This window comes from Dasypus novemcinctus, chromosome 2 (genome assembly GCF_030445035.2).
Source record: "Dasypus novemcinctus isolate mDasNov1 chromosome 2, mDasNov1.1.hap2, whole genome shotgun sequence".
Classification (NCBI taxonomy): domain Eukaryota; kingdom Metazoa; phylum Chordata; class Mammalia; order Cingulata; family Dasypodidae; genus Dasypus; species Dasypus novemcinctus.
Window position 1 is genome coordinate 55,977,481 of NC_080674.1, and position 279,957 is coordinate 56,257,437.

The 279,957-nt window shown below is 38.3% G+C and overlaps 2 protein-coding genes and 2 pseudogenes across 4 annotated transcripts; 3 read left to right on the top strand and 1 right to left on the bottom strand.

Moving 5' to 3' along the window:
• The first annotated feature begins 10,314 nt into the window (after positions 1-10,314).
• Positions 10,315-120,183, top strand: DDX4 (DEAD-box helicase 4). 3 transcript variants are annotated; one of them, XM_058309098.1, is made up of 22 exons: positions 10,315-10,394; positions 11,437-11,522; positions 23,051-23,111; positions 61,267-61,344; positions 67,879-67,956; positions 69,988-70,038; positions 80,443-80,499; positions 89,430-89,531; positions 90,444-90,521; positions 91,241-91,288; positions 92,930-92,977; positions 93,351-93,395; positions 93,602-93,744; positions 94,190-94,342; positions 95,539-95,693; positions 101,323-101,452; positions 103,233-103,399; positions 107,192-107,337; positions 117,077-117,176; positions 118,289-118,559; positions 118,710-118,820; positions 119,866-120,183. In XM_058309098.1, the coding sequence occupies exons 2-22, from the start codon at positions 11,451-11,453 to the stop codon at positions 119,950-119,952; spliced, it is 2,181 nt and encodes a 726-aa protein (XP_058165081.1). In that variant the 5' UTR covers positions 10,315-10,394; positions 11,437-11,450; the 3' UTR covers positions 119,953-120,183. The 3 variants fall into 3 exon arrangements, with proteins under 3 accessions (XP_058165081.1, XP_058165082.1, XP_058165083.1); XM_058309099.1 differs by having other exon boundaries at positions 89,430-89,486; XM_058309100.1 differs by lacking the exon at positions 89,430-89,531.
• LOC139439810 (protein FAM204A pseudogene) lies at positions 49,663-56,300 on the bottom strand (annotated as a pseudogene).
• A 79,623-nt stretch (positions 120,184-199,806) lies between the features above and the next one.
• On the top strand, positions 199,807-255,813 carry IL31RA (interleukin 31 receptor A). The gene is given in 22 exon segments (XM_058284342.1): positions 199,807-199,915; positions 202,988-203,169; positions 204,900-204,917; positions 204,920-205,006; positions 205,009-205,040; positions 208,270-208,372; positions 208,375-208,441; positions 219,520-219,592; positions 222,949-223,021; positions 227,782-227,926; positions 231,660-231,706; positions 232,197-232,298; positions 233,117-233,253; positions 238,606-238,741; positions 239,070-239,163; positions 239,448-239,511; positions 240,413-240,484; positions 255,339-255,356; positions 255,358-255,521; positions 255,523-255,667; positions 255,669-255,715; positions 255,717-255,813. Coding segments are annotated over 21 exon segments (1,749 nt in total). The 5' UTR covers positions 199,807-199,915; positions 202,988-203,141.
• Positions 240,918-242,591, top strand: LOC101441008 (NXPE family member 3-like; annotated as a pseudogene).
• Positions 255,814-279,957: the final 24,144 nt, after the last annotated feature.

The window sequence follows — 279,957 nt, forward strand, 5'->3', positions numbered from 1 at the left end:
GCAAATAGTGAAAGTTTTATTTCTTCCTTTCTTATTTGGGTGTCTTTTATTTCTTTTTCTTGCCTAACTGCTCTAGCTAAAACTTCTAGCACAATATCAAATAACAGTGGTGACTGTGGGCATCCCAATCTCAGGGGAAAGCGTTCAGTCTTTCACCATTGTGTAAAATGTTAACTGTGGGTTTTTCATATATGCACTTTACCATGTTGAGAAATCTTCTTTCTATTCTTATCTTTTGGAGTGCTTTTACCAAGAAAGGATGCTATATTTTGTCAAATGCCCTTTCTGCATCAATTTAGAGGAAAATGTGATTTTTCTTCTTCAATTTATCAATGTAGTTTATTACATTAATTGATTTTCTTGTGTTGAACCACCCTGGCATACCTGGGATAAAACCCATGTGATTGTGAAATACAATTATTTTAGTGTGGTTTTGGAGTTGGTTTAAAAGTACTTTGTTGAGGATTTTTGCATCTATATTCATTAAAGATATTGGTCTGTAATTTTCTTTTTTTGTAGTATCTTTGTCTGGTTTTGGTATTAGGGTGACTGGCATCATAAAATGGGTTTGGTTATGTTCCTCCTGTTCCATTTTTTTGGACAAACTTAAGCAAGATTGGTATTAGATCAACTTGGATGATTGGTAGAATTCCCCTGTGAAGCTATCTGGACCTGGGCTTTTCATTTTTGGGAGGTTTTTGATCACTGCTTCAATATTTTTTCTTGTGATTGGTTTGTTGATGTCTTCTATTTCTTCTATTTTGATGTCTTCTATTTCTTCTAGGGTCAGAGTATGTTTTGTGTGTCAAACAAATTTCTAGGAGTTTTCCATTTTGTCTATGTTTTCTAATGTGATATTTATGTCTTTCATAAAGGTTGGGAAGTTTTTGGTCATTATTTCCTCAAATATTCTTTCTTCCCTTTTTCCAATTTCTTCTTCTGGGACACCGATAATGCATACGTTTTTTTCACATTTTCATCATTCAATTCCCTAAGTCCCTGTTCCATTTTTTCTATTCTCTTCTCTTTCTGTTCTCCTGTCTTTTCGAGTTCATATGTTCTGTCTTTGAAATCACTAAATTTGTCTTCAAGCAATTCAAATCTGCTCTTATGCGCCTCTAATTTATTTTTAATCTTACCCACCACATCTTCATTCCCATAAGGCCGATTGCTTTTCTTTGCAGACTTTGAAATTGTTCTTCATGCTCACCCAGTTTCTTAATATCCTTTATCTCTTTAGTCATATTTTCTTTAAATTCTTTAAATTGTTTTATGAGAGTTGTGTGATTATCTTTGATTAATTGTCTTAAATCTTGTGTCTCTTCAGTATATTTGGTTTGTTCCTTCAGGTGGGCCTTCTCTTTCTGTTTCCTAGTATGGCTTGTAATTTTTTTCCTGATGTCTAGGCATCTGAATATGTTGGTAAATTTACTGGTGGCCAATTTCTCTCTCTTGACTATTGTTATTATATTTTCACAGCTTTTCTTTGATATTTGGTTCAACTCATCCTAAGTCTTTAAAATTGCACAGCTTATGCTATCCAAATTGTACCAGGGACTCACTAGCGGGGCACAAATTTTCCCCCAGAAGTTAGAGAACAGAGAGGCCCAATTCCAATTTTTTCTCTCTGCAATTTCCAGACTGGCCAGTAGATTGCACTTGTTGGTGCACTTTTCCACAGAGGTGTATTTCTTGGTTTTCCTTTGTTTTGGTCTGGCTGGAGCCAAGATTCAATCAGACTCCACTGCCCAAATTCACTGAAAATAGCCCCCTGACTTCCCTTCCCTTTTCCCTTGTAACAGCTGACAGGGAGGAAGATGTCTGCTTCCCTCTCAGTCAGCTGCAATGAGCTAGTGTTTTTACCCCACTTAATATGCTGGGGATTGGGAAGGGGAGCCCTTCCTGGCAGCTGGGAGGTTTAGTAAGTCAGTTTGTTGTTTGGGTTCTTCATCTCTCTGTCTCTCACCCTCCTGGGAGTTATGAAGCACTGTCCTTGTCTGTTGATCCCCGAACCAGGTCCCTCAGGCAGCTTTTGACTCTTTCTCTGTTCTTTGTGAGAGAACTGAGCCTTGTCTGCCTAATCCAATGCCATCTTCCCACAATCCCCCTGTCATTTGTCTATTTTTAAATCTTTATGTAGTCATATTTATACAAAATTATTGCTTCTGGATTCTGAATTATTGGTAGGAAAGTTTTTCCAATTATAGAAGAATTCACCTGTTTTCTTCTGTTACTTGAATGGTTTGTTTTTACATTTGAATTTCTTATTCTTTTAGAATTTATCCTGTAACATAGTGTGAGGAAGATGTTCAATTTAATTTTTTTTCATATGGTGTATTAGTCAGCCAAAGGGGTGCTGATGCAAAATACCAGAAATTGGTTGGTTTTCATAAAGGGTATTTATTTGGGGTAGGAGCTTACAGATATCAGGCCATAAAGCACAAGTTACTTCCCTCACCAAAGTCTTTTTGGAGCAAGATGGCTGTCAACATCTGTGAGGGTTCAGGCTTCCTGGGTTTCTACATTCCTGGGTTTGCTTTTTTCTGGGTTCAAGTTTCTTTTCTTCCTGGGGCTGGCTTCTCTTTCCTCTGTGAGCTTACTTCCCAGGGCTCCAGCTGAAGTCTTCAGCATCAAACTCCAAACCAAAACTCCAACATCAGAAACCCTCAACTCTGTTGTTTGCCATGCTTTTTATCTGAGTCCCCACCCCTTAGTGGGTGGGGACTCAATGCCCGAATCATAACTCAATCATGTCCAGGTACAGATCAGATTACAAACATAATCCAATATCTATTTTTGGAATTCATAACCATATCAAACTGCTAAATATGGTTATCCAATTATTGGTAGAATATTTTGAGTAAGAAGTGGTCAACAGTATTAAGGACTGCTAAGAAGGCCACTAGGTTAAAAATTTTAAACTGTCCATCAAGTTTAGAAACAAAGAGGTTAATGTTACCTTGCTAACAGAAGTTTCTGTTAGGTAATGGAGCAGAAGCCAGATTGCAATATGTTGAAGATTTAAAGGTGGTGAACTTGAAATAGCAAATATAGATAATTCCTTGTGAGTCAAATAAATTAATAATGTTTTTTTAATTAGGCAACACATAAAATGTACAGAATTCTAAAAGATTTCTAGCAAAAAAGTTTTTCAATGAAATTCCTGCATAAGTCAGGGACCAAGAAGGAAAATATAATTCATTCTAAATATTTTAAATAGAGGAAATTTAACCTTTGTGATAATCAGAAAAAGGTGTCCTGAATGGGTGGCTGTAGCTCCGCAGGTATATAGGTTAAGAGGAGTGCAGGCTTGGTTCAACTCCATCTTGCCTTTTGACCTGATGCCTTTGTGCAGGGCCCAACCTCCACAATTGTATCTAGTAGCTCTGGCTATCCCCATTTTACAACAAGTGATTAAATAACTTGTCCCAGGTCATATGGCTAATAAATGGACAATCAGAGATTATCAATGCTGACTTCACAGCTAATTAGTAGTGATTTCTTCCTCCAAATTTCTGAAAGCTGCTTCAATCTTTGGATGGGTAAATAAAAGAGATTCATTCCTGGCCCAGGTTCGTAAACAGGACCTGATCACAATTTCTTCTCATGAAGTTAACTTCTTTCCTCTTTTATACAGGATGACTAACAGTGATGACATTCACAAATCACTTTTCCTTTGCCATTTGGGACACAGATGTATCAGCTTTCTTTGTTCTCAGATGAAGCAAAACTGTTGCAGAAATGTAAACTAAACCTTAGTGTACTATATGCTTTCCTAGTGAGTGTTTACCAAGTTCCATACTTGACTGATGAAGTGTTTTGTGGGAAATGATCAAAAAGATCATTTTCCTTAGCCTAAGGAAGCACTTACCAAGTTACTTTTGATACAGAATTTGCCTTTTATATTCCACTCACTTTAAACTGTCATTAAATGCACTTATAATAATGTTTGGGGGTTAATGAATGCATCATGTCATACAAGAGGCTGGATGATTACAAGGAGAGACTCTCAGGAACACTAGCTAAACTCACCCAAGACTGATTTCTAAACTAGAACTCTAATGTATTTATTCATATATAGATATTGTTTTAGTTTGCTAAGCTGCTCAAAGCAGATACCATAAAATGGGTTGACTTTTAACAAGGGGAATTTATTAGCTTATAAACTTCAGTTTTGAGGCTGAGAAAAATGTCCAAATCAAGGCATCATCAGGTGATGCTTTCTTCCCAAAGACCAGCTGCCTGCATTCCTGGACTCCTCTGTCACATGGCAAGGCACATGGCAATGTCTGCTGGTCTCTCCCTTCCCTTTCGGTTTGGTTGCTTTCAGTTTTTTGCTCCTGCTTTTTCTCTGTATTCATCTTGTTTATAAAGGACTCCAGTAAGAAGATTAAGACCCACACTGGGCTACACCTTTACTGAAATAACCTCATCCAAAAGTCTAACTTACCATAAATTTATACCCACAGGGATAGATTAAAAATTTTCCCTTCCCCTTCTCCCTGCCCTGCTTTTTTTGCTGTCTGTCCCATTCGCTGTGTGATTGTCTGTATCTATTTCTCTTTTTGTCTTCTCTTCTCATTTTTCTCCTCTAGGATTCACTGGGATTCAATCCTGGGGACCTCTGATGTGGAGAGAGATTCCCTGTCACTTGCACCACCTCCGTTCCTGGTTTCTGTTGTGCCTTGTTTTCATTTTGACTTTCCCCTTCATCTCTCTTTTGTTGCATCATTCATCTTGCTGTGTGACTCACTTGTGTGGGCACTAGCTTGCCACATGGGCACTTGCCTTGCTGTGCAGGCACTTGCATGGGCACTTGGCTTGTCGTGTGGGCATGTTTTTTTGTTTTTTGTTTTTCTTTTTTACCAGGAGGCCCCAAGTCCTCCTGTATGGCAGGCAGAAGCCCAATCACTTGAGCCACATCTGCTTCCCTGGATTAAATTTAAGAACATGATTTTCTGGGAGTACATACAGTTCCAAACCACCAGAGTTATCAAAAATGTCTACAACTTCCACAACATAGCTCCTGACAACAATTTTACTGGTATCAGAAACTTCAATCAGCAACTGCAAATAACTGCTCAGTCATTCAGTCAATTCATTTCCAACTCTAACTACCCAGAGTTAGGTAGTTTCCAGATTCCACAGGAAAAGGGAAATCCTATGCTCTTCAGGTACCAGTTGCAAGTTAAGGGTCCCAGTACACCTGTACATCCTACAAGCTGACTACAAATTTAGGTGTTCCCACCAACCCCTCAGGTTTGATAACTCACTAGAATAACTACAGGACTCACTGAAAGCCCTATACTAAAATGATTATAGTTTTATTATAACAAAAAGAAACAAATAAGAAGCAGGTAAAAAAAAGACACACACATAGGGTGAGGTATGGGAGGGTCTCAAACACAGGCTTCCTTATCTTCTCTCCATAGAGTAAGAATGTGTTACCCTCCCCGGCAGAGTAGTGATATATTTTCTCAATTATGGAAAGTCCTTGTGTTTTTGATTACCCTGAGTTTATATGGGGTCTCATTGTGTAGGCATGATTGATGGAATCAATGACTACATGGCTGAACTCAATCTGCAGTGTCCTTCCCCTACCAGAGGTAGAGGGGGCTGATGAGATGTGGCTCAAAGCTCCATTCTTCTAATCACCTGATTGGTCTTTGTGGTGGGGCCAGCTGCTACTCTAAGACTGCAAGTGTGATTGAGAATTCCTGCCCCAAGCCCCATCTCAGCATATATCAGGTGTGGTCAGGGCCATCATGTAATTCTAGTACAGGAAATTCCAAAGATTCAGAATTTATTTCCCTAGGAAACTAGGGCAAAGACCAGCCAAAATTTTAATTATATTGCATTCATAATGGAGAGTAAGTTTGTTATCTCCTAGCCACTGAATCTCCTATCCACTGTATTTCCTTTTACAGTATCTGGAAGACTGAATTATTAATTGGGATGTTGCTAAGTGAGTATGAAATAAGACAGGTGCTGACAAAATATCTTTACCTCACAATAGAGAATACTTCTCTAGTGACAAGCTCCTAGATCTGGAGCCTTTTCCCTTCGACCAGTGATTCCCACACTTGAATCATTTGAATATAACTTTCATGTGTTTTGCCATTCTTCCATAATATTATGAACTGAATTTTTCTTTGGTTGAATACACTTTTTAAAAAAACAGAAATATTTACCTTAGCCTTATTCTAAGCAGTTATATTTCTGAAATTATAGATTTGCTGTGCTAGTTATAGTTTACTAATACAAATTAAGATAAACACTGATAGCTGGAAAATGTACTTATTCAAATTCTTCACTTAAGCAGCTTTGGAAATTCTAAAACAAATTGAGCTGGTTTTCTATTAATCTAATTTTAGAAGTTTACTCTTTAAACTTAGTTCCCTGAAGGATATTGACCAGACCTTCTCAGTTTTGCTTACAGGAATAATATTATATAAGGTCTCAAAACAAAACCGGACAGAGTGGTGTAAATATGTAACTTTTCACAGATACAAAAAGCTTGATATTCTTGAGTGGTTATCTGAGAATGGCATCATGAAGATCTTGCATTTGTTCAACTATATCTAAACTGTGTTTTTTTAGCTGCTGAAACTCAAGGACAAGTTTGATTTGACTGAGACAATGCAGGACTAAGAAATTGCATGTACCCTCCTCATAAAACCTCTGGTATCACTTGTTTTGTTTTGATTTTTTGTTTTTTTTTCACTTAATTTTCCTCTCAACTACCCCTTTTTCTTTTTTCTTATAAAACCCTAGCTCCCATTTTCACTTGGAACTGGTTTTGGGAAGATACCCCCAGTTCTTTGCTTGTGCACTTGCAGCAAGTCACCTTCTCCCTGAGAGACGTGTTATTCCTTTGTGGCACTGGATTGGGCCCACCCTTCTATTGGAAATGTGCCATGCATATGGAAACAATATAAAATATAAATAAATGGCAAAATAACTGTCAAAATGAAAATTGCCCATGAACTGCCTAAGATCAGTGGTACATAAACATACTTTGATAAATATTGCCTTAGCATCTACTGGAAAATATAGAGATTTTTGTCTTTCTGAACCCTGCTTTTTTTTTTGGAGGTGCTGGGGATTAAACCCAGGACCTGTACAAAGGAAGCAGGCACTCTACCACTTGAGCTACATGCACGTCCCTGAACCTTGCTTCTGATGCTGAAAACTCCTTTGCTGACTTTCCTCCCCTGATGTGATACTAGAACCAAGGTACCCCATTTTGTATTGAGTGAAAGAACTTCATAAGATTCCACTGTTCTATTCTACAATATTTTATGTGTTTTGAATTCTTTTTTTCCAAGATTCAGATACCAATCAATGTAAACTCTAACACAATACAACAACAGCATTTTGTGCATTTAGAAGGGAAATCTTTCTGGGTTAAGTGATAAATTGTGAGGATGGCTTCTAAAAGAACTTCATTTTAAGCAGCTTTAAAGGGAACTATTTTATTTAGAAGTCTGGGCCTTCTTTCTTCAGTCTGTTTTAATCCACATTCACTGAGTAACAATAGCTTCAAAAAATATGAAGAGGGGAATAAAGCTCCAGTGCTTCTTAGTCTGATTGAGAATCTGGTAAGGCACTTTTTGTGGCAGAAAACTCAGGTGTGGAAGAAGCAAAGAATAAAGTTGCAAGGCCCAGGACTTAGCAGTCTCTGCCACTCTGATCTCAAGTATAAAGAATTTATTAGGCAACTAAAACTTTCATGATAAAATATTTTACCTTAGAATTGCTCATAGTTATGTATTTATGGTATGCACATAAGCCTATGGTTATGTGTAAAGAATGAGTTTCTCAAATATTCATAGAGCCTAAGAATGAACATCTATTCTCTCCATTTGAAGTGATCCATTTTTGGTCCACTGGCCAAAAGCAATTTTTAATAGCCTTGACATGCAACTAGGCACAGTTTATGTCAATAAAAAAATCATTGAGTAAAGTGAAGATAATGCTGAAAACATAAAAAGACTAAAATATCAATTTTCTTTATTTGTGTTAACTTGGAGAATTTGGTGCCTCTTTCTTCAACTTCAACATTTGATTTACTACTGTGTCTGTGAGGAAATTCTAGTTCTCCAGTATTTCATGGGATTTAGAGAATTTGGAGAAGCCATACATGATAAAGTGTTCCTCAACTAAGTTTTCCTGTGAATCTTTTGAGACAAGACCCTAAAAGCTTTAAATTTCATTTGCCACTGCCATTTTTTACCCTAGACTGTGAGTTTCTTGAGTCATGGGCTTATCTTATCTTACTTATAGAACTTAGTTGTATGGTACTTGGCATACAGTAGGTGCTCATTTAAAGAGTATTCAACAACTAAATACCTGCCTTTTCCTTATGTTAGAATGTATTATCACCACTAAGATCTGTTAGAGGGAACCTGGAAATAGAGCATATTGGCTTCACTTTCTTGAGTTAAATGTCAAGGGACAAGAGTTTCCTGCTCCATGTGTGTCCTTTTTTACTGTTTCATTTTTGAATTATATTATTATCATCCATTGCTTACATATCCTTTCCTCAATATTGAGCTTCAATTCTCATCAGAATTCACTTTTTCTTAACTGTGGCTAGCTTGCACAAATTGTATATATTGAGTTTTTCATAAAGAACCATTTCATTGTGATACCTGAAAGCAACGAAAATCTGTTCTTTCTAAGGGTGAGTAGCAGAGAAGTTTTGCTAAGTGTCTTCAGGTGACCTGTTTATTTAAAAAATATTCATTTTGGAAATTTGTTGAGTTTAGGAAGCATGAAAAAAAACCTAAGTTTTCTGTACTTATAAAAAAATCTAGTTGGTGGGAGTGGGTATAGCTGAGTGGCTGAACACCTGCTTTGCATTTACAAGGGCTGGGGTTCAATCTCTGGTACCTCCTTTAAAAAAAATCTAATTGGCTATAACTCTATCTAAACAATTTTATATCTTGCTATTTTCACTTAATATTTTCCCACTGCATTAGTATTTTCAAAAGAACAACATTCTATACAAATTGAGTTAAAATACTTGAGGACCCTGGATACAAACTGAGAGCTCCAGAAGGAGGCTTCCCTGTTCTCTCTCACGTACACTATGATTCAAGGTACTTGCTGCCTCAAGGGTGTGAGAAAATTTGGTTTAAAAATGGAAGCTATTAAAAATGGCAGTTATGTTAAAATAGATTGTTTGACCATTGTTTAATACAGTTATTTATAAACAATTCCTCTTGAAAATAGTCTGACAAATTGATTGCTAACTAACTAAATTCTGACTTATTCTTGGTGGAAGTCACAGAACCAATTATGGTGGTTCTATAGATGAAAGTATGAAGCAAGCAGGAGTCCATAAACTGCCTCATTCTTTATGCCCATGTTTCAGACTATGTTGGGATTTATATTCCTGAAGGAGAATACTTCAGAATTTATTCAAAGAATTTGGTAAGGGAAAATGATGGAAATAACACACAAAGTGGGCACTTTACTATTTAACAACCTATAATCATGCTTTTTTGGAGAGATGGGGAAAATATTGAAGGGTATTGAGGTGATTTGCGCAGTCTTTTGGCGGATAGAATTGTCGTATCTGATTGACGAGAGGATTAGGTACTCAAATGTACCCAGGCCACTCGCGTTTGCCAGTACAGCTAAGGATATTTATAGATAGACTACAAATACAATTCTTAAGGAACGACTTGGCCAGCATCAATTTACTCCTTTTCCAATAGCTGTGCCCCCACCTTTACGTGACGGGTTAATTTCCTTACAACATCCTCGGGTACTTGGGACCTAATCCCGTCCTGGATCTTCCACTGGGAGGAAAAGGGAATGTGTCACTGCCACCCATCTGGGCCAGACGTTGAAGTACAGGAAATTCCCGGATGTGAAGTAAGCGGCTCAGAAAATAAGAACCAGGGGTGCCAACTGCCAGGGCCTGCTTAGTACAGGGGAGGGAAAACCAAAAGGGGTAGGAGGGTATTAACGTCCCCTACTTTGACTTTTGGTGATGGGAAAAGTGACGCAGGCATTTCTGGCGTGGAGTGCTTGCGTAGGGAAACTCTGAAGCCTCTCCAGACTGAGGACCCCACCGGAGAATGCAGAAGCAAGTGTAAACTAGGCTCTGGGCCAGCTTCGTACCCGGTGGCTCAACGGGCCACTCTGAGGAACTCACTGGGTCAGGGTATTGCAGCCTCGAACTCAGGCAAGCAGGGAACACTCGGGCTGGGGCTGGGGGCGGGACGACTCCGGCCTTCTGATCGCTGATTGGCTGGTGGTACGGGTCTCCTGGTGCCATTTGTTGTTGGAGAGGCGCACCTGACGTACTCGGCGTCAGGCACGTGCGGCCGTTTAAGCGGCGTAGGCGCTCGCCAGGACCCGGGAGAGCAAATTGTGGAGAGGTGAGTGGGCCAGGCAAACTTTGTTGGGACAAAGACATTGCCTCAGGTTTGTGGGCTTCACAGTTACCGGGCTTTTGGCCAATGGAGGGACAGATAGAGCGGGTAGGGTTTCAAAGCGGTCTTCTCGTTCTTTTCTGCTTCTCTTTTGTGAATCCCAAGGGGCTCGAAGTCCGCGTTGAAGGCCTGCCAAGGAGAAAGAGCTTTCGCAGAGGCAAAAGGGCCTTGTTTGCCCCTTTCTGCGCATTTTTTTCCCGAACAAAGATGGCAGTAATACAATTTGTGTTGAGGCCCACCTTGACTCGACCCATTGTTGGTTGGGATTTGGGATGCCTGACTCCTTCCCCTGCCTTCCAAACTCCCAAGGCCGCCATCTCTATCCCAGTCCCCTCCTCTAACCTCCAAAACCTTTTTCTCCTCTTTAATACTCTCTCCGTCCCCCTTACACAGCATTCCCCACCCCCCCCCCAGTCAAAGCCAAATAGCCCAACCCCCTTTGAAGGGCAAGGTATGAGGGAGAAATACTGTCCAAGGCCGCCATCTCTATCCCAGTCCCCTCCTCTAACCTCCAAAACCTTTTTCTCCTCTTTAATACTCTCTCCGTCCCCCTTACACAGCATTCCCCCCCCCCCCCCCCCAGTCAAAGCCAAATAGCCCAACCCCCTTTGAAGGGCAAGGTATGAGGGAGAAATACTGAATAGTATCTGAAAAATTTCCCTTTCTCTTGATATCTAATAAGCTGTTTGGGGGACTCTTTGAGAGTAGAGATAAATTATAAAGAGATTTTGAGTAAAATCTTAGGTGTCATTGGGGGCCTGGTGATTCCTAGAGTAATTAGTTAGGTAAGTGGCTCAGCTAAGTTTTAAAGCAGGAAAGGGTATGTATGGCCTCTAAGAAACAAGAACTGATGCAGCATTTTGCAAAAACATTTGCAAATGTTTTTACTTACCTAGTTGAGTAATTTCATGTGAAATGATGATGGTTTATACTTTTTAAGGTACCATATTGAAATGAGGTCAAATGTGCATTGTGTTTTCAAAAATAGAACTTGAAGCCACCATGGGAGATGAAGATTGGGAAGCAGAAATCATCAAACCTCATATGACTTCCTACGTTCCTGTTTTTGAGAAGGTAATAAAGTTAAAAATTTGTAAATGCTACTGATTTTTTCAAATTCGAAAATCATTGTGGTGGGAAAGTTTTAAATTATGTAGTCAGTTTCAGTAGTCTGTGCTTATCCTCATGTGATTGTTATCAACGGGGAATGGGAAAATAATAGACATCTTAAGCCTCAAATTGAGTAAAGTAATCTGGGATAATTTGATAATTAAAGAGTAAAATATATGTACCAATATTAACAAATCAAAGCCTAAGTAATATAGGACTTTTGGGTGAAAGCAAGCTTGTACTAATGAGGATGAATGTCCCTGAGACACTTGTATGGGAAATTGAAAAATGTAATTTGGTTCTAGGTGACAGTTTGAATTCTGAAATTGGTTTTATGCATGGAGCACTGAAGATAAGTTTGTTAGGCTGATTCGCATGGAGTCATCAGTTTGATCTTCAAGTGTGTAAATCATGAGCTCATTTTCCTTAATGGCATTTAGAAGATACATTATATTCTGAAGAGGAGGCCCTGGAGTAGGTTTTTGGGTTTTAATTTGGATTTGGCAATTGGCATTTAAAAAAAAGTTTAATAGAATGTACTTTAGAAGACAATATATTTTAAGAATTGTTTTTGTATAAATGTTTCCTACTCGAAAATGTACCTAAAAGTTGGTGTTTTTTTTTACCTTCAGAATTTCCTGTTTGAGTTGTACAGGACATACAACTAATTTCTGATTTCAAGTGATGCTTAGTGGTTGAAGTTCTTATTTATACAAAAATATAAATCATACAACTCTTTGTTTTAATTGAATTAAATATATTCAGAATGTTTATCTTAAAAAACCCAAGACATTAACCTGAACTTACCATATTTCTTGTCTTGGTTTTGGAAATAACGTATTTTATGTGTTTTCTTTCCATAGTTCTCTTCCCATAATAAAGATATTATGGCAGTATTTTGGAGGAAAGAGCAGAAAAATCACCTTAAAATCTTTCCACTTGCACAACCACTCCTAATTTTTTAGTAAATTTTCTAAATTTGTGTTTACCAAACATGTTTTTATGTAGTAGTGATGATTGTTCGTATCATTAATTTTTGAATCCACTCTTTTCACTCTTATGCACTATTCCTTATTACTAACTTTCTAAAATTAATTTTATAAATACATAATATTTCACAGAATGGGTGTACATAATATAAGTATTTCCTGTTGGTGAGAATATAAGATGTTAGCTTTTCACTATACTATTGTCATGAATATTCACTTCATGTTATTTTTTCAAATTGGGACTTCTTTTTCTTCCAAAAATGCAATTACTTGGTCAAAGGATATTTTATGCTCATTTTTTCAGGTTCTCTATTTATAGATTTGTTATAATACAAAGTTCAATTCACAGACGTATTCTTGAATTCTTCTACATAGACTTTCATAGTCATGTCCGATTTTTTTTCTTAGTCTGAAATTGTCTTTTTGAAGTGTTCTTTGAACAGCATGCTATGTTGTAGCATGTCATGTTTGTCTCTTTTTATCATGCATATATCTTGCATTTATTGAATTGGGTGTCTGAAATTGAGACCTAATTAACTTTTTGGAATTGTGCTATTCAATAACATACCTTATTCCTTGACACTGATAATGCTAAGTTGAATATGTTTTCTATTTTATGATTCTTATTACCTGTATAGAGCCAGTTTATAGGCAAACTTGACACATGGTGCTGGTTGTACAATTATTTGTCTAGTTGAAGGGACGTGGAAAGAGAGCAGAATCAAGGATGATGGCTAGGTTTTACAACTTAAGCAACTAGATAGATGATGGTGCCATTTACTGAAATTGGTAATCTATGGAAGATTACCCATTTGGGAGAAAAAAAAATCAAGAATTCTTTATTAGCTGTGTTAAATTTGAGATGCCTCTGAAGATGTACAAGTAAGGATCCAGCCAGAATGTTATGGAAGCTAAGAGATTTAATATTACATATTGAAGGCCAGAACTCAGGAATATTCTTGAGAAGGAAAATTTATTAACAACTGACTGGGCTTGGGACTCCTGTCCAAAAAACCTGAGCCCTGAATAGGGTTATTTCTGGGTTCCTTTTATACAGAGAGTATGGGGGGTGGAGTTAAGTGTTTGGTGCAAAAAGGTAGGTTTTAGTTTCAGTTCCCAGAGCTTAGTTTTCTGGGAACTAGGCAGACTGGGGTGGTTAGCATGGTTACGAGAGGCGAGGCTGCATTTCTTATTATTGTTTGCATGCATACATGGCTTATGCTGGAATCTTAAGTTTAGCAAGCTTACACACACAGCCCAGGTTATCATGAAGTAAAACACAGCCCACACACATAGCCCATATCATTACCCCCTCTGATGCCAGCTTAACTTGTTAAGCTTTGGCATCACTATTTCCAGAGTTATGAGGTGGGCTACTGTCTGTGTTTTTACTGCATTATTTATTAAAGCATAGACATTAGTTATTATTAAGGGGACAAAGCAGTGAAGTATGATGAGAGCATGGGAGGAGTTTTGGCTGTTTGTTTTTTTGATTGATTACCCTACCTATTTCCCAATGATAAAAATTTGGGAAATATTGGGGGCTTTTCCTTGTTCTCAGAAGAATTCTTCTAGATAGCAGAATCCTGGCGGTGGGTTTTTTTTAGCAGCCATACTGGGCGTTACTGATGTCCACGTGGACTCTCTGCCAGGTTCCAGATCCATCTTTTAATTCCCTGTCTTACTAGCCTGCTTAATTTAACCCTCCTCAGAGAGTTTACACCTTTACTCTTAAAGGGGTGCTGAAGGGAGATGATCTTTCTTCCATAGCTACTTCCTGCTGGGTATGGGCTGTAGTCCCTACCTGACAAAGTGTAAAAAACTGTAACTCTACTGTGATTGGAGGAAGACAGATCTGGTATCCTGTATGAAGCTGGATGAAGTTTTTACATGGCTAACAAGATGCCCATTGCGGAAGACACATCCTTAATTAGAATTTTGAGAATACATGGTCCGTCTAAGAGGACACTGGACTACAGAAGTAGAAAAGGTCAGGTGCCTGCAAAGGTGGCACCTTCCCAGAGTTGGTGGGGAATGTATATAAAAATATATATATATATAAAATATATATATTTATTTTATGCTGTTGGTTACTTTTAGAGAGAAATTGCAATAGACGATGGGGTTAGGTACAGATTGTCAATATCAGTTTGCACGGCAGAGGAGAGGAATGAGAAGAGGCATTTTTGTTTTTCTGTTAAGCCAAAGGAGATGAAAAGAGGTAAGGTTTTTAAAGGGAAATCTGGTTTGCCTTTTTCTTAGCAATAGGCATTTGGGCTAGAGGTAAAGGGAAACAGTTGATTTTGACATAGACACTGCTTAGCTTTGTTTTTTGAAGAGGTATCTCAGGCTAATGACCGGTACTCGAGTGTTTCATCAGGCGCTTCTGGTGAACTGGTATTCTTGGGTAGCTGACTTTATTGAGGGTTAATACACCAAACTGGACATTCCTTTAGCATTAAAACCTATGTGAGTGATCAGAACTAAAGAGAAAAGTTTTTATATTTTGGCTTTAATTGGGTAACTCTTGATAAAATTTTTGACTTTTTACCAGGTTTTGTTTTTTGAAAACCCATTTGGCTAAGCTGGTTAGGGCATTCCTTTCCATATGAGTGCCTTGGTGAAGTTCAGGAAGGACTTTTTACTGCTCTGCTCCTGGCAGGTAGATCTCAGCATTTTCAACAAACCACCCATCAGTTTGTAGGGTGAACCCCAAGCTAGCTGCCCTGGTTTGTTTACCCTGGGTACGCTGTGGAATTTTAGGTATTAGTACTGGTGCTGGAATAAGGGGTACAAGGGAAACCTGGGTTGAGAGTTTGATACACCCTTATTTGCACTTTGGGGGTTTTTAGTAATTGTGCCTAATATTAACCAACTACTTGTAAGCCACTGGTGGCCCTGGTCTTAAGCACATTCCTTACTTGATGTGGGGTGAAGACTGTGAGAGGTTGCCCCCAAGTTAATTTGGTGGCTTTTTAAATTAAAAAGCTGTTGGCTTCACTGCTTTTAGGCTTGGTGGCCATTTTTATCTTATAGACATGTTTATTAATGTATTAGCTAAAGGGGTACTGATGCAAAATACCAGAAATTGGTTGGTTTTCATAAAGGATATTTATTTGGGGTAGGAGCTTACAGATAGCAGGCCATAAAGCATAAGTTACTTCCCTCACAAAGTCTATTTGGAGCATGATGACTGCCAATGTCTGCGAGGGTTCAGGCTTCCTGGGTTCCTACATTCCTGGGGCTTGCTTTATTCTAGCTTCAAGGTTCCTTCCTTCCTGGGGCTGGCTTCTCCTTCTTCTGTGTGCTGACTTCCTGGGGCTCCAGTTTAAGTCTTCAGCATCCAACTCCAACATCAAAACTCCAATATCAGAAACGCTCACATCAAAAGTTCCAACTCTGTCCTTCACCAAAGTGCCTTTTATCTGTGATTCCCCCCTCCTACCAAGCGGTGGGGATGCAACACCCTAATCATAGCTCAGTCATGCCCAGGTACAGATCAGATTACAAGCATAATCCAATATTTCTCTTTGGAATTCATCAATTATATCAAACTGCTACAATTATTCAGAAAATGAAATTGATTGGGACTTTTAACATGTATTCAGTGTTCTTTTGCATATGATTTACTAGAAGTATTACCATAGTTATTAGACATATCTAGAATAGGATATAGGTACAGTACTTAATACTAATTAATGTACTACTTAATGCATAAGTCTTTTCTTGTGGTGCAATTAATACCTTTAAGCTTCAGATTTGCTATACCGTACAGGTTATTTTTCCATGGGAGCAAGCTATAGTGCCAATTGTGTTTAAGTTCTGTTTACAGTATTCTGGTATTCATTGCTGCATTTGGTATGTTCTTCACAGAAGTTGCAGCACCATTGACTAGAGAGAAACTAGGAAGTAGATTTTACAGGCCTGATGCATAGTGCTCTCTGGCATTATGAAATGGTGTCGGTTTGGAGACGATATTCATTGTGCATATGGCTGTACTTAGCCACTGTTGGCTGCTGCAGGAGTTTGAAACTGCAGAGTAGTTTCCATCCGCTTCAGGAGCACCTCCAGAGATGTAGTAGATTCTTCTGTTGTTTTAGGGACTAACCAATAACTCACGTGGAGAAGTACCCTGCATGTATTGGACACCTGGTTTGAATGCACAAGAGACTTTGACAATGTTGAAGTTTATTTTTTGATTTTTATGTATCTTTTAAACACTTTTAATGTAATGTGTAATATATTAAATGAACTTTTAGTACTTTGCTTTTTACATCTATGCTTTTACCATGAAGATGTTAATTACACAGGTATTTTATTTTAGCAGTAGAAGAAAAAATCACTTTTTCTATTTTTAAAATGAAAACTGAAGATTCCCAATGGAATCAAGGTAACTTTCCACTACTACCACTTGAATATGCACAATGAGGTGACTTTCAGACAGGTTTTATTGTTATGAAGTTACTTTTTGCCATTAATACTAATTTAGATTTTTAATTAATAATGGCTTTTTAGAACTAGCCATTTAAATGCTTTAATTTGGAAGATGCTTTTATAAACTTTTTATACTTAAACACAGTTACATAGACTGGTTAATTTACCTTAGATTACAATTGGCAACCAGTGGATTTTACTTTATGCATTTAGGAGAGGGCAGATTTAAATTTTTTAATTCAATTTCATTAAACACAAACTTACAGCCTTTATTATTTTAAAGATCCAATACATCTAATATTAACTTATTTATCTGGTATCTTACAAACCAAAGAGATAACACTCAAGCTAAATAAGTTGAAATTGTTATTGTTTAAACAACGCTTTTTTCTCTTTTTTTTAAACAGGGGCTTAAAACTTCTTGTTTTTGATAAAACTTTAAAACTGAATAATTTTAAAAGCATACTGACTTCTAGACTTTGGAATATAATATTTAATTTGCTTTAATTATAATTTAGTAAGGATTTTTTCATAGCTTTCCCAATAGTTTTTATATTTAGATTTCTATATGATCTTTTTATACTGCTTAGCCTAATTTGGGTTTTAGGAATATTCAGCACATATATAACTCCATATTTAATTTTTTAACAGTTTGACCAAATAGGCAGACATGAATAGTTTGACACGGAAACACAACTAACATAAAACTTTTATTTTTTTTATTTTTTATTTTTTATAAAACAAGTTTAACTATAAAACAACACTTGAAAGATTTCCCTGATGGCTTTTCTTTGCTGGCTTCTCCAGACTAGGGGTTCATGGTTTCCCCTCTTTGTGGCTTTCTTAATTAATGCCTTATAATCAAAATGTTTCTAATGTTATGATACAATTTTTCTTTGTTTTAGAACCATAAGCAGAGGCAAGGGGTGTGCCCAGACTTGCAGTAACCATAGGCAAATGCAAACTCATATAATTACCATCACAATAGTTGAAGTCTAGGGGTAGGTGAAGTTAGTTATAAAATAACCATAATTAAAGGTAAGTTTAGGTTGTAATTACCATTACTATAGTAAGCATTAGATAGACTTGAAGTAGCCATAAACAAAGGTAAATTAGGTTAAGATTGCCATTACAATAGCTGAAATCTAGGCTACATTTACTCCTCTGTAATAATTTCAGTTATTAATTTTTTTACTCTTTTATATATAAAGGTACTTACACAATGATATCAATGCTTAGTTTCTAGAAAGTTTTTACTTAAAATTAATTTGGGCACCTTTATTAACTGTGTAATTAAAACAATTTTTATTAGTAACTACTCTGTGCAGTTCTTCTGCCTTTCCATCAATTAAATAAATTTTACTCATGAGTTATGAATTAAATCCACTAGCCAGAGAGTATGGGCATTTAAAGATTTCTTTTTAGATTATCTGTTACCCAGCTTGTAACAGGTGAACCCCAAATCTGATTTCCTAGGTACAAACAAACAGATTTCAAAGTTGAACACAAGGTTATGCACAGATTAAAACAGAAGAATTTTATATTAGCATTTCTAGGAATTCTTTGACCTTAATTAATGGCACATGAGGTTTTTTTTAAATTTTGATCACTATTCACACTTTTTATAGGCACAACAGTTTAAACTGAGAAGTTTGAGGTTTATTTCCTCAGCTTTTAAGGACACATGACATGGGGTTTCTAGGTTTCAGATCTATTTGTTCCCATTCTTTTTTACACCAGTTTAACTGGATTTCAGAGTTCCACACAAAGGCTGTTTTTTTAGCTATGTGGACTAGCAGCAGGTAGAACTTCCTGATTTCCTGAGAAGATTCCCTTAGGGAGCCTATGGGCATGCCAGAAGCTATGCTTATCTTTCTAGAAAGAATGAAGAGACACCTTTTTAGTTGACTGATAATGGGGTTCTAGAGTTCCAGCTTAACCAAAGTCCACCATTTTACACAATTTAATACTACCAGCCAGAGGCATGAAAACATAAACTGGCATTGAATAAACCAACAAACACTGAAGAGCCATGGCACACAGAAACACAAAGCCCATCAATTTGACTCATAATTTCCATTTCTCCAGTATGACTGTTTTTGAGCTCCAGCTTGTTAATTATTGCAACCTTAGCGAGGGGGACCTTTTAACAGGACTTTTTGCCTACCCCTGCTGTTCACAAAACTAATTCATTTGCAATCCAGCACCAAAACAAAGACTTATTTCTGGCTAAACCTTTCCATTGCTTAACATATTTAGACCAAGCTTTATTAAAAAAACCAATGCACTTCTCTGTAACCAAGATTTTCTAAATCCAGACCAATTTTTCACAAAGCATCCCAGTGGAAAGTGCTGGGATACTGATGCTTCATTTCCTGTGGCAGCAGAGAGAGAATGAGAGAGAGCAGTTAAAATAAAGGCAAAAGCAGCTGCAGGCCATTTTTCTTTTTCTTTTCTTTTTTTTAAAGTGAGGTAGTGAGCAGGACTTAAACCCATCAACGCCTCTCCCACTGTAACCATACCTTCACTATCTTAGTGAAGGCAGGACCAGATGCCAATCTGCAGTTAGCTAAAACCAAACATCAGGCTTTTTCCCGTTTTCTTTGCAGACCTGGAGAAGATGGCTTCCTCCTGAACTTTTGGAGGTACTGGGGCCCTTTTTTGGGAGCTGATCAGGTCCCCCTTCTAACGTTAAAGTAGGCTTTCCTGACACTATGCCCCCCCGGGGTGTCTTGCCCGCCTAGTGTGCAGAGTTTCATTTTCGTTCTCAGACCTCCTTTTAAACCCTTTGGTGTGTCCGATCTTTCCCTGGGAGGATTCTGGTGGAACCCACATCCTCTTTCTGGACTGAAAGGGGTCTGGGGCGCCCAGATTTGGGGTTCACCTGAGCCCTCGCGGCTTCCTTGGAGGTGTCCAAAAGGGGCAGCTAAATGCTGCCATCTCTGGCCTTCGTTGTGAATCCCAGATGATTCCTCGGGAAATGTGGAAGCAAAGAGATTTAATGATCGCGTATTGAAGGCCAGGACTCAGGAATATTCTTGAGAAGGAAAATTTATTAACGACCGGCCGGGCTTGGGGACTCCTGTCAAAAAACCCGAGCCCTGAATAGGGTTTCTGGGTTCCTTTTATACAGAGAGTATGGGGAGTGGAGTTAGGAAGTGTTTGGTGCAAAAGGTTAGGTTTTAGTTTCAGTTTCTGAAGCTTAGCTTTCCAGGAACCAGGCAGACTGGAGTGGTTGGCAAGGTTATGAGAGGTGGGGCTGCAGTTCTTATTGTTTGCATGCACACGTCTTATGCTGGAATATTTTAAGTTTAGCAAGCTTATACACACAGCCCAAGTTATTCATGAAGAAATACAGAGTCCACACACTCAGCCTCAAGAAGAGATATGAATTTGTTGCTTAGGGAATTTTTCTGCATATTAATGAGATGTACCAAAGTAAGGTAAACAAGGAATATGATTGATTAGAAGTCCTGCTGTGAGCTAGGGGACACTCTAACAATAGAGGTTCAGTATAGGAGGAGCCTGCGAAGGAGAGTGAGGAGGGAGTGGCCAATGGCTTAGGAGGAAAACCTGGGGAGAATGTGTACCCTTAAGCCAAGAGAAGAATTTTGTAAAAAGGAGGAAAATGTCAACTGTTAAAAGCTTTGCTGAGAGGTATGGTAGGATGAAACATATAAAGAGTAATTTTATTACATAATTCCTTATTAAAAGTATTTTCAGTGTGGAGGTAGGGATAGAAGCTACATGGAGTGACCTGAGGCAAAAATGGGATATAAGAAAATGGAAGCAGCAATTGTAGATGGGGAATTTTTTTCTTTTTTAAAGGGGCACAGAGATGTGCAATAGCCGAAGGTGAATGTAAAGTTAATTTTTTTAGCTTAAAATAAGATATAAAAATTAAGGATTTTAATGGTGAAATGAATATTACTGAAATATTCTGAAAAATTGTGTGGTTTTTTTTTTGTAAACATGCTTCAAAATTTGACTTGGCGTTTATAAACTCAGTGTTTGTGGAAAATTAAACTCCCGCAGCCTGAGCATCAGTAATATTTTTTTCAGTTCTTTAGTGCAAGAAAGTGTCATTAATCTTGTATCAACTTTATAACACTTATAAAAGCAATCTTTGGCTTTATCTCCCCAATAGTACTTAGGTCACTAGAAATAAGAAGAAAGACCTTAGCGTTTGAGTTGAAGGAAAATTGGATCACTGTTCCTGTGCTTAAAATTTTTTGGTAGTCATCAGTTGAAATTTTTTATTGTAGCAGCTACCAAAAGCCCAGGGCATTTTAAGACATTTCAAGAATGCTTTTGTTTTTCTCCTCTTAATGATAACTTAGAAAAATGTTTGAATGACTCTAATCATTATCAAAAGTGTGTTAAAAATTAATTTAAACCCACTCTAAGATAAGGACTATAGCTAGTAGTAAGATTTTGAAAATATTCTTTCATAATTTTTAATGCATGTCTCACAATGCAAGGTCTTGGTGGTAGGTTCATGTATGGGACCCCTATATCATGTTATTATGCATGTTTGCTTTGTGAGTTCATAACTTTTACTATACACTCACTGTTTATATATGTTCATGTAAAAATGATGGGGTGGTTTGGGGGTTTGTAGTGCAGTGGCATATTTTTTTAGTACATTAGTAATTTCCTTTATGTTAGAGTGAATTTCTTTTAAAATATTTGAATACATTAATTTTTTTCACTTTATGTCTTAGTTTGCCACAGGGCTACCAATGCAAAGTATCAGAAATGGGTTGACTTTTATAATGGGGATTTTATTTAGAGTAAAAGCTTAAAGTCTGAGGCAATGTAATGTCCAAGGCATCAGCAGAGAGGCTTTCCCACCAAAGTGAGCTGCTGGTGGTGCTGGGATCCTGCCACATGATAAAGATGGTGGCAGATCTCTGCTGAGGCACTGCCTTCCCCTTCAGAATATACAGGTCTCTTGGAGCTCAGCTTTGGGAAACAAGGCATAAGGCTTGTCTCTTTCCAGCCCTCCTCTCTGTGTAGGCTGCTCTGCTTTCTTCCCGAGTTCAGCTGTGGGCTGTCAGGCATATGGCTTGTCTCTTCAGCCTTGCACTGCTTCATGGGCCCAGCATCTTGAGGGCTTTGTGCTTAATCTTTGGCTGTTAGCGATCATTGAGGCCTCTCTTACACGGCAGGCTCAAATATGGGATCTTCCTTTTTCTGTCTCTTTCTGTGTCTCCTTTTGTATAAAGTCCCAGTAAAGGGCAGGGACTAACCTGAATCATGACACCTCACTGATGTAGTCCAATCAAAAGGGCACCACACCCAAGGAATGGATTAATTCAAGAATGTTTTTTTCTTCTTTGGGATTCATAAAATAACTTCAAACTGTCACACTGTATATAAACTTAATGAAAGTTTTAAAAAATAAATTTCTGTAGTCCTTTTCTGTAGAAACTGTGCTACCCAGTATTCTACTTCCGTAGTTTATGTAGTCTACTTTACTCTGTACAGTATTGATGAGCATTCTGTAAAATACTAGACTCTGCCAATTATATTGTATATTGATCTATTTGTGTATTGCTTTGGTCAGGTTTTTTAATATAGTGGAAATGTTTTATTGTACTTTTCAAGTATTTTGGTTACTCAACTAAACTTTTAAGTCAGGGCTTAGCAAACTCTTTGTGCAAAGGGCCAGGTATAAGAAATATAGACTTCAGGCTATATGGTCTTTGTTGGAACTACAGAATTTTGTTATTGTATTGTGAAAATAGCCATAGATAGTAAATACTTAAATGAATGAGTGGGCTGTGTTACAGTAAAACTTCATTTACAACAGGTGGCAAACTGGCTTTGGCTCATAGCTGTAGTTTGCTGACCCCTGTTTTAAGTGATTTATCAGTATGTTACACATACATTGCTGAAGTGATGATGTTTTGGAAAAATAAATAAATATATAGGGGTCCAGAAAATCTTACAATCTGCCATTGTTTTGTTTTGAACACAGCCCAGTTATAATTTTCTCATTATTTGTTAAATAGATTATACATAGCTATTATTGAAAGTAGACTAGTTTTTTCTTTTTTGTTACAGAATAGGTATTCTTCTGGAGCAAATGGAGACACTTTTAACAGGACTCCATCTTCTTCATCAGGTATGTGTTAAAGCAAACTCTTTAGTTAAGGGCTTCATCTAGTGAATGAGGAACTGACTAGAAGACGTCTTATTATTAGGTAAAATTGTGTTTTAATTTCCTAGTGAGAATTCATTCTGATTTAGATATTTTGGGATGGGAGCATTGCTGGATGAAAGAAGAGAGGGAGGAGGAGAGAGTAGTGCTTATGACTATGGTACTGATTTGGTGGGTTGCTGGAAAACTTTTGGCCAGCCTGGAATTTACATGTTTGGCATCCAGGCTGCTAGAGAATTGTCAGGGTTCCTCATTTATGGAATAAGGCATTGGAAAATAAGTTGATTGAGGCAGATTTGCATTGGTGGTCAAACAGGATGACAACTGTTTGAGACAAACTTGCCATATGGTCAAGATCTATGCAATTCCTTGGGGTTAGAAAACTAATTTAGGAAAAGTTATAGGAGTATAAGAGAAATGTGTCAGAATGGTGGAGCCCATATCTTTTCCTGCTGGGTTTTTTTTTTTTTTTTTCCTTCTCCTGGTTGTTTCACCTCAGTTGTCTAAATACAGAATTGATGTGGAAGGGAAGATGGGTGGAAGTGTTAGGAGTTGGGCTAGGAAGTTAAATGCATGGCAGTAGTCTTTAATTTGTTGAAGTCCAAAGCTGGCTGAAATAAAATTCTCTAATAAAAAACTAATGTTAAGGTGGGGAGCACCTGCTTCCCACATGGGAGGTCCGGGCTTTGGTTCCTGGTTCCTCCTGAAAACAACAACAACAGCAACAACAACAAATGAAAATAACCAACTCAGGGGCATAGTTTGGTGGTTGAGTGCTGAATTCCTACATACAAGGTCCTGGGTTCAGTCCCCCGCCCTGGTACCTCAAAGCAAAACCCAAAAAAAACAAAAAAACATCTCATGGTGAGTGTAGCAGTTTGATATTATTGATGAATTCCAAAAATAAATATTGGATTATGTTTGTAAACTGGTTTTTCCTCTGGGCATATGAGATTATATTGGATTCTTGATTATACTGGATTACTTGATTAAGTAATCAAGTAAACTTGTGTAAGAAGGGCATTGAGTACCTGTCCCTTGGTGGGTGGGGACTCACAGATAAAAGGCATAGCAAAGGACAGAGTTGGGGCTTTTAATGTTGACATTTTGACTTTGGAGTTTGATGCTGAAGTCTTAAGCTGGAGCCCCAGGGAGAGAGACAGAGCCATTCGCCTGATAGTCTACAGCTGACCTTGTGGAGAGAAGCAAAGCATAGAGAGCCTCATAGTCTACAGCTGATCTTGTGGAGAAAACAGGAGCTGAGCCCAGAGGAACCCAGGAAGCCTGAACCTTGCATGTGTTGGCAGCTGTCTTGCTCCAACATGTGAAAATAGACTTTGGTGAGGAAAGTAACTTATGCTTTATGGCCTGGTATCTGTAAGCTCATACCCCAAATAAATACCCTTTATAAAAACCAACCAATTTCTGGTATTTTGCATCAGCACTCCCTTGTCTGACTAATACAGTGAGGTAAAACTTTCAGTAGACAGTAGATTTGATGGCTTGCTGAAGCCTGAGCTAAAGTGAAAAATCCTGTGGAGGGGATAGTTTCTAAAATGTGAGGGGGAATTTGAGAGGTCATATCTGTTAGATTAAAACAAATTTCATGTACCCTGTTCAGGGTAATTCTCTTGACAAAAAAAAAGTTTAGGAGAGTTACCTTTGCTATTGTCAAGATGTATTTTCTTTCATAGAAATTTAAATGCTTGGTTTAATGTAGAATATTCAGGTCCTCAAACAGAATCTTGAAATTTCTGTCTACTGACACCCCAGCTAAGGGCTGTTTTCTGCCTTAGAATGGCATGTGTGTACATTTGCTTGAAATATTAAAAAAGGACAAATGGATAAAAATAACCTCAACTTCTTAATATATCTTTTTGCATAGATTACTGTGTAATCAAGAGAAATTGGTTCTTTGGGTATAAACAGAAGCCAACTTTTGTAAAGGGATCAAAGTTTGGGATATAGTATATTAAAGCATAACTTTATTTTGTTTTGTTGGTGAAATTGTCAAAAAGCTAGATTGAAATAACCACCAATTAAAAACCAGCACTTCTTTTAGCAGTAGGTCTGTGAATGTTCAGGCTCCAAAGGTAATGAAAGCTATGTTTAAATATAGATTGCCTGTTTACGGTGTTCTGGATAACAAGTTCGTGTTTTTTTTTTTTTTTTTTAAGATTTATTCATTTATTTCTCTATTGTCTGCTCTCTCTGTTCATTTGCTGTATGTTCTCCTATGTCTGCTAGGTGGCTCTGAGAACTGATCCTGGGACTTTCCAGAGTGGGAGAGAGGCAATCATTTGTTTGTGCCACCTTAGCTCCTTGGTCTGCTGTGTCTCTTATTGTCTCTCCCCTGTGTCTTTTTGTTGGGCCAGCTCTCTGTGTGGGCCAGCTCTCTGCATGGGGCAGCACTCTGTGTGGGCCAACTCGCCACACGGGCCAGCTTGCCTTCACCATGGGGCCCAGGTATTGAACCCTGAACCTTCTATATGGTAGGCCAGGAGCCCACTTCCTTGAGCCACACACATCTGCGTCCCAACAAGTTCTTTTACTATGTTTTTTTTTATTTAAAAATTTTTTCATGGAAATAGGTTTTCTTACTATAGAAATATATACCAAGCCAAAGAAAATATGCTAAACCAGTGAATATTTATTAAGTTGATAAGTAAATATGCTTACTGCAAAAATTTGAGATGTAGAGATAAGAAGAAAATAAAATTATTTGAAATCTTGGTTCCCAGTGTTAGCTGTCATTGACAGTTTGGAGACTGATTTTTGTGGATCTCTACATATATTCCCATATATATATAATTGAATTCCACTGTCCTTTCCCTACTGATACTTGGTACCAATTCCATCTTCTATAAAGTTTTTTAAAAAAAGACATTTATTTCTTGGTGGTTAAGTATGTGGATTTTTTTTTTTTTTAACTCCCGTTCAAAATCTCAGCCTCCCCTGGATTGGTCCACATGTAACTATAAGAGAGAGGTGATCTTTGGGTTAGTTGCTGAGATGGCTAGTAGTCACCTAAGTTCATTTTAAATGGAGTTCTTTATTTTTATTTCCTTTGATTTGTTTTGGTGGTCTTCAGAGCATTTGGGGAAAACAGTTGTATGCCATTGTTTATTAGTATTATGGACCTCTTTACTGATATTTTTGTTGCTGTATATTTATGATGGGTATTGACCTACATCTTATATCAGTGACAGTATTTCACTATGCTTGTAAGAACAATAACCCCTGAAACTACTGTGAGGTTTTAAACAACTGAAAAAAAAACAGAAAAAAACCCCAGTAATTATTTTTCTCTGGAATAGGTACAAATAGCTAAAAAGCAATATGGGTTCATTCTTATTTAGAACCTTTTATTTTTGGACCATCTTTTTTTTTTTTTTTTAATCTTAGTTGTATTTTTACACTTTCCAATTTATTTTGAAAGAATTTTTTCTGATATATATCCAAATGAATTATAGATTACAGTTTTCAAAGTACACAGAAATTATTTATATTTCTCTATAAAGGAAACACCGATAGAAGAGCACCTAACTTATTATTTAAGGACTTCAACGTAATAGAATTCTCTTTCAAACTTTCTTTTCCTACCTAAGCCAATACATAAATTTGTATTATATGTGCATAGAAAAAAATCTGTTTGTCAAAGTGAGCATAAGATAAAACAGCATTCAGTGTACTTTCTGAATATACTTAAATTTTCAGAGGCAAAGTGGTCCAAATGGGAGCAAAAAAGCTGAATTTCTTATGAAATAGACTAGATAAACACAAATTATGAATAATCGAATATGCTAAAGATTAATTCCATAAATCATTCTCTTTTCCCACCCCTTCAATGTACAAGTGTATACTATAGGTGTGTGTGAATTAGAATACTTCCAATCAAGGTTTTGAACTCCTATGACTAGGGATATGTAATTCAATAAAAAAGTCTTTGGGTAAAAAGATGAGGGGTATTATAGGTGAATAAAGGATATTTGCCCATCAACTTAATCCATATCAATTTACTGAAGAGGTAGATTATTTAAAAGTTGTTGGGCTAGGACAAGGCAGGGAAGGTGGTATTTAACAAATCCGTTCAACGTGGTATATTATTTAATCCACCATTTCTGTGTCATGCATTCCTAAAGTCTCAAGTGTTATTGATATTGGGGTCTGAGGTGAACCATGACAAAAGTGGATCCAGTTAGAGCCCTATTAATCCTGACAATTCCATCACCCCATGTCCCCCAAACAGAGACACTGCCACATATACCACACAAAAACAAACATCACCCAGTGACCTTAGCCCCATTGCTCCATTCACTCCCAGGTCAGAATTCAGGCAAATGTCCACAGAATTCACAGACACATACATATGGTTCTGTTATATCTCATATAATTACTTCTTAATGTCCTAAAGAAGACATTTTCTCATAGATTTTAATTTTAGCATATCTTTAAAAATATCTTGTGCTACTTGCATCCATCTTTTACTTGGACAAGGACCACCCACAAATGACCCTTTTGTGTCTTATGATGTTACTGTTTACAGCTTTTCTTGATAGGCTTCATACAATCTTGGGAACAGGTTTGCTGTATGCTAAAGGTCTGACGGTAGCTTTTAGCCTTGCCTATCTTAGGTAGTTACGCTGTACATTTTTAATTGGTGTACCATGTTTGATTTGTCTCTGAAAACTGAAATTTGGGTTTTTTTCTGAGAAATGGAGCAGTAATACAACATCAATTTATTAAAATACATTTTAAGCGCCCCCCCCCCTTTTTTTATAGTGGCTCAGATATTGACTTGGGTCTTAAGGTGATGTTTTGTTTCATTATTTATTAAGATAATAATTAAGCATGTTAGAATGCTGGCCATCACTGGATTATTACCTTAAGGTTAAACACTGGAAAGTCATTATTATATTATAAAACAACAACAACAACAGTGTTTTGTGGTTCTGCTATTTCTTCCACATTTTTGTAATTGGGGCAAGAGTTCCAATTTGTTTAAGAACATTTAGTGTACCCCGTAAGCTGAATCAAAGATTTTTATTCTTCTGCCAAACACAGTAATGATTTCTATCCCAATTATTTTTTAAGGTGAGAAATAGTAAGTCAATTTTAAAAACAGTTGGGGCCTTGAGCTATGAAACCTTAAACCTTAACACACTGATTGAAATATCTAGAACATCCCTGTAATAATGTTAATCATTGTTGGCCTTCAGCAATGAATGAATGCAGCTTTACTGTGACTTCTCAAAAAATGCTTTGCAGCACTTAACACAGTCTCAAAGTCAAGAGTCAGTCCCATAATAGGGATCTTCAGTAGTAAGTTGTTTCTGTGGATGATAGCTCCTAAGTAGTTCAATTTTAGCTTTGCAGTTTTTAACTTGATTACCTTTTCTATTCACATCTCTCAGATTGCTTCCATCCATACCTAGTATATAATCAGATGTGGCAGAGACTTCTATGGTAACCTGCCAGTCATAAGAATATCATGCTTCTTCATGCAGTTTTGCCCTTGATATTCAGGAGGGTTTCCTGTCTTATATGTGGATGTTGCAGCACTGTCTATCCTCCAGTTATTTGAACTGTTTTGATCAAGATTTGATCAAACTGCTTCTGCAGTGGGTAATTGACAGTGTTATTCAGACATTAAAAACAGCACTGACTTAGACACCTGTTCTGCTTACTTCTCAGGTGCAAAGAAAGGCACAGAGCACCGACCATCATTTTTAGCCTCTGTCTTGAGCTTTTTAAAAAACTTGAATGTGCCTTTTATTCTTAAAAATAATTTTAACTATTCAAGTTGGAATAGCTAATAGGGTATTTTCCTAGATTAGTTTTGTCCTCTAATTTGTCATCTGGAAATGGCAAGGTGCTTCTCATATATTTATTGTAGAGCATGTGTATAGGATGTGTATAAGCTTCAGGAAGTAGGATTTTTATTTTGATAACCAGATTCAATTTTTTTTTTTAAAGATTTATTTATTTTTCTCCCCTTTCCCCCGACCCCAGTTGTCTGTTCTCTGTGTCCGTTTGCTGCATGTTCTTGTTTTTGTCCGCTTCTGTTGTTGTCAGCGGCACGGGAGTCTGTGTTTCTTTTTGTTGCATCATCTTGCTGCGTCAACTCTCCGTGTGTGCAGTGCCATTCCTGGGCAGGCTGCACTTTCTTTCACGCTGGGTGGCTCTCCTTATGGGGCACACTCCTTGCGCTTGGGGCTTCCCTATGTGGGGGGCACCCCTACGTGGCAGGGCACTTCTTGTGCGCATCAGCACTGCGCACAGGCCAGCTCCACACGGGTTAAGGAGGGTCAGGGTTTGAACCGCGGACAACCTATCCACTGGGCCAAGTCTGCTTCCCCAGATTCAAATTGAAGCACATTTTTTGTCCTATTTGTGTAACTTGGGAAAATTGCCTAGTTCCTCTCTAAGCTGTTTGTTTTTTTTTAAGGAGTATAATACTTCATAAATTTGAGGAGCTAGTGTAGTAGAGAAGTCAGGTGTACGTGGTATCGAAAGCCAGGACACAAGAACTCTGAGAAGGAAGTTGATTTATTTCAACTGGCTGGACTTGGCGGACTCCTGTCCTATTAAAAACCGAGCCTCAAATAGAATTTTGGGTTCCCTTTTATACAGAAAAGATATAAGGGTTGGGAGTAAATGGTGTTTTTATGAAAGAAAACTACTTTTCTTGTTAGTTAAGTGTCTGTCTGAGTACCAGATAGGTTTTGAATTAAAGTACCCCCCACATTTCAGGTGAGCTTGAATGAAAATCTCCCCCACATTCCATCTAGATGCAACTTTGAATACATATTCAGTCTTACATCCTTTCTGAGCATTCAAAGACTATAGGGCCTATATTACTTATTTGGATTTCTAGAGACTAGGTATACTTGGATACAATTTTGAATTTATGCACAGGCTATATTACTAGTAAGTTAATTAATATATAAAAGGGTTAGTATAATACCTGATACCTGTTGGTGCTCCATAAATGATAGTTTTCTTTTGCACATCTAATAACAATTATCTTGAACTTGACTACTTGTTTTAGTTGTCAGCTAATACATAGTAGGACTCCCCAGGAAGGGAGTTTAATATTTTCTCATTTATTATGTGGGTCTTCAACCACTGATATTGTTGTGGAAGCTGAGAGATTCAGTGATCGCGTATTGAAGGCCGGGACTCGGGAATATTTTGAGAAGGAAAAATTTATTACAACTGGCTGTGCACAGCAGACTCCTGTCCAAAAAAGCTGAGCCTGAATAGGATCTTTGGGTCCCTTTTATACAGAGGATGTAGGAATGGGGAGTCAGATGGTGCTTTTATGCAAAAGGACTTTCTTTGTTAGTTTCTTAGAGTTTTAGGAGTTTGTCTTGAGTATCAGATAGGTCTTGAATTTACACATATCCCCCACATTCTAGATAAGCTTGAATTAATACATATTCCCTACATTCTAGGTAAGCTTGAATTAACACATTTAGTCTGCATCCTTCCTGAATATCCAAAGCTTATAGAACCTATATCACTTAATTGGCTTTCTGGGAACTAGGCAGACTGGAGTGATTAGGATGGTTATGAGAGGTGGGGTTGCAGCTCTCATTGTTTGCATGCATACATGGCTTGTGCTGGAATCTTAAGTTTAGCAAGCTTACACACACAGCCAGGTTATTTATGAAGAAATACACACCCCCCCCCCACATGACTCATATCCATATAAATAACACACTATGACAAGATGAACACACATATTTCACAGAAGCCTGCCTCCGCTATACCCTGTTCCATTTACTCCCCCAGACCCTACTCCCTACACCAGTAACCCTTCCCTGCCATATTTGCCTAAAGAACATTTTCAACATTGTAATTTTAACTACAGGGTTGCAGATACCCAGGGTTCACCTGCTCCTTCCCCCAACCCTACCCCCAGTCCATGGATAGTCCAACCTACCTACCCCCCACTCCCTCTCACAGACCAGCACCACTGAACCCAGTCACATCACTGCACCACTGTCATACCCATCTACTGCCCAACCACACCATTCTACCTTATCATAGATTTTGCTGTATGGGCTCACCACCCTCTACTCTCTTTCTTTTCTCCTGTAAGCCCATCTTCCAGACTCTGGCTTTGTGAGTCTGCTCAATTTGCTTAACACTCATCAGTGAGGTCATGTGATATTTCTCCTTCAATGTCTGGCTTACTTTATTCAACAGAAGGTCTTCAAAATTCATCCATGTTATCTTGTGTGTAAATACTGCATTCCTTCCTCAAGCCTTCAGTATTATTGTAAGTAACTATGAATCTTATTCTTCAAAAATATAAATTTAGTGGTTCCCATAGGTTCTGAGGGGAAGGAGAGGGAAGTATAGAATAGATGAAACATAGGGCATTTTTAGGGCATTGGAATTGTTCTGCATGATCTTGCCAATAGTGGATACAGGCCATTTTAGATTTCATCAAAACCTATAAAAGTATACGGTCCAGAATGTAAACCATTGAACATGGTCAGTAGCAGTGCTTCAGTAATTTTACATCAGTTGTGACAAATGTACCATCTACATGTAAAATGTTGTTATTAATAGGGGAGAGGGGAAAAGGGAGAGGGTGTTGAGTGTATGGGGATCCCCTATATTTTCTGTGTGACTTTTCTGTAACTGGAAGCTTCTTTGAAGATAAAATGAAAAAATAAAGACACTGGGGGAATATACAGAAGAAAATGTCACTGTCCATATAAGACAACAGATCTTATAGCAATGAAAGACAATATCTAAAATAATTTATTTCAAATTTTAAAAATTTCTTTGTATTTTGTCATTTTAAAAACTATTGTTTCATTTCTTGTTAATTTTATCTGGTTATTTTGTTGGCTTTGGTTTTGGAGAGATTTTGGATCAAGAAGAGTCCCACCTGTGGCAGGAAAGGATCATTGGTGTGGGGTGTTGGTGATGAAGGGATGCATGGGGAAGGGTTCACCTGGCGCATGCCTCTAAGACATATGAATATGCTCAAGCATTCAAGAGGCATTGTGTCAGTGGGTGAAGACCCACACAATAACCTAAAGAACATCAAATTCTCATCCTGGTGAACTCTCCTCCTTCTTTAATGGGACAGCAAGAATCCCTGAATACAGGGGCGGTTCCTAGTGAAGGACAGACCATTGTGACAGGCCCTTTATATTGATGATTATATTTATGAACCTTTTCTTTTGAAATAGAAGCTTAGCCTAGTATTATGTGTTGCCTAAGAGTTACCTCCCAAGGGTCTTTTTGTTGCTCAAATGTGGCTTCTCTCTGAGCCAAACTCAGGATATAAATGCACTGTTTTCCCTTGGCATGGGACATGACTCTCAGGGATGAGTCTCCCCTGGCACTGAGGGATTATTACTAAATGCCAACTAGCAATGCATCTGGAAAAAAGACCTTGACAAAAAGGGAGAAATGGTAAATACAATTGAGTTTTTATGGCTGAGAGACTTCAAAGTGAGTTGGGAGGTCATTCCAAAGGTTATGCTTATGCATGTCTCAGCAGGATCTCATTGACTGCCACAGTAAATACTCCCTCTGTTGTAGAATTTGAGAGAGGTTCAATTATTTGCGTGTAGAAGGGCCAGGACTCAGGAATGATTTTGAGAAGGAAAAATGGTTTATTGATGGCTGGCTGGACTCAGGAGCTTTCTGTTTTAAACCTGAGCCCCAAACAAGGATTTTTGAGTCCCTTTTATACAGAGAGGAAAGGCCAAATGGTCCTTTTGTTTCAGTTCTCAATAGGCTTGAATTAGCATATATCTTCCATATCCTAGGTAAGCTTTTAACATGGACTTCATACATTCTAGATAAGCTTTTAGCACATTTGGTTTGCATTTTCCCTGAATATTTAGTTTATAGACTTTGCATTGTTAAACTCTTTCCTGGGACTGGAGTCTTTGCCATGGTCACCAAGGGCAGGACTGCAGCCTCTTACCGTCCCACACCCACAAGTTAGGACAGGCAGCTTAGGTTAAGGTCATCTCCGAAGAAACAAAGAGCCTCCCACCCATAGCCCACATCATTTCCCCCCTTATGCCAAAGTTTAACTTGCTAAGCTTTGGCATAATTTTTATTGGCGCTATGAGGTGGATGGCTGTTTGTTGTTTTGATTGATTACTTATCAATTTTTAGTGTAGTATCCAGGAGCCTGTTCCCAGAAGTTTATAAGTTTTCACTCCGGACAGTAGAATTCTGGGGCAGGGGCCCTCTGCAGTCATCCTGGGGCCACCGGTGCTCATGTGGATTTTCAGTCAGGCTCCAGATCCATCTATTAATTTTGTTTTACCCTTAAAGAGTTTACACCTTTAATCTTAAAGGGGTGCTGAAGGGAAATGATCTCTTTTCTGTAACTGCTTCCTGCTGGCCATGGGCTGTAGTCATTGCCTAGCAAGTTATAAAACTTATTTATTTTAAGTGGAGGAAGATGGATCTGGCCTTCTGTATGAAGTTGGATGAAGTTTTCATATGGTTAATAAGATGTTCACTCTGAAAGAAACAAACTTAATTAAAAATTTGGAATACCTGTTTTAAAAAGAGGACATTTGATTACAGAGCTAGACAAGGCTAAATGCTTATAAAGATGGCACCCCTTTTTAAAAGCCGGTGGGAACAGTGTATATGTGTATATTTTCTAAGTTATTTATTTTTAGAGAGAAATTGCAATAGATACTTTGTTTGAAGACACATTTCAAGCTGTTTAATGATTGGCACTCATGTGCTCTGTCAGATGCTCCTGGTGAACTGGCACCCATTGGGCAATTGGTTTCATTCAGGATTAGTGCACTAAGTTGAAAATTTTCATAGTTTTTAGCTGTGGGAGTGATCAGAACTACAGAATAAAGGTTTTTTTACATTTTGGTTTTAATTGTAAAATTTCTGGTAATTTTGACTTGTTCAATAGGTGACTCATTATTAGCAAGCAAGCCTCATTTTTGCTATACAGTAGAGTACACTAGAATAGTAAGTTGGCTGAACGTGGCTAAGACTGTTGCCTTATTTTATAGACATGTTTATTAATTACTTAGAAAATAAAGTTACCAGGAATTTAACATAATATACTTTTGTGCCTGATCCAGAATAGAAAAGATAATGTTATAATTATTAGGCATATATTTAGTACAGCATAAAAGTACAGCACTTTAATATTAATTAATGTATTAGGATTCTGAGTTGCAATTAATAGCTTTAAATTTCACGATTGTAATACTTTACATGTTATCTCTCCATGGGAGCAGGCCATAATGCCAGTTGTGTTTAAGTTTTACTTACAGTATCCTGGTATCATGGCTCCACTTAGCATATTCTTCACAGTGAGCAAGTCGCAGCATCGTTGATCTTAGAGTGATTTTTTTCCAGTATTCTACTAGCCTGGTGCATAGTGCTCTCTGGCACTATGGAACAGTGCCAGTTTGGAGGCGATATCCATTGTACACTTGGCTGTACTGAGTTATTATTGGCTGCTGCAGGAGCTTGAAACTGCAATGTAGTTTCCATCGACTTCAGGAGCAGAACTAGCGACTGATATAGCAAATATTTCTAATTGAGGGGTCAGTGACCAGCCTAGCCAATAACTCACATGGAGAGGCAACCTGTAATGTATTCAAGGCCTGGTTTGAATGAACAAAAGAGTTTGACAATGTTAAAGTTTATTCCTTGTTTTTATATATATTTTAAACAATTTACTGCAACACGTCATATATCAAATGACTCTTTACTTATATAATTTTACCATGAAGATAATAGTAGGTATTTTACTTTAGTAATAGAGGGGAAAAACTATTTTTCATTTTTAAAATGAAAACAGAAGATTCCCAATAGAATCAAGATAACTTTTTATTACCACGTACTTAAATATGCACTTTGCAGTGGCCTTCAGACATGTTTTATTACAACGAAGTTTTTTTTTTTGCAACCAATACCAATTCAAGTTTTTAGTTAACAATGACTTCTAGAACTAGAACTATTTAAACGTTTTCCGTTTGGAAGATGTTTTACAAACCTTTTATAATTGACTTAGAACCACATTGATTAGTTACCTTACATTTAAATAAACTTATTAAATTATAATTATTAACCAAAGAAATTTATTTCTTTAAGAGAGCATATTTACAATCTTTTTCCTTTAGCTTAATTTTATTAACGTGAACTTAAATTTTTATTACTCTAAAGATTTTGTACATATAATGTTAATTTAGTTTATAAGTTAACTATGGGAGATTACAGTCAAGCTAAATAAAATTGAAACCATTATAATTTATGCAAGGAATGTTCTCTTTTTATCTTTACAGGAAGCTAAAACTTTTTTGTTAGTTATGAAAATGAGTAATTTTTAAAAGCATACTGACTACCAGGTTTCAAAACACTTTACACAATTACTTAATTTGTTTAATTATAATCCAGGAAAGATCTCTCCATAGTTTTTATGGACTTTTCTTTACTTACTGAAATTTGTTAACAGAGCCACTAATTACCTTTATTTTATGGTTGACAAAAGGTTTAAACTGGGAAGTTACAGGGCAAACTGATTCTTATTTCCCTGGCCTAGTAGATAGGTTTAATCTGCCACACCTAGTCTTGCCTTCAAAGCTCTTGCAAAGAAGAGGACCTTTCCCAATAGTTCCTATAATCATATTTCTATATGACTTTTTCATCCTGCTTAGTCTAATTTGGGCTCCAAGAATATTGCGTATTTAATTTTTAACAATTTGAATAGAGCTCTTTTAGGAATTTTCACTTGTTAATTTGATATTATCCTGATGTATGAAGACATACACTGAGGAAATGGGCAGACACAAATAGAGTTAGGCACAGAAACACAACTCATTGATGTTACTTATAATTTGCATTATTTTATATACTGTTTAGCTTAATTTGGGGTCTAGAAATATATATTACTTACATAACTGCATATTTAACCTCAACAATTTGAGCAAATAGGCAGACATGAATAGTATGACACAAAAACATAGCTTTAGTTACTTAAAACTTACATTTTTTTACAAAATAAGTGTGACTGCAAAACATTTGAAAGACTCCTGAAACTTTTCTTAATTTGCACTATGACTGTGCAGTTTTACACTATGACCATGCAGTTTTACACAAGAATTTTGTTTCTTAACTAATGGCTTGTAACCAAAATGTTCCCAGTGTTTTAACACAATTCTGTTTGGTTTCAGAACTTTATATTTTACCTTGAATTTAGCAGAATTTTGATAAGCAACAAGATTAATTCTATGTATATTTACTGAGGCTATTGGAAGCCTCAGGGAGACAAACTGGTTTCTCTCATGAATTGCCACTCTTAGGAACACTGATAGTTAAGGCAGGAGACTCCCCCCACCCCCCCCTTTTTTTTTTCCAGTCCTTGGAGATAATAAAACTGCAGTGATTGTTTAAACCCAAGGGCTAAGAATTCCACCAGGCAGCAATTTAGTTTACACTTGGATTCATGAGAGAAAGCAGGGTTATTAATACCAGTAGGAGAGGAGCTGTTATGAAATAACCATAGGCAAAGGCAAGGGGTGAGGCTAGGCTTGAAGTAACCATAGACGAAGGAAAGGTTAGTTTAGAATTTACACTTACAATAATAGTTTCAGGCTAAATTTATTCAGTTATTTCAGTTATTATTTTTCTGCTGTTTTATAATGTAAATGCATCTATAAATGATCTTAACTCTTACAGTTTTCATTAAGTTTTAACCTTAAGGTGAATTGGATATTTTTATTAATTAAACTACAAGAATTCTATTAGTAACAATTCTGTGAAGTTCTGCCTTTTCTTAGTAATGGAACAAATCTTTATCTGCAAGTTATGCATTTAATTCAACAGCAAGAGAGTATTGGCATTTAACGATTCATTTTAAACTATGTTTTTACCTTTTTACGTGAATTCTTAGGCACCAGCAACTGACATAAGCCAAACATAGATTTCAAAGTGGCATTTCATTCCTTCCTTTTTCCTCGGTAGTCTCACAACCCTGAAGTTCTCAGCCGGACCATTGAAAAGGCTATCAACTGATTAGAGGTCTATTGTTTCAAGTGATAGCCTCCTTTCTTCAGACGAGTTTACAGTTTTAAAACATTTCAAAGTATTTCTACAGTCTTAGAGAGCGATTCAAACAGCCTGGGCAGAATGCAAATGTATTCTGGGCTTTGACATCCTAGGGAGGGAACTTTACTGCATTTATTTTGATTCTGCTTTTCATCCCCTTTACCTTCCCCCTTCCAGGCAGTTGGGTGCACAACAATCAAATAGGAATGCGGCTTATGAATAGAAGGTGTGGACTCACTGGAAAGGGGCAAGCCGCTCCCCCCTTTCCAGCTTTCTGCCAAAATGGGCAGACAGAACCTACTCAAATTCGGCACCCCTCCTGGGGACCCAGCCACCCTGACTGGGGCAGCCCCTACAAACTCGGTTGTGTGGCATGGACACAGATGGCCTCCAAGCCCCGGCAAAGGGGTGGACCAGAGACAAGGCAGCAGAGCATGCGCAAACATCCAGACTCTGCAAATATCCAGACTCTGCAGTTTTGCCCCATAATCAATTCACCCCCTTGCCAATGGCAAGGGAGGGTTCCAGCTCAATTAAATTCCACCACTTTACATAACGCCACAGCTCCAACACCAATATTGAACTGACACAGACAGAAGCACAAAGGTCACTAATCTGACCCACAAGTTCTATATATGTTTTTCAGCATGACTGCCCCCGCAGCCATCACAAACTTTAGAGAGAACACTTAACATTAACATCTGGTATAAAGACAATTCATTCGCAATTCAGCACCGTAACAAAAGATTCCAGCTGACCTTTTTCACTATTTAACTTTACACCCAGACCAAGCTTCACTAGAAAAGCTGATCCATTTTCCTGTAACCAAGTTTTTAAAAAATTCCAGACCAATTTCCAGGACATTAGGACTTGAACCTATAAAAAGCCCTTCCTATTATAATCAAGCCTCCACAGAAGGGGTTCACTGCCATGACAGATGGCCCTTCCTTGGAGCTGGTGTTTCTGCGTGATGGAAATGGACTCAGAGGGGATCTCTTTTCACAAGACTTGCATGCTACTTTATTGGAATTGTAGTTGGTGCTGGGTTTAAGATATATGTAGGGGATTTGAATCTCTGGACTGATAATATGACACCCAGGCCCAGAGCCTCAACAGACTTCAGCTCCTACACTTTGACTTATTGGACTTACTCCACTCAGCTAACATGGAGTTGAAGAAGGTCAACCACCACAACATGGAGCCTAGAGTGTCTACAACTAGAAGCGGGAAGAGTGCATCCAGTACCCATGTGCAATCTAAGCCCTCACTTGACATAGGTGTGCAATGGACACAACCAATCCAATGTCCACAGAGAAAATGTGGAATGGGTGTGGGAACGGTAGCCATGGGGGCTGCTGGGTATGGGGAACGGGAGGAAGAGATGAGATGTGGAGGCGTTTTCGGGACGTGGAGTTGTCCTGGATAGTGCTTCACGGACAATTACGGGACACTGTAGATCCCCCCAGGGCCCACTGGATGGAACGTGAGAGAGTCTGGGCTATGATGTGGACCATTGACTATGGGGTGCAGTGATGCTCAGAGATGAACTTACCAGGTGCAATGGATGTATCACGATGATGGGAGAGAGTGTTGCTGTGGGGGGAGTGGGGGGCGGGGGCGGTGGGGTTGAATGGGACCTCATATATATTTTTTAATGTAATTAAAAAAAATAATAAATAAATATTAAAAAAAATAATAAATAAATATTAAAAAAAATAATAATAATCAAGCCTCCACTCCTTCAGTGGATATAAGACCAGTACCAGATTCTAACATGCAGTTAGACAAACCCAAAATACCGGGCTTTTTCTCGGTTTTCTTCCTTTTTCCAGACCTAGAGAGAATGGCTTCCCCCCAATTTTCTGGGGCTACTAGGGTTCTCTCCGGAGGTGATCAGGCTCCTTTCCTAGCAATTAAAGCTAGGGCTTTCCAGACTGTGCTCACCCGGGGAGTCTTATCTTCTTCCATGTTCGGAGTTCTTTTTCCTTCCCAGAATCTTTCTCTTCAGACCTTCCATTGCCCTCGATTTTTGTCGGGAAGATTCTGGTGGAGCCCACATCTTTTCTGGATTAAATTTAATCCAGGGGCGCCCAGATTTGGGGTTCACCCGAGTCCTCCCTGCTTCCTCGGGGATTTGGAAAGGGCAGCAAAATGCTACCATCTCTGGCCTTTGTTTGCAATCCTGGGAGAGCCCCCAAAAATGTTGTAGAATTTGAGAGCGGTTCAATTATTTGTGTATAGAAAGGCCAGGACTCAGGAATGATTTTGAGAAGGAAACATGGTTTATTGACAGCCGGCCGGACTCAGGAGCTTTCTGTTTTGAACCCGAGCCCCGAACAAGGATTTTTGAGTCCCTTTTATACAGAGAGGAAAGGCCAAATGGCCCTTTTCAATTCTCAGTAGGCTTGAATTAGCATATATCTTCCATATCCTAGGTAAGCTTTTAGCATGGACTTCATACATCTAGATAAACTTTTAGCACATTTGGTTTGCACCTCCAGTAGCGGGGCACCTAAGGACTCTAGAGACATCCAGACACTATAAGCAGGGCAAGACAAGCTCAGGAATTCAGCACCCTGTAGGTGGACCTTAGTTAGAATTTATGCTTCCAGGGGTAACAGAGTTAGACTTCTTTGTAGTTTCCGTGTAGATGAGTTCTTCTGTCTCTTTTATTTGAACCTATAATTATCACCATACATTTTAATATATGTCCCTGAGATTTAAATCTTTGGTCTGTCCATGTGCCAGTTGAGCCTTGAATCACAGGAGAATTGGAACACCCACTCTCCAGTTTATTGGACTTACCCAGGACAGCTGACAAGGAGATGATGGTGGACAACACCCATTTTAAGGAAAAGAGTGTGTCTGCAACTGCAAGCAAGATAGTTCTATCCTTCTACCCCCTGGGATCTAAGCCACCCCCTCTCAATTAGAAACAGAATGGTCATCACTATTCCAAAATCCTCAAGATTGGGGAATCAATAATGGACTAAAGTAGACTTCTTATTGTATTATAGACTTATTATTCTAGCAATGAAAGAACTCTTTATCATTAATAGGAAAGCAGTGACTACCAGAAGTTCTGAGGGGACGGAGACAGAAAAATAGGTGTAAAATTGTGGCAGTTTTGGAATATTGGAATTGTTTGCATGACATTCCAATGACAGATTTAGGCCACTATGTATTTTGTCATAACTTAAAAAATTGTGTGGGACAGAGTGTAAACTCTAATGTAAACTAGTCCATGGTTAGTAGCAGTGCTTCAGTGTGTGTTCATCAATTGTAACAAATGTGCCACACTAATGAAGGATGTTGTTAATTGGGGAAAGTGTAGGAGGGGAAGGGAGTAGGGTATATGGGAATCCCTTATATTTTTTGTGTAACACTTATGTAATCTAAAGCTTCTTTAAAAATAAGAAAAAATAAAAACTAAAAAGTCATTTTTTTAAAGTGTAAAGCATTATACCTCTGTCACACGCTTTTCTTGAAGACCATGTGTGATGATTGTGTGTCAGTTTGGCCAAGGTATGGTGTTCAGTTTAATCAAATACTAGCCTGGATGTTGATGGGCAGATATTTGGCAAATATTGCTAGCATCTCCAAGCACTTGTTAAAGGAGATTATCTTTGATAATGTGGATGGGCCTCCTCCAATCAGTTCAACAACTTAAGAGCAAGAATTGAGATTTCAAGTGGAAGAAGGAATTTAATCTCAAAACTACACCATCCAGTCCTCTTTGAGTTTCTAGCCTGCTGACCTTCCCTGCATATTTTGGATTTAAGACTTCAGAATCAACTCTTAATGAAATTCCTGGCCTGCCAGCTTTCCCTATGGATTTTGGACTTAAGACTGCAATATCAATTCTTAGGAAATTTCCAGTCTGCTGGCATGTCCAAAGGCATTAAAAAAAAACCCAAAACTTTCTTTTGAAATCAAACTTACAGGAAAGTTGAAAGAATAATGCAAAAACAATATATAAAACTTCAATGTGACCCCCCCCCAGATATCCAGATTTACTGACTTATTTGCATTTTGCCACATTTATTTATTCTAGCTATCCATCTATCACCTTTTGCATAAACATTTTTTAATGAGACAAGTTGTAGGTTTATAGAAAATTCATGCATTATGTACAGAGTTCTCATAAATCACATTATGAGCACCTTCCATTAGTGTGGTATATTTATTACAATTGATAAAAGAAAATTTTTATAATTGTACTATTATAGTCCGTGGTTTACCTTAGGTTTCACTCTTTTGTTTTGTAGGGTTCTATGAACTTTGTAAAAAATTTTATTCTAGTATCATGTATACAACCTAAAATTACCTAACCACATTCAGATGTATCTATTCAGTGCTGTTAATTATATTCACAGTGTTATGCTACCATTACTACCATCCATCATTAACACCTCTCTATCATCCAAATAGAAACTCTGTACTATTGAAGCATTAACTCTTCCCTACCTCCGTCCCAGCCCCTGGAAAATTATATTCTAGTTTCTGACTCTTAGAGTTTGCTTGTTCTAATTATTTCATTTCAGTAAGATCATATAATATTTGTTCTTTTGTGTCTGGCTTATTTCATGCTACATGATGACTTTAAGGTCCATCCATGATGTTGCATATAACAGAACTTCATTTCTTTTTATGGTTGAGCAATAATCCATTGTTTGTATATTCCACATTTTGTTTATTCATTTATTGGTTAATGGATACTTGGATTGCTTCCATTTTTTGGGAACTGTGAATAATGCTGCTAGAACATTTGTGTGAAAATATCTGTTCATGACCATGCTTTCAATTCTTTTGGGTATATACTTAGAAATGGGATTGCCAGTTCATATGGTAATTCTATATTTAATTTTCTCATGAACCACCAAACTGTCTTCCACAGAATTGGTGCCATTTTACATTCCCAGCAAAAACGAATGAGTGTTTTTCTTTCTTAATATCCTGTTAATTTTCTGTTTTAAAAATAGTAGTCATTCTAGTGGGTATGAAATGGTATCTCATTGATTTGCTTGCTTGTTTGCTTACTTTATTTATTTATGGTATTGGGGATTGAACCCAGGACCTTGTACATGGGAAGCAGGTGCTCAACCACTGAGCTACATCCACTCCCAATGAGAGTTCATTTAAAAGAATATTTTTTATTTTTAAAGATACATAGATCACACAAAATGTTACATTAGAAAATATAAGAGGTTTCCATATACCTCACTCCTCACACCCCCCACTCCTCCCACATTGACAACTTCTTTCATTAGTGTGGTACATTCATTGCATTTGATGAGTACATTTTGGAGCATTGCTACACAGCACGGATTATAGTTTATGTTGTCTCCCAGTCCATTCAGTGGGTTGTGGCAGCATATATAATGTCCTGCATCTGTCCCTGCAATATCATTGAGGACAATTTCAAGTCCTGAAAATGCGCCAATATCATAGCTCTTTTTCCCTCTCCCTGCCTTAAATGACTCCTGTGGCCTCTGTCTCCCCATCAGTGATATAATTTCTTCCATTGCTAGAGGCACAATAATTCTATAGTAGAATACCAGAAGTCCACTCTAATCCATATTTTATTCCTCTATCCTGAGGACCCTGGGATGGTGATGTCCACTCCACTTCTAAATCGAGAGTGGACTTAGATCCCACATGGCTGATGGAAGGAATTCTCCTGCTTGCAGCTGTAGACTCTTGGTTCCCTGGTGTGGTGGTTCAGTAAAAGTGACCAAAGACGCATGCGTAGAGAGGTCACATCTGAGTCCAACTGCGTCATACTCAGGAGCACAAATTCCAAAGTAGGGCTCACTTGCAAGGCACTGAACTCCAGAGCTATCTGTAATGACCGTAGGACCTGGATGTTTCTGTAGCCCTCAGGAGCACCCCTACCTGAGTTTGTATCAACTTTGGCTGTCTCTTAGATCCTGCTGATATGTGCATAAGCATGACCCCTCTGATGACCTCCCGATTCGTATTGAAGTCTCTTAGTCATATAAACTCCTTTGTCTTTACCATTTCTTCCTGTTATTAAAGATCTTTTTCTGGTTGCATCACCAACTGGTGATGGTAGTAATCTCTCAGTGCTAGGGAGGCTCATCCCCGGGAGTCTTGTCCCACAGTGGGGGGAAGGTAATGCATTTACATGCTGAGTTTGGCTTAGAGAGTGGCCACATTTGAGCAACATGGAGGCTTTCAGAAGGTAACTCTTAGCCACCCTGCAGCTCTAGGCTTAGTTGAAATTTCAAGCATACAGGCTCATAAGCATAGTCATCAGTGTGAAGGGCTCATCATTGGACCATCCTTCTTCACTGGTCTTTGCCCTTGTACTTGGGGGATCATTGCTGCTCCACTGGGAAGTACAACAGAGTTTCCTGGAATGGGAACTCAGTACTCTCTCAATTGTAGTGTGGAACTCTATCCCCTATGTCAGTACCCAATGAATATATGAACATATCTATATACCCTGTACGCATGCCCTGGAGAACTCCCTCACACCCATGCATCCTCCATTGATGATACCCCACATCAGTGCTCTTCTCCTGCCATAGCTGAACCCCTGTGTGATCCAAAACTTCTTCAAAAATGAAGTCTAATATATTGCCAAATTCAATTAATAGGAAAATGAAATAGTAATGATAGCTTTAAAGATTAGAAATAGAATACATAATAATTTAGAAAAACTGAAAGTAAATAAATTTGGGGTGTTAAAAAAATGAAAAATATCATTAAAAAAATTTTTTTTGGCATTTTGCTTTTAATTGCTGTAATAAGTGTTGCCCTGTATATACAGTGGCAAGGCAATCTCTTCCATTTCTTCCTCAGTGACTCCATCCTTTTTTTGTTTTTAGGAGGTACCAGGGGTTAAACCCAGGACCTTGTGCAGGGGAAGGAAGCGCCCAACCACTTGAGCTATATCTGGTCCTCTCTCACTGTGGCCTTAATTATATTTCTCTAATGGTTAATGATAAGCATTTTTTAAGGTGCTTTTTTGTCCACTTGAATGTCTATGCAAGCGTTTTGCTCATTTTTAAATTGGGTTTTCTATTGTTGAATATTAGGATTTCTTTATATATTCTAGATATTAAACCCTTATTGGGTATGTTGTATCCAACTTTTTTCTCCCATTGTGTAGGTTGTTGTTTTACTTTCATGATAAAGTCCTTTGCACAAAAGCTTTTAATTTTGGTGAGGTCCCATTTATCTGGTTTTTCTTTTGTTGCTTGTGTTTTGGGTATAAAGTTTAAGAAACCATTGCCTAACCCAAGATCTTGAAGGTGCTTTCCTGTGTTTTCTTCTAGGTGTTTTTGAGTTCTGGTTCTTATATTTAGTCTTTGATCTATTTTGAGTTCATATCTGTATATGGTATCAGTCTTTTGCATTTGGATATCCAGTTTTCCCAGCACCATATTTTGAGGAGAATATTCTTTCCCAATTGAGTAAACTTGGTAACTTGTCAAAAATCAGTTATATGTGAGGGTTCAATTCTGAATTCTCAATTCAATTCTGTTTTGATTAGTTTGGCTTTGTTATAAGTTTTATGATCTGGAAGTGTGGGTCCTCCAATTTCTTTCTTTTTCAACATGGCTTTAGCTATTAAGTTTTCCTTACTCTTCCATATAAATTTGATGATTGGCTTTGCCATTTCTGTATTATTTCACTTGACATAATGTCTGCAAGGTTCATTCATGTTATAGAATGTATCAAAACCTCTTTCCTTTTGTAAAGTTTTGATTTACAAAGTTTTCATGGAACAACATGGATCAATCTTGAAGATATATTGAGTGAAATAGGACAGACATAAATAGACAAATATTGTATGATCTCATGGAAATGAAATAATTGGAATAAGAAAACTCATAGTCATTACCTAGAATGTAGGCTCACAGGGTCCAGAGGGAATGGGGAGTAAATGTTTGTAGCAGTTGGATACGGTTATGAATTCCGAAAGTAGATATTGGATTATGTTTGTAATCTGGTCTGTACCTGGGCATGATTGAATTATGATTGGGGCTTTGATTGGGCCATGTCATTAGGGCATTGAGTCCCCACCCCTTGGTGGATGGGGATGCACAGATAAAAAGCGTGGCAAAGGACAGAATTGAGGTTTTTTGAGGTTGGAGTTTTGATGTTGGAATTTGATCCTGAAGCCTTAAGCTGGAGCCCCAGAGGAAAGAGAAGCAAGCCCCAGGAAGACAGGAACTCTTAACCCAGAGAGAAGCAAGATCCTGGAAGGGAGGAACCCAGGAAGCCTGAACCCTTGCAGACTTCAGCAGCCATCTTGCTCCAACATGTGAATATAGACTTTGGTGAAGGAAGTAACTTAACACTTTATAGTCTGGTATCTGTAAGCTCCTACCCCAGATAAATACCCTTTATGAAAACCAACCAATTTTTGATATTTTGCATCAGCACCCCTGTGGCTAATACAATGTTTAAATTGTGGAGGGTTTTTTTTTTGGATTGTTTGTAAAGTTTTGGTACTAGGTGGTGGGGAGGGTAACTCAACATTGTGAATGTAAATTACAGCAATGAACACATGTGAATGTGGTTAAAAGGGAAATTTTAGTTCATATATATGTGTAGCAGTTTGATATGGTTATGAATTCCAAAAACAGATATTGGATTATGTTTGTAACCTTATCTGTACCTGGGCCTCACTGAGTTATGGTTGGGGCTTTAATTGGGCCATGTCATTAGGGCATTGAGTCCCCGCCCTTGGTGGGTAGGGATTCACAGATAAAAAGCATGGCAAAGGACAGAGTTGTGGGTTTCTGATGTTGGAGTTTTGATGTAGGAGTTTGATGGTAAAGCTGTTGCCCCAGGGAAAGAGACAGAGCCGTTTGCCTGATAGTCTACAGCTGACCTTGTGGAGAAAGGCAAAGCCTAGAGAGCCTCATAGCTTACAGCTGACCTTGTGGCGAAAACTGAGGAGCTGAGCCCAGAGGAACCCAGGAAGCCTGAACCCTTGCACATGTTGGCAGCCATTTTGCTCCAACACGTGAAAATAGACTTTGGTGAGGGAAGTAACTTATGCTTTATGGCCTGGTAACTGTAAGCTCCTACCCCAAATAAATACCCTTCATAAAACTCAACCCATTTCTGGTATTTTGCATCAGCACCCCTTTGGTTGACTAATACAATATGTTACTAGAATAAAATTTTCAAAACATAACATGACTTTGCAATACAGTGAACCCTATTATAAATGATGGACTGTAATTAATAGTACAATTATAAAAATGTTCTTTCACGATTTATAACAAATGTTCCACACTAATGCAAGGTATTAATACTAGAGGTGGTATATAGGAACTCTGTATTTTTTGAATATTTCTGAAAACATACAACTTCTCTAATAAAAAAAATTTAAAAAACTTCATTCCTTTTTATAAGTACTATTCCATTATATGGATATGCCACCTTTATTCATCTATTGACGCAGAGTTGTGTTTTTCCACCTTTTGGCTATTGTGAATAATATTGCTCCTATGAAAATTGTACAAATATCTGAGTCACTGATCTCAGTTCTTTTGGATTGATTCTTATTTATTTCTCTCCCGTCCCCCCTCCGCAGCTGTCTGCTCTCTGTGTCCATTCACTGTGTGTTTTTCTTTGACCACTTCTTATCAGCGGCACCGGGAATCTGTGTTTCTTTTTGTTGTGTCATCTTGTTGTGTCAGCTCTCCGTGTGTGCGGCGCCATTCTTGGGCAGGCTGCACTTTATTTTATACTGGGCAGCTCTCCTTATGGGGCGCACTCTTTGTGCGTGGGGCTCCCCTACATGGGGGACATCCCTGCGTAGCTCGGCACTCCTTGCGTGCATCAGCACTGCACATGGGCCAGTTCCACACGGGTCAAGGAGGCCTGGGCTTTAAACTGTGAACCTCCCATGTGGTAGGTGGATGCCGTATCCATTGGGCCAAGTCCGCTTCCCTGGATTGATTCTTGTGTAGGGAGTGAGATAGGGGTCCTCTTTGTTCCTTTGGTTATGGATTTCCAGTTCTCCAGCACCTTTTGTTGAAAAGATTGTTTTGTCTCATCAACATGGACTTGGTTGGTTTGTCAAAAACCAGTTGGCTGTAGAGGTGTGAGGGTTTATTTCTAGACTCTCAGTTCTATTCCACTGATGAATGTGTCTATCTTTATGCCAGTACCATGCTGTTTTGACCATTGTAGCTTTGTAATATATTTCAGGGCCAGGCAGTGAAATTCCTCCCATGTCGCTCTTCTTTTTTAGAATACTTTTGGCTATTCAGGTGCACTTTCCCTTCCAAATAAGTTTGTTAATTGCCTTTTCTATTTCTGTAAAGTAGGCTGTTGAAGTTTTTACTGGGATTGCATTCAATCTGTAAATCAGTTTGTATGATTGAAATCCTCACAATATTTTGTCTTCCAATCCAAATCTTTTCATTTGTTTAGTCTTCATTGTTTTCTTTTAGCATTGTTTTGTAGTTTTCTGCATATAGGTCCTATATTTCTTTGGTTAAATTGATTCCTAGGTATTTGAGTCTTTCTCTTGCTCTTATAAATGGAATTTTCCTCTGATTTCCTCCTAAGATTGTTCATTATTAGTGTACAGAAACATTACTGATTTTTGTGTGTTGATTTTGTATCCTGCCACTTTGCTATGCTCATTTATTAGCTCAAGTAGCTTTGTCATAGACTCTTCAGAATATTCTAAGTATAGGATTATATTATCTGCAAAGAGAATGTTACTTCTTTTCTTATTTGCATACCTTTTTGTTCCTTGTCTGATTGCTCTTGCTAGAATTTCTAGTACAATGTTGAATAACAGAGGTGACATTGGGTATCCTTGTCTTATTCCCGATCTTAGAGGGAAAGCTTTCAACCTTTCCCTGTTGAGTTGGTTGTGGCTTTTTCATATAAGCCTCTTTGAAGAATATTCCCTCTATTGCTATCATTCAAAGTGGTTTTTATCAAAAAAGGATGCTTACTTTTGTTGAATGCCTTCTCTGCATTGATTGAAATGATGATGTAGGTTTTTTCCCTTCATTTTGTTAATGTGGTGTATTACGTTGATTGTTTTTCTCATGTCGAACCACCCTTGCATACCAGGAATAAATCCCACTTGGTTGTGACATATAAGTCTTTTGAAATGCTGGGAATTGTGTTGGCAAGTATTTTGTTGAGAATTTTTACATCTCTGTTCATTAGGGAAATGGTCTGTAATTTTCTTACAAGAAATACTTGGTAAAGTTTACCTGTGAAGCCATCTGGTCCTGGATGTTTCTTTGTTGGGAGGTTTTTGATAAGTGATTCAGTCTCTTTATTTTTTATTTTTTTGTTTGTCTTGAGTTATAACTGTCTGCTTAATATAATGATACCATTTTCTCATGTAAGAACCATCTCATAATTTAAAGAATGACAGAGCTGAGAGAGAGATTTAGGAAGACATTTCCAGGCAGAGCTTTTTTTAAAAGATTTACTTTTTATTTAGCTCTCCCCTCCCACCCTGCCCCCCGTTGTCTGCTCTCTGTGTCCATTTGCTGTGTGTTCTTCTCTGTCCGCTTGTATTCTTGTCAGCAGCACTGAGAAACTGCGTCACTTATTTGTTGCATCATCTTGCTGCGACAGCTCTCCGTGTGTGCAGCGCCATTCCTGGGCAGGCTGCACCTTTTTCGTGCAGGGCGGCTCCATTTATGGGGCACACTCTTTGCGCATGGCCCACCCCTGCGCGGGGACACCCCTGCGTGGCACTGCACTCCTGGTGCACATCATTACTGTGCATGGGCCAGCTCACCACAGGGGTCAGGAGGCCCTTGGTTTGAACCCTGAACCTCCCATGTGGTAGGTGGATGCTCTATCCATTGAGCCAAATCTGCTTTCCGCAGAGCTGAATTTAAACCACCCTCCATATACTACAGTTTGTCCTTTCCTTTAATGAATTATCTTATCTAGACATACATGAAAATTAATTGGTTTTACCATGTGACTTTGAAATATTAACTCTACTGCCTCCAATAAAGTGTCAGTAATTTTACAAATAGTCACTTGTAAAAGTATGAATTGAGACTTTGTTCCACTTATGACTTATCTATTACAAACAAACAAACTTAAAAACAAAGTCCTGGAAGAGTATAGTTAACTGAATACAGGTAAGAAAGTACAAGGAGTTCATTGGTAATGCTATACCAAATGGACAAAATGTAAAATTGATTTTATACTAAGTTATACAAATAATAAAACTATCATTTTTTCTTGCATTAGATTTTCTTGTATAAGTAACAGAATGCTCCAGTTCATGCACTTCAATAGGATCAATTTATTAGAAAAAGACTGAAAAGATTTGATAATCCACTCCCAAATTTATGCTTGTATTTTATCAATTTCCTGATGTTTAACAGAAGCAGGAAAGTCTTTTCAGTATATTGAGCCCATGGAGTCTAGAAATATCTTGAAGCACACTTGCAAATTACATATATCCGATATTGCTTTTGATTTCCCATTTCTTCTTTGCCCCTATGCAAGTTTCTTCTTTTTCTGAACAACCTGAGAATTTTCAGCAGCCTTTTTGGCTTTTACAAAGTTGTGGCAGGCAACAGCTTTGGCAGTTTTTACACCAAGGTCTGTGTAGCTGGCTGGTTGCTTGAGTTCCTTGGCTTTTTCAATAGTCCACTCTTTCACATCCTGGTCCATGCACTTTTCAAGACCTGACTTTTAAATTTTTTTCTTTTTCACAGGGGTGGGGGGCGGTGGATCACACCTATCATTGACTCCAAAATACTGAGTGAGCTACTTTTATTGGGTTTCATTTTGTGAGTGCTTGTGGTAATATGCTTCTTCTTTCTTCAGTTTATCTTTCCTGGAGCATTTTCTTTTTTTCCTCCTGAATCTTGAGGCCAGGTTTTTGAGTTCAGAATATTTATGTAATTCTTGAAATTTATTCCATATATTTAAAGAAATTCCAGAAGGATGCTTTGCATATGAATTTACGTTTGCCTCTTTCCAGTTTTTAGTCCATATGTAGGGGAATCTGAGATTTCTGACTTTCTAGTGGCCTGATCTTTATCTTCCTGTATGTTAAGTCCAAAGTTCTCTACTGTGGCTTTATCCTCAGAATTCGACTCAGCCTTGCTTTCATTTCAGCCAGGAGGTAGCAGCCCACTCCATACCTTTCCTTCGGGTAGGAACCGGCTGCCTGGCAGCCATCTTAAGACACCATCACCATCAGTCTCTAAATATGATTGCTTTGTTAAGTTCTTGTATTTCTTGTAGCGTCAAAGTAGATTATGCATTTCTAGTAATTTGTCCATTTTATCTAGGTTATCTAGTTTGTTGGCATACAGTTTGTCATAATATCCTCTTATCCTTTTTATTTCTGTGGGGTCAGTTGTAATCTTGCCCCTTCCATTTCTGATTTTTAAAAATTTGCATCTTCTCTGTTTCTTTGTTAGACTAGCTGGGGGTTCGTCAATTTTATTGATCTTCTTTAGGAACCAGCTTTTGGTTTTGTTTTTCTCTTTTTTTTGTTCTCAATTTCATTTTTTTCTGCTCTAATGTTTATTTCTTTCCTTCTGCTTGCTTTGGGAAGGGTTTGCTGTTCTTTTTCTAGTTTCTCCGGTTCAGTTAGATCCCTGATTTTTAGCTCTTCTCTTTTAATATAGGCGTTTAAGGGTATAAATTTCCCTCTTAGGACTTCCTTTGCTGTATCCCATAAATTTTGATAAGTTGTATTCTCGTTTTCTTTCACCTCAGTATATTACTGATTTCACTTGTACTTTCTTCTTTGAGTCGCTGATTATTTAAGCATGTGTTACTTAGCCTTCACACAGTTGCAGATTTTTTACCTCTTTCTATTATTGATTTACAGTTTCATTCTCTTATGATCTGAGGTGCTTTTTATAATTTCAATCTTTTTATATTTATTGAGAGTGGCATTGTGACCTAACATGTGGTCTATCCTGGAGGAAGATCCATGGGCACTTGAGAAGAATGTATATCCTGCTGAGTTTAGGTGCATTGTTCTATGTATGTCTCTTAGGTCTAGCTCGTTTATCATATATATTGTTCAAGATCTTGGTTTCCTTGTTGATCATCTTTCTAGTTCTAGCTAATGATGCAAGTGGTGTGTTGAAGTCTCCAACTGTTCTTTTAGAGATGTCTAGTTCTTCCTTCAGTTTTGCCAGATTTGGATGTATTTTGGGATACCCTGGTAAGGTGCATAGGTATTTATTACTATTATTTCTTCTTGGTGGATTGTCCCTTTTGGAGGCCTTGTGGAGGGAGCAGAGTAGCCAAGCCTGGAAAGAAACAAGCCCTGGGTGAGAGATGAGACCTATCCCAGCCTACAGCTGATATTGGAAGAAGCTGGGACCACAGATCCTTAAGAGGAAGAGGAAAGCTGAATTTTGGCAGACATATTGCTCCAATATGTGGCAGCAGACTTTGGTGAGGAAAGTAACTTACACTTTATGGCCTGATAAGTGTAAACTTCTACCCCAAATAAATATCCTTTGTAAAAGTGAACAGATTTTTGGTATTTTGCATCAGTACCCTTTGGCTGATTAATACAGAACTCAACTCCCTGAGTGCCTGCTCTATTTTTTTCCATTCCTTCAGCTCTCTGTTCTTTTCTGCCTTCAATTCCAGCTGTTCTGTCTTCAGTATCACTCATTCTTCTGCCGTTTTGAGTCTTCTTTTGAATGCCTCTCATGTGTTTTTGGTTGGACCTATTGTGTCTTTCATTCCCATGAGTTCTGTTATTTTTTATTCAGGGTTTCGAATTCTTCTTTGTGTTAGTTCAGTATCTTCTTGATGTCTTTTCTCTTTAGCTGTATTGTCTTTCAACTCAATTTGATTTTGAAAATGTGTGTGCCTCTTGTTGATTTAGTTGTCTCATATCCTGCGTCTCTTCTGGTTCTTTGATATATTCCTTTTCTTGGGCCATTTCTTCCATTTTCTTCATATGGTTTGTAATTTTTTTCTGATGTCTAAACATCTGATTAGATGGTGAGTTTGCTCAGATGTTTTAATTCTCTCTTTTGTAGGGTTTTAGTGGAAGGAGACTGTGTGTAACTGCTGTTCTTTTATTCTTGCTTCAACCTATTTTGAGTTCTTAGGATTTTCCCTGTTAGTTGCTCAAATCTGAGTCCTGGACCCAGTAATGGGTTGTAGACATCCTTCTTAGGGCCTTGGAGAAGATAAGCATGTGGGCCAGAAAAAGCCTCTCATTTACTTACAAAAAATTTTTAAAATTAATTTATTGAAGTATATCACTCAGACATAAATAAGTGTATAATAATAGTTGTGAACTTATTAAACAAATATATATAACAGCATATAGGACTCTCATAACTCGTCCTACAACCAGTACCTTGCATTGTTGTTAAACCTTTTAAGTAGTGATTAAAGAGCATTGTCAAAATATTTCTACTAACTAAAATATTTTCCCCCAACCAACCCTGTTATTGTTATCCTTATAGCATTTAAATATGAACATACATAAGCGATTAAGTGTATAATAAAAATTGTGAACTTACAAAGCAAACAGGCATAACATCATACAGGGGTCTCATACGTCAACCCTCCACCAACACCTTGCATTGTTGTGAGATGTTTGTTACAAATTTTGAAAGAAAATTGTCAAAATATCACTACTAATCTTAGTCCTTATCTTATATTTGGTGTGTTTTTCCCCCAACCCATCCTATTATTTTTTAAAATCTATTTTTTTATGATAGAAGTTGTCAACTTATAAAACAATCATGCACATGTGCAGAATTACCAAACAACACCCCTCCATCAACACACCACACTGTGGTGGAATATTTGCTACAGATAAAATAATATCATCTGATTGTTACCATGTCCAATAGTGTACATTTGGCTCACATTTTCCATATGCCTCATTATCAACACAGTACATCTTTTGCATAGATGCAGGAATATTTTATTATTACTTCTAACCACAGTCCATACGTTACTCCAGCTGTATTTTTCCCATGCTTCTCCACATTCCCAACACCCTGCAGTAGTGATGTACATTTGCTGTAGCTCACAAAGGACACTCTTGCATCTGTACCATCAACCACAGTTCTCATCCACCTCTTGGTTTACTGTGCTATTCAGTTCCTAGATTATTCTCTAGCATTCTGTCAGTTGACATTTATATACCTAGACTACCATTTTCAGTCACATCCCCATTTATAAAATAGCTGTTACTGTGTGTTACCGTCCACTCTGTGCATTTCCACACTCTTAACAGTAAAGCTAATTAAAACTTCTACATACATTAAACATCAGTAGTCCATCTTAGTCCTCCTCTTATTTCCTTTAAGAATCCACCTCCTACCACCAGGTCTTGAAGATATTTTCCTACAATTTCTTCTAGAAGTTTTGTGGTTCTTTTAATTTTGGGTTTTTGATCCTTTTTGAGTTAATTTTTGAATAAGGTGTGAGATAGGGGTCCTCTTTCTTTCCACTGTGGATATCTAATTCTTTCAGCACCATTTGTTGAATGGATTATTTGGCCTGAGCTGTGTGGGTTTAACTGGCTAGTCAAAAATCACTTGACCATAGATGTTAGGGTCTGTTTCTGAACCATAAATTTGGTTCCATTGGTTTATGTGTCTGTCTTTACGACAGTACCATGCTGTTTTTACTACTATAGCTAGGTAATATGATTTAAAGCCTGGAGATGAGGGTTTCCTTTTCCTTCTTATGATGTTTCTGGCTCTTCAGGACCTCTTACCTTTCCAGATATATTTGATGATCATGTTTTCAATTTTTTTTTTTAAATGCTGGTGGAATTTTTATTGGGATTGCATTGAATCTATTTATCAATTTGAGTAGAAGTGACATTTTAATGATATTTAGTCTTCCAATCCATGAGCATGGAATGTTTTTCCAGTTCTTTAGACCTTTTTTTGATTTCTTTTAACACTGAGTTGCTGTTTTCTGAATACAAGTGCTTTACATCGTTGGTTAAATTTATTCCTGACTGAGTTTTATCTGTCATATTTTATTTTCACCACTTTTTCAACACTTTTAGTTACTTTTATTGATATAATCTTCATTTCTAGACTCTCTTCCAGGCCTCTCTCTCTCCTGTCCTTTCTTTTCAGGCTCTAGCATACCCTTTAGTATTTCCTGAAGACCTGCCTCTTGCTTAGAAATTCCCTCAGTTTCTGTTTATTTGCGAATATTCTAATCTTACCCTCATTTTTGAAAGACAGTCTTGCTGGATATAAGATTCCTGGCTGGCAGTTTTTCTCTTTTAGTATTTTAAACATATCAGACCACTGCCTTCTTGCCTCCATGGTGTCTGGTGAGAAATCAGCACTTAATCTTATTGGATATCTCTTATACGTTATGCATTGCTTTTTTCTTGCTGCTCTCAGATTCTTTCTTAGTCTTTGGCATTTGGCATTCTGATGAGTATGTATCTCAGAGTAAGTCTATTTGGTTTTCTTCAAATGGGAGTACATTGTGCCTCTTGGACATGGATATCTATGTCCTTCAGTGGGGGTGGGAAATTTTCTACCATAATTTCTTCAGATATTCCTTCTGCCCCTTTTCCCTTCTCTTCTTCTTCTGGGACACCCATGACACTTACGTTTGTACACCTTTTGCTGTTATGTAGTTCCCAGAGACCTTGTTCAATTTTTTCCATTCTTCATCTCTTCTTTTGCATGTTCACTTTCAGTAGCCATTTCTTCAAGGTCACCAATCCTTTCTTCTGCCTCTTCAACTCCAGTGTTTTTTAAATTTCATTTATTGCACCTTTCATTCCCATAAGATCTGCCTTTTTTCTATGTATGCTTTCAAATTTTTCTTTTGCTCATCCAGTGTGTTCTTAATATCCTTAATCTCTTTAGCCATCTCATTGAATTTATTAGAACATCTGTGATTAGTTGTCTCAATTCCTTTATGTCATCTGGAAGCTTATCTAGTTCCTTTAACGGGGCCATAGCTTCCTGTTTCTTGGTGTGGATTGTACTTTTTTGTTAGTGTCTTAGCATCTGGATTACTAGAGTATTCTGGGTGCAGTTTTTCTCCTTAGTTTAGGGCTTCCTGCCCTTTCTCCCTTGCTGGTTGTGCAGTAGGAGCCAAGGATATAGTTGGTGTTGTAAGCCGTGGAGGCTCAAGATGCCCTCATTGTGCCAAGGACCAATGAAGCTTCTTCTAACTTTCTCCTTTCCCAGGAATAAGGACATAGTCACAGCAATGTGGAATAATCCAAGTCGTGCAGGCCTAGACTGTAGTTGCCCAGTTAGAATGATGAAGCTTCATGCCCCTGTCTCCCCCACCTGGGGCAGGGATGGAGCTGCAGGTCACGTGGGCAGCAGTTTATGCAGTGTGGGTCCAAGGTGACCGCAGTTGTTCTGGTAAACTTCCCATTTTCAGTCTTTGCCAGCAAAGTTACCTGCATTTACTTGGATAGGCTGGTGCAGGGCCCACCAGCTGCCTCCTTGCTAGAGGCAGGGCTGAGGGCCAATCTGGGTGAAAGAAACCAGTTCCTACCTTTACTGTGAGTTTTGGTCAGCCGGGCTTCCCCTCAGACTGGGGGTAGAGTCAAAATGGCAGCCACCATTCTCTTTCTGACTTGGGTAGATTCACACCCCAGCTGTTCCCAGGGTTATATCTTAGCCAGCTGAGTCTACCAATTAGTAACCAAAATCAATAGGCAACCGTCTCCTCTTCCTCTGTTTTTGGGAAATGGAGCTTCCAGTTTCAGCTACAGAAAAGCTCCTGGGGTGGCTCATGCTGCTGGAGTAGGATAATCATCGGCTTCTGCAGCTTTGCCAGTAGTAATTTCCTAGAGAGGCTGGTGCAGGTCCCTGTATCTTCCTCTCTGCTGGAGGTGGCACTGGGGCCTAGGCTAGAACTGCAATCTGATCTGTATGGAAAGAAGCTGGTTCTCTCCAGCACTGGGATTTTCAGTCCGCCCTGCTTGCCCTCATGCCAGGCATGGCTTTAAGACAGTGGCTCCCGTCCTCTTTCTGACTTTGACAAGCTCAAACTTTACCTATTCTCAGGATTATCCTTTAGCCCGCTGAATTTACTCATCAGTAGCTGAAATTGGTGCCCAACCGTCTCTTCCTCCCCCATTTTTGGGAAGTGGAGCTTTCAATTCCAGCTGAGGAACAGCTCCCGAGGCGGCTTATCCCTCCAGTGGAGGATGGACACCGGCCTCTGTGGCATGGAGCACTCTACTTATGAGGCTTCTGTGCAGATGGGCAATCTCCACCTTCCTTTCCTTTAAATATGTTGCAGGATGCTCTTCTGGCCTCCTGGAGCCCCCAAACAGGTGCTTCAGCTTGCTCCAGATAGCTCTGGGTGTTTACTAACTGCCCTGTAGCAGGAGCTGACTAGGGGCTCTTTACTCTGCCACTGTCTTGCTGGTCTCTTATTTACTTTTCATTTCCTCATGTGCACTTGTTTGGTTGCCTGCATTTGATGTTCTTTGGCAGCCCTCTTAGTTCATTGCCTGATTGGAGTATGCTGCACCCGGGACTGGTTCAGTGTGATAGAGCATCCTGTGTGGAGGCTAAGAATCTTATAATTCAAATGTTCTCAGAGGCAGTTCTCCAACCTTTGCTGGCAGACCTTCCCTTTTCCCTGGTGGGACGTAATTCCACTCCCCTCTGTATCCTCAGCAGCCAATCCTGTTCAGGAGAGAGGTAGATTGCGAGGGTTGGATCTCTTTAATCCCTTCTCAGGAAGGGCTCCTGAGACACAGCAGAACAGCCTTAGGCTGTGTTCTTCTTGCTTCCTGGGAAGGTGGAGTCTCCCACCTATGTCTGTAGCTATCATCCTCAAGGCTTGAGAATTCAAAAGTGTCTGTAGTGTGGGGAAGGTGCTGGCATTTGTAGCTGCAGCTTTTAACTTACAGTTTTGCCATAGCGACTCTTTTACTTTGCTTCTTTCTCCTCTGAGTGGTGTTCAGCCTTCCCCTGGTATCTTAAACTCTAGAAGATTTTTTTTCAGGTCATTTCAGTCTGTCCTCTAGCTATTTTTCTAGGTAGGAAGAGAGTTTCCTGTCTTTTTGTTTGCCAACTTCCCTGAAGTTTGCATTTGCATTTTAAATCTTTTAATAAGTAAATGATGGAGGTATAATAATAAATAAAAGAGTACCAGTATTTTAATTACCTATGTAGTTAACCTTTATTTATTTGTGCAACTTTGCTATCCTGTTAAATGTCCTTTTATTTTCATTCCAAAGTGGAGGTCATGGTAGTAGTGATGAACTCTCTCAACTTTTGTCTGAGAATGTCTTAATCTCTTCCTCAGTTTTGAAAGATTTATCTCCCTGGATATCAAATTCTTGGTTGGCAGTTAATTTCTTTCAGCATTTGAAATATGTCATTCTATTGCTTTCTTGCCTTCGTGGGTCTGATGAGACTGCAGCACATAGTCTTGTTGAGACTCCCTTGTACGTGATGCATTGCTGCTCTCTTGAAGCTTTCAGGATTCTCTTTGTTTTTGGCGTATGACAGTTTTATTTTAATTTGTGTGGGCATGGATCTTTTTTCTCTTTGTGGAATTGAACACCTTGGATATGTATATTCATGTCTTAAGTTTAGAAAGTTTTCCGCCATTATCTTTTTTTTTTAAAGATTTATTTTTTATTTCTTTCCCCTAACCGTCCCCCCTCCCCCCTAGTTGTCTGCTCTCTCTGTCCATTCGCTGTGTGTTCTTGTGTGTCTGCTTGTATTCTTGTCAGCGGCACTGGGAATCTGTGTCTCTTTTTGTTGTGTCATCTTGCTGCATCAGCTCTCCGTGTGTGCAGTGCCACTCATAGGCAGGCTGCGCTTTTTTTGCACGGGGCAGCTTTCCATACAGGGTGCGCTCTTTGCGCGTGGGCTGCTCCCCTCTGCAGGGCACACCCCTTTGTGCCACAGCACTCTTTGTGCACATCAGCACTGCACATGGGCCAGCTCACCACACAGGTCAGGAGGCCCTGGGTTTGAACCCTGGACCTCCCATGTGGTAGGTGGATGCTCTCAATCAGTTGAGCCAAATCTGCTTCCCTCCACTATTATCTTTGAATATTCTTTTTTTTTTTTTTCCCCTGGGTCTCCCATTGTGAGATTGTTTGTAGCTTTCTGGAGTCCCTCATATCTCTTAGTCTCTGTTTACTTTTCTTCATTCTGTTTCCTTTTGTTTTTCAGTGAATAATGTATATTTTCTTATCTTCAAGTTCATTGATTTTTTTTCTTTTGCCAGCTCCATTCTGCTCTTGAAATGTTCTGGGGAGTTTTTTATAGGAAATACTATGGTCATCAGCTCAAGTGTTTTTCTTTTGATCCTTTTTATTTTTTTATCCTTTTTAAAAATTAAGGTTAATCACAAAGAATGTTACATTAAAAAACATAAGAGGTTCCCATATAACCCACTCCCCACCCCCCCCGCCTCCATCATTTTTGTAAATTGTATTTTTTTGAAGATATATGCATCACAAAAAATGTTACATTAAAAATCTTTTGGTCCTTTTTATAATGTATATCTCTTTATCCTAAATCCTTATTTTGTTCATTTGTTGTTTTCCTCATATTCTTTAGTTCTTTGTCCTTAGTTCCTTTTGGTTATTTGAGCATATTTAAGACCATTTTAAAAAATTCTGTGTGATGTGTCCAAAGTGTCATTTTCATTCATGTATTTTTGTTTTGTGTGTTTTTCATTGAGGGTTTTTGATATTTTATACATTTCTTTTGGATGAGCCATCATTTTGTTTCTTTGTATACCTTTAAATCTTGTTATGTTGTAGTAGAGAAAAGTCGGGTTATCGCAGAATTGAAGGCCAGGATGCGAGAATCTGAGAAGGAAGATTTATTAACAGCTGGCCGGGCTCAGCAGACTTCTGTCCTGATAAAAACCAAGCCCCAAATAGGGTTTTTGGGTCCCTTTTATATAGAGGTTGTAGGAATGGGTAGTCAAATGGTGCTTTTATGCAAAAGGATTTTCTTTGTTAGTTTCTTAGAGTTTTAAGTGTTTGAGTATCAGATAGGTCTTGAATTAACACATATCCCCCTACATTCCAGGTAAGCTTGAATTAACACATACAGTCTACATCCTCCCTGAATATTCAAAGCCAATAGAGCCTATATCACTTAATTGGCTTCCCGGGAACTAGGCATGCTTGGGTATAAAATAAGTTTGAATTTATGCATAAGCCATAATTAGTTACTATATATTTTAATATTTTAATGTATTAATGCTGGAATTTAGTCTGTGAGATATCTGTTCCTTAAGTATGTATCCAGCTGGTAATATGAATGAGATTTTCTTTTAACTGTCAGGAGCTAACAAAAACAGACACCAAAAATTCCTTTCACAGTCTCTACACTTTTGTTCTGTGTTGGCTGGTGCTCTCCTTCAGAGCTTAGTCCTCTTCCGAATGAACATTAAGAACAATCCAAGGTGAAAATGCAGGGTCCTTTCCTGTCTCTTCTGAGCATGCCTCTTGGCCTGGTCATCCTTCGTGGCCTTAGGAATCACTTGTTTATAGGATCCAAATTCCCCATCTGTTCCCTATGAAGTAGTGTTTCTTCCAGGTCCAGGTAACTCTGTTGTATGTCTTAAAGCTGGTAATCCTTTGCCTAGACTGCCGTAATTTGATTGTTTGTTACACTGAGTTAGGTGCCTGCAAGCTGCTTCTGTGTGCAGGACAGGTTCTGGGGTAGCGAGCCAGAGATGAGTGTCCTGGTTCAGTTCTTCAGGCTACCATCAGATGGACTGGCATAGACATGCACGTACCCAAGTATTTGTGTAGGGGTACTCTCCTTCCTGTGATTTGGGACCAGGAACCCATACTGAGAGTACAGACTGACCCACAATGAGCCAGTGAGAGGACAGGATTGTGGTCAGCAAGGTACCATGACATCCTACCATTTTTTAGTTTTTTCTTGATTAACTGCTCTGCCCTGTTACTCTCAACCATTTCTTTACCTGTTTTCTGGAGCTTTGAGAAAGATGGTCTGCCACATTTGTATTTGTTGCTTAAAGCTTCTGAGAAATGATGTTGTCCTGGAGCAGCTTTACTTCACCATCTTGTTGCTTGGAAGCTTTCACTGCCTTTTTAAAGTTACCTTTTTCTTGAATCTGTGCTTACTTAGTTATTGCAACACTGTAACTGCTTTCCGAAGCTTTTTGAAACATGGCTCTATCAGTTTTTGGTAACTGTGCAAAGATTAGGTGGATTAACAATCCCCCAGAACACATCTCACTTTCGTTTGTCTGGAAGTCTGATAATTAACTTTTTTATCATTAATCCTAAATTTAAAAAAATTCCATTGTGTTTTTTTCTTTGAATTGTAGGTTCTTTAGAAGTGTTTTTTAAAATTACAAATGTAACAGTCTTTTAGGTTTTACTTTAATTTCTAATTTGATTGCATTGTGCTTAAAGAATATAATGTATCTGATTCTGATTTTGGAAATATGAATTTCTGTTGTGGCCTTTTTTATCAATATTCTACCTGTTAACGAAGAATGTAATTTTTAATGTTGAATGCTATGTATATTTCTGTGAAATAAAAGTATATGGTATTCTATTACAGGGATAACTATAACTATTTCTCTTTGATCAGTTTTTGATAGTATAAACAGGGCTTATAAAAACACCCTTTCATGTATTGGTGTTGCCATGTGAGTATATTTTAGAAAATTTTATGCTGCTGTACTTAGAAAACATGTTTTCATTTTAAGTTAGGATCAAGGTTGATCCACTTTGGGGTCTCAATAACTGTGTGGTTTGCACTTGTTTCCCAACCCTCTCGACTATTTTGGGTATTAAAACCTTAATAATTAAACACTTAAATTGTTTTCCAGTTAATCATGTGTTTTAGAAATGCTGACTCCTTTTAATTTCCAGTTTCTTTAATTATGAGTGCCATTGTCATTTTTTTGGTGAACCTTTTAATTCATCTCCACAACCCATATTTCTTCTGACTAATCTTTTTTCTTATTCTTCTTTCAAATTCCTCTTTTTCTGTGTGTGTAATACACATAGGAAAGGTTTAACTATTGCCTACAACAGACAATTGTTTTTATTGTTTCAAAATGTTATTTTCTTTAGAAATGGATGATGGGCCTTCTCGGAGAGATCATTTTATGAGAAGTGGATTTCCCTCTGGGAGAAATTTGGGAAACAGAGGTAAGTGTCTTTGTTTTTCTTTCCTTAATTTCATGGGCTGTTGAATAGTGGAATAAAACTTTTGACTTTATGGTTGTTTGGTGCAAGGCCAAGTTTGTTATAACTCACCATAATGTAGAAGTTTTGTTGGGATAATGAGTTCATCCCTTTTTTAAATGTCAATGAATATTCTTTTTGCTGTTTAACTTTTTGGTATAGTGGAAAATAGTTAAATTGATTAGATTAGATTGATTACATAGATTGACAAGAGTTAGTTGCCTCAGAAGGCTGCATTTTAAGGTGTTTATAACTATTTATTTCCAACAGTTGGCATGAAAAGAATGTTTGTAAAAGCTTCAGAGATTAGGATGAGAAGGATTCCTTTCTTGGGTTTTGTATTTCTCAAGAAAAGGCAGTATGGGAAGCTTTTCTGTTAAGTTTATTAGTATTAAGTTTAAGATTATATTCCCAAGCTTGGTTCTTTTCATTGCTAATTTTAGAACAACTGGCACTTGATTTGACAGATGACAGAACAAAATATCCTCCTACAACTCATTTTTTGTTTTGAGATTAAAACACTGAGATATTTTACACTATATTTTATAATGGTTAGTGAAATAGTATTAGAACTTCAAGTTATATTTACTTAAAAATATAGGCAGGGGTTCTGAACAAGGGGTCTGTGAGCTTGAATTGAAATTCAAAAAACATTCTTAGGGGAATATGTTGGTATGGGTGTGATTTATTTATTAAATAATACACAGTGTAGTGTGGACTTAGTAAGGAGTCTGTGGTTTTCACCTGACTGGCAAAGGGATCTGTGGAACAAAATCGGTTAAGCCTTAAGGGAACGCTGTACACTAGGGCTATTTTGTGCTTTTAAATATGTATAATATTTCTCTTTGAAATTTATTAGATGTGTTAGTCTTTGAAAAACTTCATTGACATTTCCACATGTTTTTTATCATTATTGGAAATTAAAGGATGTGTGGTGTTTGATTTGACATTTGGAAAATGTCCTGTTTAGATATCGTTAACAATAATTTGAATTTTATAGTATCTGTTCTTTTTACTAATAGAAAGATGTATTATTTGGACCATTTCATTTTGCTAAAAGGAAGTGTGGGTTTTATAGGCTCATTTTCTTTACTAGAAAATTGTAAAATTATGACAGTATTATTAAGATATATTTTTAAATCTCAATTTAGTATATGTTATGTGATGCTTTTATTTTGGTAGTATACATGTTTTATTTGATTTATTAAAAACTTTTTATTGATTCATATTCACAACTCAGAAGTTTCATTTTTAAACCCCTTCAAGTGTACAATTCAGTGGTAATAATGATATGTAAGTATAGTGCTACCCTCATCACCATCTGTTAACCCAACTTTTCCAGTACCTCAAACAGAAACGCCATGTAATACTTTCTGATGCATCTTTGTGAACATTGTTGATTAAAGCCTTTTGCAGTGAAAGAACTATTGTTGAGACAGATTTTACCACAAAGTATCACCATATGTTTTAGGTTGAAATTCATATTAATTTATTAACTTTTTGGTGAATATTAATACTTTAAAATGTTACCTTTATACGACATATAATTCCAGAAATTTATGGATGCTTGTGTATACTAACTTCTTTTATTTAAGCTATATCTAACATCAGTCTCCTTGATAGTTTTTCTTTGTGGAACTTGCATTGATAATAATGTCTTTTTAAAAATTGTTCTTATATAATATGCACATACACACATACATAACAAAACTTATTATTTAAACGCTTTCATTTATACATTTCAGTGTATTAATTACATTCATAATGTGCTATCATTACCATCATCCATTACCAAAACTTTTCCATCTGTCCAAACAGAAACTGTCTCCCCTCCTGTCATCTCTTCCTCTAGTAATCTTGAATCTACTTTCTGTCTCATGAATTTGCATATTCTAGGTGTTGCTTATAAGTATGTAGTGAAGTCATGCAATATTTTTCCCTTTATTTGTCTGGCTTATTTCATTCAACGTAATGTATTCAAGATTCATCCATATTGTGGCATATATCAGAACTTCATTCCTTTTAATGACTGAATGATATTCCGTTGTATGTATACACCACGTTTTGTTTATTAATCTGTTGATGAACAGTTGGGTTACTTCTGCCTTTTGGCAACTGTGAGTAATGCTGCTGTGAATATTATATACAATTATCTCTTAGTGTCTCTGCTTTCAGTTCTTCTGGATATACACCTAGATATGGAATTGCCAGGTCATATGGTAATTCTATCTTTATCTTAGGAATTGTCAAACTGCTTTTCATAGTGGCTGTATCATTTTACATTTGAAGTTGATTCTTATTGTTCAAAATACAGTATTGGTTAGCTTTTTATGTTCTGGGAGGTGTGGTTAATTAACTTAAGTTCTTGAATCATACACATCTTTAGTATCTGATTTAAAATACTGATATTTGCACATACGCAAATTTTCTGTGGTTTTGGGAGTTTCATAGATCTCCTTAACTTCCCTGTACTAGGATATTACAAAGATAAGTTATGAGGATCATGAGGGAATGATTTTATTTTTCCAAGGATAGTTTAAAATGGCAGTTTATGCTGATCTAACTGTCTGCTGCTCTTTCTGGCCATTCTTTTTCTTTAAGTAACCATGCTTCTTGCCATATGATATGCCCTTAATATTCTTAATCTAGTGGTAGAGAAAAAATACAGAAAGACATATTATTAAAAAGAGGCATAAGTAGTGTGCTGTGGAAATGTGGAGAAAAAATTAATGCTGAATGGAAAGTTGAAGAAAAATTTCATCTAAGTGATGGCCTTTGAACTGGGCTTTTAAAGAATGAAGGAATTTTGATAGAAAAATTAGGAATGCAGGGAATATAAGACTAAGGAACAGCATGTACAAAGTTACAGGAAGTATTAAAAGTTCACAGGACTTAACACATGCCCTGCAAAAGCCTCCTCTAAGCTTTAGTGAAAAAAAAAAGGACAAATACCACTTGCTTAGAACTCTGGAGGATGGTAGAGACTGGAGAAGCACTCCACAAATGCTATATCAAAGAAAAAGAAAAATACCAGTTAGGAAAATTCCATCCCAGACTGCCAGTAGTTCCCTTTCCCCTCCCTCTAACTTGGTCCTGTGCAGCTTGGAGGTCACACAGAAGCACCATGGCCTGGGTCCCTCCCATTGCAGACAGATGTTAGTGTGACTCACAGCAGAGTTAGAACTCCATACAGATCTAGGCAAAGAGACCTAAGTCCGCAGAGATTCAGGGTGGAATACAAGCCATTTAGTCCCCCCCAGGCAGGGGGAGGGCAAGTGACTGCAGTAGAATTCGTGGCAGTAACTGTTGTGCCCTCACTCAGTTCAGTTTCAGTAAGCTGGACTGCCTCTATTAGTTAGCCGAAGGGGTGCTGATGCAAAATACCAGAAATTGGTTGGCTTATATAAAGGGTATTTATTTGGGGTAGAAGCTTAGTTACCAGGCTATAAAACATAAGTTACTAGGTTGGTACAAAAGGAATTATGGTTTGAGACTGAATTTTAAATCATTATAACTAGGCTCAAACACATCTTCATTAATCAAAATAGAAACCATTGCAGTCAACACATTTTTGTTAATTCGGGATTCAGGGGATTCTTGGAAAGCATTTTCTGCATCCTCCTGGTTGTGGAAGTGTTTTCCCTGCAAAAAATAATTGAAGTGCTTGAAGAAGTCGTTGTCAGTTGGCGAGAGGTCTGGTGAATATGGCAGATGAGGCAAAACTTCGTAGCCCAATTCGTTCAACTTTTGTTGGGTGTCTGACGTGTGGTCAGGCAATGTCATGGAGAAGAACTGGGCCCTTTCTGTTGACTAATGCCAGCTGCAAGTGTTGCAGTTTTCAGTGCATCTCATTGATTTGCTAAGCATACTTCTCAGATGTAATGGTTTTGCTGGAGTTCAGAAAGCTGTGGATCAGACAGTGGACCAGACAGGCAGCAGACCACCAAACAGCGACCATGACCTTTTTCTGGTGCAAGTTTGGCTTTGGGAAGCTTTGGAGCTTCTAGTTGGTCCAATCACAATCTGATCGAGAAATGGCTCATTGTTGCATAGAATAAAAAGATACTTTAAAATGATGATTTTTAAAATTTGTGGTCAGCTTATGAGGTACCCACTTATCATGCTTTTTCACCTTTCCAATTTGCTTTAAATGCTGGACGACAGTAGAATGGTTGATGTTGAGTTCTTCGGTGACTTCTCATGTAATTTAAGAGGATAAACGTCAGTGATTGCTCTCAGTTGGTCATTGTCAACTTCCAGTGGCTGGCCACTGTGTTCCTCATGTTCAAGGCTCTTGTCTCCTTTGCAGAACTTCTTGAATCACCACTGCACTGTACGTTCATTAACAGTTCCTGGGACAAATGCATTGTTGAGAGTTTTGTCTGCTACTTTATGACCCATTTTGAGCTTAAGTAAGAAAATCACTCCAATTTGCTTTTTGTGTAACATCATTTCCATAATCTAAAATAAAATAAGCAACAAGTAATAAGTCATTAGCAAAAAACATAAAGTGAGAAGTGTATTTTAAAATGATGTAACATAACCATATTTATTTAAGAATGTATGCCAGTATCAAATGGCAAATTTCAACAATGCGAAACCGCAATTACTTTTGCACCAACCTAGTAGCAAACAAATCAGCTGGCTTTACCAGCGTGTCACTGGATATAACTTTTTTTTTAATCTTTCAAAATTAAAAGCACTTTAAATTAAATAATGTTTTAAAACCCTGTTGCTATAGAACTGGATTTATGCCTCCCTCAAAGAGTAATCATGACAAGCCTAGTTTTTATTGAATTGTAACATTTCATAGAATATCATACAATCCAAGGGTTAATGAAACATCTGTTGTACATGTGCATGATTAAGCATTGTAACCAAAATGGAATTTCCCTTCGTAACTCTTTAGGAACCAAATCACACCTTCAATTGAGTATTCAGGGATGATCAGTGTCCTCCCTATTCTCTTGTGAACCTATTAACAGCTTACAACTCCATTTAGCTGGTTTTTCTGCTCAGCATAGGTAGTCCAGTCTTAAGATTGGCAGCACTCTCCCTGGGTTCATGTCTGATCTTGTTACCACCTTCACACCCTGTAACACTCAGTCTAATGAAGTTCTGATACATGTGACAACATGGATAAACCTTGAGGACATTATGCTGATTGAAATAAGTCAGACTCAAAAGGACAAATATTATGTGATCTCATTATATGAACTAATTACTATAAGCAAACTCATAGAGTTAGAATATAGAATATAGCTTACCAGTGGATAGACTGGGGTTAGAGAATGGGAAGTTGATGCTTGATTTGTACAGAATTTGTATTTAAGTTGATTATAAAGGTTTGGAAATGGATAATGGTAGTGGTAGCACATTATTGTGGTTTTATCTGATTTTTGTGTGTGAATGTGATTTGTAGTGGAAGTTTTGAGTCTTGTATGTTAATACAATGGAAGTTAAAAGATAAAACATGGAACTTTAACACAGTGGAACCTATTGTGAATAATGAATGGGAGTTAATAGTACAACTATAAGAATGCTCTTTTGTGAATTATAAAAAATGTACAGCAGTAATAAAAGGTGTTAATAATAGGGTGACATATGGGAAAATATATCTACTATAAATTGTGGACTATATTTAGTACTATTTTAATATTCAGTTGTAACAAAGGTACCACACTAAATTGTCAGCAATTGGGGGATATATGGGAACACTGTTTTTTTACATGACTTTTCTATAAACCTACAAATTCTCTAATTAGAAAAGAAGAATAAAGCAAAAAAATTAAAGAATGTGGAGGAGGGAAAGTTACTGGGTGTGAATTGAAATGTTGGTTCTTCAGAGTTATGTTGTGAGAGATAAAACTAAGAATGTTAATGTGGGGAAATATGATAGTGAGTTGGGGAGGTGAAGGAAAGTGGTATTCATAGCTTTTTCCACCTTATGTAGTTCATTCATAATTTTTCTTTTAGGAGGTACCAGAGATTGAACCCGGGAGCTCGTACATGTGAAGCAGGCGCTCAGCCACTGAGCTATGTCCGTCCCTCAGTCCCTTCATAATTTTAATTCTAAAAGTGGGATGATTGAGAGAGATAAATACTAGAAAAGTCAAAGAAGATAATAGACCAGTTAAATAGGACAAGTATAAAATTTTTACCATCATTGACTGTCATACAACAGGCACAGATTATAAATAGTTTTATTGAGGTGATGGTTCAATATATAAAAACATCATGGTGAATAGAATTTCCAGATTAAGGTCATCAGTAAAATAGAATGTTATATTTCATTAATAGTAGATTATTCTGTTTTTACTGTGGTGTCATAAGAGTTTTTTGAAAGTGATGTTATTTCTTTATTAATTTTAAGTCTCTGTACCATTCTCTCCCTATCCTTAGAAATCCTTCTCCCCTAAAGAATCATTTAATTTTTAGTTTTTGATGATAATACTTAATTTTATATGTTGGAGTTTAACCCTATCTGAACTTTTTCAGATCCTGGCGAGACTAATAAAAGAGATAATCCATCCACAGTGGGTGGTTTTGGAATTGGAAAAGGTTTTGGAAACAGAGGTAATTACCTGTTTTTATGATCTCTTATAGTCAGCACTTGAGTGACCCCATGTTTTCCAGTCTTTTGGTTTCGTACTTACATGTAATGTACATAGAAAGTTTGTCTATTGCCTGTCCCAGGAATTTCTAAGGCTTCCAGGGGAATGCTTTCATTTTTCTAAGTCCTGGTTTAAAGCAGAAGTTTATGATGCTTTGGGTGTCTCTGCTGTTTCATCTGATTGGCTTGCCTGCTATTTATTTATTTTAAATATCCATGTTCCTTGCTTCATTATCACTTGTCATTGTGAACCCTAGTTCTTTATGCAAGCAAGAAATCCAAATTGTATCTCCACAGGGGAATTTGAGTCTTCATCTTTAGTTGAGTAAAGGATTAGGAGGTTTGAAATTATAGTTTTCCCTTAAAGACTTCAGAAATCATAGGTCTAAACTTAGGCAGAGTTTAAAATCAAGGCCAGTACTGTATAGGTGGATGATTTTCCCCAAGTATTTTTGAAAACTCAGCACTGACACCTTTTGGGTAGGGGAATATACAAGGTGGGTCAGTTATTATTGATGGCAGCAGACGGTAGTCCTTTTCTGAAGAAACTTGAAAGACTGAAAACACTTGAATGAAATAACTCTGAAACTTAGATTTTGTTTTAATACATACTTCCTTTAGGGATTATCTTTATGTATTTTGAAATGAGACTTCTTTTCTGCTCAGAGAAAAACTTGTCCAGTCATTTATCAAGGCTATAGGATACTTTTGCTTTTTATATACTGTGTATTAAATTTCCATGGAGGGGAAGTGGACTTGGCTCAATGGATAGGGCATCCGCCTACCACATGGGAGGTCCATGGTTCAAACCCTGGGCCTCCTTGACCCGTGTGGAGCTGGCCCATACGCAGTGCTGATGTGTGCAAGGAGTGCCGTGCCACGCAAGGATGTCCCCCGCATAGGGAAGCCCCACGCGCAAGGAGTGCGCCCCATAAGGAAAGCTGCCCAGCGTGAAAGAAAGTGCAGCCTGCCCAAGAATGGCGCCGCACACATGGAAAGCTGACATAACAAGATGACGCAACAACAACAAAAAGAAACACAGATTCCTGGTCCTGCTGATGAGGATAGAAGTGGTCTTAGAAGAACACACAGCGAATGGACAGAGAGCGCAGACACCTGGGGGTGGGGAGAAATTAAAAAATATATATATTTCCATGGAGTTTTATTGCTGGAAAGGACCTTAGATTTTGTTGAACCTGAAATACTAATTGATTTGATGTGTATACATTTTATGGATAAATTTAACATTTGTCAAACAGTAATTGACTAATTTTACTATTAAAAAAGCCAAAAATAATGTATTTCAGTAATTATAATTTAGATTAAATACTGATTGACAGGCATCCCATATTGACATTTAATTTAAAAGTATGTATTCCCTAGTATCTTTGCCTTGGAGATCCTTCTGTGAAGGCTCAACAGTTTTTCATCTTATGAAAGATTACTGATAGTTGCTTTTAAAATTTTATTTTAGAGACATATCTATATGTTCCAGAGGTACACACATCTAGATGTGAATTTTTAAACGAGAATTTTGAAAGCAGACCTTGAAATTTTTTTTTTTTTTAAATTTGGTAAAGGAGTTGTCAGGATTTCCTTGTTACTGAGAGAGGAAAAATTATTGTATATCAGGCTAGCTTTAAATTGTATTGTACGTGGGCAGTGAAGAGATTATAAGTTAATTTGCAAAATGTTGACATTTTGGCTAGTAAGTGTACTCATATATAGAAGAATATGACATTTGAGGTAATATGAACTTGGCTGAAAAGGAATTTGTTTTTAACCTTAAGAGAATGGAGTTGATAACTTGACACAAGACAAATTGTAATGTAGATCAGCCTATATGTGTTCTCATCCAAAATGTGTATCTTGAGTTACGTGTAGATTCTTATTTTAAAGGCATATCATAACTTGTGGTTTCATGAGGTTTTTACCAATGAGGCACAGATAATTGTTTTCAGAAATTAGACAGTTGTATTTTATATTTTGTTTAGGTTTTTCAAATAACAAGTTTGAAGAAGGTGATAGCTCTGGTTTTTGGAGAGGTAAGTTCAATATTTTTTGTGGTGACTTTTTAATTTGACAATAATAATACATGCTAAAAAGGACCTGTAAGGTTAAATATCTTAGTTTGGCCCAGTTCCATTTCATTCAAATGTAATTTTATGAAGCAGCTGTTGCCAGAGCCTTAATCAAGGATATTGCTTGGCTCCTAGATAAAGAATTCAGGCATCCTCCTTTGCCACCTGCTTTAATTTATGAGGTACAACCGTTTGAATGCTGTGCTACCATTTGAAAACTGGGGTAGTGGAAAGAGGTACAACCGTTTGAATGCTGTGCTACCATTTGAAAACTGGGGTAGTGGAAAGAGCAACTCAAGAATCAAAATTCCACTTCCATATATAAATATAATTCGGGACTCAAATCTTTTGAGAACGTAGTGACAATAGAAAAAGATTTGTGAGAATGTTTATCACTGCTGAAATTAAAGGTGATGTTTCAGTTAATGCTATTAACAGGTAATTTGGGTAGAAACAGAATGTAAAAATGGAAAAGAATAATGTCACCAGAAGATAGACTACATAATGAATAGAACCTTCTGTGAAGAACTGATTGAGTAGGTCTGGAATTTAGGCGTTGGAATCTGTATTTCTTTTTTTTAAATAATAGATTTTAAAAAATGTTTTTGAAAATACATAGATCATACAAAATTTTACCTTAAAAAATATAAGAGGATCCCATATACCTCCACTCCCCACCCCACCCCATTCCTACTCCTTCCACATCACCATGCTCTTTCATCAGTATGGCACATTCATTGCATTTGATGAATACATTTTGGAGCACTGCTACACAGCATGAATTATAGTTTACATTTGTAGTTTACACTCTCTCTCAGTCCAGTCCATTTAGTGGGTTATGGCAGGATATATGAAGTCTTGTATCTGTCCCTGCAGTATCATTCAGGACAACTCCAAGTCCTGAAAATGCCCCAATATCACACCTCTTCTTCCCTCTCCCTGCCCTCAGCAACTCCTGTGGCCAGTGTCTCCACATTGATGATACAATTTCTTCCTTTGCTAGAGTCCCAATAATTCTGTAGTAGAGTTCCAGGAAGTTCACTCTAATCCATATTTTATTCCTTCATTGCGAGGACTCTGGGATGGCCGTGCTCACTCTGCCTCTAATTGAGAAGGGGCTTAGATCCCACATGGCTGATGGATGCGATTCTCCTGCTTGCACTTGTAGATGCTTTCAGTTCCCTGGTGTGGTGGTTGACCATTCCCACCTCCCTGTTAGCTGACCTGGGCAAGTCCAGTGAACCAGAGAGTAGGTGTTGCAACTCCGCTGAGGCTCGGAGCCCAGCTGGCATACGGTCAGTCCAGAGATTCAAGTCTCCTGAGAATACACCAACCCCAGTGCCAACCACAGGTTCAGTAAAAGTGACAGAAGAGACATGTGTAGAGAGGTCACATCTGAGTCCAACTCTGTCACACTCAGGAGCACCAATTCCAAAGTAGGGTCCACTGGCAAGGTACTGAACTCTGGACCTACCTGTCATAATTGAAGGACCTCAGTGTCTCTGTGGCCCTCAGGAGCACCACTACTTGGGGTTGTATCTTTTTGGCTGTCTCTGAGATCCTGCTGAGATATGTATAAGCACAACCCCTTTGATGACCTCCCGACTCATTTTAAAGTCTCTTAGCCATATAAACTCATTTGTCTTTACTGTTTCCCCCTTCTAGTCAATGTCTTTTTCAGGTTGTATCACCAGCTGCTGCTTGGTAGAAAGCCCTTGGCGCCAGGTGGAATCTGTATTTTAAAACCATTCCTGGTTATTCTGATGATATTTTTGTATGGTAACCACTGATGTGTGGAATCTGTATAGTATAGTAAACGTGGTAGTTCCAGACTTTGTTTCATGCCTCTTCTCGTCTACTTGCTAGCTGAATGACCTCTGGAGCAAGTCACTTAACCTTTTCTGTAGAATGGAGGCCATCCATTTTATAAGTTTGTTGGGCAAACCAAATGAAAATGCATATAAAAGCACTAAACTCTTACCAGACACATTCATGGCAAATAATAAATATCATTTATCTTTATTAAATTCTTGATAGGATTTTATACTCAACAGTGATTCCCAAAGTTAAAACCCTTTTGGATATAAATGGTATTGTAATATGTCAAATAGGATCATTTTGCCAAATATACACCAGTCTCATTCTCCCTACTTCTGTCCATCTTTTTCCCCCTCCTATCCCATTCAAATGAAAATATACATAACTAGTATTTATGGTGGAAAAAAAATCACTATTCTTTTTTATTCTTTACCCCCTTCTTTTTGACTCTATTCTAATCTCCTAAGTTTTAACACATTTAATATTCAAGAATATTTCCAATTTTCAAAGATATTTCTTCCCAGTTGACTCCTTTTTGAAGGTTGGTTGGCAAGATGGAATGGAAGTTCCAGTTTCTCATAACACTTCAGTGAACTTTTCTCCCTCCAAAATGGCCTACTTCCTATTGGTGTACTTTATCCTGTTCTCATTCTCAGTTCTTCTAAAATAAAAAATTATATATGGATCCAGTTCTTTCATCCTCACAAACTGTTGTTGGCAAACCCTAGGAGCAGGTTTTGATATTAAGATACAAGCTTTTAGTCTGCACACAAACAGCATATTTTGTGCTTATTTTTTCCATAATTTACTTTCTCCTGGTTGCCTATAGTGTAGCGAGTGATGAGGAGCTCAAATTTTGGATTTGGATTTGGTTTGAAATGCAGATCTTGCTCCTGTCAGTGGTATTATCTTAAAAAGGTTATTTAACCTTTCTGTACTACTTTTCTCCTATGAAATGAGGATATAATACCTTCCTCATAAGGTTTTTGTGAGAACTTAAAAAGTTAATATATAAAACAGTAAGAATAGGGCCAGACACATACTAAGCTCTATCTAAGTATAGTTATTACTATTATTTTTGTATTGTATTATTTTTATATTTTACAGTTACTAGGTTGTAACTAATCTCGATATCATTATCTCATTTTTAAACTTTGTTTCTTAAGTATGTTTTTATTATGGAAGTTGTGGACTTAACAAAACAATCATGCACATGTGTAGAATTCCCATGCAGCAACCCTTCACCAACATGCCACACTGTTGTGGAACATTTGTTACATATTATGAGATAATATCATCAGATTATTACCACTATGGTTCATAGTATACATGTGGCATATTTTTCCCATACCCCCCTACTATGAACATCTTTGTCATTGATACAAAAATATAACAGTATTGCTGTTAACTATAGTCCATAGGTTACATTGCTTTTTCTCATGCTTCTCCACATTCCCAACACCCTTCATTAGTGACGTACATCCATTCTTGTTCACAGAAGGACATTCTTGCATTTGTACTATTAACCACAATTCTCATTCACCTCTGAGTTCACTGTGTTATTCAGTCCCTAGACTATTAGGTAGCTTTCTTTCAATTGATATTTACATCCCTAGACTACCCTTTTCAGCAACAATCCCACTTATAAACCAGCTGTTACTCACTATAATGTGTTACTCATTATCTCATTTTTGTTTGTACTTGGCTTTATTTATTAACTCTACAGAGATTATTTTTTTATTAAGTAAGTTTTATTTTGAGTTAGTTGAAGACTCACAAGAAGTTGTGAAAATAGTACAGAAGGTTTCTGTGTACCTTCACCCAGCTTTTTCCCTTAATGTCATCATCCTATTTTAATTTTCAGTGTGGTCATAATACATTTGTTCTAGGGGAGAAATTGGCAAAAATAATGAGAATCTTTTCTTCTTACCAGGTCCCAGATTGTTTTTTTCCCTAAAAGGCGATACACATAGGTTATTTCTATCATTATTCCAGAGCCAACCTTCTTTCACAAATACTTTTATTTTCTGCTCAGCTCCTTTGTATTAAATCCTTCTTCTGGGAAGGTTGTCACAATGTTAGATTGCTCTTCAGATATAGTTGTCAATGCCTGATTACAGCTCAAATAGCATCCAGTAGCAAGAGCTTAATTGTTAAGTAGATTAGTACTTTTACACAGGAACTTAACTGATAGCCTCCACGTGATTTAGTCACTTAGTCATTACTGTGAATTAAAATTCTCAGATATTAAACATTATGACATGTACAAAGGTAGAGTCCTTGAAACCATCTCTATTTTCTAAATGTAGCTTTGTTGGAATCTTCTGGGAAGAGTAAAGCCATTACTGAGAGTTATATTAATAGTATGACTTTTATTTTATTTTATTTTATTTTTATTGACTTTGTAATAATATTACATTAAAAATATATATATATGTGAGGTCCCATTCAATCCCACCCCCCCACCCCCCCTCTCCCCCCCCAACAACACTCGTTCCCATCATCATGACACATCCATTGGATTTGGTAAGGACATCTTTGGGCACCTCTGCACCTCATAGACAATGGTTCACATCATGGCCCATACTCTCCTCCATTCCATCCAGTGGGCCCTGTGAGGATTTACAATGTCCGGTGATTACCTCTGAGGCACCATCCAGGGCAGCTCCATGTCCCAAAGACGCCTCCACCTCTCATCTCTTCCTGCCTTTCCCCATACCCATCGTCCACCATGTCCACTTTTCCCAATCCAATGCCACCTCTTCTATGTGGACATTGGATTGGTTGTGTCCATTGCACCTCTATGTCAAGAGGAGGCTCAGATTCCACATGGATGCTGGATGCAATCCTCCCATTTTCAGTTGTAATCACTCTAGGCTCCATGGTGTGGTGATTGTCCTTCTTCAACTCCATCTTAGCTGAGTGTGGTAAGTCCAATAAATCAGATTGTAGGTGCTGGAGTCTGTTGAGGCTCAGGACCTGGCTATCACATTGTCAGTCCAGAGATTCAAATCCCCTAAATATATCTTAAACCCCAACATTAACTGCACCTCCAGCACATTAGCATGAAAGTCTTATGAAGGGAGATCCCATCTGAGTCCAGATTCATCACACATAAACACCATTTCCAAAGAGGGGCCATCTGCCCTGGTAGTTAACCCCATCGGCCATGACCATAACTCTCGTGGGTCTCTTTAGCCTTCAAAGGAACCAATATCTGGGGGTTGTATCTGCTTTTACTGTCTCTCTGACTCTGCTCAGTTGTGCATGAGGGCAATCCTTCTGCCAGCCTCCAGACTCTTTTTTAGAAACTCATAGCCATATAAACTCATTTCTCCTTTCCATTTCCCCCTTACTTTAGGTCAAACAGCATTTTAAAGTCATGTTATTTTATGTAGACATGGATATTCTGCTGATCCGCATTGAACCTTCCGTATAAGGTCCTTTTCCAGTTGCATCATCAGTTGGTAGTTGATAGTGGTCCCTCGTTGCCAGGGAGGCTCATCCCTGGGTGTCATGTCCCACGCTGGAGGGAAGGCATTGCATTTACATGCTGAGTTTGGCTTCGAGACTGGCCACATTTGAGTAACATGAAGGCTGACAGGAGGAAATTCCCAGGCACAATGTTGCTCTAGGCCTTGTTCTTATTTTAGGTTTATTAGCTCACAAGCATAGTCATTAGCATCAGGGGCTCACTGTTGAACCCTCACTCCCTCCCGGTCCCCGCCGCTGTACCTGGGAGACTGTCGCTGCTCCCCTAGGGACCACGACAGAGCACCACTGGCCAGGAACCCAGTACCCCCCCTGCTGTGGTTTTTAATTGTTGCCACTATGAGTATATCCAATCATTACCATGCACCCTGGACATATGTTCTGTACAGCTCCCTGTCAGCCATATATCACCTGTCATTGGTATCCCATACCAGTATCCCTCCATTGCCATTGTTGAAACACTCTGTGATCCAGAACTCCCCGAAATTTGAAGCCCAATATAATGTCATGGTCCCTTACTAGGGAATGGCATATAGCGATGGGTTTAAAGGATAGATAAAGAACTTGGATAAAGTTAGATAAAGAACTTAGATAAAGAATGTTGATTTGAAAAAATTCCACATCCTATCCTTTTTTTTTCCCCCCCTAATTATTCAGCATTTCTTCACAGGAGTCCTAGACCACAGCAATGCATATATATAATATACAGCACTCCCACACATCCACCAGAAAACCTTTTCCCTTCCACAGTGATACTCTTACGCCCTATTCATATCATATTTACTTAAGGTGATGTACAGAGTCTGAGATATTAGCTTTCTAACAAGGTAACATCTGTGCTTACATTATGGTGCATACTTTAGGATACACAGTTTTTTACATTTTTAGTTATCCTATGTTTTACATTATGGTTTACATTATCAGTCTGTCATCTCCTTTATGTTATGGTGTAATATTACATGTTTTATATCCATCCTTGTGTACTCTCAAGAAACTCCTCTCTTGCCCCCCATTTACTTTGGTTCCACACATTTAACGTCCATTTTCCCTTCCACCTTGGTGCCCACAGTGACAGCCAACCTCCGTTTCCTGAGGAGCCACTTCCAGAGATAGATGGAATAGTGTTCAGGGCCTAACTTGCTCAACTGCCCCAATGCCCTGGGAGCCACCCTTTCTCTCGAGGGATACAGTTCCCTCTATTTGATGGCATTAGTCCTCCCCAGGATGTGGGTCCACCCCCACTCTCACTACTTGGGATTCCACCCCATGGTGTCACCCACTCTGGCAGAATGAGCATTTAGACATTCCCCAGGAGCCCGTCCTGCATCAGACCCTCCCCTCCAAGCATTCTAAACAGGTAACCCTCTTTATTATATTTTGATATGATTTTCTCGGCATTTTACTCTCCACCACCTCCTGACCCTCTCCTGTGTTCGTATGCTACCCCTCCCTCCCCCCACTTTTGGGCAACGTTACCCATCCGTCCCTCCCCAGCCACCCTCAAACCCGTAAAGCCCCAACCAAAGGCAACCCCTTGCCCCCCTTTTATCTCTTCTTTGTGTTCATACTTACCACCATCTCGTCTTAAATTCCACCCCTGCAGACATCGGCTCATATCCTTCCTCCACCCTCCGATTTCCTGTAAGCCTATCGTTCAGTCTCTTGCTATCTAGGGCAGCTTGTTTATTTCATATCATTGAGGTCATGTAGTATTTGTCCTTCAATGTCTGGGTTGCTTCACTCAACATAAGGTTCTCAAGATTCATCCATGTTATCACATGTGTTTGTAGTGTGTTTGTTCTTACAGCTGAGTAGTATTCCATTGTGTGTATATACCACATTTTATTGATCCACTCATCTGTTGATGGGCATTTGGGTTGATTCCAACTTTTGGCAATAGTGAACAATGCTGCTATGAACATTGGTGTACGTATATCGGTTTGTGTCCTTGTTTTCAGTTCTGCTGGGTATATACCCAGCAGTGGTATTGCTGGGTCATATGGCAAATCTATGGCTAGTTTTTTGAGAAACCGCCATACTGTCCTCCAGAATGGTTGGATCCTTCTGCATTCCCACCAGCAGTGGATGAGTGTTCCCCTTCCTTCACATCCTCTCCAGCACTTGTATTCTTCTGTTTTTTTCATAGCTGCCAATCTTATGGGTGTAAGATGGTATCTCATTGTAGTTTTGATTTGCATTTCCCTGATAGCTAGAGATTTGGAACATTTTTTCATGTGCTTTCTTGCCATTTGTATTTCTTCTTCGGAGAAGTGTCTGTTTAAGTCTTTTTCCCATTTTTTAAATGGGTTGTTTATCTTTTTATTTTCAAGATATAGGAGTTCTTTATATATGCAAGTTATAAGTTTCTTATCAGATATATGATTGCCAAATATTTTCTCCCACTGTGTGGGCTCCCTTTTTACTTTCTTGACAAACTCCTTTGAGGTGCAGAAGGCTTTAATTTTGAGGAAGTCCCATTTATCTATTAGTTCTTTTGCTGCTCGTGCTTTTGGTGAGATATTCATAAATCCATTTCCTATTACAAGGTCCTGTAGATGTTTCCCTACACTGCTTTCTAAGGTTTTTATGGTCTTGGCTCTTATATTTAGGTCTTTGATCCATCTTGAGTTGATCTTTGTATAAGGTGTGAGATGGTAATCCTCTTTCATTCTTCTACATATGGCTATCCAGTTCTCCAGACACCATTTGTTGAATAGGCCACTCTCTCCCAATTGAGAGGGTTTGGTGGCTTTATCGAATATTATGTGGCTGTATATGTGAGGTTCTATATCAGAGCTTTCAATTCGATTCCATTGGTCTATGTGTCTCTCCTTATGCCAATACCATGCTGTTTTCACCACTGTAGCTTTATAGTATGTTTTGAAGTCAGGTAGTGTGATTCCTCCAATTTCGTTTTTCTTTTTCAGTATGTCTTTGGCTATTCGGGGTCTCTTTCCTTTCCAAATAAATTTCATAGTTAGTTTTTCTAGTTCCTTAAAGAAGGCTGCGTTGATTTTTATTGGGATTGCATTGAATGTGTATATCAGTTTTGGTAGGATAGACATCTTAATAATGTTCAGTCTTCCTATCCATGAACAAGGAATAGTCTTCCATTTATTTAGGTGGTCTTTGATTTCCTTGAACAATCTTGTATAGTTCTCGTATAAGTTCTTTACCTCTTTAGTTAAATTTATTCCTAAGTATTTGATTTTTTTATTTACTATTGTGAATAGTATTTGTTTCTTGATTTCCTCCTGATCTTGCTCATTATTGGTGTACAGAAATGCTACTGATTTTTGCGCATTGATCTTATACCCTGCGACTTTACTAAACTCATTTATGAGTTCTAGAATCTTCGTTGTAGATCTCTCAGGGTTTTCTATGTATAGGATCATGTCATCTGCAAATAATGAAATTTTGACTTCTTCCTTTCCAATTTGAATGCCTTTTATTTCTGGTTCTTGCCTCAGTGCTCGAGCAAGTACTTCTAAGACAATGTTAAATAGGAGCAGAGACAGTGGGCATCCTTGTCTTGTTCCTGAGTTTAGAGGGAAGGAGTCTAGGATTTCTCCATTGTAAACAATATTGGCTTTAGGTTTTTCATATATACTCTTTATCAGGTTCAAAAAATTCCCTTGTATTCCAATCTTTTGGAGTGTTTTTATCAAGAAAGGGTGCTGTATTTTGTCAAATGCTTTTTCTGCATCAATAGATATAATCATGTGATTTTTTTCCTTCAATCTGTTTATATGGTGTATTACGTTGATTGATTTTCTTATGTTGAACCATCCTTGCATACCTGGGATGAATCCCACTTGGTCGTGGTGTATAATACGTTTAATGTGTTGTTGAATACGATTAGCAAGTATTTTGTTAAGTATTTTTGCGTCTAGGTTCATTAGAGAAATTGGTCTGTAATTTTCCTTTCTTGTGATGTCTTTGTTTGGCTTTGGTACTAGGGTAATGTTGGCATCATAGAAGGAGTTGGGTAATGTTCTTTCTGTTTCGATGTTTTGGAATAGTTTCAGCAGGATTGGTGTCAGTTCTTTCCGGAATGTTTTGTAGAATTCACCTGTGAAGCCATCTGGCCCTGGGCTCTTCTTAGTTGGGAGATTTTTGATAACTGATTCTATCTCTCTGCTTGTGATTGGTTTGTTAAGATCATCAATTTCTTCTTTCGTCAATATGGGCTGCTTATGTGTTTCTAGGAATTTGTCCATTTCCTCTAGATTGTCATTTTTGTTGGAATATAGTTTTTCAAAATATCCTCTTATGATAGTCTTTATTTCTGTGGGGTCAGTGGTGATATCGCCTTTCTCATTTAATAGTATGACTTTTAAAGTTGAAAGTTTTATTCATTCTTTGCTAATATTCTATACTTTGAGAATAAACAAAGTAGGAGTGGGACCTAGGAATTAATTTTTAACCAACTCTACAGATAAATCTTAGTACAGTGATCCTCATATCACTGTTTGGGAACCCTGGCAATGTTACTTGTTAACATAATCTAAAAGCAGGCCAATTTATCCCCCTATTCTTTCATTAGGATGAATGGGGTAAAGTCTTCTTATTTTTAAGAAAGCACCAATGTCTCAGGTTTATTAGGAAAGAAATTATGGAAAAACATGTTTCATTATAAATAAAATTATAGTTTTCTAGTGGTCTGTGGACCTCATTTGAGAATTACTTGTTCAATTAGTTTAGATATTCCTGATACCATTTTTAGTCAAACTGACATTTATTATATTCTTATTGTTTGGATTGCTGTGCTGTGTATATTTCATGCAGATACTCAGTTCTCAATTTCATATTTAACTTTCAGTATTTAGATATTTTAGATGATTTGCATAGAGAATTGAATAATTACTGTATATTTTTGTTGTGAAAATTGTTTCAAGAAATATGTTCAAGAAACGTTATTTCAAGAAAATGTTCATATTTTAACTTAAGATACTTATTTTCTTTACTAATTTATCTTATGACAATGCTATTTTTTAGATGTTACATTTTGAAAGTTAATTATTTAGATGTTATTCACATGTAAAATTTTTATTCAAGAGCGTAATGACTGTGAAGAAAATCAGACACGGAACAGAGGGTTTTCTAGGAGAGGAGGTAAGAACCTCATGTTTTGGAACATTTTGTATTAATACTTAAGACAGAGGTACTAAGTTGATGAAACCGACTTTGGAAGAGCTGAAAGAAGTAAAATTGGATGTTGAAAACCTTTGAGGAAAAACACCTTAGCATATATTTTCTGCTGTTGAAATTTGAGTGACTATTTAGTAGGTGACCCTCATTTCACTTTCTAATGTTACTGGATTTTTTTTTTTTTTTTTTAAAACCTCCAGAATGTGCTGTGAAGTACAGTTGATGGACCGTGTGAATTTCGGTCAGTCACAGTGTAGATATACTGGGATGTCTTTGTCTCTGAATTGGATCATTGGAGGTATAGAGGAGGGGAGAAATTGTAAATTGTTTTTTGTTCAAATCTGGCAGTATTCCCCCATACCCTGCTAATCCTGCCTCTAATGAAGTTGAGATGAGATGCTATAAAAATTATGCTTAGTTTTTGATTATCTGTAGACAAATATTGTAAAAACAACTACAACAGCAGAACTCCAAGAAAACACAGTGACCTTATAAAATTGCTACAGATATGCAAATCTGCCTATGATAAAAGGGGTTTTTGTTTGGAACTACATAGTAATAGTAATCAGATATCTGAATGTTTTTGCTGCAACTTGGGGTCATCTCCTTGCCCATTAGATGGGTAGCTTGCGGAAAGAGAAGGCCCTCCCTAGTGAAACTGAGACTTGCAGTGGATTTCAGCATAGCCTAGTTAGGGCTCTGAGGGAATGGATTTGGTGGTAAATGAGAAATGGCTATTCATCTCCTAAATTGTGTCCTATTATTTTAATTGGGTGTGTGTATTGCTGGGGAGGTTAGCTCAGGAAAATACAAACTTTTGTAACAGATTCATCTTTTAGCATTGCTTATTTAAAAAGCAAGTTTTGACACTGAATGTTTCTAAAACATAGCTCATATTTTTAAATTTTTGATTGTTCTCTGCAGAACAGTGAACATCATCTTTATTTTTACGTTTATTTTACATCATTTTAATTCATATTTAAGTGAGGCAGTCAGGCCATTAATTTGATTTAACTTTGTCAGTAAGCTATGCTGAATCACCTGGGTATCCATATGGAAAAAATTGGACCTTTATTCTCTCTTACTCCATATACAGAATTAAATACTAGATTTACTATAATTTGAATGTGGAAGCCAAAATGTTTAAAAAGGAAAATATAAGAGAAAATCTTCCTGACTTTAGAAGGGGCAAAGACTTCTTAAATAGTAAGAGAAAGGTACTAACTATAAAAGAAAAGAATGCTAAATTGGGCTTGATTAAAATGAATAACTTCTGTTCATTAAAAGATACCCAGCAGAAAGAGCATACAGGAGTTATTCGAACTATTTTTGCAACTTTTCTGTAAGTTTAAAATTATAAAGGCTGGCTTTGTCTTAAATCAGGTGGCTGTATATATGACCTGTTTCATGACTCATTTCATGGGTCAGTTTCTTTCTTTTTGCACCTTTACCACATTATCTGATAGCAATACTTTCATAATAGGTCCCTTTCTGGTAGTGTAAGTCCTCTGGGTTTGTTCTTTGAGATTATCTTTAGTCCTTTTCATTTGCATGGAATTTTTAAAATCATTTTGATCACTTTCCACAAAAACCTGATGGGATTTTTATTGAGATTGCGTTGAGTCTGTAGATTAATTTGAGGAGAATCAACATCTTTATGATGAAATCTTGCACTCTATGAATCTCCATTTACTTAAGTCTTTAATTTTTCTTAACCATGTTTTGTAGTGTTCACTGTGGTGAATAGTTTTGGTGCCTGAATATATGATATTTTGTGATGTGTATCACTTTTATAGCATTAAAAAAATTGGGATATACTACACATGACATAAAATTCACCTTTTTAAATGGTACACATTCAGTGATTTTTAGTATATTCATTGTGTTGTGTAACTGTCACAACTAATTCCAGAACATTTTCATCCCCTCAAAAAGAAACTATGTGTCCCATTCCCTGGCAACCACCAGTCTGCTATTTGTATATTGGTCTTGTATCCTGCAATTTTGCTGGACTCGTTTATTAGTTCTAATAATTTTTGGTAGATCTTTAGGGTTTTCTATATATAAGAGCCCGTCTCCACATAGAGGTAGTTTTACTTCTGTTCAAATCTGGATGCCGTTGGTTTCTTTTTCTTTTTCTTGCCTAGTTGTCCTACTGATCTTGAATAGCAGTGAGGAGTGTGTGCATCCTTGTATTGTTCCTGATCTTAGGTAGAAGACTTTGTTATTCACCAATATTATGTAAGCTGTGCATTTTTCATAGATGCCTTTTAAAAGATTGAGAAAGTTCCCTTCTGCTTCTGGTTTGTTGAGTTTTTTTAAATCATGAGAGAGTATTAGATTTTGTCAGTGCTTTTTCTGCATCTATATGAGATTATATTGCCTTGAATGATTATCATGTTTTACCAGCCTTTGAAATCCTAGGAAAAGTTCAACTAGGCCATTTGTATAATCTTTTTAATATATTGCTGGATTCTGTTTCATAGTATTTTGTTGAATATTTTTTAATCTTTATTATAAGGGATACTGGTCTGGAGTTTTCTTTGCATATGATACCTTTGTCTGACTCTGGTATCTGGATAATGCACTAGCCTCATCAAATGAGGCTGGAAGTGTTTCTTACTATTGTGTTTTTTTTGGAAGGGGTTGCAAAGGATTGGTGTTTATTCTTTTTTATGTTTGGTAGAATACACCAGTGAGGTCATTTGGACCTGGACTTTTTTTTGTTGGGATATTTTTTTTCACTGACTCGATCTCTTTATTTGTTAGAGATCTATTTAGATTTTTTATTTCTTCTTGAATCAGTTTGTGTAATTTGTGTAATTCTAGGAATTTGTCCACCAGTTTATCTAGGTTATCTCATATGTTATATAGTTCATAATATGCCCTTATAACTTATTTCTGTAAGATCAGTAGTAATGTCCCCTCTTTCATTCCGGATTTTAGTAATTTGAGTCTTCTTTTTTTTTTCTTAGTCATCTTATTTGAAGGTTTGTTAATTTTGTTGATCTTTATTATTTTTCTGTTCTGTATTTCATTTGTTTCTGCTCTAATCATTTTTATTTCCCTTTCCTTGTACTTTCTTTGGGTTTAGTTGCTCTTTTTCTAGTTTCTTAAGGTTGAAGGTTAGATTATCGATTTGAGATTTCTCTTGTTATTTATTGTAAAATACATAACAGAATTTACCACTGATGACATTTTAGTACATTTATAGTGTTGTGCAACTATTATCTAGTTACAGAACATTTTCATGCCTCCAAAAGGACATGGTACACCCATTATGTAGTTACTCCTCATTCTTCTCTCTCCGTACCCCTCAAGCTCCTGGAAATCACTGATCTCCTTTCTGTCTTGATGGCTTTGCCTATTCTTGATATTTCACATGACTGGATTCATACTGTATGTGGCCTTTTATGTCTTTTTTCACTTACATGATATCTGATGTTTCATTGTAGCGTGTGTCAGTACTTATTCCCTTTAATGACTGAAAAATATTCTATTATATGGGTAGACATTATATGTTTATCCATTCACCCATTGATGGTCATGTTCCCACTTTCGGTTTACTGTGTATAGTGCTGCCACAAACATGCATATGTTAAGTTTTTGTTTGAACACCTATTTTCAGTTCTTTTGGGTATATACCTAGGAGTGAAATTGCTGGGTCATATGGTAATTCTCTGCCTCTGAACTCTTTTACATTCGCTTTACCAATGTACAAGGTTTCCAATTCTACTACATTCTCACCAGCACATATTTTCCATTTTTAAAGTAATAGCCACTCTGACGGGTGTGAAGTAATATTTCATTGTGGTTTTTATTTGCATATCACTAATGGTTAATGATGTTGAGCGTCTTTTCATGTGCTTTTAGGCCATTTATTTATTTGGAGAAATGTCCATTCACGTTTTTGCTCATTTTAAAATTGGGTTATTTGTCCTTTTTTTTTTATTGAGTTATAAGAGTTCTTTATAGAATCTGGATATTAGATCTATATCAGATATGATTTGCAACTATTTTCTCCCATTACATGGATCATCTTTTACTTCCTTGATAATGTCCTTTGCACAGAAATTTTAAAAATTGATGCAGTCCAGTTAATTTTTTCTTTTATTGTTTGTGCTTAGTATTATATTTAAGAATCCATTGCCAAATACAAGGTCCTGAAGATTTTACCCTATATTTTCTTCTAAGAGTTTTATGGTTTTAGCAGTTATATTTATGTGGGTATTCCATTTTGAGTTAATTTTAATACATAGTGTAAGGTAGGGGGCTTGGTTTTATTATTGCTTCCATATTGCATGTGGATATCCACTTGTGCCAATACTTCAATTGACTTTTGTATATTGAAGTTTAAATAACCTTGCTAAATTTATAAATACTTTAATGAAAAAAAGGTGTTCATGTTTCTTTTCCATGAAAATTAAAAGTTTTGGAAACTCATTCCTTGCTGAATTTTGTTACCAGATAGCTTTAAGAATGTTAAGTGATTGTCAGCTCTTCTTTATAAATGCAGAATGTATCTAATAGGACTTATATTGCCTTTAAAAATACATCTTAATTATATGAAAAATGGCATTTCAAAAGGTAAATTTTGAAATATTTTAACCGTTCAGAAAAGTATAGGAAATTCTATTTCAAACACCTGTATGTTACTACCCAGCTTTGACAGAAATATTTATCATACTTCAAATGCAGAAGAAAAGAAACTCGACAGAATTGTTTGGAAAGCCTATCCTTCCTTTATATTTTACATCTTACATCTTCCCCTTCCTAGAGATAACTCATTTTGACATTGGTGTATATATTTCTAGTTCATGTTTTTATAAAAGTTTTATGTTATACCCTTTTTAGTGACTTTTTATTCATAAATTTTTGAAACTTATATATTGATTCATGTGGATCTAGTTCATTCATTTTAATGGCTGTTTAGTGTTTTATTCTTACTTTTAACCTATTTAGTTTAACAAAGATCCTTATTTTTGGGACTGTGGAGGATACAGGGAGTTTCTGCCCCTACCTTAAAACAAGGTAATGCAGACTTTTGATTCTATGTAACATCCATTTTATTTTTACCTCTAGTTATATAGCTCTGAATTGGCATCTTCTCTGGGTAAAGAAGATGGATGTTCATTTAAATTTTGTAGTTTCTATTACATAGAGGAAAAAAAATAGATACCAGAGATACTGAGGTATTATAGCTATTGATGCATTGACAGAAGTAAATTTGAAAAGAAATCAATATGCATTTACAAGAATGTAGTGATTAAAATACACATAATGGATGGACTAAACAGATTAAACAGATGAATAGTGGATAAAAATATATCTGAGGAAATTCTCTAAATTTGGATATGGAAAACATGATTAACAGATATGGAAGATAAAATGAAAAGTTTTATTATTCCACCATAGGTCTAAATAGCTCCTGAAGGAGAGAATAGAAAGAGAAAATTGGTGGGTGAGTAGGTGAGGTGGGGTGTGGGGGTGGAGGGAGGAGTGTGTAGAGAAGTAGAGAAGACTCTTCAAAGAGAATAGGTGAGAATTTTCCAGAGTTAAAGAAACAAAGTCATTCTGAGCAAAACAAAAACAAATCCATATCCTTTTGCATCTATTAAAAGTACAGTATTACAAAGATAGAAAATCTTTAAAACTACCAGTGAAAAGAGACAGATTGACAGCAGAATTTTTTCTTCCTAAATGGTAGAGGTCAGACTATTGTAGAAAAGTACATTTAGAATGCTCAGAGAGAATAGCTTTGATCTCAGAATGCTATTCAGATAATTTATGTGTCAGGAAGAAGTAATGTCATTCAGATAAAGATGGTGTTTAACCCTCTCAGGTAGTTGGAGAAAGAACTACTAAAAGTGTATACTAGAGTAAGAAGAAAACTGAACCCAGGTAGAAAGAAGCAGTGATGAACCAAAATAAATAAATAAAATGCCCAACCAAACAAAACAAAAACTCATAAACATAAGTAAATATTGACTGCATAAACTAATGATGATCATTACTAGCAAGAAAAAAGACTTTTTTAAGATCTTTCTCAGCTTAGTAGGAAGGAGAATAGATTGACCCTAATGGAAAGATTTCTTAAATGTGGACAAATTGAAGAATAATCAGGAAAAGGATAAAATGTATAACTTACCAGTAGAAGAAATCCAATAGAAGGACAATTTTTTAGGAAGAAGACTAGATTGAAACTAATTTAAAGATTTCTTAAATGTTCATCAAGAGAAGAATATAGGTAAAGGGATAAAATAAGGTATAACTTATCATTGGGGATATCCAATAGAAGAACAGAAAGGACAGAAAACATTGAAAAATTCAGTAAAGAGAAAACACAAAATAAGATGATAGAAATAAAAATCCATGTATCTGCAATCATAGTATAAATGTTTATTTTTTTTAATATAAACATTTCAATACAGAGTTGAAAATAGAAAAATCACGTCAGTTTTAACAAAACTGGTATAGAAATATGAGACAGATATAAGGCAGACATATTAGGGATAAATAGTTACTTAATGAAAAGATAGGTTCACCATGAACACATTGTAGTTCTGAATATGGTTTGAATCTAACAACATAACCTTAAAAAACACATAAAGCAAAAATAGATGGAATTATGAAAGTTTTCAAATCCTATTCCTAGTAGATTTAAACACTTTCACTCAAACTGGTAGCTGTGAATACCAGAAATAAGATTTGAAATCAGTTAATAAGCTTCATTTAATATTTCTATTTGGAATTATATACCCCCAAATTGGAAGTTAAACATTCTTTTCAAGCAATGTGGGAAATACATTTTGACCATCTATTAAGGTCAAAAAGGAAGTCCCTACATATACTATTGAATTTATATCATAGACCATGTTTTTTTTATTAAAGTACAATAAAAGTAGAAATTAGTAACAAAAAGCCTAACTCTTGTGATCTGGAAACTGAATTTCTCAACTTACAGGTGACAGTTCATACTGGAAATAATGAAGTGTTTAGAACTGAATGATAGTAAAAACAATACATATCAAAACTTACGGGATACAACTAAAAAGCAGCTAGCTCTTAGAGGAAGTTTTATAGCAAGAAGTCAGTGAGCTTAGTGTTCAATTTAAATAATTTAAAAAAGAATGAAAACTCAATAGAAGGAAATGATAAGGATAAACACAAATAACTAGAAACATACAATGGAGGAGTATTCAGTAGTAAAAGTGAAAAAAATCATTATTTAATGTAACAAAAAGCTGAGTAAAAGAAACAACGTAGAAGGATGTGTTCAGTGTGATTCTGTTATAAGAAGCTCAAAAATAAGATTAAAAATGCATTTGTTTAGGGATATGTACTCAGGTGGAAAATTAAACATAAAAGCAAGGAAGTGAAAATCTAATTGGTGGTGAGGTTCTCTGGTGAAGGAGGCATACAAATTAGCGCAAGAGATAACACATGGGCAACAAAGGTTATTAGGAATATTTTAGTTCTTAAATTGGGTAGCAGGTTCAAAGGTGTTCATTTTATTGTATTTTAAACTTAGTACTTTTTATATCTCTTCATACTTTTTACAAGAAAAGTACCTTACACTTAAGGAATAGAGAAGATCAAGAAGGTAAACTGTTTCTTGAAAAGATAAGTTCTCACAGAATTTCTTAAAAGATATGGAGACATAAATAATTTAGAATAAAACAGTGGGTAGGGAAGCGGACTTGGCCCAGTGGTTAGGGCGCCTGTCTACCACATGGGAGGTCTGTGCTTCAAACCCCGGGCCTCCTTGACCCATGTGCAACTGGCCCACGCACAGTGCTGATGCACGCAAGGAGTCCCCTGCCATGCAGGGGTGTCCCCCACATAGGGGAGCCCCACGCGCAAGGAGCGCGCCCCGTAAGGAGAGCCACCCAGCGCGAAAGAAAGTGCAGCCTGCCCAGGAATGGTGCCACACACACGGAGAGCCGACAAAGCAAGATGACGCAACAAAAAGAAACACAAATATTCCCGTGCCACTGACAACAGAAGCGGACAAAATAAAACACACAGCAAATAGACACAGAACAGACAACTGGGACGGGGGCGGGGGTGCGGAGGGGAGATAAATAAATCTTGAAAAAAAAGTGGATATAATTATCTCCTGATGCATAAAATATTTATAGATTCAGAATTGTTCTTTAGGGTTTAGGCAATAAATGAATATCAGTTTACTTTGAATTCTGCCCATTTTATAAACAGGCTTTGAAAAATGTATGTTCTAAAATCAGGAAACAGGTTATGTATATTTTTTACCTTTGTTGATCAGTCTCTTTAGATAGAAATTCATACATTAAACAACCTCAATTACTTTTTTCTTGCTCAGTAGTACTTTGGTTTTGAATTGATCTTGTTCTTCCCTAGGTAGAATCATATTTTGCTAGAACTGTTTCTACTGAATTTTTGCTATTTCAGTTGAATTAAAAATGAATTGTTTTTAACAGGAAATCCGACTTTATATGCACCCAAACATCTGTACTTTGAGTAAGATGTTTACTGTTTTCTATAGGGAACAAATAAAAGCCTAGGATTTATTTAATACTTCTTTGGATTTTGGAAATTCAGCTAATGTTGCAGTTGTGGAGACTTTCAGTGTTATACTTAAGGGACATTTTTTCCTTTGAGTCAGTTTTAATATTGATTTCTGAACCGAGCAGTGGGTTTTTTCCCCCTAATCATCACCATATCTATTTATATTAGTAAAATTGACCATTTGTAGGTTAGTTATGGTATTTTCCTTTCACTAACTGGTGTTACGCATGCCTTAAAATACTTACTTAAAGTCACTGAATTATGCAAGACTTCATTACATTTGGCCACCACGTCTCCAAGGTTTCTCTATTGTTTTGTTCTTGTATTTGTGTGTTTTAATATTATAGGATATCAAGATGGAAATGATACAGAAACTTCAGGGTCATCCAGAAGAGGTGGAAGAGGTAGTTTCCGAGGTTGCCGTGGAGGATTTGGTCTAGGAAGTCCAAGTTAGTAGTGGATTGCAAAGGGTGTGCTTCATTTGTTAAGAAGGAAATTATAAAAATAATACCTTTTATGTAGGGTTGATAAGAATAGCTTAGCACAGTGCCTGGTATGCAATAATCTACCCACAGTGTAGATACTAGTATTGTTTTTTTAGACACGATATGTAATTGCAGCTTGGTTAAATCAGAATATATAAATTTTTTAGAATATTGTGTTATCCAGTTAATTAACATTACGAACCACAAAAAGTTTTAGAGCCTTGATAATGATGAGTGACCTTATAAATAGGTGGCCTTCCTATGCCTCTATACCCTCAAAAATCCTTCTTCCACCAATGTGGTTTTCTGCCTCAGAACTCACTGTTGGAATGTATATATCTCTTAACAAAGGAGGACAGATTAGTGGTTTTGAAAGCTAAAAACAAATTTATAGTACTGGTTTAATGGATGTGCATCAAATTAGTGAATTGTTACTTTTTAAAGAAGGTAGAGACCTGAAGGGTTGCTGTACAGGAAAGATGAGGTTTGATTTGGCAACAGTGGGGTGCTATTCTGGAGAATAAACAGTGAAATGATGCAATGTGAAGTTTCTGGGGGCATAAGAGTGCTATTTTTGGAAGCGACTTTGCTTTATCATATTTTGGCATAGCATTGGCCCTAACTTGTTTTATAAATAAATTTAATAAAACAATTTCAATAAAGTAAAAAATGTGAAGATATAATTTGTAACTGAAATAATATGGAGAGAAGTCCTTTCTGAGATACTTAGAAAAATACTGATTGTGATTCTTGTTAAACTATTTTACCCCACATATTTTTAACTTCTGCCACTATATTTGATTTTTTGGGGTTTACTGTATGATTTTAAAACTTCTTAAAAGTAACATAATCTAATTTTATTATCTACGGATCTAGATAAATATGAACAAGATGAAGGGACGCAGCGTACCAGTGGCCTTTTTGGTTCTAGAAGACCATCATTAAGTGGCGCAGGTGAAAAATAGAATTTATTACTATCAGTTGTTCATATATGCTTTAGCGCTAGGATTAGTAGACCTAATATATATGTCTAAGTACATTAGCTAGGCTCTTCATTTTTAAATCTTCAGGCAAAATAAATGGAAAGTTTTGCCTCCCTTATAAAATTTGTACACTATGAATTATTTCTTCTCTGTTATTTGCCATTTAATTTTTTTTTTTTTTTTATGTACTGGGGGCCAGGGATTGAACGCAGGGCCTTGTAAGTGGGAAGCTGGCACTCAACCACTGACCCACATGGGCTTTCCTGAGTTAGGTTTTTTGTTTGTTTTGTTTGTTTTTTGTTTATGTTGTTTTTTCCAGGAGGCACTGGGGACCGAACCCCAGACCTCCCATGTGGGTGGCAGGAGCTCAGTCACTCAAGCCACATCAGTTCCCTGCCATTTAATTTTAAGTGAGAACTATGCTTTTAATTGGAGGAAGGAAAAATGATGTTTGCTTTGCTTTTAAAAAATGATTCTGAGTTAGAGGAAAATGGTTTGTGAGTTTAAAGAGAACTTGGGGGGAAAATGCTTGATGAAAAAAATATGAAAGAAGTAAAGGGTAACAAATCTGAATTAAGAAATGGATGGATTAAGGGAATAAGAGTCTTGAGTAATTGCTTCTCATGGTTTATGTGCTTTTGAGGAGGAGTTGTGTTTTCTGTAAATATTGTGCAAATCAATACCTTACAGGTAATGGTGACACTTACCAAAGTAGAAGTGGCAGTGGAGGTAGACGAGGTGAGTTCTTATTTTGTTTACCTATCAGTGGTTAAAATTACTGTAATTCATATTTGACATTTGAAGTTCAAGACAGTTGTTACCTCTTTTGTCCATTGTGATGAGAGTTAATTTGTGTAGCCTTTTATGGAGATATTTTTGTAACTCTTTGATCCATTAGTTTCAGTTTAGGAATTATATCGAATAGATATATTTGTTCAATATATGTTCACAGTTGTTCATTGAAGCCTAATGTCTAATGTATGAATGATATACAGTGGGATGCTCTGCAGATGTTTAAGAACGAGTCATATCTATATGTACAGATCTTTATTATATGAAAACAATTATGCTTTTCATATTATGAGATACTTGATTTGATCTAGGAGATACAAAGGCTATTTAATATATATGATTTTGTTCTCTGAAAATTACTATAAATGTTATAAGACATATAGAAATGTCATATAAAAATTTAAATACTTTCTAGACTATTAAACCAATAAATGCTGTTTGACATCTTTGAAAGATTCTCAGTAACTATTACTGGTCTTGGAGCATTCACATATACGTCTCCCTTGAACTGTCCCCCTCACCCCCCAATTCATAGATTCTTCAATGTTGAAAGGGTAACTATTAATGGCCAGTTAAACCAAATCCTCCATAAATGCTTACATCCTGTATGAAGGATTTTAAGACCTTTGGACATATAGGAGGAGGAAATTATATTACATATAAAAATGTTATATTGTTTTTTGAATCTAATATGCAATTATTCTGTTTGTGATAGTACCTGAGAGTGGCACAGTAGATGACTAGTTGTCTAAAAATCAGAAAGGTGATGTGCAGTGAAGAGTTAACATAGTACGTCTGAAAGTTGTCCTTTGGAAGGCCTGCTTAGGAGGTTGGCTCTTGCCTGGTGCCTGGAAATAGGATTTTGGGAGGGTTCTTGCCACTCTTAACTGGTAAGAGTGGCTCACTGTATCTAAACTGTACAAATAATGAGGTTTATGCCTAACACCTGCCTTCTGGGAATTTGGAGTTTTGGTATATGCTAGACAGAAGGTTACCTATGTGGTCAGTCTCTTAAGTCTCTTAATAAGCATGCTGAGTCTCTAATGAGCCTCCTTGGTAGACAACATTTTATACTTGTTACAGCTGGTTGCTGGGGGAATTAAATGCATCCTGTGTGACTCTACTGGGGGAAGACTCTTGGAAGTTTATGTCTGGTTTCTTCTGAACTTTGTCCCATGCACCTTTTCCCCTTGCCATTTTGCTCTCTCTCCTTGCCCTATAATAAATCATAGTTGTGAGTACAACTATTTGTTGGGTCCTGTGAGTCCTAGTGAATCACTGAAACTGGGGGTGATTTTGGGGACACAAACACAGGTAGAATTTAGTTCCTTTTAGAAAATACATTCCTTTGAAGATCAGGAATAAGACATAACAGCTTAAATAAAAAATGGTATTCTCTAATAGTCTCTTTTGCATAAAATCAGCACTTTGAATTTTTAAGGAAACTTAAAGTGTGTGCAGGATTCTATTTATCTTAACAGTGTCTCAAGTATTTGCAAGAAGAGATTTTAAGGATGCCTCATAATTTTTAGAGCTTGTCTGGAGATAAGCAATGAAAACTGTTATCACTATGAATTTCTTTAATAGGTGGCTACAAAGGTTTAAATGAAGAAGTAATAACAGGCTCTGGAAAGAGTAAGTTTTACTTTAGATAATGTATTTGATTTTTAGTGAAAGTTCTTTTACCCTTGGGTTTTCTTTTGTTTTTTTTTTAAAGATTTATTTATTTTATTTATTCTCCCCCCTTGTGGCTTGTTTTTTGCTGTCTGTTCTCTGTGTCCATTTGCTGCCCTTTTTTTCTGTGTCTGCTTGTCTCCCTTTGTTGCATCATCTTGCTGCATCAGCTCTCTGCGGCGCACAGGCCAGCTTTCCTTCATGAGGAGGACCCGGGACGTGAACCCAGGGCCTCCCATATGGTAGGCAAGAGCCCAACGGATTGAACCACAGCCACTTCCCTTACCCTTGGTTTTTAAGAACATCTTTTTTTTTTGGTTTGATCCCCTTTAAGATTCTTGGAAGTCAGAAGCTGAAGGAGAAAGTGGAGATACTCTAGGTATGTTAATGTTTGTGTGATCACATGAATGCATATTGTATTTTAATAAAAGTGTAAAATGTTTAAATGCAGAGGTAACTCATTTGAACAGTGAAAACTTTGGTAAGCAATGGGATGGTCTCAAGAATTAAAAAATTTGAGTTTGTCTGTTTTCTCATTCTTTTAGTTCTTATCGCATAAATTCTATTTTTTATTTAACTTCAAAGGACCAAAAGTGACTTATATACCACCTCCTCCTCCTGAGGATGAGGACTCCATCTTTGCACATTATCAGACAGGCATAAACTTTGACAAATATGATACTATTCTTGTGGAAGTGTCTGGACATGATGCACCACCAGCAATTTTGGTCAGTATAATAATTCTTCCTGAATTGACTATGATCATAGAAAACTTCAGTTTTTAATATATAGTACATTTTTTAAGTTGTTTTAAAGAACACAAATTTTCACCTTAAACATGTCTTAGGTTGAAATTTTAGAACCATGCCTGCCTTCTACAGTAGAATTAATTACTGTATTTGTTCCTACCTTCCCATACTAGGATGAGAACTTTCTTTAAATTTACTGAAAAGAATATTTTTTGTAGAAATCAAGATGTTTGCTTCCTAAGTATATGAGAAAGTGTGTTTTGGGTAGTGACTTCCAAGGGGAGGATGGAACCTTCTGTCCCATATTGACAATTATACCTATAATGAGCCACTGTTATGGATCAGTTATTTGAATATGTTTATGGAATGATTTGAGTGTGGTATGGAATTTAACTACTGTCTCCCCCTTTTTTTTCCTTTTTAGACTTTTGAAGAAGCTAATCTCTGTCAGACATTGAATAACAACATTGCTAAAGCTGGTTATACTAAGCTTACTCCAGTGCAGAAATATAGTATTCCTATTATACTAGCAGGACGAGATTTGATGGCTTGTGCTCAAACAGGGTCTGGGAAGACTGTAAGTCATCTTCCCACGTGTATTCTTCCCCATATTCAAACTTTTGCATTTTTTTGAAAACTTTTGATACTTCCTAAATATCTTGAATCTCTTTTGTTGGAGAAAAGGTTTGTAGATGGTTTAAGTGAACTGAAGTATTCAAATTTTTGTTCCTGATTTCCAGGTTTATTCGGTTATATGTACTTCTGAAGAAAGAATTTTGAACTAGTTCTGGGGAAGGGTTGCAGTTTATAGATGTTTAATCTGTTTCTAAATGTGTTCGACCCCTTTTGGCATATAGTAGTTTCTGTAAAAGAAGATGATTAAAGGTCAAAGCATCATAGATTATAAGTAATTTCTGTGATATAGCCAATTCAGTTTTGAAGTCAAAAGATAAAGAATGAGAAAGAGTTATATCCATTTTACCTGATCCTTGGTATGAAGAGAATTTAGGTTATGCTAATTCTAAAATAACTTTGGTGAGACCAGATTGATTTTAGCGCTAATGTGAGGTTGATTGTCTGAAGTACTGTCTTCCAGGAGTATATTACAGAATTCTGGTTCATGTCATTTTATCTTAAACAGATTCCATAATGGAGTTAAAGGGCAATTATATGAGTTAAACAATATAGCTGCTAGTGAGTGACTTAACCACGGTTTTAGAGGGTCGTTTCAATAAGCTGTCTTATTTGCTTAAATGAGAAAACTGTAGCACAGAATTTCTCTTGTCAGATGTAACTTCAATAAGTGTGATTTGTTTTAATCCAAGTGAATGATTCCCCAATTTTTGCCCTATCTGTGGACCATTTTTGTAATATATTCTGAGTGATAATTTTATTACTATTCCCAAAAGACTCATTTAGAATAATGGCTAGATGCAGTGGTTTGCATCAAATTGTATCTATTTTCCCTTTCTGTAAATAAGCTAATTTTATTGATCTTTAGAATTCATGGGAATGCTATTTCTTAAAAAAAATGTAAAAAATTTTGATGGGGTAGTTTCCTTTAGTAAAACTTTTTAAAATATACTATAATATGAGCATAAACCTAAATGTTAAAAACTAATTGAAATAAAATTTGTTTTCATTTCTCATCTTAAATTTACCAGCAAGATGGAATAAAAGTATAAAGGCTATAAGGGCATGACGGACAATTTTTCCATAGGAGACTAGATGATGCATTGTGAAAATGTGTTAATTATGCAATTTAACCTCTAGGCAGCTTTTCTCTTGCCAATTTTGGCTCACATGATGCGTGATGGAATAACTGCCAGTCGTTTTAAAGAGCTGCAGGAACCAGAGTGTATTATTGTAGCACCCACTCGAGAACTGATTAATCAGATCTATTTGGAAGCCAGAAAATTTTCTTTTGGGTATGTACATCTGGATTTGCTATTCCAAAAATGAACTGGTTTTTTAGAAAAGCTTTTTCTTATTTTGCAAATAATTCAGTAATAGTGCACTCAAGTAATTAGCATTACTTGATTGAATTGTACTTTTTCATAAGCTTTTTTATGGAATCATTATTTTTAAAAAAACATGCTTATTAGAAGTTAGATTCTAAATAGAAATAGAAAAATAAGAAAATGATGAGTATGTACGTGTGTTTTTGGTGTTTTTTTTTTTTTTCAAGATTTATTTTTTATTTTTTATTTCTCTCTCCCCGTCCCCTCATTGTTTCACTTGCTGTGTCAGTTCATCTTCTTTGTTTCTTTTAGGAGTCACCGGGAACCAAACCTGGGACCCCCGATGTGGGAGGGAGGTACCTAATTGCTTAAGCCACTTTGTTGTGTCTCTTGTTATGTTTTGCCTCTTTGTCTTTTGTTGCATCATCTTGTCACATCAGCTGTGCCTGATGTGCCTGCTTATTCACCAGCTCTCTGTCTTGCTTATCCTCTTTAGGAAGCACAGGGAACCTCTGCTCCCTGCTTTGTTGTGGGGAACCTCTCCTTCCTGCTTTGTTGTGTCTCTCATTATGCTTTTCCTCTTGTGTCTCTCATTGCATCATCTTGTTGCGTCAGCTTGTTGTGCTTGCCTGTTGAGCCAGCTTGCTGTCGTTTTTAGAAGGCATCAGGAACTGAACCATGGACCTCCCATGTGGTAGGCAGAAGCCCAATCACTTGAGCCACATCCATTTTTTCTGGTGTTTTTTAATGCATGTTTAAAAAAATGAACTTTGGGTGTTCTTATAATCTTCTATGCTTTTATGCATGCACTTATAGATTGGAAAACTGCTTAATGTATAATCAGATGTAATTTTAAAAAATATATTCTTATTTTTTAATTTTTTTGTATTTTTTTTAATGTTACATTAAAAAAATATGAGGTCCCCATACACCCCCCCACACAAAATGTTACATTAAAAAATCCAAGAGGTTCTTATATACCCCACTCCCCACACCGCCCACCCCTCCCACATCAACACCTTCTTTCATTAGTGTGGTACATTCTTTGCATTTGATGAATGCATTTTGGAGCACTGCTACACAGCATGGATTATAGTTTACATTGTAGTTTATACTCTCTCCTAGTCCATTTAGTGGGTTATGGCAGGATATATAATGTCCTGCGTCTGTCTCTGCAGTATCATTCAGGACAACTCCAAGTCCCGAAAATACCCCCATATCACACCTCTTTTTCCCTCTTCCTGCCTTCCGCTACTCCCATGGCCACTGTCTCCACTTCAATGTTATAATTTCATCCATTGCTAGAGTCACAATAATTCTGTAGTAGAATACCAGTAAGTCCACTCTAGTCCATAATTTATTCCCCAATCCTGAGGACTCTGGGATGGTGATGCCCACTCTACCTCTTAGTTGATAGGGGGCTTGGATCCCACATGGCTGGTGGATGGGATTCTCCTGCTTGGAGTTGTAGACTCCTCTTGGTTCCTTGGTGTGGTGGTTGACTATCCTCACCTCCTTCTTAACTGACTTGGGTAAGTCCAACGAGCTAGAGAGTGGGTGTAGCAACTCTACTGAGGCTCAGGGTCCAGCTGGCAGATGAAATTTTTAATGGCTTTAAAATTTACCATGGATATGTATAGAGTCCCTATTTTGAAGCATTTAGATAGTTTCTGATATGGGAACAAGTGAAACTGTAATGAGCATCTTGATACATGAAACTAATTCTGTGTTTTAAATATTTCCTTAGAATAGATTTTTATAAGTTTTAATGTTAAATAGTGTGAACTTATTTTAAGGCTTTGCACCAACTCACATTTCTACCAGCACGTTATGAAAATGCCAATTTCACTATACTCTTTACCTGCATTTGGTATTATCTGTTGCTGCTTAACAGAATATTCTAAAACCTAGTTGCTTAAAACAATAAACATTTAGTATCTTGCAGTTTCTAGAGGTCAAGAATTGGAGAACAACTTAGCTGGCAGTTCTGCTTAGGGTTACTTATGAGGTTGTAGATTAGATGTCAGCCAGGACTGTAGTTGTCTGAAGACTTGACTGGGCCTCTGGGTAGGATACTTGAATATCTTCAGAAAATCATATCTGGTTTCTCCTAGAGGGGAGTGATCAGTGAGAAAGAGCAGGGAGGAGACTACAATAGGCTTTTTTTTTTTTTCCCCCTAGCCTTAACACAAGATTCAAATAACTTTAATAGGATTTAAGCCATGCAGGAAATGTTCCCCCAACAAGCAACAAAAAAGTAAATTAGAAATCCATGGTCATGAGAAATTAGGAATTACACAAATATCTGGAAATTAGAAAACTTATACTAAACCAGTAGCTGAAACAAGAAATCACAAGAAAAATAAGAAAATATCAACTAAATTAAAATAAAAACAGAAGTTATCACAATTTATGTGATATAGCTATAAAGCAGTATTTAAGAGGAACATGTTAGAAAAGAAAAATGTTTCAAATCAAAACCTCAATTTCATCATAAAATGACTACAAAAACAAGGGCAAATGAAGCCAGAATTAATCACAGGAAAGGAAATAGTTTATGAAATAGTCTCAGAAGTCACACAAGTCAGTTCTGCCACATTGTTAGGAGCAAGTTACCAAGTCTAGCCCACATGTAGGACCGGCTATATAGTTTTCTCAGACCAGTACAAAATGGAAATGCAAGGCCCTTTGTTGAAATTTTATTACAAATTTCAAGACAGCAATGGCTGAGCGTTAAACCAAGCGCAGGGCTCCTCTAAGAATGGGGCCCTGTGATGTCTGCACAGATCATGTGCCCATGAAGCCAGCCTTCCCCTTACACTTGAAAGGGAAGAGAAAATTAGATCCATCTTTGAAGGGAGGAGTGTTGGAAATTTGTGTACATGTTTTAAAAAAAACTACAGGTACTTTCATATTTTTCTCATTTATTTGATCATTATAAGGTTGAACTACCTTTTTTTTTTTAAACACTTTATTTTTATTTCTCTCCCCTCCCCTCCCCCAGTTGTCTGCTCTCTCTGTCCTTTCACTCTGTGTCGACTTGTATTCTTATCAGTGGCACTGGGAATCTGTGTCTCTTTTTTGTTGCGTCATCTTGCTGCATCAGCTTTCCATGTGTGTGGCACCACTCCTGGGCAGGCTGAACTTTTTTTGTGCAGGGCACCTCTCCTTGCAGGGCACACTTCTTGTGCATGGGGCTCCCCTACACGGCACGGCACTCCTTGTGCACATCAGCCCTGTGCATGGATGGGCCCACTCACCACACGAGTCAGGAGGCCCTCGGTTTGAACCCTGAACCTCCCATGTGGTAGGCAGATGCTCTATCCATTGAGCCAAATCTACTTCCCATGAACTACTTTTTTGAGTGCTAAATAAACCTTTGTGAATTATCTGTGTGTTATCTACTAGTGTATCTGTTGGATTCTTCATGTTTTTCTTTACAATATTTTAAAGGTTTCTTTCTGTGTAGAAATTATTATTTTATTAATCAGGTCATTTAGAATAAGAGAAAAAGGTAAGAATATTAAAATTACTTTAATATCAAAACAATTGATTTGTTGGGAAAAGTATTTCATGTATGATGTTGCTTTCATGCTTTCATTTATTTATTTATTTTTTAAAGATTTATTTATTTCTCCCCCCACCCCTTGTCTGCTTTCTGTGTCCATTTGCTGTGTGTTCTTCTGTGTCTGCTTGTGTTCTCATTAAATGGCAGCTCTGGGAACTGATCCTGGGACCTTCCAGAGTCGGGGAGAAGTGATCATTCTCTTGTGCCACCTCAGTTCCCTGATCTGCTGTGTCTCTTATTGTCTCTCCTCTGTGTCTCTTTTTGTTGTGTCATCTTTCTGTGCCAGCTCTCTTCATGGGCAGTACTCTGTTCAGGCCAGCATTCCGTTCGGCCAGCACTCTGTACGGGCCAGCTTGCCTATCACCAGGAGGCCCTGGGCATCGAACCCTGGACCTCCTACATGGTACACAGGAGCCCAGTTGCTTGAGCCACATCTGCTTCCCAGCTTTCATGCTTTTAAATCAAGTAATAGATAAAATCTTTACTTTTTTTAAAAACACGTACATGGTAAATTCAGGTAATATGTGTGTATATATATATTTATGCATATTTCTTGTGACATTGTTTATATTGGTAAAAGACTTAAATGTCCTTAGAGGGACTGGTAAATTATAGTACACTTATTCTAATAATAGTGACACTAACTTATTGAATATTTCGCTTATGTTAAGAAAGCTAAGTTATATATATTAACCTGTTTCATTCCCACAGTAGTGAAGAACAAGCCAATTTAAAGCATTGAGTTTAGTAAAACCTAGTTTTCATATACTCATGACTGCCAGCTTTTTAATTCTCTCTTTTGGACCCACTACTAACAGTTTTAACAGTCATTGCAGGGATATCCTGTGCACATGTAAGTGCTTTTTAATCTTCCTCCCACAAATGGTAGTTTACTAAGCTGTTTGGTACTTTTATTTTTAACTTAATATATTTTGGAAGTCATGCTTGAACTAATACTGTAGCTCTTTTTATGGAACCATATTCCTTTGTATAGGCATTCTGTTTAAGTCCTCTATTGATAGACACCTAAGGTAGTTTTCCTTTTTAAAAATTTTTTATTGTCTTTTTTTAAAAAAGGATAAATAGATCATACACAGCATTACATTAAAAAACATGAGGTTCCCATATACCCCACTTCCCACCCTCACTCCCACCCCCGCTCCTCCCACATCAACATCTACTTTCATCTGTAAGGCACATTCATTGCATTTGATGAATATACCCGGGAGCACTGCCACACCTCATGGACCATACTTTACATTGTAGTTCACACTCTCCCCCAGTCCATCCAGCGGGTTTTGGCAGGTTATACAATGTCCTGCATCTGTCCCTGCAGTATCATTCAGGACAACTCCAAGTCCTGAAAATGCCCCATATCACACCTCTTCCTCCCTGTCCCTGCCCTCAGCAACTCCTGTGGCCACCGTTTCCATATCAGTGATGCAGTTTCTTCCATTGCTAGAGTCACAACAGTTCTGTAGTAGATACTAAAAATAATTATGGCAACAAATATTTTTGTACAATATCTTTGCCTATCTGTGGAAAAATATCTGAAAAAATTTTCTAGATATGAATTTATTGGAACAAAGGGTAAATTTTAAAATTTTAGTAGAGACTAAAATTATGAAAGAGTTTATTTACCCTCAAGAGCCCATTTCCCTATACTCTAACATGGTATTAACTCACTTGAGGAAAAATATTTTCTTAGTCTTCATTTATCTTCCTTTTTAAAGTAATGGTGAACTTTTCTTTTTCGTTTAAAATCCATTTATGGTTCTTATGAATCTTTTTTCATGTCTTTGACCCATTTTGGGAAATAGTTCTTACTGTTTTTGAAGAGCTCTATATCCCATTGCAAAAATATTTTTCCTCCAGTTATTTGTGTTTCAACATCATTTTTCACTTCTTGCTGGGTAAAATTTAATTGTTTCGACAGCTTAATGTATTAGTTTTTTTGTTTTTGTTTTTGTTTTTTAAGAAATGCCTAGGTTCAAATAACTAGAAAGTATTTACTTTTCTTTTCAACAGGACCTGTGTAAGAGCTGTTGTTATCTATGGGGGAACCCATTTGGGACATTCAATTCGACAAATAGTTCAAGGCTGCAATGTGTTATGTGCTACACCTGGGAGACTGATGGATATCATAGGTAAAGAAAAGGTAGGCCCTAGAGGGATTACAAAGTTGTAGGCTTGATTAATATTGTTTTTTTTTGTATGGTAAAGATAAGAATGGTATAAACATTTATTAGAGCACTGTTTCATGTTAGGCCCCATCAGATTCTTTGAATATATTCTCATGTAATTCTCAAAATAATCCCAACAGGAGTTAAATAGTATTTATTTTATATTTGAGAAAATAAACTCAGTAAAATTACTTAATTAAAATCCTTTAGCTCTAGTATGTAGCTGAATTGGGATTAGAATTTGGGTCGATTGCAGAATCCAAATTATCCTGTTTCCCACCACATTTGGGAGAAAATTGAAGTAAGTTCTTTTTTCTAGTTTCATTATATCTTGATGAAATACTGTCTTTCCCTGGAAGAAAGTTTTTGTGGCATCAGTAATTTTGTCTCCTTTTAACAATGGGTGTGATGTTAACGAGGATTGTTAATTTTTTTTAAGTCTTCAAGAAGAGGCTTTATAGTTATGTACTTGCTTAAATATTCATATACCAGTTTATCATGTCTCTAAATCCATACTTTCTATTCACTTTAATGAACCCAATTTGCCTTTTTTTTTTTTTTAAAGACTTATTTATTTAAATCTCCCCCACCTCCCCCCCCCCCCCCCCCCCCCCCGGTTGTCTGTTCTTTGTGTCTATTTGCTGCGTCTTGTTTCCTTGTCCGCTTCTGTTGTCGTCAGCGGCGGGAAGTGTGGGTGGCACCATTCCTGGGCAGGCTGCACTTTTTTTTGCGCTGGGCAGCTCTCCTTACAGGGCGCACTCCTTGCGCGTGGGGCTCCCCTACGCGGGGAACACCCCTGCATGGCAGGGCACTCCTTGAGCGCATCAGCACTGCGCATGGGCCAGCTCCACACGGCTCAAGGAGGCCCGGGGTTTGAACCGCGGACCTCCCATGTGGTAGACGGACGCCCTAATCACTGGGCCAAGTCCGTTTCCCCAATTTGCTTTTATTTAGTCTCTTCTCTAAAGGAGGTATTTAGAATATGTTCTTTTTGCATAATGTACCTCTCTTAGGATTCTTATTTAAGAGTATTCAGGAAAATTCACATTGCTCTCTTGAAAAACATCTTCCATAGGGGTACCAAAGTCACTTTTCTTTTTTGCAAATTTGTGAATATGTGCTTCTATTTCTAGCAATAAGTGTTCATGAAAAGGTAAGAGAAGTTTCCCATTGTTCCTGAGTGATTAGAGAAAGGAGAATTTGTTAAAGATTGAAAAAAATATAGCAATCATAAGACATTTGAATAATTTATCAAACTGTTAGGAGATTTTATTTCATACATTGAGTCTGACTTTATTAGTTTACAGACTCTATACCTGTTCTGTTCAATAGAATAGTCACTTGTCACATGTGGTTATTTAAATTTAAAATGTTATAAAATTAAAGTTCAGTTGCTGAGTCACGCTAACCACATTTCCAGTGCTCAGTAGCTACAATATGGCTAGTGACTACCATTGTTAAACAGTAATGAGATAGAACTTTTTTTTTCAGGCTTTGCAGAAAGTTCTACTTTATAGTGCTGATCTAGATTTTTTTTTCTAGACTTAATTAAAGTCTGTGTTATAATATTAAAGAAAATGAGAACTGAAATCAACATAACAGTAATACGTTTATTGAAGCAAAACAGTTCACATCTTTTATGCATTGATTGCTAGGTTCATCCTTCAGGATATTTTAATATTGTCGTGAATATTTTAGCTTTGTATATTAACTGGTATGCCTTTTCTGTTTTAACTCTTGAAAATATCCTTAAAGATTGGTCTCAGACAAGTCAAATATTTAGTTTTGGATGAAGCTGATCGCATGCTAGATATGGGTTTTGGACCAGAAATGAAAAAGTTAATATCCTGTCCAGGAATGCCATCAAAGGAACAGCGTCAAACCCTTATGTTTAGTGCAACTTTTCCAGAGGAAATTCAGAGGTAAATATTTTTCTTTTTATAAATAATTTGAATATAATATGCATAACTATCTTTATGGTAGGAAAAGCATTGTGAATATCTTATTTTTGATTTGATTGTCTTTTGTTAAGATTTTAACACAAATAGTTTGAAAAGTAGATGCATCCCTAAAACTTAATAGTACATTTTTCATTGTGTTTCTTCTTCCTTTGTTCTTGACTTTGCATTAGTATCACATTTTATTAAAGTGTGTGTATGTATGTATGAATATTTCTGCTTCTCTTAACATGCTGAGTTTATATTGTTCTGGAGAGATATTTTTATTTTTGATGCACAGCTCCTAGCTGGGACTTAGTAAGTGTTTATCAAATTAAGTTATTTTTATTATTATGCCTTCTCTTCAAACCTAAATATATAGGGCTTAAGTGAATTAGGGAGTTGGTAGAAAATCCACATATCAATAGTTGACATTTATTTGTGGATCATTAATATGGTCAGCTCAGAGAACCTGAAGTACCCAGTACCAGAAGTACCTGTACTTATAATTCAGTAAGACTGTTTTCTCTCGTGAAACTCTCTCTCCTTGGGAACCAAGACCACTAAACCAGCACAACCTAGATTTATTTGGGTCCATGAAAGTGATGGTAGATGGGTCACTCTGGCTTCCATTCCAACCCTTGGTTTCCAAATCCATCCATATACTATGTAAAGATCTTTGATACAAAGAGTGTTCTGTTTCCTGTTGGCCGTTGCCCCATCATCACGAAGTATTGCTTTCAAGCTGGTCATTTAGTTGTTTCTTCTGTAAGCTGTTCCTTCTGCAGACTGTTCCAATGTTCTTTCAGCCTAGTAGCTTCTGGGTGTTGTGGTATATGATACAACCTGTGGATCCCATGGTTATTCACCCACACTAATACCTCTTTTGCTGTAAAGTGGGAACCTGATCTGATGTAGTGTTATGTGGAATTCCATGACAGTGGTTCACTCCACAAGCCCTTGGACAGTGGTGCTGGCTATGAAATTTTTTTTATCATGTAGATAAAAAAATCTTTGTATAAATTTAGAAGTCTTTGTCTAAAAGAAAAAAGTCTTAAGTTACAAGAAAGGATTCGGTCAGTTAGGTTGAGTGTTTTTTGCTTGCTTAATGGTACATAAAATAATATTTTGTCTTATATTTGAGTGGTGTCTTAAATTTGAGATGTGGTTATTTATGTCCCCACTATTAGCTTTTGTAGTATTGGGTAAGGTCCTACTGCCTGACTATTTTTGGATTTCCAAATAGGAAAGTATTTGGATGTTGGCCAGCTAAAATGACTGATGTGTACTATGGTCAGTCACTAATATTTTTTGAGGACCTTTTATGAGCCATATTTGATTATAGCTCTGGGGATATGGTAAACAAGCTAGTTCCTGACCTTGGGTTTTGTTTATATTTTGGGGTTCTATGCTCCTGCTCCTCAGTTGTTTCTCTTTGCGCTAACATATCACAATTTGCTCATTATTCTGTTCATTATTCTTTTCTCATTCTACATATTCTCTGAACCATTGTAGTGTCCATTCTCTTACCTTTCACTTTTCTCTGCAACATTCCTAAACTTGATACCTTGGTATCTCTAAGTTCTTTCCTGAGCCCCACATGCCTAGATTTAATTCATTTGGAGTGCTTCTCTCTTAAATGAATTCCCAGTAACTCAAGTTTGTCATATCTAAAATTGAACCTGCCTTTTCTTGAGCGCCCCTCTTTCCCATTTTCCTTATTCTGGTTAATGACAGTATAATCTTTCTAGTTTCTTAAGCCAAACTCCGTTGAATCATATTGATTTTGCTCTCATATTCCTTTATCTGTCTGCCTTTCAGAAATCTTCAGCTTTGTAGTTACCTCTAAAATATTTCAAATCTATTAGTTTCTTCACTATTTCCCACTGTATTTTGGTCTTTTTTAATTTTCCTCTGCTCATTGGCAGGAGCCTTCAAAATGTCTTTTTGCCTTTAGTCTCACTTCTGCCTTAGTAATAATTCTAAAATAAGGTCTGATCCTTTTAGACCTTATTTAAAATAACACTCCAGTGTTTTCCCATGTCCACAGACTAACTTCCAAAGTCTTCTATACATGACATAATTTCTGCCTCATCTGCCACTTTTCTACCTGGAGTCATATATTTCTGGCCTATTTATTTTTTAAAGATTGATTTTTAAAAATTTCTCTCTCCTCCCCTCCTCACTGTCTGCTCTGTGTCTATTCACTGTCTGTTCTTCGGTGACTGCTTCTATCCTTATCAGCGGCACCGGGAATCTGTGTTTCTTTTTGTTCCGTCGTATTTGCTTTGTCAGCTCTCCATGTGTGCAGCATCATTCTTGGGCAGGATGCACTTTCTCTGGGCGGCTCTCCTTATGGGGTGCACTCCTTGTGCGTGGGGCTCCCCTACGCGGGGGACATCACTGCCAGCATTGCGCATGGGTTTCTGGCCTATTTAAACAATTTCCTATTAACGGAACAAACCAAATTCTATCCTTCTTCCTTATTTGTTCTTATTCCTTCTTTCCTTCTTCTTCGAATACCTTTCTTCAAGCTTCGAACTTGAAGGCTCTTCCATGTAGACATCATTTCATCCATTATCTGTCACGGTACCTTGTGTAAGAAACTGTATAAAACACTTTGTACAGTTCTGGAATATAGTAAGTGTTCAGTAAATGTTAACACACTAGATTATAATTTTTTAAATGTAATTATTTCCAATGTGACAGTAACACCTCAGAGGTAGAAACCATCATATTCTCTCTATACTTCTAGAGTCTTGTCCTATATATGCCTGTCACAAAGCACTCAGTAAATGTTTTAGTGAATGACAAGGATGATAGATAATGAAGAATTGCAGGTATTTCAGTGTTTGTGCCTGGGTGAGAAGATGTTTTTCTAGAAGGAGGTGTATCAAAAAGGTTTTTTCTTTTATGGAAGGGGGTACAGATGAGGTGAAAGAAGAAGCAATTATATGTTAGTATTCTGGATAATGCTCGGTTTGAGCTATTTTCATGACATTCTAGCAGTTAGCTAGAAAAGAGAGAACTGCTACATAGGAGAGAGGAGGACTTTTTATCTCTTTTTACCCCTGTAAACTCAGATATGAAAATTGTGCTTCTGCCTCCCGCCCCCCCAAACACATGTTTTCTGTGTGATCTAAAGCAGATTTTGTCACTTGATTGCTTTCTTTGAGTTGCACGTTTCATGATACTGACTCCTTCGACCTTCAGAGAAGGTAGAACCTTGTGTGGTCTAGCTCCTAGGCCCTTTACCTCTTTTTTCATTTGTTTGCACAGTTGTACTATACAAATATTTGTGTGTATGTGTTTATGTGTCATGACCTGAATGGCACTGAGTGCAGATAAGATTTGCTCAGTTATTCATCTGAAGTGTAGGATCTTAACAGGTAGTATTTTCAGGAACATTTCCTAGCAATAACATACATACAGCAATGAGTGAAGAAAAGAATTTGTGCCATGGGTTTGCATTTCAATTTTCAATAAAAATTCCTGATTGTTGTAGCCTGATATTTAATTTAGCACACTTTTTATACCAATTTTCTATAGTTTTAGATGGCCAGCAAATCCATTTGAAATTACTGTATCCATAATTTGACACAAACTTTTTCATTAGTAGTTACTTTGCAAAGTTCTTAACATTTTAATACTGATCTTTAAAAGTAGTTCTTATCTTATTATAGGTGTTGATAATCTTTCTAATGAATATTGAAGTAACAGGAATTCAATGAATATTTTGAGTATTAATGGAGGAGGAATAATCTTTTGTCTTTCAAGGTTGGCTGGAGAGTTTTTAAAGTCGAGTTATTTGTTTGTTGCTGTCGGACAAGTGGGGGGAGCATGTAGAGATGTTCAGCAGACCATTCTCCAAGTTGGCCAGTACTCAAAAAGAGAAAAACTTGTTGAAATTCTACAAAACATAGGTATCTTATATTGATATAATTACTTTTGTCATGATTTTTATTTTTAAAAAGTGTAATCTTTAAAAATGACTAAAGAATTGTTTGGCATGAATTTTAATAAGAATACAATTTGTCTCCTCTTTAAAGCTCTTTTATAAAGGTTTTATGGTTCAATTTTCCATGTAAATTATACATATACAGTCCTTTCTCCTTCATAAAGTTGAAAAAAGGTAGGATTTGAGACTTAAAACAGTATTTTATAAGACTATTCCAGCAGTTATTATTTTTCATTTTATAAAACTAGAAAGGATTAGTAACACATCTTTATATCAGACTCTATTACTTCATCAAAAATGAATTCTTGATTTTGTATTTCTGGTTCAAAGAATTTTAGAGCAGGAAGGAACTTTAAAGATCTCATTCTTTTCCTTCACAACACCAGTGAGAAATCTGTTCTTCTACCCCCCAAAAAACCCACAATTTTTCTCCTTTTAAAGACAATCCTATATTTTTTGTTTGTTTGATATAACTTTAGTTTTTTCCTGGAAATTACAGTTTTTATAGAACGGTCATTTTATACTTACTCTGTTATCTCACAGGCTGAGTCTACATATTTCCCCATCCCCCACCCCCATTTTTAGTAGTTATGTTTCAATCAAATGTTAGTAGACAACAAACAAACAAACAAAATGTTAGTTTCAGGGTAGGGAATGAGATGGCAAATGAAATCAGCTAATTTCTAATAATGAAAAAACAGAAAAATTTAGAAAGCACATAAAGGCTTCTTCCTTTTCTATGTGTTTTACTAAATCTAAAACCAGATAGTCATCTTGATTTTGAGAAATTTTATTGGTTTGTTTAATCAAATGTTTCAGAGCACATAATGGCATATAAAATAAAAACAAAATAATAGCTTTGGGACATATACTGTTATATTATTTTATATATGTTAACTCATTTGATTCTCAAAACAACCTTATGAGGTAGGTGGTGGTGTTATCCTCACGTATGGATAAGGAAATTAATTATAAAGAGGTCAGGTACCTTTCCCAGTATACATCGTAGCTTCAAATGCAGAAGAAATGAATACTGAAGTTTTGATAAAATTAGAGCATATTTCCTGGGTAACCACCTTTAAAATTTCATATGTGAACTTGTGGAATAAATAAGGCTTATTTTGGGAATAAACCTAAGGAAGTGAGTTTTTCAGAAGTATTGGTTTGCTCTTGAGAAAAGGTCAGTGTTATGAGCACAATTGGTATACTTCTCTGTTTAAGCTGTTAAATTTTCAGTAGTTTATAGTTCATAGTTCTTGTAATTTTTTTACTTTTCTTGTAATGTCTGTCAGTGAGTCCTCAAATTTTACTTGTTTTTGTTCAGATAATTTATTGTCTCAAGGCCATTAGCTCTTGCCCTTTTGCTTTTATTTTATTGTATTTATTTTATATATTTTTAAAGATTTATTTCTCTCCCTCCCTCCCCCACCAGTTGTCTGTTCTCTGTGTCCATTTGTTGTGTGTTCTTCTGTGACTGCTTCTATCCTTATCAGTGGCACCAGGAATCTGTGCTTCTTTTTGTTGTGTCAGCTCTCCATGTGTACAGTGCCATTTTTGGGCAGGCTGCACTTTCTTTTGCGCTGGGCAGCTCTCCTTATCGGGCGCACTCCTTGCACATGGGGCTCCCCTATGCAGGGGACACCCCTGTGTGGCACAGCACTCCTTGCGTGCATCAGCACTGAGCATGGGCCAGCTCCACGCGGGTCAAGGAGGCCTGGGATTTGAACCGCGGACCTCCCATGTGGTAGGTGGACACCCTATCCATTGGGCCAAGTCCGCTTCTCCCCTTTTGCTTTTAAAATGCAGAGGTCTCATTATATCAGAGTGGTATATAGCTAACTGCCTTTTTCATAATTTAATTTTTAAAAAATTAACAAGTGTCAAAGATTTTATTTGATTCACTAATTACCAAGGGAATCAGTAAGATGCTACAAGCCAGTGCAAGGAGAACTCAAAGGATGAAAATAAATGTATAGGCTATCAGTAATACTAGAATGAATTTAGAAATAGATGCAAAACTAGTTAATATCTATAGGGCTGTCATCAGGTACATTTCAGGAGGAAATTCATTTGCATTTCTATTGACAAGGATAATTTGCATTGCTATTTTTCCTATCACTTATAGAATTATAAAATAAAAAAGACAGTAAAAGGCATAGAAAATCCCCAAGGGTGTAGTAGATAATAGTCTGTTTGGCTCTCTTCAAAGTCTTTCACAGTTTTTCCTAATAGCCTATGTACCCTTGTGATCATAATCTCAGATTAGTATTGGTTACATTTAAGGCTGATCTCATTATGTTTGGTTTGATTACCTGCACAGGTGCAACAATATAGGCTTCTTTGAGTTCTTTTGCAAATTTAGAGCCATAAAATGTTGAAGTTACTAAAGTTACAAAATTAACTCTGTATTAGTCAGCCAAAGGGATGCTGATACAAAATACCAGAAATTAGTTCATTTTTTATAAAGGGTATTTATTTGGGGTCACCAAAGTCTATTTGGAGCAAGATGGCTGCCGACATCTGTGAGGGTTCAGGCTTCCTGAGTTCCTACGTTCCTGGGCCTTGCTTTTCTCTAGATTCAAGGTTCCTGTTTTCCTGGGGCTGTCTTCTCTTACCTCTGTGAACTTACTTCCAGGAGCTCCAGCTTAAGGCTTCAGCATCAAACTCCAACGTCAAAACTCCAACATCAGAAATCCTCACCTCTGTCCTTTGCCATGCCTTTTATCTGTGAGTCCCCACCCACCAAGGGGTGGGGATTTAAGGCCCTAATCATAACTCAGTCATGCCCAGGTACAGATTAGATTACAAATACAATCCAATATTTCTTTTTGGAATTCATCAATAATATTAAACTGCTACAACTTCTGTTTTGAGGTTTTCATAAGAAATCGCAGATTATATTTTTTAGAGACTCTATTATTTGCTATCTCAAGAATAGGAAACTTAAGTCTAAGGAAATTTTTCTGCTCAGTTTCACCTGCAGATCTGGTATTTGCAGTAAATTTGAGTGATATTCCTCTGCTGTAGAGGTCCCCGAAGCTTTCTGGCCTGCAAGAAAGTGGCCATCCTTACAACCACTAAGCATGGGCCCTATAAGCCAGGAACCAGGCCTGTTTACCTGGAAGGGCTTTGTAGGCATAGGCTTCATGAAGAAAGCCAACTATTTTTCCTTAAATGTATCTGGTCCTACCTACTGTACGATTTTCAAATACAACCCTTCAAGTAAGACCTAAATTGCATGGTTTATCCAGTTATATCCTGGTAAAAAGGGGAGAACAGATTCTTATCGAACCAGTGCAGATTACCATGAAATATTACCATGACAGGTAATGAGAAGTGAGATCAGGTATCGTTTCAAAAAGTTTAATTTTTGTTTACAAAAGTAGAGTGTATGAAATTGGCATGGGTTGCAGATAGCTTAAAAAAGAGAAAGTGCTCTCTTGTATAGCTAGAAAATAAAACATTAAAACATCAACAATATTTCAAACAAATTACCACAATAGGATTTCCCTCATCAGCTCATTAAGTCCTATTAATTCTTGTTTCATAAGATTATTGTAGCTCAAAAGTGAGTTCTTACCTGTTGTGCACCTAGTCAGTTAAGTGGCATTGAAATTTTGAGGAGAGAGAAAGTTTATTCAGCAAAGGCTAACCTCATGAAGACAGGAGGACAGTTCTCAGATCTGTCTCCCTGAGTTGGAAGTGCTGAGGGATTGAATAAAAGGAGGTGGGGTTGTGACGGCTGCAGGAAAGAAATCAGTGCATAGTGAGGAGCATGGCAGGTGGGCGTCATGCTAACTCATGAGTTTCATGACTAGAAAGTGACATTTTAAACATGATGAGTGGGTGATTAGAGGTGACGGGGTTAAGATAGTCTTATCTCTGATTTTGTGCAGATTGATTATTACATGCTTAGCTTCCTTGAAGATTGGGTTTAAACTACTGAAAGACAGGCCAACTTTGATTAGAACTGGCTTGATTAATTCTGGGCTGATTCATGGTACTTCATTAATAAGCATTGAGGGTTAAGTGTAGGAGTATCAGACTTGAGAGTTGCAAAATAAGATAAGGGGATACAAGTTAGGGCCAGTTATGAGTTTTTCCATTACTGTTCAGTTACAAGGTAAAGATTATGCAGTTTATGAAACATAGCATCAGTAAAAAAAAAAAAAAAACCCACAAAGTATTTGGATTATAATTCAATGAGTCACAGCAGTTACAAATATTTACTTCTGGCTATTTTAAAAGTTTAACATACATTAATGCTATATTGCAGTATATAAGAGAGTAAATGCCTAAAGTAAAATTTAGTGAGGTAAAACATATTTGTTAATTTCTGATCGATTACAGGATCTGTTAGCAGTTTCATGATTCTGTCCGCCTCTGCTTTTGTGATTTCGTCTGCTTCTGGATTAAAAGAGTCCTAGAAATCCTGCTCAGTACATCGATACAGTCTGAAAGTTGTCTAAGTGATGTTGACCTCAAACCTTCTACCCAAAAGTCTATTTAAAATAACAATAGTTTGAAGTCCCTTGTACAGTCCTATTCCATGAAGCTGTGTTGAAAATACAAACTGTTCTCTAGCTTATAGCACAGACTCCAGGCAATCATAAAGAAAACAAAAACTGTAGATGACAGAGACTTAACGACCATAGTTAATTACTGATAATTTTAAAATATAGACGATCTGATGTAGGTTCATAATAATAAAGCCACAACATGAGGAAATTTGATTATTTCTGTGGCATGTGAAGCAAAGACAAGTCATTCAAAAAATTTTAATGAAGATGAAGTCTATTTTCAAAGAACTATGTGAATGTTACATCTAATTTATGACAATTGATTGACATTTTTCATATCAAGAGTATCAAAGAGAATAGAATAGGGTCTAGACATGTTCATTTTTATAAAAACACTGCTTGTCTGATATACTTCCTTAGATGAGAACCACTGACCTAGAAGATGCTAGATTCAAATTAAGAAAGTAAGATTGTGGCCATGTAAATATTGCAAATAATAAGTGTAATAAGTGAAATTAAGACTGGCAATAGTGTCCTTTTGTATCAGGCATCTCATTTCCAGGACCCTGATACACATAGAAAAATTTTGTAGAACTATTTTGTAAGATTTTTGAACAGTGTTTCCCCAGGGGGTAAGACCATATTATGAACAGTGAGGGACTTTACAAATCTCCAGTGATTTTCTGAAATATTTATATTAATAACAGTTTAACTTTGAAGTTTAGCCCTAAGGAAAGCTGAAGTCTCTTCTGACTTGGCAGATCTTAACATAGCAATGTCTCGGGGGCGGTGGACTTGGCCCAGTGGTTAGGGCGTCCGTCTACCACATGGGAGGTCCGCGGTTCAAACTCCGGGTCTCCTTGACCTGTGTGGAGCTGGCCCATGTGCAGTGCTGATGCATGCAAGAAGTGCCGTGCCACGCAGGGGTGTCCCCTGTGTAGGGGAGCCCCACACACAAGGAGTGCACCCTGTAAGGAGAGCCGCCCAGCGCAAAAGAAAGTGCAGCCTGCCCAGGAATGGTGCTGCACACAGAGAGCTGACACAACAAGATGACACAACAAAAAGAAGCACAGATTCCCGTGCTGCTGACAACAACAGAAGCGCACAAAGAAGAAGATGCAGCAAAAAGACACAGAGAACAGACAACCGGTGTGGGTGGGGGAAGGGGAGAGAAATAAATAAATAAATCTTTAAAAAAAACCATAGTAATGTATCAAAGTTAATTATTCTTTTTTTTTTTTTTTGATTGGATGAAAGAACAAACCTTTGTGATTTTTCTTGGTCCTTCTGGGAAATCTCAAAGGAACTTTAGGTGTTTATTTCCCCTTCTAAACAGTTCAATCTTAGGTAAAATCAGGAAGAGGAAAGTTGAACTGTTGAATAGTTATAGGATCATGGATGTCTGAGACACAATATTTGGTTACCAGTTTAACGAGAATGACAATAAAACATTTAAATGTAGAAGATAACATGATGGTAAAAAAACCACAGCTCTTTCATAAGTGAAGAGCCTTTGCTCTTTGTTTTTTTTCCTTGAAGACATAAACTCTACAGAATCTCTGCTATCTAGTCTGATTACACAAAATGTAAAGAAAATCCTTTCTTATTATAGGTAAAGGCATTAAACAATAAATCAAGGAGCTATTCCATCTAAATTGAGTGAACTTTCTAATATTTTAACACATTCCATAGCTTCTTTTCAGACTTAAGTATTACAAATTTGAGCAAATAAAAAATTCACTTTCCAAGTTTATTCCCTCATTGTGCTGTTTCATACTCTAGAACAAACTTTTACTTTAGGAAAATGTGGGTTTTCCCCAGGGCTCTCTATACCCTCTTCCGCTCTTATCCATGAGGAAAAAACGTTTTTCATCATTTCTTTATTTTAACATGCAATATGTTAAAATAAGTGTTTTAAAAGTTTTCTTGGTTTTAATTTTTAACATGGTAAATATCAACAGTTTATAACCCACATTAACAAAAACTCATTGAGATCCTCAGTAATTTTAAGAATTTAAAGGAATGCACAGACCAAATTGTTTTCCCACTTTGGGGAAAAAACTACCTTTTCCTTAAAAATAAAAAGCACATAACAATTTGTATTTCTGTTACTATTACTCCTAGAAACTTTAGCTGTAACTTTAACCATAGTAACTTCTGCTTCATAGATGAACCTAGAGGTTAGGATGGACAATTAAGAGATGTTGTGCAGAAGTATATTAGACTACTGGAACTCATGAACATATATAACAACTTTCTTCACCTAACACATCTCTTTTATAATAATTTTGTTAAAGTGGCAAAATGCACATTTATTAACATGACCCAAAGATACAACCTTTCTATAAAGTGTAAATATAAGCAAAAGGACATAAAGTTATGCATAGTGATCAGTTCAAGAATTCTGTCCTATAGTCAGTGTTTATCCATTAAAATTAACACAATTTTCAGTGAAGCCTGATGTTGTCTAAAGTTTTAATTTGCCTAAAGATATTGGAAATTATCTTTAAGTTCACATTCTACAAAACAAAAATGCTGTTAAATAGTGATCAATTGAGTAGTTAAACACAGATTTACATTTTTCATGTTCTGAAACATTATGGAGGAATGATATGCACTTGTTTGACTGGAAAACCTCTATAAATTAGGAAACACCCAAATAAAATAAGATGTACTTAACACTGATAAATCAGAGAAAATATATGGGTGTCTTTTAAAACCAAATTTATTAAATTAGTCTTGTTTGCCAAAGATTTCACTTTTGTGAACTTGTATTCCTAAAATATTTCTGATTTAGTTTTACAAGAATTTTTTTACAAGTTTTAATCGATTTAAAGTATTAGAAATTTAATTTCTTTATTTTCTGGAAATCTTGAAAGACTTAACTTATCTCTATAACTTATTCCTCTATTTTATTTATCTCTATTAGCCTACTTATATAGAGCTCCTTTAAGAGACTTTGTAATTTATTTTGGTAATACTATATGGAGGTAAATGCTAAGTAAAAGCCCTTTCTGAATTATAGACACATAGAGGTCATAGCTTCAATTCAACCACTTCACTCACAGGTAACAGTAAACACAAACAAAATCACTGGTCTAACTATCAAAAAGCTGGATGCAAAATTCTTAGTATCAGTTCAAAATGGACAGAGTTACAAAAACTAACAAAATGGATTCTATATTTGTCACCCAACAGAATAATTATGATTCATTAATCCTATAGAGAGCTTATCAAATACTCTGACCATAAAATCAAAACCATAATTATTGCTGCCACCTATTGTCTGAACCAGAACTAACACAAAATCAGTAGAGAGGAAAAACTAGGGAAACAGAGGGCTGTCAGTTAAATTTTTTGCTGCTTGGGATTCAGTACTGTAGGTACCAAGAAAAGATGAGACCGGCGCTTAATGTGCTCATGAAGTACACTTCTCCAGAATATTGTTTATCTGACTCAGTTTTGGCATTGGACATCCTCATGGATGACCTCCAGAATTGTTAAAAGATGGTTTTGATGAAAGATAAATCATTACTCTCAAATATAAAGTGACTTTGATCTCAGAAAATGTAGCTCATTTTTTAAATGCAGGAATCAGTTGCCCTTTTGATTTCTCTACTTGGTTGCCTAAAAGGTTTCTCAGACAACTATGACCCTAAATCATTTTTCCTTGCAGTCTTCCCCATCTCAGTTAATAGTAGTTCCATTCTTCTAGGTGTTCAGGCACAAAATCTTGGAGACATCCTTAATTTATTTCTTTCTGTAATTCCACATCTGATCTGTCAGCAGAATCATCTTGGCTCTGCCCTAAAAATATATCCAGAATCCCGTACCTGCTCAGTTAAAACAAAGGTCTCAGACCATGTTACTTCTCTGCTCAAAACCCAACGGTTTTCCTTAGAGTAAAAAATTTCTTTCAGTGGCCTTCAAGGCCCTACGTGATAGGGCTTCCATTCCATTACCTCTCTGACTTCATCTCTTACTGCTCTCCCTTGCTCACTCCCCAGCTATTACTTTCCTCAGTACTGTTCCTCAGATATACCAGCTACACTGTTTCATGTATTTGCTGTTCACTGTGCCCAGAATGTAGAGGTCACATTAGGTGGAGACTTGTTTGTTTGTTGTTGTTGTTTTTAATAGCATATCAACAACTCTCTTGCTTCAGAACCTTTGTACTTGTTCTTCACTCTGCCTTATATAAATCTTTCCCCAGATATCTGTATAGCTTACTTTATTCATATCTCTACACAGATATCATCTAATTAGAAGTTACTTTATCTAAAGAAACCCACTCTGTCCTCTTTAGCATGCTGATGTTTTCCATTGGAGTAACTTTCATAATATTTGCTTCTTTTCCTCTCTGCAATGAGAGCAAGGACTTTGTTTTATTGTTGTATTTCCAATACCTAAAATGGAGCCACTAGATATTTGTGGAATAAATGAATGAAACAAGCTTATGGGGAGGTGAAGGAGAGTAATTATGAACAACAATTTATTCTTCCTTCCATTAAGGCTGTAAGTTATTTTTCTTCCCTAACATTTTAGGGAACAGAAAATTTTCCTACATGGAAAACTCTCTGCCCCATGCTTGAACTTCTACCAGTTAAAATACTTTAAGCTAAGAAGTAAATATCTCTTAAAAGTTAAGATCCTGGGATAAGGCCATCATGTGATTTTCTTTACATATATGATACTTTGGGGATGAGGGGGTTTCACTTAAGAGGAATGTTGAAACATGTAATATTGTGAAGTTTGACTGCCCTGGATGGGATGCCACTATTATAAACACCTTATGCAGTCAAGGCAGGATGAAATATTGGATTATGCTGAAAGGTAGAGAGCAATAGGATTTAGAGCAAGGGAAATAGAGGGGCCTAAGACAAATTTGAGAATACTAAGAGTTGGCAGGTAGGTATCATTAACCTTTTATGTTGTTACTTCCTGGTATTGACCTGGAACGGGTAAGGACAAGCAATTTAAAACATTTTTCAGTCCCTAAATTAGTAACTTTATGTTTGACATTTCACTATTCAGGAAATCTTTGAGTTCCTGTTACATACCAGGTCCAGCTCTGGGTATTGGGGATACAGTGGTGGATGGTACATATGAAGTTCCCAGCTCTCCTCCTCTTTTATTATTTTCCTGTAGTTCAGATGTTCACGTCTGTGTTTCATCGTTTTGCAGGTGATGAAAGAACTATGGTCTTTGTTGAAACGAAGAAGAAAGCAGATTTTATTGCAACTTTTCTTTGTCAGGAAAAAATATCAACTACAAGTATTCATGGGTGAGTAAATTAATATGATTTCTTAGTGGGGAAATGACTTCTCTTTGGCATTTGTTAAAAAACTTATAGCCCTGGGATTAGCATTCAGAATTCTCTCAAGAGCAAAACTATTAGTTATTTTGCAGTCCTTTTTTCGTTTTTGTAAGATCTGAGTATCAGGGATGGGAAGTTAAAGAACTGCCTTTGAGTTCTCATCAATAGGAGCGATAGTTTCTAAAGAAAGCTCACTTAAGAGCACAAGTACCTGGGTTGTATCTACTTTGTCTCTAGGATCCTGCTGAGGTAACCCTCTGATGACCTCCTGACTCATTTTGAAGTCTCTTAGCCGTATAAACTCATTTGTGTTTACCATTTCCCCATTTTATTCAAGGTCTTTTTCTAGTTGCATCACCAGTTGGTGGTGATCATAATCCCTTGGTGCCAGGGAGCCTCATCTCTGGGAGTCAGTCCCACACTGGGGTGAAGGTAATGCATTTACATGCTGAGTTTGGCTTACAGAGTGGCCACATTTGAGCAACATGGAGGCTCCCAGGAGGTAACTCTTAGGCACCCTGCAGCACTAGGCCTAGTTGAAATTTCAAGATTTCTGGGCCTTAGATCTAAGTTTTTTCCTTGCTGCATCTGATCTTTCTCATATTTGAAATATTTTGTTGGAGTTCTTTAAAATACCATGTTAACAGAACTTAATTGGTGTTAACAGAACTTTACTAGTGGATCTAAAATATGAATAGCTGAATATGTAGAATTCTGAAATTGTACTTTTGAAAAATATATCTTTTGAGAAAGAGCTTTCTAATAGAAAAGTTGCATATTATTTTTCAAGACTAAAAAGCCTAGAGATTATTAATAGGTGGGAATTTTTGTTTGTCATACTTGGGTTTGTATTCTGGCTCTATATATTAACTTTTCTCTACCTTATCTGCAAATTAGGTTAACTTATATAAACTAAGGAATTAATATAAAATGTGGTATGTAAGAAGTGGGTATTGATGTTAAATGCTACTATTTTTACTATTATTAAAAAGAAATTTGCATGTCGAACTTCAGTGATTCTCATCAATGATTTTCTTAAAAGCTGTCCTAATACATACTTGTTTTTTATTTTTCCCAAGTGATCGGGAACAAAGAGAGAGAGAACAAGCTCTTGGAGATTTTCGCTGTGGAAAGTGCCCAGTTCTTGTTGCTACTTCAGTAGCTGCCAGAGGGCTGGATATTGAAAATGTTCAACATGTTATCAATTTTGATCTTCCTTCTACCATTGATGAATATGTTCATCGAATTGGACGTACTGGTCGTTGTGGGAATACTGGCAGAGCGATTTCTTTTTTTGATCCTGACTCAGATAGCCATTTAGCACAGCCTCTAGTGAAAGTACTGTCAGATGTAAGTTTTATATTTTTAAAACTGAATCATATGTCCTTTATCAGTGAAAGTAGGTATTTTATGCATATATATACATTCAGGAAAAGTAAACTATTCCTATCTTTGAAGCTTTATGCATGTTGTATATAAAATTAAAAATTTGTTTTAAAGGCTCAACAAGATGTTCCTGCATGGTTGGAAGAAATTGCTTTTAGTACATATGTTCCTGCCTTCAGTGGTAGTACAAGAGGAAATGTGTTTGCATCAGTTGATACTCGAAAGGTTAGTTGAGGGGAAAATTCAGGACTTGGCTTCCAATTAATCTTTGTAAATATTGTGCTTAATATTTTCATAATTTAACCAAAACATTGTTTTTATTCCTAGAAGGTAGCTACTTTAATATTTCTTTAAAATTTTATGTATTATGTATTTTTTGTTTCAAAGGTGAGGAACTTTGAGATTTATGCATAAGCATCTTCCTTTTCAAAATTTGCTATTATTTTAAATTCTAATTTGGGATCTTCTGAATGTTATATAGGAATTCTTTTTTTCTTGGAATTTTGATCACATTATTAACTAAGATAAAATACTGTAGCGATGGGACTGCAGGTCTTTTCTGATGTGTCAGCTTTTGTAAGCAGCACCACCTCTATACAGAAACAACATACTAATCATGAAATATTTATGTTTATTTAATGAAATAACAGGGTTTTAAGCTTTTCCACTTGCCAAAACTATTCGTTTATAAAAGCTTTTTCTTTAAAAAATTTTTACATACAAAGAAAAATTTGTATTTTGAAATAGGAGTTTATAATGACAAATTACACACACAACCCACAGTTATTGCACATCATTGAAAGTAACTAGGGCACCCAACCCCTTACTCTAAAACTGGCAATTAAAAGGAAAGAAATAAGCATTTATCCTGCTGTCACAAACTTTATTTTGGGGTAACAAAATATCCATAATTGATGAGGGAAATGTCTTTATAGAAGAATTGCAGCTAGTAAATATGGCAGAAACGATGGAATTAGAAAAAAATATTTCACAACCCAGTGAATTAATTGATTCAGGGAGTTATCAAGGGGGTAAAAACCATTGGCTTAAAAAAAATCCTTTCTTGACATATTTTGTCCAGTTTAGACTTCTCAAGTTGATAGTGGCCTGTTTTCAAATCAGTTCGATTTAGTGAGAATGAGTTTCTTTATATATTTGGGGAAGACGTGTGGAAAACTGGAGTCCTGCTTCTCAGTCTGGGTGATGTAACTTTAAGCCTGTCTTAAAATTAAATGTATTTCTTTTAATTTTTGTTCTCTTTTCTTTAAAGAATTACCAGGGCAAGAGCACTTTGAACACAGCAGGGTTTTCTTCTTCACAAACTCCCAATCCAGTAGATGATGAGTCATGGGATTAAAGCTAAAACAGCATCATTTGTGGTACAGTTTTGATGCAGAAAAGAAAATGGTTTGATTTTTAAATTTTGAACAGAAGTGTGAAACCTGACACTCTTGTATCTCCTATCCTTCTGTTCTCCCACCCTTAAAAAATATTCCTTACCTGACTAGTTATGTGAAATGCTAAAAGTTACATTACAATTGCTTATACAAATGGTGTTATCTGAAAAGATTAAAGCATTCTAAATGTCTTGCTTCTTTCTAGTGTATTTTTCCAGAGGCTTTAGACATATTTGATGTCTAAATGTGAAGTCTTATTACAGTGTTTTAGATCTTAAAAAACAAGCAATGGCATGTGTTAACACTTTTGGTTAGAAACTATTAGGCCTCATTTATATATAAAATGAGCTTTTAAAGCAATACTGTGTCACTAATGTAATAACTGATTTCTGTGAAGCAAACACTGAAAGATTTAAGCCTTTTAAGGTGATTGTGATTTTAGACAATCAGTGAAATTGGTTAAATGTTTGCAATGTGAGCTCTGTACTCAATGACAACATGTTCGTTTTCATAATATACAGACTTTCCATGAAAATTAAGGTCAAAACACATTTTCCTTTAGTTTAACATCATCACTTTTAATTTTTCTTCGTTACATATCAGTTCTCAACTCTCATATCTTGAAATTATCTTATTGTGTCTTGTGAAGCCAATGCAGTGAACAACTCAGATAAAAATAATACATGGATGTGAAAATGAAAATCACTCTGAGAACTCAAACTCATCAACAAAACAAAGCTATTCAATGTTGCCATAGTTAATTTTGTTCCATACATTCAGACTGATGAGGGAAGGATCCCTGTCTTTTTTCATTCACCTTTACATATAATAATTTTGGACTTGCTGTGTCTAGAATGTGAGAAATTTTTAAGTTATTAATAAACCAAAACATAAAACATCTAATGGTATAAATATTGGGGAGATAAAAATAGTACATTTTGAGTATATATTATTGTTTATCTAGAAAATTTAAAGCAACATGTTTCCCAAAATGTTATAGGAAGTTAGTGGATGACTGAGGTATCACATATGAAATTATGTTGTTTGGATAACTAGGTAGTTGCCTACCACAAGCCACATTAAAAATTAATTCCATTTGAATTTATTAAAAAATTAAATTACAAAAATAGTTAAATATTAAACCTTTGAATTGGGGGTGAAAGTTGATGTAAGGTCAAATAGGACAGATCAGAAAGGAAACAGATTTGGTCACACAAAGACTAGCTGCCTATATGAAAAGAGTAAATAGCAGACATAGAAAAATATTACTATGACCACAGTGGATTTCAGTTTGTAGTTCTTTATATATGAATATGTAAGAATACCACCCAATAGACAAAGGGGCAAAGAACACAGACAATTCTAAAAGGGAAAGTTCAACTAAAATAAATACAGGAAATATTTAACTTTATAATCTCACTTCTGGGAAGGGTAAAATGGATGAAAGTGTTGTTACTTTGTAATATCTATGTGCCTTAATTTTCTCTTCCAGTTTTTTTTGTTTGCATTGTACATTTATGAGCCATTCCTGCCCAGTTTTTCACTTTCAAAGAGCTACTTGCTCATAGTTGTCCTGATTGCCTTCTCAAAAATTTTGACTTTGATTTGTCAAATTACCATTTTATACCAATTCTGAATTAAATATAAAAAAGGAAAGAAAAACACAATCCCACCACCATTACAAACCAACTATAAATGTCCGTGTTCAGTTGCTTTCTAAGTATTTGATTTGAATGATTTCTTTAAAAATTATCAAAGATACTTTGATACTAGTTAGAAAATAATATAAAGCGGTTTACGATAGAAAGCAATATTCTCCTGCACCTCTCTCTAAATTGCCATCCCACATTCCACATTTGGCTGCCTTTAACCTTTCCTGGTGGTTAGCCTTTTTTTTTTGACTAACCGAGTTTGGTCATCTTTTGACTTGCTGCTTTGACTGATGAAGATTAAGTCACTTCCTTGGTAATTTGACATAATATAATTAGAAGTATACTTTGTAAGATGATGGTAAAGGCACCTTTTTCTTTGCCTCATTCCCTTTCTACATCTCAACATCTGTAAGCTGTACTTTAACATTTCCAAAATTGTTAACATTTGCAGTCTGTTCTCTAACCATAAAGTCTCCCTTGTTACATTTGTAGATAAAACCAATAGCCATGTTTACATTGTATCTCTAAATATATTTTGCCGGATGGACCAATTACCAGTCTGATTACCTTTCCTTTATATTTCCAATTTTATGCTCTCTGTGTCTACAAGGAGAATTATTTTGTGTCAGGGTCAAATAAAAATTGCTCGAAACCATTCCACATACCAGTCCTTCAAATTTGGACTGTGATCGTTTTGAATGATTTATTTACCATGAAATTTGATTGCTTTTTTCTTGCTGGGAAAAGAAACATGTCTTTTTTATGGTATAACTTTTCTAGGTTCATGTCCTCTTTGAAACGTTCAGGAATCTTAGAAGATTTCGGAAGCTATTGGTGCCCTTGAATTTTTAATAATGAATGGTCCTTTTAATCCTAGGTAGCATATTGGAATGATTTGAAAATTGTCTTTATTTGGTCCTGCGAGTGTTTTTGTATTACTTAGATAATTTTTCCTACATTTTCTCTGTTCTCTCTTTACGGAACTTGTATTTGTCAGATACTAAGTTAGTCCTCTCTAGCTCATATCTTTCATATTTTTTATCTTTTTACCTGTGCTTATATTCTTTTTTTTTTTTTTTAAAGATTTATTTATTTATTTAATCCCCCCCCCCCCCCCCCCCGGTTGTCTGTTCTTGGTGTCTGTTTGCTGTGTCTTGTTTCTTTGTCCGCTTCTGTTGTCGTCAGCGGCACGGGAAGTGTGGGCGGCGCCATTCCTGGGCAGGCTGCTCTTTCTTTTCACGCTGGGCGGCTTTCCTCACGGGCGCACTCCTTGTGCGTGGGGCTCCCCCACGCGGGGGACACCCTTGCGTGGCACGGCACTCCTTGCGCGCATCAGCACTGCGCATGGCTAGCTCCACAGGAGTCAAGGAGGCCCGGGGTTTGAACCGAGGACCTCCCATATGGTAGACGGACGCCCTAACCACTGGGCCAAAGTCCGTTTCCCTACCTGTGCTTATATTCTAATAGAATTTTTACTGTCTTTCAAACCTGTTCATTATTTTTTAAGCAATTATTTTTTACTTCAAAGAACTATCTTTTTTTTTTCTTTTTCAAAACCCGCCTTTAGTGAATTTTCTGCTTCACCTATTTGGCTCTGGAATTTAACTTAAATAATTTTACATTGAGCATTTGTTTTCCTACATTGAGACTTCATTTTGTAAATTATAGCTATATTTAGAGTAATTCAGAACTAACTTTGGTCAAATTAATTCTGAAATCCATCCCATTTTTTGTGCCTTTTCCCTGTCTCCTCTAGAGCCTAGTGCTCTTCCTCTCTTTAATCCTATTCATTCTCTGCTCTCAAGAGAGGCATAGGCTTAACTTGGTCTCCCGTGAATCCTTTTAATCCTTTGCATTTTAAATAGGAATCAGAAGTTCTGGCCTTAAAGTAGAAAACTCAAAATATGAAATATTATGCATCACTTCAATATGTGAAGGTTTGGAGTGGGCCTGATTTCACACAATGAGTGACCTATACTCTACCTGTTCCCAAGAAGACTGGAGTAGGAATGGTTTTTCTTTCATTAAGCACTGATGACATTTTTATATAGGCAGCAGCAATTGGTCAGAAGTTTACCTTTCCATAGTTTCACACTTTCACTTTATATAGTTATTTCTATATTCTCCTAATTTGGGAGAGGGCATCTTTTCATTTTGTTTGGTCTGTGTATAACTGTCATGGATTTTATTTCTTTATTTTTTTGGAGGTCCTGGAAATTGAACCTAGGACCTCATGGGAAATAGGAGCTCATCCACTGAGCTACAACCAGTCCCCAGTCATAGATTTAAAATATGCTGACATTTAAATTTAGTCTTGTAAAGCATCTTCCAAAGGTCCTATTAAATTCAGGACCTGCCTAGCCACTGCTTTTGCTCAATGTTCAGCTTCAGATTCCCCTACTGTGCCTCTTGCCTAACCTTGTACCTAATTCCCCTGTAGTAAAAGTTCAGAATGGGACTGTATCTCGAGGCCTTGAGCTGTGAGGAAAGGTGCTCCTTTATACTTTGGAGGCCAGAAGAAAGCTGAGCCTTCATGGTTAGACAGAGGCTGTGTGTGGAGGTGGCTACCGTGAATGTACCAGTCCCGGGAAGCAGTTCCCTTACCTGTTCTGGGCTCAGGAGAATGGCTTCCAGGGGGCAGCCCTTACCCAGTGGTCCTTCCACTCTCCAGGACCTGATGGTGCACAGTTCAGTCAGGAATGACAGCTAGAGAGCACAGGACAGCAGAAGCCTGTATGTGAGATTTCCTGGGGTGGAGTAGAAGACTTGGCAAGTAGGACCAGGGACTGGCTGAGCAGCTTCTAAGGGAAAACTGCCATTGGCAGTGTGGGCGGGCTTCAGCCAGCTGAGTTGCATTTTAGGGTGGGATGTGGCTGGAGTGGACTGGCTCTGACTTTAGAATTGCATTTGCTAATCTTTTTGAATCAGGTATATTATAGACCCAAGTTTTATGTCGAATTTCAGTGGATTTTCCACCTTCTATGAAACCCATTCATAGATGTACCCAAAGGGTTGGGTGAAGTGCAGGTTAAGACCCCTGCTCTAGAGACAGATGGTGTGCCATTAGGAATTCTATGTCTAGAGAACTTGGGACAACGGGGTTAGAGTGTCAGGACACTCAGGCCACAGACAATTGATGTGAGCAAATGAGATTTGTCCCTGAATTTGGAGGAATGGAGATTCAGGTGTATTCCTTATTCCTTTGTCTAATGTTTTATGAATTGATTTGCTATAATTTAGGAACATCAGAGAACACCTGGAATTTAATTTTCTGTATAGAGTTTTGTGTGAGTTTTTTGTCTCTATCAGTTAACATTTTCTGGATTTGGAATCTCGTGTTTGTGGATTTTGTTTTTCACAATTCATAAAAACAACTTTTTCCTCTCCTTTTGAACATATGAACACATTAATTATCCCAAAGTCTTAGATGTATCTATTTTTTTTTTAATTTTTTTATTTTTTATTGACTTTGTAATAATATTACATTAAAAATATATATGTGAGGTCCCATTCAACCCCACCCCCCAGATGTATCTATTTTTAACTTGATCTTCATCTTAGGTTGGGGGTGAAGAATGGTACAGTGAGGGGGATTTTAAAAATTCTCAACACAAATCAAAACATTTTGCAGTAACTCAGGACCTTTTGTGTATAGGAGATGCTCATATTTAATAAGGTGGGTATAGCATGTCATAGTAACTAGTTGGAGTACCATTAATATTGATCTTTTTGCTGACCTGTGTGGTATCTGGCTAATACCAATGATCTGCTTTAAGCCTCAGTTTGCTTATGTTTTAAAAGGGGAGACAATAATTGAGAGTTTTTCTCCACATTCATCTTCACAGTACATGTGGCTGCAATGAAGTATTTTTAAGAGAGGCAACCCTTTGTAAGAATGCAGGGTATCATTTCTGAATCCTAGTGCTTTTGCATTTTAATGCTGAGGTCTTATTCGGCTGTCACATTAGCTGCTTTATCAATGTTAAAAAGAAAAAAAATGTTAAAAAGATAGTTGATTCTCAAAAAGTCAGAGACTGCATTTCCAGCTGTAGTGATTGAATCTCTATTATAAATACAGTTTGCCTGTAGGATGGCACAGGGCGAATGATACTTGTTAATTGACCATTTTAGCTTCTTGCTGCATTACCTCTTCTATCAATTATTTTATCAGTCTTAGGATGTTCCACCACTGGAGATTTATTTTATGATAATCCAAGGATGCTAATCAGCTAAGGATACTCCCTACATGTTCTTGCCAGTTAAATGTTGTGATGCATGTTCTGACAGTTGTGACAATTTTGTCTTAACATGAGTGTTCTCCAGCTGAATTATTTTATTGGGTTAGCAGTCTTGTGGAATGATGGAAAGTTTGGCTTCAATCATTTATTTTAATTATGATTCTGTAAACTGAGTTAGTGTTGCTATAGTGCCACAAAGATAATGCCATCATTTGGAGTAAAACTGGTAGATATCCATGCCAAAATGATTACAATTTATCATAGTGTGGATGCTAAGAATACAATATGTAAAGAGTGATGCTAATTTCTTAAGTGGCAATAGAGGCTTTGAGTATTTTTCTCACTTGAGTATATAATAAGGTAGGAAAATGCATTCTATCTAGTGAAAACACCTACTCAAGTGAAAAGACACAAAACTACCTAAGTTTGACTCCCAGCTTAACCATTTATTAGTTGTATGATCTTGGGAAATTAACTTTGAGTAAAAATTTACATACAATAAAATGCACAAGTCTTAAGTGCACAGCTTAAATTTTTACTTATGTACATTCCCTTTAACAGTCACCCAAATCAAGGTATGGAATATTTCCATCACCCTAAACAATTTCATCTCCCTCCTTTCCAGTCAATGCTGTTGCTCAGAGGTAACTAGTATTCTGATTTTTATCATCAGCAAGTAATTTGCCTGCTCTTGAACATCATATAAATGGAGTCTTACTGTATGTATGCCCTTTTTTGCATCTGGCTTCTTTTGTTCAACACAGTATCTGAAATTTAGCCATGTTGTGTGTATCAGTAGTTGTGTGTGTGTGTACTTTTATAGTCTGTTACGTGATTATACTACAAATTGTTTTTCCATTCTCTTTCTGATGGGCATTTGGGTTGTTTCTAGTTCTTGACTATTATGAATAAAACTGCTTTGATTATTTTTCTACAAGTCTTTGGTGAACCTGAGCACTCCATTCACCTCAGCATATACCCAGGTGTGAAATTGCTGGGTGATAGGGTAGATGTATGCTTAACTATTAGAAACAACCAGAGTTTTCCAAAATGGTTGTAGAGTGTTCCAATTGTTCCACATCCTCACCAGTACTTAGTGTTACCTGTCTTTTAAATTCTAGCCATTTATTGTGGTTTCGATTTATATTTCCCTGATGATTAGTAATGTGTGCCTTTTCATATGCTTACTGGCCATTTCTTTCTTTACCTGTTTACATCTCTACCCAATTACAGTCTTGAAAACTGATAAAAAGGCAGTGAAGAAGGACTGGATCAAGAGATGGGATGCTCTCTTGATGTGCAGTGGTGACAGCAGACTTGTAGAAATAGTCTTTCTTTATGCTAAATGATAGTCTCGTGGGTCACAGATTATATTTACTTAGGGGGCATTAGCTGCTGTTACAAACATCAAAACTTAAGTAGCATAAAAAATAATAGAAGTCTATATTTTTGCCCACATGACTGACCAAGAGGATTGTACCAGATAGTTGGTTCAAGAATCCAGGCAAACTTATACCATGTGGCTCTGCCATCTTTCATACAGGATTTCCAAGGTCTTTCTGCATTAAGCTGGAGAGAGGGAAGAATGGAAGTGGAGGGGAGGTGGACACACAGAGACAAGGAAATGGTATACATCTTTTCTCACACACTATTGGCTCAAATTTAGGCATGTCTAACTGCCAGGGAGACTGGAAAATGTTTACGTAGTGTGCTCAGGAAGCTAGGAAACAGATTTGGTGATCAAGTAGCCATCTCTACTAATACTGATGAAATGGGAAGTTCTCTGGGATGGTCAAAGGATCTCTATTCTAAACTGAGACAGTACAAGACTGACCTCTTGAACTGCTACAAATAGCAAGGAATCTGTAAGCTGCTAAGAGGATCTTAAATAAGACTTTCCATTCTCTGCTTTCTGCAGCCTGCCTACACTGCAGGAGTCAGACATGACCATAGAAAAACAAATAACTTAATAAATCCATCCTGTGATGACTTAAAATTTTGGGTGAAAGCTCTTCCCTATCCATTTTAATTTTATCTAATATCTAATATGTGCAAAAGAAATGCAATTTAGAAAAAAGTAATAAAAATTACTGTGTTTTGCTCATATTTGAGGGCTTTATGACTCCTAAAATTTTTTAACTGCTTAAGTAGTTTCACTTATAGAAAGCTACTAAAATTATCCCTTGGGAAGTGCCAGACTGTATCTTTGACCCATTTCACTTGAACTATAAATTTTTTTTTTAAAGATTTTTAAAATTTATTTTTCTCCCCTCCCCCCCACCCCAGTTGTCTGTTCTCTGTGTCCATTCGCTGCGTGTTCTTTTGTGTCAGCTCTCTATTCTTGTCAGCGGCACCGGGAATCTGTCTCTTTTTGCTGTGTCAGCTCTCCATGTGTGTGGCGCCACTCCTGGGCAGACTGGACTTTCTTTGGTGCTGGGCAGCTCTCCTTATGGGGTGCACTCCTTGCGCGTGGGGCTCCCCTACGCGGGGGACATCCCTGCATGTGGCACGGCACTCCTTGTGAATCAGCACTGTGTGTGGGCCAGCGCCACACAGGTCAAAGAGGCCCGGGGTTTGAACCGTGGACCTCCCATGTGGTAGGCGGACACCCTATCCATTGGGCCAGGTCCTCTTCCCTGAACTGTAAATTACTCCTAACTTATTGGAGTTTACAAGGCATTCCACTGTTCTTTTGGAATTAAATCTGTCACTGAGATTGTCTTAAGTCATTTTAGACTCTGGGTCAGCAATCTTTCTGGCTCTTAAGAGTCCAGTGCAGATGGTTTTAACATGGGGAGAGGGAGAACAAAGGGAACAGAAAGAAAATGAACATGAGTTGAGATGCAGTAGAACCTCCTCAATACTTAATTAAATGGCCCTGTGTTGTTCAGCTTTCCTTGGGCAAATCCTCACCCCAGAGCGGAACTGTCAAATACAAATATAATGTGAGCCACATATGTAGTCATTGTATCCCAAATTTCAAGATGTAATCACTATAAAAATCATTAATGAAGTATTTTACATTTTTTTGTTTGGTGTTCAATCTCTGAAAGCTGGTGAATATTTTACCTTTTATTACATCTCAATTTGGATGTCAAATTTTCACTGGAAATTCTTGATCTGTAGTTAGATTATATAAAATTTACAGTTAATAGGTCCACATACCTAGGTTATTCTAAACATACTTAAGTTTTCCAATAGCTGAATTGAGTATCAGTTTTTTAATTTAAATGTAGCTTATTAAAATTCAATGTTCCTCAGGCTAGCCATGTTTTAAGTGGTCAGTAACTTGTGGCCAGTGGCTACTGTATTGACAAGTGCAGCTTTATATCTAAACTATAAGCTCAGGAGGGCAGGAATTTCTGTCTGGCAGTGGGAAGGTGCTCAAAAAAGAGTTGATGGATTTTTTAAGTCTTAAGTGTAGGTAGAGTTCAAAGGGGCTTAATATATCAGCTAATTTAATTGAGCTGCTGGAGTGAGGCCAGGCTTCCAAAACTAGCTCTTTAGACCAAAAATGGCTGTGCCTTTTGGGGGGATGACTTTTTCTAGCCCAATGGCTAATAACTCTAGTCATATTGCACATTAATTGCCATATAGGAGATTAAAAAATTATGAAAAATAAAATTCACTCTTCCCCATCAGTAATCCACTGATTTGGATTGGGGGAATGCAAACTAAAAGAAAATGAATATTGTCAAAATGATTAAAGTTGAAATTGTACTGACAAAAATAATAATAGATCCCATTCTTTGTCACTCTGCAGAGGAAACTATTTGTAATTATAATCATTGGCTAAGAGGAGATGAAAGGTAGTTATAGGCATACACATCTAATTTACAAATTCTAACCTGCAAAATCTTCACAGTAGAAAAGGAACTCCATATTCTTTGAGAATGGGAATCTTTAAAGCCCTATGTGTCTTTTCCAGATCAGCCAAATTTTACCTGTGGTTCAATGATCTATTCAGGTTGCACTTTTTCATAAAGTCTTCCTTAACCACTGTGGTCCACATTGCTCCCTTCCTTTCCTGTACCTGTATTCCTTATGGTAAGAGCCAAATATTTTGTCATGCAAATATATATCTAAACTGTTGCAAATTGTTTTCCATTTGATTAATGGTTCTGTCATGCCTAGCACATTCAAACCAGTGTTTGATAAGTAGCAGTTGCTCAACCTTTGTTTTGAGTACATAGAACAATACAGAAATCCTGGCTAATGAACTTAAGGACCTCTGACTGTTCTCATCCTTTGTGTGCAGATAAATTGCTTTACTTTATTCTGTTTGACCTGAATTAGGAGGCCATTCCACATATTTTCTGCAGTAGCAGCCTACAGCTACTCTTACCTGTTCTATGATCCACATTTTCTATATTTTAATATATCTGAAATCAGGATGCATTTTACAATTGATGCCATCTTTTAATTGCTATCAGCCTGGTAACAGTTGTGAAAGTACCAGCATCAAAAAAGCCTTAAAGCTGATGAGATACAGTATCCATTTACATCACCTTACTTACCTTCATAAACAGTGCCTACATAAGATCTTGAATTTGGCACTTTATCTCTTTGGCATGTCTATTTTAGGTTTTCCTAACATGTTTGGGGAGATAGATGTAGATACAGGGCCTAGAAACATAAATATAATGGGACATTTTGAAGCAGATGGCCAATGACTCGTGGATTTATCTTTAATTTTGCTGTCCCATATTTCATTATAAGGGTATCTCAAGACTAAATTATTTCTCAGTTACCCGAGAAGAGCAAGCTTGCTTTACTTTTCGTTTGTTTTTGGACCAAATCTTTTTCTTTTTTCTCACTGATGTTTACATTTTCTAGGGATTGTTGGGACCTCTAATCATACCAAGCTTTTTGATCTTTCCTTGAAATTTTGTTTAGAGACTTTGAGAAACAAGTGACAGACATGACTGAAAATGAAACTTCACCCATTTGGCTCATGGGTCTAACTGAAGAACTTGTGACAAGACTGCAAATGTGAAATGGGACATTTCAGTGGACTCCATGTTAGGGCTACCAAGAGCAGTTCCATAAGCTTAGTTAAGCTGTGGAATGTTCTGTGAGCTTCTGCATGAACCAACTGGAGCCATTTCCCAAAACCCAACTATTAACCTGTCCAGATCAAGGGTTTGGAATAAGATTCTGATGAAGTCATTGGTTTCCTTCTGCTCTGTCTGCTATTTGTCTTCAATGCACTTTGGGAACTAAATCCAAATGGTAGATAAGAGGAGGAAATTGAAGGTTCCTGAGTGACCACATAAGGAAAGGGGTGAGCCAGGGCCCTTTTATAGTAAGAAGAGCAAATAATGGGACAGTGGCCCTGATAACCCCACCAGCCATGGACTGAACTGGAGACTCAGGCATTGGAACCCTTGAAATGCACTCTACTGTTTTGTTATATCCTCTGTAACCTTTCCATATATTTCTCCCTTTTAACATTCCCCTCAGTCTTTGATTATTCTGATGTGCCTATTAATATGCATTTTAATACATTCTTGTTTTCTACTTTCTAAAGATGTTTTAGTTATCTATCGCTGTGAAATAACCCCAAAATGTAATGATATAAAACATTTAGTTTCTGTGGGTCAGAAATTTGTGTGTCACTTAGTTGGGTCCTCTGATTCTTTCTCACAAGGATCTCAGGAATCACTTTGGAAAGGATCTTCTAGATTCACTCCAGTAGTTTGGCAAGATTGAATTTCTTGTGGGCTGTTGGACTGAAGGACTAGGTCCCTCATGAATGATTGGCCAGTGGCTGCTCTCATTTCACTGAAGTGTGCCTCTCCATTGCACAACTTAAAACATGTTAGCTGGCTTCATCAGAGCAAGCAATTGAGAAAGCAGGAGGAGAGTGTGAGAAGGACAGAAGTTATAATCTTATAACCTTATCTCAGAAGTGACATCCCATTACTTTTGCTTAATTTTATCTATTAGAAGTGAGTCACTAGTTCGAACTCATACTTAGGCAAGGGGTAATGTAAAAGTGTAATTGCCAGGGCGAGACCATTGCAGGTCATTTTAGAAGCTGTCTACCACAGAATGTAAATTATTAAAATATTGAATGAACTTAATCTTTCACACATAAATGATACACAATTTAGAACAAGGGTATAGGATGTGAATCCTATTCCACAACTTTTAAATGTAATCTCACAATTTAAAGAAAACAATCACCTTCAATCTGATAGTTCTCACTCTTAAAGTGCCTGGAAATTTTCTCTCAGTCATTACCGGGGATTTTCATCGCTGGAATTCACAGTTTTGCTGAGGTCATAAGGTCATAAAACAACAAACACTGGGAATGCCCTTCAGTTGATCATCTGTCTACATTTTGTTCTCTTAGTCCAGGTTGTCAGTGACCTCAGGTACAATGGCTTTGCTGGGGCACAAGGTCTTTGCAAAGACCAAGAGCCCCTTTTCAGAAGACCTGGCTACCACTGATGTACTCTTCAGTTAGCTCCTTGAGCATGGACACTGAGAAGCCCAGGCCTCCAAACCTATTGGGACCTACAAATCCTTGACTGCTTCCCAGTCTAGGGTGGGGTATTTCTTCCTCTTCCTTCTCTCCCCTGCCTGAAATTTGTTTTCCATGAATTGACACTCCCCAAAGTCTGAAGGAGTCACTGACTTCAAGCAGACGCTTCTATCTGTGCACATCCCTGAGGCAAAGGAATAACATAGGTCCTGACTTCTTGCTTGTAACGAGGAAATAGGTTAAAATAAGAAAATGGAGCATAAGCATCCAAAGGTTCTGTTTAGGGAAGTATAAAGAACAAAATCTCTTAGATGGGAAGCAGATTTGGCCCAACAGATAGGGTGTCTGCCTACCACATGGGAGGACCAAGGTTCAAAGCCTGGGCCTCCTGACCCGTGTGATGAGCTGGCCCATGCGCAGTGCTGATGTGCGCAAGGAATGCCATGCCACACGGTGGTGTCCCCCGCGTAGGGGAGCCGCCCAGCATGAGAAAAGTGCAGCCTGCCCAGGAATGGCACCACACACACACAGCTGATGCAGCAAGATGACACAACAAAACGAGCCACAGATTCCGGGTGCTGTTGAAAAGAATACAAACAGACACAGAAGAACACACAGTGAATGGACACAGCAGACAACTGGGGGTGGGGCGGGGAAGGGGAGAGCAATAGATAAAAAATAGTAAATCTTTTAAAAAATACACTTAACAAAAGCATTTATCATCTAGATGGGAGCTGCTTTGTGTAATCTGTCAAGTAAAGCAGACTTTTTCTTTAGTCTTTTATTTTTTGAAACATCAAACACTTTGACATACTTTGTATAGTTCTATTATTTCATGGCCTGAAATGATTTTTCCCATAAATCCTAACTAATGTTGAATTTCTGCTCCAAAAATATTTTTCATATTTAAAAATTATCTGGAGACTAAATATTTAACAGTTAATATTAGGTCACAAGTAGTTTAGCTGGTCCACTTTTGTTTCCCTTGTTTCTTTTAACCTTAACATTAAAAATTCAAATATAGAGAAGAGGCTGCAGCTCATGTAATTGGGCTCCCAGCTACAATATGCAAGGCCCTGGGTTCAATTCCTGGGGCCTCCTGGTGAAGTCAAGGTGACCCACACCAGGGAGAGCTGACAGCCTGTGCCATAGAGAGCTGGTGCAGCAAGATGATGCAACAAAAGGAGACGCAGAGGAGAGACAGACGTAAAAGACCAGGGAAATGAGGTGGCTCAAGCAATTAAGTATGTCTCTCCCACACCGTAGATCCTAGGATTGGTTCATTGTACCTCCTTAAGAGAGAGACAAGAAAAAAGACTAGCAGACATGGAAGAACACATAGCAAATGGACACAGCAGACAGCACAAACAACAAGGCAGTGGGGGAGGTGGGGCTTTAAAAAATTCAAATATATACATTTAAAGATTCAAAAATTCTATAAACTTCTTACAAAAAACAGCCATACCCTATCTAAGTTATCTATTGCAACATAAATTATCCTAAAATGTAGTGGTTTAAAACATCATACATTTTATTATATCTTGTGATTTTGTGAGTTCAAAATTTATACAAGGCACAGTGGAATGGCTTGTTTCTGAGCCATGTGATGTCTATTGGGCTAAAATGTCAAGACAATTTCTTTACTCAAATATCTGTTTTCTCAACTAGGATGTCTCCAAAGGCTAGGGGCTGGCTAGAATGATTCAACTGGGAACATATACACTGTTGTACAGTCTTATATTGTCTGGGTCCCTTGGCACTTCATGTAGTCTCAGGACCTCTTCTTTCCCACTTGCCCTCTCTGCATGGCCTCTTCAGCAAATAACCAAATTTCTTACATGTCAACTCAGGATTTCCAAGAATGCAAAATTGGAAGCTGCTAAAATTTCTTAAGGATTAGATCTGGAACTGGCAAGCAACATTTTTGCTGCATTCTATTGTTTAGAGCAGGTTTGGGGCCCAACCAATATTCAAGGTAGGAGACTACACAATAAGAAATCCTAGGAGGCATGGTTCATTGGGGGGACACTGAAATAACTACCACACATCCCCCACATGATCCTTTGGTATTTATCTCCCATTTTTCTAAATAAAATGCCACTAATTATAATTCTTTGATTACATTGCTACTTCTTGATTTTTTTTACTTTGGTTTAGGCATTATTTATTTCCAGTTGTGGAAGATAAGGCTTTAGCTGATTTTCACCACCGTCATCCCTGCCCCACTCAGAACACATGCATTCTTGTTCATACCTACAAACCTCCACTAGAATTGATTTTTAAAATATTCAATGTTTATATTATGATTATGTAAATGTCCACCACTATATTACATATTAATCTCTTTTGCAAATTTTCATTTCCCCTCATGTTAATAATGTACTTGATTTCAGTTTGCTTGGTTTTCTATGAACTAATCATTCATTTAAAACTAATATTTCTACCACTTGCTTCCACATGTTCAAATGCTTCAATTCTATCTTTTTGAAGAAATCTCTCCTGGAGATTTCCAACCTGCCTCTGTATTAATTGCTTTCATCCTGGGATCTAACTTGTTCATCATCCTGGGAATTTCTTTCCTTTCTTTACACTGATCCTCTAATTTCTACATTTCATATTTTTCTTCTGTAGTTTACAGTTTTGATTGAGTACATCCTTTAGTAGCTTCCTATGAAAGGATACATGGGACATGGGAGATAAATGTTTATAATTTGCATTCTAAAATGCTTTATTTTATCTTCATACTGCTATAATCCCTCTTTTTGTAGCCTTCCATTAAAATATAACATGTCAGAAAAGACCACACCTTGTAAGGGTGTGGCTTGATGACTTTTCAGTAACAAAACACTTTCATACAAAGAAAGGAACATTATCAGTACTTCATCCGCTCTCCTCAAATAATTTATTTTTAATTGTATCCCAGTTCACAAAAGGAGAGGAAAAATTGGTTTCCCTAATTTCAACAAAACCTAAAGTTTTTATACTGATTGAGTTAATCATAGTAAGATCAGTAAAATCAAAGTCAATGGGCCAATATAAAGGTGACGAATAAATTCAGTCTTCAACAATTTTCTGCTCTCCCTTCTGTGACTCAAATTACATGTATGTTAGATTGCTTTATTTATTTCTTAATTTTTTATTAGAGTAGTTTTAGATTTACAGAAAATTCATACATAAAATAGAATTTCCATATACCATCCTATTATTAATATTAGTTTGGTACATGTGCATTTGATGAAAGAGCATTCTTATAATTGTACTATAATCTGTAGTCCATGTTTTATTTAGGGTTTACTGTTGTACAGTCCTATGAATTTTTTAAAAAAAATTTATTCTAGTGACATACAACCTAAAATTTCCCCTTCTAAGCACATTCAAATATATATATAATATATATATCAGTGCTGTTAATTATGTTTATAATGTGCTACTATCACCACCATCACTCACCAAAACTTGGCTTCATCATCCCAAACAAACTCCATATAACTCAAGCATCAACTCTTCATTCCCTACCCCTACCCCAGCCCCTGGTTACCTATATTCTACTTCCTGACTCTACCAATTTATTTCATGTCAGTGATATCATATAAGATTTATCCTTTAGTGTCTGGCTTATTTCTCTCAACGTGATATCATCACAGTTCATTTTGTCGCATGTATCAGAGCTTCATTCTTTTTTACAGCTGAATAATCTCCTGTGTGTATATACCACATTTTGTTTATTCATCACTTGATAGACACCTAGCTTGCTTCCATCTTTTGGCAGTTGTGAATAATGTTGCTATGATGAACATTAAGTCCCTACTTTCAGTTCTTTTGGGTATATGCCTAGAAGTACAATTCCCAGGTCATATAATATTTCTATATTTAACTTTATGAGGAACCACCAAACTGTCTTCCACAGTGGCTGAACCGTTTTGCATTTCCACCAACAGTGAATGTGTCACTGTTTCTCTACGTCTTCTACAACACTTGCAGTTTTCCATTTTTTCAGTAGTAGTCATTCCAGTCGGTGTGAAATGGTATCTGATTGTGGTTTTGATTTCCATTTCCCTAATGGTAATGATGCTGAGCATCTTTTCATGTGCTTTTTGACCATTTTATATCTTCTTTGGAGAAATGTCTATTCAAGTCTTTCGCACATTCTTTAATTGGCTGTTTGTTTTTTTGGTTGAACTATATTTCTTTATATATTTTGAATATTAAACTCTTATCATATATGTAGTTTCCAAATATTTTTGCCCATTGTGCAGGTTTTATTTTCCTTTCATGATGAAGTCCTTCGCACAAAAGTTTTTAAATTTGATGAGGTTCTGTTTATCTATCTTTTGTTACTCGTACTTTGGGTATAAAGTCTAAGAAACCATTGTTTAACACAAGGTCATGAAGATACTTCCCTATGTTTGCTTCTAAGAGTTTTAGAGTTCTGATTCTTTTATTTTGGTCTTTTTTTTTTTTTTTTTTTTTTTACATCGCAGAAAGCCTTATTCAGCCATTACTGCTCCAGGAAAAAAAGCTTACACAAATATCTCATTTTAATATGCTATCATCTTGGGTTTCTGCCAATTCTCTTGCAATCTGTTTCAGCTCATCCTGCTTCTTTTTCTCCTCAGCTGCTTTCCTCCTTTATTCTTCTGCCCGAGGTTTTACATAACTGTAGCGCTTGGCTCCATAGTCCACACCGAGGAACAGGGTGGAGTAGTGGCCAAGCTAGATGAGCAGAGACACACACACTGGTGGCACAATCTTGCCCCTGACCTTTGCTCTGGAAGCACTTATATTTTGGTCTTTGATCCATTTTGAGTTTATTTTAGTATATGGTATGGGGTGAGAGTCCATCTTCATCCTTTTGCTATGGACATCCACTTTTCCTAGCACCATTTTTTGAAGAGACTTTTCTTTTCCAATTGAGTGGACTTGGGACCCTCGTTAAAAATCATCTGGTCATTGTGAAACAACTTGCTACACAGTGCATCTTGGGAATTCAGCAAATGACTGCTTTGTTACTTACATAGCACAAAGGGTCCGAAAGAGTTGTAGAAGAAATCCCTTCATTGCCAGTGTCCTGATGTATAACTGCTTCCTAGCAGGTCTATGTGCCCTACTTCATGTTGGAGAAGATGGACAAATCTGTTCTGCTCAAGTGTATTATTTATCCAGCCTGGGGGAAAGGAGTCCTGCCACAGAGAATTCCTGCCTTGAATTTGCATCAGGGGCTGCTTGTTCCATTTCCCAGGTTTAAGGTCTGGTCAGGTCTTCTTATGAAACTTAACATCTCTCCCAGGCTGTGGAATGGAAACAGACTTAAATGTCTTTGCACAATAGAAGAGGAGGTGTTTTTCTTCCAGGTTACCATTAAGTCAAATCTTTAGAAAACCAAGGAAGAGTAGTAACTAGTCTTGACAGGGTGGTTGTAGAACCACTTCCTAAGGGAGACATTTCTCTGGGCCTTTTTGCAGTAACTTATTTTTCCTTTCTAAGGCCACCCAGTCTGTCTGCCCCTTTCCCAGAACTGTAATTTCACCCCTGTTCCATTGACCTGAGCACCTTACCCACATCTTCTGCCTACTTCTACCCCTTCCTGATAGATAGAAATTGTCAGGAATCCTCGAAGGTGTCGCATCACTGTTCCCAAGGATACTGGTGGACCAATTAGGGGTAGATGTCACCCACTGACCACCAGTATGCATGTGGCAGGCCCTGCAAGCCCACCCACTAGATTGTCACCCCAGTATGTTAAGCCCTTCTAAACCTGCTTCCATCACTGCCCACCCCTCATCTGGCAGCCCTAACCTCCCACCATCCTGGGAATTGTGTGGAGTGTGTAATGGGGTAAAAAGCAGGATGATACACTGATGGGGCTAGAGAGTCCCAAGTAGTGTGTCCTTGTTCTCCCCTTCAGGTCCAGTCCTCATCCTGATGGGTGTAAGAGCCCACAAAGTCTGGGTTCCTCTCCCACCCTTGTCCCCTCCCTGTGCTAGGAAGTGGGATAAGGCCATGGTTTCCTTCTGGGGAACTGCTGAGTTCAGTCTCCAGAGGCCTGAGTAAGGCAGACAGTCCATCCAGTAAGAGAGTTGTCAGGTTGTAGACATGGAAGCTCCTTTTATAGGCAGCCATTAAGGTTCTCCACAGTGCCAGCAGCCTGTGGGTAGTGGATGACATGGAAAGTTCATCAAATTCTGTGAATCTGGGCCCATCATTAAGTGGATTGCGCAATAAAGTAACCTCCATGATCAGAAGAGAAGTTACCTGGTTATCTGTAGGAATGGCAAAACTACTTTTCAAAGGTATCACTAAATAGGTATCTACTACAGTCAAGGCATGGGATATACCTTGGGATACTGGGAAAGGGCCATTGTAGTTCACTTGGTATGAGTGACCCAGAAGGGCCCCCCTGGGACTAGCTCCTAACTTCCCTTGTTGACATCGCTCACATTGGTAAATGGCAGATTGGGTCTCTTCTAATTTATGATGGGCCCATGGTGTCATAATTTCCATGTCCAGTTTGGAAGTGAATCCCCCCAATGATAGAAGCAGCCATGGGAAACTGAGCTATTTCACATGTGTCACTGAGGGTAAGCTCATTGTCCTCATCCTCTGGGTAGGGTTCATCCTATGCCTCTCTCCCAGGAGGATCTCCAGCTTTGTTCAGTGTGCAAAGCAGCTTGGTGTATCCTTTATCGGCAAGGTCATTCCAATGATGGTTATCATAATACCCTTTCCATATGCATCAAAATAGGTAACATAGATGGTGCCTTTCCACACTGCCAACTGTTTCCAAAATTCTGTTCTTCACAGTGGGGAACCTTTGATTTTTCGAATTGTGCTCCCTCCATGAACCTGACTAGACTGGTAAATCATTGGCAACAGCCCATGAGTCAGTAAACAGGTAAACAGGTGGGTGCTTGGGTCCAAGTGATCTAGGGCTGAGAGGACCACTTGCAGTTCAGCAGAACTTTTTCCAGTGCCAGAGTTGGTATATAAGTCTGCCCAAGGTGAGGGAAACAGCAGCTGCTGCCCAATGGATGCCAGATGGCTTTGGCTTGGCCAACCTATCAGTGAACCAGTGCTGAGCATCTGGTGGTGCATCTTTGAGTGTATTCCCCAAGATGCCAATGAAGGGAGGGAAAAACTCTCATGCTGGTTTTGCAACAGGATCATTGTTGACAGGGACCACCAACCACTCATGCAAGTGTGTCCACTCTGGGGGGGCCCAGGCAAGTGTGAGCCTGAATGTACCACTCCATTTAATGATGCACTGTTGTTGGGCACTGCCTGGGTGAGTGTTCTGATTACCCAGGACTAGGACAAGATAGGGATTTCTGGTCTAAGTTGGACCTGAGTGCTCTTGGCTATCCCTTCTGTTTCCACCAAGGCCCAATAGCACACCAGAAATTGCCTCTTGGAAGGGAAGTAATGCTGGGCTGTGCCTGGGAACTTCTTGATCCAGGAGCCCAGGTGTCTGTGAATTCCTGTTGCTTCTTCCTTCTGCCAGAGGCACCAGTCGGCATGGGTCCAGGTGGCAGAAGTTTGTGACTAAAATGGAGATCCAGGTTCTAAATTTCCCAGAGATGGGATAGCTGAAATGACCATTTTCACCTCCAGTAGGGCCTGCTCCTTCTCCATTCCCCAGTGGAAAGTGCCTGCTTTCCATGTCATCTGATATAGGGGTGCCAGGAAGATATTAAAGTGAGGAATATGCTGGTGCCATTATGCACATAGCCCAAACAACCACTGGGCCACCTTTGTGGAATTGGGTAACTTTAGAGACAGTAATTTGTCCTGTAATGGGTCAGGGATCCTGTGCTGGGCTCTGGCCCATATGCTACCCAAGGTGACTTGCTGGGTTGGGCCTTGTAACCATAATTTTGATCAAGCTGGACTATCAAAGCCCAGTTAGCAATGTGTGCAATCCCTGGGTGGTTTGTTTCTTGTTCTGGCCCACCAACATGATATTAATATAATGGAAAACTAGAGTCCCTTGGGCAGAGGTAGCTTACTCTAGTCCTTTCCTCCCCTCTGATGGCAGATGGTGGGGAGTTTCAATGCTCTGTGGCAGTACAGTGAAGGAATGCTGTAGCATTGCCATTGGAAAGTGAATTGACCCTGGCTGGACCTGCTCTCAGAGTAGGATCACAAAAAAAGATATTTGCCATGCCAACAACTGGATGCCAAATGCTGCTGGAAGCCAAAATGGCTTCTGTGAGAGTCACAATGTCTGAGACCTTGAGCACCAAAGAGGAAACTTCTGCATTCAAATGCTTATAGTCTATAGTTAGCTACTACACTCCACTTGCCTTTATCACTGGCCACACCAGGCTACTACAGGAGAGGTAGCAGAACAAAGGGCACCCTGAGTTTGTTGGGATAGGGGAGCCTATCCTCACAGTAACCACTGGAATGTACAGTGGTGCAAATTATCAATTCCTACAATGCATTCTCTGGAGGGAAACATGGCCACAGAGGCAGCCAGAGGGCCATGGGGGCCAACCCACAGGGTGGCAGTAACCCCCCAATCCCATTTCTGTGTGGAATGCCCAAAACCTCCCAATGCTATTTACCATCACCTCACCTCTGTGTCTTCTTAAATAAGGTGGCCTGGGCTACAGTATTCAAAAGTGCCATAAGGGTTTGTTCACTGCCCCAAATCGCACGGGCACCGAGGCATAAGGCCTTTGGTCCCTGTGGGGATGGGAGGGACACTTGACCTTACCCCTAGGCCAGTTTTATTTAGTCAAGTCTGGGTAAAGACGCTTGCTTGGAAAATAGAGGTGGGAGATCTGCAGACTCCACCTCCTCTTCTACTGCCTCCATATGGGGGTTATGGGAAGGAGGTCAGGCAGGTGCAGATTGTCTCTGTTGAGACTGTGGCCCTTCTTCTAGGTTATATTTTCCCCAAAGTTCTCCAGTAGAGATCTTGTCTATATTGTCCTTTGGGACCCTTTACTCTAGTAGTCTGTAGAACATAGCTCAGCAAGTGGGGGCCCCAAAGGAAGGGGAAGCTGCCAAACCGACCCATGGGTTGTAGAGCTCACAGCATTGTAGGCATGTACTCACAGCCAGCTGGGCCTGGCTCCCCTGGCAGGCACCACTGTAGCCCCTCCCCTAGTATGGGTACAATAAACCAGAGGAAGCCTTGCTGTGAAGAGCAAAATCAGCTTGTCACCACACTCAAGGGAGCCCTTTCTAATAAAATCATCTGTGGCACATCCTAACACGGGGATCTGGTGATGGGCTAAATCCCTCTGGAATATCCACACACCAGTGCCCAACTGTCACAGCATGACTATGGCTTCCTCCTTGTTAACTTCAAGGTTTAGTTGGAATTCGGGGCGGGGGGGGGGGGGGGGTGTTGGGGAGGGTGGATTACACAGAGTGGGATATTCTTATCTGAATCCTTTTAGGACCCAAACAAACAAAGATTGTAGTTTTGCTGTGACAGCTCCAGCTCTCTCCCTTCCCCCACCCCCTTCTTCCTCTCTTAGTTCTAATTGAGAGTCTGTTGGAGGGCAGGGCTGGACACGAGCTGCCAAAACTTTTACACTCAACTTCGTTGATCAGGGTGGTCATCACACCCTTATCGTAAAAGCTGGGACAGCCACAAGAGGAGATCCTCTCCTGGCTTTGGCCATTTCATATCCTTTATCTCCTCTCTGTAAAATCTGAAACTTTTTTCACCTCCAGTTCCCCATCTTCAGTTCTAATAGTCTCCTGAATAATGACCAGCCACACACTAACCTTATAATCAGTGTGGGTGACCTGACTGCAGTGAGTGTGCCTGGTTCCAGGATGAGAACAGATACAAGAAGCCATGAGCCAGGGAATGTATGCAGGGTGGTGGTAACCTCTTTGATCTCAGCATGGAGCCAGCTTGCCACATCCCTGGCATTCATGGGGGAATTTTCAAAGTCCCATTTATTGCTGCCTCTCCCCCAGAGAGCAGAGATAGCATGCCCTAGGTCCATAGCCATGTTGGCACCTCTATCAGGCTATTAGGGCAGGGGTGACCACTCAGTTTAGCCCACAAAGTCATGAATCCTGTGTTGCCTGAGACACTCCTGTAAAAAAAGGAATGCAAAAGTGATAAGAACAGCCAAAAAATATCACCCACTTCATATTTCTCCACGCACTTTGCTTGCTGTGCCAAAATCTGTGAAGCAAGTTGCTGCATGGCATCAAGGCAACACAGACTTAGGGCATGACAAAAACTTTCAGCAAATGACTGTTTTATTACTTACCACAAAGGGTCCAAAGAACAGGGGAAGAAATCCTATCATAGCAGGTGTCCATGTGATGTGGATGGCAAACAGCAAAGCTTGGGTCATGATGCAGTTTTTCACTGAGTAGATAAAAGAAGTGTTCGGTCCCTCAGTGAAAAAATACTTGCTGGAGAAAGATTTGCCTCTGAAAGCTCTCTTCCTTTTGGACAGTATGCCTGCCCACCCTCCAAGATTGGAGGCTGACTTCCTGGGGGAGTTCAGCTTCATCACTGTAAGGTTCCTGCTCTCTCCCCAACCCCCCCCCCCCCCCCCCCCCCCCCGCCCAACACTACTCCTCTCATCCAGCCCATGGACCAGCAGGTCACTTCAAACTTCAAAAAGTTGTACACAAGGGTGCTTTTCAAGAGGTCCTTTGAAATCACCTCTGATACCCAGCTGACCCTCACAGAATTCTGGAAGGAGCATTTCAATATCCTGCACTGCCTTAACCTTGTTCATAAGGCCTGGAATAAAGTCTCATATAGGACAATGAATTCAGCGTGGAAGAATTTGTGGACAGCAGCTGTGACTCAGGGAGCCTTCGAAGGGTTTGAGGCTGACCCCAAGCCTGCAGGTACAGAGAGTACAGTTGTGCAGGATATTGTATCTTTGGGTTAATCCATGGGTCTGGAGGTCGATGCTGCTGATACTGAGTTAGCAGAGGAACATCATGAAGAGCTCAGCACTGAGGAGCTAGCTGCAGGGACTACAGAAGGAGCAGCAACAAGAGGTGGCTGAAGAGATTTCTTCAAGTGAGGAAAAGATAAGGGAAGGTGTCCCCTGTTCCATGATAAAAGAAATGTATGCAAAATGGGAAAAAGTTCAAAACGTTTGTAGAGAAGTACCATCTGGACAAAGCTCTGACAAGCAGAAATGTGAATTTATTGAATGACCAATTTCACACTTTCGAGGAATTCTGAAAAGTAGACAAAAGCAGTTCTCAGTGGATAAGGTTTTAGTGAAGGAGACAAAGAGTGTGTCAGAGCCTGTGGTGCAGGTTGAAAAAGGCAGAAAAGAGAAAGAATATCTGAAGTGCAAGTGCCCAATGTTCTATCGGAGGGGAACTCTCCTTCCAAGCAGCACTCCATGTAGCCTCTCCTCCTCACACTCTCCTCCCACTACCCCATTAGGCCATGGACTCTTCTCAGTATAGGTAAAGTGAAGTTTTTATTTTATTGAATCTAGTATTAATTTTTATGTTTATTTCTATGTGCAGTAATGATATACAATCCTATCTTTTTACATATTGCCTTAAAAATGTTCATTGTCATTGGTTTGGGAACACATTAAATTTATTTACATTATTCCTTATGGAAATTTTGTTTGGTACTCATCGTTTTTGGTACTCATTGCACCTCCCAGAACCAATTAATGATGAGTACTGTAAGAAATGAAGATTAGTTTAGTTTTCACATAAAGGAAGAAAATATTAATTAATGTAACATGGCAACCTACTGCCTCAGTCTCCCACTCCCGGGTTAAGCAGGAGCAAAGGACACCAGCTTAAGCCAGTTCTATAGGCAATGAAAAAAGATGCCCAAGAAAGAGCTAAGTCAATACCAATTCAGCACTAAATTCCATCCCTTATTTGGCAAAGGGGAGCAGGTAAAAACTAATGGTTGAAATGTGATGGGGGAAGCGGTTAATCACAAACTTTTGCACGGGAAAGTTAGATCTTCTTGGATAAGTTGTAACTTCTGAAGTATCCAATCTATGGAGAAACAGAGGAAGGGCTTGCGTGCTAGGCTTAGGGGTATAGATTGTGTCATTTTTTTTTTGTTCGGGGTACCAGCCACGTTTTTTGGTTGTGCACCCCTTCTTGCAAGATTGAGACTAAATTCTTTTCTTCTCCACAATTGGGTGAGCCTTATTTTTTTCCAGAAGATTTCTTTCTTTTTTTTTTTTTTAATTAATTAATTAATTTATTTAATTTCCCCCCCTCCCCTGGTTGTCTGTTCTTGGTGTCTATTTGCTGCGTCTTGTTTCTTTGTCCGCTTCTGTTGTCGTCAGCGGCACGGGAAGTGTGGGCGGCGTCATTCCTGGGCAGGCTGCACTTTCTTTTCACGCTGGGCGGCTTTCCTCACGGGCGCACTCCTTGCGCGTGGGGCTCCCCCACGCGGGGGACACCCTTGCGTGGCACGGCACTCCTTGCGCGCATCAGCACTGCGCATGGCCAGCTCCACACGGGTCAAGGAGGCCCGGGGTTTGAACCGCGGACCTCCCATATGGTAGACGGACGCCCTAACCACTGGGCCAAAGTCCGTTTCCCAGAAGATTTCTTTCTTACAGTACCAAGGTATCACTCTATATTGTGTTGGCAGCCTTTAGCAAACTAAAACAGAAACTGGTACCAAAAGAGTGAGGTGCTGAAAATGTGAATACCGAAAATGTTGGAATGATTTTATAAATGGGTAAGAGAATGATTGTGAGGGAATTGTGAGGTACTTCAGAGAAAAGGCCTAGATTGCTTTGAAGAGACTGTTGGCAGAAATATGGATGCTGAAAGTACCACTGATGTAACCTTTGAAGGAAAATGAGGAAGGTATTATTGAAAACTGGAGGAAAGGTGATCCTTGTTTTAAAGAAGCAGAGAACTTGGCAAAATTGAATTCTCATGTTAGAGGAAAGGCAGAATTTTGAAAGGGATAAGTCTGTCCATTTGGTTGAGTAGATTTCCAAACTAAATGTGGCCTGGCTTCTCCTTGTAGCTTATAGCAAAATGTGAGAGGAAAGACATAAGCTGAGATCTGAACTCCTGGACACAAAGGAACCAGAAATTGATAGTCTGGAAATTCCAAGCTCCCAGGAAACAAGTTCCCAGAAAATAGGGCCCCATGTGAGGACTTAACATAGAACCAGCCAGCCGTATACTTGCAAGTCAGTACTGGAAATGCAGAAAGGGTCTGTGGAAGGTCTTGCTGACTGAAGACTTGGACCCCTGTTTCCTGCATATTAAATCAAGCTTTCTGTGGAACCGATATGATCAAAACCATGGCCAGTCTGGGCAAAGGGACAGAAAAGGGAGAAATTGCAGGAAAAACAACCTCAAGGGCAAGGCTGTGGAAGCTGAGGTCTGGACTTAAGACATCTTCTCAGGCCAAGAGAGGGACCCCACTCCTGTGTGCAGAAAAGGTGAGTATTCCCTGGTATTTGAAGAGGGTGGGTCTTCTGCCCCATTGTTCAGGGAGAGTTCTGTCACCCCAGGCTTTAGAGAGAGGGTAGCACATTACCTGGGGTGGGGGAGAGTTAGGTCACTACCCCACTGTTATGAGTGGGTTGAGCACCTGCCCTGGAGATTGGCGAGATGGTGGCCATCATGTCATTGTTCTTGGAGGGTGAGGTCTAGATCTTGACTGCCACCCAGATTCTTGATGAGGGTGGAACTAAGGGGATGGACATTGAGCAAGCCTTTTGAAGGGATGATCCTCCATGAGGCCCTGAGTAGAAGAAACCATCATTTTATAAATGACTCTCAGACTGTGAAATCTAATGAAGTATGCCCTGCAGGGTTTTGGAACTGTTTGGGATCCATTAACCCCTGTTTCCTACTAATTTTGCCCTATGGCAATGGAAATGCTTATACTGTGACTGTCCCTCCTTTGTATATAGGAATCAGATAACAAAGTTTCACAAGTCTACAACCAGAGGAAAATGTTTCCCCAAGACAGATTGCATATCTAAACTGATTTTTATGAGATCTTATGCTTAGCATTGCTGCTGAAATGATTTAAGGCTTTTGAAATATTGTGATGGAATGAATGTATCTTGCATATGGAAAGAACATGTATTTTTGGAGTCCAGAGGGGGAATGTCCTGGTTTGAGTCTTTTGTGGACCCCAGAAAATTAGGTTTTTAAGCTCACCCACTCCTGTGCATGTGAACCTATTGTATGTGGGATCTTTTGGTTAGATTCAGTTGACGTTTTTGATTATATCACTTTTGATTAGATAACTTCAGTTAAGGCCCTTGATTATATTGGGGGACCCATGGTGGGCCCTAATCCTTTTACTGGAGTCTTATATAAATGGAGCACAGAAAAAGAGAGCTGTCATTTTTACCCTGGCATGTGAGAGAGGATTCCTGGATTGTCTTGAGCTGCAGAAGAACAGGGAAACCTTAAAAAGACTAAGAGAGAGACCAGAGGCTGGACTCAACAGAGCAGTCTGAAGCTAAAGAGATATAGCCCGGGAGAGATGAGGCATCCACCTGATCTCTTATAGCTGAGTTTGGGGAGAAAGTGAGCCTGGAGAAGGCAGAGTCCAGCAGTTGGTTTACCTTGCCATGTGGCAGGCATCCTGGTTCTGCCAGCAATCAACTTTTGTTGAGACAGCATCTCTGATGATGTCTTAATTTGGACATTTTCACAGCCTTGAAATGGTAAGATTTTACTCTAACAAATTTCCATTATAAAAACCAACCCATTTCAGGTATTTTTACATTGGCATCCTTTAGCAAGCTAAAACAGACTCATTTACTAGTACGTAAAGCCCTTCTTTGTTGCTTGTAATCATTTTTTTTTTAATTTATAGTTTATTTTATGTGATATTAATATAGCTACCCAAACTCTCTTTTGATTCCTACTTGCATGGTTTATTATTTTTTTCTATCCTTTCACCTTCAATATGCTTATGTCTTTGAATTTAAGGTAAGTCTCTTGTAAACAGTATATTGTTGTGTTGTGCTTCTTTATCTACTCTACCAGTGTCTGCCTTTTGACTGGCAGTTTAATACATTTATATTTAAAGTAACTGCTTATAATACAAGAATTTCTTCTGCTATTTTTCTATTTAGTCTTTGAAAATCATAAAGCTTTTTTTGACCTTCAATACTTCTGGTACTTTCATATTTATTTGATTTTTGTATTGTACCTTCCTGAGTCTTTTCTCATTCCCTTCTGGGTATAATTTTCATATATTTTCTTTGTGCTTGCTCTGAAGTTAAAATTTAATATCCTTAATCTATAATGATCATATTTGGTTTGATACTATCTGAACTTCAATAGCATACTCATACATTGTTCCTATTCCTCTCCCTCTGCCCACCTTTTTTCTGAACTTGTTAAAAATTATATCTTTGTACATTATATATCCAAAACTATAAATATATCATTTTCTATGCATTTGCATTTAATACTTGTAGGAAGTAAGACATGAATTTACATACCAAAAACTATAATACAATAATACTGACATTTATAATTACCCAAATGGTTACCTTTTTTTGGAGGTCTTTTTCTTTATGCCACTTTGATTCACTATCTAGTGTCCTTGCCTTTCAGTATGAAGAACACCCTTCAGCATTGTTTATAGGGCAAGTCTAGTGGTAAAGAAATCCCTCAAGTTTTATCTGGGAATGTCTAAATCTCTCCCTCAATTTTGAAAGAGAGTTTGCCAGATATAAAATTTTTGGTTGAAAGTTGTTTTATCTAGCATTTCAAATATTTCAATCCACTGACTCCTTGATTTCATGGTTTCTGATGAGAAATTAACACTTAATCTAATTGGGATTCTCTTGTACCTAACACATTGCTTTTGTCTCACAGCTTTCAGAACTCTCTCCTTGTCCTTTGCATTTGACAGTTTGACCATTATGTGTCTGTATTTCTTCTCAAGTTTATCCTGTTTCATGTTTGATGGATTTCTTGTATGTGCATATTCATGTCTTTGTCAAGTTTGGGAAGTTTTCTGACATTTCTTTGAATATTCCTTCTTCTCCTTTGTCTTCTCCCTACCATAATGTGTGTATTGGTATGCTTGATGGTTTCTCACAGGTCTGTTATGCTATTTTTGCTTTTTCTAATTTTTTTTTCTTATTGTTCCTCAGCCTGACTCACTTCAATCTACTTATCTTTAAGTTTATTCATTCTTTCTTTTGCCAAATCCAATCTGTTATGAACTTCATACAGTAATTCTCTTTGGTTCCTTTTTAAAATTTTAATCTCTTCATTGAAATTCTCATATTGTTCATTCATTGTTTTCATAATATACTTTAGCTCCTTCTCTGTATTTTCTTTAATCTCCTTGATTGAAGATCTTTTTTTTAAAAAAAAGTGTTTTCTGTTATGTCAACAGTCTGGGCTTCTTCACCAGTTTTTTTCTGAAATTTTATCCTCTTCCTTTGGCCATAATGTCCTGTTTGTTTGTCTTGTAATATTTGTTGCACACTGTACATTTTATTATTTTAAAATGTTAACTCTGGGATTTAGTCCCTGAGCTGTCTCTTTCTTGAGTTTGTATCCCTCTAGTGATATGACTTTTTTGAGTGCTGGGCACTAGCAAAGCCAAACAAATCAATGCAAAAATCACATTTCTTAGCCTCCTATTCATTCATTCATTCATTCATTCAGTCCTATCATGTGTCATTGCACTGTCCACTGAGAATACAATGATGGATAAAACCTAGTCCCAGTCTTTGAGTCTAGTAGAGGAGATAGACTAGTAAACAAATTTATTTTTTTCTTAGAATTTTAAAATTTATTAAATATATATTTAAAGCTATTTAAAAAATATACTATGGTATAAAATGAAAATTCCCCAAACACTACTCCTGAAGGACAACCATTGGTAAAAATTTGGTATGTAATTTTCTTTATTTGAAACATTTAAGATCACAAATATATACATGTATTTAATCACCATGTCATGCTTCACTTGCTTGGGCTACATAATTAATATTCTAATGAAATGCCCAGAGTGCTCTAAATTGTTCTCCTTTCTTTCCTAGGAATTCTCTCCCCACTTTTTTGATTAGTCCAAAAGTCTATATAGTAGTTCTAATCAACTCACTGATTAAAAAAACTATAACATAGAACACTGAAAAAGAAAGGAAAATCCAGATATTAATCTATTTTGACTTATAGTAAGACCAATACTTTGATTCAACAGAAAAAGAAATCCCCACAAAATAAAAAATAAATTCACATGGACTACTGATTTTAAAATTAAAGAAACATATTAAAATGTACAAAAAACCTCAGAACCTTAAAGCAAGACTAAATCAATCTATGAAAAGGAAATTGGAATATTTATAGTTATAAGAATTAAAAGGTTTCAAATAGAAAAAGAAGTTTAATATATTGACAAAATATACCATATAAAAAAGTTAAATAGTATATAAATGGTAATTGAGGTATTTCATGAAGAGTGTGAAGAGAGAAAAAGGGCATCCCAGGACAAAAGCCTAAACAAGCTCAACATTTAATGGGTGATTGGAAGACAGGCCTACAAAGATCAAGAAACAAAGAGACAGCAGTGATCAACAATTATAAATTCTGTGAGAGACCAAGTAATGCTTCTCTTTCTCTACTTAAAATACATCGAGAGCCTTCTTTCATGATGCAAGCAGAATATATTTCAGGGAACATGAGTCAGTTTTAATCTAGGTTTCCTAATGGAACTGGTTCTTAAGTATGAATGCTTTAAAAAATACACATGCACAGGAGTGATGTCATCAACATGGCAAAGTAAGACATCTCCTGGAAAAGTCTCCCCTCAGAATCAACTAATAAAAGGACAAATTTCACTTGCTTGAATCTCTTAAGTATGATAGAGACTGGAGAAGGAATCCGCAAGCATTGAATCAAAGAAAAAGAAAAATAATCTCCAGAATCAAGTAGGAGATTTCTATCTTGAACTTGCCAGCCCAGATCCTTCTCCCGTAGTCAGTCTCTTTGTGTTTTAAAGTCACAAAGAAACAACACAGCCTAGGTCCCTTCTGCTGTTGATGCACACCATAGAGCCACTCATAGCAGTAAGATAGAACCTTACACATATCCAGGCACAAGTACTTGAGTCCACAGAGACACAAGGTGGAAAAAAAAATGGTTGAGAAGAGGGACTTATAAAAGGCCCCCAGGGGAAAAATAAAAAATAGGGACCATGGAAGAACTGTTTACAGAGGTGCACACAATCAAGTCTCTCTTTGATGAACCACCTAAATGCACAATGGACCTTTCTAGATTGACTCCTTCTGGTTCCCTGGGGTCAGTACTCTAATGGGGAAGAAACTCAAGGTAGAAAAGCCTCATGGAGAAAAAAAAAGTGAAAAACTGAACAACTGTAAGACAGGATGGGTCCAAGAACTGAAAAGTGTAAGGGAAAGAGGACATCAATTGAGGGAGAGAATTTAAATAAATCATAGGAGCTAGGGAAAAAAAAACTGCACAAAAACAAACAGAATGGGTCATGATTTCCAGAGAAGGAATAGAGTATTCTTCTGGAGGTGAAACAATCGCACACAAAATGGGAAATCTTGAAAATTATACCACATATCCAGGGCAAGAATCACATCCAGAAGAGCTGAGAAAATCAGAACTGTTAAACACAGGATATTCTAAAGGTTCAGAATAAATTGGACCAAGTGTCAAAGAAAAGCCTTAACACAAAGTCAATCAACACAACCTAAGCAAGATGGAGAAATGAACCATCAGAGTTAACTCATCAAATATTCAGATGCCCAGACATCAGGAATAAACTTCAAGCCATACTAAGAAATAGGAAGATATGGATCAGTCAAGGGAACAAATTAAAACTTCAGAGGAGATACAATTTGGAACAAGTAATCAAAGAAGTTCAAACAAATCTCCTAAATCAATTCAAGGAGATGAAGGAAAATATGGATAAAGAGCTATAGGATGTTAAGACAATGTGTGAGCATAAAGATTAGAAAGTTTTAAAAGAAACAACAAAAATTATGAGAATGAAAGGCACAAAAGAAGAAATAAATACTCTAGAGATATGCAACAGCAGATCTGAACAGGCAGAAGAAAGACTCAGTGAATTAGCAGACAGGAAAATAGAAATCATAGAGTAAGAAGAACAGATAGAGAAAAGAATAGAAAAAAATTGATCAGTGTCTCAGGGACATGAATGATGACATGAAACATACAAATATGCATCATGGATATCCCAGAAGGAGAAGAGAAGGGAATGAGGGCAGAAAGAAGATTTAATGAAATAATGACCAAAAATTTCCCAACTCTTAAGAAAGACATAAATATACATGTCTAAGAAGCATAACATACTCCAAATAGAATATACCCTAATAGACTTACTCTGAGACATATACTAATCAGGATGCCAAATGCCAAAGAAAAATAGAATTCTGAAAGCAGCAAGAGAAAAAGTGATTCATCACATACAAGGGATTCTTAAGAAGACTAGTGCTGATTTCTCATCAGAAACCATGAAGGATGGAAATGGATGTGGCTCAAGTGGTTATGTGCCTGCTTCCCACATGGAAGTCCCAGGTTAAGTTCCTGGTGCCTCCTAAAAACAAACAAATAAAGAAACAAAAAACCCAAACAGACAACAAGCAAATAAATTAAAAATCCAACTCAGGGAAGCCAATGTGACTCAGTGGTTGAGCACTGGTTTCCCACACTTGAGGTGGCCCTGGTACCTCAAAAAAAAAAAAAAAAAGGAGGTGAGAAGGTAATTGTATGATATATTTAAGGTACTGAAAGAGAAAAACTATCAGCCCAAAATTCCTTATCTGGCAAAACTATCCTTCTAAAATGAGGTAGAGTTTAAAATATTCACAAATAAACAGGAGCTGAAAGAGTTCATCAACAATAGACCTACCATGCAAGAATTACTAAAGGGAGTTTTGCAGGGTGAAAGGAAAAGACACGAGAAAATGCTTGGAGTATTGTGAAGAAATGAAGATATTCAGTAAAGGTAACTAAATAGGTAAATGAAAAACCCGCTAGTACTGTATCCTCATTATACAACTCTTCTCTTTAATTCCTATATGAGTCAGAAAACAATTGAACAAGAAAAAGTCATATTTCCTGATTATGGTGGCACAACATATAAAGAGGTAAAACGGGACAAAAACAACATAAAGAGGGGGAAACAGAGATATCAGAGCGCAGAATGTCTATGTTATTGAAGCTAAATTTGTATCTTTTCAAATTAGTAGGTTATATAGTATGAACCTTAGGGTAACCACAAAGAAAGTAATGTATATACAGAAAAAGAAATGAGACAGAGATCAGTCAGAAACATCCCAAAAGATCAATTATATAGCAAAGGAGGTTGCAATAAAGGAAGAGAGAGACAAAAATAGATATGACATATAAAAACCAAAGGACAAAATGGCTTAAGTAAGTACTGTCTTTACAGTAATACACTGTTAATGGATTAAACTCTCCAGTCAAAAGACAAAGATTGGCATAATGGGGGGGAGGGGAAGCACAGTCCAATAATATGTTGTTTACAAGAGACTCACCTTAGAACCAGGACACAAATAGGTTGAAAGTGAAAGGATGGAAAAAGATATTCAATGCAAATAGTGACCAAAAAAAAAAAAAAAAGAGCTTTAGTAGTAATTCTAACTTCAGGCAAAATTGACTTAAAGTCAAAAGCTGTTATGAGAGGCAGAAGGAAACAATATATTAATAAAAGTGGTAGTCCACCAAGAAGATATAACAATTATAAATATTTATGCACTTAACCATGATGCCCCAAAATAAATGAGGCAAACACGGGCAAAACTGAAGGGAGAAATAGATAACTCTATAAACAAGTCATAAAACAAGTCTCAATGAATTTAAAAAGATTGAAATTATACAAAGAATCTTCTCTGACTATAATGGGATGGAGCTGCAAATCAATAACAGGCAGAGAGCTGGAAAATCCACAAACATACGAAAGTTAAATAACACTCTTAAGGAACCAGTGGATCAAAGAAGAAATTTCATGGGAAATCAGTAAATATCTGAGGTGAAAGAAATCCATATCAAAACTTATGGGATGCAGTGAAGGCAGTGCTAAAGGGCATTTATAACCCTAAATGCTTACATTAAAAAGAAAAAGAGCTAAAATCTAAGACTAACTTCACACCTGGAGGAACTAGAACAAAACAGCAAACTAAAACCAAAGCAAGCAGAGAGAAGAAACAAAAAGATATTGGAGCAAAATGAAATGAAATATTGAAGAAAAAAGAGTAAAGAGCATTAATGGAACGAAAAGTTGGTTCTTTTAAAAGATCAAGAGACTGACAAAGAGAAAAGGTGGGGAGGGAGCAGGGATTACTACTGATCCCACAGAAACAAAAAGAATCATAAGAGAAATATTATGAACAACTGTATGCCAATAAATTAGATAACCTCGATGAAATGGACATAGTCCTAGAAACACACAAACAACCTACACTGACTCCTGAGGAAACAGAATGTCTCAACAAACCAATTACAAATAATGCGATTGAATCAGTCACCAAAAGCCTCCGAAGAAAGTAAAGCACAGGACCAGATGGTTTTACAGGTGAATTCTACCAAGCATTCCAAGAAGAATAATATCAATCCAGTTGAAACTCATCAAAAAACAAAACAAAAAACAAAACACTGAACAGAAGGAAACACTACCTGACTCAATCTATGAGGCCAACATCACCCTAATATTAAAGACAGATTTTTTTTAAAATGCAAGAAAAGAAAATTACAGACCAAATTCTCTTATGAATGTAGATGGAAAAATCTTCAAGAAAATATTAGCAAAGCGAATCCAACAGCATATCAAAAGAATTACACATCATGATCACGTGGGTTTTATTCCAGGTATGCAAGGGTGGTTCAACATAAGAAAATCAATTAATATAATACCCCACATTAACAAAATGAAGGAAAACCACACAAGCATCTCAACTAATGCAGAAAAGGCATACGACAAAATCCAGCATCCTTTCTAGATAAAAGCATTTAGAAAAATAAGAATAGAAGGAAACTTCCTCAATATTATAAAGGGCTTATATGAAAAAACCACAGCTAACATCATACTCAATGGTGAAAACTGAAAAGCTTCCCTCTGAGATCTGTAAAAAGACAGGGATGCCTATTGTCACCACTATTACTCAACATTGTATTGGAAGTTCTAGCCAGAGCAGTTAGGCAAGAAAAAGAAATAAAAGACATCCAAATTGGAAAATAAGGAGTAAAACTTTCACTGTTTGCAGATGGCATGAACCTGTATTTAGGAAGTCCTGAAAAATACATAACGAAGCTACTAAAACGATAATAATAAACAAATTCAGTAAAGTAGCAGGGTATAAGATGAACACACAAAAATCAGCTGTGTTTCTACACATTAGAAATGAGCAATATGTGGAGTAAATCAAGAAAAAAATTCAATTTACAATAGCAACTAAAAGAATAAATTTAATCAAGGCTGTAAAGAAATTATACACTGAAAACTACAAAATTTTGTTAAAAGAAATCAAAGAAGACCTAAATAAGTGGAGGGACATTCCGCGCTTATGGGTTGGAAGACTAAATATTAAGATGTCAATTCTATACAAAATGATTTACAGACTCAACACAATCCCATAAAAATTCCACAGTCTACTTTGCAGAAATGGAAAAGCCAATGATCAAATATACTTGAAAGGGAAATGGGCCATGAATAGCTGAAACCATCTTGAAAAAGAAGAATGAAGCTGAAGGACTCACACTTCCTGATCTGAAAAGATTATTACAAAGTTACAGTGATCAAACAGCCTGGTACTGTCACAAGGATGGCTATATAGATCGATGGAATCAAATTGAGAGTTCAGAAATGACCCTCACATCTATGGCCTATTGGTTTTTTACAAGACTGCCAATTCCACCCAATTGGGAAAGAAAAATCTTTTCAACAAATGGTGATGGAAGAACTGGATATTCACTTGCAAAAGAATGAGGAAGGATCCCATCTCAAACCATAAATGCAAAAATTAACTCAAAAATGGACCAAAGACCTAAATATAAGAATGCAGAACTATAAAACTCCTAGAGAAGAGGTAGGAAAGCATTTTCAGGACCTTGTGTTAAGCAATGATTTATTTAGACTTTACACCCAAAACACAAGCAACAATTTAAAAGTATATATAAGAGGGACTTCATCAAAATTAAAAACTTTTGTTCATAAAAGAGCTTTATCACAAAAAGTGAAAAGACAACCTATTTAATGGGAGATTATATTTGGAAGCCACATATCCAATAAGGATTTAATATACAGAATATACAAAGAAATTCCACAACTTAACAATAAAAAAGACAACCCAATTAAAAAATGTGCAAAAGACTTGAATAAACATTTTTCCAAAGAGAAAAATAGAATGGATAAAAATCATATGAAGATACTCAACCTCATTACCTATTAGGGAAGCAAAAATTGAAACCACACCCACTAGGATGGCTACTATTTAAAAAAAAGAAAGTTACACGTGTTGGAGAAGATATGCTAAAATAGGAACACTCATTCATTACTGTTGGGAATGTAAAAAGGTGCAGCCACCATAGAAGACTGGTGGTTCCTCAGAAAGGCAAGTATAGAATTAACTTATGACCAGGCAATCTCTCTATTAAGTGTATACCCAAAAGAATTGAAAGCAGGGCTTCGAACAGATATTTGCATACCAATGGTCATAGTGGCATTATTCACTATTTCCAAAAGATGGAAACAACCCAAGTGATGAAGGGATAAACAAAATATAGTACATTCATACAATTGAATATTATTCAGTGTTAAAAGAAATGAAGTGCTGATTTATGTGACAATGTGGATGAATCTTGAAAACATCATGTTGAGTGAAATAAGCCATAAAACAAAAGGAGAAATATTGTATGGTCTCACTGATATGAAATAATTAGAATAAGCAAACTCAGAGAGTTTGGATTATGGGTTACCAGGGGATGGGTTGGTGATAGGGAATGGGGAGTTAATGCTTAAATTATACAAAATTTCCATTGGAGTTGATTGTAAACTTTTGGATATGGACGGTGATAGAAGCACAGCATTGTGAGTGTAATTAACAGCACTGAATTATCTTTGTAAATGTAGTTAAAATGGAAGATTTTAGGTTGTATATATGTTAGTAGAATAAAAATTAAAAGAAAACAGAAACATACTACACAGTGAACCCTACTACAAATGAAGGACTTTAATTAATAGTACAATCATAAAAACATTCTTTCATTATTTATAGCAAATGTATCCACACTAATGGAAGGTATTAATGAATGTGTGGTGTGTGGGGAAACACACACCCTTATGTAAGCTATGGACTCTAGTTAATAGTACAATTATAATATTTCTTCAACTGTAATAACGGTACCACACTAATGCAGAGTGTTAATAATGTGGTGGAGGATATATGGGGACACTGTATGATCTACATGATTTTTCTGTAAACCTACAACTACTCCAATAAAAAAAAAAGTATTATATACCACCTAAGAGTTATATCCTGAAAGCCTCCTTTTTGCTTAATGTGGCCTCTCTGTAAGCTAAACTCAGCATATAAATGCATTACCTTCCACCTGGCATGGGACATGACTCCCAGGGATGAGCCTCCCTGGCACTGAGGGATTATTACCAAGCACCAACTAGCAATGCATCTGGAAAAGAACCTTTATCAAAAGGGGGAAATGGTAAATGCAAGAGTTTTTTATGGCTAAGAGCTTTCAAACTGAGTTGGGAAGTCATTCCAGAGGTTATGCTTATGCAAGACTCAGCATTCCTTTTTCAGCAGGAAAAAAGAAAAAAAGGAAATATACATGCACAAACCCTATCCTGTCCCTCTTGAAGAGAATTTCAGGAAGTGGGCACTGGCATGTGTATTTTTGAAAGAACTTGGTTGATTCTGATTAGCACTCCTCATTAAGAACCACATCTGTAGACAGGACTGTATACATAATTGATGGGGCTTAGTGTGAAATGAAAATGTGGGGCCCCTTGTCCAGACATTTAGAATTTCAATACAGTGATAGCAAAGCATTAAACCAAACACATGGTGCAGGGCCATGTGTGATATGACCACATAGGCTGTATGCCTTATCTGTAGAAGATAAGTAAGAGATGGAGGGTTGCAAAGTGACTGAAAACAAAGATTCATTTATTTAAAATAAAAACCAAAAGTGTATATTACTTTCCCAATACAAATTACAGAAAGGAAAGTTAAACCAAATCTTCTTAGCTGCATGGAATACTCAAGAGTACTAATGCTGTTTTTTATATGTCAGAGATTTTAGATTAGAAAGAAGCACCTACCATGTGCTATTTCTGAGGGTAGGAGTGGTTCAGATTTTCACATTTATCAAAGGTGAGAATGGATAAAATGGTGAGAAGAATGGCTTTAGAAGATATATAATTTGCACATGAAAGTTGCTGAGAGATTTGCAAGACATGGGCTGATCTATTCATTTATTCAACAAATATTTATGGAGTGCCCAATCTACTGTGCAAAAACATAAAGGCTTTTTCTGGTAATGTGGAAATTTTCTATAGTTGCTTTACTTTTAGGCATGGCATGTGCAAAGGGGAAAGGGAGAATCTGAACTGAGATGCAGGCCTAACAAAGCCTGAGAATCTCCATTGCTAAACAAACTCACAGTTAATGCTTATGTATTAGTCAGAGTTCTCTAGGGAAACAGAGCCAACAGGAGTTATCTGAAAACAGTATAAGATTTTATAAAATTGTCTTATGTGACCATGCAGATGCACAAGCTTTTACCCCAAATAAATCCCCTTTCTGGTACTTTGCATCAGCACCCCTTTGGTGGACTAATACAGAAGTAGGTATCAGTAGAGTGGTATCATGCTTCCTGCAATGTGGTATCGTGCTTCCTGCAAAAAAATTCTGGAATGCTTTTATAAATGAGTAAGGGGAATATTATGGAGGAATTGTGAGATGCTTGATGGAAAAGGTCTGGATTGTTTTGGAGAGACTGTTAGTAGGAATATGGACTCTAAAATTATTTCTGATGAGGTCTTGAAAGGAAATGAAGAAAGTATATTGGAAACTGGGGGAAAGGCAACTCTTATTTTAAAGTTGCAGAGAACTTGGCAAGATTGACTCCTGACATTAGATGGAAGGCAGAATTTGAAAATGATGAGCTTGGACATTTAATTGAGGAGATTTTCAAAGTAATTGTGGAAAATACGGCCTGGCCTCTCCTTGAAGCTTATAGCAAAATGAGAGAGGAAAGAGGTAAGTTGAGAATTGAATTGTGGGGCACAAAGAAACCAGAGACTGATTTCAGAAATTCCAAGCTTCTGGAAATCAAACCTCCAGATCATAGTACCCCATTTTAGGAATTAACTAAACTTGGAATTTGTAAGTCAGGATTGAAAATGCAGTTAGCCTGGAAGGACTTGCGAAAAGTCTTACTGTCTGATGGCTTGGACACCTGCTTCTTGCATGCTAAACCAACAAGCTTTTTGTGAGGTCTCTATAAATGAAACCACAGTCAGCCTGGAATAAAAGGAACAGAAAGGGGATAAATTGAAGGAAAAATGACTTTAAGAGGGAAACCATGGAAGCTGAGGTCTGGAATTAAGACATCTCCTTAGGCCAAGAGAGGGACCCCACCCAAGAGTATGGAGAGGGTGAGCTTGCCCTGGCATTTGAAGAGGGTGGATGTTCCAGTCTACTGTTCAGGGAGAGTTTGGCTGCCCCAGGCTACAGAGAGAATGGAATGTATTCCCTGGTAGTTGGCAAGAGTTAGGTTGCCATCCCATTTTCTAAGGGGGTGAGCCTGTTCCCCATAGGTTGGAGGAGAGTCATCACTCCACTTCTCTGAGGGGTGTGGGCCTGTTCTCCATAGAATAGGGAGAGCCAGGTCACCACCTCACTATTCTGAAGAGGTTGGGTCTGTATGCCAGAGATTAGGGAGAATGCTGCCACCACCTCACTCTTCTAAGGGCATTGAGACTGTGCTCCAGAGACAGGGGAAAGTATGGCCATCACCCAAATGGTCTTGGAGGGTGAGGTCTGAAACTGGAACTCAGTTGCCACCAAGATGGTTGATGAGGGTAGAACCAAGAAATTGCCCATTGGGCAAACCTGTAGAAGGATGGGTCCTCATGAGGCTCCAAAGAGGAAAAGAAACCATCATTTTAAGAATGACTCTAAGACTTTTAAATCTAATAGAATATGCCCTGTAGGTTTTCAGAACTGTTGAGGATCCATGGCTATTTCTATCCAAATTACCCTTATAGTAATGCAAATATTTATCCTATGTCTGTGCCTCATTTGTATATTGGAAGCAGCCTACTTGTTTTCTAAGTTTTGCAGGTCTATAGCCAAAAGGGACTTTGACCCAAGACAAATTATTCTTATAACTGACTTTGATGTGATTTGTACTTAGCATTGCTACTGAAATGATTTAAATTTTTTTTGGAGTAATGTATTCTTGGGATTCAGAGAGTGGAGTGTGGCAGTTTAAAATTATTTTATGAATCCCCAAAAGAGAAAGATTATGTTTGTAAAATAAGCTGTTCTTCTGGGTGTGATACCCTTTGATTACATTAAATTCAGTTGAGATGGGGTATTTGATTAGATTACCCATTAAGATTGCTTTTGGGGCTTTTTAATTTTGATTATGTCAGTAAGGTGTGACTCAGGTTGAGTCCCCACTCCTTTGCTGGGTCTGATATAAACAGACACTCACAAAGACACACAGGAAATGGCTCTGCCATTTTTGATCCTGCCATGTGACAGAAATGAGAAGGCTCAAACTGCTGAGGCCCCAGGGAGAGATGAACCAATTTGCCTGCTGGTTTACCACTGCAATTGGGAAGAAAGCAGGGCAGCTGAGCCTTAGAGAGGAAACCCAGAAGGGAAGGCTGAAACTTCACAGAAATTAGCAGCCATCTTACTTCACCACATGGCAACATACTGGGATCAACAGTAGCTGACACTGGGAGATAAAGTATTTCTGCTGTTGCCTTGATTTGGCCTTGGAACTGTAAGCTTTTACCCCACTCCTGGTACTAAATTGTATTCATTATGGTTCTCTAGGGAAAAAGAACTGACAGGAGATATCCATAAATAGTATGAGAATTTATAAATTTGTCTCACATGGGGATGTGCAAGTCTAAATTCCATATGCCAGGCTGCAGACCAGGGGCTCCAATGAAGGTCCTTGATGAGTTCCCAGGAGACACTGTCTGAAGTAGAGATGGGAATTCTCTCTCTGAATGCTGAAATCACTTCCCCCTTTAAGGTCTTGGATGAATTATCATTCATTGTTGATGGCAATCTTCTCAGTTGATTGTACAAAAACCAACCATCTGTGCATTCAATTCACTGATGATTAAAGTCCATTAAATGCACTTGTATTACACTTAGCCCAGTGCTTGCTTGACCAAATGACTAGGAACCATTATCTGGCCAAGTTGACACATTAGCCTAACCATCACAGCCTATGCGGTTGGGCCATGTAACCATATGTTTAATATACAAGTTATAGAGCCAATTGGCTGGTTATCAACTGTTAATAGAAGAAATGAGCAGATATTGTCTATGTACATGGGATCTCGATGGTTTCTTTTCAGTCATGATGATGAGGGAAAACCTTTTGGTATTTGTGTGTTATGTTTGATTATGTAAAATGCAGTTAATAGTTTTCATTTACAGGTCTTCAAGATCTTTTTGACGATTAATTAATGAGGTTAATACTTGAAAGCCTTGTAGAGTTTCCTGGAAAGCATGATACCACATTAGTGATAATAAAATGGAATCTATTTGTCAGAATTTCCTTGGAATGTTATTTGATTTTATTCTATTCTGTTTCAGAAACTTCATTTTAAAGTGCCTCATTCATATCATTATTTTTATCAAAGTGGGCTTGTGTGCACAGAGTTTTTGGCATTTTATTGCAAGTTTCCTTTGTACAATTAGTGGAAACACAACCACATTCTCTGATTAGCCTACTAAAACACAAAGCCCTGAAATTGGGATTGTTGCTTCTGGCAATTTTAGAGTTGGGGTTAGAATTATGGAAGACATAACTATGCGTTTTAAAGATTATTTTCTAAAAATAAGCCAGAATTTATTAATCTGAAGGTATGTTATCCATCCAGGTATCAGTTTACAGGACCACAGATGTATTTCAAGGATATAAATTGCTCAAAATGCAATAATTCCAATTAGCTTTTTGGATAGCCACCTCTTACATGTTTGTTACCTCCTCAACTAGCTTTTCCCAACTCAAGTTCTTTCAGAGAATTAAGCCTAATACCCTGTATTCATCCATTTTGTGTACTTTTTTTTTTTTTGTATAAAGTATGAATTAACTTTTTTCCTATGCACTTAGAATGGTACTAATTATGTTCCATTCTTGTTTAAATTGTACAGCCATTTAAATTTTTTCTGTGTTTTGTGTTTCAGGTGAGGAACCTCCGTGAGAGAGGTTGCCAGTGATTCTCGTAGTTTTAGTAGAGCTATAGTTAATAATTGCAGAGTGCTGTGTAATTAGGTCCTGCTATAATTATTAAAGCAGGAAGAGGGAGGGAATCAGGAGTTTAATGAAGCAGTAACACATATGTAACCTTCATTTGAGCTGTGGCAGGAAAATATTCCTTGATTTTACACCATATTTCTATGTATCTTCTTTAAAAAATATGAAAGAGCTCAAGTTTTTAGGTGAGTGCCATAAGAAATATGACAATGTTTTTCAGCAATGTGCATCTGCAGTTAAGAGTGTTTCATTTCTCAGCTATTTAGGTCCCTGGGGGTGCCACTCAGCCATCCTTGTCCTCACTAGGAGCTGGTCTCTAATTCATTCCTCTCAGTAGTGAATGCCCATTTTACCACTGTCCTTAAATTCACTACCTCACCTTCTTCCTCTTTATCAAAGGCCATTTCTCCTATTTTAGTGGCGAGACAGAGGCGGTCAGCTGGTCAGGGCTTCAATCTACAGCCATACCTGTGTTCAAACCTATTCTCAGAGAGGAAGAAGCACCTCTCCTTTCTCTGGGCGTGATCCCATCCCTCTTGGCTCGCTTGAGAATTTACTCCAGCCCCTCCCTCCTGTTTCTCCCCTTCCCACTTCGGACTCCTTTCCCATGCTTCTTCAGACAAACAAACAAATACACTCCCTCCACCATGCATCCACCAATGTATCTTTTGTCTTTGCTTTCATTTCAGAGTTAAGCTTCTTCCAAGAGAAACACTGCTTCCATTCCCTCACTGCCCATACCCTCCCCTTCCCAATTCATTCATGTTCCTGTTGTCAAAACCTTTCATTCATGTTCCTTTTGCCAAAACCTCACCCAATGACTCCCAGGAGAGAATTTTCAAATAGAAAATGGATTCATTTTAACAAAATGTATGATGAAGAATTTGGATGATTTTACTGTTAGATGAAGGTATATGCTCCATAAAACATAAGCAAAAACTTCAGGAGAAAGAAAAAACTGTATTAGAAAGTCATTGCCTAAATAGGAAGCAAACTAAAATATGGTATAATTTTGAGAAACTGCTGGAGTTTAGGTAAAGAAAATCCAATCGACTTTGGGTCTTGAAACATAATCACTCTCTCTAGCCTTACATTTTAAGGGGCATGGTACTACGTTTCTTTTTCTACAGATGTAAAACTTCACTTGATTCTTTTGTGATTTCTAATTAATCATAGTATTATAAATGCTACTTATCAATGTTTAATTTTTAGAACCAAGGTATAGACAAAGCATGGATGACAATTAAAATAAGGTAAAACTTACTAACCTTGAAAATATAAAAGTAATAGTACAGCTGCAGATATTTGGAGGTGGGGTAGAGGAGAGGATAGGTAGAGAGAGGGCTGGATTAAAATTTTAGAGAAACAGTCCAATAGAAACATAATGCATGCCACATTTTTTTAAAAGTTTAAAAGAGTTAATTATAATAAAATTTTCCACTCATACCTTTTTTCCTGATCAATTTACATTTTGAAATTATTCATTTGTTTAGTAATTTCTGTTTCATTTCCACCTCTTTATATTTTCTTAAAACCACATTGTTCCCAAGCATTACTGTTAAATTGGGATTATTTGATTGCAAGGGCCAAAACTTGGGTCAGTCTAACTTAAATAAGTGGCAGATTATTTTAAGGGTATAATAGACAATGTCAGGTACATCCACAGTTAGGAATTTAATATGGGATATCATACATTCCACAAGAGCAACTGGGAATTTGAGTACTGAACTCTCATCTTTACTTCTCTCTCTGCTTTCCTTCTTTCTTCTTAACCTCTTTCCTTTTCTTGCACATCTAAAATATGGCTGCCAGTGCCAATGACCTGATAGCGTCATTGTCCACCATCATCTAGCTGACTCAGTTCCACAGTCCTAGGGAAGGGAATGTGATGGGTCAGCCTGGCCTGTGAATCAGTTGAAACCCAGGGTTCCAGTCTGGCCAGGGGTCACAGTCAAGGGCTACCAGCATGTCTTCCAGGCCCCATCCCGGGTGCCAATAAATGCCTGGCTATTATATACTTCTCCCAGGGATATTTGCTATTATATAATTCTGCACATGATGGTATTAAAGTGTGCCTTTTTCTTGATAACTCTCTGGGATCCACTCCCTCAGGGCAGAATTAATGGCTCCCCTTCTCCTTTCCTGTAGCACTTTATACACACCTCTTTGATAGCACTTGCCGACTTGCTTTATAGCACTTTATTTACATATCTGTTTTCCCACTTAAGCTGTGAACTTTTCTGGGATGAGGCTCCAACTTAGTTTTGTTTCCACAGTGTTGAGCACAGTACCTGGCATCACCCACCTACCTGATGTTTATCTCATGGTTAGAACTGGGGTTATGAGTTTGGGGAAAGAACAGCACAGAGATGAGATGCCCTTCTTGTCACATCTGATTATCAGGGGCACATGCTGTCTACAAACCATCACTGGTGATGCTAACTTTCGTTTGGTTATGGTCATGTTTGCCAGGTTTCTTCACAGTGAATGACTATTTTTATCTTTCCCTACTCTGTTCTTTGGAAGCAATTCTCAAAGTGTGGCCCACTCTTAAGTGGGGAGGAAAGACTGGAATCAAGCTCCACTTTCTGGAGGGAGGATTATCTACGTATATTATTTAGAATTCATCTCCAAGGAAAATTTGTTTCTTCTCCCCCATTTAATTATTTATTTAATAATTTATTTATATTTCTTTGGACTTATATATATTTATATTATACTTTGAATTCCAATCAAATACTATTATGTTGCTTATTTTGTAGATCAAATTGCCTCAGCTTTGGCCATTGGGAGTCCTTCCAGGTTGCTTTCTGTGACCCCTTGACATGCCCCATCCTTTTGCTTTTTGAGAACTTCCTTACTTTTTTGGCTCTACAAAATATTCCAGATACAACACAAGATATACCTCTGCCAAGATCTTAGAATGAGCCATTTCTCCAAGGATCTATGAGCTTTAAAAAAAATTATAATTTTTCTGATGACCATTCTTTTTATAAAAAACAAATCAATATTACTGATACTATTAATAAAGCATATATCCATCCAAAGTGTACAATCAATGGTATTTGATATAATGACATAGCTGTGCATTCATTGCTTCAGTCATTATTAGAGCATTTTCATTATTTTTATAATAATAATAATAAATAAAAAACAGATAAACAAAAAAAAACTTCCTCACCTCTCAGTCTCTCTACGCTTCTCCTACTGTACATAGCTGCTATTCTATTTCCATCTCTCTAATTTACTTGTATTTACGTTTTGTAAAAACAGACTATATATGTAATATTACCTATATTCATGTTTCACATGAGGTTTCATTGTTATACAGTCCCATGCTACATTTTTTAGCCTTTCTTCTAGCAATAAAAATGTCCTTAGACTTCCTTTTCAACCAGTCATACTCATATAGTAGCTCTGCTAGATAAAAATACTGTATTTACTTTCACTATTTCTATTCATTTCCAAAGACATATAAATAACATTTTTTAACAATTCTACACAGATTAACACTCAGCTTTCCCTTCTCTACCCTCATTTTATTTTCTGGTGACCTATATTCCTATTATTAACTCCATGATTTTACACAATATATTTAGTTCATGATAGCACAATCTTACAGTATTGTTCTTTTGTGTCTGGCTTGCTTCACTTAACATAACGTCCTCCAGGTTTATTTGTGTTGTCATATGCCCCATGAGTCATTTCTACTTACAGCTACATAATAGTCCATTGTGTGTATACACCACAATTTGTTTATCCATTCGTTGGTTGATGGATACTTGGGCTGTTTCCATCTTTTGGCAATCATGAATAATGCCTCTGTGAGCATCAGTGCACAGATGTCTGTGTCACCGCTCTCAGTTCTTCTGGGTTTATATCTAGTAGTGGTATTGCTGAGTCACATGGCAAGTCTATATTCATCTTCCTTACGAACTGGCAAACAATCCTCCATGGTGGCTGTACCATTCTACATTCCCACCAACAGTAAATAAGCATTCCTGTCCCTCCACATTCTCTCCAACACTTGTGGTTTTCTGACGTTTTAATAGCGGTCATTCTAATAGGTTTGCAACGATGTCTCATTGTAGTTTTGATTTGCATTTCCCTACTTGCTGGTGATGTTGAACAGTTTTTCATGTGTTTCTTGCCATTTGTATTTCTTCTTTGGAAAAATGGCTATTCAATTCTTTCGTCCATTTTTCAATCAGGTAGTTTTTCTTTTTGTTGTTGAATTGTAGTATCTCTTTATATATCATGGGCATTAAACGTTTATCAGATATGTGATTTCCAAAGATTTTCTAACGTTCAGTCAGCTGCATTTTAACCCTTTTGGGAAAGTCCTTTGAGGTGCCAAAGTAATTTTGATGAGGTCCCGTTTATCTATTTTCTCTATTATTACTCATGATTTTGGTGTAAGATTTAAGAAACTACCACCTATCACATCTTGAAGATGGTTCCTACATTTTCTTCTAGGAGTTTTATGGCTGCCACTTATATATTTAGGTCCTTTATCCATTTTGAGTTAATTTTTGTATAAGGTGAGATAGGGGTTCTCTTCTTATTTTTGGATATGACTATCCAGTTCTCCCAGCACCATTTGTTAATAGACTATTCTGGCCCAACTGGGAGGATTTGACAGCCTTGTCAAAAATCACTAGACCCTGTATGGGTGGGTATATTTCTGAGTTCTCAATAATTCAGTTCCATTGGTCAATCTATCTGTCTTTATGCCAGTACCATGCTTTTTTTTACACTGTAGCTAAGTAATATGCTTTAAAGCTAGGAATTGAGAGTCCTCCAACTTTGTTGTTCTTTTTAAAGACATTTTTTGGCTATTCAGCAGCTCTTACCTTTCAAATATATTTGATTATTGACCTTTCCATTTTTACAAAAAAGACTCTTCGGATTTTTAATGGGAATGCATTGAATCTGTAAATCAGTTTGGGTAGAACTGGCATCTTAACAATATTTAGTCTTTTAGTCCATGAACACAAAATGTCCTTCCATTTATTTAAGTCTTTATTTCTTTCTTTTAGCAATGTTTTATAGTTTTCTGAATACAGGTCCTTTATTTCCTTGGTTAAGTTTATTCCAAATTATTTGATTCTCATAGTCACTATTATAAATGGACTTTTTTTCTAATTTCCACCTCCGATTGCTCATCATTAGTGTTTTGAACCACTATGGATTTTTGCATATTAATCTTGTATCCCGCCGCTTTGCTGAACAAGCCCATTAGTTATAGTAGCTTTGTTGTGGATTTTTCAGGATTCTGTAGATATGAGATCCTATCATTAGTGAATAGCAAATGTTTTACTTCTTCCTTTCCTATTTTGGTGCCTTGTATTTCTTTATCTAGCCTAATTGCTCCGAGATCTTCTAACACAATATTGAATAACAGTAATGGTGCTGAGCACCCTTGTCTTGTCCCCAATCTCACTGGGAAAGCTTTTAGTCTTTCATCACTGAGTACAATGCTAACTGTAGGTTTTTCATATATGCCCTTACCATATTAAGAAAGCTTCCTTCTATTCCTATATTTTGGAGTGCTTTTATCAGGAAAGAATGCTGTATTTTGTCAAAAGCCTTTTCTGCATCAATCAAGAGGATCATATGATTTTTCTTCTTCAATTTATCAATGGAGGTTTATTACACTAATTGATTTTGTTGTTGAAAATTACAAGAAATTTCTTGTTGAACCACGCTTGCATACCTGGGATAAAACTCATTTCTTCATGGTGTACAATTCTTTTAATGTGCTTTTGTATTTGGTTTGCAAGTGTTTTGTTAAGGATATGTACATCTATATTCATTAGAGATATTGTTCTGTAATTTTCTTTTTTCATAATATATTTATCTGGTTTTGGTATTAGGCATGATGTTGGCTTCATAGAATGAGTTTGGAAGGACTGTTTACTGTTCAATTTTTTGGAAGAGCTGGGCAAGATTGTCATTAGATTGTCTTTGAATGATTGATAGAATTCACCTGTGAAGCTGTCTGGTCCTGGGCTTCTTATCTGTGGAAGAATTTTTGATGACTACTTCAATCTCTTCACTTGTGATTGGTTTGTTGAAGTCCTCTATTTCTTCTAGGGTCAAATGTAAACTTTTAGTGTATTTCTAAGAATTTGTCCATCTCATCTACATTGTCTAGTTTTTTGGCATACAGTTGTTAACAGTATCCTCTTTTTTAAAATTTTATTTAAAGGATATCCTTTTAAAAAGCATTTATTGGGGAGCGGACTTGGCCCAGTGGATAGGGCGTCTGTCTATCACATGGGAGGTCCGTGGTTCAAACCCCAGGCCTTCTTGACCCATGTGGAGCTGGCCCATGTGCAGTGCTGATGCGCGCAAGGAGTGCCCTGCCACGCAGGGGTGTCCTCCGTGTAGGGGAGCCCTACACGCAAGGAGTGTGCCCCGTAAGGAGAGCCACCCAACGTGAAAGAAAGTGCAGCCTGCTCAGGAATGGCGCCACACACATGGAGAGCTGATGCAGCAAGATGATGCAAAAAAAAGAAACACAGATTCCCATGCCACTGACAATAACAGAAGCGGACAAAAAGAAGAATACGCAGCAAATGGACACAGAAAAGACAACTGGGTGGGGGGGGGGGGGGAAGGGGAGAGAAATAAATAAAAAAATAAATCTTTAAAAAAATTTTAAAAATTTTAAAAATTTATTTATTTATTTATTCCCCTTCCTCTCCCCCACTGTGCTGCCCCTGCTGTCCATGTCCACCCATGTGATCCTCTGCATCCACCTCTTCCCTTTGTCTTCTCTTCTTGTCTTTCTCCTCTAGGATTCAATGGGATTCAATTCTGGGCACCTCTGATGTGTAGAGAGGCTCCCCATCAATTGTACCATCTTGGTTCCTGGCCTCCACTGTGCTCCACCCTTTTGTCTCTCCTTTGTTGCATCATCATCTTGCTACATGACTCACTTGTGTGGGCACTGGCTCACCACAGGCACTGGCTTACTGTCCAGGCACTGGCTCTCCAAGTGGGCACTGGCTTGCTGCACAGGTATTCAACTCGCCATGTGAGCACTCACGTGGGCATTAGGCTCTCCATGAGGTCACTTGGCTCACCATGTAGGCACATGTGTGGACACTCAGTTCACCACATGGACACTTGGCTCACCATGCAGGCACCCACATGAACACTCAGCTCCCTGTATGGGCCCTCGGCTCATCTTGTGGGCACATGGTTCACTGTGCGTGCACTTGGCTTACACATGGACACTAGCCATGGAGGTACACCCTCTCTTCCTCTCTTTAACCATGAGGCCCCATGAATCAAACCTGGGCCCTCTGACATGGCAGGTAGAGGCCTCACCACCTGATCCACATTTGCCTTCCACCAGTATTCTCCTAAAATCTCTCTTATTTCTGTGGGTCAGTGGTAATGTTTCCCCTCTCATTTCTGATTTTATTTATTTTCATCTTCTCTATTTTTTCTCAGTCTAGCTAAGGATTTGTTGATTTTGTTGGTATTCTCAAAGGACCAACTTTTTGTTTTGTTGATTCTCTCTATTGTTTTATGTTTTTTATTTCATTTATTTCTCCTCTGATCTTTACTATTTCTTTACTTTGCTTGGTTTGGTATTAGTTTGCTATTCTTTTTTTAGCTCCTCCACGTGAGCAATTAGATCTTCAATTTTATCTCCTCCTTCTTTTTTCTCCCCCTATCTTGCTGTTTTTGCTGTCTGTGTCCATTTGCTGTGTGATATTCTGTGTCTATTTATCTTTTTGTCTTCTCTTCTTATCTTTCTGCTCTGGGATTCACTGGGATTCAATCCTGGGGACCTCTGATGTGGAGAGAAGTTCTCCATCAATTGTGCCACCTCAGTTCCTGGTCTCTGCTGTTCTTCACCTTGACTCTTCCCTTTGTCTCTCTTTTGTTGTGTCATTGTCTCGCTGCATGACTCACTTGCATGGGTACTGGCTCACCATGCAGGCACTTGGCTTGGGGCATGGACACTTGGCTCACCGTGGGGGCACTCAGCTCACCACACAAATACTTGGCTTGCCATGCAAGCACTTGCATGGGCACTCAGCTCACCACATGAACACATGGTTCACTGCACAGACACCCATGTGGGTACTCAGCTCACTGCTCTAGCACTCAGCTCACCATGTGGGCACTTGGCTCACCACATTGGCATTCAGATCACCATGCGGACACTGGCTCACCATGCAGGCATGTTTTCTCTTCTTTTTCACCAGGAGGCCCCAGGGATTGAACCCATATCCTCCCATATGGTAGGTGGAGGCCTTATCATTTGAGCCAAATCTGCTTTCCTCCTTCTTTTTTAATGTAAGCATTGAAGGCTTTAAATTTCCCTCTCAGCACTGCCTTTGTAGTTTCCCATAGGTTTTGATATGTTGAGTTCTCCTTTTCAATTGTCTCAAGCTATTTGCTGAATTCTCTGGCAATTTCTTCTTTGACCCACTGATTATTTAAGAATATGCTGTTTAATAGCCATACATTAATGAATTTTTCCATTTTCCATCTGTTATTGATTTCCAGATTCATTGCCATCAGAGAAAGTGTTTTGTGTAATTTCAATCTTTTTAAATTTATTTGGACCTGTTTTGTGATGCAACATACTGTCTATCCTGGATAAGGATCCACGAGCACTTGAAAAGAATATATATCCTGCTATTTAAGAGGTTTAATGCTCTATAAATGTCTGTTAGTTCTAGTTTATTTATCATATTATCCTCTCCACAGTTGTTCTATCCAATACTTAGAGTGGTGTATTAAAGTCTCCAACCATTATTGTAGGGACATTTCTTTCTCCCTTCCATTTTGCCAATGTGTGCTTCATGTATCTTGGGGAACCCAGGTTAGGTGCATAAATATTTATTTCAGTTATTTCTTCTTGGTGAATTGTCCCTTTAATTAATATATAGTAACCTTCTTCATTCCTTATAACAGTTTTGCATTTAAATCTATTCTGTCCACTTTTAGTATTTCTACTGCAGCTATTTTTTGGTTACTATTTGTGTGGAATATAATTTTCCAACCTTTTATTTTCAACCTGGTTGTGTTCTTGCATCTAAAGTAAGTTTCCTGTAGACATATGGATGGCTCATATTTTTTTTTATCCATTCTGTCAGTCTATGTATTTTGATTGAGGAGTTTAAGCCATTGACATTCAATGTTATTATGTAATGGCTTTAATTACTTTGTCCATTTTATCCTTTGGCTTTTCATCATCATAACTTACTATTTTTTAAAAATTAATTAATTAATTAATTTCTCTCCCCTCCCCCCCCCCAAAGTTGTCTGCTCTCTGTGTCCATTTGCTGTGTGTTCTTCTGTGTCCACTTGTATTCTTGTTATCAGGACTGGGAATCTGTGTCTCTTTTTGTTGTGTCATCTTGCTGTGTCTGCTCTCCATGTGTGTGGTGGCACCCCTGGGCAGGCTGCACTTTTTTTTCGCACAGGGTGGCTCTCCTCTGGGGCACACTCCTATGCATGTGGGGCTCCCCTATGCAGGGGACACCCCTGCACGGCATGGCACTCCTTGCACGCACCAGCACTGCACATGGCCAGCTCACCATATGGGTCTGGAGGCCCTGGGTTTGAACCCTGGACCTCCCATGTGGTAGGTGGACACTCAATCTCTTGACCCAAATCTGCTTCCCATAACTTACTATTGTTTGTCTTTTTACCCTTTACTTTTCCCTTTCTAATAATCTTCATTTCTACATTCTTCTCCAAGTCTTTTGCCCTTGTTATTTCCTTTCAGTTTGCAGCACTCCCTTTAGTATCTCTTGTAATCCTGTCTTTTGGTAACATATTCTCTCAGTTTTTGTTTCCCTGTGAAAACTTTAAACACACCTCATTTCTGAATGGAGTTTTGTCAGATAGAGAATTGACTGAAAGTTTTTCACTCTCATTACCTTAAATACATCATACAAATTTCTCCCCTCCATTATTTCTAATGAGAGGCCAGCACTTACTCTTATTATATGTGAAGCTTTGTTTTTCTCTTGCTGCTTCCAGAAACCCCTCTTTATCTCTGTTATTTGTCATTCTGAATAGTAGGTATCTTGGAGTAGGCCTATTTGGATTTATTCTGTTAGGAGTGTGTTGTACTTCTTGGATATTGATATTTACATCTTTCATAAGGGTTGGGAAGTTTTCTGTCATTATTTCCTCAAATATTCTTTCTGGCCCTTTTCCATTCTTTTCTCTTTCTGGGACACTGACACTGTATGTGTGTGTGTTTTGCATTGTCATTCAATTCCCTGAGATCCTGTTCCATTTTTTCCATTTTCTTCTCTTTCTATATGCCGGTCTTTTCTAGCACAGATGTTCAGTCCTTGAAATCACTAATTCTGTCTTCAAACAATTCAAATTTGCTTTTATATGCCTCTAATGTGTTTATAAAATATATATTTTTTTTATTTTTAAAGAAATGTAAATGTTACACAAAACATACAGGGATTCCAATATACCTCATTCCCTTCCCTCTCACATTTTCCCACATTAACAACATCTTTGACTAGTATGGAATATTTGTTACAATCGATGAACACATATTGAAGCATTGTACTAGCCAAGGACTATAGCTTACATTATAATTTACACTTTGCCCCACACAGTTTTATAGCCTTTGACAAAATGTATACTGACTTGTATCTGTCATTGTAATGTTATGCAGGACAATTCCAATGTCCCAAAAATGCCCGTTTTGCACCTATTCTTCTTTCTCCCTCCCATCAGAACCACTGATGGCCACTGTCTTTATTTCAATGATTTAGGTTCTTCCATTACTAGAATAATCATAAGTCTACTTTAGCTGATAGTTGCTTTCTACCCTTATGTCTGGTCATTCCTCAATCTGGAGGATTTGGGAACAGTGATGTCCACCCTGTCTCCAATTGCGAGAAGGTTTAGATCACATGGAAAGATGGATGGAACTCTATTGCTTCCAGTTACAGACACTCTCTGCTTCCTGAGATACATGTTGTCTATCATCATCCTTTTATTAGTTGTCCTTGGGAAGGGGACTTGGCCCAGTGCTTAGGGCGTCCATCTACCACATGGGAGGTCCTCAGTTCAAACCCTGGGCCTCCTTGACCCATGTGGAGCTGGCCCACATGCAGTGCTGATGCGCACAAGGAGTGCCGTGCTACGCAGGGTGTCCCCCGCATAGGGGAGCCCCATACGCAAGGAGTGCGCCCCATAAGGAAAGCCGCCCAGCACGAAAGAAAGTGCAGCCTGCCCAGGAATGGTGCCACATACACGGAGAGCTGACGCAGCAAGATGATGCAACAAAAAGAGACACAGATTCCCATGCCATTGACAACAACAGAAGCAGACAAAAGAACATGCAGCAAATGGACACAGAGAACAGACCACTGGGGCGGGGGGTGGGGGAACGGGGGAGAAGGGGAGAGAAACAAATAAAAAATAAATCTTTAAAAAAAAAAGTTGTCCTGGGTGAGTCCAATGAACTGGTGAGTGGGTGTTGCGTCTCTGTTGTGATTCAGGGCACAACCAGCCTATGAACTGACTGAAGATTTAAGTCTCCAGGACATATATTTATCAAGTATAGTGCTAATTATAAGTTCAAAATAAAAGGGGCAGAAGAGCCATTTGTAGGGAAATGATAAATGAGTCTAACTCTGTTACATTGGGGAGGATATATTCCAAAGTAAGGCCCATTAACAGGGTGCCAAATTCCTGAGATTGCCCTACCTATAGTGTCGAGATGTCTCTAGAGCCCTCAGGAGCCATGGTCTTTGAGGCACTGTTTACTGTGGAAATCAATGAGAGCCTGCTGAGACATGAATAAGTGTAACCTCTGGAATAACCTCCCAACTCACTCTGAAGTCTCTTAGCCATAAAAACTCATTTGTGGGAAGCAGACCTGGCCCAGTGGTTAGGGCATCCATCTACCACATGGGAGGTCCATGGTTCAAACCCTGGGCCTTCTTGACCCATGTGGAGCTGGCCCATGCGCAGTGCTGATGAGTGCAAGGAGTGCTGTGCCATGCAGGGGTGTGCCCCACGTAGGGGAGCCCCACGCACAAGGAGTGTGCCCCGAAAGGAGAGCCGCCCAGTGCGAAAGAAAGTGCAGCCTGCCCAGGAATGGTGTCACCCACACGGAGAGCTGACACAAGATGACGCAACAAAAAGAAACACATATTCCCGTGCTGCTGACAACAACAGAAGTGGACAAAGAAGAAGACTAGCAAATAGACACAGAGAACAGACAACCAGGGCAGAGGGGAAGGGAACAGAAATAAGTAAATAAATCTTAAAAAAAAAAACCTCATTTGTATTTAATATTTTCCCCTTTTGGTCAAGGTCTTTTTCGAATGCATAGCTAGTTGGCCCTTGGTATTAATCCCTCCATGCCAGAGACACTCATCCCTAGGAGTCATGTCTCATTCTGGGGGGATGGTAGTGTGTTTCTATGCTGAATTTGGCTTAGAGAGAGGCCACATTTGAGCAACAAGGAGGCTATCAGGAGGTAACTAAGAGTAGGCTAAGTGTCAATTTCACTAGAAAAGGTTCATTAGTACAATAATCAATATCGAGGGCCTGGCACAATGGTCTGTCCTCTTTGCTAGGCATTGCCTATGTACTCAGAGGATTCTTGTTGCTTTATTAGAGAATGTAACAGAACTTCCCAGGATGGGAATTTAGTTTTTTTTTTATTATTGTGTGGAACTCCACCCACTGAGACAATTTTAAATAATTATTATTATTTTATTTTCTAATGTATTTTTATCTTATCCATTGTGTCTTTCATTCCCACAAGCTCTGTTACTTTTCTTTGCAGGCTTTTGGATTGTTCTTTATGCTCACACAGTATTTTCTTAATATCCTTTATCTCTTTTAGTCACATTTTCCATCAATTCTTTGAATTGATTTAGGAGATTTGTGTGATTTTTTAATTCATTGTCTTAAATCCCATGTCTAGTCAGGATATTTGCTTTGTTCCTTTGGCTAGGCCATTTCTTCCTGTTTCCTAGTATGACTTGTAATTTTTGCTAATATCTAGGCATCTGAATAATAGTGAATTTACTCTGATGATCAATTTCTCTGTCTTGCCTAATTTTTTCTCACAGTTCTTCTTTAATTTTTGGTTCAACTTATTCTGAGTCTTTAAAATTGCCCAGCTTATGTAATCAAAATTGGTCCAGAGACTCATTAATGGGGTGCAGAGTCTATCCTGGGAGTTGGGGCTAAATAGAGACTAAGAAGAGTTTTCTTTTGCAATTTCCTGGCTGACTAGTGGATGGTGCTTATTGGTGATCCTTTCCACGGAGTTATTTCAGCCTCCAATTGCTTTCTGGTCTGACCAGAGCTGAGATTCAAATTGGTCTCTGCTGGCTGAAGAGAAACCACTCTCCACCTTCTGATGCATCCTCCCTCCTCCCTTGTAACGGCTGACTGGGAGGAAGATGTCTGTTCCCCTCTCAGTCAGCTGCAGTGAGCCTGGGGTTTTATCCAGGATTAACATTCTAAGGTTCGTCTATCTATGACTTCCTTCCCTTCAAAACAAACAAACAAGCAGGAAGAAAAGAATAACAGAAATCAAAATACTTTGGCTAAACTCTCTAACCACCCACCAAAACAGAAAATTGCCTAAAACGTCTGTAGTTCACGGGAAGAAAATAATTGAGGCCTTAGATTGAGATTGACATTTCCTATTTCCCTTCATTGAAAAAAACACTTGTTAATTTATTTACTTTAAAAGTAATTTTAATTTTTGTCTAAGTGAAAACTCAAATGGCACTCCAAGGCTTATATGAATAACAGAAACCCAGGTCCTATGTCTTCCCATCTCCAAACTTTCTTCCCCCAATCACTTTCAATTCTGTTTTGTCTGGGGATACGTCCATGTTTATAATGAACATTCTTATAGTGAAGTTTTTTGATTTTTCAATTTTAGTCTATTAACTTCCTACTATGGAAGATAAGGACTTAGCTCTCTTGCCAATCCCCCACCCACTCCCACTAACACATGCACATACACGTGCACACACATGCACATGCACACACACTTCCCTAACCCCATTCTCCTAACATAGTTAAATCACAGTTTTTGGTTAAATACATTTATGTTTACATTGTTATAACAATATAGTTATTCACAGCTGAGCCAAAGTATATTGTAAATATATTTTCTTTCTTATACAAATTTTACTTTTTCCTGGACTTAGTAATTGTCTTTTTTTGCTTTGTTTCCTTAATTTACTATATACTTAAATATTGTATGCTTTCACTATTTTGAATGAAATGTAATGAGCAAAGTCTCGAAGTTAATAACTAGAATATAAGTCACCAGAGAATAATATGTGGTTAGTGAACGGGAAGCTGAGGTTTAATCTGTTCAGAATTGATAAAAAGTTTTTCGTAAATGTTTGGAAATAAATAGAAACAGTGAAAGCACATCATGGGATTTGTGATTAGTAACACTAACAAATGGGTAGATTGCGGTTTTTTTTTTTTTTGAGTGATGAAAATGCTCTAATACTGATTGAAGTGATGAATGTGCAACTCAGTGATTATACAAAACACCATTGATTGTACACTTTAAGTAAAATATATGGTTTATGAACAAAAAAATAATAGGATTGGTTGGGGGAAAAATACACCAAACATAATTTATAAACTATAATTAGTAGTAATACTTTGTCTATGCTCTTTCTTAATTTGTTACAAATGTTTACAATAATGCACAGTATTGGTGGTAAGGTGATGTATGGGAGCCCTGTATGATGCTATGCATGTTTGTTTTTTAAGTTCACAACTTTTACTATACACTTATTGTTTATGTATGTTCATGTATGAGTGATATACTTCAAAAAATTGTTTTTAAAATGAAAAAAAATTTTTACTATGTACTATCACTAATCCTCCAAACGTTCAGTCTGGAAACAAATGTTCTTCAGTCCTAGAAAACTTTATTGTATTATTTCTCTCATGATTCTTTCCCCTTCATTTCTCTGTTTTCTCTTTCTGGAGCTGCTAGTAGTCAGCAGTAGGCTATTCTTCCTCTCTTTGTCTTTTTTTCTATCTTCTAGGAGATTCCCTCAATTTTGTTTTCTAAATCTTGTATTTCAGCTCTCTTGTTTTTAGTTTCTAAGAGTTCTTTCTTGGTCTCTGATTATTCCTTCTTCATAGCATTCTGTTCATATTTATGGCACAATATCTTTCTTATTTTCTTTGAGGATTTATTTAATATTTCTAATTTTTTAAATTCAGAGCTCTCCATTGCCTCTGTTTCCACCCAGTTTTTTTCTGAATGTTCTTGGAATGGAAGAAGTTTAGTCAATGTGACTTTGCACAGTAGGGAATGGGTTGAATGGGTAGTCTGTTTTTTTTTCAGATTTTCAACCTATCTTACTATTTTATTTTGTAGATGTGTCTCAAATCCTTGAGTTTTTATGAGATTCCATGCTTGCTTCTCATTGATAACCCTTTTGTAGGTGTTTTTAGATTTTAGCTTCCTTATCTTTACAAATTCAGTTACTACATAATCCACTTTCCATTTTCCAAAAATTTTGTGGTTATCTCTTATTTGCTGTTATTGGTATATAATTTTTTTTTGTATAAATTTCATTGTGTTTTGTGAGCGAATGGAGATAAATTTATGTTTAATCAGCCATGTCTTAACAAGAATTCTACTTTATACACCACACCGTTAGTCAAGTGTTTTGTTTATATGTAACAGGTGTTTAAAGAGTATTGGTTGAAAAGATAAACAAAGTGCTATTTTTAGCAGATAATCCTTCCTAATCAGCAAATTTCAAAGTTTAACTATCCCATGTAGTTCATGATAATGGAACTTTAATACCGTATACTTACAATTAGTTAATAAAATAATACCTTTGTTCCCCTTATTTCTGCTATATTCTCCTGCTTAGTGGAACATTGTCTAAGGAAGACGGGGAGTGGGTTTAAAATTTAAAAAACATGAGCTGGAAAGCATATTTTGTTTTAAAGCTTAGGTTGGGTTTCTTTCCTTTTGTATTTTGTATCATAATATCTTCCCTAGATTGTTTATTCCTTTATGACTTTGTAGGTCAGTTACAGAGGTTGTAAAGCCATAGTGTTCAAAGGGATCCCAGTGATCTTTTTTCTTTTTTAAACAAAAATACTTTCATTTTTAACTATTTTTAGATTCACTGAAAAGCTGTAAAAATAAATGAAAATTTCCATATATCCCTTACCCAGCCTCCCCAAATGTTAACATCTTGCATAACCATAGTACAATTATCAAAACCAGGAAATAAGCTTGGTAAAGTAATATCATTAACTAAACTAAAGATCTTATAAAAATTTCACAAATTTTTCCACTATTCTTCATTTTGTGTTCCAGGATCCCACATTACTTTAAAAAAAAAATTTCCCTTTATTTGAGAAGTTGTGGGTTTACAGAACAAGCATGCATAATATACAGGATTCCATACATTACCCCATCACCAACTCCTTGCCTTGGTGTGGGACATTTGTTACAATTAATGAAAGCATATTTTAATAATTGTACTATTAATTAAAATCCATTATGTAGTGTAGTTCCATGGATTTTATTTTTTTCTGTTATATACAATATAACATTTCCCCTATTAAAAATATTCAGATATATATTTCAGTACTATTAATTGCACTCACAATGTTGTGCCAGCACTACCACCATCCATCACCAAAATACTTCCATCATTCCAAATTTCTGTATATTTTAAACCTTAACTTCCCATTTCCTATCCCCACCCCATTCCCTGGTAACCTATATTTTAGATTCTGAGTTTGCTTATTCTAATGTTTCAAATCAGTGGAATCATAAAATATTTGTCCTTTTGTTTGGCTTATTTCACTCGATATCTTCAAGGTTCATTCATGATGCCATATATATCAGAACTGCATTCCTTCTTTTTTTTTGCCTTTAAGATAACATGTTTATGGTTTCAAAAACATAATGCAAATATTTGCTGAAAAAGGCTAAATATTAAGATAAATATAAAAATTTTTTTATCATAAAAATAATTATGCTACCCCAAATTCATATCCCCAGAGTTAGTTATTGCTAGTTAACATTGTGGTCCCTAAGCCAGAAATCCCATTCTGGGAGAGTCTCATTCCAAGATTGAAAAAGGGATTCTCTTGACTTCAGTCACACTCTTCTACCTTTCCCTTTCCCAAATGATATAGATATGTGGTTCCCAAATATTTCCTCCCATTGTGTAGGTTGTCATTTTATTTTCATGATAAAGCCCATTGAGGTACAAAAGTGTTTTTTTTATTTTTTGCTTTTATTGCTTGTGCTTTGGATGGAAAGTCTAAGAAATCAATGTTGAACACACGTTTATGAAGATGCTTCCTTATGTTTACTTTTAGAAGTTTGATAGTTCTAGCTTTTATAACGTCTTTGATCACTTTTGAGCTGATTTTTGTATATGGTGTGAGATAGAGGTTCTCCTGCTTCTTTTTGCAAATGGAGATCCACTCTTCTTAGCACCATTCTTTGGAGAAACTATTCTTTTCCAATTGAGTTGTTTTTGCCACTTGTCAAAAATCAGTTGGTCATAAGCATGAGGGTTAATTTCTGAGCTATCAATTCAATTCTATTGGTCTATATGTTTGTCCTTGTGCCAGTTTTTTTAATTACTGTGGCTTTGTAATAAGTTTTCAAATCAGGATTCTATTGGTTTATATGTTTGTTCTTGTGCCAGGTGTTTTGATTACTGCGGCTTTGAAGTACGTTCTAAAATCATGAAGTATAGGTCTTCTCTAACTTCACTCTACTTTTTCAAGATGGCTTTAGCTATTCAGGTCCCCTAACCCTTCTATATAAATTTGATGATTGCCTTTTCCATTTCTGAAAATAAGGTTGTTGGAATTTTGATCAGGATTACACTGAATCTGTAAATTGCATTGGATAGTATTGAACTCTTAATGAAATCTCATCTCCCAATCCATGAACACAGAATGCCCTTCCATTTATTTAGGTCTTATTTAATTTATGTAGCAATGTTTTGTAGTTTTCTGAGTACAAATCCTTTACATGCTTGGTTAGGTTTATTCCTACATATTTGATTCTTTCATTTGCTCTTTTGAATGGGATTGTTTCCTTGATTTCTTCTTCTGATTGTTCATTGCTTGTATATAGAAGCACTACTGAGTTTTGAGTGTTGCTCTTGTACTCCACCACCACTTTGCTGCATTCATTTATTAACTCTAGGAGCTTTGTTGCAGATATTTCTGGATTTTGAAAATAGGGAAATTGTGCTTCTTCTTTTCCAGGTTGGATGCCTTTTATTTCTTTTTATTCCCTAATTTATCTGGCAATAACTGTGGTGACAGTGTGCATCATTGTTTTGTTCTTGACCTTAGAAGAAAAGCTTTAAGTCTTTCACCATAAGTAAGATGTTAGATGTGGGCTTTTCATATATGCCCTTTATCATGTTGAGGAAGTTTTCTTTTATTCCTAATGTTCTAAGTGTTTTATTATGGAGGGCTGCTGGATTTTGTCAATGCCTTTTCTGCATCAGTTGAGATGATCAATATGTTTTTTCCTTCATTCTGTTAATGTAGTGTATTACATAAATTGATTTTCTTATGTTGAATGACTTTTGCCAGCAGGGATAAATCCCACTTGATCTTGGCTTTTAATTCTTTTAACATACTCTTGGATTCAGTTTTCTAGTATTTTCTTTAGGATTTTTGCATCTGTATTCATAAGAGAAATTGGTCTTTAACTTTCTTTTCCTGTGTTATCTTTATCTGGCTTTGGTATAAGAGTGATGTTAGCCTTGTAGAATGAATTAAGAAGCATCTCCTCTTCTTTAATTTTTTTTTGTAGAGTTTAAGAAGAACTGCAATTAAGAATTCTTGGAATATTTGGTAGAATTCCCATGTGAAGCCACCTGGTTCTGGGCGTTTCTTTGTTGGGAGTTTTTTGGTTACTGATTCAATCTCTTCACTAGAAATTAGTTTGTTAAGAACTTCTATTTCTACTTGAGTCAATGGAGGTACCTGGTGTGTTTCTAAGAATTTGTCTACTTCATCTAAGTTATCTAATTTATTGGCATGCAGTTGTTCACAGTGTCCTCTTATAGTCCTATAGTCCTTTTTATTTCAGTGGGGTTGGTAGAAAGGTCACCCTTCTCATTTCTCATTTTAGTTATTTGTGTCCTTTTTTTCTTTCTTAGTCTAGCTAAAGTTTTGTCAATTTCATTGAACTTTTCGAAGAACCAACTTTTGGTTTTGCTAATTCTCTCTATTGTTTTTTGTTTTCTATTTCATTTATCTCCACTCTAATCTTTATTATTTCCTTCCCTCTGTTTACTTCGGGTTTAGTTTGCTCTTCTTTTTCTAGTTCTTCCAGTTTTGAGGTTAGGTCTCTAAATTGAAATATTTCTTCTTTTTAGTATAAGAATTTAGGGCTATACATTTTCCTCTCAGCACTACCTTTGCAACATTCCATAAGTTTTGGTATGTAATATTTTCATTTTCATTCATCTCAAGATATTTCCTAATTTTGCTTCTAATTTTCTCTTTAACTCATGGGTTTTTTTTAAGATTATGTTGTTTAAAATCACTTATCTGTGAATTTTCCATTTCTCCCTCTTTATTGATTTTTAGCTTCATATTGTTGTGGTTGGAGAATATGATTTCAATATTTTTAAAGTTATTGAGACTTGTTTTGTGATGCGACATATGTCTGTCCTGAAGAATGACCTATGTGCACTTGAGAAGTGTGTGTATTCTGGTATTTTTGTGAGGGGATTGGGAGTGTAGTGTTTTATATATATCTGTTAGGTCTAGTTGGTTTACAGTATCATTCAAGTCTTGTACTTCCTTATGAACAGACTGACTAGATGTTCTATGCATTATTGAGAGTGGTGTCTCTACTGTTAATGTAGAACATTGGTTACTACTTGTATGGTATATATTTTTTCCATCCTTTCACCTTCAACTTACTTGTATCTTTAAATTTAAGGTGAGTCTCTTGCAGATAGCGTAAGACTTGGGTCTTGCTTATTATTATTACTTTTAAATCCATTCTGCCATTCTGTCTTTTGACTGGAGAGTTTAATGCATTTACATTTAAAGACACTACTGCTAATATGGGACTTTCTTCTGCCATTTTGCTATTTAGCCTTTCTATGTTTTATATCTTTTTTGTCCCTCAACTCTTCTGTTAATGCCTACTTTCCTATTTATTAGATTTATTTTTGTGTTATATGATGTTATACCATATGGGTTGCTTTCTCATTCTATCTGGATATATTTTTCATCTATTTTCTTGTTGTTACTGTGGGGTTAAAATTTAATAACAAATATGTAACAATCATATTTGGTTTGATACCAACTTAACTTCAATAGCATGCACATATGCCTTTCTTATATCCCTTGTATCCTCACTATTTTTTTGTACTTGTTACCAGTTATATTTTTGTACTTTGTCTGTTCAAATACATAGATTTATGAATAAATTTTATGCATTTGCATTTTAGCACTTGTAGCAAGTAAGAAGTGCAGTTACATACCAAACAATACCCTACAGCAATACTGGCATTTAAAATTACCCAAATGGTTACCTTTACCATAGGTCTTTATTTCTTTATACCATTTTAAACCACTGCCTATTGTCCTTTCCTTTCAGTCTGAAGAAATTCCTTTAACATTGCTTGTAGGACAGGTCTAGTGGTGATAATTCCCTCAGTTTTTGTTTATGTGAGAATGCCTTACTCTCTCCCAAAATTTTTTTAAGTTTCTTTTTTTAAAAAATTTCTCCCATGCTCCCCCCTCCCCCATTGTCTGCTATCTGTGTCCATTCATTTTGCATTCTTCTATGTCTGTTTTATTCCCATTAGGTGGCTCCGGGAACTCATCCTGGGACCTTCCAGAGTGGGAGAGAGGCAATCATTCTCTTGCATCACCTTAGCTCTCTAGTTCATTGTGTCTCATATTGTCTCTTTTCTGTGTCTTCTTTTTGTTGTGTCACCTTGCTGCATCAGCTCTCTGTGTGAGTGGCACCACTCCTGGGTGGGCTGCACTCCTGTGCGAGGTGGCACTCCTTGCATGTGGGGGACTCCCTGTGTGGGGGCACCCCTGTGCAGGGTGGCACCCCTTGCACATGGCAGCACTCCACTTGGGCCAGCTTGCCACACCAGCCAGGAGACCCTGGGTATCAAACCCTGGAAGTCCTTTATGGTAGGCAGACGCTCTATACATTGAGCCATATCCACTCCCCTCTCCCTAATTTTTGAAAGAATATCTTGTCAGATATAAAATTCTTGGCTGGCAGTTGTTTTCCTCCAGCACTTTGAGTATTTCAATCCACTACCTTTTGGCCTCAATAGTTTCTGATGAGAAATCAGAAGTCAATCTAATTGGGACTCCCTTGTACATAACACACTGCTTTTCTCTTGCAGCTTTCAGAATTCTCTCCTTGTTCTTTGCATTTGATCATGTGATCAGTATAAGATGGGGTACATTTTTCTTCATGTTTAACCTGTTTGGTGTTCTCTGGGCTTCTCGGATGTGCACATTCACATCTTTTGCTAAGTTTGGGAAATTCTCTGCCATTATTTCTTTGAATATTCCTCTGCCTTTTTTCTTTTCCTTCTCCTTCTGGGACCCCCATAATGTATATATTGATGTGCTGGATGGTATCCCAGAGATGTCTTAGGTTTAAGATTTCTTTTTTCTTTCTGTTCCTCAACCTAATTCATTTCAAGTGTTTTGTCTTCAAATCCACTAATTCTTTCTTCTGCCAGTTCCAGACTACTATTGAAACCCTTCTGGACAATTTTCATTTCAGTTATCATGGTCTTTAACTCCATTAGTTCTTTTCGGTTCCTTCTTAAAATTTCTATGTCTTTATTAATATTCTCATATTGCTCATTCATTGTTTTCCTCATATACTTTAGTTCTTTCTCTGTAGTTTCCTTCATCAACTTCAGCATTTTTATGATCATTTTTTAAAAGGCTTTTTTGGTGTGTCCACATTCTCATCTTTGTTGTGTTAATATGGATTTTCATTCGCTCCCTTTGGAAGGCTATCATTTCCTCTTTGTCTTATACTCTTTTGTTGTACAGAGTACATTTTAATATTTTAAAATCTTAACTCTGGGTTTTTCCCCCTAAGATGTCTATTTCTTTTTTTTTTTAACTGGTGATTAGGCGGAGATTTCTTGAGCTTCGGCCCCCCTATCAGGAAAGTTTGCCAATGGAAAATGCATTGTGCAGTGTTTCCCCTGTCTTTCTGGGTCTCTCTCTTTTCCTGGGCTTTGTTTTAGTTTCTTTGAAGTTCCCCTATTTACCTGAGTTTGGTTGTCCCTCTGTTTCCTCAGAGAAAGTTCTTCTTCTCCCAGGTTTTTGAAGCAGCAGGCCTTTATCCCTATGGTTCATTATACCTCTTTCATTGTCTCAAGCTGCTTTTGCCTGGAGGACAAATTCTGAGAGGTGGACACAGCAAAGAGGATGACACAGCAAAGAGGATTTTCTCAAGTCAGTCTTTTCCAGTCAAAACTGGGCCAGGGATGCTGAAGGGGACACAGACTGGCTCCAAATTGCCCTGGGGAGGGGACCAGAAAGTTCACCAAGAGCATTCCTGATGGCTCTCCAAAGCTCTGCTTTCCTGGTCTGCCCAGCAAATGTAGCCCTTCAAACAACTGTCCCCCAAAACCCTGAGGAAGCACAATATCTTTAATTCTGCACTGCCTGTGCCTCTGTCTGGGGAGGGTTGAAACAGATGGCTGCTACCACCTTTGCCAAGTTGGGTTGAGACAATGTCTGCTGCTGGCTTTGTCCAGGGTAGGTTGGAACAATAGCTGCCCTCAGAGTGGCATTCCTAGCAATCCAGATTCGGTATTCAAACCGTGATTCTATGATCAGTGATTGGCTGTGCCCATCCGTGTTCTTGGGGAAGAGGTTTTTTTTATGTCTTTTTGTGTCATTAGCCAGAGTCTGGACTCCATAGCAGCCTACTGTGAGAGTGGGGGATGGGTGCCAGTAGCTGCTATGTGGAGAGAGCAATTTACTGCTCTTTGCTGTACTTACCACCCTCTTTCTCTTGCCCTTCCATGGATGCTGTACAGTGTTCGTCTGGCCTCCAGAGTTTCAAAATAGTTGTTTCAGACAGTTTCTGCCTGTTTAATAGTTGTTTTGGTGGAAGGACTGCATCCTGGAGCTCTCTACTCCACCATCTTCTCACAATCCTCCAGAGATCATCTAATTTAACACTTTTATTTATACGAAACTGATATAATAAGGCAGCATTGGATCAATTCTTGGCTCTGCCACTTCCTTGAGAAAGTTTCTCAATTGTTTTGGCTTCAGTTTTCTCACCTTTAAAATGGGAATAAAAGTACTACCTGTGTCATAAGTTTATGGTGAAGATTAAATGAGATAATTAATTTACAGTGATTATTACAGGTCTATCATATAGTAAGAGATCTATGTTTTATAATCATTATTGTTCTTGGTGGCTGAGCTATGTTCCTGATTCTCAGTTCAGTGTGTTTCTTTAAGACATAATTAAGGATTTTAAAGCTCTTTTCAGAATTAGCTACCCTTACTTTCTCTCCTTCATCTTTTTTGTCTAGAGATAATTACATGATTGCATTTTTCTCTTTTCCAGCTAAAGACAATCTCAACATTTCACCCATTATTACAATTGTGAGGACTTCCTGAATAGAAAAGGCCAACTTAAAATCTGGTCATGACTTGTAATTGTTTATGGCATTTTCAGATTCCTGTAAAGTTGAGTGATCTAAATGGAAGCAGATGATTTTTTTTCTCTGGAATAAGTTGAAAAGTCCAACCCTGGCCTGGGCCAGGCTTAAAAGCAAAGGAAAAGCCCTGGATGGAGAGAAAATATTCACACATCTTTATGTGGATACATTACAGTCCTCTCTGTCCTGACTTCTGCTGTAGGGAAGCAATGTCTTTGATGTTGATCATTTGAACTGGCACAATATCACTGGGACACCAGCTGGTATACTGAGATGAGTGTGACACTCATTTAAAAGAATCTGAAAACTCAAACCTTTCTTTTGGTTTTCTCCAGAAATGCTACATGCAAATTTTTTCTATAATGATTTATTTTGTTGTGAATTCTTTTCTTTTTTTCCATAATCATCTATCAGATGAAAATGTAGCATCATTTATTTCTTTTTGGAGTGAGGTATTGCTTAAATCTTATACCATCACACCATCTCATCTGGAATGAGATAAGGTGCCAGTAGTCTTTTTAATCTGATTAATATTTAAATTCCACAAATGATATTGAATATTTACCATGTATCACATACCACTTTAAATGTTGAGGCTTCAAAGAGAAACAAGAGAAGCTTCATGCTCAAGGAGCTCCCTGTAAAATAGGGAAGCCAACAGATAAACTGCCAAATACCATTCTATGTGACAGGTACTATACAGAAGAACAGATGACATTTATTATGGGAAGGAGGGACTGATTGATTGATTGACTCCATCTAGGAGTTCAGGGAGGGCATCTCAGAGAAGATCAGCCTTGGGATGAGTCTGGAAGGATGGCTTAATTTCTCAGGAATCTGGGGAACAAGACATTCTAGGCAGAGTGAACCACAAATATAAAGGCATGAAGATGTGAAATAACATGGCTTTTTTGGGGGGAAAATGAGTTGTTCCATCTGACTGAAGTGCTAAGGAACTGAGGCAGAAACCAGGAAATGGCCTCAGAGTCATGTCAACTCATGATATTTTTTTCCTTGAGCATATACTTGGTAGCTCGTGCACTTTTCATCTTACATAGTAGAGTAGATTATGGACAAAAGGAAAACTCATTGTAATGACACATCTTAAAAATGTTAACTGGGGTTGATGAAGTAATTATGAATGGCCAAAAAATAACCCTTCCCTTCACCCCCACCCCAAAATCCAGAATCTGTTTAATGTAACTGGAAAAAGAGTTGTTGAAAAGAGACAGGAAGCAAACGAACTCTTGACTGATGGCAATTTCATCTGTCTCCCTAACCTTTCTGCATTCACTTGGGGATGATGCAGGCTGGGACCCTGTAGATATTCCTTCTACTCTGTGAATTCAGCCTGGCAGGTAGGACAGCCTGAGTGCTTTCATGGGCCATAGGATTCTTATTTCAGTTTTTGGACAAGAATTGTTAACTTCAGATTAAAGGGAAACCTGGCGCATGGACATCGACATATGGACAGCAGGGAATTTATGAACCTCCTGAATTGTGTGTTCGTGTGTGTGCATGTTTATGTATACTTGTGCATGTGCTTATTGGTGAGATAGCCTATTATATTTGTGATATAATTTATATTATAATTATATATTATAATTTTGATATAATTCCTGCAAAAGGTTGAGATCCACTGTTTCAGAGTAATGGAAATTGCTTATCTTGATAGTTTTTGTGTTAAGAACTGCGGCTTCATGTAAAATACACACATAAATACAAAAATATACACTTTTAAAGTATTTGCTATAAATTGCAAGGACATAAAGATAATGATGGACCAACATATTTCTACAATGTTCTAACTCAAGACTACAGGCCGATTATCCATACAATAACTTGCAGGTGTAAGTTGCATTAGTCTGATCACATCTTACATTATTGAGAAGGTAGAGAAGGCATCATGTAGCAATCTAGGGGTCATTAAGAGGGCCTTGGTAACTCAGAGAGAATGAGAATATCTCCCAGTTCTCTGTCCTGGAATTGCAGAAACTTTATAGACAATAAAGGCAGGTAGGTCTGTGTCTCCGCCCCGCCCCCCCCCGCCCCCATCCAGCTTCTCCTAGCCAGCTCAGAAATAATTGCTCCCAGTTATTTGATCTAGATTTCTAATCCTGTGCATAGTAGCTTCCATCAACTTACCCTTTCCCTTAACTTTTTCTTTTTTTTATAATTTTTTGTCTTTATTCATTTTTAAATATTACATTAAAAAATTAACTTTTTTTTCTATTTTCTCTGTCTTCTTATATCACTTTTTATATATACCATCTCCTACATGACTCCAGTTTCTACTCTTCTTTCCATCTAGAATATTTGTCCCTTGGTCTCTCCTCAGCCTTGCCCTTTTCTTTTTCAAGGGGTTATTCAAAATGCTAACTTGGCAACAGCTCCAAAGCAATATGAGTCCAGAGGGAAGACAGGAGATTGCGAACATCTTTTTAATTTTGAAAGTGTTTCTCTTGCATATAGGAACGTCTCTGATAAGCAAGAACAGAGAGGTAGTGTACATTTTCCCATTCTTTCTTAGGAGAAGTTAATAAATAGTTCCCCTTATTTATAGAAATAGAGGAAATAATTATTTTTACAAATAGGAGAAAATTGATTTGGGTGTAAGAGAAGGATAGATGGGAGTAGCAAGCCTAAATTCAGTAATAAAATTTTGTTTTTGACAATAGATGCGGGCTCTGCCAGCCATGGCAATTATATAAAGCCAAGACAGTTCAGAGACAACAAGTCACACCAGGTAACTGAGCCTTAAAATAGTAACAATAAGTAAGCAAGAAAGGAGAAGTGAAACTTAATAGTGTTGGTTGATTTCATTCATTCTTATTCTAGTTCTTCCCCAACCTCCCAATTCCCTAGTTTCTTGATAAAACAAATCTAAATTGACCTGAAAGACATATGCAATTTAGATTTGTCCCTACAAAGGAGAAGAATTTGGAAAACTGCTGTTAAAATTAATTCCTCCCCAATTCTTAGAATCCTGGATTTTCAGAACAAGCTATCTATTTTTTGATATTGGCCAGGGAAAATTGTTTATGCTGCAATAATAAACAAGCCTGAAAACAACAAACTCTATATGTCCATTACAGGTCAGCGGGGGTTCTGCTTGTAATAGTCACTCAGGAACCCAGGATGATGGAGGATCTACCACCCTGTGACACCACTATCTCAACATTGGGTTTCAGGTGTGCAGTAGCAGGGGACGAGAGAAAGGAGAATCATGTACCAGCACATGTCAGTGGGCAAGGCAAGTCATATAGCCATGCCTAATTTAAGGGGGCAAGGAAATAAAATCTTCCCGTATGTCTGGAAAGGGGAGATATTGATGAGCACTGGAAGTACTGATGCACAATCATTTTAACTACCACAAATCTCTTCTGTAACACCAGTATCAAGTGGTCTTTGCAAGAATACCCCTCTCTCCTGCCATATGCCAAGGAGTACTTCTAAGACACTTAAGAGCAAAACAAATGTAGTCCCATAAAAACAACCCAGGTGAGTGGAAAGTCGTTTATAGAGCCACCTTTTCTCCTCCTGATCCTTAGGAACAATTATGGCCGTGGAATGTAGATAATTTTACTCCCTGATTTATGGCTTTCAAAATTTGTTAGCCAAATCCTCTGAAGGAGCTAAGGAGAGGTATTCAAAGAAGAGCAAGAAGACCAGAATTCGCTGAAGTTTGATAGAATATTTCAATCTATGAGTCCTATGTCATTTTTGTTTTGTTTTTGGCTTTCTGGCTGTATTCAGCCAGTGCAAGGTAGAGTAAATATGAAGAAGAAAATCAGATTGGTATTCATAGAATGCTATACTGAGAATACCGAAAGAACGAAGAATAATCTGGGGAGACAAGGATAGGCTTCTTGTTTCTTTGTGCTCCAGCAAAGGATCAATATTGAAATCCTGCTAAGAGTTAATATGACTATTGGGTATTAGTGAAATGGAGATTGGAAACAAGCTACCATGTATGAGTATTTGTAAATGAGACCCAATGACTAAAAAAGACCCCCATATACACATACCTCATATACAGACACAGCCTGTGTTATCTCTGAGTCATGGAGATAGGGTCTAAGTTAGTCAGTTAGTCACTAATCCTGGGACTTTGTTGGTTGACCCTCAGTTCACCCTCTTGTAGGATTTTGTGTGTTCCCACTGTCAGTTCTGAATTATAATATTCTGTTAACATTCTGCTGGCTGACCCGGGAATCCCCAGAGAGGGGTTCAAGCTGTTTGGACTTTTAAAGGAATGTGTTAATGATCCAGCTTCTAATCTGCACAATAATATGCAGAATTATTTAGTTCAGGTCTTTGACCTTTTTAAGCATTTGGAGATCATAACTACAAGCTTTGTCATGTTTCGTAGTGTGCAAGTAGCAAAGTAGAAAGTGTGTATGACTCAACTGCTGAATAATGGGTGCCGCAGATATCCAACTCATGTACTGGGCCTAGAGGAAGTAGCTTCCCTGGACAGAACTGGAAATTGTTGAAACAAGTATGGAGGCTCTCACTCACTCTTGTTTTCCATCCTCAGTGGCTCCTTTACCTATGTGGACAATGCTCGATTCATACACCAAGAATATGAATATATATAAAACACATATTTAGACTCCTTTCAAAAGCCAGAAAATCCCCAAACCTAAACAAAACAATGAATGCCATCCATTCCATAAATCTTTACCACTGTCTTCCTATTAAAGATAATACCTCTGACAGGGTTGGAATGTATATAGTATTACTCAGATGTGCAGAGAAAAATATAATATCCTTATTTTATGTAGTCAAGCTAATAAATTTTACTACTGGCCACTCAGTCTGGGGTGAGGATGAGGAGAGGGTGGATAACATGGAAATTTGTACCTTAACATTGCCTCAATTTCTTCTGGTTTACAGTGTCTTTTGGATAATTCAGTCTCTTTTGGGCAAATGCCACTGTTCCAGTATTTCACCTTTCCTCCTGCTCTTCCCTCAGATGGTGTCTAGGTGTGTGAGTAGGTTTTATGCAACTTCTGTCTTGGGAAAGGACTCTGGGACCCATGTTAACAAATCTTGTGTTGCCCTCTGTTTTAGTTTGCTGAAGGACTGATGATGTGAAGTACCAGAAATCTGTTGACTTTTATAAAGGGGATTTACTTGGGGTAAAACTTACAGTTCCAAGACCATGAAATGTCCAAATCAAGGCATCAGCAGAGATGCTTTTCACCAAATCAACTGCTGTTGATCCCAGTGTGTTGTCATGTGGTGAAGCAAGATGGCCGCCAATCTCTGAGCAGTTTTAGCTTTCCTCTCTGGCTCACAGTCACCTCTTTAGTTGCTCTGTGAGCCCAGCCTCTTGGGGCTTCATGCTTAAGTGATCTTGTAGTCCTCTCTCACCTGTCATAGGGATTGTCTCTTAGGGCTTCTACACTTGCAGCTCAGATGCGGGCAAAACTAGAATCTTTTCTCACACATGACAGTTCCCTTTTTCCTCTGTCTGTTCATCTGTGTGAGTCCACTTATATCAGACCCATCAAGGGGGTGGGGACTCAGCCTGAGTCATGTTTCACTGACATAGTCCAATAAAAAACCCTACAGCAATCTTAACAGGTCATCTAATCAAAGTCCCCTCAGCTGAATTTAATGCAATTAAAGGGTATCATACCCAGAGGAATAGATTAGTTTACAACATAACCTTTCTCTTTTGGGGAGACATAAAATAATGCCAAACTGCCATAGCCTCTGAGTCTTCCCTGGATGGTCTGGTGTGTCTTGGTCTCTATTCTACCATTTGCTGTGGGACAGTTGGCTTTGCTTAAGCTTTGGAACATCTGGCGCCTACTCCTCAAGTTCATGCCCAGTTTGTCCTGATTCAAAGCCCTGACCAGTCTCACAGATCCATCACCAGGCACTACCACCCTGGAGCACATTTTTTGGATCTCTGCATGCTACACATTCACCTGTATGGATGTGTATCCAGGAAAAACTGCCCAGGCTTAGTCAGTCAGCCTCTTCCCTCTGCCAGGGCAGTATTAGAACTTCTGTGCCGTGCTGGCATTGGTGCTGAGTAGAACATGAGGCTTCCTCTGGCTAGCCACCAGCCTACATGTTCTTGGCGCATCAGACCCAGCTGCATGTTTGTATTGCTCCTTTCAGAACACTTCCTTTCATTTCTCTTTCCTAAATTTTACTTGTGAGAAGTGACGGGCATTTTCCTACTTCTTGTCTGGGAAGGATTTATTCCTAGGAAGGGCTAACGCTTTGCTTCAATATATAAAAGTAATTTAAGAAGTTTAGAAATTGTTTCTCTTTCTTAAAAACATCTGTATTTTCAGACTATTGTCTTTTCAAAGACTCAAAAAAGAAGTTATATTTAAAGTATTAATAACTATTGATAATATAGAACTTTCTTCTGACATTTTACCATTTAGTTTTTATAAGTTTTGTAACTTTTTGTCCCTTAATTCTTCCATTGCTGCATGACTTCGTATTTATTTGATTGTAGTGAAATGTTTTGAGTCCCTTCTCATTTCCTTCTGTGTATATTTTTCAGACATTTTCTTTGTGGTTACTATGGAAATTAAATTTAACATCCTCAATCTATAACAATCACATTTGATTTGATACGAACTTAACTTCAACAGCATACATGAACTATATTGCTTTATCTCTTTATCCCCTCAGCTTTTTGTAGTCCTTGTTACAGATTATATCTTCATGCATTGTATATCCAAAACTATAGATTTATCATTGTTTTTAATGCATTTGCATTTTAGAATCTGTAAGAAATAAAAAGTGGAGTTAAATATCAAAAATACTATTCAATAGTACTGGCATTTATATGCCACTTCTATCTACTGTGTAGTGTCATTTCATTTCAATATGAACAATTTCCTTTAGCACTGCTTGTAGGTCCAATCTAATGGTGACAAAATCTTTCAGATTTTACATACCTGAGAATGTCTTGAGCTTTCCCTCATTTCTCAAAGACAGTCTTCCTGGATATAAAATTCTTGGTTGGCAATACTTTTATTTTAAATTTGTCCCATTGCCTTCTTGCCTCCATGGTTTCTGATGAGAAATCTGCATGTAATATTATTGGGGATTCCTTACACATGACACCTTGCTTTTCTCTTGCAATGCTCAGAATTATTTCCTTGGCCTTTGCATTTGACAATTTGACCACAATGTGTCTGGATGTAGTTCTCTTTGAGTTTTTACTGTTTGGGGTTTGTTGGGTTTCTTGAATAAGTATATTCATGTCTCTTGTTAAATGTGTGGCTTTCCATCATTATTCCTTTGACTACTCCTTCTGACCCTTTCTCTCTTTCTTTTCCTTTTGGTACTCCCACAATGTGTATATCAGTATGTTTGATGGTTTCCCACAGGTCTCTTAAGCTCAGTTTACTTTTTTTTCATTATTTTTTCTTTCTGGTCCTCAAACTGCGTAATTTCAATTTGTCTTTTTTTTTGAGTTCACTGATCTTTATTTTTATTTTCTTGCCGCTCTAATCTGCTGTTGAAGTCCTCTAAGAAATTTTTAAATTTCAGTTGTTGGGGTCTTCTACTCTAGTATTTCTGTTATATTCCTTTTTATACTTCCTGTCTCTTCATTGAGGTTCTCATTTTGCTCATTTATCATTTTTCTGATATCCTTTAGTTCTTTCTCCATATTTTCCTCCAGCTCTTTGAACATATTGAAGATCAGCTTTTAAAGGTCTTTCTCTGGTGTGTCCATAGTCTAATCTTCATCACTGATTGTTTTTGAAATTTTATCTTGTTCCTTTGAATGGGCCATCATTTCCCATTTTTTGTTTATCTTTTAATCTTTTGTTTCACATTGTACATTTTAATTGTTTAATGTGTTAACTCTGGAATTTAGTCCCTGAACTTCTGTTCCTTGTTATCCATCCAGGGAAATGTCAGAGATTTCCATGAATATCAGAAACTCACACACAAACAGATGTAAAATTCTCCTTTCATAGTATTTTTTAATTGGTTCTGCGATGGTTAGTACTCTCCTTTAGAGTTTAGTTCTTCTATCAAAAAGATCAGTCTAAGGTGAACTTGTGGGGTGCTCTCTCTGGAAATGTGTCCTGTCCTGGGCATGCCCTCATAACCTCAGGAAAACCCCTTTACAAGACTCGGAATGCCGCCTCCTGTGTACTGTATTGTGTGTCTAGAAGTTGTTAACCTTTTGCCCTGGGCTGCTTCAATTTGATTGTTTCTTACACTGCTTTAGCGAGCTGCTTCTGCCTGCAAGGTAAGTTCTGGAACAACAAACCAGAAACAAGTGTCTTAGTTCAATATTTCAGGTTGCCTCCCAATAGACTGGCACTAAGATACAGTCTCCCAGTATGCACATAAGGGTTATTCCCTCTGAAACAGGGCCAGCACCTATATTGAGAGCACAAGGCTGTCTCCATACCTTGTCAGGGAGGGAGTAAAGGAGGGGCATCATGAACTTAAACTAATCTTACCATTTTTTAAAATTTATCCCCCCCATGGCTTTTTGCATGCTGTCTTCTCTCTGTGTCCATTCGCTGTGCATTCTTCTGTGTCTGTGTTTGTTTATTTTATTTCTGCTCCCCCCTTGTGGCTTGCTTGCTTTCTGCTCTCTGTGTCCATTCACTGCATGCTCTTCTGTGTTTTCTGCTTGTCTCCTTTTTTTTTTTTGGTTGCATCACCTTGCTGAATTGGCTATCCATGGCGCTTGCAGGCCAGGTGGCACTCTGCGGCATCTGTGGCCGGGCGACACTCCACGGTGCTTGTGGGCCGAGTGAGCCTGCCTTCACAAGGAGGCCCCGGGACATGAAGCCAGGGCCTCCCATATGGTAGATGGGAGCCCAATTGATTGAGCCACAGCTGCTTCCCATTCTCCTATCATTTTTAAACTGAATTTTCTTGATTTCTTGCTCACCCTGTTACTGCCACACTCTAACTCTTTTCTGGAGTTCTGAAGAAGATGGGTCTGCCAGTTTTTGCTAGTTATTCAAAGATTCTATGGGAAAACAGAACCCTGGAGTATCTTGCACCACAGTCTTTGTTAACCAGAGCCCTACTTCACTTATTTTTCTGTGTGTGCATAAAAATATATATCTCATTAATAACTTATAATATAAGAACATGAAAACATGAATTACTATGTCAGTAATGATACTAAAAGCATCAAACCTTTTTTTTTTTCATTCAAAACATCAGTTCAGACTTGATTTGTTAGAGTTAAGTCAAGAAGAACCTGGCAATACAGAGGTAAAATGGTATAGGAAGATATTTTAGGTTTAGTCAGTTTTCTAGTTGTTTCACATTTTGGTCTTCTTTGACTTTGAGAAAATGAAGAAAAACTGATATTCCATACTAATAGTGTATATCTTCATTTTAATGATACATTTGATTACATATTTAATTTTAAGAAATCATCCAACCTCATTTTCTGTTGGACTTTGGACTGCTCCTACTCCCTTACAATCATGGAATTAATAGTCAAGGCCTACTAAAGACAACTTTGAACTGGATGCAGATCACCTCTCAACAAGTGTTCCAGGACCATTCTTTTCTCTGCAACTCATGTCTAGCTTGCAAATTTCTCGAGATTTGGGTACCTGATATTTTTTAACTTTTTATTGAAAAAATTTGTTTTTCTGGGAGATTCTCAGGACAGTTTATTTTCTCTCTCTAGTTTAACAATCTTCCTCTCCCTCAATTGATTCCTCAATCCTATCTAATAGTTAAAATTTGTAAACGCAAAATTATACCAGGTTCTCATTTTCAAGGGAAACATGAAAGGGCAGCTCATTGCACCATGAAGTAAGACAGGGCTGCAGATGCTCCACACCCACCTCTGGCTGAGCAGGACAGTTGATTGGGGCAGAGAACACAGGTCAGTGTTGGGAGGACAGGGTGTGCACAGGGGGCGAGCCACCTTCCCATCCTCCCAAGTATACGATGGGAATGTAGACAAACAGATGCTAGCTGCAGGAAGAAAAGTCTTCATATTCCAAAAGAAAGGGGTCTTGAAGTCCCACATGGGCATCAACAGCTCTTGACTCACTCCATTGCACATAAGGCAGCTTTTTCACACTTTAGAAGCCATGAGAGACACATCAGAGCCCTGGGCACTGTTGCTTCAAGCAGCCTGAGTGTAGCTCCCTCTTTTTCCATCTGTAGGAAAAACAACTAGTGAAGGGCAGGTCATGAGGTCCTGGAGAACTAGTCCTGGATCCCAGGGAAGTTTCCAGAACTGTAACTGCAGACCCCGGGCAGGATCAGGAAACATGAAGTAGGAGATGTGTGGGGCTGGGCCTTCTGCCCTCTGGAGGTTTTTAACTTTTTATTTAAAAATAACCTTTCTTGGCCATGGTGGCTGCTGGGTGCGGGGAATGGGAGGAAGAGATGAGACCTGGAAGCGTTTTCGGGACTTGGACTTGTCCTGGGTGGTGCTTCACGGACAATTACGGGACATTGTAGATCCCCCCAGGGCCCACTGGATGGATCGTGGGAGAGTGTGGGCTATGATGTGGACTATTAACTATGAGGTGCAGCAATGCCCAGAGATGTACTTACCAAATGCAATGGATGTGTCATGATGATGGGAGAGAGTGTTGCTGTGGGAGGAGTGGGGGGTGGGGGAGGTGGGGTTGAATGGGACTTCATATTTTTTGAATGTAATATTTTTAAAAAAATGAATAAAAAAAAAAGAATCCCATTTAATTTTATCATAAAAAATAAAAATAATCTTTCAAACATACAGGACAGTTATAATTTAAAAAAATATTATAAACTAAATACAGAGAACTCCAACATATCCCTAACCCCCACCAGATACCCAGATCCACCAATTTTTAACATTTTGCCACATTTGTGATCTTTCTCTCCCTCTCACTCCCCCTCCCTCTCACCATTTTCTGAACACTTGAATTTTCACTAGACTGAGTAAGCAAATACCACAAAATGGGTTAGTAATTTATTTACTCATGGTTTTGAGGCTGGGAAAATATCCAAATCAACGTCATGCTTTCTCCCCAAAGACTTTGGCATTCTGGGGCCAGCTGCTGGTGATCCTTGTTTCCTCTATCACATTGCAAGGCACATGGTTGCATCTCCTGGTCTCTTCCTTCTCTTCCAGGCCCACATTACTTCCTGTGACTTTTTGTCTTTCTGTCTGAATTTCATTCTCTTATAAAAGACTCCACTAATAGGATTAAGACCCATTCAGGTTGAGGTGGGCTATACCTTAACTGAAGTAACTCCGTCAAAAGGCATTGCTTACAATGGGTTCACACCCACAGTAATGGATTAACTTTAAGAACATATTTTTCTGGGGTACATACAGTTCCAAACCATCACAGTTGTATATATCATGCACCTTGAATACTTAATACTGCCAAGTACATTTCCTAAGAACAAGGATATTCATTATTTAACCACCTTATGTGATGTTATCAAGTTCAAGAAATTTAACATTGATATAAAGTTTACAGTCTGTATTCCAGTTTTTCATACATCCCAATAATGCCCCCTTGTGCCTTTTCTCCTACTTTGCTAAATCCTACCCAGGACCATGTATTGCATTTAATTATCATTGTCTCTTTAGTTGCTCTTTCTTTCTTTCTTTCTTTCTTCCTTTCTTTCTTTCTTCCTTTCTTTCTTTCTTTCTTTCTTTCTTTCTTTCTTTCTTTCTTTCTTTCTTTCTTTCTTTCTTTCTTTCTTTCTTTCTTTCTTTTCTTTCTTTCTTTCTTTCTTTCTTTCTCTCTTTCTCTCTTTCTCTCTTTCTCTCTTTCTCTCTTTCTCTCTCTTTCTTTCTCTCTCTCTTTCTTTCCTTCTTTCTTTCAATTTTAGAAACAAATATACAACATAAACTTTCTTACCTCAACCACTCTCCTAGTCCATTTTCTTTTAATGTAATTTCTGATAAGATAGGATTTGCATCTGCCATTTGGCCATTTATTCCTGTGTGTCTTATGCCTATTTTCCCACTATTCCCCTTGTGTTAAGTAGATATGTTATAGTATGACATTTTAGTTTCATTATTATTTCTTTTACTAGTGTTTCTGGATTATTTTCTTGGTGGTTGCTCTGGGCGTTACAATTAACTTAACTATTTCAGATTAAAATCAACTTAATTTCAATAGTATCTAAAAACTTTGCTCCAATATAGCTTCATTCCTTCTCCCCTTCTTTGCAGTTTTAAAAAAATACAAATTGGATCTCTATACATCATAAGCAGATAACACATTTTTACAATTTACAGTAGCCCTTTAAATCAGATAGGAGAAGAAAGGAGTTATAACAAAAATGCATATTTACTGTATTTTATATTTACCTACACATTTACCTTTACCAGTGCCCTTTATTTAATGGGGATTCAAATTACTGTCTAGTTTCCTTTTTATTTCAATATGGGGGACTTCCACTCGTATTTCTAGTAGGGTAGGTCTGCTAGTGATGAATTCTCAGTTTTTGTTTGTCTGGAAATGTCTTAAATTCTCCTTCATTTTTGAAAGAAAGTGTTGCTGGAAATAGAATTGTTATTAACAGTTATTTTTCTTTCAGCTACTTGGAAAATTCATCCCACTGCTTCCTGATTTCCATGATTTCTTATGGGAAGTCAGCTGTTAATCTTACTGAGGACCCCTTGCACATGAGGAGTCAGTTTTCTCATGCTCTTTTTAAGATTCTCTTTGTCTTTCAACAAATTTGAATATGATTTTTCTAGGTGTGGATCTCTTAGAGTTTATTCTAGTTGGAGTTTGAGCTTTTCTGATGTGTAGATGAATGTTTTTCATCAAATTTGGGTAATTTTCAGCTGTTATTTATTCTTATATTTTTTCTGTCTTTTTTTCTCCTCACTTTCTGGGACTCCCATTACGTATGCTTTCATACACTTTATGGTATGCACAAGTCTCTGAGGTTCTGTTCATTTTGCTTTGTTCAATTTTCTTTTTGTTCCATAGACTAGATAATCTTAATTGCCATGCCTTCAAGTTTGCTGATTCTTTCTTCTGCTAGTTCATACCCTGGTCATCTTTTCTTGAATATTTAATTTTAGTTATTGAACTTTCAACTCAAGAATTTCTGTGTACTTCTTTTTTATAATTTCTATCTTTTTACTGATGGTTTTCCTTAGCCTAAACTTCAAAGGTTATTAATTGTGTGTGTGTGTGTAGTTTGTTTGCCATCTTGTGAAACTCATGAATCTCTTCTCAAAATGTTTGCAAATGCATATACATAGGACTATGAAGGAAACCAAATATATTGAAATTAAGGTATAAAAATATTAAAGAAAAAATCTGTGACATATTAATATATGTGCTTCTTTATTAACACATTAAACAACAAGATAATAATTATCTCAATTTATGGATAATAATAATAATCAGGTAGAATAATTACCTTAATTTAGAAATAGTGAGAATGGCACTTGGTATTTCAAGATATCTGCCACAACTGTAATATAATATGAAAATATCTGTCAATTTTTAATGATGACAGAGTCACAGGTGCTGATACTAATGATGAAAAGAAATTTTAAATGTCAGTGAAAAACTAAGATATAAAATTTTTCTCATTTACGCTCATGGATTCCCAAATTCCATATATGCTGCCCTTGAAGGTATAGATCCCTGTTAGTATCCCTGATAGTACTTTCTGTTCTCCCTAAGAAGCAACAGATGCTATTGAATATGAACCACAAGGAACAAGATCTACAAGCTATGAAAATACAGCTAAAGAGATTTCAGAAATTTTCTCTATTATATGCTTTTCTGGGAAAAGAAAATAATTGATATGTGAAAGTGTAGCACAGTTCAGCATTTTGGTGTTTTTTTCCTACTTACAAAATCTATCACCTAATTATCCAGAGTGGTTATACCATTTGATGCTTTACTTAGTAATTGACTAACACTTTATATTTACCATGTGTTTTAATGTAAATTTTGCTTCTCAAATATCGCTTTTGCATAAAAATGTAAAAAGTAATTTTAAGTAGAAATCTAACTCTTCAAAGGGAATAATTGAGGAGATGGAGTTAGATTCTTTGCACAGACCTATGGAGAGCCTATTATATCGTGCAACTAACCAACAACACTAGCTTTTTTTAAAAAAAAATCATTTTTAGTTTAAAGCCTAGCTTTTGATCTACCTATTTTCATGGAAAAGTTCAATGTTGGCAATATTTACTATATATTAAAAATGTGGTGTTTGTGAGGGTTTTTTTTGGTTTTTTATTTTTTTGTTTTTAGTTCTGCCAGCTAAGCCTGAGAACATTTCTTGCATCTTCTCTACAAGCAAAATTTAACTTGCACTTGGAGTCCAGAAAAAGAAGTCAGTTACACGTAGTACAGAGTTAATAGAACTTAGTAAGTATGGGGCGCTTGTGTGCTATCAGTGAGGGTCAGAGGAGGAGTCAGATTCCTGGTTCATTCATAATTCAAGCCACTGGTGAAGTAAAACATTTTCTTATTTACAACTTCTGGGTGACCTCTATGCTGCATCCAGTGACCAGGTTGACATCTTGTCTACTTGCAGACAAATGGCAGTATCAATAGCTACAGAGGGAAGGCATCTGTAGCTACACAATGGCCTCCTCTTAAAGCTGGTAGATTGACTGAGAGTTGCAACTATCTATAAGCACAGTGGAAAAAAAAATCTGTTTATTTCCTATACTCAACTATATCCCTCCTCTTTGCAGAATGTATTACAGCACCGTTCATTCTTCACGGATCCACATATAAAATTAGGAAGAACCTAGCACCAAGAGGTGGAATTACCTTAGTCTGCCACTAATTTTCTGGGTGCCCTGTCAAACAGGGCAATGATTCCCAAAGTTTCCACTAGATACAGTATCCCTTTTTATTTTAATATATTAATAATTCTATCCAAAAGTAAGATATTATATTATGTGCAGGGGTATTTTGAAATTTTGAAAATAGCTCATGAAGCCCATTCCTTCCTTTATGTACCTAAGAATAAGGGAATCCATGTTAGGAACAATTGTAAAATGATCTTCAAGTCTTTTCCATTTTACAAAGAGGATCTATGGTTCCAGGTTCCTTCTTTCCTTCCTCCCTCCCTTTCTCCCTCTCTCCCTCCCTCCCACTTTCTCTCTTTCCTTCCTCTCCTCTCTTCTTCCATTCCTCCCTTCTACCCACCTTCCTTTTCTTCTGTCCCTCTCTCCCTCCCTCCCTTCCTTCCCTTCTTTCCTTCTTTCAATATGAGAACTCCTATATACTCCATATTTTTTACTCCTTGGAAATTGGTGACTGGTATTGTAAGGGAAGTCCATTCTATGTTTCACAGCAGAAGAAATGGAAAAAGCAAACAATATTCTTTGCAGTATTGAGATATCAAGATATCTATGTCAGAGAGATGCTTTAAAATAGGAATCAGCCAACTTTATCTGTAAAGAACCAGATGAACATTTTAGACTTTGCAAACCATACAATTTCTGTTACAATTACATGATACTACTTTTGTAGCATAAAATCTGCTTTAGACAATACATGAATGAATGGGCATAAACTTTATTTGTGAACTCTGAAATATTAATTTCATTTAATTTTCACATGATAAAATCTTCTTTTCCCCAACCACTTAACGATATAAAAACTGTTCTTAACTTATGGACCATACAAAACAGGAGGTAAGCTGTATTTGGCTTGCAGGCTATAGTTAACAGACCCCTACTTAAGAAAATAAGAATGATAAATGCCTAATAACCCATAGCCCAAATGACTTAACTTCATAGGCTCGTTAGTTCTAGGCCCACTATTGAACAGGAAGTAACAGCAGAATGAAGTTAATAAGTTTGCTCCTACTTTTGTAGTTTTTTAGAGGCATTTTTTTTCTCTTTCAATCTCTCCCTATGGGTTGTCATTTTCACCACCTGGACAGGTAGAAGTAAAGACCTCTGGTGTGCTTAGGTTTATACCCTGTCCCTGGGTGGGCCCAGGTCTGCCTAGACTCTCTAGGACTCCCAGACAGGCTTGCAATTTTGTGAACTGATCACCTAGAATATCTCTCCCAGGCAGAGTAGTAGGAATTCCCTGTGAATAGTAAATTCTGAAATCAGATTAGGTAGGTCAGTGCTATGAATTAAAACCTACTGATGTTCAGAGACTGGAAGAATTGATTTTGCCTTGGGGAAGAAGAGAAGAGGTTGTGGATTCCTTCAAGGTGGAGATGGTTTTGAACCTAGACTTGAAGAGATCTGTAGGTGTGGGGAAGGTTAGAGCATGAAAAACACAAAAAGACACAATATAGTGCTAGAAAGAGTAACAATAACATCTTGTATTTATTGATTACATATTATGTGCCTACTATTAGTTCAACTAATCCCCATAGCAGGTCTATGATACAGGAATATAGTACTATCCTCATGTTACTGATGAGAAAACTAAAGCACTGTGAGGTTAAGAAACTTGCCTAAGGCATAGAGTTAATATGGGGTAAAGCCAGAATTCCAGAATGTGTGTTTACAACCACTATGAACATGACCTCGGGGCCATTTTTGCACTGCCCAGTAACCATAGAAAACCCTTGAGATTCTTTCCAGTTTCATGGTTCCATGGTTCCATGTGTTCAAGCTCGGCTCTTTGCCCCTGTGCCAGCAAACCTTGGCCTTCTTTCCTGTTCTCAGCTTGCTCATCTCACCACAATCCTCAAACCCATGTGGACTTACAGCTAAACCCACCCATCTGATCTCTATCAGCAGGTGTGCTTGTTTTCACTAAGTTACCAGTTGATAGGATTTAATATTTATTTATGAAAGAAAATAGCTTTAATGAGTTTTTAAAAAAATAATATATGCTAATGGTAAAAATTTCAACCTGAAAAATATAAAGACTGTAAACAATCACCCCAAATCCCACCCACCACCAAAGGTAACAACTTTAACATTTTGATGAAGACCTCTTCAGACATCCCTATGCATATTTACATGAATATATCTGTATCAGTTTATATAAATGTGATCATTCTGTACATGATATGCATCCTGCTCTTTTTTTTTTAACCAATGGAGTATGGATATATTTACATAAAAGTAAATATTCGATTTATGTATCTAACATAATTTAATTAACAAATCCTCTGTGATCTTTTTCTTTTAGGAATAAATTCTCAAAGCTAGAATTTCAAATTTTCTGGGGCCCATCCATTATTTATTGCCAACAGGGAATGCACTGAGAATGTAGCTTCTGATAGGGCTACAGGATTCCAGGAGAGCCATGACTCACAGCATCCTGGGCAGGCAGGATGCAGGTTTGTCCCCTTGGAAGGAGGAATTTGAAGGGAAGAATACCCAATCCCGGGGTATATGGTTCTCAAGAGACACTTAGAGTCAAACAATCAACTGCGTGGTTAGTATATTATGCAACTATTTTTCCAAACTGCTATCCTAAACTTATGTTGTATCACTTTTTCCTTTAAAGCTGTTATGGAAAAGAAAGTGATATTTGCATAACTGTGAATTTTACAAGTGAAAATTGTACTTCATGTTCTTTCTTCTACCCAAATGTAACAAACCCAGATAAAAACACCATTTAAGTGGAAGCTCAAAATGCTGATGGTATAATTAAATTTGATATGACACACTGGAGTTTAGATAACATAGGTAAATGCTGTTTAATATTCTTATATTCTCTCCTATTTGAAGATACCCTTTTTAAAAAGAGGTATCCATGGACTATACAGTAAACACAAAGCTCAAGAATATGGTGATGTGTGTTATGGGTATACAGAAAATTTATCTTCTTATTGAAGAAAGATGGTATACTTTAATTTAGGTTGCTTTTATGAATTCCTTGGTTCATTTAAGAATCAAAAATCACGACTAGACAAGTGGTATTTACAAAATCTTTCATGTTTTTTTTCAATTACAAGGACACCCAGGAAAAGAAATAGTGAAGAATGGTAAGATGCTTGAGAATTGTCAAAAAAATTATTCATCTCCAAACATACTTATCAGGTGTTCAATAACTATCAACAATCTTAGGGAAATTACTTAATATGTCTATTCCTGTAGCTCCACCTACTGAGTGGCCATAAAGATTGATGAAAAACCTATAGTCCGGGCTTAATATGTATATATCATTTTTTGATCAGCCATGAATATTTTCACCTAGTCAATCTTTTTAATTCCGTGGAACTTATCTAAGCATGGATATTGCTGTCCAAAAAACTTCAGGAATTGGCAAGATTAAAAAGATGATACCAGCAATGCTCATGGGTCTTGCGAGATGAGTGCTCACACTCTGCAGATGGAAATCACAACTGGTGTGGCCTTCCTGGAGAGCAGAAGGGCAATGTGTTGCAGCAGCCTTAACAGTGTTCATGTGCTTTTCTCTAGTCATCCATTCCTATGGGGAGCTAAGGAAACCATCAAAGATGTGGACAAATATTCAACTATTTCCCATTCATTAATTCACTCAACACATGTTTGATTCCTGCAAGGTGCCAAGTGTTAAATCTAGGTTCTGTGATCAAAAGCCAGCCTCTGCCCTCAAGGAATTTTAAAATGAAACAGTTGGAAACATCATAAATGTGAAATAGTAGAGAAATGATGAAATAAATTATGCTTACCTAAAAAGTGGAATATTGTGAAGCTTTAACAAATAATATTTTGAAGAGTTTTCAAGGAAATCTATACTGATTGCATAGTATTATTTAAAAAGACAAAAGCTTTATTTAGTATATTTTAAATTCTGTTTAAAAATATACAAATACTTAGAAAAAAGCCCAGAAGAATATACATCAAAATATTACTAATAGTTATTGCTGGTTGATAGAATTATGGATGATTTAAAATGTTTCATTGTTTTTCTGTTTGTTCATTTAAAAAAAATTTGGTAATGAACATGTTATTTTTATAACCAGAAAAAATCCATATTTTCAAAGAGAGGGATTTGAGGTTTGGATATTTTCAGTGTGAAGGGAAGATGGGAAGAGCTTTGTATTGGGCGGTCCATCTGGGGGTCAAGAAAAGAGGTGCCTAGGAGATGGGGCAGAGATCAGCAGAACAGCCTTTTTTAAGGTGTTATGGGCTCCTCTTCTTGTCTTCCTTCTGCTTGGTCTAAGATCTGAACCAATCAGGTGAAAGATTGATATTCAGAAGAATAGCAGGAATCTATCCTCTCTTCATTGGACATTCTTTTTTTGGTGGGGAAATAATGGGGGAATTCCTTTTGTATTGCCTTCTTAATATCATCTGCATAAGGCAGACTTACAAATGAGTCACTGTCATTTTATTTCCAGGTTTTTTTTTTCTTTCAATTTTGGGTGGACCTTGCGAACACCTTCTCATCTTTTCTGTAAAATATGAGAACTGTATGATTTTTATTTTAGTGAAAACTGAACCACCTGTTGCATGAAACCAGTTTTGGGCATCAAACATATGGTTCAAGTGAAATGGAAAAGGCCTGTGCTGACTCCTGTTTCGTCTATTTTAAAGTACTTCAATTCAGGAAAGTAAATAGTGCCCAGTGGGTAAGTTATGCTAATATATTTCTAGTAGAGGAAGAGAATCATTGACAAGTTTTTCTGACCTGGAGTCATCTTTTTCACTTTCTACATTCATAATAAAGATAGATGATAGTGTGGGCTTTCCCCCCCAGTTCCCATTTGGGCTTTTTAGATTGGTAATGTACTCTACTACAGGCATTCTGCATTCCAAGCACAGGAATGTATTAAAGAATAAGGACTTTACTCTCCACTCTGGTTTATGTCTAGATATGCTGGCCTGTCAGGAATTCCACATGTGTCATTAATCTCACTGGTTGGTAGTTTCTGGAGCCTAGAATGGAATCTCTAAACAGGACAGTCCTTGACACAGAACAAGTACAGAAAGTTCATCTTCCTTCACACCACATGCCATGGTATCACTGAACCTGAGGGGCTTCTGAGGTGTTCTTTGTAGTAACCTTTGCTTCCTTCTATTGTCTGGGTCCAGGGTTGCCGCAAATGCTGGAGTAGGATTCAAAGGGCATTATTATATGAAGAAGATAAAAACCAAAAAAAACTAGGATTTGTGTACCATTGGGAAATTACCAAATACCAAATGAGTCCAGCAAATATGAAGTACCCCAATCCCTGCCCCACCTCTTTGACAAACTCACCTACATCTGCATAGATTCTTGCTTCCTTCCTTCCAGGCCCTGAGGTGAGATGTTCCTCTTCTTATTCTCCTGGAGGAAGTAGAAGGAAAGCAGGAAAGTAGAAAGGGCAACCAGTATCCCCTCTCTCTTTTCAGCTTTAAAACACAATCAAATCTCCTCAGTTATAACCCCAATAAACTTAACGCAACCCAGCCTTCTATCAATGGATCTCCATTGTCTATGAAAGAAGGTCCAAATTCTTAACGATCCAATACCTGTCCCTTACTGACTCCTCCAATCTCATTAAAAAAAAAATCTTGTCCTTGATTCTCCAGTAATTCTGATTTACTTGTTTCTCTTATATCATATAATTTCAACATTCTGCGACTCTACCTATAAGACCCTATGCTTTTCTATTCCTGCCTCAAAATTTGCTAACTTTATTCATCTTTCAGAATACAAGTGTTTGATGTATTTCCTTCTGAGGCCCTGAGCTAGGTGCCCCCTCCTCTGTTGAACTTATTCTGTCATCATACCTAACACTTGGCATAGTTATTTAAGAATCTCTTTGTGTAGGTTTCTCTTCCCTGTTAGACTGTAAGTTCCTCAAAGATACAGAACTTGGTTTTCTTCTTTGTTTTCCAATTGCCTGACGCATGCCTGTACTCAATAAATGTTTGTTGAACTGAACTAAACCATATGAAAACTAATTTTAAAACCCCAACTTGTCCATATAGACCTATGTTTGTATGATGTATGGTTTACAAAGTGCTTTTTTATACCCCAAACTACTTAAACCTTGCCAATATCCTATAAATGAGGCATTGCTATCCGTATTTTTACAGACAAAGAAATTGAGATTTAAAGAGCATAAATGAACTGTCCAAAATCACAAGGTTTTTAAGTTGCAGACTTGAGTCCAGTTTTCTGACTCCAAGTCCAGCTATTCATATGACCATGCTTCCAAACCAACTTCCTGTGGCTAAAGGTTCTAAAGGTTTTCCACCTTTACATGGTGGAACCATATGAACACCCTACAAAGGGATCTCAAGACTGTTTCAAGAGTTTCAGTTAGGCTTTGTACCAAAGCTTCTGATTCATCTCTTAAGGCACAAACACTTTGGGTGAGCCAGGATTTGGCACAAAGAAGAGACTGTTTGCAACACATCCGATGAGACTAATTAGTGTTTTGGTTGGAAATTCTATTGCCTGTATTGAGTCAGGGAAGCTTTAGATTGAAGGCTGCATATAAAGGATTAATTGATCCTGAACCCGGCAAGAGCCAAAGGCACCAAGTCTGGACAAAAAGCCAAGGTAAAATAACCTTTAGAGCCACACTGTGAAAGACTGAGCAGCATTTTTTATTTCTTCTGAGATTGGGGCTGGAAAGAACAGGCTTAAATAGTTATACTAGGCACAGGTTTCTGAGCATTAACATGATGAAATCACCAGGAAGACCAAATATGTGCTGAGAGCACCAGCAAAGCAGGAGGGAAAATCGGTCTTTTTAAAGGAATACCATAAATTTTTAAAAGCATGAAAAATAAAAGAACGTTATTAGACTTTCTTACACTTATTTTATGAATTAGCTTCTTTTTATTTTGAATTACATATGGAGGGCATTATATGACTGGTTCTGTCCAGATGTTCTTGATCCCATCCTGACTGGACCCCATAATCAAGGTAAGTTGGGTAAGTTGTTTTCCCAGAGATGATGGATTGTCCCAAGTCATGTTCCCCACAATGCTAGACTGACCCTGCAACATCTCTGGGGGCTGTTTGGAAGGAAGTAGTCAGGAATCCTGGGATTCAATGGCAAATCTGCCATCACCCTTGGGTCCTACTCCTTGCTCTGACCCCATCTCACCAGGCTGGGAATTCAGAAGTGTCCACTTGCGACTAGCATGCTCAGTGTTCTGCCACAGACATGCAGTATCTTTTTGTCAAATTCTCTTTAGGCCCTGGACCTACAAGTATGTACTTACTTTAATAGTTGTTACATACACATAAGAAATATCAGGACTTCTTTCTCTTTCAGGATTCCATGGAATTATGCTGTGTGCATTCTAACAAAGTGGACATGCTTATTATTACAGTTTATTTTTATTAATCAACTCAAGATAAGTTTATAAACCAACAGGCAAAGTATATATTGAAGCAACTATATCCACAGTCTGAAAGGAGTAGTTGAATTTTTAGTTTCTCATTGAGGGTTGGGTCTAGAAGTGACTTTAGAAATTATATAGTGGACCACCCACATTTTACTAATGAAGAAACTGAGGTCCTGGTTGTCTCTGGTCACAGGGCTCTGCCTTGCATCTTCCAGAACAGCAAGCAGCAGGGATCTGCTTACTCAGATCCAGCTGCAGTGGCATGAATATCTGCCCCCATGTGCTTAGAGACAGGAAATGAGGAGGGAGGTGGTGATTCACGGGGTGATCCACAGTTATTTAGGTGTGCATTATACCCAGGCATGTGTGAAGGTATAGAATTATATATTTAAAATTCGAGATACGGTGTTACTAGTTCTGAAAAGGTGACAGGGTTGGGGGAAGGGTGTCAAAAAGAAAAGTGGAGCTATAACACCTGCTGTCTCCATTCAGCTCTGAGTTGTCTTTTAGAGGGAGATCAACTTCACCAGGGAGGACACCGATGAAAATCAAACATACAACCTTACAGGGTTGTGGGATTTTACAGAATATGTCTTAGCTCTGCGATGTGCTGCTGAGAGTCAAGGTTCTGGAGTGACTGGAGCCAAGAGAAATGGAAACAACTGAGGAAGAAGGCAAGCTGGTCTCTTATAATTCCTTTTCTGCCTGCTCTCGGTTATGGGGGCCTAGGCCTCATCTTTGTGTTTTTTGTCAAGCACTGGACTTGGGAGTCATGGACTCCCATGGTGCCAGGGCCAGGAGGGTCTGTACATTCCCTCTGTACATGGCACAAACAGTGCCCACCAGAACCCACAGGAGTAAACCTGCCCTTCTCTTATGGTGTTAGTTACATCGGCAGCAGAGGATCACATAAACCCAAGCCCCTCAAGACAAGGATCACGTCTTTAATACTCTTAAAAGACCCTTATGTTACATGTGAAGTGGTTTAATATTATTTAAAGGTATGATAAGCTAAAGATACTCATTGTAAACCCTAAAGCTACCACTAAGGAGAGGAAAGAGAAGAAAACTGGAATGGACATTGAGTGATCACTTACCATGAGGCAGGTATAGTAATTAGGAATGGTCTTTGGAGTTGGTGGGCTTGGCTTAAATCCCAACCTAGCTTTTGAGTAACTTTGGGCAAGATACATACTCTCTAAGCCTCGGTTTCCTCACTATTTGTTCCCTTTTTCTATATTTAAGATGAAATTAGTAAAATTAGGTCAATAGTATCTTTTTTTTTCTTTATTCTTTTTTTTAATATTACATTAAAAAAAATATGAGGTCCCCATATATCTTTTTTAGTAATATTTTGAGGATTAAATGAAGTAATGTGTCGGCCAATAGTAAACATTCAATAAATGCCAGATTTTCTATTATTTAAAAAATTCCCCTAAGAGCCCTATAAAATATGTAGCATCACCCTAATTTTGGAGATGATTGAGCTGAGTTTCAAACATATTAATAACTTGCTCAGGTTCACTCAGCATCTGTAAATCAAGAGCATTTCCCAGTACTTGATTCCCAATCCAATAAATGTTTGATGAATGTATTAATTTCCTATTACTGCTGTCACAAATTTAAGACACAAACTTAGTGTCTTAAAAACAACACAAATTTATTCTCTTATAATTTGTGAGGTTAGAAGTCTGAAATCACTTTCATTGAGCTACAGCCAAAGTATTGGCAGGGCTGTTTCCTTTTGAAGACTCTGAGGGGAGAAACCATTTCCTTGACTTCTTTCAGCTTCTGGTGGATGCCCATATGTCTTGGCTTGTGGCCACTTCCTCCATCATCAAAGCACATCACCGCAATCTCTGCTTCCAAAACGACATCACTCTTTTTTCCTCTTCTGGGTCAAATCTCCTTCTGTCACTCTCTTATAAGAACCCTTTTGATTATATTTAGGGCCCAGATAATCCAGCCTAGTCCACCCTTTCAGGATCCTCAACTTAATGACATCTGCAAAGTCCCTTTAGCCATTTATTTATTTATTTTTGAAAGATTTATTTTTTATTTGTTTCTCTCCCCTTCCCCCCCCCAGTTGTCTGTTTTCTGTGTCCATTTGCTTTGTGTTCTTTTGTCTGCTTCTGTTGTTGTCAGTGGCATGGGAATCTGTGTCTCTTTTCGATGAGTCATTTTGCTGCATCAGCTCTCCGTGTGTGCAGCACCATTCTTGGGTAGGCTGAACTTTCTTTTGCACTGGGCGGCTCTCCTTACGGGGCTCACTCCTTGCGCGTGGGGCTCCCCTACGCGGGGGCATCCCTGCATGGCATGGCTCTCCTTGCGCGCATCAGCACTGTGCGTGGGCCAGCTGCATACAGGTCAAGGAGGCCCGAGGTTTGAACCGCGGACCTCCCATGTGGTAGACAGACGCCCTAACCACTGGGCTCCCCCCCTTTAGCCATTTAAAGATTCACAGGTTCCAGGAATTAGGTAGGTCCTTGATATCTTTGGGGCCATTTTTTAGCCTAGCACAATAAGGAATGTCTAATTAGATGAATACTTGGTGATGCATACATTTTCTGAAATACAGAAGAGAAAAGAAAAAAAAACTGCTAACCCTTCTAATCTTCCTCTCAGGTTTTAACCTTATTTGTTTATAAACAAATCTTACAAGAGATATAGATTTAAGACCATGATTTCCCCATGGTAATGATTTCAGGTCCTTCTTATCAGTCTCATAGCCAAGATCCACACTGGTCTCAGGTGAAATCTAGGGTCAATTTCTGTGGAGTCAATCTTCTGGACCCTTAATGAGTTTCCCATGATACCAAACTGGTATTAACAAATGTGTGGTATGTTCACCCATATGTATTGGATGGCTGGAACCAACCTGTTGTCAACTGAATTTTGTATCCTTGCAATTTACCTGAACCTCTCACTGGAGGTGGTCATGCTTCTTGATTATCCCTTATTGGGTATGGTTAAAGAATACGGATTCATGCAGTAGAGAGGGAATTGGGCCAAAGGTTTCCAAAGAACTTTCTTACCATAAGATTCTATTCTTCTCTGCCATTCAGTCAACTTTCAAACCTGGGAGTAGTACAGGAAAGTCACAGAAAACTTCAAATACTTATGTGTTTAATTGCTTACAACAGTGTCTCAGACATGGTGAAGAGTTGTAGAAGATTGAGTAAAGTAAACCCAGGGGAAAAAACCATGCTCTTAATCTCTATCCTCATTTGCTATTCCCATTGTAACTAGGACCTCTTGAAGATGTGTTGGAGATTTGGGCTCCAAGGGTATCGGGAATAAAACAAAGAAAAAGAGAGAATGAAACAAAGAGAAAAAAAGAGAGAGAGGTGGAATCAGGGGGTTCTGTGAGTAAAGACTCATCAGACAACTTTATTGTTTACAAGGGACTCTTTATATACTCCAGTCTACTTGAGAACAAGCAGCAACATGCAGTTAACTATTAGCATTACTCATGATCTAAGGAAGTCAAAAAATCTTAAGGTACAAAGTCTAAGTGTTCTATCTAATTACAAAGTGTATGTGATCATCTTTCTCTCAGCCTTTAACAGCTTCATCCTGTTTGCTCGAAACTCTTAATTGCCGCATTCCTTAGGTTGCAAGCGTAGCCATGGAAACAGCACGTCTCTCCTTGTGAGACCACTATGCCTTAGTTTCCAACAAAGATGTTATTTTTAGTTAAGGTGTAGCCCAAATGCATGAGGATGGGTCTTAATATGGATCACTAGGAGCCTTATAAATAAAAAGTCATAGGTAGGAGCCAGAACTGGAAATCGGCAGGAATCCAGAAGAGGAGTAAGGAGAAAACCCGTTGCTATGTGAAGCAGGGATCAAGCCACCTACTATTCAGTTTGACAAATATCAGAGATAGAGGATTCTGAAAGCAGCTAGAGAAAAGCAAAACATCACATACAAGGGAAACTAGATAAGATTAAGTGCCTACCTCTTATCAGAAACCATGGAGGTGAGAAGAAAGGGGTATGAAGTATTTAAGGTACTGAAAGAAAAAAATTGTGAGCAAGATGCTGTATCTGGCAAACCATCATTCAAATCAGGATGAGTTTAAAGTCTTCACCGACAAAACTGAGAGAATATGTTACCAAAAGACCAGAATTACACGAGACACTAAAAGAAATGTTACAGCCTGAAAGGAAAAAAAAACAGGGTGAGAGACTTGGAGAAGAGTGTAGAAATGAGGATTATTAAGAAGGGTAAATTAAAGGGTAAAAAGACAGACAACAGTAAGATATGACAAGAGAAAGCCAAGGACAGAGTGGATGAAGTAAGTAATGCCTTTACAGGAATAACATTGAATGTTAATGGCTTGAACTCTTTAATCAAAAGACATAGGCTGACAGAATGGATGAAAAAGTGTGCCATCTCTATGCAGTCTACAAGAGACTCACCTAAGATGTAAGCACACAAGCAGGTTTAAAGTAAGACTGGAAAAATATATTTCATGCAAATAGTAACCAGAAAAGAGCTGGCGTAATGATACTTAAAGAAGACAGAATAGATTTTAAATGCAAAACTGTTATTAGAGATGAAGACAGTAATTATATGATAATAAAAGGGGAAATTCATAAATATTTATGCACCTAACCTGGGTGCCCCAAGATAATATGAGACACACACTGGCAAAACTGAAGGGAGAAATAAATGTCTCTAAATAATAGTTGGAGACTTCCATATATGATCTCAGTATTGGATAGAACAAACACACAGAGAATTAATAAAGAAACAGAGAGCTTGAATAATATGTTAAATAAATTAGACCTAATAGACATCTAGAGAGCATTACACCCCCAAACACCAGGATATTCATTCTTTTCAAGTGCCCATGGATCCTTCCACAGTATTGATCATATGTTGGGTCACAAGGGAAGACTCATTAAATTTTAAAAAAGTGAAATAATACAAAACACATTCTCTGATCATAACAGAAATGAAGCTTGAAATTAATAATAGATGGAGGGAAGTGGACTTGGCCCAGTGGTTAGGGCATCTGTCTACCACATGGGAGGTCCACGGTTCAAACCCTGAGCCTCCTTGACCTGTGTGGAGCTGGCCCACGCACAGTGCTGATGCGCGCAAGGAGTGCCCTGCCACACAGGGATGCCCCTGCGTAGGGGAGCCCCGTGCGCAGGGTGTGCACCCTGTAAGGAGAGCCGCCCAGTGCGAAAGGAAGTGCAGCCTGCCCAGGAACAGTACCGCACACATGGAGAGCTGACACAACAAGATGACGCAACAAAAAGAAACACAGATTCCCGTGCCGCTGACAACAACAGAAGTGGACAAAGAAGAACACTCAGTGAATAGACACAGAGAACAGACAACTGGGGCAGTGGGGAGGGGGGAAAGGGAGAGAAATAAATAAATAAATAAATCTTTTAAAAAATGGATGGAAAAAGGAAAAATTTAAAAATATATGGAGATTATACAACACACTCATATAATCAGTGTGTCAAAGAAGAAATTTTAAGAGAGTTTAGCAAATATCTCAAAATGAATGAAAGTGAGAGCATAAAATATCAAAACCTATGGGACACCACAAACACAATACTGAGAGGGAAATTTATAGCCCTCAATGTTTACATTAAAAAAGAAGAAAGCTAGAATTGAAGATCTAACTGCACACCTCGCTGAACTAGAGAAAGACTAGCAAACTAATCCCAAACCAAGCCAAAGGAAAAAATAGTAAAGATCAGAGCAGAAATAAATTAAATTGAGTACAAAAAAGCAATAAAGAGAATCAACAAGACCAAAAGTTGGTTCTTTAAGAATATCAATAAAATTGACAAACTCTTAACCAGACTGACAAAGAGAAAAAGAGAGAAGACACAAATAAATAAATCAGGAGTGAGTCAGGGGCTCACAGAAATAAGAGTGATCATAAGAGGATACTGTGAACAACTGTGTGCCAAGAAATTAGACAATGTAGACAAGATGGACAAATTCATAGAAATACACAAACCACCTACGCTGAACATAGAAGAAGTAGAAGACCACAACAAACCAATCACAGGTGAAGAGATTGAAACAATTATAAAAACTCCCAAAGATGAAAAGACCAGGACCAGATGGCTTCACAGGTGAATTCTACCAATTATTCAGAGATGACTTAATGCAGATCTTGCTTAAGTTCTTCAAAAAAATTGAACAAGAAAGAATGCTACTAAACTCATTCTAACAAAGCCAGCATCATCCTAATACCAAAACCAGATAGACATACTATGAAACAAAGAAAATTACACACTAATTTCCCTAATGAATATAGATACAAAAATCTTCAACAAAATACTTGCAAACTGAATCCAAAAGCACACTGAAAGAATTATATACCACAATCAAGTGAGTTTTATCCCAGGTGTGCAAGGGTGGTTCAACACAAGAAAATCAATTAGTGTAATAAATCACATTAATAAATTGAAGAATAAAAATCACATGATGCTCTCGATGCAGAAAAAGCATTTGACAAAATACAACAGCCTTTTTGATAATAACACTCCAAAAGATAGGAATAGACGGAAGCTTTCTCAATATGATAAAGTGCGTATATGAAAAACCTAATGCTAATATTGCACTCAACAGTGAAAAACTGGGCGGTGGACTTGGCCCAATGATTAGGGCGTCCGTCTACCACATGGGAAGTCTGCAGTTCAAACCCCAGGCCTCCTTGACCTGTGTGCAGCTGGCCCATGCTCAGTGGTGATGTGCGCAAGGAGTGCCGTGCCACACAGGGGTGCCCCTGCATAGGGGAGCCCCACCTGCAAGGAGTGCACCCCATAAGGAGAGCTGCCCAGCGCAAAAGAAAGTGCAGCCTGTCCAGGAATGGTGCTGCATACACAGGAACTGACACAACAAGATGACACAGCAAAAAGAAACACAGATTCCTGTGCTGCTGACAACAACAGAAGTGGACAAAGAAGACGCAGCAAATAGACACATAGAACAGACTACCGGGGTGGGGGGGGAAGGGAGAGAAATAAATAAATAAATAAAAATCTTTCCAAAAGAAAAAACAGTGAGAGACTGAAAGCTTCCCTGATGAGATCAGAAACAAGATAGGGATGCCCTCTGTCACCACTGTTACTCAGTATTGTGCTAGAAGTTCTAGAGAGAGCAATTAGGTTAGATAAAGAAATAAAAGGCACCCAAATAGGAAAGGAAGAAGTAAAACATTCACTACGCACTGACGATATTATCCTATATCTAGAAAATCCTGAAAAATTCATAACAAAACTATTAGAGCTAATAGACAAGTTCAATAAAATGGCAGAATACAAGATTAATATGCAAAAGTCAAAAGCATTTCTATACATTACTGGTGAGCAATCTGAGAAGGAAATCAGAAAAGAAATTCCATTTATAATAGCAACTAAAGAATCAAATATTTAGGAATAAACTTAGCCAAGGACATAAAGGAACTGTATTTGGAAAACTATAAAACATTACTGAAAGGAAATGAATAAGACAAATAAATGGAAGGATATTATGTGTTCATGGACTGGAAAACTAAATATCATTAAGATGTCAATTCTATCCAAACTAATTACAGATTTGACACAATTCCAAAAAAATCCAACAGTCTTTTTACAGAAAAGCCAATTATCAAATTTATTTGGAAGGGTAAGGATTCCTGAATAGCCAAAAATGTCTTTAAAAAGAAGAACAAAGTGGGAGGACTCTCACTTCCTGACTTTAAAGCATTATTAGTTATCGACAGTGGTAAAAATAGCATAGTACTGGTATAAAAATAGACATGCTTATCGATGGAACTGAGTCAAGAACTCAGAAATAGACCCTCACATCTAGTCAAGTGATTTTTTGACAAGGCTGTCAAGCCCTCCCAGCTGGGCCAGAACAGTCTATTCAACAAATGGTGCTGAGAGAACTGGATAGCCATATCCAAAAGAAAGAAAGAGGACCCCTATCTCATGCTTTGTACAAACTTAACTCAAAATGGATCAGGGACCTAAATAGAAAAGCTAACAATAAATCTCCTAGAAGAAAATATAGGAAAGTATTTTCAAGATCTTGTGGTAGGCAGTAGTTTCTTAAACCTTACACCTAAACCATGATCAATGGAAGAAATAATAGATAAATGGGACCTACTCAAAATTAAAACACTTTTGTACCTCAAAGGACTTGGTCAAAAGTGTGAAAAGGCAGCTGACTCAATCGGAAAAACTATTTGGAAATCACATATCTGATAAGGGTTTAATATCCATGCTATGTAAAGAGATACTGCAACTCAACAATATAAAGACAAACCATCCAATTATGAAATTGGCAAAAGGCTTGAATAGACATTTCTCCAAAAAAGGAAGCAAAAATGATGAAAAAAATACATGAAAAATATTCAACTTCACTAGCAATTATGGAAATGCAAATCAAAACTACAGTGAGATATCATTTTACACCTATTATAATGGCCACTATTAAAAGGTCAGAAAACTACAAGGTAGGAGAGGATGTGGAGAGATGAGAATGCATAATCACTGTTGGTGGGAATGTAGAATGGTACAGCCACTGTGGAGGACATTTTGACAGTTGCTAAGAAAGTTGAATATAGACTTGCCATGTGACCTGACAATCCTACTACCTGGTATATACTCAGAAGAACTGAGAGCAGAGATACAAACCGACATCTGTACACTGACGTCCATAGCAAGTTATTCACAGTTGCTAAAATATGGAAACAACCCAGGTGTCCATCAGCCAGTAAAAGGATAAACAAATTGTGGTATATATACACAATGGAATATTATGCAGCTATAAGTAGAAATGAAGTTGTGAAACACATGGATGAAGCTGGAGGACATTAGGTTTATTGAAGAAAGCCAGACTAAAAGGACAAATATTGTATGATTGCACTATTATGAACTAGATATATTGTGTAAACTCATGGAGCTAATAATTAGAATATAGGGCACCAGAAAATAGAAGGACGGTAGAGAAGGGAAAGCTGAGCATAAATCTGTGCAGAATTGGTAAAAAGGTTTTTTGTAAATTTTTCGAAATGAATAGAAATTATAAAAATACATCATAGTGTTTGTAACTAGTAGAGCTATTATGTGGGTACGGCAGTGGTTGAAAGGGAAAGTATAAGGACAAGTATGTTACTAGAAGGAAAGCTAAAAAAAATGTAACATGGAACTGTATAACACAGTAAAACCTCATATAAAATATGAATATGCATGATATTGCATATATGACTGTTTTTACGGAATATAAATACAAATAAACTAGAGAGACAGAAACAGAACAGCAGCTATTTATAGAAGGGGAATCAGAGAGCAATTGAGATGTGAGGATTTTTTTGTTGTTCACTTGTCTATTTTTTGTTTCTTATTAAAATTGGAATAATGAAAATGCTCTAATGACTGAAATGATGAATATACAACTATGTGATTATACAAAATACCATTGATTGTGCCCTTTGAATGGATTCATGCTTCATTACAATATGTATCAATAAAATTGTTTAAAAAAATAAAATTTGATTTTAAAAAGTTAACTGTAATAATCATAGAAATTGACATGTTAATGAGAAAATGATGTTATTAAAAGCTGAATTCATGGGAAGTTTATACTGAGAAGACTATTTCTCCTTGACCTTATCTGCAGGAAATAGTGTCCTCATCAAAAAAGGGAAAATACTTGTTTAAACCCATTTATCACCACTATCTAATGAAGCTCAATGGCTGCCTATGGGATAAATCTACAGAGAATTTCACTCATATTTCTGATCAAGTGATTGGAATGGTTGATTAATAATCTTTTTTTTTTTTTTCCCTATGTCTCTGCTTGAGATGAGTGGTTGGGACTAGATTGAAATGAATACTTAGTTTTAGATTTTTTTCCTTCTCAATATTATTATCCCTGAGTCTGACCATCCGCATAACTGGAATGGAGAGGTTTTGTAAATTAGAGATGGGATGAGGGTCTTTCTAATTCTGTGAGCATATTTGAACGTGTAACAACTTCATAGCCCAGGGCTAAGGCTGTTTCCTGGAGTTGCTTACAACTCATTGGTTTGTAAATAGGCTGAAAACTGCCTGTGTGCTTCACGTCTGAGGAAGTTGAGTACTACCGTCCTATTTTAGGATTCAATTAAGGCCTTTGGGAAATCAGAACTACTCCTGGCAGAGGTTTTAAGAGGACACCTCAGTGGAATTAAGATGAAGTCATATGTAAAGTCTAAAAGTTCCAGTCTCCTTTAAGCAACTTAAATAGAATTACAACATATCTCAATAAGCAATGTGGGCCTAACAGCCAGACTGTGTTAATCACACTTCGACTTCTGCAAGAGTGATTGTAGAAATCTGATTCTCTCTCTAGTGATTACAAGACAAATCACCGACTTTATTGTCCTTTAGCACATTTTTCTACATTCCAAGATTTTCTTTAGTTGGGGTTTCAGTAATTTCACTTTAAAACACTAAGTCATGCGAAGGCAGTCTGTCATTACTAAAATAGTTTAGCTCTTCTCCAGAGTGGTGGACCCCTTCCCGTGTGGACCTAATTACATTATCTCTAGCCCAGTCATGTGGCTTTCTCAAGAATTAAGGTGCAGAGTACAGCATGTGAAGCTTCAATTAATGACATTTCCTCACTTCCCTACTTGCATTCTAGACACTTCTTTGGAACTCTCTGCCTGCTTTTCTCTCATGGCTAAAGTATGTGGGTCATTCATTAATCATTCCAGGTGCATGACAAAGTATTCAACACTAAATCTCCTGTGATCTACCACTTGCCAAAACTTGTTTGAGATGTGAAATTTGAGAGATATAGTGCAGAGATCAAGTTTGACATAAATTCCTCTTGTTTTTGTAAGTCTTATCCCTTTATATAGTCCTTAGAGCATAAGAAACCAACACACTTGGACTATTGTTGTCTTAGTTCACTGGAGAAATGTATAAGTCGAGATTTAACAATTTGCTGTTCCTTTTTATAGAAGACAACCCTGAGAAATCTACTTATGAGAAATTTCTGTGCTTTTGCTCAGCTAGGATTTCAGACTTTGGTCTTTGTGTTACTCGGTGTCCTTTAAAATAATTTCTTCTTTACATGAATTTTTATGTTTCCTTTTTATCAGGCTGTGAAGAATATGCAACTTAACATCCTATTTTCACTTTGCTGCCAGGAACATTAAATTTAGAGCTTAGGAAGGGACCTAGTGATGATTATTTCTCTGTTACTTTCTTATTTTTTTTCTTATTTTGTAACATTGTAAATATGTACTCTCATCCTTTTTGGAAGTAAACATGGTATAAATTTTACATATATATGTAACATATATTAGCCACTGTATAAATTTTGCATATATATATCTCCTTATCAACTACCTGTGTCATTTCCAGATTTAGTATATATAGAAGCTATATCTTAGAAGATATGAGATGGTCACAATTCAACCCATATTTATGTGATAAATTATATTACAATAAGGCTATTTTTGTACTTTTCCTTTACCTTACAAGAAATCATCAAACCCAAAAGTAGTTTTATTTTTTACCTTTGGGTGACTCCAATCCTTCGACTACAGAGTGAAAATACCATTGGTCATTACAATGCTGCCATCTGCCCACCCTCCACTTTAATTCTATGCATTCCTTTAAACAAATACTTCCCAAGTGCATTTTCTAAACAGGTAGCACAGCTGACTTTCCCCTACTTCTGTTGTAACATCCTTTTTTCTGAGTTGAGCACCTGATGCGTGTTCCTCACAGCTTCGAGGGGCCTGGATCTGTGGAGAGTCCTGAGACCAGCCGAGGCAGATAGAAGAAGGCCAGTGCTGTTGCTGTGGAAGGTGACCTCCTCTAGGTAATTTTTTTCTGTTTATAAACCCCAGATCTCTTGTGCCTCTAAGAAGTGTGAATCTTGAAATTTTACCTCCTGTGTTTCTTTTCTTTTAGTTCTCCATGATGCCCCAAATCTCACAATGGTTGCCCAGCCTAAAAGTCCCATAGGTCATCTTGCCAATACCCCAACTGTGCACCCCAGACCCTGACATTATATGAAAGATCAATAGTTGGAAGAGGTACAAAATAAGAGGCACCTTGACCTTCCCAAGAAAATCATCAATGGCTGACCTCCACTAAAAGTAAGTGTAAAATTCTGTAGCCCCATCCTCACGTCTGAGAAGAACACTGACTTGGGGTCAGTTCACTAGTGTGTCCTCAGGGTCATTGCAAATATATATTGCACATAAGTGCCTTTAAGTACTGAGATAGTAAGGTGAAAAGGCAAAAGAGAGCCCAAAAAGTCTTTCTTAGGGTGGAAACTTGAGTGTGAGGAATGAAGTCAAGTGGGTACTGTAGAAAAGAGGAAAAGGGGGGAAGAGGAGTTGAGACAAGGAGGGTTAAAGAGCATAAGAAAGGAGATGGAAAAGAGAATGAATTAGAAAGGAAATGGGTTAATAGAGGAGAAACAAAACAGGCAACAGGAGAGAGAAATTTGGGGAAATCGGGGGGAAGAGGAAAAGGAGGAGTGGAGTGAGATACCAAAACTCTTCAGTGTTTGTCTCCAAATTCTCAGAAAATACTCATCTTGTTATACTTCCTAAATTTCAAATAATTTTAAAGCCTTTGGAAATGGAGAAGTCATCCCACTCTGACCAAATTACATTCCAATTCCAATTATTTCAGGTGGAAGCATCCCCTGACTTTTGCTTCTCTCCCTTCACACCCTCAAGGGTATGGGACACCCTTGGGTTGCAGAGGCAGCAGGCATAGGAAAGCACAACAATGGTGTTGGGAAATTTTGAGAATCAATCCCAGATGTTGTGGCTTCTTTCTTATTTCTCAAGTGTGGAAACAAATGACTCTGTCAACATATTTTTGAAGAAAGAAAGAAAATAGGGACACATATTCATATGTGGTCTTAGTCATGTGGCAGTGGGTAAGGATTGAGTAAGCCATTCTGTGAGTAGATGAGATGGACTCCAATCCCTCCTCCCTTTCCTCCTTCCCCAAGGACAGTCTTACTTATGCCTCAATATGAGAGTTTTCTAAGAATTAGAACTGGTTAAAAAAGAACGGACAAATATCTTCTGGGGAAGATGGTGGAGTAGGGGACTCCAGGAATATGTCCTTCCACCAAAACAGCTAGTAAACAGGCAGGAGCTATCTGCAACAGCTATTTTGAAACTCCAGAGGCAAGAAGAACATTGTACAGCATCTGGGGAAAAGCAGGAGGAAAGGCTGATAAACTCCAGTAAAGAACAGTAAATTGCTCTTTCTGTGTGGCAACTACTGGCAACAATCTCCCACTCTCATGGCAAACTCTTTGGGGTTCAGCCCCAAAAGAGGGCTAAGCATGACTGGTCACTAATCACAGCTTTACCTAGCAAAGTCAGATCACTGGGGACCTGGCTCTATTGTTTCAACCAGTGCTAGACAAAGGTAGTGGCAGCCATTGTTTCAAACATGGCTGGACAGCAAATGTAGAGGAGGTAGAGATGTAAAGATGCAGCACTTCCTCAGGATGAGGGAGACAGATAGCTGAAGGGCTGCATATGCTGGGAAGACCAGGAAAGCTCAGCTTTGGAGAGCCTTCAGAATAGACCTCGGCATTCCTGGCCCCAAGGCACTATTGAGCCAGTCTGTGCCCCTTTGTGGATCCCTGACCCTGTTTTAGCTGGGAAGTACTGACTTTGGAAAATCATCTCTGGAGTACCTGTCCTCCCAGAATTTGCCCTCCAGGCAAAATTAGCTTGAAACAAAAGAAAGGAGTACAAAATACTATAGAGGTGGACATTTTGGGACAAAGGCCTGCTGACTTCAAACACCAGGAGAAAGAAGTCTGTCCTCTGGGAATCAGAGGGGACAACCAAACTTCTTTAAATGTGGGAACTCCAAAACCACTAACAAGCAAAAGCCCAGGATAAGACAGAGTCTCAAAAAGACAGGAAAACCCTGTACACTGCATTCACCTTGGGCACACCTTCCTGATAAGAGGCTGAAGTGCAAGATAATCTCTGCCTTATCACCAGCTTGTTAAAAAACAAAGAAATAGACGTCTTAGGGAATAAATGCCAGAGTTAAACTTTTAAAATATTAAAGTGTACAGTGTGCAGAAAACAAAGAGTACAAGACAAAGAAAGAGGACATAATGGCCTACCCAAAGGAAATGGATAAAAATCCAGAAAACACCAAAGAAGAAGATATGAATATGGGCATACTGAACAACACTTAAAAAAATCTTAAAATTGATCAAGAAGATGAAACTACAGAGAAAGAACTAAAGAATATCAGGAAAACAATGAATGAGCAGTTTGAGAATCTAAGTTAAGAGATAGAGATTTTGAAAAAGGAACCAAACATAACTATTGGAGTTGAAGACCACAATAACTTAAATGAAAAATATGTAGGAGTGTTTCAAGAGCAGATTGGAGCTGACAGAAAAAAGAACAAGTGAATTTGAAGACAAGACACTTGAAATGAATCAGACTGAGGAGCAAAAAGAAAAAAAGAAATAATAAAAGTGAAAATAACATGACACATCTGAGACACCAGCAAGTGCACCAACATGCATATTATGTGAGTCCCAGAATAAGAAGAAAGAGAAAAGGGGCAGAAGGATTATTCAAAGAAATAATGGCAGAGAACTTTCTAAACTTGGCAGAAGACATGAATATGCACATCCAAGGAACCCAGAGAACACCAAACAGGATAAACATGACAAAAAATATATCCCATCATATACTGATTACACTTTCAAATGCAAAGGACAAGAAAATGATTCTGAAAGCTGCAAGAGAAAAGCAACATGTTAAAAAACAAGGGAATCCTAATTAGATTAAGTTCTGATTTCTCTTCAGAAATCATGGAGGCAAGAAGTCAGTGGGTTGAAATATTTAAAGTACTGAAGGAAAACAACTGCCAGCCAAGAATACCATGCCCAGTGAGACTCTTTCAAAAAAGAGGGAGAGATGAAGGCATTCTCAGATAACAAAAGCTGAGGGAGTTCATCACCAATAGACCTGTTCTGCAAGCAATGCTAAAGGGAGTTCTTCATACTGAAAGGAAAGGACACTAGACAGTGGTTCAAAGCAGCATGAAGAAATAAAAGACCTACTGTAAGATAACCATTTGGGTAATTATAAATGCCAGTATTATTGTTATGTATTGTTTAGTATGTGACTTCATTTTTTACTTCCTACAGGTACCAAAATGCAGATGCATAAAATGTAATGACTGCTCTGTTTTTGGACAACTGAAGAACAAAGAAATAACTGGTAACAAGTAAAAAAAAATAGTGAAGGGACACAGAGGTGTATAAGAGAAGTATATGTGCGTACTATTGAAATTAAATTGGTATCAAACCAAATACAATTGTTATATATTTAGGATATTAAATTTCAACCCTATGGTAACCTCAAGGAAAATAGATGGAAAATATATCCAGATAAAAATGAGAACACACTCAATATGGTACAACACAAAAAAGCAAATAAAAATAAAGTGTGTGTGTGTGTGGGAGCATAAAACATAGAAAGACTAAATAGAAAAATGGCAGAAGGAAGTCTCATATTATCAGTAGTGACTTTACATGTAAATGAATTAAAACTCTCCAGTTGAAAGGTAGAGACTAGCAGAGTGGATACAGAGCATGACCCAACTACATGCTATCTGCATGAGACTCACCTTAAATTCAAAGATACAATTATTTGAGGATGAAATTATGGGAAAAAAGTATACCATACAAGTGGTAACCCAAAGAGAGCTGAGGTGACTATAGTAATATTGGAAAATAGACTATGGCAAAATGGTTATGAGAGACAAAAATGGTCATTATATACTGTTAAAGGGGTCAATTCAACAAGAAAACATAACAATTATAAATATAAATGTACATAATAGCAGAGCCCAATTATATTAAGCGAATACTGACAGATTTGAAGGAAGAAATTGATGATTCTACATTAATAGTAGGAGACATTGATGCACCATTTTCAATAATGGTTAGAACATCTAGTCAAAGATCAATAAGGAAGGATAGGACTTTGAATGATACACTAAACCAACAAGACCTAAAAGATACATATGGAACACTATACCCATCAAAAACAGAACACACTTTCTTCTCAAGTACATATGGATCATTCTCCAAGATAGGCCATTTTTTGTTTTGGTTACAAAACTAGATTCAATAAACTAAAAAAATATTGAAATCATACAATGCATATTCTCTGACCACAATGAAATGAAGCGAGAAATCAATAACAAGGTAAAATGGAAAATTCACAAATATATGGCTGTTAAACAACATACTCTTAAACAACAAATGAGTTTAAAGAGAAAATCAAAAGCAAAATTAGGAAGTATATAGAGGTGAATGAAAATAAAAACACAACATGACAAAACTTATGGGATGTAGTAAAGGTGGTGATGAAAGGGAAAATTCAGCTTCAAATGCTTACATTAAAAAGAAAAAAGATCTCAAATCATAGACCTAACCTCAAAACTGAAAGAAATAGAAAAAGAAGAGAAAATAAACCCAAAGGAAACAGAAAGAAAGAAGTAATAAATTTTAGAGTGGAGATAAATAAAATAGAATACAAAACAATAGAGAGAATTAGCAAAATGAAAAATTGGTTCTTTGAAAAGATCAGTAAAATTGACAAACCTTTAGCTAGACTGACAAAGAAAAAGAGAATAAAAATAACAAAAATAAAAAAATGAAGAGGGAAATATTACTACCGATCCCACAGAAATAAAAAGGACTATAAGAGGATACTATGAACAGTGGTATGCCTATAAATTAGATAACCAAGATGAAATGGAAAAGTTCTTAAAAACACACAAACTACCTCCATTGACTCAAGAAGAAACAAAATATCAATATACTAATTACTAGTATATAGATTGAGTCAATAATCAAAAACCTCCCAACAAAGAAAAGCCCAGAACCAGATAGCTTCATAGGGGAATTTCACCAAACATTCTAAGAAAATTTAACTCCAATTCTTCTCACACTCTTCCAAAAAACTCAAGAGGAGGAAACACTCCCTAATTCATTCTATGAGGCCAACATTACCATCACACCAAAGCCAGATAAGATAAAGACAGCAAAAGAAAAGAAAACTACAGACCAATATCTCTTATGAATATAGATGCAAAAATCCTAAACAAAATACTAGAAAACCGAATCCAGCAGCATATTAAAAGAATTAAACGCCAGGATGCAAGTGGGATTTCACTCTGTTGTGCAAAGGTGGTTCAACATAAGAAAATCAATTAATGTAGTACACCACATTATCAGAGTGAAGGAAAAAAAAAGAACACATGCATGATCATCTCAACTGATGCAGAAAAGGCATTTGACAAAATCCAGCACCATTTCTTGATTAAAAACACTTTAAACACTAAGAACAGGAGGAAACTTCCTCAGTATGATAAAGGGCACATATGAAAAGCCCACATCTAATATCCTACTTAATGGTGAAAGACTGAAAGCTTTCCCTCTAAAATCAGGAATAAGACAAGGATGCCTACTATCGTCACTCTTATTCCACATTGTACTGGAAGTTCTTGCCAGACCAATTAGACAAGAAAAAGAAATAAAAGACATCTGAGTTAGAAACGAAGAAGTAAAACTTTCCCTATTTGCAGATGATATGATCCTATATACAGAAAGTCCTGAAAATCCACAGCAAAACTACTAGAGCTAATAAATGAATTCAGCAAAGAGGTGGTGTATTAGTCAGCCAACGGGGTGTTGATGCAAAATACCAGAAATTGGTTGTTTTTCATAAAGGGTATTTATTTGGGGTAGGAGCTTACAGATACCAGGCCATAAAATGTAAGTTACTTCCCTCACCAAAGTCTATTTTCACTTGTTGGAGCAAGATGGCTGCTGATGGCTGTGAGTTTTCAGGCTTCCTGGATTCCTCCCTTCCAGGATCTTGCTTCTCTCTGGGTTCAAGGTTCCTTTCTTCCTGGGACTTGCTTCTCTTTCTTCTGTGAGCTTACTTCCTGGGGCTCCAGCTTAAGTCTTCAGCATCAAACCCCAACATCAAAACTCCAACATCAGAAAAAATCCCAACTCTGTTCTTTGTCATGCCCTAATCATAACTCAATCATGCCCAGGTATAGATCAGATTACAAACATAATCCAATATCTATTTTTGGAATTCATAACCATATCAAACTGCTACAGATGATATACAAGATCAACACCCCAAAATCAGTAATGTTTCCATATACAAGCAATGGACAATCAGAAGAAATCAAGAAAACAATTCCATTCAAAAGAGAAAGTAAAAGTATCAATATCTAGGAATAAATCTAACCAAGGAGTAAAGGATTTGTACACAGAAAACTACAAAACATTGCCAAATAAATTAAAGAAGACATAAATAAATGGAGGGACATTCTGTGTTCATGGATTGGGAGATAAGATTTCATTAACAGTTCAATACTACCCAATGTAATTTATAGATTCAATGCAATTCCTATCAATATTCCAACAACCTTATCTTCAGAAATGGAAAAGGCAATCATCAAATTTATATAGAAGGGTTAGGGGACCCAAATAGCTAAAGCCATCTTGAAAAAGTAAGATGAATTTGGAGGACTCATATTTCATGATTTTAAAACTTACTACAGTTATAGGTGCTCTTGGCTCCCTGGTGTGGTGGTTGACCTTCTTCACCTCCATGTTGGCCAGCTAGGGTAAGTCCAATAAACCAGATGGTAGGAGTTGCAAGTCTGCTGAGGCTCAGAGCCTGGCTGTCACATGGACAGTCCAGAGATTCAGGTCTCCTGAGTATACACCCACCCCTACCTACAACTGCAAGCAGGAGAACTGCATCTGTCATCCATGTGGAATCTGAACCCCCTCTTGATACATAGAGGGAGTGGACATAGCCATCCCAGGGTCCACAGGCTGGAGGAATAGAGTATGGATTAGAGTGGACTTACTGATATTCTACTATGGAACTATTGTGATTAGTAATGGAAGAAATTGTAGCATTGATGTGGAGAAAGTGGCCACGGAAGCTGCTGAGGGAAGGGAGTGGGAAGAAGAGATATGATGTGAGGGTATTTTCAGGACTTGGAATTGTCCTGGGTGGTACTGCAGGGACAGATGCTGGACATTGTGTGTCCTGCCATGGCCCACTGGGTGGACTGGGGGAGAGAGTAAACTACAATGTAAACCACTATCCATGTGGTGCAGCAGTGCTCCAAAATGTATTCACCAAATGCAGTGAATGTGCCATGATGATGGAAGAGGTTGTTGATGTGAGAGGAGTGGGGTGAGGTAGGTGGGGGGTATATGGGGACCTCATATTTTTTTTAATGTAACATTTTAAAAAAAAAGGAAAAAAACCAATATGGTGATACATGGGAAAATACAACTAATGTAACTTATAGTCTATGGTTAACAGTAATATTGTAATATTTTTGTAGCAGACGCAAAGAAGATGCTATATAATGCTAAAGGTAAAAAAATCATGGGATTTCATTTTATGAAATATGAATATGACCAAGCATTTTTTTCATATTCTTCATTGAAAAGGAGACCTTAGTTGTATCAATCAATCAATAAAACTTATTGCAAAGCCACAGTAATCAAAACAGCATGGTACTGGCGTAAGGATAGACTTATAGATTAATGGAATCAAACTAACTCAGAAATCAACCTTAACGGTTATAGCCAACTGATTTTTGACAAGGTGACAAAGAGAATTCATTTGAGAAAGAATACTAGTCTCTTTAAAGGATGGTGCTGGGAAAAGTAGATCTCCATTTGCAAAAAGAGGCAGGAGGACCCCTACCTTGCCCTATATGCAAAAACAACTCAAAATTGATCAAAGACCTTAATATAAGATCTAGAACAATCAACCTTCTGAAAGAAAACATAATTTGAGGAGGCTGCAATGGAGACCCTGACCTTCTTTAAAATTTTGTGCACTGAATGGTTGCTGATGCGGTGGGTGTATTTAGGGGATGAGTTTGGTAATTGTGAAACAGTCCTTTTCTGTCCTTTCAGCATTTCAGTGCTTTGAGACCATGCAGGCTTGCCTCACTCAGGACCAACTGACAGTGGAGTGGCAAAGCTTTGCTCCAGAGGTGGACACATGGATGGTTGAGTGGGTCCCAGATTTGGATCCAGAATGTTCTGCTTTTTCCTGGGAGTTTTGTGTCTTGATGAGGAACTGGGCAATCCAGCAAGCTGTCCAGTGTAGAATCCTCAAGTTCTCTCTGTTTAGGGTTCAGTTTCATTTTCACTATTTAAAAATCTATAACTTTAGCTTCAAAAAACTGTAAATGTGGGAAACGGACTTGGCCCAGTGGTTAGGGCATCCGTCTACCACATGGGAGGTCCGCGGTTCAAACCCCGGACCTCCTGGACCCGTGTGGAGCTGGCCCATGTGCAGTGCTGATGCGCCCAAGGAGTGCCCTGCCACGCAGGGGTGTCCCCCGCGTGGGGGAGCCCCACGTGCAAAGAGAGCCGCCCAGCGTGAAAGAAAGTGCAGTCTGCCCAGGAATGGTGCCACACACATGGAGAACTGACACAACAAGATGACACAACAAAAGAAACACAGATTCCCATGCTGCTGACTACAGAAGCAGACAAAGAAGAACACGCAGCAAATAGACACAGAGAACAGACAACCGGGGTGGGGGGTGGGAGGGGAGAGAAATGAATAAATAAATAAATCTTTAAAAAAAAAATCTGTAAATGTGGTTAGTAGCATTCAACAATCTGTTCACTGGCCAGTAGCTCAGGGAAATGACACACTTCTTGGCATTTCCCAGTAAGGCTGGGACAGGAAGCTGTGGATATGTTTGCAGGTTGCTGAAATTCTAGGGAAGCCTGTGGGTGCCCTCCTTTGTGTGTGTAGTCTGATGTATGAAGACATCTAGCCCTCCCGTATGTTTGAATGCAGGCAACAGGCTGTGTGAGGATCAAGCCTCCATGAGCAAGGGCAGAGTTGGAAGTCTTCGGGTGTAGTGTAGTCCGTCCCAATTGTGTTTAAGTGGAAGTGAGAACAGAAAGGAAACCAGTTCCCTTATTAACCAGTTAATGCAAGACTCTCCAATTAGCCCACAAAGGGAACTCTTGGGGTGGGGAGAAATAGTTCAACAAGCACTCCCAGGTCTTACCCCCCATAGAGGCCCCTTTTCCCGTTACTGTGGGGCCTAACGGTTCTGTCTTCCTTTCACGGTGGTGTGCCGACCTACCTGTCGTAGGCTTTTTAGCTCAGTTCTTTCAGGGTGGAATGGTGACGATAATAATGGCATATATTGATTGATGACTCTGCAGGGCACTGTGCTTATTTCATTAATTTTCACAATAACCCTTAAGGTCAGGACTATTATTATCCCCATTTTACAGAAGAAGCAGCTGAGGTTTACAAAGGCTCTATTACCCAAGAGCACAACTGCTGGTGGAAGTGGACACAAATCCAGATTAGCCTGACTCCAGAATCTGAGCTCAATGTCTTTGTGTTCCCTCTAAAAGATTTTGAGAAAAAATCTCTATTTTTAGATTTTTAATTTGACCTGAATATATTTTCATCTTAGGCTCGACTTATGCAATGGATATAAATATTTAAGTAAAACTGTTATAACACTTTTAAAGGTGGAAACTAAATGTCATAAATATTTTATATCTACCATCATTCACTTAAAAAATACAAGAACAAGTTCTTCATTTAAAAAGTCAGAAATGTATCATCCCTTTTGCTTCTTGAACTTATATTGCCATTCCATACCCACAGCATTTTATTTTAATACATTTTATGCTTGGAAGTCTTTTGTTGGTGACTATAGTATTTCTCTGCAGTTAAATATATATATATATAGATAGATAGATAGATAGATAGATAGATAGATAGATAGATATACATTGAATTTCAACATTTAAATTTTTTTGTGATTGTAAACCTTTACTGTTAAAAATAATTTCTGCTGGTTAAATTTGCATCATGATTATTAATATCACATAACTGATCAAAACATCATATATATATTACAAATACTAACAGGTTTAAACACAAAAAGTAAAATTTTATTGGAAATACATTTTTGTGAAATGTTTTTCTCCAATAGTTTATTTAGTCATTGATGATAATTGTTTACCATTAGGGTTCAGTATCAACTTTATTTCCACTTTTCATTTTTATAAATGTAAATATTGAAAAACATTTGTCACATAAATAAGTAGATGGGAATAGGTGGAGTTTTGTTGTAGCAGTACCACTTGGTCCTTTGAATTTTCTCTGAGACAGATGCCAAAAGTTCTAGGATGATCTGCCTTCAAAAATGATGTTTAATGACCTATCAGCTGACAACCCAATGATATCAGGAAGTTTTGTAGAGTTGTGCTTGATTTCCTGGCTTTTGCATTTAGTGATGTTAATTCATATGAACTTTCCAAGCCAAATCAGTGACTGTGTGAGAATAAGCTCATTTACAGTTTTACCTGTACTTTCAGTTGTCTATATAAAAAAAACTAATTTAATGGTCCAGATATATTGTACATAAATTGGCAAGTGAGATGGTTTTGTAATTCTTGGCAGTAGACTTAGAGGATGCTCCTCCGAGAATGATGCTTTATTTGACAATAATCAGAGACTGAAAGTGGAAAGATTATTTAACAAAAAATTTTCATCTATCCTATTCCTTCTGCATTCTGCAATACTTCTGAATTTGGAAATTCCAACACGGGTCAAAATGTTTCTAATGTTATTCTATGCCCCTAACAGAAATATAGATAAGGCAAGGCAAGGAAAGCAAGAACTACTGCAGGTTTATACTGCCTAGATTAAAAAAGACATCAGTATTTCTAGTTGCTCTGGGAAAATGCCCTGTAGTCAAATTGGGATAGAGAGGAGTGTCTTTCTTTTGTAGAGTGGGAATGGGCGAGATGAAAGTAGAGGTAGGAAAGAACTGCCATCATGCCTCTGCCATAGCAAGTTCTCAAGAGAATAATGAAAGCTGATCCTGATATGCTCAGGTATTCTTTTCTTTTAAGATTTATTTTGTTTATTTTTCTCCCTTCCCACCCCCCCCCCCCCCCCAGTTTTCTGTTCTCTGTGTCCATTTGCTGTGTGTTCTTCTTTATCCTTCTGTTGTTGTCAGAGGCACTGGAATCTGTGTTTCTTTTTGTTGTGTCATCTTCTTGTGTCAGCTCTCTGTGTGTGCGGTGCCATTCCTGGGCAGGCTGCACTTTCTTTTGTGCTGGGCAGCTCTCCTTATGGGGCGCACTCCTTGCACGTGGGGCTCCCCTATGCAGGGACACCCCTGCATGGCATAGCACTACTTGCGCGCATCAGCACTGCACGTGGGCCAGCTGCACACGGGTCAAGGAGGCCCGGGGTTTGAACTGCAGACTTCCCATGTGGTAGACGAATGCCCTAACCACTGGGCCAAGTCCGCTTCCCATGCTCAGGTATTCTTGAACAAGCATCTTTGAGTATCTCCAGGAATTTGTGCAGCCTAGTTTGAATACCATTGCAATATTGTGCTCCAGTAGGAAGGGAGATCAAGAGGAAAATAAACACAGAAATACAAAAATAGTCTGTTCTAAAACACAAGTTTCTGGTCCTGTTAGAGCTGACTAGTCTCAAATCGTTCATGGAATTTTTGTGACACCACCTCGTTACCTCAAAGACTCAGGCAATTTTATAGCCTGCATCCCCTAATTTCTAGATCCAAGACTACTGCCAGATGGAAAACATTCTCTCAATGCCAAACATCAGAGAATGCTTCCTAGATATCTTAATTATCCTGTGGATAAAACCGAAGCTTGGATCCCATTCATCCTCTACATAGATTATGAAGGTCTACCTAGGGTATGAAAGCTCCACCTCGCCTGAAGGTTTACCTACCTTCAGTTCTGGTTACCTGTTTAAGGACTAGGTCTCTTTCCCAAGTGTTTGAGGCAGGGAAATGGACTTTACAAGGAAGTTCTTACCCCATAGAAGACACATGCATGTAGCTTTTACCCTTTCAGTCCTATTAGTCCAACTATTTCTAAATACTTAATAGTATTCATATTAAGAATTATACTATGCAAAGGATGTAGGCAGGCGAAAAAATTTAGAATCCATGGTCTTTGAGTTCTCCTGGGTAATATGCTACTGAAAGAAGGATTTTTATTCTACAGTGTCCCCCAATCACATGACAAAATCGGTGATGGATGAGGCACTGGATCTCTTACTTCTCTCTTCCAGCATAGCTCTGTCATCTTGTTAGACTGAAGCAAGGTTTAGTTCTAAGTATTAGTTATGTCTTAGAACTGGAATAGCTATTAAAGACCATTCAACCTATTTTCCAGAGGTAGAAACTGTAGAGAAATGGATTGTCTTGCTAAAGGACTATAACCCTAAGTCCAGTGTTCTTTCCATTGCATCACTTATGCTTTTCTTCTTCTTCTTCTTCTTTTTTTTTTTACAGAAAAATTAAAACCTTTCTGGTGTTATAACATCTCAGTGTATCCAATACTGGGAGACCGTGTGGGCGAGCCATATTCTATCCAGGCTTATGCCAAAGAAGGCAGTATGTTATGAACAGGGTCCTGTGGGGAAAAGGAAACATTGGGACCTATCCAACATCTGGATAAGACTGTGGATCCCTTTAGCTCATTATGGTTGCCTTGGTTCATCCCTGTTGCAACTTCAACTTGTACTAAGCTACTTATATTTCACACAACTGTGGTCAGTTTATAGATTCATTGAATTTCAAAGCTGGAATAGATTTTAGAGATCAAGTTGAATCCCCTCATTTCAGAAATGGAAACTTGAGGCCCAGAGAGGTGAAACAACTTGCCCAAAGTCAGAAGAAACTATGTGCAAATAGAGATGTAACCAGAAATAACACTTAATTAAGACTTAAATTACAATTATGGTTGAGAATGCTAGAAGATTACGGCAATAAGCAAGAATTTTAGTGGTAAACTGCTCAGACTTCATTTTTATCATTTCGGAAGTTAACATCTTCCAGTTCAATATTGGGAAATAACTCCTATTATTCAAAGGTAGCTGATGAAGGCATATTCTTCAACTATTTGATCATATCTATACTTTATAGATATAAAAAAAAGAATTAGGTGCCAAATTGGAGGGAGAGGTCTAGAAGAAAGTAGTTTCTCTCAGGTCTTTGACACCATTTCCCTTCCTCTTCAAGATGGAAACAATTTTTCCAAACAAATTTCCAAAACAAGTTGATGCATCAATTCTCTATTCTGCCCCTACCTCCCATCCCCAACACTATAGTTTCAGTCTCATTAGACAGGAGTGTCAGACAGAGCCTTTGTGGGGGAAGCATCTGCTAGTATGTGACTGAATGTTTACTGATCATCTCCCTGTACTTTAAAGTTCCATGAGTAGGTCCCATGACCAAAGCAGAGAATATTGGTGTGAAGACACTCACAATAATATGGGAAGAGATTCCCAAGGGTCAGAGAAATGGCTTCATCATTAACTACACTGAACTGAAGATGGAGAAGAATTCTGTAAGTGCACCCATAGTCAATTTGAAAACAAAAAACAAAAAATCTCCACCCCAGATAGAGGTTATATATAGACTTGCCATAGGATGGGCTCCCATGGTTGTTGCTAGTGGAAGCATACTTCTTCCATGCCTGTTTTGGAGGTAGCTTTCTAGAAGCCTGCCCTAGATTTATTCTTTTTGGATGAACATTCTGGTTCTCGTGGAACAAAAATTGAACCCTGTGCAAGACCCTACAGTATCCTTATTTTCTGATGAAGGTGATTAGGACTGAGTTATAATGTATGATTGATAACGTCCACCTATAATTTTGCCCTTCTCTTTGCTAAGAACATATGCTTCTATAAAATAGAGCAGAGAATACTCTTATACTGACTTGATAAAGTGTGAGACAATTTCTTGATCCAGATTAGTATCAGACTATCTTGGCACTACCAAGGCAATTTATCAAGGTCCTTGGAGTGTATAAGAAATTTCAGACCAGGCAGTTGGTCTTTGGGGGAGAGGATGTCACATTTTGCTTTTGATACTCTATTCCTAGGTCACTTAAGCCACTACAATAACAAACTAAACCCAAAATTTCAGTGGTTTAACAGCAGTCTTATGCTTGCTCACATCACAGTCTGATGTACTTGGTTTGTCGTTTTTTAATTACTCCATCTGGAGCATGCAGCTTTCTGCGTTGCTGCAGAATGGGAAGAGGGAGGAGATAGATACACTGGCTCCTAATTACTGTTGTCTGGAAGGGCCACATAACACTTTCGTTCACAATCCATTGGCCAGAACTGATCGTATCGCCCCATATAATACAAGAGAGGATAGAAAATGTAAAGGAACATGTGGATAGCTGGTGAGTTCTAACAGCCAAGACCTCTTGGATAGAATGACAACTAAGGTGATTGAGTAATGAAGAATCATAGACATTAGAGCTGGAAGAGATTTGGGGGAATCACCTTTTGATTGCATCTTTGTACGCACAATTTCTTCTTTTCTCTTCCTAGACTATGTTGTACACTCCTCCCTCCCCCTTACAAATACACACACAGATGTTTTAAAATTTGATGAGTACTCATTCTTTTCTTTTTCCACCATTTTATTACTTAAATGTGCAAACCTACAGCAAAATTTAAAGAATTTTCAACGATTACCCATATAACCCTCCACGTAGATTCTGAAACTATTTTTTTAAAACAGCTTTTTAAAAAAGATTTATTTATTTCTCTCCCCTCCCCCAGCCCCAGTTGTCTGTTCTCTGTGTCTATTTGCTGCGTGTTCTTCTTTGTCTGCTTCTATTGTTGTCAGCAGCACGGGAATCTGTGTTTCTTTTTGTTGTGTCATCTTGTTATGTCAGCTCTCCGTGTGTGCGACACCATTCCTGGGCAGGCTGAACTTTCTTTTGTGCTGGGTGGCTCTCCTTACGGGGTGCACTCCCAGCGCGTGGGGCTCCCCTACGCAGGGGACACCCCTGCATGGCATGGCACTCTTTGCATGCATCAGCACTGCACGTGGGCCAGCTCCACACGGATCAAGGAGGCCCTGCACCCAAGCCTCAGAGGACATGGTCTATTTTTTTTTCCAACCATAGATTGTGTCTGGTCTAGAACTATATATAAATGGAATCATGCAGTATGTACCCTTTTTATAAGGTTTCTTTCACTAAGTATGTTTTTGAAATGCATCCATACTGTATGAGTCAACAGTTCATTGCTCTTTGTTTCTTACTAATATGTCATGGTCTGAAAAATCATTGTTTATCCATTCTCCTATTGATGGACACTTGGGCTAGTTTCAGTTTAGGGCTGTCCTGAATAAAGCTGCTTTGGATATTATTGTACAGATCATTTTGTGGACAGATGTTTTAATTTCCTTTGGGTAAATACTTGGGAGTGGGATTGCTGGATAATAGGGTAAATGTACTTTAGTTTTATGAGATCTTTTCGAAAGATTGTACCATTTTATACTCTTAGCAACAATATATAAAGGTTCTGGTTGCCCTACAACTTCACTAACTTTTGATGCTGTCAGTCTTTTTAATTTAGCCATTCTAGTAAGTATGTAGTGATATCTTTTTTAAAAAATTTTTTTCCCTTTATTTTTTTAAAATGTTACATTAAAAAAATATAAGAGGTCCCCATATACCCCCCACCTCCCTCACCCCACTCCTCCCACATCAACAACCTCTTTCATCATCGTGGCACTTTCATTGCATTTGGTGAATACATTTTGGAGCACTGCTGCACCACATGGATAATGGTTTACATTGTAGTTTACTGTAGTGACATCTTATTGTGGTTTCAATTTGCATTTCCTTGATGACCAGTAATGTTGAGCACTTTTTCATTTGCTTATTGTCCTTTCGTATTTTTTTGAAGTATCTGTTCAAATCTTTTGTCCATTTTTTAAAAATTGGTTTGTCTTTTCTTTATTGTAGATCTTTATATATCTTGAATACCAATTCTCTGACAGATAAATGTTTTGTGAATATATTCTCCCTGTCTGTGGTGTGCCTAGTTATCCTCATAAAGGTATCTTTTGATGAGCAGATTACCACTCATTCTTCAGATCTTAAATTAGATATGATTTCCTTTAGAACATTTTCCTATATCCCTCAAATTAGGTTGAGTTCCTCCTTAAGAACAATGCTCCTATATCATTTTGTGTCTCCTCTACCATGGCACTTAATGAGCCACTTAGTAATTAACTGTTCAAGTTTCTTCCCCATCCATCCCATACTCTCCCTCCTGACTCTGTCCCAGTGCCTGAAATAGTGTCTGGTATATGATAAGCATCTAAGAATTGTACAATAAATGACTGAATGAACAAATTTGTAAAGTAAGAAGAGAGTACTATTCCAACACAGCTTAAATATTTTAACTAAAAACAAGCAGCAAGATAATTGATAGCCTTGTTTGGTTTTACATTTCCCCTTTCCCCCCTGAACTCCCATTCCCTATTGTGACAGTTTGAATTTTCTGAATCCCAGAAAAAGATTATTTTCTTAAACTAATCCATTCCTGTGGGTCTGTGGACTTTGATCAAATTAAATTCTGTTGAGAGGACTTTGATTAGATTATTTGATTAAGATCACTTTAGGGCTTTTGATTGGATTACCTCATTGAGGTATGAGCCAGCTTGGGTCTTTGCCCTCTTGCTGGGTCTGATATAAACAGAGACACAGAGAGAGAGACAACAGGAAAAGAAAGTCACCATTTTTGGCTCTGAGTATGAGAGAGAACTTGCGGATCACTCGCAGCCAAAGCTCTGAGCCTGGGCCCATGGAGCAGGTCCAGGCTGAGGAGACAAGCGTTGCCGTATGCCTGATCTCCATGTGGCAGGATACCAGGATCCTGTGAGAAATCAGTGAGAAATCATCTCTGATAGTGCCTTGATTTGGACATTTCATGGCCTTGGAACTGTCAGCTCTTACCCTGAATAAAATCCCCATTATCAAAGCCAATCCGGGAAGTGGACTTGGCCCAGTGGTTAGTGCGTCCGTCTACCACATGGGAGGTCCTCGGGTCAAACCCCGGGCCTCCTTGACCCGCGTGGAGCTGGCCCACATGCAGTGCTGATGCGCGCAAGGAGTGCCCTGCCATGCAGGAGTATCCCCTTCATAGGGGAGCCCCATGTGCAAGGAGTGCGCCCAGCACAAAAGAAAGTTCAGCCTGCCCAGGAATGGCACCGCACACACGGAGAGCTGACACAATAAGATGACGCAACAAAAAGAAACACAGATTCCCGTGCCGCTGACAACAACAGAAGCGGACAAAAACAAGAACACGCAGCAAATAGACACAGAGAACAGACAACTGGGGGGTGGGAGGGGAGAGAAGTAAATAAAATAAATCTTAAAAAAAAAAAACCAATCCATTTCTGGTACTCAGCATTAACAACCCTGTGGCAAACTAAGACATCTACCCTCTCTGAAATGTCTGTCAGAGCCAGCAGCTTCCTTTTCCAAATGTCTCCTCTACAGAATTCAGTGCAAAACAGGGCAATGTCCATTCCCCAACTTACTCCTCCACCTTACTCCAAAGAATAGTATGTTTTAGTTCAATCATAGAGAAGTGGGTTCAAATGCAGAAAGTACTTTCTTCCCATTCAAAGATGACCTTGGGCATAGCTATGGGCATGGCGAGAAGGTTCTGGGTGACAAGCTCAATGCTTGATCCCTTATTGGAATCAGAAAATCTGGTGTGAAGACCTCTGCTGCCACATACTAGGCTGGCAACCTTGTATGAGTCACTTAGCCTCTTTGAGGTTCTTTGGAAAGTAAGAGCACTGCCAAGCCACGCTTCTTTCCTGGGTACACAATACCTTTTTAAAAATAACAATTCCACTGATACATATTAACAAAGCGTACAATTCACCCAACATGTACAATCTATGGCACTTGCCCCAATCACGTAATTGTGCATTCATCACCCCAACCACCACATCATTTCAACAATAAAAATAACGAACAAAAAGAGACAAACAAACAAACAAGAACATTCCTCACTTCCTAAACCCTCCATACTTCCCCCACTGCACATAGCTGCTATTCCTGGCTATTCTATCCAAAGTGTATAATCAATGACTTTTAGAATAATCACAATACTGTACATTTATCATCACAAAATTTTAGAACCATTTAACTACCCCAAAAACAAAGGCTGGACACACTTTACCATTCCTTCCTCAGCTCTGCATAACCACTAATCTCCTTTCATCTTTATAAATTGATTTATATTTCCATTTTATGTAAATGGAATGATACAATATGTAGTATTCTGTGTCTGGTCTCCTTCATTAGTTAACATTTTATAATATTAACATTTGTTCAGCTTCAGAGAAAAACGGTCTTACATATGCAATTCAACCCAATTCATATTTCACATAATATATTTATATTTCACGTAATGTATTTAGTTCATAATAGTAATAGGGCAATCCTTCAGTATTTGTCCTTTTGTGTCTGATTTACTTCACTCAACATCATGTCCTCCAGTTCATCCATGTTGTCATGTTCTCATGCCTTAATTTCTTCTTACTGCTGCAAAATATACTATCATGTGTATACTCCATAATTTGTTTGTTGATGGACACTTAGCTTGTTTCCAACTTTTGACTATTGTGAATAATGCTGCTATGAACATCGATGTGCATATATTTATTTTAATATCCTAACTCAGATGCCAGGGTTAGATTCCTGTTTATGGCGATTCTAAACAGGCCAGGAATGGAGGGGTTGGAGTATGAGATGGCCAGGTTTGGGAGCATAGGTTCTGATACTTTCATTTTGTGCTGCTAAAACAAAAATTTCAGTTGGACTTCACTTGAGGTGTTTGACTTCTATATTTTTCCTTCAGCCAAGATGGTCAATTCCAGTGTCCTGCAGTATGATGTTGTGTCCATGAGACAAAACACTACCTACAGTCTTCAGTTCACTGCCAGCACCAGTACCAGGGGTGCCATTGGGACCAGGATCAACTCCAAAAGCTTGTCGATCAGTGAGTATTTTCTTTCAGCCCTGGGTAACTATCCTTGGTATTTCCCTCACATTGGTCAAAGACGACATTTGCTAAAGGCAGGGAAAAACTAAATGAAGGGGCAGTGCCTCAGAGAGAAGAGCTGTCCTGTTCACTGGACTTCCAGGAAGAGGTATGGCTGAGGAAAGAGTAGCGAGAGAAGGGAAACTAAGGGCTGAATTTCAAGACTCAAATCATGTTAAGGAAGAGGAATTAAGTTAATGTCAACTCTAGTCCAATAACGAACGTTCTTGCTGAAGTTACACAAGGAGCTCAACCTACTATTACTTTTGTTTTCTTTTTCCTAAAGGTGTTGTTGAGAGTTCCCTTAAAATTTCCCTGGTTGGAGGAGCCCTTCTTGTTCTCATCATCCTTTTGGCGGCACATGGGCTCAAAAATCCCAAGTGAGTTTATAGACAACAGTGTGTGTCTTCGAAATCAGGAAAAGGAAGGGGTGGAAGGCATCATGGGCAGGAGAGGCTCCTCTATCATTAAAGGGTGGTCACTCATTTATGAAATGATAAATATCTATTGAACGTATTATATGCTTTATTATATGGTCATCAAAATTTTGACCATGTAAGAGGACTCCCACCCTCCACATGGCCCATGCACAAGGCTGAGGTCTTCTGGAGGTCAGAGCAGTCCATTTGCTCCACAGGCTTTATCTGGGGTGTTTGCTATCTAGGGTAGGGTCGGAGCAGAGGCTCTTTCTCCCAGTGTCTAGAAGGGTTCCCTGGCAGCAGCAGGTGGTATGAAGGCCACTGGCCTCTCTCCCAGGCAGAGCAGGGAGCTGTTGCTAATGGAGTTAGATCACAGGCCAATCCTATGCCCAGCACACACTTGTTTTTCGCTTGTATTACAGTTGGAGGACTGGCTAGAGGGGTAATTGTCCTGCCTGCACTAGTCACTCTAGGGAAGGAAGTTAGTCTTCAGGGTCCTGTGCTTGCTTCCCCTTCATGAGCCTCAAGCTGTGCCCTCTGATGTTTAAAGACTCCCTCCCTGGTCAAGCTCTCTGTCTAGAATTGTATCATTGTGGACTTTCTCTGCCAAGCTGCTGCTTTTCCTTAATGGTCAAGGTCATGTCAACCTCTGTCTCAACCCAACCTCGGTTCCCACCTGGACATTGTAGCCAAACCACCAGCACAAATTCTTGTATATTACATGCTTGAGCAATTATTTTCAATCTTTAGTATGCAGCAGAAAAAGACCCCACCCTGAGTTTCTGATTCAGTGGTTCTGGGGTGGAGTCTAAGAATTTGCATTTCTTCCATGCTCTCCAGGTGATGCTGCTGCCGCTGGTTGGGGCCACATTTTGAGAACCACTGCATGCTTTTGTGGGTAAATAATAAAGCTAAGGGTGTTATACTTCTCAAGGAATAACTCTCAAAAGAATGACTCTGTGACGGTGTGATTTCAGGCATCAGCACCAGGCATGGAGATAAAAGGGTGGGCTCCCATAGCATCCTATAGGTGACTTGCGATTTCCTTACTCACGGTGTACTTTCCTTTCCTACTCTCTTTCAGGGGGCTGGGAACTTGCCTTTATTTAATGAGAGAACCATAGATTTCCCCTGATCAACCTACTCTTTTGTTCCAGCTATAAAATGCACAAATATTCTAGGACTCATTTCTTGTTTTAAAATCTTACAGCAAATTGAAATACCTGATATCCCCAATCCTGCTGAAAGCAGAATAGCCATGTAGTGTGGAGATGATTTCAAGGTAAATTTTAAATATTTGCCCTTATTCCATCTCAGAAATCTTTTTGAAATGTGGACATTTTTGTAATAAAGCACTTTTTTTCTATTTTCTCTATTCCTTTATTTTTCTTGTATTACTCTATTTGCTTTCCAACTTATTAAGTTATTAAGAAAGTACATGGGAGTTGGAGGCCTGGTGCAGTGCAGGCGCCCTGGACATCTGGTGTCCGGGTGGTGGGAGAGCGCGAGGAGGAACCTGGAGGAGTTCTTTGAAGAAAAATGTACTTCTTAAATCAACTCCAGTCCCTCTTTACAAAGAACTCTTAAGAATACTAGCAGGAAAGAAGCAAAGTAAACTGAAGGCCCATCTGCAGTTAAGAAAAGCAAAAGCATGGAGTTTTGAAGAGCGAAAGTAGCATATTTTCGGTCATGGGTGATCAAGATATAGCCAGAAAATGTGGACCAATTTCTTCATACTATGGCTTTTCTGTTGTCTGCTTACAGTGTTGATGGTGGTGCTGCTGGTCATTAATGTAACTCCATGGAGTATTTGGACCATGAGACTGTTTCAGCCATATTCATCGACAGCAGTGGACAATTTGTTTCCTCCTAGGTGACAGGAATTAGCCGGAATCCCTATTGTGGCTATGAGCACCAGACCGGGTCCAGTCAGGGGCGTGTGGAGGAGGACTCCTTGCTGGCTGCCATGCAGGGGCAGGTGACTGATGTGGGTCCAGTCCCCTTTGTAAAGAGCACCGACCCTTCTTCCAGCTACTTTGTCATCTTGAACTCTGCAGCCTTCTTCAAAGTGGGAGGTCAGCTGGAGGTGCTGGTTCATGTACAGGATTTTCAAAGAAAGCTCAAGAAGTATGGTGGAGACTACCTGCAGGCCAGAATCCGTTCTCCCAAGCTGCAGGCGAGGGCTGTGGGTAGAGTGGTAGACTACCAGAATGGATTTTACAAGGTCTTTTTCACTTTGCTTTGGCCAGGCAAAGTTAAAGTATCTATATCTCTGGTCCACCCCAGTGAAGGGGTTAGAGTACTTCAGCACCTACAGGAGGAGAAACCAGAGTCTATTTCAAGCGTCTCTTTCGTTCAGGAAGAATTTCTGAAACTACCAAGTGTAATGTGTGTCTTCCTGGGAGTTTGCCCCTTTGTAACTTTACAGATCTCTACACTGGAGAGCCCTGATTCTGCTTCAAACCAAAGAGGCTCCTTGTAGTAGCAGAATCAACCATTTCAAAGGTGGATGCCTGAAGGGCCTCCTCACTGCTGCAGAGAGTGCTTTCTTCCAGAGTGGTGTCAATATCAAAATGCCAATCAACTCCAGTGGACCTGATTGGGTGACTGTGATTCTCAGGAGAATAAAAGAAACTAACAACCCAGAACTATCTCAAGGCTCAAGATCTTTTCCTTCTGGATATTATTACAAAGACCAGTGGAGGCCCAGAAAGTTTAAGATGTGCCTGTTTAATGACCCTGACAACAGTACAGAATGCTTACAAAGAAAAGTGGTGTATTTATTTGGTGACTCAAGAATCAGACAATGGTTTGAATACCTTACCACATTTGTTCCAGATTTAGTGGAGTTTAACTTGGGTAGTCCCAAGAATGTTGGTCCCTTCCTTGCAGTGGACCAGAAGCACAATATCCTGCTCAAGTACCGCTGCCATGGTCCACCCATCCGCTTCACGACTGTCTTCAGCAGTGAGCTCCATTATGTGGCAAATGAGCTGAATGGCATTGTGGGAGGGAAGAAAACCATGGTGGCTGTAGCCATATGGTCTCATTTCAGTACCTTCCCTTTGAAAGTGTACATTCGGCAGCTTAGGAACATCCATCGAGCAGTTGTCCAACTTCTGGATTGAAGCCCTAGGACTGTAGTGGTCATTCGGACAGCCAATGCTCAACAGTTGGGGCCTGAGGTGAGCCTTTTCAACAACGACTGGTATAGCTTTCAGCTGGACACCATCCTTTAGAGAATGTTCTCAGGAGTTGGTGAATATCTCGTCGATGCCTGGGAGACGACTCTTGTCCATTATCTACCCCACAAGCTGCATCCAGATGAAGTTATTGTGAAGAACCAGTTGGACATGTTCCTGTCCTTTGTGTGCCCTTTGGAGACCTAGCCTATTCTGGAGGGGACTGGAGAAATCACATTCAGTGACCTTCCCTATCACTTGTATTACAGGAAGTTTGTGGGTGGCCCCATGGAGAGATGGCTGCCATTGTTTTATGTACAAAATTTCAAAAAGAGCTGGACTTTACATGATGAGTTGTAAGTATCTTAGAAAATGCAGGTTATATTTATATCTACTTATATGATTCTTTCCAATATTAACTTAGCCTTGGGAGAATAATTATTAACATCATCTCCACTGTATTGCCTTTGTAACCAAAGATGCTAATGAGTGTATTTGAATTAGTTTTTCCTAGGAGGAGAGATTACTCTCCTAAAAAGTTTGAAAAATGTTCTGACTCTGAATGGAATGGGCAAGTTTGGTTGGCAATGAAGTGTTCATAGCTTATCTGGTAAAGAAAGTTGCGTATACCTGTATAAATAGCATGGTACATCTTCAGTAAGGTGTACTAGAGAGGGCTTATAGTCAGTGGCTTCTGTGAACACACTGAAGACTACCTTGTCTCAGGAATTTCCCTTGATGACCTACTTTTTCTTGACTAGAAAATGCCAGTGTGCTTGGTCAGAATTTTATAGTGAGAGTATTTATTACTTCCTACCCTTATCTAGAATAGAAGGAAAAGGGGGTAAAAGAGAGAAAAAGCAAAATGATATTTGCATTGGATAATTGCTGATTTTTTTATTCAGCTAAATCTCACATGAGTACTTACTCTAAAATAACAAGTTTTGGAACTGGAAGGGGGAAATCTATAAATGGAAGTTTATTGGGGTGTTCTCAAGTTTGAGGACTTTGAGAATTGACTTTTATGTAAAGAATGCTATTATTATTGTAAAATTGTAAAAGCTGTTTCCTCTAATGTCAAGTTTTCCTTTTTTGGTTGTTATCTTGAACTGCATACTAAAATTAGAAATGAAAATTAGACATTTAAAAAAAAAAGAAAGTACATGAACTCAAAATCAGTATTTTCTGATGACTAAAAGTCTCTTTGAGTAATCTGTAGATCTTTCTTCCTCAGAAGGCACTTATGATTCTATTGGTCTGTATGTCTGTTCTTGTGCCAGTACCATACTCTTATTTTTTAATTTTTAATTTTAATTTTTAAAGAAGATTTGGATTACACAAATGTTACATAAAAAATACAGGAGATTCCCATATGCCTACTCCTCACCCTCCCACACTTTCCCATATCAAAAACAACCTTCATTGGTGTGAGTATCATGCCTTTTTTTGGTCTTCTCTTCTCGTTTTCTCCTCTAGGATTCACAGGGATTCAATCCTGGGGACCTCTGATGTGGAGAGAGATTCCCTGTCACTTGCATCACCTCAGTTCCTGGTTTCTGTTGTATCTCGCCTTGACTCTCCCCTTTGTCCCTCTTTTGCTGCGTTATCATCTTGCTGTATGGTTCATGGGCACTGGCTCGCCACATGGGCACACCTTTACCACGGATGGAACCTGGGTCCTCCCATATGGTAGACGGAAGCCCAATCACTCGAGCCACATCTGCCTCCCAGTACCATGCTCTTTTGACCAGTTATGCTTTGTAATAAGATTTTTCTTTAAGATTTAATTTAATTTTATTTATTTCTACTCCCCCACTTCATTGTTTGCCCTCACTGTCTGCTTGTCTTCTTTTTAGGAGGCACTGGGAAGTAAATCTGGGACCTCGCATGTGGGAGGGAGTCACTCAATCACTTGAGCCACCTCTGCTCCCTACTTGTTGTGCCTTTCAATTGTGCTTCCTTGCTGTGTCTTTTCATTGCTTCAACTTTCTGTGTCATCTCATTGTGTCGGCTCACTGCACCGGCCTGTTGTGTCACTGCGCTGTCTTGCTTGTCTTCTTTAGGAAGCACCAGGAACTGAATCTGGTACTTCCCATGTGGTAGGCGGGCACCCAGCTGCTTGAGCCACATCTGCTTCCCTATAATAAGTTTTAAAGTCAGGAAGTGTGCAACTTCCAACTTTGTTTTTTTTCAAGATGGCTTTGACTATTCAGGACTCCTTACTAATCCACATAAATTTGGTAATTGGCTTTTCCATGTCAGCAAAGAAGGCTGTTGGAATTTTGATTGGTATTGCATTGAATCTGTAAATTGGTTTGGGTAGAATTGACATCTTTACAATATTTTGTCTTCTAATCCATGAACACAGAATATCTTTCTATTTTTAGAGGTCTTCTTTGATTTCTTTTAGCAATGTCTTGTAGTTTTCTGTGTGCAAGTTTTATATATCCTTGGTTAGATTTATTCCTAGATATTTGATTATTTAGTTGCTATTGTAAATAGAATTTTTCTTTCATACTGTTCCTTACTAGTATAAAGAGACACTACTGATTTTTGGGTATTGATCTTGTACCCCACAAGTTTGCTGAATTAATTTATTATTTCCCATAGCTTTGTTGTGGATTTTCCTAGATTTACTGTACATAGGATTATGTCATCTGCAAAGTTGGAAAGTTTCACTTTTTCCTTTCCAATTTGAATGCCTGTTATTTCTTTCTCTTTCCTAATTGCTCTGGTTAGTACTTTCAGTACTGTGGTCGCCCCTCGGGCTGAAGTGTGGTTTGCTGGCCTGGCGGGGGAGCAGCCGCGGCAGGCCAAGCCGCTGCCCCCATAATAGGGTGGCTGGTCGGACTCACCGCCACCCCTGAAGGAAGCTCGGCATGGGCGCAGAGTGCCCTTGGGTCTCCCCTTCTCGGCAGCCATGCTTCCGCGGCTGCCCCTCCTCCCGGATGGCGCCGCACGATGCCTGTGGGGCGGCACCCTTCTTCTTCTTTCTCCCTGCGCAGGCGCAGGGCGGAAAATTCCAGTCTGCCCTTTTCCCCTCCCCCGACAGCAGCAACAGCCAGGCGTGGGGGGGAAACTCCAGTCTGCCCTCCACCCCAGCAACAGCAGCCACCAATCCCTAAACCCTGCCCCTTCCCCCAGCAACAGCAACAGCCAATCCCTAATCACCACCCCTCCCCCGTCCAGTACCGCCCACTGACCTTTCGCCGGCAACCAATCAGAACAGGGCGTGGCTTCGACCAATCAGCCTTCCCCAGCCCCTATAAAACTGTTGCCTCTCCCTCAATAAAGTTGGACTTGCGTATTTACCTTGTCTCCGCGGTAGTTCTTCTGCTGTGCGCCCTCCAGTCCTGAGAGCCCCCGACAAGGGCCTGGCCTCCCTTGTCCCCAGTTCGTCGCCTGCTTCTCCGGGCGACCCCTTCGTCGCCGGCTTCGCCGGGCGACCCCGTCAGCCGAACCGCGCAACCCCTGTGAGACCGACCCCTCGTCTGCTGCCGGACCGACCCCTCGTCCCAAGCGGGACCGATCCCTCGTCCCAAGCGGGACCGACCCCTCGTCCTGAGCTGGACCGACCCCTCGTCCGCAGCCAGACCCCACCTCTACTGACCAAGCAAACCGTCACACAGTACAATGTTTAATAACAGTGATGGCAGTGGGCATCCTTGTCTAGTTTCTGATTTTAGAGGGAAAACTGTCAATCTTTCACAATTGATTATGATATATGGCCTTTTTCATGTTGAGAAATTCTCCTTCCATCCCTAGTTTTCTAAGTGTTTTTAATCAAGAAGGGGTGCTGGATTTTGTCAAGTTCCTTTTCTGTATCAATTGAGATGATCATGTAGTTTGTTTCCTTTGTTCTGTTATTGTGAGGTATTACAAATTATTTATTTTCTTTAATTGAACCACCCTTGCATACCTGGGATGAATCCCGCTTGTTCATGGTATATAATACTTTCAATGTGCTATGCATTCAGTTTGCTAGTATTTTGTTGAGGGTTTTTGCATCTGTATTCATAAGGAATGTTGGTCTGTAGTTTTCTTTTACTGTGCTATCTTTATCTGGCTTTGGTATGTGGGTGATGTTGGCTTCACAGAATGAGTTAGGGAGTGTTTCCTCCTTAGTTTTATGGAAGAGTTTGAGCAGGATTGGTATTAATTCTTTTTGAAATATTTGGTAAAATTCCCCTGAGAAGCCATCTGGTTCTGGGTTTTTCTTTGTTGGGAGGATTGTGATGACTAATCAATCTCTATGTTAGTTATTGGTGTGTGGAGATCTTCTATTTCTTCTTGAGTCCATGTAAGTAGTTTGTATGTTTCTAAGAATGTGTCCATTTCATCTAGTTTATACAATTTATTGGTGTTCAATTGTTCATAGTATCTTTTTTTAAAAAGATTTTATTTATCCACACACCCCCCCCCCCATTGTTTGTGGTTGCTGTCTGCTCTCTGTGTCTGCTGATCGTCTCTTTAGGAGGAACCAGGGACCAAACCCAGAAACTCCCATGTGGAAGAGAGGTGCTCAATAACCTGTGTGACCTCAGCTCCCTGGTTTGTTGTGTCTCTCATTGTTTTTCCTTTTTGTATCTCTTTTGTTGTGCCATCTTATTGCATCAACTTGCTGTGCCTGCCCACCGTGCCAGGCTGCATTCTCCAGGAGGCACCAGGAACAAAACCTGGGACCTCTCATGTGGTAGGCAGAAGCACAACCTCTTGAGCCACATCTGCTTCCCCATAGTATTTTCTTATAGTCCTTATCCATCTAGGTTTAGTAGTAATGTCCCCCATTTCATTTCTGAATTTAATTATTTGTATCCTCTCTCTTTTCTCTTTGCCCGTCTAACTAAAGGTTTGTTAATTTTGTTGATCTTTTCAAAGAACCATCTTTTGGTTTTGTTGGCTCTCTATTGTTCTCTTTATTATTATTCTCAATCTCATTTATCTCTAATTTTTGTTATTTCCTTCTTTCTGCTCATCTAGAGTTTAGTTTGTTCTTTTTCCAGGTCCTCTAGTTTTGAGGTAAGGTCTTTCCAATTGATTTGAAACCTTTCTTCTTTTTTAATGTAAGAATTTAGAACTATAAATGTCCCTCTCAGTACTGCCATTGCCGCATTTCATAAATTTTGGTGTGTTGTGTTTTCATTTTCATTTACCTCAAGATATTTCCTAATTCTCTGTGTGTTGTTTAATTTCCACATATTTGTGAATTTTCCATTTCTCCCTCTGTTATTCATCTTTAAGCTTCATCCCATTGTGGTCGGAGAGAATACACTGTATGATTTCAATATTATTGAATTTACTGAGACTTGTTTTGTGACTTAACATATGGGCTATCCTGGAGAATGATCCATGTGCACCAGAGAAGAATTTCTATTCTGTTACTCTTGGGTCAAGTGTTCTATATGTGTCTGTTATGTTTATATGGTTTAGAGTATCATTCAAGTCTTCTATTTCCTTATTGATTTTCTGTCCTGAGGGTCTATCCATTATTGAAAATGGTATATTGAAATCTCCTACTATTCATGTAGAATACTCTCTTTTTCCTTTCAAATCTATCAATATTTGCTTCTTATATTTTGGGGCTGTGCTGTTAGATGCATATATTTATAATTGTTATGTCTTCTTGTTGAATTGACCTGTTTATCAGTAGATAGTGACCCTCTTTTTCCCTAGTAACAGTTTTTTACCTAAAGTCTATTTTATCTGATATTGCTAGAACTACTCAAGCCCTCTTTTGGTTACTACTTGCATGGTATATATTTTTTCATCTTTTCACTTTCAACCTATTTATGTCTTTGAATGTAAGATGAGTCTCTTGTAAACAGTATATCATCGGGGCATACTTTTTTGCCATCTTTTTCTTTATTTTAAAGGAGCTTTATATTACATAAATGCTACATTGAAAATATATGGGATTCCCATCTACCCCACCCTCTCCTCCTCCAAAATGTCTCCCATTGACAACATGTTTCATTAGTGATACATTTGTTACAATTGATGTACTCATATTGAAGCATTGATACTAAGCATGGTCTATAATTCACATTACGGTTTCTACTTTGCACCATACAATTTTATGGGTTTTGAAAAAATGTGTAATGGCTTGTATCTGTCATTGCAATATCATGTAGAACAATTCCAATGTCCCAGAAATGTGGTGTCCAGTAAGACTTAGTGCCAATTTCTCATCAGAAACCATGGAGGTGAGAAGGCAATGGTATGATATATTTATGGTACTGAAAGTGAAAAATTGCCAACCAAGAATTCTCTATCCAGCAAAATTGTCCTTCAAATATGAAGGTGAGTTTAAAATATTTACAAATAAACAGAAACTAAGAAAATTCATAAAAAAGTATCTGGCTTTGCAGGAAGCATTAAAGGGAGGCTTACATCCCAAAAGAAAAAGGCAGGAAAGAGAGACTTGGAGGAGACTGTAAAGGGGAAGGCTATCAGAAAGGATAATCAAAAGAATAAAAGACAGATGAAAATAAGATAGGACATATGAAAACCAAATAATAAAGTGGTGGAAATAAATAATGCATTTACAGTAATCTCATTGAATGTGAATGGATTAAACTCCTCAATCAAAAGATATAGCTTGATAGAATGGATAAAAGAAAAAAAAACATAAGCCATCCATATGCTGTCTACAGGAGACTCACCTTAGATACAGGGATATAAATCAGTTGAAAATGAAAGGTTACTATATCAATATAAGACAAAACAGACTTTACATGCAAAACATTATAAGAGATGCAGAAGAGCATTATATAATAATGAAAGGGACAATCCACCAGCAAGAAATAACAGTCATAAGTATCTATGCACCTAAGCAGGGAGCCCCAAAACACATGAGGCACACTCTAGCAAAACTGAAGGAAGATGGGCGGCGGACTTGGCCCAGTGGTTAGGATGTCCATCTACCACATGGGAGGTCCGTGGTTCAAACCCCGGGCCTCCTTGACCCGTGTGGAGCTGGCCCAGGCGCAGTGCTGATGCATGCAAGGAGTGCCGTGCCACACAGGGGTGTCCCCCACGTAGGGGAGCCCCACGCGCAAGGAGTGCACCCCATAAGGAGAGCTGCCTAGTGTGAAAACAAGTGCAGCCTGCCCAGGAATGGCGCCACACACAGAGAGAGCTGACACAACAAGATGATGCAACCAAAAGAAACACAGATTCCTGTGCTGCTGACAACAACAGAAGCGGACAAAGATGCAGCAAATAGACACAGAGAACAGACAACTGGGGGGGGGGGGGGAGGGGAGAGAAATAAATAAATAAATCTTTAAAAAAAAACTGAAGGGAGAAATAGACATCTCTACAATAATAGTTGAAAACTTCAACACACTACTCACATCATTCGATAGAACAACTAGACAGAAGATAAACAAAGTAACAGAGAACCTGGACAATATGATAAATGAGCTAGACCTAACAGACGTATACAGAATTTGGTATCCCAAATCAGTGCTCATGGATTTTTCTCCAGGATAGACCACATATTGGGTCAAAAAACAGGTCTCAATAAATATAAAAAGACTGAAGTTAAAGAAAGCATCTTCTCAGATCATAATGAAATGATATCAATAATAGATAGGAAAGGGGGAAATTCGCAAATGTATGGAAGCTAAACAACACACTCCTAAATAATTAGTGGGTCAAAGAAGAAATTGTAAGAGAAATTAGTAATTATCTTGAGACAATTGAAAATGAAACCACAACTTATCAAAACTTATATGATACAGCAAAGACAGTGCTGAGAGGGAAATTTATAGCCCTAAATGCTTATATTAAAAAAGAAAAAAGTGCTAAAATCAAAGATCTAACTGAATACCTGGAGGAACCAGAAAAAGAACAGTAAACCAATTCCAAAGCAGGCAGAAATAAATAAATAATAAAGATTAAAGTAGGGGAACAGATGTGGCTCAAGTAATTGAGCTCCCTCCTACCACATGGGAGACCACAAGTTCATTTCCTGGTGCCTCCTAAAGAAGATGAGCAAGACAGCAAGGTGACATGATGGGCTGGCATAGTGAGCTGATGCAACAAGATGTTGCAACAAGAGAAACAAGGAGGAAAACAGAATGCGAGACACAACAAAGCAGGGAGCAGAGGCGGCTCAAGTGATTAGGCTCCTCCTTCCTACATGGGAGGTCCCAGGTTCTGTTCCTGGTGCCTACTAAATGGAAGATAAGCACACAACAAACAGGCACAGCAAGTGCAAACAAGGAGAGGGTAGGGAGAAATAAATAAATAAAATAAATCTTTAAAAAATATATTAAAGTAACTACTGATAATGCAGGACTTTCTTTTGCCAGTTTGCTATTTTGTGTTTTTAAGTCTTATACCTTTTTCATTCTTCAATTTTTCCATTAATGACTACTTCCATATGTATTGGCTTTCTGTAATGTACCATTTTGAAACCCTTCTCATTTCTTTTTTTTTTTTTTGAAGATTTATTTATTTATTTATCTCCCCTTCCCTCCTACCCCAATTGTCTGTTCCCTGTATCTGTTTGCTGCGTGTTCTTCTTTGTCCACTTTCTGTTGTTGTCAGCGGCACGGGAATCTGTGTTTCTTTTTGTTGCATCATCTTGCTGTGTCAGGTCTCCGTGTGCGTGGCACCATTCCTGGGCAGGCTGAATTTTCTTTTGCGCTGGGCGCACTCCTTGCACATGGGATTGCACTTTCTTTCGCGCTGGGTGTCTCTCCTTAGGTGGCACACTCCTTGTGCGTGGGGCTCTCCCATGCGGGGGACAACCCTGTATGGCACAGTACTCCTTGCACGCATCAGCACTGCATATGGGCCAGCTCCACACGGGTCAAGGAGGCCCGGGGTTTGAACTGCAGACACCCTATTTTCTTTGTGGTTACTAATAGGTTAAATTTAACTTCCTAAATCTATAACACTCATATTTTATTTAATACCAACTTATCTTCAATAACATACAAATACACACATATATGTTCCTATATCCCTCTGTTCCCCACCTTTTTACACTTGATGCAAATTATATCTTTGTACATTGTATGTCCAAAACTGTCCATTTATTGTATTTTTGTATCTGCATATTTCGTCTGAAGCAATAAGTGGAATTACATAGCAAACAATGCAATACTCTAGCACTTGAATTTATATTTACCCATATAGTTGCCTTTACCAGAGGACGTTATTTTTTATACTGAATAATGGTTTGATATGGTTGTGAATTCCAAAAATAGATTTTGGATTATGTGTGTAATCTGGTCTACTACTGGGTGTGATTGAGTTATGATTAGGGCTTTGACTAGGCCATGTCATTAGGGCATCGCGTCCCCACCCCTTGATGAGTGGGGACTCACAGATAAAAGGCATGGCAAAGGACAGAATTAGAGCTTTTGATGCAAGGGTTTTTGATGTTGGAGTTTTTATGTTGGAGTTTGATGCTGAAGCCTTAAGCTGGAGCCCCAGGAAGTAAGCTCACAGAGGAAATAGAAGCAAGTCCCGGGAAGAGAGGACCTGAGCCAGGAGAAGAACACAGAGGAATAGAGATGGCTCCTTAGACATGGCAGAAACCCCAGGGAGAGAGACAGAGCAATTCACCTGATAGTCTACAGCTGCCTCGTGGAGATAGGCAAAGTCTAGAGAGCCTCATAGTCAACAGCTGACCTTGAGGGGAAAACAGAGGAGCTGAGCCCAGAGGAACCCAGGAAACCTGAACCATTGCAGATATCAGCAGCTATCTTGCTCCAACATGTGAAAATAGACTTTGGTGAGGGAAGTAACTTATACATTATGGCCTAGTATCTGTAGGCACCTACCCCAAATAAATAACCTTTATAAAAACCAACCAATTTCTGGTATTTTGCATCAGCAGTCCTTTGGCTAATACATGCTGCTTTGATCCATTCTCTAATGTCCTTTCCTTTCAGTCTAAAAAACACTTTTAGCATTGGTTTAGGGCAGATCTAGTGACAAAAAATTCCCTCAGTTTTTGTTTATCTGGAAATGCCTTAGTATCTGCCTCCTTTTTGAAGGAAAGTCTTGCTGGATATAAAATTCTTGGTTGACAGTTATTTTCTTTCAGCACTTTAAATATTTTTAAAGAAGTGCCTTCTTGCCTACATTGTAGCTGATGAGAAATTGGCACTTAATCTCATTGGGATTTCCTTGTACATAATTCTACCTTGCTCTTGCAGCTTTGAGAATGCTCTCCTTGTCCTTGGCATTGTATACTTTGATTATTATGTGTCTGGCCATTGTTCTCTTTGAACTTATCCAGTTTGGGGTTTGTTGGGCTTCTTGAATTTGCGTATTTATGTCTTTTGTTAAATTTGGTAAGTTTTCTGACATTATTTCTTTGAATATTCCTTATGTCCCTTTCTCTCTTTCTTCTTTCTCTGGGACTTCCATAATGTTTGTCAGTGTCCCACAGGTCTCTTACTTTCTGTTTGTTCCTTTTAATTCTGTTATCTTTCTGCTTCTCAGCCCAAATTATTTTAGTATTGACTTTGAGTTTACTGATTCTTCCTTCTGCCTCCTCCAATCGGCTGTTGAAACCATCTTGGAAATTTTTCATTTCAGTTATTGTTTTTTGTTTGTTTGTTTTTAGGAGGTAATAGGGATTGAACCCAGGACCTCAGACATGGGAAGCAGGTGTTCAACTACTAAGCTACATCTGTTCCCCAATGAAAGTTGGTATTTTTATTTGTTTAGTTTTTACAAATACTGGGGATCAAACACAGGACCTCATATATAGGAAGCAGGTGCTCAGCCACTTCAGCAACATCTGCCCCTCTCTAATGTGTTTTTTTATCTCACTGTGGTGTCTTTCATTCCCATGAGCTCTGTTACTTTTCTATTCAGGTTTTCAAATTTTTTTTTGTGTTCACTCAGTGTCTTCTTGATATCTTTTATCTCTTTATCCCTATTATCTTTCAATTCAATTTGATTTTGGAAATTTGTGTGCATCTCATTGATTAGTTGTCTCAAATTCTGTGTCTCTTCTAGGGCTTTGATATATTCCTTTTCTTGGGTCATTTTTTTTTTCATTTTTTTTTTAGTATGGCTTGTAATTTTTTGTTGAAGTCTAGCATCTGATTAGAATGGTGAGTTTACTCAGATGCTCACTTTCTCTTTTGTAGAGATTTAGTGGCAGGGGGCTATGTGTTACTGCTGTTCTTTGATTCTTGGTTCATTTGTTCTGGTTCTTTAAGATTGTCCCTCCTAGGTGTTCAAATCTGGGCCCTGGACAAAGTAATGTGTTACAGAACTGCTTCCTAGGGCCTTGGGCAGGAAGGCTGTAAAGGCAAGAGAAAACCTCTCTCACTTATTTACTTTTACTTTCCTCCCCACGCCTGTCCTTGGTCTGCCAGGGACCCACCATGGGAACATAAGCTAGCTCCACCCTGCATTGTGGAGGGAGGGGAAGAGGGGCCAGCAAGGACACCAGTTTTGGGAAAGGTTACTCTCTTTAAGATTCCTTGTTTTCATTTCTTCTGGGTATATACCCAATAGTGGAATTGCTGGGTCATATGGCAAACCTATAGCTAGTTTTTTGAGAAACTGCCAAACTGTCCTCCAGAATGGCTGGATCCTTCACATTCCCACCAGCAGTGGATGAGTGTTCCTCTTCCTCCACATCCTCTCCAGCACTTGTAGTCTTCTGTTTTTTGTTTTTTTTTTTTTTAAAAGATTTATTTATTTATTTAATTTCCCCCCCTCCCCTGGTTGTCTGTTCTTGGTGTCTATTTGCTGCATCTTGTTTCTTTGTCCACTTCTGTTGTCGTCAGCGGCACGGGAAGTGTGGGCTGCGCCATTCCTGGGCAGGCTGCTCTTTCTTTTCACGCTGGGCGGCTTTCCTCACGGGCGCACTCCTTGCGCGTGGGGCTCCCCCACGCGGGGGACACCCTTGCGTGGCACGGCACTCCTTGCGCGCATCAGCACTGCGCATGGCCAGCTCCACACGGGTCAAGGAGGCCCGGGGTTTGAACCGCGGACCTCCCATATGGTAGACGGATGCCCTAACCACTGGGCCAAAGTCCGTTTCCCAAGTCTTCTGTTTTTTTGATAGCTGCCAGTCTTATCGGAGTAAGATGGTATCTCACTGTAGTAAACTGTAGCACTGATGTGGAGAAAGTGGCCACGGTAGTTGCTGAGGGCAGGGAGAGGGAAGAAGAGGTGTGACAAGGGGGTATTTTCGGGACTTGGAGTTGTCCTAAATGATACCGCAGAGACAGATGCTGGACATTATCCTGCCATAACCCACTGAATGTATGGGGGAGAGTGTAAACTACAATGTAAACTATAATCCATGCAGTGCAGCAGTGCTCCAAAATGTACTCACCAAATGCACTGAATGTGCCACAATGATGAAAGAGGTTGTTGATGATGTGGGAGGAGTGGGTGTGGGGTGGGGTGTGGAGTATGTGGGAAACTCTTGTATTTTTTAATGTAACATTTTTTTTGTGGTCTGTGTATCTTCAAAAAAATACACGAAAAAAAAAATGATCAAAAAATAAAAGATTCCTACGCTGCCTTTGCCCCAAGGGGTTTGGAACAATGACTACTCTCAGAGCAGCCTCCAGCCATCTGAAATAGCTGATCAAAGATAGAGATCTGGGGTCAGGCTAGTTTGGAAGACTAGCTCTTCATGTCCCACCCTGCACTAGGCACCTAGGCACCTAGGCCGCAGTCTCCTCAGCTGCCCAGCCTGAAGATGGGGGGAGACAGATGGTGACTGTTGCAGGGAGGGTGAAACCGCAGATCTTTATCATAATTTACTAGCCTGTTCCTCCCACTCTTTCCTGCATGCTGCTGTATTCCCCTGGACTCTGGAGATTCAAAGAGGTTGATTCAAATACTTCCTGCCAGTTCAATAGCTGTTCTCATCTTCCCATAATCTCTGATGACCTTTTGACTATATCATATGTGGGCCCTAAATGACAATTTGAAGTGTCCCTCTTTCTTTTTCAGGATAAGGTAAATCTGAAAGGAGATACAGTTTGATGACTCTGTGAACCCAGAAGAAGACAGGATTCTAAAAGCACGTTCTATACCTAGTGACCTTATTGACAAGGTGGTGATGAACTCTGAGAATTTTCTGGATAAGGTTTCCATAAAGGAACGTACGACGGGTTAAGAAAACATTTTGGGAGGGGAAAAATGAATATGTGACCTCCCTCTATACGTCTCATTGTCCTCTGGAAGAAAGTTTTCGAGAGCCCCCAATTTCAACCAAAATTCCACTCAGAAAATCCCAACACTTGTTTTTGGGAATGCCAGGAGGAACCTGCTCAGAAACCAAAAAAGCATCTTCTCTCTGCTGGTCAAAGTTTAGGGTCAGACCATCTCTGAAGAAGGAGCACCAAATCCATATTTGAAAATTTCAGTGACAACCGGAGGCCTTTTTGTGTCTGAAAACTTCCAGATCAGACCAAAAGGAGCCTAAGGGCCACCATGTCTTGATTCCCTCTGAGTCTCAGTATAGATAACTCTTGCTGAGAGAAGACTTCAAGTCTTGGCATGAAGTGCTTCCTTGGCTCCCTCCCCATTTGGCTTGTGTTAAAGTCTCACATGCTACTGAGCTGCCAGTTGAGGTTGGTTGACACAGCTGTGTGACCTTGCATTGGGAAGAAGGGATGTTGGCAAGCCTAAGGGCTTTGCAGAGGAGCAGCACTTCATTTTCTTTTGTCCAGTTAACAGACTTTCTTTGAGGCCTCCTGACAAGAGGACATCTAAGGACAGGTCCAGGTTCTGAGTCTAATGGGCTTCTGAGGTGAATATATCTAGCTGTCCCTAGGAATTGGGTCATGGTCAGGGCCTTTGCTGGGGTGGTCAGGGCCTTTGCTGGGGTGATTCCTCAGATTTCCAGGGGGAGGCCCGGCTTTCCCCATTGTCAGGGAACAGTTGTTAAGGTGGCACTTGGGCTTCACTTTGGCTTCCTGGGCTCCAGGCTCTACCTTTGAGTCAACCCTGAAACCTTACTCTCAACCTGCCCCTCATCTCAGAGACCAAGGAAGTGGAGCGAGCTTGCCCCGGATGCTCTGCGGGAGGCTTCTCTCTAGTTAAATGAATCACCAGTGTCTGCGGCAACCTCACCCTCCCTCATACACAGGCTTGTTGCCTGTTTTCCTGCACGTTTACTGCTGATACTCAGGGAATGAGGGTGGCTTGAGGCAGGGCACCGGGTAACAGAACTCCAGGTCAGGCCTCTCTCATCCTCTGTCTTGCACCCAAGCTTGGGAGTGGAAAGGGACCAAATCAGACACAGCGTGATCAGGCTCTGGCTGCCCCTGGGACCACCTCCCTGCCCAGGGCTCTTCTCCTCTAGTTTACAGCACAAGGTCACGGAGGGAGATAGGGCTCTGGGCCTGCAGGCAGGTCTGCCCCACTCTCCAGGCCATTTTGCCAACCCTAGAAACAGCTCTGTGAGGCCTTCCCTGCCTTTTCATCTTGCACCCAAGCCTGGGAGTAGAAAGGCACCAAACACTGCAGAGCCTTTTGGACAGGGACTCTGGCCTCTCACCTTGGCTCTGAGCCCAGGAATGATTACTGAACACACCCTGAAAAGGCCTCTTCCCAGAAGGGGCTCAGCAGGTTCTGGGAACATGCTATGCCAGTAGATCCCCCTCCTTCACCCCAGCTTATCACAGAGCATGTAACAATTAATTGAGCCTGTAGTCCAAGTGTTGATCACATGTTTAGTTGCTGATCCTTGAGGAATTCTATGGCTGGTACTGGGCTTATACGATAATATTTGATGACTTCCTGCTGTGAAGCAATGACTCCATCTGGCCTGTGGGGAAGATATCCGGAACCTGATGAGATTAAAGGGAGGTGAGGCCGTCAATGAGCAGTCGGAGGTCCAGTGAACCCAACATTTGTTGGCCAGGAAGCATGATGGTATTTTACCTAGGAGAGTTTTGAGAAAACAGTATTTGTAAAGCAGGCATGAATTTCACAAGCCACCAACTCAGATGTGCAAAAACTTCACTTTATTTTCCTATAATTAAAATTAATTTCTAGCCCAAGCCCCTGACAATTCAAAGTATCCTTGGCCCAATTGGGTGATTTCTGAGTTGCTGTGGGTTTGTCACTCAGTCATATTCAGGGCCCTTCCTGGAACTTATTCTTAACTCCAAAGGACATTCAACAGAGCAGCCTCCCTGGGATGCAGTCTGCACTCAGCGGCATCCTCTGGGGTCATGCGTCCGTCCAGCCATGGGCTTGTCTCTCATTTAGAGTCTGCCCAAGGCTGGTCTCTGTGGATATACCTGTGGCCCTGACTGACCCTTCTGGGTCACCTTCTCTCTTCCGCAGTCAATTGCTGCATCCTTACCATGGGCACACGAGAACACATGGCTGCCGTCCCGAAGTTCTCTCCTCATTACATCTAAATGGGAGCTCCCAGTAAATCTCAGGTGTCTGCCATAAGTCCAAACCCCAGTCTGTTCACCGCCAGTTTACAGCATTGAGGTAGGAGGGAGGCCTGAGGCAGGGCACTGCTAACAGGACTCCAGGTCAGCTTTCTCTGACCCTTTACTTGCAGGCTCTCGCTGCCCCACACCTCCACTCTCCTCCCTCCACTGTTGTGACTTGGGTACTTATGTAGCCTCCTGCCGCCTAGAATTCCAGATGAGCCCTTGACCACCCCTAGCTTTGGATTCATAAACTTTCTCCCTCACTTAGCCCGAGGAGGGCACAGGTACCCCCACAACTGCTCTTTCTTTTCCTTCAGACCCTGGACCCTCCTGCCTACCTCCAGCTGGGGGATCTTCTCAAATTCTGTGGGGGTGGGGGTGGAGAAAGGAATGCCTGGAATGGCTCCTCCCAATCTTGTCTGTCTCACACCATGAAAAAGAATTTGAACCTAAATCTAAGAATGTGATGGCTGGGGGAATGAAGGGGTCCCAAATGATTCCTGCACGTAAGGGTTCCAGGGATGACCATGCTACCTGCAGACGAAAATATTAGTGCCTGAAGCATCATTTGCAGGCAAGTTTGCCAATGCTATGCTCGTTGCCCCTTCCTTTGCTATATCTCTTCTGCTTCCCTTTCCTCACTTTCCTTCTTGCATCCTATCTTCTGCTGCTTTTATCATTTTCTACATTTACTTTTGCTTCCTTTGAAGGGTAGGAAAATTGGGGCTCTCTGTTTTGACCTAGATGGAGTAGGAGTCAGTGTCTCCTGCCAGTAAGAGGAACTATTTTCCTAAGAATCTGCCCGCTGAAGGAATTCCTAGGAACTCCTTCAGGGGGCAGATTCACATGACATTGGCCTAAAAGCTCAGAAACCTCTGGTGCCCTTCCTCTCCTGGGATCGAGTCATGAACTGTTCCCATCCCAGCACGGGCTGGCTCTGTGGCCCCGCAGGCCATCTGTGCTATCTCTGTGCTTACTGACAAAGAGACGCTGGGAGGACACAAACAGGAAGGCTTACAGCACGGTCTTTAAAAAGCGGTAGAATTCCTGTTAAAGGAAGAGTATTCTGGGTCTCCTGGAATAACGCGAAGAGCTAGGTCACATGTCTTTCTTTTATCAAAATACCAGGAAAAAAAGTAACAATGACAGAGAAGCCAAACTGTAGTTCAAAAAATAAAAATAAAAAATAAAAGGAGGTAGCACGGCAAAGACACTATGCCTGAGGGTGTTTTGGAATTGTACGGAGCTGGGGAGAGGGGAGAAAAGAGAGACCACCCAGTATGGCCCAACCCCCTCACTGCTGCGCCTCCCTGGGCACAGGGAAGGCCTGTGCTGCTCTGTCCCCAGCTCCCAAGCACCCCGAGTGGTTGTTGCTGCTGCAGGCATGCTTCGGCCCAAGGATTGGCCAGCTGCTGCCCATGGGCCCAATTCAGCCCACCGCCCTCTTTTGTGCAGCTTCTGAGCTAAGAATGGTTCTTACATTTTTAAATGGTTGAAAACAAAATCAAAAGAAGAATATTCCATGATGTGGAAATTATATAAAAATTCAAATTTCAGTATAACCAGATGTATTTGGACACAGCCACGCCCCTCGTTTACGAATCATCTACGGCTGCTCTCCTCCTACAAAGGCAGAGCATAGTAGTTGTAAGGAAGACCTTATTGCCCACAAAGCCTAAAATATTGATTATCTGGCCCTTCACAGAAAAATTTTGTGGACCTCCATACTAACACACAGACTTCAGACTCAGACTGCACCGTGGTGGCCCACGAAATGTTTTAAATTTTAATGAGCTGCTAATGTTAAAAAGGGAAAATCAGGATACATCATGTAAAACTCTGGATTTCCAGTTGGATGGTGACTGCCCCCTTTACAAGAGGCACACATTCTCTGGCTGCCCCTAGCCCTTCCAACTTCCTGCCCCTGTCCTTAGCTAAGGTGGAAAGTTGGTGGTTCTTAATCAGGGGTGATTTTGCCCCCCACTTCCAAGACGTTTGTCAAAGTCTGGACACCTTACCATGCCTGGGGAGAGGGGAGCTAATGGGGATGCTACATTTCACAGAAACGTCCCCCCCCACCAACAAAGAATGACTGGCCTAAACGTCCATAGTGCCGAGGTTGAGAAACCCTTGTCCTGAACCCACAGCCTATGCCATGGGTTCAACTCTGTGTCCAAAGATAGTTTTGAGTGTTCCTCTCTTCTTTTTAAATTTAAAATGTATATTCGATTCAACTTACAATAACAACAACAAACCAAAAGAACTCTAAACACCATCATGTTTATATCATTCTAAATTAACTCCTGACATCATCTGTGGACCTATACACATGTCACCTAGTTGCAAGTCATATATTCATTCTATTGAGTTCTTTCTTTGCTTTTGCTTATTTCATGTATAAAATTCCACATATATGCTTAGTTTGCAGTAATAACATTTTGAATGGCTCTGAGCACTCTGAGGGGTGCATTGCATACTCTAGTTTGCTAAGGCATCCCTAGTTGACAGGGTTCTTTTATTAACAAATGTCCTCCTAGTGTACAGGGCAACTGCCATAAACATCTTTGTACAAAGTCTTCCTTCCCCACCTTTACCTATCTCCTTGGGGCTGTTTCCAAAAAGGAAATTTCTGAATCAAAGTTTTATTGCATGATGGTGCCACAGAAAGTCTTATTGGACTGTGGTATCACCAGAGATGTTGGAGAAGTCCTTTGTCCATTCCCACTGATAATTGGCCATCCAGTACAGTAAACCTGATTTTGTCTATTTACTGGATATGTCTAATAAAACTTCAGTGCTTTGTGTTGCTGTAATCATTGTGAAGCTAAACTTTTCCCATCTATATTTTTACTATCTGCGTGTTCTTGTTGTTTTTTAACCACCATAAATACAGGTTGGTTTTATTCTAGTTGACACTGCTTTTTCAATTTATATAAGTAATGGCACTGATTTCTTTAGACAAACCTAGCAGCTCAATGAACACCAATGAGTTCTGGAACCTTGGGAAGTTCTTATCTCAACTGCTCTCTTGGCTCAGGTCCTTTCCAGAGCCCTTTCTGGATACTGCCCTGAGCCTTTCCTCATATATTTAAGTGAATTGACTAAGCTGGGCTGCCCACCACCTTTGACTGCCTTGTCAGGAGCATGTGAGAATTGAGTTTTACCATTTGCATTATTTTTAGTGTATTCTCAGCAACAAATTTTCAGTCTTATTTACTATCTTCATTTCACTCACTCTTTTCTTTACATTTTTGTTTTATTACTTTCATTGTTCAGACATTTTAAAAACTTTAGTCAATCAAATCCATTTAGCTTGTGCAGGTATTTGGGGATTTCCTGTGTGATCAGTACATCCCCAACGTCTCCCCCAGCCTGCCCTCAAGTGCCTTTTTTTTTTTTCTTTCTGCTTCCTGGATGTGGCTAGAGTTGTTTCTATGTCTCGCTATACTTTCTACCCCAATCACTTTGAAGTTAAAATATTCTGCACTAGACTTTGACCTCTCTGATAAAGGTTGTAAAGATTTTTGTGACTTGAAGGGCTCTGGGCTTGAGCTGTGCAAAGAGAAACTAAACCTGTTGATGTGGTAGAATCTTCTGCCTCCTAGCTCCTGGGAGCCTGGGATTCACAAATGCTTCAAACTGTCACAAACTTCAAAGATTCCAAAGAGATGAGATTATCACATCTATGACCCTCCATTGATGGAAGGCAAAACTTCAAAAACAAAGTTTTTGCATTTTTAAATTTTTTGATACCCCAATTAATTTTTTCCTTAATTTTTCTAAATTAATATGTATTCTATATCTAACCTTTAAACTCATCACTATATTCCATTTTACTATTAATGGAATCTGGCATGTATTGAGCCTCATTTTCGAAGAAGTTTTAGATCACAGAGAGGTTCAAAAATGGCAGGGGAGGAATACTGGTATGCGATGTTATTGACAAGGGACACATGGTTGGCAGGGAGTTCTCCAGGGCATATATCCAGGGTACATAAAAACATTTGGATATTTTCATAGTGGTTACAGTTAAAAATGACAACTGAGGGAGTGCTAAGTTCCTAGCCAGGGGAGCTCTATCACATTCCCTAATGGAGCAGCAATAATCCCCCAAGTGCAATGGCAAAGACCAAAAAGGAAGGATGGTCCAACAATGAGCCCTTGATACTAATGACTATGCTTGTGAGCCTGTGCACCTGAAATAAGAACAAGGCCTAGCAGCTTCAGGGTGCCTAAGAGTTACCTCCTGAGAGCCTCCATGTTGCTCAAATGTGACCAGTCTCGAAGCCAAACTCAGCATGTAGATGCATTGCCTTCCGCCCAGCATGGGACATGACTCCCGGGGATGAGCACCAAGGGATTACTACCAAGTACCAGCTGATGATGTAAGTAGACAATAACCTTGAATAAAAAGGTCAACTCAGACCAGCAGAATATCTCAGCCTACATATAATATCAGGAGTTAAAAATGCTTTTTGACCTGAATCAAAGGGGGAAATGGAAAGGACAAATGAGTTTATATGGCTATGAGTCTCCAAAAAAGAGCAGGGAGGTTATCAGAGGGGTCATCCTTATGCACACCTCAACAGAGTCCCAGAGACAGATAAAGTAGATACAACCCCAGGTATTGGTTCCTCAGAGCACTACAGAGACCCACAGTTTCTATGGTCATGGCAGATGGAGTTCAGTGCCATGTCAGTTGGTCCTACTTTGGAGTTTGTGTTTCTGTGTGATGGAGCTGGACTCAGATGTGATCTTTGTTCACAAGCCTCTCCTGTTACTTTTACCGGACCTGTGGTTGGTGCTGGGGTTTAGTTTATACCCAGGTGACATGAATCACTGGACTGTCCATGTGATAGCCAGGCCCTGAGTGTCAACAGACTAGCAACTCCTACAGTCTGGTTTATTGGCCTTACCCTACTCAGCTAACATGGAGGTAAAGAAGGTCAACCACCACACCAGTGAGCCAAGAGTGCCTACAACTGAAAGCAGGAGAATTGCATCCATCATCCGTGTGGAATCTAAGCCCCCTCTTGATATAGATGTGGAGTGGATACAATCATTCCAGGGTCCACAGGACGGAGTTATAGAGTATGGATTAGAGTAGACTTACTGATATTCTATTCATGAACTATTGTGATTAGTAATCGAAGAAAATGTAGCATTGATTCGGAGAAAGTGGCCATGGTAGCTGCTGAGGGTAGGGAGTGGGAAGAAGAGATGTGATGTGGGGCATTTTCAGGACTTGAAGCTGTCCTGGGTGGTACTGCAGGGACAATTACTGGACATTGTATGTCCTCCCATGGCCCACTGGGTGCACTGGGGGAGAGTGAAACCATGACCATGTGAAGCAGCAGTGCTCACAGATGTATTCACCAAGCACAATGAATGTCCCATGATGATGGAGGAGGTTGTTGTAATGGGAGGAGTGGGGTGAGGGGGGTGGGGGATACATGGGGACCTCATATTTTTTGAATGTGACATTAAAAAAATAAAGACAAAGGAAAAAAAAAAAAAAAGAAAACGACCAAACTCTCGCCCTTAAGGTACTGATCTCAAACAAAATCCTTTCCGAGAACCAGGTTTTAGGGTCAATCATGAGGAAGGTAGATGACTGGTGGCATTCTTATACCAATTGTCTGTATACCATGATCTATAAACTTAAACTCAGGAGAAACATTTTGATAGGTAATAGTTATGTTGCTGTGTTTACCATGGGCAAGAGAAAAATCCACCAAAGCCTTCTGTCTTCTACCTTCTGGCAAAGTTTAGAAATATGTAGTGATGGCAGCCCTAGTCACCTGCTCCTATTTGTATTGCCATTTATGGTAATTTGGAGCTATGGATCACAGAAAAATATGTTCTTAAACTTAATCTATTTTTATGGGTATGAATCCATTGTAATTAGAACCTTTTGATGAAGTTACTTCAGGTAAGGTGGATCTTAATCCTATCACTCAAGTCCTTTATAAGCAGAATGAAATCCAGACAGAGAGAGAGAAAGTCATGGGGAGCAAGAAGCCGAAGATCAACAGAACCCACAAGGAGGCTAGGGGAGGTTGCCATGTGCATTGCTATGTGACAGAGGAGACAAAGATCACCAGCAGCCAGCCCCAGAATGCCACAGTCTTTGGGAAGAAAGCATCAATTTGACAAGGGCTTGATTTGGACTTCCCCTAGACTCAAAGCCATCAGCTAATAACTCCCATTGTTTAAGCCAAACTATCACATGGAATTTGCTTGAACAGCTGAGGAAACTAAAACACCATTATTTCCTAGCCAACCTATTAAAGACCTCTGAATGTCCATTTCCATCTAAGGTCCCAGTTTCGGACATCCCGGTGCTTCATTGTGTGTGGATTCTGGTCCTGTCCTAAAGCCTCTAAGTCCTCTTTGAGCTGATATTTTCCATCCTGGGCTACAGTTGCTGCTGCCACCACCCATTGCTGTGAAATTGCTTGGGCCTGAAGAATGTTGGCCCCTCATCTACCTATTAGTGTCAGCTGTAGAATCACCCTCTATGGATTCCTGAACTGAACCTGTGGTTGGTGCTTCTGAAGCCTGTGCCCCTTGGGCTGAAGGGGACCAGAACTGAGCTGCCTGCAGAGGTTAGAACTCTGCTTGCTGAGGCTTGGCTTACTTAGCCTGATGTCTGAAGCTCTTCATCAAGGTCCAACCAAAGTCTCACTTTCCCTGCATTAGCTTTCTCCTAAGATGCCGGTGTTTGTCTCTTTCTCTGTGGGCCAGGCACATAGTCCAGCCTTGTCTGAGACAGGAACCAAGCCCAGAAAGAGAAAAAAATATCACTGTATTTTTACAAAGTTGCCTTGAGAAACTGGCCCTTTATCTGTGACCCAATGGACTTGTTAATATTCACCCAGAAATAGAACCACCTGGTCTAGAGCCAGCAGGACCACCACAGGCCTTACTCTCTGGGAAATAGCCCCCACCTATGTAGGGTAGAGAGAAAACCAGGGCATAGGTGTCTTTCAGACAGGCTGGGTCCCAAGCAGAAAGAGCTGAATGAACAGGAGTGCAGGGTCTGGCGACTGGGCTAGTGGGGACCTTGGTCCATCAAAAGGGCAAGAGCAGGCCCCTGGGATGCAGAGTAAGGAGAGGAGGGGCTAGGTGCAAATGATTGTCAATCTTGGTTCATAATTCCAAAGTATTAAGGTAATGTTTAGGACTGTTCCGGGCTCAGGGTTCCAGGAAAGCACACCCCAGTTAGTGGAAAACTCAGAGTGCTGCGATAGTTAAAACCACTACTTGATATTTACAAATCTCAACATTTCTTTACTTCAAGTCTTCTTTCATAGGAAATACCCAAAGATGGGAAAAAATCAAGCTGCCTTTCTAAATAAATAAATGTTTACTCAGAAGAGTCGAACACTTTCTTTCTGAGAGTCAGCACGTATTAAGGGACACTCCAAAGACGTATTTTATCAGCTAGTCTTTGTCATTCTTCCAGAAAAAAATAAGAGTTAACAGGAAAAATTTCAGGCTTGCTGGATGTTGATTTCCTGAGTAAGATAACAGCCTTCTAAGCTGATTATTTCATGGTATCGCATGGACTGATCCCAGAGGAAGCTTTGAACTTTAACCAAAGGGAGAATGATCCAAAGGCAGCCTGTCTTGGACTTAAAGCAAAAATTGTCTATCATGTATCAGACTTCTCTCTTTTCTATAGATCCAGGTGCCCCCCACTCCCTCCATTAAGAAAAACTCAAAACAAACAAACAAAAAACAGGGGAAGATCATCAAAACAAAAAACAACCCCCTCTATATAGAGCAACTCAAAAACTAAGCAATACAGTGAAAACCCCAGGGCTCCTATTGCCTGAATTCTCCCTGTCCCCTCAACTTGGAGAGCATGGAGTGAATGTGTTCGGGACATCTCTCAGAGGTTTGTGGTCTCACAGGTGAGGATAGGGTGGCACTGGAGACACATCGCTGAGCTGCCCTCAGCAGTGGGATGTGCAGAGCCTGCAGGCAGATCTTCACGGTCACTGCAAGAGTTCCTCCAGCTGAGTCACACGTCAGGGTCAAGGCTTAACTATAGGAAGGAGGGTCAGCTTCCTCAAGTACCTGCGGATGTCTCATGGTCTCATCGGCACCCTGAGTCTATTAGAACCACTGTGGGCCAAGTTAGGGCCAATTCTGAGGGGTCAGTGCCATCCTCAGTTATGCTGACTACAGACGGTCAGGGAGGTAGCCAGCGAGGGGCAGCAGGGAGGAGGTGACTGGTGATCTGGCTTCTGCAGGCCACACAATTGCGGGATTAGGACATGGGCCCAAAACAAACCAGGAATTTTCTGGCTTACTGCTCACCTGCAAGGCAAAAGAACCTCCGTGACAAACACCTCTTTTCTAGGATTATCAGCTTTCTCCCATGGCCACCTGCTTCTCCCACCTGCCATTTCTTGTGCTTTCCAGCTCACAACTTTCTGGTGGTTGGTGGAGATCTGTCTGTGGTTAGAGTGACCGGCCATGTGGGACAGAGAGGCTTCCCAGGATATGGAACCTGTGGTGCTAAAACCCAGAAATTCCCAGACAAGTCGGGATGGTCGGTCACCTTTTGGTATAGTTCCAGGTCCCATCTGCTCCTTACTGGTAAATACAGGTCATGTTGGTTTTATTTGAGTGTGATGCTTTGAGCTGCCCCCAGACCCTCAGCCAGCTTGTACACAGCAACTTGACTCTCGTGGCGCTCCTTTCTTGACTGGAACACAAGCTGGAAGTGTCTCTTGCTCCCCGCTTCCTTGGAACTCTTTGTCCTGAGGTCCATCCACCTCTAGCAAGGCTCCAGGGTCCTCCCTATTCCACGATGCTCCTGTGGCCCCCAGGTAGTCCCCATAGTATACCTGATCATGTCTAGATGAGCAGTTGGGCCTTCTACTCAGAGAACTGACCTGAAAACCATTTCCTTTATCACCACAAGAATTCACACTGGACTGTCTCCTTTCTTCCATCGTGTGGTTGATCAATGTCCATTTTAATCTGGTTTCACCATGGAGCTGGGTAGGTATGGGACCACAGTCTCAGGGTATTGCTCAGGCCACTCTCATTGGATTACTTGGAAGTTAAGTGCAGCTGCCTCATCTTCCCCAAGGGGCACTGCTCCTCCCAACTGAACCAAGCCCTGAAAGCACCTTGGCAAGACCTGCAGTGTCCATCCTTGTCCTCACTTTGAGGCTCCAACCAGCCTCTGCAGATTGGACTGGTCAAATGTCCCATCTCCTGAAACATGACAGGGAGTGTGGTAGTTTCTGGCTGGTCTCCAAGAATTTTGGTGGATGAATTTAGGGCATGTTTTTTGATGGACATGGGCTGAAGAGGGTAGCACATGCTTAAAGTTGGGCCCCTTGAAGGTCTTCATTTATTCCAGGGACCCTGCATACTATCAAATACATTGAAATTTCCACATTTCACATTATATTTTTCACCATAAAAATTCTAGAAAAGCTTTCATATTTTGTTTTTGGAATTACTTGATTATATATAACTTTGTTATATGATATCTCAGCAATCATCCTGCATCTATAGGTGCTCCAGCGGCCCCAGGACAAGCCTCCCCAGAGAAGTCAGGGGTGCAGGCAGTGGGAAGGAAAAGTGTGTGGAAGGTATAGGAGGGGAGGTATCCTGGTGGTGTTGCCAGCTTTAACCAGTAAAAATATAGGGCATGTATTTAATACTCACCAGGTACTATCCTCTGTGTTTTTCAAAGATGACTTCATCTCACACATAGCTGGCCAACCCTTGAAAGGTGGTCCCCTGATTTTAAGGTAGAGCAGGATGGTTTCAAGCAGGAACACTGAGTTGCATCGAGCTTCAAGCTTTGGCTTTGCTACCTACTTGCCCATGACCTTGCATGACTTTTTTAACCTCTCTAAGCCTCAGTTTTCTTCTCTATAAAATGGGGAAAAAAATTGTATTGATGTATAAGATTAAGGGAAGATTAAATGAAGAAATGATTGTACTGCTGAACACAGTGTTTGGCACATAGAAAGCACCAATGAACAGCAACTCTGCTTGTTATTGTTACAGGCAAGGTAATTGTAGATCAGAGAAGATGTATGAGGTCTGTCTGTCTCCAAAGCCTGTGCTACTTCTAATGGGTAACTTTGCATTGTTGGTTTGTTTCTGTGTGGGTCTATCTGGGTAGTTGGGGAGGAGATTATAGGCCTGATTTCATGGACCAGGGACCCACAACCTCAGGCTTCTCTCAAAGTCTGCAGGATGTTTCTCCTTGGGACTTCATGTCATTTGCAGCATCAGAAGTGGGGTAAACTCTTCTTCTCCCAGGCTTATTTACCCAGAGACACCTCTTTTCACTGTTTCCCAATTGCTTTTGCCAGACTAGTCACCACCTCTAGTGAATGTTGCTCCTCGAATGTCTTATGGGCTGTGTTTGCCTTCCTTTCTTCCTTCTGGAAAAATATTAAGCCCTTTTCAGTCTTCCACCGGGATCCAAGTAATTCTCTTTAATGGTTTCTTGTCCCAGGGTTTACCCTCTCATGCCCATTCCTCAGCTAAGTGCCAGAATAATATTCTCAAAATCTCCCACTTACGGACTTCTGAGAAGATGGCTGACTAGAAAGACAAGGTATTCTCCAGAAAAATAGCTAGAGGACAGGCAGAAATGGCCTGAAAAAAAAAAATCTCCTAGGGTTTAGGACACCAGGGGAAGGCTGGACACTGCCCATAGGAGAGAGGGCAAAGGAAAAGAATTGCAATAGCAAAACTGTGAGTTAAAATCCACAGCTGCAAATGCCGGCATCCTTCCCTACACTACAGACACTTTTGAATTCTCAGGACTTGGCGCTGGTGGCTACAGATGAAGGGGCCCCATGGACCCACCTCTCCAGGAAAGGGGAGAGAGAGGGACATAGCCTAAGACTGACTCGATTTTTTACCACAAATTTGGACTGCTCTGTTCCACAAGCCCTTCCAGGCTGGGTGGGACTGGGCCATTGTTTGTCTTGGGAACAGACAGTGGACTAAAGAGATCCGACCCTTTCAATGTCCCTCTCTACTGACCAGGACTAATTGTTGAGGATGCAGTGGGGAGTAGAATTACTTCCTACTGGGGGAGAGGGGAAGGGACCTGTCAGCTGAGGTTGGAGAACTACCTCTGAGAAAGTTTGAAATATGAGGCTCAGCCTCCAGGCCAGAACCCCTGTTGCATTGATTCTGTTGCCGCAAACACACTCTGTGACCAGGCATTGAACAGAGGGTTTACTTTCAAAGAGTGCCATCTGCTGGCAGAACAAGGAAGTGCATGTGAGGAACTTTTCTGACCTTTACAGCCTCCCTCTCCAAGGCCCTGGGAAACACAGCTGCAACACATTACTGAGTCGAGGGCCCAGATTTGAACAACTAACAGGGATAATCCTAAAGACCCAGAATAGGTTGCGGCAGATTGAGATTATTAATGAATTCCAAAAAGAAATATAGATATGTTTGTAAACTGCTCTGTTTCTCTGGGCATGACACACTTTGATTGCATTTGATTCAGCTGAGATGACTTTGGTTAAATTATGTTAAAGGAAGTGGCTGTGGTTCAATTGATTGTGCTCCCAGCTACCGTATGGAAGGCCCTGGGTTCATGTCCCAGGGCCTCCTTGTGAAGGCAGGCTGGCCTGCACCCATGGAGAGCTGGTGCAGCAAGATGATGCAACAAAAGGGAGACAAGCAGACACAGAAGAACCACAGTAAATGAACACAGAGAGCAGACAGCAAGCAAGCCACAAGTGGGGGAGAAATAAATAAATAAATAAATAAATAAATAAATATAGCCAAAGAGGATTTTTTTTTTAATTATGATAAGATTAGGGCTTTGATTTGACTGTGTCAATGGGGTGTGCAGGGTTGATTCCCTGCCCCCTTGGTGAGCTATATAAAGGGATAATCAATCAAGAAGGCAATAGAAGTAGAGAAGTAGATACACAGAGAAGATACATGGAGGATCCTGCAGCCTAGAAAGAGAGATGAGCCTGATAATTTACAGATGACCTTGTGAAGAGAACAGAGCAGCTAAGCCCAAAAGGAAATGAGCCCCAGAGGAAGGGAGACAAGCCCTATGCCAGCCTACAGCAGAGATCAGAAGAAGCTTGGACCACGGAGCCTTAGGAGAAAAGAGGAAGGCTGAATCTTTGCAGATGTTGTCCACCGTCTTGCTTCAACATGGGACAACAGACTGTGTAAGGAAGTAACCTTGAGTTGGATTCTTTAGGGCCTGTGACTATAAACTTCTACCCCAAATAAATACCCTTTATAAAATCCACAGAGTTCTGGTACTTTGCATTAGCACCCCATTGTCTGGCTAATACAGAATTTGGTATTGAGGACTGGGAAAGTGCTTTTGCAATGACCAAAATGCTGGAACAGTTTTATAAATGGGTAAGGGGTATTTTTCAGAGGAATTGCGAAATGCTTGCTAGAGAAGTTCTACAGTGATTTGAAGAGACTATTGGTAGAAATACGGATGCTAAAGAGACTTTTTTTTATGAGGACTTAGAAGTAAATGACAAAACTATTATTGGAAACCAGGGGAAAGACAATCTGTGTTTTAAAGTTGCAGAGAACTTAGTAAGATTAACTCCTGAAGTTTTATGGAAGGCAGAATTTGAAAATGGTGAGCCTTGGCATTTAGCTGAAGAACTTTTCAGAGTAAATTCAGAGAACGCAGCTTGGCTTACAGTAAAATGCTAGAAGAGTGAGAGAAACTGAGAACCGAATTGTTGGGCACAATGAAACCAGAAATGGATTCCAGAAATTCCAAGTCTCTGGAAATCAAGGCCCCCGATGATAGAGCCCCATTTGAGGACTTAACTAAACTTGAAACTTGTAAATCAGGACTGAAAATGCAGTTATCTAGGAAAGACTTGTGGAAAGTTTTACTGTCCAGTGCCTTGGACCTCTGCTTCCTGCATGCTAAACTGACAAGATTTTTGAGGACTGGATGAACAAAATCACTGTCAACCTGGACTAAAAGGGACATGCAGGTGAGAGATGGAAGGGAAAATGGCTTTAAGAGGAAAACCATGGAAGCTGAGATCTGGAATTAAGACATCACCTTGGCTACCAAGCCCACTCAACTGTAAGAGAATGGCCTCTTCAACAAATGGTGCTTGGAGAACTGGATATCCATATGCAAAAGAATGAAAGAGGATTACCATGTCACATCTTATACAAAAATCAACTTAATTTGGATCAAAGATGTAAATAAAAGAGCCAAGACCATATAGACCTTGGAAAACAATGTAGGGAAGCATCTACAGAACCTTGTAATAGGAAATGACTTCATGAACTTCATACTCAAAGCACGAGCAGCAAAAGGACAAATAGATAAATGGGACCCCCTCAAAATTAAAGTCTTTGCACCTCAAAGGAGTTTGTCAAGAAAGTTAAAAGATAGCCTACCCAATGGGAGAAAAGATTTGGTAACCATATATCTGATAGGAGACTAATATCCTGCATATATAAAGAAATCCTATATCTCAAAAATAAAATGATAACCCATTTTAAAAATGGGCAGGAGATTTGAACAGACACTTCTCTAAAGAAGAAATACAAATGGCTAAAAAGCACATGAAAAGATGCTCAACATTGCTAGCTATTAGGGAAATGCAAATGAAAACTACAGTGAGATACCATCTTACTCCTATTAGACTGGAGGCTATTAAAAAAACAGAAGACTACAGGTGTTGGAGAGGATGTGGAGGAATGGGAGCCCTCATTCACTGCTGGTGGGAATGCAGAAGGATCCAGCCATTCTGGAGGACAGTTTGGTGGTTCCTCAAAAAACTAGCTATAGATTTGCCATATGACCCAGCAATTCCACTGCTAGGTATATACCCAGAAGAACTGAAAACAAGGACACAAACTGATATAGGCACACCACTGTTCATAGTGACATTATTCACTATTGCCAAAAGTTGGAATAAACCCAAATGCCCATCAACAGATGAATGGATAAATAAAATGTGGTATATACATACAATGGAATACTATGCAGCTGTAAGAAGGAATACAGTACTAATACATGGGATAACATGGATGAATCTTGAGGACCTTATGTTGAGAGAAGCAAGCCAGGCATTGAAGGACAAATACTACATGACCTCTCTGATATGAAATAAGCAAATCAAGCTGACTCAGAGAGCTAGAGACTGGATGATAGGCTTATAGGAAATAGGTGGGGAGAGGAAGGTTGTGAGCTTATGCCTACATGGGCAAAATCTGTGATAAAGTGGAGGTAAGTAGTTGTGCAGGGAAGGGATAGCAGGGGCATAGCAATACCATTGCAATACCATTGGGTGTGGATTTACAGGTTTGAGGGGTGCTAGGGTTGGGAGGATGGTCCAAGGAATTGGAGGGAGGGCTGGGGGGAGCAGATGAACATGGGAGATTGTCAGATATGTTGTTAAAACTATAATGTTGAGAAAACTCTTTAGAAAATATAAGGAAGGGTTACTTGTTTAAGGTGCTTAATGGGGGGCATGTGGCATAGGGGCAGGCTTCTAGGGAGTGTGTGAGTGCTCATCTTGTCATAGTGTGTAGTATCATTGAGTGGAGACCCATATAATGAGTGGGAAGGTGTAGCCCCATCCTGGGGAGGCCTGATGTTCTCAAACAGAGGGAAGGGTGTCTCTTGAGAGAATTGGTGGCTCCCAATGGGGGAGGACAGTCTAGCATGTCAAGCCCTCAGCATTGTTGCAAGTATCTATGAATCTGACTCATCAAGCAGTGAAGCTTGAGTATCACTCTGGGCCCTGAGGGGAGTGGGAGAGAGGAATAGAATAGATGGAAGCAGGGGTAACTGAGGGGCAATGAAAATGTTCCACAAGATCGTGCAATGATGGATATAGAACATGTTAAATTGCACCAAAAATTTATAAAAGTGTGTAGTCTAAAATGTAAACCATAATGTAACTTAAAAATTAGAAAAGGATACAGTCTAAAATAAAAACCATAATGTAAACCAAAATGGAACCATGGTTGTTAGCTATGTTTCAATATCTGTACATCAGCTGTAGCAAATGTAACAGGAGCATATGAAAAGATCATTGCTGGGGAAGGGGGAAAAGGGGTTGAAGTTGGATATATGGTAGTCCCCTATATTGCATATGTGACTTTACTGTGATCTAAAACTTTTTGGAAGACAAATTAAAAATTAAAAATTTAGAAAGAAAAAGATGTAGATACTGAGGAAAGAATGAAAGAGATTGCCTTGCCACTGTACATACAGGGCAACAGCTATTACAGTGATGAAAGGCAAAACATCAAAAACAAAGTTTTTTGATAGTTTTCTTTAAAAAAAAAAGATTTATTTATTTATTTATTTATTTATTTATTTATTTCTCTCCCCTTCCCCTCCACCTCAGTTTTCTGTTCTCTGTATCCGTTCACTGTATGTTCTTCTTTGTCCGCTTCTATTTTGTCAGTGGCACTGGGAATCTGTGTCTCTTCTTGTGTCATCTTGCTGTATCAGCTCTCCATGTGTGCAGCACCCCTCCTGGGCAGGTTGAACTTTCTTTTGCACTGGGCGGCTCTCCTTATGGGGCACACTCCTTGCGGGGCGCACTCGTTGCGTGTGAGGCTCCCCTACGTGAAGGACACCCCTGTATGGCACACCTCTGCATGGCACGGCACTCCTTGAGTGCATCAGCACTGTGTGTGGGCCAGCTCCACATGGGTCAAGGAGGTCCTGGGTTTGAACCATGTGGACCTCCCATGTGGTAGGCAGATGCTCAAACTGTTTAGCCAAGTCCCCTTTCCTAGTTTTCATTTTTTAATACCCTATTTTATTTTTTGCTTTATTTTAGTTTTTCTAAATCAGTATGTATTCTATTTCTAATCTTTAAATTTATCATTACTATTTCATTCTCCTAATTGAATTTGGCAATATATTAGGCTTCATTTTTGGAGAAGTTTTGGATCACAGAGGGGTTCAGCTATAGCAGGGGAAGAACACTGGTGTGGGGTGTTGCTGATGGGGGAGACATGATTGGGAGGGAGTTCTCCAGGGCATATATATATAGGGTATATAAAAATGTTTGGATATTCATAGGGTATTGTCATAGTAGGTAGAGTTAAAAACAACAACTGAGGGAATGCCGAGTTCATAGTCAGGGGAGCTCTGTCACATTCCCCAATGCAACAGCAACAATCCCCCAAGTGCAAGGGCAAAGACCAGTAAAGAAGAATGGTCCATTGATGAACCCTTGATACTGAAGACTATGCTTATGAGTCTGTATGCCTGAAATTTCAACTAGGCCTAGAGCTGCAGTGTGCCTAAGAGTTACCTCCTGAGAGCCCCCAAGTTGCTCAAATGCAGTCATTCTCTATGTCAAACTCAGCATGTAAATTCATTGCCTTCCCCCCAGTGCAGGACATGACTTCTGAGGATTAACCTCCCTGGTGCTGAGGGATTACTACCAATCATCAGCTGGTGATGCAACTAGAAAAATATCTTGAATAAAAGGGGGAAGTGGTTAAGACATATGAGTTTATATGGCTAAGAGACTTCAAAATGAGTCAGAAGGTCATTGAGGGGTCACACTTACACACGCACATCTCAGCAGGATCCCAGAGACATCGAAAGTAGATACAACCCCAGGTACTGGTGCTCCTGAGGGATACAGAGACACAATTTCTATGGTAATGGCAGATGGCTTCAGAGTTCAATGCCTTGTCAGTATGTTCCACTTTGGAATTTGTGCTCCTGAATATGATGGATTTGGACTGAGATATGACCTTTCTACAAATTCCTCTTCTGTCACTTTTACTGAATCTGTCATTGGCACTGGGGTTGGTGTATACTCAGGAGACCTGAATCTCTGGACTGACCATGTGCCAGCTGGGCCTAGAGCCTCAGGAGAGTTGCAACACCTACTCTCTGGTTCATTGGACTTACCCAGGTCAGTGAACAGGGAGGTGAAGATGGTAAACCACCACACCAGGGAACCGAGAGTGCCTACAGCTGCAAACAGGAGAATTGCATCCAAGAGCCATGTGGAATCTAAGCCCTCTCTTGATTTAGAGGTGGAGTGGACATCACCATCCCAAGGTCCAGAGGATGTTGGAATAAAATATTGATTAGAGTGGACTTACTGGTATTCTACTATAGAACTATTGTGACTCTAGCAATGGAAGGAATTGCATTATTGACATGAAGACAGTGGCCACAGTAGTTGCTGAGGGCAGGGAGAGGGAAGAAGAGATGTGATATGGGAGCATTTTTGGGACTTGCAGTTGTCCTAAATAATATTGCAGGGACAGATGCTGGATATTATATATCCTGCTATAACCCATTGAATGGACTGGGAGAGAGTGTAAACTACAATGTAAACTATAATCCATGCATTGCAACAGTGCTCCAAAATGTATTCACCAAATGTAACGAATGTTCCACAATGATGAAAGAGGTTGTTGATGTGGGAGGAGTTAGTGAGGGGGTGGGGTGTGGGGTATATGGGAACCTCTTATATTTTTAAATATAATATTTTTTGTGATCTGCGTATCTTAAAAAAAAAAAGACAATTAAAAAAAACTGGGAAAAAAGGGTATCTCCTTGGGCCAAGAGAGGAACCCCATCCATGTGCACAGAGAGGGTGAATTTGCCCCAACAGTTGAAGAGAGTGGATGCTCCAGCCTGCTATTCAGGGAGAGTTTTGCTGCTCCAGGTTACTGAGAGGGTGCAGCACATTCCACAAGGGTGAGGAATGTAAGATTGATACCCCATGGGTCTGAGAGGGGTGGGCCTGCCCCCCAAAGATTAGAGAAGGCCTGGTCTCCCACTCATTGCTCTGAGAGGGGTGGGCCTGTAGGCCAAAGATTAGGTAGAATGTTGTCTCCTCTTCACTGTACTAAGAGGGTTGAGACTCTACCCCAGAGATTGGTTACAGTGTGTCCATCATCCCAGTGTTCTTGGAGGGTAAGGTCTGGGGCTCGGTAGCCACCCAGATGCTTGATGAGGGTGGAACCAAGAAAATGGCCATTGTGCAAAGCTGTAGAATGGGTGGGTCCCTACGAGGCCCCAGGGAGAGGAAACCATCATCTTGAGAATGACTCTCAGACTTTGAAATCTAATGAAGTATGACCTGCAGATTTACAAAATTGTAGGAGACAAGTGACTTATGTTTCCTTCCCAATTCCTTTATAATAATGCAAATGTTTATCCTCTGTCCATCCCTTTGTATATTGGAAGCAGATAAATTATAAGTTTCTGAAGTCTACAGCTAGACAGGACTTTGCCCCAAGACAAACTATATTTCTTTAAACTGATTGTGATATGATTTTGTACTTAGCATTGTTACTGATTTAAAGTTCTTTGGAATATTGTAATATCTTTTTTGGAATATGGAGGGTAGAGTGTAGTAGTTTATTTGATTATTTATGAGTTTCAAAAAGAGAGATTATGTTTGTAAACTGGTCTGTTCCTCTGGGTGTGTTAACCCTTTGATTGTATTAGATTCAGCTGAAATATCTGATTAAATTAAGATTAGGGCTTTGATTCAACCATGTCATTAGAGTGCAACTCAGTGTTGAGTCCTGCTCCCTTGGCAGGCTGATAAAACAGACTCTTACACAGAAGCAGATATGCAGGAAGAGTAAGTGCTCCATAGACACAGCCCCAGGAAGAGAGATGAGCCTGATAGTCTACAGCTGACCTTGTGAAGGGACCAGAAAGAAATGAGCCCCAGGGAGAGAAGTAAGCCTTATGTCAACCTACACCTCAGATGGGAAGAAGCTGGGGCCATGGAGCCTTAAAAGGAAGGAGGAAGGTTGAACCCATGTAGACATTGCCCACCATCTTGTATCAACACGTGGCAACAGACTTTGGGTGAAAAAGTACCTCTATGGTACCTTGAGTTGGGTTCTTTAGGGCCTGGTAACTGTAAGTTTCTACCCCAAATAAATACTCTTTATAAAAACCAAAAGAGTTCTGGTACTTTGCATCAGCATCCCTTTGGTTGACTAATACACAGGTTGAACCAAGTATCTAAGAACATCAGTAACATACAGCCTTCCCCCATTAAAACCCTAAGAAAGAGAGAGAAATCGAGCATCTAAGTAAACTCACACCCCAAATCAGATGCCCAGACATCAGCAAAAAGTTACAAGCCTTATTAAGGAAATGGAAGAAGTGGCCTAGGAAAAGGAATATATTAAAGCCCCAGAAGAGATTCAGGATCTGAGGCAACTAATCAATAAGATGCATACCAAATTCCAAAATCAAATTAATGAATTAAAAGACAGTATGGCTACAGAGATAAAGAACATCAAGAAGACACTGAGTGAACACAAAGAAGAATTTGGAAACCTGAATAAAAAAGTAACAGAGCTCATGGAAATGAAAGAAAGACATGATAGGTGAAATAAAAAACACATTAGAGTCATACAACAGCAGACTAAAAATGATAGAAAAAAAGTAAGTGATACTGAAGACAGAACAGATGAAACGGAAGTCAGAAAAGAACAAAGAGAGAAAAGAATGGAAAAACTTGAGCAGGGGCTCAGGGAGTTGAAGGAACATGAAAAGCAATGACATACATGTCTTGGGAGTTCCAGTAGGAGAAGAGAAGGGAAAGGGGGCAGAAAGATATTTGAGGAAATAATAATTGAAAATTTCCTAACTCTCATGCTTGCATGTCCAAGAAGCACAGTATACCCCAATCAGAATAAATCTGAATAGACCTAATCCAAGACACATACTACTCAGAATGTTAAACATCAAAGATAAAGAGAAAATTCTGAGAGCAGCAAGGGAAAAACAAACTATCATATACAAGGGATACCTAGTAAGACTTAGAACAGATTTCTGATCAGAAATCTTGGAGGTGAGAAGACAGTGGTATGATACAAATAAGATACTGAAAGAGAAAAACAGCTGAGAATTCTTTATCTAGCAAAATTGTCCTTCAGATATGAAGGTGAATTTAAAATAGTCACAAACAAACAGAAATTAAGAGAGCTCATAAAAAACAATCCACCTTTGCAGGAAATATTAAAAGGAAGCCTTATAGCCTGAAAGAAAAAGACAGGAGAGAGAGACTTGAAGGAGAGTATAGAAGAATAGCAGAAAGGGTAACCAACGAGTAAAAAGACAGACTAAAATAATATATGACATATGAAAACCAAAGAATAAAATGGTGAAAGTAAACAATGCATTTACAGTAATATCATTAAATGTGAGTGATTTAAACTCGCAATCAAAAGATATAGACTGACAGAATGGATTAAAAAAAAAAATTAGCCATCCATATGCTGCTTACAAGAGACTCACCTTAGAACCAGGGATACAAACTGGCTGAAAGTGAAAGGTTGGAAAAATATATTCTGTGCAAATAGTACCAAAAAAGAGCAGGGGTAGCTATACTAATATCAGACAAAACAGACTTTAAATGCAAAAAAGTTATAATAGCTACAGAAGGCCATTATATATTAATAAAAGGGACAATCCACCAGGAAGAAATAATAGTCATAAATATCTATGTACCTTACTAGGGTGCCCCGAAATACAGAAGCAAGCGGTGGCAAACTATGTTCTCCCATCTCTGCAATAATAGTTGGAGACTTAAACATACCACTCACATCATTAGATAGAACAAGTAGACAGAACATCAACAAGGAAATAGAGAACTTGAACAATATGATAAACGAACTAGACCTAATAGAAATTTGAACCCAAACACAGTGGGTTATACATTCCTCTCAAGTGCCCATGGATCTTTCTCCAGGATCAACCATATGTTTAGTCACAATGCAACTCTCAACAAATATAAAAAGATTGAAATTATACAAAACACTTTCTCAGATCATAATGGAATGAAACTGGAAATCGATGATAGTCAGGAAAGAGGTAAATTCTCAAAGTGTGGAGGCTAAACAATACACTACTAAATATTCAGGGGTCAAAGAAGAAATTGCAAGTGAAATCAGTAAATATATTGAGACAAATGGAAATGAGAACACAACTTATCAAAATGTATGGGACACAGTGAAAGCAGTCTTGAAAGGGAAATTTGTAGCCCCAAATACATATATTAAAAAAGAAGAAAAAGCTAAAGTCACAGATCTAATTGAACAACTGTACACGCTAGAAAAAGAACATCAATCCAAAAGCAAGCAGAAGGAAAGAAATAATAAAGATTGGAGCAAAAATAAATGAAACTGTGAACAACAACCAAAAGAGAAAATCAACAAAACCAAAAGCTGATTCTTTGAGAAGAGCAATGAAATTGACAAACCCCTAGCTAGATTAACAAAGAAAAAAAAGACAGACGATGCAAATAAATACAATAACAAATGAAAGCAGGAAAGTTATGACTGACCCCACAGAAATAAAAAGGATCATAAGAGGATATTACGAGAAACTGTATGCCAACAAACTAGACAACCTAGATGAAATAGACAAATTCCTAGAAATGCACAAACAACCTACACTGATGCTCCAAGAAATATAAGACCTTAACAAACCAATCACATTTAAAGAGATTGAATCAGTTATCAAAAATCTCACAACAAAGAAAAATCCAAGACCAGATGGCTTCACATAGGAATTCTACCAAGCATTTCAAGAAGAATTAACACCATTCCTGTTTAAACTCTTCCAAAAAATTGAAGAGGAAGGAAAACAACCCAACACATTTTGCAAAGCCAACATCACCCTAATACCAAAGCGAGATTAAGATACTACAAAAGACAAGAAAATTACAGATCACTCTCTCTAATGAACATAGATGCAAAAATTCTCAACAAAATACTTGCAAATAGAATCCAACAGCATATCAGAAGTCTTATACATCATGACCTGGCATGCAAGGGTGTTTCAACATAAGAAAATCAATCAATGTGATAAACCACATTAACAAATTGAAGGGGAAAAAAACCCAAAACCACATGATCATCTCGATCAGAGCAGAAAAGAAATTTGACAAAATCCATCTTCTTTTCTTGATAAAAGCACTTCGAATGATAGGAACAGAAGGAAATTCCTCAATATGATAAAAGGCATATATGAAAATCCCATAGCCAACATTGTACTCAATGGGGAAAGGTTGAAAGCTTTCCCTCTAAGATCAGGAACAAGACAAAGATGCTCATCATCACCACTGTTACTGGACATTTTACTAGAAGTTCTAGTAAGAGCAATTAGACAAGAAAAA

What these genes read in the sequence shown, in the direction of transcription:
- DDX4 (XM_058309098.1), top strand. Translation starts at nt 11,451, where the DNA reads ATGGGAGATGAAGATTGGGAAGCAGAAATCATCAAACCTCATATGACT. An exon ending in TGGCAGTGGAGGTAGACGAG is followed by an intron (nt 91,289 to 92,929) that starts GTGAGTTCTTAT and finishes TTTCTTTAATAG; the next exon opens with GTGGCTACAAAGGTTTAAAT. An exon ending in CATCAGTTGATACTCGAAAG is followed by an intron (nt 118,821 to 119,865) that starts GTTAGTTGAGGG and finishes TTTTCTTTAAAG; the next exon opens with AATTACCAGGGCAAGAGCAC.